The 288358-nt window shown below is 33.0% G+C and overlaps 2 protein-coding genes and 1 long non-coding RNA gene across 8 annotated transcripts; 1 reads left to right on the top strand and 2 right to left on the bottom strand.

The window, feature by feature from the left end:
* Nucleotides 1-23657: 23657 nt before the first annotated feature.
* LOC146999183 (uncharacterized) lies at nucleotides 23658-29281 on the bottom strand. Its single transcript, XR_015039512.1, has 3 exons — nucleotides 29188-29281; nucleotides 26493-26613; nucleotides 23658-23788 (listed from the first exon to the last, which is right to left on the bottom strand). It is a non-coding gene; the product is annotated as an uncharacterized LOC146999183 (long non-coding RNA).
* A 45785-nt stretch (nucleotides 29282-75066) lies between these two features.
* LOC118197800 (alpha-ketoglutarate-dependent dioxygenase alkB homolog 4) lies at nucleotides 75067-273060 on the bottom strand. 4 transcript variants are annotated; one of them, XM_085818605.1, is made up of 4 exons: nucleotides 272511-273060; nucleotides 159600-159706; nucleotides 76729-76917; nucleotides 75067-75825 (listed from the first exon to the last, which is right to left on the bottom strand). In XM_085818605.1, exons 2-4 carry the CDS (start codon nucleotides 159627-159629, stop codon nucleotides 75088-75090), a joined length of 957 nt encoding a protein of 318 aa, XP_085674731.1. In that variant the 5' UTR covers nucleotides 159630-159706; nucleotides 272511-273060; the 3' UTR covers nucleotides 75067-75087. The 4 variants fall into 4 exon arrangements, with proteins under 4 accessions (XP_085674731.1, XP_085674738.1, XP_085674714.1 ...); XM_085818612.1 differs by lacking the exon at nucleotides 159600-159706 and having other exon boundaries at nucleotides 272511-273059; XM_085818588.1 differs by lacking the exons at nucleotides 159600-159706; nucleotides 272511-273060 and adding an exon at nucleotides 117373-117550.
* Nucleotides 128807-253962, top strand: LOC118196707 (uncharacterized). 3 transcript variants are annotated; one of them, XM_085818570.1, is made up of 12 exons: nucleotides 128807-128937; nucleotides 129067-129206; nucleotides 141972-142220; nucleotides 151095-151231; nucleotides 152167-152236; nucleotides 156640-156782; nucleotides 166802-166959; nucleotides 198113-198194; nucleotides 237602-237736; nucleotides 241534-241676; nucleotides 244064-244381; nucleotides 253771-253962. In XM_085818570.1, exons 3-12 carry the CDS (start codon nucleotides 142028-142030, stop codon nucleotides 253883-253885), a joined length of 1494 nt encoding a protein of 497 aa, XP_085674696.1. In that variant the 5' UTR covers nucleotides 128807-128937; nucleotides 129067-129206; nucleotides 141972-142027; the 3' UTR covers nucleotides 253886-253962. The 3 variants fall into 3 exon arrangements, with proteins under 3 accessions (XP_085674696.1, XP_085674693.1, XP_085674702.1); XM_085818567.1 differs by lacking the exon at nucleotides 129067-129206 and having other exon boundaries at nucleotides 128812-128937; XM_085818576.1 differs by lacking the exons at nucleotides 129067-129206; nucleotides 244064-244381 and having other exon boundaries at nucleotides 128812-128937.
* Nucleotides 273061-288358: the final 15298 nt, after the last annotated feature.

Raw genomic sequence — 288358 nt, 5'->3', positions numbered from 1 at the left:
AAGAAAAAATCATAAAAATGACGATTTCTCAAAATATAGCATGTCAAATTTAATGACACTGACCACAGTATACAACACATAGTAAGGCATGAAATTGCATGAAAAGAAATTACTAGACAATTATGTTGTTATAGAAATTAGTATATGTATGAAATGAACAAATCGGATGTGTCAGTTTCGCATAGGAAAATCACATTCAACATGCAGTCTAATCTCCCCCTAGAAGCAATACAGCATATACAGCGATGTGTGATGCTACTAAGTATATGGTCTATCAGTTCCGCAGGAAATGAGATCCATTGCTCTTGCAAAGCAGTTGCAAGCGTGGAAATGGTCTGAAGAGGAGTACTGAGAGCAGCTATACGTATTCCTAAAGTATCCTAAACATGCTCAATAGAATTCAGGTCTGGTAATCGAGCTGGCCACTCCATGAGCTGAATTGTTTTGCTGCTGAAGATAATCATCTACGATGCAATCCTTGTCCGGTCTAGCATTGTCGTGCTGTAGCAGTAAAATTATCACCTGTTGTTCCAGCATAAGGGTGCACATATGCATCAAGGATGTTATCTCTATAGGCCTGAGTATTCATGGTCCCACGTAGAAAGACATGCAGGTTTGTGCGTCCACCCAAAGAGATACCACCCCAAACACAGATACTGCTTCCTCTGCATCTCTTTCACGGATGTTTGATAAATGATAACGGGTTCTAGGTTAAATAACGTCTACTATCGCTTTGGAGGCTAAACCTGGACTCATCGGTAAAGAGAAGAGCCCTCCATTGGTCACCTGTCCAGTGGACATGTTCACGTGCCCACCTCAAATGTTCCCTTCTATGACGTGACGCGAGCGACACGCGGATGGCTGGTCACCTCGTGTACAGACCTCCTTCGTGAAGCCTTCTACTCACGGCTGACGTGACACCAACCTTCCAGTGGCTGTAGCAAGGAAGGATCTGAGTTGAATCGGTGCTGAGGTTCTATTCCTTCGTGCGCATAATAACAAAAACCGATCTTCAGCGCTCTTCGTAGTGGGTGGCGGTCCTTGGCTGAACCTCCTGCTTGCCAAATCTGTGGTTAGAAATTGTTGCCAAAGCCTATGAACCACAGAAGCACCCACATTTAGCCATCTGACCATTTCTGTCTGACTTTATCTTACCTCTAATTTCCCAGTAGCTCTCCATCACAGTTTTTCAGGCAAATGATGCCTGGAGATCATTGTTACAAATTGGCTATATCAGATTTCTTATCTCAGTATCACAGCAAAATTTGCTCTGCAACATGAAATTTTATGCTCCTCGCAGATGACATATTTCAATTGCAGCGCCACTAATTTCCATACTGCAGTTTTATTCAGTAATTCTTAGTTAACAACATATTCAAATTGCATACGGATTGGCTTATTTTTGAACGAGTTATCGCTATTTTTGTGATTTTTCCTTAATTTTTTAAACCAATGCATATCTGATGTTATTAAAACGATGAGAACATTTGTTCAAAAATGCAACGAGTTCAAAATGTCTGGAGCATGTTGCAAGATAACGTGAGGAAGATAATGTGGATTCATCCCACGCAAAATCAAGCAAACCCCGAAAATCAGTTCTGTATATTTGCAGAGGATTTAAAAGAATAGTTTACAATATAAGTTAACTCTCAAATTGTTAGAAGAATCAATAGAACAAGTATACAATACGCGACTAGCAACAAAGAAATTCTTCGTCAACAAGAAAACCAGAAAAATACACCTAGCGTTCGCAAAATCAAAATAAATAGATATTTTTCATACTAGAACAATGTTATGTTTGCAAACTAGTCAAAATTTCATATATTTGGATCCGGTGGACGAATTACTATGGAGCAAAGGCTTGAATACGAAAAATCTGCTGCCTATTATTAAGTACGGGGCCGAAGACTTGGGAATGTTTGCTACCTCTTGGATGGGAAACTTTGTTTTTATAAAAAAGAATACGTATCAGCATAAATATTCTTAATAAAAACCTAAAACCATCTGCAAGAAAACTTGGTATGCAAAATACACTCTTAGACAAAAAAAAAAAAAAAAAAAGACGCAGCGAGAAAATATAAAGCAAATTGGACGCAAATTGATATGCATACAGGTTTCGACGGAAAATGCACAATTTTACATTTTGGCTGCCAATGAATGAACGGTTGTCGCTACAGCAGCGCATCTGATCTACGCAACTGGCAGGATATTTAAGAGGAGAAATTATGATTCTAGGTCATAAATTCTTCACGAATTTCATTCCGTGTACTTTGGTAGATAGTAACTATGCCTCGCATACAGGTACGCGAACGATATGCGCAGAAGTCAGAATTTGAGAGAGGTCGTGTAGTTGGGTTAAAAAGCCGGTTGTCTTATCGGCGAATAACTTGACATTTCAGCAGGAGCGATGCCACTATTAGCCGATGTTGGCAGGAATGGTTGAACCATGGCCGCACACAGTGTCAAGGAGGAAGTGGTAGAAACGACAGAACGTGAAGACCGAGCAATCGTCAGAGCGGCACTCACAGCTCCAGATGCATCAGCGGTGTCGGGCTCATTTGCACTGGAATGTCACTGACTGGAGTAGAATAGTCTTCAGTGATGAGTCCCGCTTTGAACTGAGCCCGATGACCAGCGAAGGCGAGTCTGAAGACGCCCCGGTCAGCGGTGTGATACCAACCTGTTTTCTTTTTTTTCGGCAGACAGGCCGACAACCAGGAGTGATGGTCTGAGGTGCCATTTCATTTCATAGTAGGAACCCTTTGGTTGTCATCCGTCGCAACCTTACAGCACAGCGGTACGTCGACGAAGTTCTAAGGCCCGTTGTGTTGCCCTTCATGTCACGCCACCCTGGGTTTACATTTCAGCAAGATAATGCCCGCCCCCACACTGCACATGTTTCTACTTCTTGCCTTAGTGCTTTCCGAGCATTACCTTGGCCAGCAAGTCTGATCTCTCTTCTATTGAGCACGTTTGGAGCATTATGGGCAGGGCTCTCCAACCAGCTCGGGATGTTGACGATCTAAAGCGCCAGTTGGACGGAATTTGGTACGATATCCCTCAGGAGGACATCAGCACCTCTATCAATCGATGCCAAGCCGAATAACTGCTTGCATAAGGGCCGGAGGTGGACAAACGCGTGACTGATTTTTCACTTTGTGAAGCTCTGTCACTTTAATAAATCATCCAATTTTTCTCAAAGTGTAATTATTTGTTTTTCTGTACATATACATCACTTCTACCGATTTTCGTCCCTTTCGGATAAATCCTCCTTGGTGCTTTTTTTTTTTTTTTTTTTTTTTTGTCTAAGAGTGTACATTCAAGTCTTATCAGGATAACGATCGTAAACTCTAAATGTTCACTTGTGGTTATCGCAGAAATGTCCTAAATTAATCAAAATACCTCCATATTCTTTGGAATGAAACCTATCGAACAGGTATGGTACAAGTTGAAGAAAAGAATAAGTAAGCATAATTTCTTCGAAAATTATACTAAAAGCAATTCTTATGAGGAAATGGAACAAACCGGAGCCATCTTAACCAAAACAATTAGTTGCATCCAGGCCAATTAAGGAAATTAAGCGCGTGAAAAGCGTAATTTAGCTAACGGATATCCAAAGAAATATTGAATATTCCGTTATGTTCATGTTTTTATTAGATACTAGCAGCTTCGCTGCCAGCCTTCGTCTGGCTTTTAAATGTACTGGGAAAATGAAGGGAACACGAAACGTTAAATTTGAAAACTGCGTAGAATTTTACTCTGCAGAACAACTACATAAAAAAAGTTATTACGTATAACAAAATTACAATGAAATAAGCAATATCCCTTAATACAAATATTAATTATCCTAATAAATAAATTAACCAACTTCCCTTTGCAAAATCGTAAGAACTCAAATGGCATAAGGGACGTTAAGAACTTTGTTTCCTAAAAAAATCCCTCAAAACTTTTCAATATCTTAAAAACAGTGAAATGAGCAATAAATAACATAAAAGAATGCAAAAAACAAAAAATTCTGAAAAGCAAAGTATAATTTAATGATATTTTATCTTATATTGGTGCTACTTTCTTTGAAGACACTACTTGGAAGACAGTTGCACGGATTTTTGGCGATTTACGTTGGCGCGTAAACTTTAAAAAAATAAATATCGTTAAAAATAATGGATCAATTTTTTGTTGAAAACGTTGTTTTTTAAGATGGTTGGCAAATGTAAATAAATACATTTACTAAGAGTATAAAATGCTAAAGTAAGGTTAAATTATTACTTTCGTATAATAGAATAAAAACACCGCTATAAAAACATTGCGCCAACATTTAATTGGAATAAAATATTATTTAAATTGAATATTGAATTAAAAAAATCCTACCAACGTTTAAAAGAATTACAATTTTTCAATTACTTAAATTCAAATCCTTTAACATAAGTTTTATAGCATATAATTATTTAACATTAAAACATATGTGGCAATAAATATCTCAGAAATTTTTGAAAACAGTGCATTAATTTTTTAATAAATTGAAGTATACAATCATAAAGTAAAAGAAAAACATGTACTTACATTTTTTAAGGTATTTTACCTGTCGTATATTGATAACTACCAGAAAAAAAAAAAAGAACGATCTTCATCTGTGATCCACATCTCTCGCACTTCATTGAAGAAGCCATTAGCGAGGTTTCCTCCAAAAATTTTAAATAAATTTCCTCTGACCCTTGTAACAAAATAAATAAATCTTTGATTAGGAAAGCCAGGTTGGCCAAAATAACGTCTCAAACAGCAATTTTTTTTATTCCGATACCAATAATTCTTGGTAATTACCAATAACATCATTCATCTTCGAAACGGACACATCCATTCGCTTTGAAATCTGAAGAATTCGAAGAGATGAGTAATAAAATTTTAAAATGGCGCGGTAATGCACAAATATTCAGTAACCAATCAGGGAGCTGATTACATCACGCATAGAATTAAAATTATTTAAATAATCATTCATAATAAAATCATATTTAAAAATGCAAAATTAAATTGTATTTTAATATTTAACAGCCATAAATAATACCTACGCTAAATACAAGGTTGTTTTTACGATTTTGATAGCCATAAATAATGTTTAAAACATTAGATTTATTTATATTTATAGATATTAAAACCAATTACTTTTAAAATAATGTGACGTCATTCATTACATCAATCACAACATAAAATTCCATAAGATATCATAAACAATAAAATTTTTATTTCAAATAAAAATTAAAAATTAAATTCATTTCTATTATTTAAATGTCATAAATAATACTTAAAACACGGAATTTATGCATAATAAAAGGCATTATTTTTAAAATAAAATGACAACAAAGTATCGGTTACCATAAATAACGTCTCCAGCTATGGGTTTACCATAAGTTGTATCGCTCGCCAAAAAAAAATCGCCAAAATCCGTGCAATCGTCTACGAAAGTAGCACCCTTATATTTTCAAGAGAAAAAAATTACAATGAAATAATCTGTATCTCTTAATACAAATATTAATTATCTTAATAAAAATTAACGAACTTTCCGTTGAAGGAAAAAAAATCATGCAAAACTTTTCAATATCTTACAAACAGTGAAATAAGCAAACAATAACATGAAAGCAACTCAAAAAACATAAAATTACGCGCAGAATTTTACTCTGCACAACAACTTTAACAAAAAAAATCAATAAAAATGTATTATATATATATAAATGACAATGAAATATGCCAATCTTTTAAAAACAGTTACATAAGAAATACGATCAAAAATTGTTGCCAAACCCATATTTCTAAAAGAATGAAACTATTCAAAATGATGCGATTTCATCAAAAATCTATCAACAACAATAAGAAAGGAAAATTGTTGCCAAAATCTCATTTTTAAAGATGTGAAATGTGTACTCGGAAGCTTCATTTAAAAAATCTTAAAAATACAAAATATTATCATTTTTCCAAAATTCTTTTTGTAAAAGCAGTCGCAAGGATGAAAGTTTAACGTGTCCAAAAATCAAAGAAAAATAAACTGTACATTTTTAAATATAAACGTTTTTAGAAAAAATGCCGTTGAAAAGGTGTTAAGCTGCCTTTGTTAAATAAATTCGTATTTAATCGATTTAATGAAACACGAAATTTATTTTAAGTTCGTAAAATATTTGTATTCTCTGTTTCATGACGATGTGAAAATGGAGTGTGTAGAGTAAAATCTCGCTATCCTATAGCCCATTATGTCGCAAAATGATGCGATTTCGTCACAAAACATAAAATAAAAAAAATTCGAATTCGAATTTCGAAAAAATCGCTTCGAGGTGCACTGGCTCTTGTCTAGATGTACCTATGCCCCAAATTTCGTAGCCGTTGGTCTATTGGCTTACGCGCAGCGCAAACAAAAGACACACACACACACAGACTCTTTATTTAATTATATGTAGATATAAAACATTTGCTAATAGTGTCCGAATACTTATGAGAATTAATTTTCAAAACTTTATGAATAAATTTCATTTTTTTAACAAAAGTGTATCGAAAAGTGTTTTCTAGAACAAGCAGGTTTAAAGAAAGATGAACAATAGTATGTATGAAAGAAAAATAAAATCATATTGCTAATATTTAGTAACTGGTATTCGGAAATAAAAAGAAAAAACATAAGTATTCGAAAAATGTATCAGCCACCAATAAATGTATTACTGGTACTTATGTATTATTCTGTCGACCGTTGGCGGAAATTTCAACAACGGTCGCAATCGCCAGTCATTGCTGCGGAATTCTAAATGACACGGTCATCCATAATTGACGCTAAATCGCGCTACTTTGCAGATCGACGTGATAATACCTAAGTACAGCATTATCTGACTTCTGAAAAATAAATAACGTTAAATGTCGCATCTTAGCTATCGAACTGTTACTGGTAATTTGACTCTTCACCAGTTTTAAGAAAATCTCAAATATTTCCGAATATTTTATTCCTTGTCAAATAAAAGTTGCTAACTCCTTAACAGTCTTGCCATCAAGATTGATCTTAGTTAAATGAGTAATAAAATCATTTGCACTCAGTCAAATCCCCAAGAAATAAGAAATGAAAGAATACTTGACACCATGTCACTATTAATACCGGGTAAAATTCTGCAAAGCCATTCCTGCATAAACGTCAATAATCAAAAATAATTAAATTAGCTAAGAAAGTAAAATTTTTAGGCTTAATGTTAGAACTCAAATTGTCCTGCATACTATACCTTTACAATTTACGTATGAAAACTCTGAAAATCTCAAGAGCCCTTTTCCTGAATGCAAGGATCGACGTGGGGTCTTAAATCAAAAATTCAAACGTGACTTAACGTATTAATGCACTCACCTTGGAACAATTTGGCGATTTTTTAAGATGAAAAGGTTAAAATTATAAAGTTACTTATCGAGCACAAGTTGGTGATTTTCGCGACATTTTTTAAAAAAGATTATCAAACTATCGATATTTATCAAAGTTGATAAACATTATCAACATATGAAAAAGTAAACATATTTTAACAATTTTTAATGCATATTTTAGTTGTTAAATAAGGATTTCGTCATCCATTAAAAAAATAAACGCTTGCATTCGTCTCCAAATCTTTCTGTATTTATTTATTATTTTTTTAAGATATTCTTTTTCCCAAGTACAGCGATCTGTTTCTCTTAAAAAATCAGAAAACTGCAGAGACTCATCATACAAACCTCAGCTATCCACCAAATGATCTCTTCTTTGTACCCTGTAGAGATTATGTGGTAAAATTCCTGTATTCCTGCATAAATTTAACCGAAATGTCTTCTATTGCTGTGAAATTCCACAAGCGCAGATTTTAGAACTAAGTTTAAGGCAAAACATATCACGGTTTGATTTTTTAAATCATTGGAACTTGGAATACAACGTAAAGAGCGCATACGAAAATGGCGATGTTGCTGCACTTAAGATTTTTATAAGAATGCGCGGAGTTGCCAAAGAAGCTTGAACAGCAGTTATGCGCATTGTTTCCAGAGTTTGACAGATTCAGAAAATCTGGCGACTTCTATTAAGGTGGTTGCAATAACACGTAAGTACCATACAAAGTATTCTTTATCGTACAGTAATTGAACAGATGGTGCTTTACGGAGCAGCTCTTTGGTCATACCCAATGAAGGCCCGCAAACGAAGAACACTGGCTTCAATCCGACGAGCATTCCTCCTCCAAAAAAAATAATAAAAGGCTTTCCTCTGCACTTTCGAGCAGAAGGAGCTGAGGAAAAATTCGATAATTAAAAAACCAGTTATACATTAAGGATCAAAAAATGAACCTATTATATGAATTTCCAAAAAAACACATACTTGCGGCATCCAGCAGCAAATTCGAATACCAAAAATGACATCAAAGCAGAAATTAATGTAGCAATCGAAATACCGAATGGCCTATACAGACGGGTTGAAAATTAATAGCAAAGTCTGGAGTGCCCATGCTATTCTAATTTCAGAACATGAAGAAGAAATCTGGATGGGCCACCTGCGTGAATATAACAGCTTATTCGAAGCCGAGCTGATAACTATAAAACGAGCAACACATCGGAATGTCAACTTGAGTACCCTTTTCTTGGACAGTCAAGCAACGATTCAGGCAATTGCAGATTACAGAAAAAATACCTCCAATCGTACAAGAGATTTACAATTTAGCACTGAAAAACTCCACAACTAAAATGGTAATAAAATGGATAAAAGCCCACGTTGGTTAAGTGTATAAACGAAAAAGCATATACTCTTGCCAAAGAAGCGGCACAGAATGAACCACTGCCTACAATAGAAATACTATTCCCATAAACAGATATTAGGAGCTCAAGAAAAGAGCACTTGAAATCTGGAAAACGAATGGTTGCTCGCGGCAGTTCTCAATTCTTTATGTGTATCGTCCGCCACAGCGGCAATCTTGTGGATCTTTACTACAGCATCAACGAATGAAATGAAGCACAAGGACGGAAGAAGAGTACATAATATGTACAAAGTCTCCCTCGTAGGACCACATTTTATATAATTTCTTGATAAATCTATTTATAACGGGACATGGCCCTTTTCCCACATCTCATGTTGCTTAAAAGCTAAGTGAAACAGCTTTCAAGCAAAATAGTACGTATACCACTGGCATATGAGGGGAAAAGGGTGACCCGCAGCATTATATATTTAGCTGTCAACTCACAAAAGAAAACCAAGCGGCCAACCACACCAGAAGATATCAGATATGTCCCGAGTGTGAAGCAATCAAGACAAAAAAATCTCGAAAATTTATGATGCAGCTCGTGGCATATTGACAAAACAGAAATATGTCAAAACTAATGAAATGAAATATTTATAAAGCAATCCTCTATGAAAAGGATAAAAGTGTACAGTGGAAAAAAGGGGGGACAGTTCTATATCTCCTGTTCTACTGGGCCGATTGACGAAATTCAAATTGCGTTCTTCATGTCTCGAAAGCGCAAGATAATTTATATATTAGATTTATATATAGCTCTTTTCTAACATAGTTATTTTGATACAAAATCGGACTTTATCTGAAATAACATACCAATTTTTCCATATTTCAATTCTATGACTCAAATTATGCCTAAATATGAAATTTCGTAAAGTTTGGCGCGAAATTTACGGAAAAATTCATAAATTTATGTTGGTGCTTTTTTTTTAATAGTTTTCTTTATAATTTTTTTTGTCAGACTTATTATTTTAGGTAATTTTTAAAATTTTAGACTTTTATTTTAATTGTTCGTGTTGCATTGACTCTTCAGATAATTCTTTTAAAATTTTCTATTTTTTCATTCGAACTGAGCATTTTAAATATATTTATTAATATAAATTTTCCAGGATTTGATTTTATTTATTTGAATTGCGTTTCTTTCGGAAGAATACTTTGTGTTCCAGACTACGATGCATCTGAAAACTAAATATATTAAAAAGAGCAAATACAGTAAAGTACAGTTAACACGCCTTTCAATGTTCCGCTCAGAAAAGACACATAAATGAGAAAGATTTATAACCGACATTTTAACTTAGGATGATTTGCATATATTGCTTTAAATAGCTTTAACATTGTGCTCATTGCTTTACACAATCTTATCATCCTACAATTAATTTCTTAAAATGTTATTCATATTTTATTCAAATATTTTATTTTTGAAATCGCAAGAGTCAAATATCATAAGATTAAAAAGTTTTAAATTAAAAAAAATATTAAATTTTATGCAAAAATTTATTTTTTTCTTCTTAATGGCTTGCTCTTTTTCTTCAGGCAGTCTGCAAGTATATTAAAAAAGAATCCAACTTTTCGAAACATCTTGGTATTTCTGACATTCATTTTAAATAAGTTATCGCCTTCCATTTTATAAAGGCCCACAAAGTGGTAAAGTCGTTGAACAGTCGTTGCGGTAAAGTCATTGAACACTGGTAGTTCGCTCCAGGATTCGAATCCTGACGAACGGAGCGGTTGTGTGCGTGTTTTCATGGTTTTTCTCATTATAACGTGTATGCCAGCTTAGCTTTCCCTTAGAAAGTTCTTAACGAAGGCATCCCTCCTTTTAGGCAAATAGCCCTGCTTTGCCGTAACTTAATAACCCTATTCAATCCATTTCAACAGTATTTGGTCAGAACCTTTATCAGTCTTTAGAGGCTAAGTATTTTGAAGGCATGAGATGAAAGGAAAGACTGGTTTCATCAAGAGGGAAAAGGTCTTTAGGTGACATTCACATACATCACTGGATAAATTCCTGAATATTCAAATTTTTCGACTAAGAAATCGTGGGATTCTCCGTTTATGATGATATGATGTTCTATAACGTAATTTAAATTTATACAAACATATAGTCAAAAACAAGTCGCTTTTCACTTTAATCTGCAATGATATTATTTTTGTCTTTTCCGTTAGCACAAGCTCAATTGATGGTATTTGCTAGTGTACACTCCAAGTTTTTTCTCTTTGAACATCCAAATTCCTTGACATATTCTGAAAGTATACTCAAAAGCATCCAACTTTTCGAACCAAACCTTGGTATATCTGACAGCCAAAATCTCCTTCAAATTTTTGCTTCCTTTTTTCCCTACATTTTTTCCTTCTACAGTTATTTTCAGTGCTCACCACAAGAAAATTAAGATTTTTCGATCGTAACACTTTAAGATTATCGTAACACTTTAAGATCGTAACAATTAAGATTTTTCGATCGTAACATAAATTTTGCATTCTTGTCAATTTTTAATTGAATTTTTAACTTTTTTTGTCCTTTTAAATCGACTTTAACGGCTTTAAATGGTAATTTGCTTAGTTCAAAGTTTCTTAAGGATATACAACATGTTAAACCTGTGTAACAAAAGGTTAAGTTAGATTCCGACCCTTATTTCGTTTAACAATATTGCATACAGCACCATTTTCCCCTTGGTGGTGAGGTTTCGAAATTTCGTTTTTTCACAGAAAATAAATTCTTATGACCTCCTTTACACGATTACCAAGTTTCATAACATTTGGTCCAGTAGTTTTTCTTTTATGACCATTTCAAAGTAGAACTTTAATTATAACTACCCTGTATATTATTAAATTTTAATTTGAAGTTATGCGTTATATGTATACCATGCGTAAGATTTTCGCTTTTGTGGAAAAAATAAAGAGTCGATGCAAATATACTTAGGATAATGGACCACAACTAAAAAAAATTTCCCCTCCCTCCGAAAATAAAATATTGAAAATTCGACCTTGAATTTATTGGATTATCGAAATATTCAGTTTGACTTATCTTCTAAATCCTAGTTCCGAAAACAATTCCGTCAAATTCCTAATTACTGAAGCTTAAGTAAAAGGTTTAGTATATATTCATTGTATGTTAATAAAATAATCAAAGTGTAATAAAAATAGATTATAGAATTTACGCTGATGCAACTTTCTGTCTGAATGCACAACATGTAATGGAAGAGAAGGTTTGTAGAGGTCTGTTTTTGACATGCCTCTAAACGTAGATGTCATACTCCTTTTGTCTCTTCCACGTCAAAAAAGTTTCCTTTGAGAGGCAACTTTAGTTTTCGGGAAGGAAAAATAATTACAAGAAGACAAATTTGAAGAACATGCAGGACGATTGAGTACAAATACTTATTTTCGGAACAGAAGCGGTTCTCCGATTGGTTATTGAATAATGAAAGGATGCATTATCATGCAATACAAAACATTTGGAATACGTTTTCTGACTGAATAACGTAAGATTAAAAGTCATCTGCTTAATTCACAGCCATTTACAAGCCAACTACTCGGGCAATTGCAGAATCGTTTTGATGCCTGAGCTTGTAAGACAAACCTAATATCACTGGATTTAAACACTTCTTTAATCTTCCGAGAACATTCCTTCTTCAGCACATATTCCAAGCATATTAAGTGAATACAATTATTGCAAAAGAAATTGAATATTCATTTTCACTACGGCTTGAAAGTTTACTAACGAGTTAACAAAACTTAAATTCTGCTTTTTGTGTCTAAGAATACAATACTTTAAATATTTACAAATAAAATATTAAATCGGAGATTTAATTGGAGTCTCACCAGTGGCCTAGCATTTGAAGATTGTTAAATACTAATTGTTTGTTCCGAAGTCTAACACAGGCTGCATGGTTGATTTTTGAAGTTTTTTAGGTTCTCTTTACAAAGGTCCTCTATGAAAGCATCTTAACCAAATAGCTCCCATGTTATTTCTATGTTCAAATAACCACCTAGTTTAAGCGCGATTTCCATGTGAAGTTACTAGAAAAACCCGAACACTCATTAAAAATCATGTAGCTCGCCAATAGGGAGAAACATGAAAGATAATTACGCCAATAATTGAATTGCTGTTACGGCACAATACGCTTTTTATAAACTTAGATGGTCATTCCTTAATAAAACATGATTGATTTGTAACTTCTACTAGAGCTGACGGTAAGAATTCAAGTGCAAATAAATAATATCTTGCGCAATCTTGATTAATATAAAATTAGAAATATTTGCATAGAAAATGACAACTTTTGAAATATTTGCAATTACTTTATAAGAAGGATTTATTAATAACCGTAATAATCACTTATTATATTACTGATGATTAGAATTCAGTTCTTGACAATTACATTCTAAATTAGAATTAAAAATATAATGAAAATACGCTACGCAGAAAAATACATTTTAGCATAAAAAATGAGTTGATATTTTACGTTTAAAAACTTCTTAAATTAATTTAATAAACATCGATCGTACCGTCGTTAGTAATTGAATCCAAAATGTTGGGTATCTTTTATATAAATATTCTTACTTGTCGACAGAACCTGCTGACCTACGCAGCCATTACGTAGCTGCAAATCATTTGTACATAACCATTAAACTTCCATTAATTCGGTCTCTAGAGTGTTGTATGTTTATATCATAATTTGATTTTTATAAAAATGATTATTCTAAATCTTATATTTCTCTAAAAATATACTGTACTTTAAAAATATGGATGATAGTATCAGCTGCTCTTTCAGTAATTTCATAAGCAGCAGCTTGTTTAGAAATGAATTATGCAGTTAAAGTCACAAAATATTTTTGAACACAAAACAAATTTTTAATTCCTGCATTTGCTACAAACAAGAAAGAAGAGTAAAACCTTACATTCTAGTAAATTTTGCAGTCGTTAAACATTTCTGTAGTAAATGGCAACACAATATTTTGTCATGTTATTTGAAGTATTAAGAAGTATTAAATACATCATGTGATAAATCAGTTTCAAATCTGAAGATAAATCTTTGCATATATATCGAACACAAAACACATTGTGTCATAAAGAAACACTGCGAATTGAATGGAATTTTTGCAGAATATTTTTGATCCCAAAATGATAAAACCTGTATTTTGAGGTAATGAATAAACTCCATCGACCTGAACTTTTGGAACACTATTTTTGATTCCAAAAGCTTAGTTTAGTTTAGTTTGATCAGTTATATTTCGTGCAAAATCTCCTTCTCAGATATAGAAAATGAAACTCTATGAAACATTAGATTGCTAATCTCTAAGGTTATCACTCACTTTTGGATTTGTATGTCACTTAAGAGTACATCACTAACAAACAGGTGCGTACAGCAAAAAATAAAATATTATAAAATGTTTGAATCATCTAAAGAAACAGAAACGTTATAAAATAAATATAAATAGTAGAGTTCTGATAAGCTGAAAGTGTAAGGACCTTAAGTTTTACTAACGTTTATTTTATTTTAAATCTTTACTATCACTTCTTATTTTCTACTTCCGGCCAGAATTATAAGTGTTAATGTATTTATGCAAAGTTTGTCTGGCGAACGCCAAGTATTTAAGTTGTGGCTTTTTGCCAAGCGAGAGAGAGGAAGCAGTTAGTCGAAGCAGGCCGCTTACCTTAGAAGTTTTACTCAGTTGCTGGTTGCCTTCCAGGCCAGAGGTTTAATCCTCTTGATAATTTTAAACGTATTGTAGTGTTCACAGTTCTCTGTACTACATACGGCTTCCTGTTAATATAAGGCCAATCTTCCACGTTTATTATTTCAAAGTTAAAGTAGCGTTTAGTTATATTTTTTATATTCTTACGTTTAGACCACAAGTGGTGGGTCATTGTATTCCGAAGTACGGAAATTATTGTAAATAGAGAAAAATAAAGGGTTTTGTATACCCTTCTTGTGTATCCTGTCTACTTCCCACAGTTTTGAACATAGCTTTAGTAAGCCCTCTGTTCTGAGTCAGGTCCTTGCATGTTCCCGAAGAAGGTAAGACGGAACATTGAACCTGATAGTGGCGCCCAACGAAGAAGAATAACCATGGCCGAGTTTCAAGAAGAACCTCTGCTGCCTGCAGAAGCGGCTCAGAATCCAGAAATGCCAGCTGCCGCCCTGGAAGGATTTGGTTACATCGTCCAGACCATGCGCGCTTCGATGAAACCAGAAGCAACATTTAATGGAAACTCACCGGTAACCAGTTTTTTGGAAAAATTGGATGACCACTTCATGCTCTACCCCGTGCATGAATTTCAAAAAGTTACTTTAGCTACCAGCGCTTTGAGGGGCCAAGCGCTTAACTGGTTCAAGTGTATAGGCAGAAGTCTCTTGGGTCAAGCAGGAAGTCCCACCTATACTTACGAGAATTTCAAGACTGCCCTACTAAAAGCCTTCCCTGTTGTAAGGGATCGTGCGAAATTAGAAACGGAACTTTTCAGTATATATCAGCAAAGAATCGAAAATTTTTCAAGCTTTATTTTAAGAAAAATCCACGTCTTCAAACTCTTGTATGGAAACCGTCCTGATCCTGAGATAATTCAAGTGATTTTGCCGAGGTTACTGCCCCAAGTGCAAGACTTTATTGAATTAAGAAATCCGACTACACTGGAAAAGTTATTTGAGCTAGCAATCCAGTTTGAAAGTAGAAGAACGGCGGACATTGAAAGAAGACGCCAATATCAACAGCGAAACCAATTTGGTGCGCCAAGACTACGGCTACGGAAGCAAAGCGAATCAGTGGGCAAGGAAACCCGAGCATTCAAAAACAGCCGGCGAACGTCGACAGTTCAATAGCAATCCAGGAAAAAAGTCTCAAGGCCAGTGGAAAAAGAAGGAAAGCACGGAAATGAAAAATAATTTAAGCTAAAACGGATTTCTGTTGACGAGAGGGTGCGGAAATCCGAAGGCCAAGAAAACCCCTCTTCCTTCAAGTTAAATACAGTAATGGTGAAAAATCTGACTGTTCCGAAGATTGAAGTCTTGGTGAATAATATCCCAGCCACCGCACTCCTGGATACAGGCGCGCAGTGTTCCTGTGTGGCAGAAGATTTTTTTAGGAAGTATTTTCGCAAATACCGCATATATAATTCGGATAATACGACAGTGTTAGCGGAGCAAGGAGAAAAATGTAAGTGTATAGGTAAATTACCGCTGTATGTCCGTATCAAGGACGAACAAGTAAAGGTGATGTTTTCCATAGTAAAGAATCTGCAAGCACATATTATTTTAGGAATAGATTTTCTTGCAGAGGCACAAGCAACGCTGGATTTTAATGAAGCGTCCCTTAAGCTGACAATGAAACCAGTTCGTGGAGAAAAGGCTGAATCGCCGATGTTAAATCTTGTCCACCTGCCTAATGACGAGCAAGGAAGAATCCGACAAGTGGTAAGTGAATTTGCTTCGTTATTTAGTGATATTCCAGGATTTACTCAGGTTACTAACCATAGTATTGACACCGGAGATTCAATGCCAGTTCGCCACAAAGCATACCGGTATGATAAGAATAAGGAAAAAATTATAGAATGGCATATTACCGATATGCTACGTAAAAATATCATAACGCCCATCTCAAGTAGTTATGCTAGCCCGGTGGTTTTATGTAAGAAAAATGACTATCCTTTGACACATCCAAAAAGGTGGAGATTTGCAATTGACTACCGTAAATTAAACTCCATAACTAAATATCCGGTATATCCGTTACCTATTATTGAAGAAATTCTAAGGAACATAACATCCACCAAATATATGACGACTTTAGACTTAACGACTGGTTATTTTCAAATAGGGGTGAGGCCTGAGGACGTGCCTAAGACTGCTTTTATAACCAAGTCTGGCACTTATGCATTTTTGCGTATGCCGTTTGGCCTTTCAGGGGCCCCGGCAACATTTCAGCGATGTATGGACATTGTGTTAAGGCCTGTTCTTGGAAAGTCCACATTTAACTATTTAGACGATATCATTATTACTAGTGATAATATCGACCAACATGTACAGGATATAAGACAGGTGTTTTCTTTATTAAATGAGGCCGGTCTAAAAGTTAATGTCGAAAAGCGCAAATTTGCAGCCCCTGAATTAAAATATTTAGGTTACAAAATATCTCAAAAAGGAATCGAGACAGATGAATCAAAAATAATCGCTGTACAAAAGTATCCGACTCCAAACACGGCAAAGAAGCTCTCTTCTTTTCTAGGGCTTTGTTCATATTATAGGTCCTTTATAAAAAATTTTGCAGCTATTGCTGAACCATTGTTAAAATTAAAAAGGAAAATGGCAAGATTCTCGTGGACGGCCGAAGCCAATAGTGCTTTCAAAAAATTAAAACAAGCATTAACGCAAGCCCCTGTGTTGAAATTTCCTGAAAAGGATGAGAATTTAGAAATTTCAGCGGATGCTTCGGATTATGCGGTAGGAGCGGTACTTTCGCAAAATCAGCAGCCCGTGGCATTTTTTAGCCGAACTTTAAATCAAACACAAAGAAACTATTCCGCGACCGAGAGAGGCACTTGCAGTTTTGTTAGCAGTGCAAAAGTTCCGAGTCTATTTTGGAAAGGCGCCAATAACAGTGTACTCTGATCATGCGGCGGTAACTAGATTGTACTCAGGGAAAAACTTATCCTTAAGGTTAATAAGATGGGCACTCAAGCTACAAGAATATAATCTGGTAATCAAGCATACCCCCGGAAAGGAAAATATCGTAGCAGATGCCCTATCTAGAATTAAAATAGACGAAGAAGGTAATACTGTAAAGGTGGCAATGCTCACAGCATGTACAATAAATTCCCGGGAAACTGTAATAACCGAACTGGGTAAGGATCCTGAGTTTGGAAGCATTTATGAGTATTTGAAGGATCCTGAAAATTTTAGCCACCAAGATATTGTGGCGATAAGAAATAGGGCGGCCCATTACGAACTAATAGATGGTCTATTATTTTATACAAAAGCTACGAATTCCAACAACGAATTTCGACCTGTTATCCCAGCTAGTCTTAGATTAAATATCCTGCAGGAGCTCCATGACAGCCCTTTAGCTTCTCATGCTGCTATTCGAAAAACTATCCAACGCGTACGCGAGGCAGTCTACTTTCCTGAACTGCAAAAGTTAACAAGGGCGTATGTCCAGTCCTGCCCAACATGTCAAGCAGTTAATTATATTAATTTCCGCCCGGCCGGGTTTCTAAATAGTATTAAATCCGAATTTCCAAATGAAATAATTGGCATCGATTTATTGGGCCTTTTCCCAAAAAGTCAGTTAAATAAAAGTCGCTATCTCCTTGTTATGGTTGATCATTTTAGTAAATGGACCGAAATTGTTCCCTTAAAACGAGCCTCCGCGAAATTAGTTACTGATTCTATTTTAAATAAATATATTTTAAAATACGGGGTGCCCCTAAAAGTTATATCGGATAATGGTCCTCAATTTGTAAGTAATGTATTTGAAGACATGTGCCAAGAACTGGGCATACGTCATTTAAAAATGGTCCCGTATCGGCCGCAATCAAATATAGCGGAACGGGTCAATAGAAATATAGTTAAAATTATCCGTAGTTATGTTAAAAATTTTCATAAAAGCTGGGATAACTATGTCAATGAATTTGCTTTCGCCCTTAGGACCGCAAGACATGATACAACGGGCAAAACTCCTGCTGAGTTATTTTTAGGCAGAAAGATTATAACGCCGTTAGATAAATTATTTTATGTGCAACAACAAAGAGCCCCAGAATTTAAAATGGGTGATATAGAAAAACTAATTAAGGAAGCAAAAAAGAATGCGGAAGTAGCACAAAGAAAACAGAAGCTCTATTATGACTTGAAACGACGGGGAGTAACTTATAAAGTAGGGGATGAAGTTTTAAAAATTAAGCATTCACTTTCTTCAGCACCAGAAGATAAAACTGCCAAATTTTTTCCACGATTTGAAGGACCATATGTCATAGAAAAAATACCTCACGCTGTAGTAGTGTTAAAAGCTAGAAATGGGGAAACCTGCTCCGTAAACATTGATCAAATCAAACCCTACTATGATCGTAATAAAATGAAAATTTTCAAAGATCTTTTGCAGGATCCGGCACGGCAGACACCGCAGCCACAAGCTCCAGAGGTGGAAAAACGACAAGTACAAGGGCAAGCCATTAAGAGGCAGGAGCAAGTGAAAAGAAAGTTTCCCCGCGGAAAAATTGAAGGTAGCAAGAAAAAGAAGCCGTTCCACCGTCCAGAAAAGAGAGCTCACGAACACCCCCAGAATGAAGAAGGGAGAAGGACGACGTATGTGAAGAGGACCAGGAGAAATGACGGCAACTATAACCCGGCTCTAAAACGGAAGATCTACTCATCCGACAGGACTCTCCGCAGCAAATGTCGCCGAACTGCGGACGGGCCATCAGCGGCGGAGGAAAAGTTACAAGGAAAATTTGAACGGCCAGCAACGAGGTCCAAGCAGGAACACGAAAGAAGTTTCCCGGTTCCGCCAAGACCAGCTGCCATCAAACGACCAAGACCACAGGCAGAAGCGAAAAAGAAGGTATTCAAGGGTGACCGAACTGGAGAAAAAAGAAAGCATCTAGAGGAAGGCACTGAAGGGCGAGCCCGTACAAGAAGGAGGATAAATCAAACAACAATCTGCACTACCTTTCAGGACTGGGCCCAGAAAAGAATGTCTGAATATCACAAAGATAAGTAAAATTTTATGTTACTTTGCAAACTTAAGTTAATCTTTCATTCTTACTGCAAGTGGCAGATTTCAAGAAGTTTTACCTCATGCGAGGTCTACCTTTATCGCCAAAAGGGCGAGAAATGAGTTGTTACCGATTTTGGTATTATGTTTTTCAATTACTCGCGCGTAAAACTAAAGTTGATGTATAATAGCGTTGTGTAAAGACTTAAATATTGTAAAAAGTTATTGTATAAATATTATTTAAAACATTCTGGCAAGAAAGAAGTTTTAGTCTGAAAGACTTTTTGAAATGTATTATTTCAATGTAGAAAGAATTGGCACTTGCTTTGAAAAGAATAGAAGTTAACAATGTACTAATGTATGTTTTCAAATGTATAAAATTAACGGCATGTTAATATGTTCTTATATACAATGTGAACTGTTATTTTAAATGTTAAGAAATACCGTGATATGGTAAAAGTGAAAGTAATGTTAAATTTTTTTTTATTCGTGTGACTGTAAAAAGACTAAATCATGTTGAATATGTGTTAAAGTTTGAATGATGTAGTTAGGCTCTCTGACGCTATACCTCAGAGTTAGCCACTTTCAGAATAGTACCTCAGGGTTTAGAGTTGAAATTAGGATGTGTTACGAGGTCTTGGTATGTTGAATTTTAACACGTTAGTGTTTTGATTGTAGGAGGAAGTGTTGAACACATAGACATAAACACATTCGTGTTTGGTGCTCTTTTACAACACATGTCAGAGAGCACGGGGAGAGATAACTAAAATAGTTATGAATGAAATAAGAATGTTAAGAGAAATATAATTATACATGTTACTTGCCATTTCATTGTGTAACATTTCATTAAACTAGTTTTCCTTCCAGAGATTTGAATAAAAGCTCCTGTTTAGATGCAGTACAGATGAAAAAATTGTGTGTCCTGGGAGCTGCTATTGTAAAAACAAATTTCTTTCTTTTAAATTTCTAGTTTCTAGCGAAAAATGTTTGTAAAAGATTGGCCTCGCGTTAGATTCTAGAGCTAAAAGTTTTCAACAAGGTCGTTTTAGACCTCAGTTTCAAACTAATTAACTCTGGCGGGAAGTATGTAAGGATCTTAAGTTTTACTAACGTTTATTTTATTTTAAATCTTTACTATCACTTCTTATTTTCTACTTCCGGCCAGAATTATAAGTGTTAATGTATTTATGCAAAGTTTGTCTGGCGAACGCCAAGTATTTAAGTTGTGGCTTTTTGCCAAGCGAGAGAGAGGAAGCAGTTAGTCGAAGCAGGCCGCTTACCTTAGAAGTTTTACTCAGTTGCTGGTTGCCTTCCAGGCCAGAGGTTTAATCCTCTTGATAATTTTAAACGTATTGTAGTGTTCACAGTTCTCTGTACTACATACGGCTTCCTGTTAATATAAGGCCAATCTTCCACGTTTATTATTTCAAAGTTAAAGTAGCGTTTAGTTATATTTTTTATATTCTTACGTTTAGACCACAAGTGGTGGGTCATTGTATTCCGAAGTACGGAAATTATTGTAAATAATTATTGTAAATAGAGAAAAATAAAGGGTTTTGTATACCCTTCTTGTGTATCCTGTCTACTTCCCAGTTTTGAACATAGCTTTAGTAAGCTCTCTGTTCCGAGTCAGGTCCTTGCATGTTCCCGAAGAAGGTAAGACGGAACATTGAACCTGATAAAAGTGAAGGGATTTTAAAAAGCTATGAATAGAAAAAATTAACATTAATTCCGAATTCTACATTTCAGCTTGTCACAATAAAAATTACTCATTCAGATAAGATAATAATGGTATTTGTTCTTTCTTCCAACATGTGGAAAATCATATAGTTATATGAGTTAAGTGCTTTTAATTGCAAAAGCTAATTGGTTTTATTCTTTCATCTTCACAAATAAAACAATCTAAAATTACTGACTGCTTTCTCTAGGAAAATTATTTTGTTTTCCAGTATTTGTAGAATGAATTTTTGTATCAATTATATTACTTGCTAAACATAATAATAATACTGTAATGATATTTCCTGATATTCTGAATTTCGATGAGCTGAAATCTTTCTTTAGGATTGGAAAATTTCAAAAACATTTACACACATAATAAAATAAATACAACACACGAATAATAAATAATAATTATTATATTTAAATTATTTTTCATCATCAAAAGCTCTATTTACAGAAATTTAAAACTGTTATTTACAGGCACTCCTCTAGTTACAGATGATTTTTACATGCAATATAGCCCAGAATGGAAATGGAGAACAGTCCAGTAAATTTAATTCAGTACAATGTTATTCTGCCTCTTCGATTTACGACATCTTCAGTCCGATGAGGCATTGATGAGACTAAAGTGTGAGATAATCTTTTATCAGACTGCATGCGTTGCCCAGATGACATTGCGGCATCCCACAGCTCGTTTGCATTTCGTATACCTCTGTAATTGATAGTCATTTTCAGAAGAGACCAAACTTTCTCAATGAGGTTCAGATCTGCTCCTTTGCTTGGTCATGGTATGAGGCAGATAGTTTGCTGAGCCAACCATTCTTTGACGAGGCTTGAACGATGAATTGGGGATTTATCATTTTGAAAATAAAATAGCCCGTCAAAGAAATGGTTGTCCAAAACTTCTGGCATCATGATATGCTCAAGAATGTCGCGACAGAGAGTAGCATCCAGATTGCCTTGAATTCTGTGTAGAGTTCCAAATCTGTTAGCAAACATGCAACCCCACACAGAAATCGAAAATCGGCCACTTTTTCTGACATTCTGAGGGATTAGAACGCTGACCCGGAGGTCTCCAAACCCTTATACGCCCAGAATAATCAGCTGTATGCAGCTTTCATCGCTGAACAGAACATTACCTCATTCAGAAACTCCCCAACTAGAAAACTGATTACAAAAGTTCAGTCTCTCCTGAATATGAAGATCAGTTAAAGCAGGCTTACGAACTACAAGCTTGCTGTGAAAATTTTTCTCATGCAGTCTGTTTCTCACTGTTTGAGCGGAAACCGGCAAAGAAACAAACACATTTGTTAAATTCTTAAATTATTTAAAAATATTTCATAAATTTCTTCGCAATTATAATCTAATTTTCTTTTTACTTCCTTCTACGGAGTATAAAATAAATATTGTAATTATAAAAAAATTTCCGGAGCACACTTTATTTCAAAGAAACCGTTTTAATTTCAACGGCGTTATTATTCGTTTTTATTTCAATGAAAAATTTCGTCGATTCAGCATTCCAAAAATTTTCGTAGAAGTTGAAATTTTATATATATAACTGCTATAACATCTACTTATGCACCTCGATTTCTTCTTGCAGTCGGTCAAACGTGTATATGTGTGGGGGTGATAATAAATTAAAAGCACAGCACATAGCTAAATAATTCTTCCTGGGAGAGAGGCAAAAGCGGAAAGGAATCATACAGGAATGGAATGGCAGAATGTATTTGCAGGAATATAGATGATGGCGCAGCAATGGTTTCTTGTTCCGACACACATTCGTATAATTGGCTAGAGATCCTGTTATTCAAATCTTTTTTATTTTAGCAGAAGAATCCTTTTATTCAAAATAATATTGGAGAATAGTACGACATTAAAACAATAAACGTATTGAGTACCTATGGCACTAACATGTAAAAAGTATATCTACATGATGTTACAACTTTTGAACAACATTTATAATCGTCATGAAAAAAATAAAATTATAAAAAGTTTTATGAAGTTTAACTCCCGTACGGCAAAAATTGATATTAAGTTTCAAAATTTGCAACTTTTCATGTTATTTTCAATTTGCCTTGAGGAATCGGTTAACTAAGTTAGAATAATTCGAGGAAATAAGTTTAAGTGCAGCAGAAAATGCTCATAATTTAACATGCCATACAAAGAAGTCATGTGATGCCCACTTCAGATTTTCCAATGCAGCAGTTTTTAATGTAATACGGATAGATTACTATAATGAGTGATAACAAATATTTTCAGAAACTGACTGCTGAGAAAAAGAGTTCAGCAATCCGTCAATAAAATAATCACTAACATAGCTAGAACATTATTAATTATTTCTAACTCAGAGTAAATTATTTAAAACTTTAATTAAACAGTAATTAATGTTCCAGATTAAATAATTGACAGCTATTATATCTTTCAGTTAATGCAAAGTTCTATAATACAGTTTGATTATTATAATTTAATGTATAGTCGTATAACTTACTGGTAATCCAAGATCATCAACTATTTCTTTTGCTTTTACCGTTGGCTTATGCTGAACAGAATTTACAATACCTTCGACCTCATACAGGCGGCCACTCCCTTCCCATCTGTCAGTGGAATCTAGGCTTTGATATCTAAATTCAAATATCAAAAAGAAAATGTTTTTGTTTTTTAGATAACATAACAATTATAAATGGATGATATTCTAAACATTCTAAGCGAAGATAGCACTCAAAATTTGAAGCAAACTTGTAAAAACACTTTTGGGAAGCGCATTAAATTATAATATAAAATTGTGATTTCTTTTTACTTTGAGCGTTTTTAAAATACGAGAACTTAGAAACGGTCTTTTAATTCATACGAATTATCATTTTACATTTTAGGTTTAACTGCGTACATAAAGTAAAATAGCAAAAACTGGCAAATTACGCACTTTTAAATAATAATAAAGTATGTGAATTACTACACACATATTAATATTTGAAAGTCACATCTAGTTTTAAAGTGTGGTTTATAAAGAAGTACTATGCTTTATTTCACAAATGAAAGCATAATTCTTTTAGTTTAAAAACTTCTTATATTTTTAAGCATAACAAGAAAGTTTTGTTGCTTTCCTATAAAAATTCGTGTGCGTGTGATTATGGCAAAGCCTCGAGGGCTATCTGCCTAGGGGGGGGAATGCCTTCGTGGAGGACTTTCTAAGGGAACTGGCTCGTATACACGTTACACATGGGGAAAACCACGAAAACGCCCATGCAGCCAGGCAGTTCGCGGGATTCGAACCTCGGACCGAACTACCAGTGTTCAGCGACTTTACCGCTCGGCTTCTGGTGGGCCCCCATAAAAGTTCGAACAGAATATTATCATACGTATTTTAAAATTTAAGATAATGAGATGAGATTTTGGAAAAGAGGGAAGGAAAAAATTTTGAAAATTTTAATTGATTTAATTCATTCTATGTAAAATTTTAATTGGTTGATCTTTGGATTATGGTAACTTGGCGATTTTTTGGCGAAAATTTGGCGACCAACTCTGCTACAGCAACCCTCTATTTTTTTTTCCGCCGCCATTTTGTCTTCACGAAGTAAAGACATGTTTCTTTTCTTTTTATTTACTGAACACTTTTTCCAACAATCTACTAGCCGAATTACACTTATGCTAGAAATTTTATGTAACAAAACTGCTTAATCATGACAAATATTAACTTCAAAATTGGGAAAAAGTGCACAATCGCAAACTCCTTGCGCGTTTTTCAGAATAGCACATACACATAAACCATTTACACGTCAACTTATTTTTACTCAAAAAAACATCCCAGAATTGCACAAAAATAGCATTGCACACACTCTTAACTTTATCCATCTACACTGCTATTTTCTCATAAATTACAAAAATTTGCACGAAAATGCAAAAAAATCCTGTGAATCTTTAAACTCGGTAAAAAGCGCATATATGAAATTACCTGATCCCGAAAAAGTATATACCCTTTCCAAGGATGAACATTTCCACATATAAAATAAATAAAATATCCAAAAACTTTTACCTCTATATTATCTATTATATTATAAACGTTACCAACGATTTCATACCGCAAACATTACAAATGGTTACAAATACTTAGTGTCAAATATTTAAATTATTTCCATACACGTTTACTTCAACTGAAACGTATACCAAATTCCTACAAACATAAAATTCACAAAATAACTATCATTTCATTAAAATATCACTAAACCATGTACACGTCGACTTATTTTTACTTAAAAAAACATCCCAGAATTGCACAAAAATGGCATTGCGCACGCTCTTCACTATATCCATGTACACTGCTTTTTTCTCATAAATTAGAAAAATTTCACGAAAATGCATGAAAATACTCAACGTATTCTACTCAAACGTATTCCAAAATACTACAAACATATAACTCACAAAATCACGATCATTAAATTAAAATATAATTAAATTAAAAAACACTACTTAAAATATAAATAAGCACATACATTAAATTAATAAAAATTAGATTACAATCCTAATTACTTTAAACTAAATCATTGCTAATAACAATTTTCCAATAATACCATATTAATTTATTTACTCCTTACATTTAGAACAAACAATGCATAAAAATAATATCCTCAAATGATTAAAAATACTAACTTACCCAATCTTCAGAATCTTCACTACGCGGCACGCACACTTCCACTATTTCACACAACACACAATGAAGCTTAATACAAAATAATACAGTACTACAGTTTTCCAAATTCCACCCCTTTTCCGATGAAAGAACTGTAATTCGTCCATTAATGTCGCATGACATATCTCATGATCTCTCATTTCCCTCACACAAAATAATGCGTAATCGGAACTGAGTACTTCTCACATTATTACCAAAGTCCTAGGTAGTAACCTTTATCGCCTCCAAAATGTCGCTAAACTACCAGTTACCATATTCCAAAGATCAGCTTTTTAATTATTATAAAATGCTTTGCTATTCCACTAAGCCAAAATTAACTTTGGGCCCTTTTGGGCGATCGTCAACATTTGAATCTTTTCAAATATTTTCGTTATTAGTATTATTTAAGTTTTCATCTATTTATTAATTTGCTAGTGCTTACACGAATTATTGGAATTGCTACGCCTGCAATGAATGAGGGAAAGCATAAATATTAAACTTTTATTTTCTGCTTACTAGGCAAACAAACTTTCGTGCATGTGTTGAAAACGCATATATTGGGTGAAGTAAGCAGCTATTATGTTTACTTAATTAAAGCAGCACAAAAATATGTCAAACCTAGTGTTAAGAATGTGTTAATATATTAATATAAAAATACTTACTTGCTGCACAAACGATGAATTCTGCGTTTAGAAACGCCAGTAATTTCGACGATTTGCCTAAAAGATTTTCCACATTGGAAATGTCCAAGAACTATTCCGACGTCCAGCTTGTTTAAAGACACTGTGAAAATAAATATCAAGCGAAAGTTCTCAGTTTTAGACAATTCGATTTAAACGAAGTTAAAATAAAGTAACAGACAATAACACGGCGAAGATAAAAATTTACTCTTACAAATATTTCTTTAAAAAAGTTAAAAATGTGAATAATATCATCTAAAATTTAAAAAACAATTTTTCACATACTATTAATAAATATTTATTACGCAACATTGAGGGAACAAATTTCATATAATTAATTCTCCCTAAAAATTTATTTGAAATCTAAGGTTAAAAATAGCTGTGGCAATTCACTGTAAAAAAATCAATAAACTACATTTGGCGTTATTATGGCTCAAAAAAAAAAAAAAAAAAAAAAAAAAAAAAAAAAAAAAAAAAAAGATGCCAAATTTCAAAATGCTCCAATATGTAAATTCGTGTATAGCTTAGAAAATTTGGAATAAAAAAGTCTAATTTTTTGCAGGTATGCTTAGAAATACACCTATTTTAAGATGATGGTAAAAATTTTATAGATTATAATTCAAAATTTTTTTTCAAAAAATTTATAAAAATTATTTAAAAATAGATATTTAAAAAATAAAACACAAAAAATGGGTAAATTTTATTTGGAATGAACCTAAATTTCGAAATGTGAAAGGAGAAAAAAAATGTTTAATAAAAAAAGAGATATTATAAATATTTGCCAAATTCAATTAAAATTGAGGAGCTAAAATTTTGAAAGCTAATTTTTTAAAAACTACTCGGACAATTTTTACAAAACTTGGCACTCTGGCATAATTTGAGTCGTAGAATCGAAGTATGGAAAAAATTTTATGTTATTTCAGAAAAAGTCCTATTTTGCAATTTGATTCAAAGTACCTATGTTAGAATAGTGCTATATTTAAATCTGATATCTATCCTAAATCGCGCTTTCGGAACATGAAAAACGCAATTTGAATTTTGTCAATCGGCTCAGTAGAACGGGAGATATAGAACTGTCTTCCCCCTCCCCCCGCAGTGTACCTATGAACAACAAAATATAAATAGACACCAAAGCATTATCAAAATACCAATTGGTATTTCAAAATAAAATGATTAATATTGTATATAAAGAAAGACAGAACGCATAACTAACGGTAACATGGAAGGGACGCCTAGCAGGAGAAAGGTAAGAAGGCTGCTTACTATGCAGTGGATTCCTTGCTGGGCTGGGTTCCCGCGCCGAGGCGCTATGTGTGTGATGGATGTGGTGTTATAACAGTAGTGTTGCGGAGCAAAGCCTGAAAATCCATAGGCGAAGTTTTTCGTGCGCACTTTTCTCTGCCTCCTCACTGTTTATAAAATTTAATGAATAATAAAATCCTTGTGTTAAAAAAAATATATATATATTTATCGTGTTACTTTATAGATAAATATAAGTAAAATTTTATGATTGACAATCTTTACAGTAATCTGGTCATAATTTAAGAAAGCAATTTTGTAACACCATGGATTTTATTGACAGATGCTCTCTTACCTAACAGCTTAAGCAATTACACTAATTATTTAAATTTCGCATTCTTTTTAACTGATGACTTCGATTTTGTGAGTTGCGATTAGTAAACTGGTAACATACAGTACAAGTTAACAAGCCAAAGCAGGAAGCACCCGAAGAACTAGACGTCTGTTTCTTTCTTCAGAATGTCAAAATTCGACAACAAATTTCATTACGTCCACATTTAAGTGCTCGCTTATAAAAAGGCTTTACATCAACTGTCTTATCACGTAACTTCCCTAAGGCGCTAGATGGAATGAAATAACGACCACTTATTTTACCTAACACTTCGGCTTTTTCTTCCACGAAAAATTATAAGAACAATACTTTCTCGGACTTTGACCCTCCAACGACAAAATCCACAAGCTTCTACCTGGTTTGCCACAATGTAACCCTCATCGCCCACTTGACAGAATGAATTCTCTGGTATTCCGAGAACAAACACAAGCAGTAACTGCTATTTAATAAACAACCTGAAAAGAAGCACACATGAGAAAATTTCTAAGCTGCATATTTTCTTTTAATGATATGTTTTTACCTGTTAAGACGCCACCTTTTATTTTGGTAATTCTAGGTGGGAGATAACATCTTGATATCCTTGTCCCTCATGATCATTTTTATGTCAATTCTTAATTCTATTCTAACGTTCTTATCTATTGTATTGTGCTAAATACGAACGGAAGAATAAAATTGTAAATTATTATCGCTTGATAATGTTGAATAGCTTTCGAATTCTACAGACTTCCGTATAGATTTACTGTTTACTTTTCCGGTCAAATTTATTTACAATATTCTGTTAACAATGCTTTTAAATCAGTAGCTGATTACCTCAGGGAAATATATTTCAAAATAAAAACCCAAGCAATTTTTTTAAATTTTAATAAGCTAACACCTTTAAAAGAATCAAGAAGCTGATTAAATTCAATTTTTCTGCCGAATTTGTTTAACGTATTGTAACCAAATCATTAAAACAGTAGATTTTTATTCCAGAAAATAAACCTCAGTAATAATTTCAATATTTTTATGAAGTAAAACTTAATAAAAAATTCTTAAATTACGACTCACCATTATCCTCAAAGCAAATCCTGTACTGTTCAATTAAATAAATCCAAAACAATGTTGACCTACTGATATAAACCACTTAGAATGAACATGCGCTTCACTGCCAGTTACAAATGCAGTTAACTGTAGCTCTATAGATGGGGTTTTCAACATGAGAATAAAATGTTATTGATATGAATAGTAAAAACAATTTATTGTACTTAACTGAAATATATTTTTAGAGGTTTAAAATTAATTGCCGTTATATGAAATAATTATTCCTTTTCCTTTTGAATCTATTTCAAACAGGAATTCTGTAATAATCTCTTTGAAAAGAAGTTTAATTAGAATTCTGAAAATAACTATGGGTATACAGTGCGCTTTAAATATATTCAGTTTTCCTTTCTCTCCCTTAGTAAAAATTGTACTCTTACGTCTAAGAATAGCACTTTAAAAACTTTTATAGTATATAATTCTTTAAATAATTTTTAAGACTTATAGAACTCCCACATAAAAACTAATTCAACTATAGTGCATTATAGTTCAGCTAAATTAGTTAAAATATAAATTCAATAATTTAAAAGCAGTTGCCAGTCCCCTTCTAATTAGGAGCGGGTTCTATTTTTTGTCTAAGTTTTCGTCTTGCCTACTGCAATTCACTTTTCAATTGTAATAATTCTAAGAATGTTGAAAATAAGCGTAAAAGAGTTCCATACAGTTGTTTATCCCATGTAAAACGGATATCTTATTTTCATGAATAAAAAGTGAATAGCATTTTAAAGCTTTTCTTTATTTAATAATATTGCCGTGGCATCACTCAGTTATTCCTTAAGTCACTTTCTTTAAGTTGATGACTTTTGACACTACACGAAGGGAGCAGCGAAGCCTATTTCTACCAACTTGATTCAGAGTGTAGAATGTTTTTATAGATAGCCCCCCTTCTCCCCAAAATTTGAGTGACTTCTTCACTTTTTCTGTTACAGTTTGTCTGAATAAAAACATATTAGTTATTATTAAACCCTACCATAGCGGTTTATAACGAACGAATTTATTAGTCCCGTCCAATTTCTTAGAGCCTTAATGTTATTTTATACTCCTATCACGAACTCCTGATAATCGGACATTACAAACTTTGTGCATATTTTCGACTGATTTTATACTTTTTCCAGAGTTTCTACAAGTATTAACGAAAAAACTATTAACTCGTAAAATTATCCATGTTAAGTTCCACATTCCGATTGTAAAGGGTTGAAAATAAAAGAAAAAAAAAATAAGAACACCTTTACATTGTTTTTCTTTTATGTTCAACTTCACTTTTCTTTGTGCTCTAAAAGAAGACTGTACGAAACAGAGGTGAAAACCAAGCTGGCAGAATGAGGACACAATAAGCAAATCTTAAGACACCATATGTTCTACACGAAAAATTACTAAACCTTAAAATCTTCCATGTTTATGATGTTATGAACGCATGATGTTTAGGATGTTATGATTAACTTAAAATAGCAGATAACACGTTTAGATTATTAATCCAAAGGGACTTTGTCCCTGAAGGACTATTGTTTTCGTTTTACGATTTTGCGTTGAATCACTATAAATATCCGTTTCACTTTTCAAACTGTTGCCACCAAATTTTAGAGTCCTGCATTATATTTGAAGAAATTAAATAATGAAAAATCTGCATAAATGTATGTATATTTCTAGCATTGTGATACAACAACGGTCATAGAGCCATCGAATTTTGAATGACGTAATTCTCCTACGAATATCGGCATGTGGAAGACCAAATTTGAAATTTAGAATTTGTTTTATTATCGATTTCATATTTTGTAAAACTTTAACGAATTTTTGAGTAACAAACTCAACGATTTAAAAGCGAGCAATGGCAACACTCTTAATTTAAAGCATTATTCGATTCTTTAGAAAAAAGGGGGGTTAATAATTATTATATAAAACACATTGAAATTAAAAAAAAAATAAATAAATGGAAATCACAGTGGAAATAAAATTACGTCCTGCTCGACCTAGTATTATTTTCACAGAAGAGAAAACTATCAAAAGAGAAGAGCTGCACGCCAAATTCAAGCATAAAAATTAGGCAATCAACGACATTCAGTTTGCCGTATAGTTTAACCCAGACTTTATCGATTTCGAGGGAAACAGGTGGTAAGTCCCTCGTCATCAATGAGAATAGGAATTCTGCAAAGAAGAGAGTTTTAAACTGTGCATCGGTTTAATTTTATTACACATTCCGTTATATCTCGTAGAAAATGTTTTTCCTAAAACAATGTTCAAGAATTTTCTCAAAAGTAAATAAATTCTTTTATTCATTAAGAGGGCACATGTGAAACTGATTTTTCTTCGAAATGGCGAAGTGTATATTTAAAGAGAATAACAGACCATTGTATTTTTCTCTAAAACGGTGGCAACTGGAATGTTTTCGACTTCTTATTCTGTCAGTTGTTTGATGTATTTGTAAGTACAAACCATATATATGGCATGGTTTTAAAAAATTTGCTGTTTTAAGCAGATGCGTTTAAGTTTGTTGTTAAGAAATGTTGATTTTGTTTATTACTAACTTCATTTTTTCCTTAAAATCATCGTATGCAGCTGCAAGATGAAGAAATTTTACGTCTTCTGCAATCGTCTTTAATTATTCTTTTGCTGTGGTACGTACTTTTGTTGATATTAAACGTATTTTAATCCTGAGTAAACGGAATAATTCACTTTTAGGGACATCTACATTCTAAGTTTACAGTATACTTTTGCGAAACGCGGGGGTTACGTCATTAATACACTGAGCATATGGCAAAATTGTGTTCCGCAAAGTTAATTTCCTGGGGGAAAAATATGTTAGATGTAATTCAGTTTAAGAAAGTAGACATAATTTAAACAAAACCTAAATATTGTGTAACTAAAAAGTAAAAACAAAACAAATGCTAATGGAAAGGATTTTTATTGCTCTTTATGACTTGACACACTTATTATTATTTTAAGCTGACAAATATCGACGCAGCTCTTTAAAATTTTCGCGGCAAGGTGCGAAGAGCCTCTCATAAAGTGTTGTGCCATCACAAACATATATCTGTAATTAACGGGTTTTCTTCTCATGAGAAAATATCCATTTGTTCTCTAGACATTCTTCCTCGGCGAAAGGAGAAAGTATTCAGGGAAAAAATACTGAATTTTTTTGAAACGATGTATATATATATATATTGGTGTTGCTGAGTGTAATAGAAAACGTAGGTGCACATTATAACCGACCCATAAACAAAATTTCAACGTTCTACGACTAATAATTTTTCACTTAACTTGGGATACATGTTTACGCATGTACAGACGTCACAAAAAATACATTTTTAATCCATTTTACAATTCGTTTTGGAAAGAAGAGTCTTTTATTCTGTCCGTACGTACAGACGTCAGGCAAAAGATAGTCAAAATGGTTTTGTAAACTGAAAAAACTGAAAAAATTGATATTTCCCTCCAAATATGATATCCGAAATTTTTTGCGAGTACATTACTTCGTTTACTTCGTACAAGGAAATAAAAATGCTGTGATGGTGTTCTTTTAAACATTATTTCTGATGTTGTTAACATAAAAATTTAACTATTATGTTTTAAAATAAATTCTTAACAGACAACCTATCTCATGTCTTCCATTCCGGAAGATCGGAGATGTCATAATACCTTCTTCTTTCTTAATTTGGGTCAATCTTCACTGCAAAATCAGACAGTCCCTGTTCCTTTTTCAACGATTCGTTTAACTTCTTGTAAGTTAAAAGCGCTTTATCGTCTTCCTTATCACAGCTTTCACTGTCGAAATGTGTTATAAGATCATCCAATTCTTCATTTGCCATTTCTTAGACTTGTTCTTTTCCCATATCTGAAAATCCTTCGCAACCCATTGCTTCTGCATTTTGTACGATTTCTTTGGCTTTATTTTCAGTCCGTCGGAATCCTAGATAGCTTCCACTTCCTAATTTTTTTAAATACAAATTTAACTGCCGAATTAGTTCAAACTATTAAAGATTAGGAATCGCTTAACTTGCTAATGAACCAAACTGTTCAGCAAATCTGAATTTCATTGAAACTTAGATCTAAATATTAAAACCAAGGGAAAGAAAAGGTCCGAATAATGAATATAGTCAGACCTCGCTAACAGCGATACCCCTTACAATAAAAACCGGATATAACGAGTAACAGTTTTGCTGCCATCCAGTTTCCTATAAATTTAATGTTACTTTATAAGAATACAGCGAACTTCCAAATCGGTAGATATCGGATTTTGTAGATATCCTTGATTGAAAATATTTCGCATTTCTCTAACTTTTTTTTGCAAAATTTCTGCAACTGCAACTGAAAAATTACTAACCCTTAAATTCATTCTGTCTAGGCTGTTAGTATAACGACAAACACCTTCAGGTTACTATTCCTTTGTTTTCACCTTCGCCTAACTTTGCCCCCCCCCGAGTGGCCGAGTGGTTAAAACCACTGAATACTGCTAGTTCTAAATGGCTTGGGTTCGAACCCAGGCTAACTGGGTAGCTGCATAGTTGATTTTCGAGATTTTCCCGATGCACAACGTAAATACGCGTCAATTTCTCTCAGAAAATCCTCTATGAAGCCATCTCTCCTCTTAGACGGATAGCCCTCGGGGCTTTGCCGTATTTAAATAACCTAATCGCCTTGTTCTAAAAAGTTTATGCCAGGCTAGTTATAGCACTCAGTTCTTTTAAAACCAGGACACACAATAAATATATAGGAAATTTCTGCATTCTAGGCATTTTGTGCTATGCATTGAAAAAAAAAAAAAAAAAAAGAGGGGGAGATCTATTGAGACAAAATGCTTGAAACAGTTCTTTTATTTCATTCGAGTTCTTTATTTATTTAGCTGTCAGACGACATTCTGTTCTAGGGGGATGCTTACCCACAACTAGTTGAAATTCCCAAAGTTGCCCAGCTTTATGCAGAGTGAAGAGGCTTCATTTAGGGTGATAGCGGTAGTTTTTCTGAAATCGCAGATATACAATTTTCCTGTTACTTTTGTTCAAGGTGAGTTGTGCAAAATTTTACCACCCTGGAATAGAACAGCGTAGAACTAACACAGCGTCGTGTAACGGTTTTAATACGTACTGCTACTTGCTTTGTAACAGGTTATGTCTTCTTTTCGGATACTTGGAAAATCGCCCTCCACTTTCGCCGATTTTTTTTACTGTTTTCGAAATATTCGCGAAAACCTTAGAGACAGCGGGTTTAAATTCTGTTCTAAAGGTTCTTACACTGTTTTAAAGACGAATACAACACCATCTGACGGTTTTAGTCATAACTGATAGCGAGAACGCAACAATGGCGACGTGAACCCAAGACGTGTGCCGTCATCGTAACGTTCTAATACACACGACCTGAATGTGGTCCCATGAGGTGATTTTTCGAAATCTTATGTAAAAAGCGCCCTTCGTCTTGTTTTGAAGGTCACGTGTATAAAATTTTAATATCGAAATAAAACTGTAGATTACTATGAAGTACACACACGGACACTTTTCTTTATTTATGTATAGATTGTAAAGACGTATTTTAGATGGAAATGTGGAATTGGAAGGACGAAAATAAATTCACAAATTCGAAATTCAAAATTTGGTCTTTGAAAGGCCCGTGTTCGGGTGAAGGACTACGTGTACTAAAAACGGGATGGCTCTAGATGCTCTAAGCGTTTCTTCATAATCAATGCGAACACTACATACATAAAGATTCTTCATTATCTAATTTTTTTAATAATACATAGCGATACCATTTGGTGGCAATAATTTGAAACGTGATACATACAAAAAGTGAGTTTCGAAACTAACAGCACCTCTGGTACTAGAAAAACGAATCTAGAAAATAAAGAAATATTTTGGAAGAAGAGGAAACATTTAAATATTTGATGAACACTTATAAATGACAAAAAAATTTACTTGTTTAGAAACCACTTCATTTCTTCTTAAAAGCATTTCTTTTTAAAACTTGTTAACCCCCTCCCCGTTTTTCAAATAACAAGACAAGTTCGATCACTGAAAGAAGGGAATGTCCTCACAAATATTCTTCAATAAATAGGTAGAAAACTTACGTAGACAATTGGTTGAACTTCCGCAAATAATCGGCTTAAGAACACTTCACAGATTTTTTTTTTTTTTTTTTTTTTTCCCATTTTGTCTAGACAGAGCAAGAATATTTTCATTCTCTTTCCATTATTAGATTGTAATAGCAACATTTGTTGACAATGAAGACAGATTAAAAAATAAACGAGAATATAGTAAGCAAATTGAAAATAAAAATTAAATTATAAAGTAAAAAATGAGTGGCAACGTTTATTTGATTTCCTTAGCAGCAATAAGATTTTGTCTTTTTAAAATACAGCAGTAGTCTTTGTTTTGTTATGATTTTTGAGTTACCAGTAATTTTACAAAACACTAAACAAAATTTATATAATTATATAAATTATTTTCAATGCTTATAACTAATTGACGATGTCTTACATAAATACAGAATGGCGTAATAGTAACACTTAAAAATGCTTTAAATATCCATGGACAGTTGATCGGCATAATGAAGATCCGATTAATTATTAAAAAAATTAATAATACTGATTGAAAATTAACTGTGTTTATTGATTTAGAGCTATATCGCGTAGAAAAGAAGAAATCATATAAAATAAATATAAGGGTAAAATACATTAAAATTATTTAATACATTTTAAAAATAAACAATTTTTTTTTTTTAATATAGAGTTTTATCATGAAAACACAGCCCAAAATCAGAAGAATGCAAAACTTCTTCTGAAGATATATTGTTCAATGCTGTAAGGTTCCTTTAAATTAATTAACCAGTTATTTTATGTTTTGGATGTTTAATGTTACTTCTCTCTTCCGTTTTCCCGTCAGAATGCAAATTAGTTCGCGAGTAAAGGTTAGGATTTTGGCAGAAGACACATCGCGTTCTGCCTTTGGAGGCTACGTTACTAGGTTGCTAAAGCAGATAAGAGTTGTAGTCTCCTGCTTTGCATTATAATTGAATATCCACGCCAGTTAAGTTCTGAGCCAACTTCGCGTTAACTGATTTATGTAGCCTTAGACTACTACCCTATCTAAATTTAAAATTTCCATTTCATTTTTTTTTTACCTTATCTCGCAACAAATGGTTGGCTGAGTTGTAAGCACCAAATAAGCCGTCTGTTCTTACTGATTTTTAAGAAAAATTTCTTTTACACCCTTTTAAATTTCAGTTATTATTTTAGACTTAGCGATAGTTCGCTGCTAGTCTATAAAGTTTAGTTATATTTTTCTGTTATTTTGCAAAGAAGCAACACTGCAAAGAAGATTTCTAAATTTATTATACAAATCGCATGCCGAATTTAAAAGAAGATTTTAATGTTCGCTTCCAAGACACTAAAAACTTCAATGTGCCAGCATGGCTCATAGTATCACTGAACTGTGATATTATCTGATCTTGATATCAAGATGCAAGAAGAATTGATTCTGTTAAAGGAGGATGTTCCATCACAAGTCTTATTCAAAATATATGGATACGGTACGTTTTGGAATTTAAAAGTCATCCGTCGAAAATATGCCAAAATAAAAGTCACAACAGAACGAAAATTAATGACTTTTACTTCTTCTTACTTAGTGGAAACAGGTTTTTAATCAAGTTAATACAGGTTGAATAGTTTCGAATGATGTGGTTTAAGAAGTAAATTAAGAAATTTTATGCCAAATATTTAAAAACTTGCATCCATACATCCAGCTGAAACATCATATTCATTAAAATACAACTTTTGCGCAATTAGAATCTGGTATTTTTAGGAAAATTTCTTCATATTTGTAAAATTAAAAAAAAATAATTAATACAAATCTAATGCATTTTTTATTTCCTTATACGAAGCGAATGGAAACGAATGGAAATACCCATTCCGACCTTTGCCGAATCCATTTTGGCTGTACGGACAGAATAAAGGAATCTTTATTCCAAGAAGGATTATAAAACGGTTTTTTTCGTGATGTCTGTACACACGTATGTACACTACGCAAAAAATAAATAAATAAAATAAAGAATAAAATAAAATAAAAGGCACAGTTCTATATCTCCCGTTCATCTGGGCCGATTGACAAAATTCAAATTGCGTTTTTCATATCTCGAAAGCGCGACTTAGGATATATATTAGATTTATATTTAGGACTGTCAGGGGTGTTTGTGGGACCCCAAAAAATCCCCTGAAACTTTTACGGACTTACTACCGACATTTTGGAGTTTCGAGAAGGGGGGGGGAGAGAAATGAAAAATTACAATTATGAAGTATTGAATGACCTAATTATAAAAGTTCAATGAATTACTTTTTTTGCAAAATTAATAACCATAAATTTTCAAACATATAAACTTCTACATTTTATGTAAATATTTTAAATTACCTGATTAATTCTTTTTAAAAAAATTATCTAATTTCTGCTGCTTTTTTTTATTTTCTGATGTTTATGGGCTTGTCTTTCTTTTGTGGTGAACTTCATAATTGCAGGAAGGTTGACTTTTATTTTCCTCATTTACAGTTGAAGAAATTTCCTCGAGAACTGCACATGCAGAGGTAGAAGCAGTTTGCTTTTCTGCTAATGTAGAAGGTTTTTCAGAGACTTTTATAGGTGACTCATCTGAAATACATGTTTTTAAGTCCTCTTGATATGTTTTCCAACTTCTGTTCATATTCAGTAAGAGATCTTTGTGAATTGGATTAGTCATTGGATTTTTTGAGCCATGATTTTCACATGAGGTTTCTTTAGAAGCCATTAAATCATATTTAATAGTCTGCACTGCATCTGGGGAATCAATCTTAAGAGAAGTTCTATAGTCAGTGACAAGTGTATCCATTAAGTTGAATGCACTTTCCACTAATGGGCCATGGAAGCAGCTAAAGCAGGCTTTGACCAATTTAGCCAATGTAGGATACTTATAATCATTTGTGAAATCATCTTTTAAATTAAAAACTTTAGACCAATATTTATCAATTGTACACTTGACTTGATTTCCACTTTCATCAGATGTGTAGAGCATTCCTTTGGAGATATCAATATCAGTCTGGTATAACCTTATTTCAGCTTTTGACTTTTCATTATCACTAAAAATATGGGACATAAAAGATGATAATTTTTCAAAAGCTAATATTGTACTGGTTTTAACTCTTAGCTCTGGATCTAATGCTGTAAAACTAATTAGATATGAATTTTTAAGGGGTAATTTCTGTTTCATATGCTGTGCTGTATTAGTATAAGCTTTCATCAGAGAAATTTGGAATTCTTTTGCTATTGGATGATTTTTTGATAATTTCTTCAGGAGAGTGGAAGCTTCTGCACCATTAAATATTACTTTGCTAGGTAGATGGAATTCTGGATTTGTGACATCAACCTTTAATAAATCATTATAAGATGTGCACTCTATATTTTCTGGCTTCATAAAAAAAGAGAAAAATTTTGCCATCAATTTATAAATACTGGAATGTATTAAATGAAGCATTGGTTTTTTTGTTTCATATAATTTAATATATGTGTTGAACTCTGGTAATACTGCTGAATATAATGCCATATGCAATGAAGTTTTGTTTTGCATAACAAATAACCCATTTAGTATTCTTTTTTTCCAAGCTAAAGCATCCTTTGTGAGTTGTTGGGAATGCAAGCAAGAATACACCCCTTCAACAATTTTTTTTCTGAGCTGCAGAAATATTTCTTTTATTGTATACAGTTTCAACTGTAAGGATCTTAAGTTTTACTAACGTTTATTTTATTTTAAATCTTTACTATCACTTCTTATTTTCTACTTCCGGCCAGAATTATAAGCGTTAAGGTTTTATGCAAAGTTGTCTGGCGAACGCCAAGTATTTAAGTTGTGGCCTTTTGCCAAGCGAGAGAGAGGAAGCAGTGAGTCAAAGCAGCCCGCTTACCTTAGAAGTTACGCAGTTGCTGTTTGCCTTCAAGGCCAGAGGTTTTAATCCTCTTGATAAATTTAAACGTATTGTAGTGTTCACAGCCTCTGTGCTACATACGCTTCCTGTTATTATAAGGCCAATCTTCCACGTTTATTATTCTAAAGTTAAATTAGAGTTTAGTTTTATTTTTATATTTTTACGTTAGACCCCAAGTAGTGGGTCTGTGTATTCCGAAGTACGGAAGTTATTGTATATAGAGGAAAATAAAGGCTTTTGTATACCCTTCGTGTGTATCCTGTCTACTTACCACAATTAGTGAACATAGCTTTAGTAAGCTCTCTGTTCCGAGTCAGGTCCTTGTATGTTCCCGAAGAAGGTAAGAAGGAACATTGACCCTGATAGTGGCGCCCAACGTAGAAGAATAACCATGGCCGAGTTTCAAGAAGAACCTGTGCTGCCTGCAGAAACGGCTCAGAATCCAGAAATGCCAGCTGCCGCCCTGGAAGGATTTGGTTACATCGTCCAGACCATGCGCGCTTCGATGAAACCAGAAGCAACATTTAATGGAAACTCACCGGTAACCAGTTTTTTGGAAACATTGGATGACCATTTCATGCTCTACCCCGTGCACGAGTTTCAAAAAGTTACCTTAGCTACCAGCGCTTTGAGGGGCCAAGCGCTTAACTGGTTCAAATGTATAGGCAGAAGTCTCTTGGGTCAAGCAGGAAGTCCCACCTATACTTACGAAAATTTCAAGACTGCCCTACTAAGAGCCTTCCCTGTTGTAAGGGATCGTGCGAAATTAGAAACGGAACTTTTCAGTATATATCAACAAAGAATCGAAAAACTCTCGAGCTTTATTTTAAGAAAAATTCACGTTTTCAAGCTCTTGTATGGAAACCGTCCGGATCCTGAAATAATTCAAGTGATTTTGCCGAGGTTACTACCCCAAGTGCAAGACTTTATTGAATTAAGAAATACGACTACACTGGAAAAGATATTTGACCTAGCAATCCAGTTTGAAAGTAGAAGAACGGCGGACGTCGAAAGAAGACGCCAATATCAACAGCGAAACCAATTTGGTACGCCAAGACTACAGCAAACTCAAGCACACAGCTACGGAGAAAAAGCGAATCAGTGGGCAAGGAAACCCGAGCATTCAAAAACAGCCGGCGAACGTCGACAGTTCAATAGCAACCCAGGAAAAAAGTCTCAAGGCCAGTGGAAAAAGAAGGAAAGCACGGAAAGGAAAAATAATTTAAACTAAAACGGATTTCTGCTGACGAGAGGGTGCGGAAATCCGAAGGCCAAGAAAACCCCTCTTCCTACAAGTTAAATACAGTAATGGTGAAAAATCTGACTGTTCCGAAGATTGAAGTCTTGGTGAATAATATCCCAGCCACCGCACTCCTGGATACCGGCGCGCAGTGTTCCTGTGTGGCAGAAGATTTTTTCAGGAAGTATTTTCGCAAATACCGCATATATAATTCGGATAATACGACAGTGTTAGCGGCGCAAGGAGAAAAATGTAAGTGCGTAGGTAAAGTACCTTTGTATATACGTATCAAGGACGAACAAGTGAAGGTGATGTTTTTTATAGTAAAGAATCTGCAAGCACATTTAATCTTAGGAATAGATTTCCTTTCAGACGCACAAGCAACACTGGATTTTAATGAAGCGTCCCTTAAGCTGACAATGAAACCAGTTCGTACTGAAAAGGCTGAACCGCCGATGTTAAAACTTTGACCACCTCCCTAATGACGAGCAAGGAAAAATCCGACAAGTGGTAAGTGAATATGCTTCCTTATTTAGTAATATTCCAGGATTTACTCAAGTTACTAACCATAGTATTGACACCGGAGATGCAATGCCAGTTCGTCAAAAACCATACCGGTATGATAAGAATAAGGAAAAAATTATAGAATGGCATATTACCGATATGCTACGTAAAAAGATCATAATGCCCATCTCAAGTAGTTATGCTAGCCCGGTGGTTTTCTGTAAGAAAAATAATGATTATCCTTTGGAGCATCGAAAAAGGTGGAGATTCGCTATTGATTACCGTAAATTAAACTCCATAACTAAATATCCGGTATATCCGTTACCGATCATAGAAGAAATTTTAAGGAACATAAAATCAACCAAATTTATGACGACTTTAGACTTAACGACTGGTTATTTTCAAATAGGGGTTAGGCCTGAGGACGTGCCTAAGACTGTTTTTATAACCAAGTCTGGCACTTATGCATTTTTGCGTATGCCGTTTGGCCTTTCAGGGGCCCCAGCAACATTTCAGCGATGTATGGACACTGTGTTAAGGCCTGTTCTTGGAAAGTCCACATTTATCTATTTAGACGATATCATTATTACTAGTGATAATCTCGACCAACATGTACAGGATTTAAGACAGGTGTTTTCTTTATTAAATGAGGCCGGTCTAAAGGTTAATGTCGAAAAGTGCAAATTTGCAGCCCCTGAATTAAAATATTTAGGTTACAAAATATCTCAAAAAGGGATCGAGACAGATGAATCAAAAATAATCGCTGTACAAAAGTATCCGACTCCAAACACGGCAAAGAAGCTCTCTTCTTTTCTAGGACTTTGTTCATATTATAGGTCCTTTATAAAAGATTTTGCGGCTATCGCGGAGCCATTGTTAAAATTAAAAAGGAAAAAGGCAAGATTCTCGTGGACGGCCGAAGCCAATAGTGCTTTCGAAAAATTAAAACAAGCATTAACGCAAGCCCCTGTGTTGAAATTTCCTGAAAAGGATGAGAATTTAGAAATTTCAGCGGATGCTTCGGATTATGCGGTAGGAGAGGCACTTTCGCAAAATCAGCAGCCCGTGGCATTTTTTAGCCGAACTTTAAATCAAACACAAAGAAACTATTCCGCGACCGAGAGAGAGGCACTTGCAGTTCTGTTAGCAGTGCAAAAGTTCCGAGTCTATTTTGGACAGGCGCCAATAACAGTGTACTCTGATCATGCGGCGGTAACTAGATTGTACTCAGGGAAAAATTTATCCCCAAGGTTAATAAGATGGGCACTCAAGCTGCAAGAATATAATCTGGTAATCAAGCATACCCCCGGAAAGGAAAATATCGTAGCAAATGCCCTATCAAGAATTAAAATAGACGAACAAGGTAATACCGTAAAGGTGGCAATGCTCACAGCATGTACAATAAATTCCCGAGAAACTGTAATAACCGAACTGGGTAAGGATCCTGAGTTTGGAAGCATTTATGAGTATTTGAAGGATCCTGAAAATTTTAGCCAGCAAGATATTGTGGCGATAAGAAATAGGGCGGCCCATTACGAACTAATAGATGGTCTATTATTCTATACAAAAACTACGAATTCCAACAACGAATTTCGACCTGTTATCCCAGCTAGTCTTAGATTAAATATCCTGCAGGAGCTCCATGACAGCCCTTTAGCTTCTCATGCTGCTATTCGAAAAACTATCCAACGCGTACGCGAGGCAGTCTACTTTCCTGAACTGCAAAAGTTAACAAGGGCGTATGTCCAGTCCTGCCCAACATGTCAAGCAGTTAATTATATTAATTTCCGCCCGGCCGGGTTTCTAAATAGTATTAAATCCGAATTTCCAAATGAAATAATTGGCATCGATTTATTGGGCCCTTTCCCAAAAAGTCAGTTAAATAAAAGTCGCTATCTCCTTGTTATGGGTGATCATTTTAGTAAATGGACCGAAATTGTTCCCTTAAAACGAGCCTCCGCAAAATTAGTTACTGATTCTATTTTAAATAAATATATTTTAAAATACGGGGCGCCCCTAAAAGTTATATCGGATAATGGTCCTCAATTTGTAAGTAATATATTTGAAGACATGTGCCAAAAACTGGGCATACGTCATTTAAAAATGGTCCCGTATGGGCCGCAATCAAATATAGCGGAACGGGTCAATAGAAATATAGTGAAAATTATCCGTAGTTATGTTAAAAATTTTCATAAAAGCTGGGATAACTATGTCAATGAATTTGCTTTTGCCCTTAGGACCGCAAAACATGATACAACGGGCAAAACTCCTGCTGAGTTATTTCTAGGCAGAAAGATTATAACGCCGTTAGATAAATTATTTTATGTGCAACAAAGAGCCCCAGAATTTAAAATGGGTGATATAGAAAAACTAATAAAAGAAGCAAAAAAGAATACGGAAGTAGCACAAAGAAAACAGAAGCTCTATTATGATTTGAAACGACGGGGAGTAACTTATAAAGTAGGGGATGAAGTTTTAAAAATTAAGCATTCACTTTCTTCAGCACCAGAAGATAAAACTGCCAAATTTTTCCCACGATTTGAAGGACCATATGTTATAGAAAAAATAACTCACGCTGTAGTAGTGTTAAAAGGCAGAAATGGAGAAACCTGTTCCGCAAACATGGATCAAATCAAGCCCTACTTCGATCGTAATAAAATGCAAATATTTTCAGATCTTTTGCAGGATCCGGCACGGCAGACACCGCAGGCACAAGCTCCAGAGGTGGAAAAACGACAAGTACAAGGGCAAGCCAATAAGAGGCAGGAGCAAGTGAAAAGAAAATTGCCCCGCGGAAAAATTGAAGATAACAAGAAAAAGAAGCCGTTCTACCGTCCAGAAAAGAGAGTTCACGAACACCCCCAGAATGAAGAAGGGAGAAGGACGACGAATGTGAAGAGAACCAGGAGAAATGACGGCAACTATAACCCGGCTATAAAACGGAAGATCTACTCATCCGACAGGACTCTCCGCAGCAAATGTCGCCGAACTGCGGACGGGCGATCAGCGGCGGAGGAAAAGTTACAAGGAAAATTTGAACGGCCAGCAACGAGGTCCAAGCAGGAACACGAAAGAAGTTTCCCGGTTCCGCCAAGACCAGCTGCCATCAAACGACCAAGACCACAGGCAGAAGCGAAAAAGAAGGTATTCAAGGGTGACAGAACTGGTGAAAAAAGGAAGCTTCCAGAGGAAAGCACTGAAGGGCGAGCCCGTACAAGAAGGAGGATAAATCACACAACTATCTCCAATACCTTTAAAGACTGGGCCCAGAAAAGGATGTCCGAATATTACAAAGATAAGTAAAATTTTATGTTACTTTGCAAACTTAAGTTAATCTTTCATTCTTACTGCAAGTGGCAGATTTCAAGAAGTTTTACCTCATGCGAGGTCTACCTTTATCGCCAAAAGGGCGAGAAATGAGTTGTTACCGATTGTGGTATTATGTTTTTCAATTACTCGCGCGTAAAACTAAAGTTGATGTATAATAGCGTTGTGTAAAGACTTAAATATTGTAAAAAGTTATTGTATAAATTTTATTTAAAACATTCTAGCAAGAAAGAAGTTTTAGTCTGAAAGACTTTTTGAAATGTATTATTTCAATGTAGAAAGAATTGGCACTTGCTTTGAAAAGAATAGAAGTTAACAAGGTACTACTAATGTATGTTTTCAAATGTGTAAAATTAACAGCATGTTGATATGTTCTTATATACAATGTGAACTGTTATTTTAAATGTTAAGAAATACCGTGATATGGTAAAAGTGAATGTTAAAATTTTTTATTCGTGTGACTGTAAAAAGACTAAAGCATGGCGAATATGTGTTAAAGGTTGAATGATGTAGTTAGGCTCTCTGACGCTACACTTTAGAGTTAGCTACTTTCAGAATAGTACCTCAGGGTTTAGAGTTGAAATTAGGGTGTGTTAAGAGGTCTTGTTATGTTGAATTTTAACACGTTAGTGTTTTGATTGTAGGAGGAAGTGTGGAACACGTAGACAGAAACACATTCGTGTTTGGTGTTCTTTTACAACACATGTCAGAGAGCACGGGGAGAGATAATTAAAAGAGTCATGAAGAAATAAGAATGTTAAGAGAAGTATAATTGTATATGTTACTTGCCATTTCATTGTGTAACATTTCATTAAACTAGTTTTCCTTCCAGATCTCTGGAAGGAACCAGAATTGAATAAAAGCTCCTGTTTAGATGCAGTACAGATGAAAAAAAATTGTTGTATATCCTGGGAGCTGCTATTGTAACAAATTTCTTTCTTTTAAATTTCTAGTTTCTAGCGAAGTATGTTTGTAAAAGATTGGCCTCGCGTTAGATTTTAGAGCTAAAAGTTTTCAACAAGGTCGTTTTAGACCTCAGTTTCAAACTAATTAACTCTGGCGGGAAGTATGTAAGGATCTTAAGTTTTACTAACGTTTATTTTATTTTAAATCTTTACTATCACTTCTTATTTTCTACTTCCGGCCAGAATTATAAGCGTGAAGGTTTTTATGCAAAGTTTGTCTGGCGAACGCCAAGTATTTAAGTGTGGCCTTTTTGCCAAGCGAGAGAGAGGAAGCAGTAAGTCAACGCAGGCCGCTTACCTTAGAAGTTACGCAGTTGCTGTTTGCCTTCAAGGCCAGAGGTTTTAATCCTCTTGATAAATTTAAACGTATTGTAGTGTTCACAGTCTCTGTGCTACATACGCTTCCTGTTATTATAAGGCCAATCTTCCACGTTTATTATTCTAAAGTTAAATTAGAGTTTAGTTTTATTTTTATACTTTTACGTTAGACCCCAAGTAGCGGGTCAGTGTATTCCGAAGTACGGAAGTTATTGTATATAGAGGAAAATAAAGGGTTTTGTATACCCTTCGTGTGTATCCTGTCTACTTACCACAATTAGTGAACATAGCTTTAGTAAGCTCTCTGTTCCGAGTCAGGTCCTTGTATGTTCCCGAAGAAGGTAAGAAGGAACATTGACCCTGATACAACATAAGAAAAATAATCTCCTTTATCAGTTTTATCCAAGTAGTGAAAATAAAATGCAATAAGAGCATCCCACAGATTTTTGATTCTTTCTAAAACACATAAAATGTACACCCACCTTTGGTCTGGTCTGTTCAAGGGCTTAAGTTTTTTAATGGCAAGGGATTCACAGATTTTGAAAAAAATTTTCTCTTTTACCGCAGCTTTTCATATCAAAATAGATGTCATCAAACAAATCTTCTAAGTATCTATCAAAGCATGAAGCAAATTTTTTTGCACAGTTATTAGCTGTGTGTCATGTGTCACCATCAATATCTAATAAGTGGGGTGCTTTGTTTGATCGTAGTCTGTTTTCAACACCCTTTTTTTTTCCACGCATGATGTTACATGAGTCCATTAATACACTAATTAAGTTTGCCCATGGAATATTATTATCTTCAGTAGTATTAACAACTGCTTTAAAAACAGCTTCTGAATTGCAAGATTCCATCTTTAGAGATGCAAAATGATGAACTACAACTTCATTTTGATTGTTGTCATAAAACTGCACCAATATTGCCAGTATACTTTCTTGAGCATTGCTAGTACTTTCATCCAAATTTAGATAAAATGGAGTCTCCTTTAAAGTTTTAATGATATTTTCCTTAATAGTTTTTGCGAGCCCATATTTCATCTTATAACATGCAGTAGTCCTGGACATTTCCAACGAGTTTAGTGCCGCCTGATCGCGGCTCAACTGTTTGCAGAGTTCAATTAAATTGGGAGCTACATTGAAAGAAAGAGAATTCTCGGCGATAAACGAAGTTATTAATACCTCTTGGCGTGCTTTTCTTGTCACTATATCCAATGGCCGAGCATCAGTCTCCAGTAAGTCATCAGTATTTTTTGAATTAGCATAATTACTTAAAGTCATTGAATGTCTAATGCACTTTGAATATTTTATGTGCGTCACAGTTTTAGAATGATTTGCGAAAGCCTTGAATCCTTCCCCACCATACTGCAGCAGTGAGTTTCAAAAAACACAATATGCTTGTCCAACGACATTTATTTTCTTGCACCATGTGCCGATGGTATCCCCATTACCATCTCTCCGTTCAATCCAATTCCACCTAAATGCATTCCGGACACCTTCTTCTAATTGTATATGACTATTTATATCGAGAAATTTCATAGTGAAATTCTCTTGCGTACATAAATAAAAAAAATATTTCAATAAACGAAACGAAAAATTTACACGTGCATCAATAAATTATAAGCGAAAAATCCCCCTTCTCTACTTATTGGCGCCACGCCAGGAGAGATAAGACCTTTGAACCCAGAGTCACGTGATCACACATCTGGTCGAACGAAGTCTCTCCCTTTTTTTTCTGCCGCGCCTACTTGCCGAAAAGAATCCAGAAGAGAATGTCCGAGAACCGGGGAAATGAGTCATAACTCGCAATAAGGAAAGAACAAAAAAGAAGTTTTTTCCCTCTTTTCAGGCATTATCACTGCCTTTGGAGAAAGAAAGGAAAAGTTTTCACCACACACACTGACCTTGCGTTTTCTGCTTTCAAAGCAAACAAAATTACCCAGATCAAAATAAATAATTCATTATTATTCCTACTTCCTTTTGAACGACGATCCCCAGAATTTCCGGGGATCGAAGTTCAAAATCCCCGGAGCACCCCCTGCACTGTTCTAATATAGGTATTTTGGCACAAAATCGGACTTTTTCTGAAATTACATACCAATTTTTCCCATATTGACATGATATTTTTTTCCATATTTCGATTCTAAGACTCAAATTTTTTTACATTGTGCATGAGCGGAAAATGTCTAGTTCCTATAATATGCCTAAACCACATTTGATGTTATTTTCGCTTTCCACAAATATGCCAAATTTCAAAACACGTCAGTACATAAATTCACCTAAGAAAATTTTGAATAAAAAACTCTAATTTTTTGCAGGTATGCTTTAAGGTAATGGTAAGAATTTTATGGATTATAATTCAAAATGTTTTTCGAAAACTTTATAAAAATTATTTTACAATACAAATTTTAGAAATAAATCATAAAAATGGGCGAATTTTATTGGGAATGAACCTAGATTTCGAAATGTAAAAGGAAGAATCAAATAAATAACTTATAAAAATAATAAAAAATATATTAATAAATATATACCAAATTCATTTGACATCGACGAGCTAATATTTTGAAAACTGATTTTTTTAGGAACTACTCGTGCGATTTTTACAAAACTTGGCACTTTGCATAATTTGAGTCTTAGAATCCAAGTATGGAAAAAAATTGGTATGTCATTTCAGAAAAAGTCCGATGTGTCAAACTACCAATATTAGAACAACGCTATATATAAATCTAATACATATCCTAAGTCGCTCTTTCAGGCATAAAAAACACAATTTGAATTTCGTCAATCGGCCCAGTAGAACGGGAGATATAGAACTGTCCCCTTTTTACTTCCTTGTACGAAGTAAAAAGGAAGTATTGTAATCGCGAAAAGGTTCAGGCAGCATATTTCAAAGAAAATATCCATTTTGACCGCTATCCAATGCAATTTAACGATGTTTTTGCGTGATATCTGTACGTAAGAACAGAATAAAAGACTCGTTTCCTCCAAAAAAATTATAAAACTGCTTTAAAATTAATTCTGAAGAGAATTTTTCGTGGCGTCTGTACGAACGTATGTACGTACGTGCGTACGTACGTACGTATCTCGCATAACTCAAAAACGAGTAGCCTCAGAACGTTGAAATTTTGTATATACGACTGCTATAACATGTAGATGTGCACCTCGTATTTTGGTTGCAATCGGCCGAACCAAACGTATATAAATATATTTATATATATATCCACTCTGTTACCCGGCTCAGTGATCTTAGTTTCGTTACTCTTATATGTTTGTAAATTGTACATTTTTTGCTTTAAAAATGATTGAATTATGTTGTTTTTATCTTCCGGTTAAGGTTTTTATGCCTTTAGTAAATCTGTATGCAATATTTTTAGAATTATCAACAAATTTAAAGTTGTTTAAGTGCCGCTAAGGCTTTATTTTCATGGCGGCCATTGATTGTTTCCATTTGACACAGCAAACTAGTGGATTTGTTGCCAATCTAGAGAAACTTAGCTTTGCAACAACAAAGATAACGCCTTCATTTATTATTGCCAATTAAATCATGCTTAATCCTTTCTGGAATTTTTTCGAGGAAATAATCGTTTAAGATTTACTTCGTAATTTTTAATACAGATATTTTGAGTTTTTATGTATTTTTGCCTTGTCGCGAAGTGAGAACTGAATTAATTGAATGAGAAATACTAAATCTTCTGTGAAAAACTGTTTCTTTTTTGTTTTGTTTGCTTAATTTCTTTAATACATCATTCTAGCTTTATTTGAATAGAACATGTGGCAACGATTAGATAATTCTATTCTTTAAATGATATAAATTTTGTGCATTATGAGTTATAATATGAACGAAATATAATACTGTTAAGTGAATCTAGCGCCAGAGTGTCTCTATGGTAAACACATACTAGAGTCAATTTTAAAGAATGCATTTATTCTATTGTGGTTTATGCGGTGTCGACGAAGTAGATTTAATTCAATCCAATAAGTTTAAATGAAATGCAAGAAAAAGTGCGTATAATTTAATATTCCGTACAAGGAAGTCATGTGGTGTACACATCAGATTTTTTTCTTCCTGCAGTGCGTCATGAAATTTTTATTTTTCTTTAAGAGGAAGGATACAAAGTCGCGAAAGATTTCGCTGATGCTGATTTTTTAATAAAGCAGACATATTTATGCGACATTTTGGAAAAGCTGAATTTCTTGATCTCTGCAGGGAAAAAACATGCAACTTTTGAAGCCAACGGGAAAAATATAAACTTTTATTTAAAAAAAAAATTAAACTGTGGAGAAGAAAATTTAGTGAAGATGCAGGGAAAGCTTTTTTTTTTTAATATTTCAGCAATTCGTTTTAGCCAAATGAACTTGATCTTTCTCGATATAAAATCCATGTTTGAAAGGCACTTATCATAGCTAATTATCTGGTTTGAAAAATACTTTCAAAATGAAATTTTCGGTAGATTTGCATGGATTTAAGATCCATTTAACACAAATGATCCGTCTGAATTTACTTCTGCGAAAGAAGAGAATCTCATCTTGAGACAACTGTTTGAAAGCAAAATTTGGCAAAATAGAATTGAGAGAATTTTGAATTTCAATAAAAAATGAATATCCCCTTCTACATGATAAGTCTCGGCGGATTTTAATACAATTTTCGATGTTGTATTTGTGCGAAACTGGGTTTTCGATGGTCGCTGTAATAAAAAGCAACTATAGAGCAAAAACACTAATTTAATGCTAGTAAAGTAAAAAAAAAAAATTTAATAATGAAGATACTCGAGATTTATTTATTTTTATCTCTTCCCTACAATAACTCTATCAATTTTGAGAGTTTGGTTTAGCTCATGTGATTACGGAAAAGCATTCGAGGGCTATCTGCCTAAGGGAAAAGATGCCTTCATGGATGACTTTCTGAGCGGAAACTGCCTCGTATACATGTTACACATGGGAAAAACGTTCATGCAGCAAACCGTATGTCAGGATTCGAACCACGGGGTGAATTACCAGTGCTCACCGATTTTATCGCTCGGCCGGTGGTGGGTTTCCGATTATGAGGGCGATCTGGCATAGTTTTACTTAGTTTAGGGCGCCATGAAAAAATTTTAATTGAGAAAAGGCGCATCCATTCGGAAAATTTTGGGAACAACTGGTTTAACCTATAAAAATCGCCGTCAGATCCCAAACAATAGCGAAAGTACATTTATTTTGATGCATCATGATATAAGCATACAACCGATTCATTACCCATGCAATTAAGAAACGGATGCAAACGACACAAAGACTATAATCAATCGCTAGTAGACATAAAAAATAAATAAGCATTTTAACATCGCTACATGAAAACTTATGTAGAAATTATTCAAATGATCCTTCTCAACTGAGTATTTTAATAGCCCAGAAACCATTTTGGGAAGACCTGTCAACGCATTAAGAAAACATTTTATTGAGATGAATATATGTATAACTAATGTCTAAGAAATTACTTTCGCATTAGATGAGCATACCAGAGACATTTAAGTCTTTCAGCATGTTTCTGATTTGGGTGTGTTGCCCTTTCTAATAATGCGCTGTTCTTATTATAGTATAAACAAGTGGTTCAAAAGATGTGACTCTTGGGGGGGGGTTACTTCCTGAAATAATGAATACAAACGTACCCTTCTCATTAACAGTTGACTTAAAATATGATGCAGATTTGTATGCTAATAATCTCGGCATGTTACACAAGTAAAACTGTATATAAATGTACACTTATTCACCAAAGTCTTCTTCTTTATCTGTCCTTTAGTTTCGCAGCCTTTGGTCGTAGACAGAGACTTATTAGTTATAAAAACACACTTTTAAATGATACCAATATACATGTTTGGGGATTTTTAAATTGTTAAATCTGATGTCGACATCACGTGACTTTTTTGTACGCCTACTAGATTATACACATTTTTTGTTGCACTTCATTTAAACTTATTTCCTCGAATTATTCTAAATTAATCAACCAATCCCTCAAAGCAAGTTGAAAATGATATAAAAATTGTAAAATTTGAAATTTAAGATCCCGGGCCATTTTTGTCGTCTGTAATCAAAATTCTTGTATTTTTATTTATTTATTTATCTATATTTATTACTTTTTTTCTAAACGAATATTGAAACTTTTCCAAATATAAGTATAGGAACAGAGGAAACGCATTAAAAGTTAGATTTCGTTATTTATCATTTTTTTTTTTAATTTGACATTGCCAAAACGTGAATATTTTTGTCATTTAAAACATTTCTACAAATGGAAGTGAAATTGCAACCAACGATTGTGAAAATAAAGGCAGTTCAGAACTTTTAAGCCGGGTAAGAGGTATTTAATATATATACATGTAATAAATTCAGAGAGGCGGAATTTAGATGGCGTAGAAGTGTAAATCCATAATGGCTAGGAAATTGGAGACGAAGGCAGATTTAAATCTTCATTTTCTATTTTGGAAACATATTGCGGCGACAATCCACATTAATTGAGCCTATTCCAAGAGATTTTACATTTTAGAAAAATTTGCGATAAGAAAAAAAGAGCAGACAGACTGCAGTACGGCCAGGCCAAAGCATAGAAAGCAAGTGCGTAATCTTCAGGATGAAATCCGAAGTCAAACTGAGTTAGTTTTGGTTCTCAAAGCATTTTGATTGGACAGTTAATATTGCTGTATAGTTCAATTTACATTACCAGAAGAGTAAGAGTCATATGACATAGATTTTTGTCGAAATGACGCAGTGCAGAGAGGGGTTACTATTTTTAGAATAGAGAAGGTAAATTAATTTACGCTGCTAATTTAATCTTTTACATATTCGTTTTCTTACATATCCCCCCTTCAAGAAGCAAAAGGCGTAGCGACAAAGAAGCCTTTTTAAAGAAAAAGCGTTAAAGCGCTAGCAAATGAAGAAAAAAAAAAAAAAAATAAATCATAAAATTTTGATCCTCTAAAGTATAATTTATAAATATCAATTTCTTTAAAATAAATTTTTAATTTTTAGAGTTCTATTGAATTTTTCAGCATTTCAGTCCAAAAGTATTTTTGTTTGAGAGTTCGCATAATCATAATTCTTCAAGAAGGTTCTTGTTATCACAGAATATCACAAAATAAAACTTTTACATAATCATTACTTATAATTAATTGTAACGCACATAAATATTTATGATACTAATTTCCATACTGATAAATTATATTTCAACACCATAAATATAGTAGGAGTAACAGTTTCAGAAATTATGCTTTCACTGTTATTATCTTTCATTTACAATTCCTGATTTTACCAAACTGGAAGGCCTCACAATACTTCTAAACAAACATATCCATCAATAGGGGCCGTCCTCTTGAGCTAACCAGTGTGTTCTCTGCACTGGTGACCCAGGGTGCCTAGGAGTTACTTGAAAAGGCCTCCGTTCCTTGCATAAGGTAACTGGCCTTTGAGAACTGCACTGATACATTTCACAATAAAAAAAGTATAATAAAATAAAAAAAATTACACACACTCATAAAATGAGAGCCTCCAACATTATCTTACATGAAGAGGGTAAAAGGAACAACTGTACAAACATAATTACAGGCCTCTGTTTTAGGAACCCAGTACTCCCTCGACATACTCTATATTTAACATACAATCACCCATAAATTTTAACACGCATTTACCATATTTTCATACTCATATTACTTATCTGTAATAATTTCACTTATTTTATATACACTTCATTTTTAGAATAATTATAAAATATTCATTTACAATTTTTAGAATAATTACAAAATTTTCAACAAAATTTCAAAAATATCAAAACTTATCTTAACAGCCTTCCCTAAAAATAATTAAAAATCTAAGAATTCTTTACTTACTTTAATAAATTATTAGAATTCAAATTTTTAATATCCTTAAATTATATTTTTTCACTTCACAGTGTTCATTTTTAAAGTCCAATTTATTAAGAAAAAAAATATTAGTTCCCAACGTAGATTCAGTTACACAAAAGCAGAAGCGAAAATAACTTTCTGGCAACCACTTTAAGTGTAAATTTAATCCCATAACTGCAAAATATCCTAATTTATTCGCATGACAGCCGGATCAAGATATGCAGTTCGATGACCCTGAAAGCACTGGAATGATTTGAAACGTCAACACTCGGAAAACACTCGTCATTTAACTATAAACTAACGCTGAATTAATTTTGAAAGGCTGGCACTGGATTTAATTTTTAAGCACTCTCAGCAAATTTATGATTCGAATTTTTTTTTCACATTTTCATATTGCTGTTCAATTACGACGCTGCACTTTTTAAATCACCGTATATGCTAGATTAAATTTCGAAGAATGGATTTTGACTTAAAACATTTAAAACGACTTGCTGATTCCAGGTTGCGCACATAGATTGACGGAGCAGTAGATATATTGAAGATTAGAACATGAAGGCATTAATTAACTAATTCGCTTTCTCAGTACTAGCCACAATTTCGATGATACACTTCTGTGAAGAACAGGCACACTTTGATGATTGATTTAAAACACTTTTTTTTTCTTCTAAACATTTAACAGATGGCTGTGCACTTCGATTTCACTGACGTTAGCACTTTTGGACTTGCAGGTACTCGATACCCATTATGAATTTCCGTTACACATGGAAGTTTGAAGAGATGGTTGGTTGCTGCAGACATTTCTACTGGAATTCCAACACACAGGACATGTATCCTGCCGGCACAGTTGTAATAAAAACAAAGTCAGAAGTAACTGAAGAGCAGAATTGTAATAGATTCAAACTCAGAAGCAAACTAAGTTAGCTTTGGTTCTCAAAGCATTTTGATTGGACAGTTAATATTGCTGTAAAATTATTATTGGCTGCTTGAGTTTTAATTTAATTTACATTACCAAAATTACGTAAGAGTCATATGACATAGATTTTTCTCGAAATGACGCAGTGCAGAGAGGAGTTACTATTTTTTAGAATAGAGAAGGGAAATTAATTTACGCTGCTCATTTAATCTTTTACATATTCGTTTTCTTACATACATATATTTGGTGCTGCCGATAGCAGTAAAAAGGGGAGGCGCACAACCAAATGTTATAGCAGTCCCATACACAAAATGCCAACTGTTTGCCATCTTTGAGTTATGCGAGATATGTACGTACGTACTCAAAACGTACAGACGTCACGAAAAAATCCATTTCGAATTCATTTTACAATCTGTTTTAGAATAAAGATATGCAAACCATGTTGTAGAATAAATATTCTTTTATTCTATCTCTACGTACAGACGTCATGCAAAAAAATTGTCAAAATGGATATTTCCCTTGAAATCTGATAATCGGAGTTTTTCGCTATTACAATACTTCCTTTAAAAAAAATTATTACATACTTCCTTTAAAAGAAAAAAAAAAAAAAAAAAGACAAAGAGAGAGAGAGAGAGATAAGAAATGAAGAAAGAGCAAAGATAATCTGAAAGGATTGCCACTTTAAGGTCGTTAACCAGTAAAGCTTTCTTTGGCTGGATAAACCAGTTTAGCTGGGTAATTTCGCTTAGTAAAGTGTAATAAGCGGTTCTTTGCGAATTTACCCCAATTCCTGAAAACGGAGTTGCAGCTTTTTTACAGTTCACAGAGAGCTCTAGTTGGAAGCATGCCAGGAAAAGAGAGGTGCTATTTGTTCACGAGCTGATTCACTTTACAGAGTCAGCGAACGTCTCATTCGTGAAAAAAGAGCGATCATTATATTTTCAAATGCCGCTAATGGCTGCACATAACAGGAAGCATATAACCTTTCAAGAGGTACATAGTAAAAACCAATCAAAGGAAGTCAAAATAAAATAAAATCTGAAAGATTTCAGATTCGGACGTCCAAAAGGGTTTGTTCAGGCTTTCTACGCCCTCGCTCAGCTCGTAGTCTACCAGACTGCTCTTGCACATACTCCTGCAAACCATTTTTTCTCCTTTTAGCTTTATTATTAAGCATAAATTCTTCGCACTTAAGCCACATACAATTCTACAGCCAAATTACAAAAATTTTAAAAGGAGCATATGTTTAGTAGAATTGACGATGCAGTATTAACTATCAACATGTAATTTTGCAGTTTTTTTTTCAATTTTTCTCAGTTCATCATATCAATTTTCTGAGTAAGATGGCTAAGAAAAAAATGTTTTGTGTTTTTATTATTAACTTTCTATGTGTCAACTTGATTAATTAAATGTCACGTTCTTCGCACTTATGCCACATTAAAATTCAACTCAACAGCAAAATCACAAAAGATTTAAAAACAGAGTACCTTTAGAATTTCCGATAGAGTGTTACAGGCTGCCATATATACTTTCATATTCGCCACATCATTTCTTTGAAAATTACACGCTTAAAATAGTTATCATAAAAAGAAAAAGTATATAATGATTTTAATGGGTTTATATTTACTCTATTACATGTTTGAAAATAATACATGCCGATAATATTGGGTTGCAACATCCTTTTATTTAAAAACTAATACGGGTAAAAAAGTGAGGATAGAAACTAATAACTCCTCACCCTCCTCCCCAAAAAAACTATAGAAATTACGAAATTTTACTTTTTATATGGTCCCCTGTCCCTCTACTTATATTCATATACTTATAGTGGTAACGCATTTTTGTTTTCGGAAAGCAGGAAATTTGCTTAATACAATAATACTTTGTAGATATTATAAAATGTTTCGGACACAGAAACGTAAAAACCATTTATTTGGTATGCTACTCGCTTACAGTATAAGAGCGCGCAAGAGGGAATGCAGTACAGTAGCCGTCGCGTAATATGATCGCAGTTAATGTTATCGTTTGCATACTGTTATCGAACCGCCGAAATCCCGTTTATTTGTTTGAGAAAACATGGAAAATATGTCGCTTATTGTGGTCAACAATTCTGTTAATATTATCAAAATATTACAGAATAAATTTTTCAAAATACGATAAATTCTCCCAATAAAATCAAAATAAATGTTTAAAACTGCCGAAGGACTAAAAAATGTCATCGAATAAAGGCTAAGTTACCGAACTGCTTGCTTTTTATGTCAAGCATTTAAGTTTTGGCAAAAAAAGCAATCTTTTGTTTTTGAGGTTTTTCGCTAATTCTGTTGATTTTGCGAGCAATCAGAAACAGGTCTGTCTTCTTCAGAGAGAAGAAGATGATAAAAGATAACTGCCAGTGAGTCAAATAATTTCCAGAAATATTAGACACAGAACTTTTGTATGAAGCTTGCAGATAATCAACTAGTAACGATATGTTTTCTACTTAACCTTCTGTGACATGTTCTTAGTTATATTTATACTAAATTAATTAAATTCCATTGCTTTTTTTTTTGAAGGTTATCTTTTTTTTTTTTTTTTTTCATCGTTTAATGTTGTTGTTGTTACTTATGCTAACTTGTCCGACAGTAACATCAGACCAAGCCCACGAAATTCCTCGTGGCAAGGACAGAAAGATACGCCTGTCGTTGGCAACAGCCTCGAGCACCTTAACAGGTGACAATGCGATTTAGCTCAGTTCTTCCCCCAAATTTTGATGGAGAGCAGCACCGGGAGACGGTCCGAGGGTCTCCCAGTCCTTCCCCTTCCACCAAACCACACGAGAAGACTTTCGGCTCGCCGGATATTTACAGTGTCGCCATGCCATTTACAAAAATCCATGCTTTCTCCGGGATTCGAACCCGGGTCATTCTGCACGGCAGTCAGGGACGCTAACCACTATACCGGTTGTGGTCTTAAACTAACGGCTCCCGAAGCAATTTCATACGGCCAGCGAGAACATTTCCCGCAAATTAATTAGCATTATTATGACAACAATTTGAAGAAAATGTTTAAGCTTTTAATTATTTGGAGTTCGATTTTGCATTATTTTCATTTCCAAAAACGAATACGAGTAACGCGCCAGAATATCTACAAATGGAGCTAATCAATTATAATGTGGTATAAATCTTATTCAAATATTTGAAGATACAAATCTGATTAACTTTCATTAGTACTTACCAACAGTTAAATACTCTCAGTTAACGAATTTTTGCAATAAGGATAATCGCTTTGTTTCTCGCTTACAGTATAAGTGCATTTAGACGCGAACAGTTTTTAACGCAACTGAAAATAAATACGGCTATCAGAAGAACCAGATTGCCGATAAGCAACTAGAATTCGTGAAGAAGATACTTTTTAATAAATTTTCCTCCAAGTTTACAAACTTTATGAAACTCGAAACGTCGTCTGAAACGTATAGTACGAAACAAATAAATCTGGAATTATTTATTTACATACAAATATGTATTTTTTCTGTAAGAGTCAGAGAAAAATGTATTAAGGAGACAGAATAAGTTATTACTTATTCTCAATTTTCGTCCCTCTTAGATTTGGTTTGGTTTATTTAATTATGGCAAAGCACACTAGTCGTCTCTCTTGGAAAGTTTTCGTATTATATATATATATTATTTTAAGTTAGAAGTATCAGGTCTTGTGTTCCTCTTTACTTGCTTTGGAAACATGAACTGTCCTGACTCGGAACACGGAGCTTACTCAAGCTATGTTCAATAAATTGTGAAGTAGACAATACACACAGGAAGGGTATACGAAACCCTTTATTTTTCTATCTTTACAGAGCTTTCCGGAACTTCGGAATACAGAGACCAACCACTTTTGGTCTGAACGTAAGAATATAAAAATACTAACTAAAACTCTAACTAAACTAACTTTGGATCAATATACAAGTGCTTACTTTAAGATTGGCCGTTAATTAACAAAAAGCCGTATGTAGTACAGAGAGCTGCTAAAACTACGATACGTTTAAAATTGTCAAGAGGGTTAAACCTCTGGCCTTGAAGGCAACCAGCAAACGAGTAAAACTACTATGGCCAGCGGCCTGCTTCTAATAACTCCTTCCTCTCTCTTGCTTGGCAAAAAGCCACAACTTAAGTACTTGGCGTTAGCAAGACAAATTTGCATAAATAAGTTAAAGCTTTTAATTCTGGCCGGAAGTAGAAAATAAGAAGTGATAGTAAAGATTTAAAACAAAATAAACGTTAGTAAAACTTAGGATCCTTACATACTTCCCGCCAGAGTTAATTAGTTTGAAACTGAGGTCTAAAACGACCTTGTTGAATACTTTTAGCTCTAGAATCTAACGCGAGGCCAATCTTTTACAAACATTTCTCACTAGAAACTAGAAATTAAAAAAAAGTCGTTTTTACATTATCAACTCCATGGACAAGATTTTTTATCTGTACTGCATCTATAAACAGGAGTTTCTTAGTTAAAATCTGGTTCCTTCCAGCTAGTTTAATGAAATGTTACACAATTAAATGGCAAGTAACATGAATACTTATATTTCTCTTTTAACATTCTTATTTCATTCATGACGTTATTTAATTATCTCCCCGTGCTCTCTGACATGTGTTGTAAAGGAAAACACCAAACACGAGCGTGTCTATGTACAAGTGTTCAACACTACCGCCTGCAATCAAAACACTAACGTGTTAAAATTCAACATAACAAGACCTCAGAACACACCTTATATTCATCTATAAACCCTGAGGTACTATTCTGAAAAGTGGCTAACTCTGAAGTGTATCGTCAGAGAGCCTAACTACATTCATTCAACCTTTAACACATATTCACAATAATTTGCTCTTTTTACAGTCACACGAATAAGTTAAAATTTTTGGCATTACTTTCACTTTTAACATATCACAGTATTTTTTACTTTTAAGATAACAGTTCACATTGTATATAAGGTCATATTAACATTCCGTTATTTTACGCATTTTAAAACCTACATTAGTAGTACATTGTTAACTTCTATTCTTTTCCAAGCAAGTGCCAATTCTTCTACATTGAAATACTACATTTCAAAAGTCTTTCAGACTAAAACTTCTTTCTTGCCAGAATTTTTTAAATAAAATTTTATACAATGATTTTTTACAATTTTCTTAAGGTACCTTTCTCAAAGATTATCAATGCTTTTACAATATTCAAGTATTTACACATTCCTATTATACATTAATTTTAGTTTTACTCGCGAGTAATTGAAAAACATAATACCAAAATATGTAACAACTCATTTCTCGCCTTTTTGGCGATAAAGGTAGGCCTCACATGAGGTAAAACTTCTAGAATTCTGTCACTTGCAGTAAGAATGAAAAATTAACTTAAGGTTTCAAAGTAACATAATGTTTTATTTATCTTTGTGATATTCAGACATAATTTTTTCTACCCAGTCCTGGAAAGTAACGAAGCCTACAGTCTGGTTGATCTTCCGTCTTGTGCGGGTTCGCCCTTCGGTTCCTTCCTCCATGAGCTTTCTTTTCCTTCCAGTTCGGTCACCCTTGAAGACCTTCTTTTTAGCCTCTGCCTGTGGTCTCGGCCGTTTGATGGCAGCTGGTATTGGCGGAACCGGGACAACTGTCTCTCGTTGTTGCATGGATCTCGTTGCTGGCTGTTCAAATTTTTCTTGTTTCTTTGCCTCCGCAGCTGGTGTTCCTTCATCAATTCGTCGACATTTGCTGCGTAGACTCCTATCCGATGGGTAGATCTTCTGTTTTGGGGCCGGGTTATAGTTGCCGTCATTTCTCCTGGCTCTCTTTGCATTCGTCGTACTTCTCCCTTCTTCATTCTGGTGGTGGTCGTGCTCTCTCTTTTCTGGTCGGTGGAACGGCTTCTTTTTCTTGTTACCTTCAGTTTTCCAACGGGGGAACTTTCTTTTCAATTGCTCCTGCCTCCTAATGGTTTGCCCTTGTGATTGTCGTTGTTCCACCTCTAGAGCTTGTGCCTGCCGTGCCGGATCCTGCAAAAGATCTCGAAATATTGGCATTTTATTACGATTATAAAATGGTTTTTCTGGTCAACGTTTGCGTTGCATGTTTCACCATTCCTGGCTTTTAACACCACTACAGCCTGAGTTATTTTTTCAATGACATATGGTCCTTCAAATCGAGGATAAAATTTGGCAGTTTTATCTTCTGGTGCTGAAAAAAGTGAATGCTTAATTTTTAACACTTCATCCCCTACTTTATAAGTTACTCCCCGTCGTTTCATACCATAATAAAGCTTCTGTTTTCTCTGTGCTACTTCAGTGTTCTTTTTTGCTTCTTTAATTAATTTTTCTATATCGCCCACTTTAAATTCTGAGGCTCTTTGTTGAACATAAAATAATTTATCTAACGGCGTTATAATCTTTCTGCCTAAAAATAACTCAGCAGGAGTTTTGCCCGTCGTATCATGTTTTGCGGTCCTATGGGCGAAAGCTAATTCACTGACATAGTTATCCCAGCTTTTATGAAAATTTTTAACATAACTACGGATAATTTTCACTATATTTCTATTGACCCGTTCCGCTATATTTGATTGCGGCCGATACGGCACCATTTTTAAATGACGTATGCCCAGTTTTGGCACATGTCTTCAAATATATTACTTACAAATTGAGGACCATTATCCGATATAACTTTTAGGGGCGCCCCGTATTTTAAAATATATTTATTTAAAATAGAATCAGTAACTAATTTCGCGGAGGTTCGTTTTAAGGGAACAATTTCGGTCCAATTACTAAAATGATCAACCATAACAAGGAGATACCGACTTTTATTTAACTGACTTTTTGGGAAAGGGCCCAATAAATCGATGCCAATTATTTCATTTGGAAATTCGGATTTAATGCTACTTAGAAACCCGGCCGGGCGGAAATTAATATAATTAACTACTTGACATGTTGGGCAGGTCTGGACATACGCCCTTGTTAACTTTTGCAGCTCAGGAAAATAAACTGCTTCGCGTAGGCGTTGGATAGTTTTTCGAATACCAGCATGAGAAGCTAAAGGGGAGTCGTGTAACTCCTGCAGTATATTTAATCTAAGACTAGCTGGGATAACAGGTCGAAATTCGTTGTTGGAATTTGTAGTTTTTGTATAAAATAATAGACCATCTATTAGTTCGTAATGGGCCGCCCTATTTCTTATCGCCACAATATCTTGGTGGCTAAAATTTTCAGGATCCTTTAAATACTCATAAATGTTTTTTTTAATTCAGGATCCTTACCCAGTTCGGTTATTACAGTTTCTCGGGAATGTATCGTACATGCTGTGAGCATTGCCACCTTTACAGTATTACCTTCTTCATCTATTTTTATTCTGGATAGGGCATCTGCTACGATATTTTACTTTCCGGAGGTGTGCTTGATTAACAGATTATACTCTTGTAACTTGAGTGCCCATCTTATTAACCTTGGGGATAAGTTTTTCCCTGAGTACAATCTAGTTACCGCCGCATGATCAGAATACACTGTTATTGGCGCCCTTCCAAAATAGACTCGGAACTTTTGCACTGCTAACAGAACTGCAAGTGCCTCTCTCTCGGTCGCGGAATAATTTCTTTGTGTTTGATTTAAAGTTCGACTAAAAAATGCCACGGGGTGCTGAATTTGCGAAAATACCGGTCCTACCGCATAATCCGAAGCATCCGCTGAAATTTCTAAATTCTCATCCTTTTCAGGAAATTTCAAAACAGGGGCTTGCGTTAATGCTTGCTTTAATTTTTCGAAAGCACTATTGGCTTCGGCCGTCCACGAGAATCTTGCCTTTTTCCTTTTTAATTTTAACAATGGTTCAGCAATAGCTGCAAAATCTTTTCTAAAGGACCTATAATATGAACAAAGTCCTAGAAAAGAAGAGAGCTTCTTCGCCGTATTTGGCGGCGGATACTCTTGCACAGCGATTATTTTTGATTCGTCCGTCTCGATTCCTTTCTGAGATATTTTGTAACCTAAGTATTTTAATTCTGGGGCTGCAAATTTTCACTTTTCGACATTAACTTTTAGACCGGCCTTATTTAATAATGAAAACACCCGACTTAAATCTTGTACATGTTGGTCCAGATTATCACTAGTAATAATGATATGGTCTAAATAGAAATATGTGGTCTTTCCAAGAACTGGCCTTAGCACAATGTCCATACATCGCTGAAATGTTGCCGGGGCCCCTGAAAGGCCAAACGGCATACGCCAGAATGCATAAATGCCAGACTTGGTTATAAAAGCAGTCTTAGGCACAGCTTCCGCTTTAACCCCTATTTGAAAATAACCAGTCGTTAAGTCTAACGTAGTCATATATTTGGTAGAAGTTATGTTCCTTAGAATTTCTTCAATAATAGGTAACGGATATACCGGATATTTAGTCATGGAGTTTAATTTACGATAGTCAATTGCAAAACGCCACCTTTTCGGATGTGTTACTGGATAGTCATTATTTTTCTTACATAACACAACCGGGCTAGCATAACTACTTGAGATGGGCGTTATGATCTTTTTACGTAACATATCTCGAATGTGCCACTCTATAATTTTTTCTTTATTCTTATCATATCGATATGGTTTGTGGCGAACTGGCAGTGAATCTCCGGTGTCGATACTATGGTTAGTAACTTGAGTAAATCCGGGAATATCACTAAATAACGAAGGAAATTCACTTACCACTTGTCGAATTTTTTGTTGCTCTTCCTTAGGCAGGTGTCGAGATTTAACGTCGGTGGTTCTGTTTTTTCTTCTCGAACTGGTTTCATCGTCAGCTTAAGGGACGCTTCGTTAAAATCCAGCGTTGCTTCCGCCTCTGAAAGAAAATCTATCCCTAAAATGACATGTGCTTGTAAATTTTTTACGATAAAAACCATGATCTTTACTTGCTCGTCCTTGATACGAATATATAATGGTATTTTACCTATGTATTTGATTCTTTTTCCCTGCGCAGCTAACACTGTCGTAGTATCCGAATTATATATGCGGTATCTACGGAAATACTTCCTAAAAAAATCTTCTACCACACAGGAACACTGCGCGCCTGTATCCAGGAGTGCGGTGGCTGGGATGTTATTCACCAAAACTTCAATCTTTGGAAGAGTCAAATTTTTTACCATAACTGTATTTAACTTGAAGGAAGAGGGGTTTTCTTGGCCTTCGGATTTCCGCACCCTCCCGTCAGCAGAAATCCGTTTTAGTTCAAATTTTGTTTCTTCCTTTCCATGCCTTCCTTCTTTTTCCGCTGGCCTTCAGACTTTTTTTCTGGCTTACTATTGAACTGTCGACGTTCGCCGGTTGTTTTTTGATACTCAGGTTTCCTTGCCCACTGATTCGATTTGCTTCCGTAGCCGTGTTCTTGCCTTTGCTGTTGTCTTGGCGCACCAAATTGGCTTCGTTGCTCATACTGGCGTCTTCTTTCAATGTCCGCCTTCTACTTTCAAACTGGATTGCTAGCTCAAATAACGTTTCCAGTGTAGTCGGATTTCTCAATTCAATAAAGTCTTGTACTTGGGGAAGTAACCTCGGCAAAATCACTTGGATTATCTCAGGATCCGGACGATTTCCATACAAGAGTTTAAAGACGTGAATGTTTCTTAAAATAAAGGTAGAAAGATTTTCGATTCGTTGCTGATATATGCTGAAGAGTTCCGTTTCTAATCTTGCACGATCTCTTACGACAGGGAAGGCTTTTACTAAGGCAGTCTTAAAATTTTCGTAAGTATAGGTGGGACTTCCCGCTTGACCCAAGAGGCTTCTGCCTATACATTTGAACCAATTAAGCGCTTGGCCCCTCAAAGCGGTGGTAGCTAAGGTGACTTTCTGGAACTCATGGACTGGATACAGCATGAAGTGGTCATCCAATTTTTCAAAAAAACTGGTTACCGCTGAGTTTCCATTAAATGTTGCTTCTGGTTTCATCGATGCGCGCATGGTCTGTACGATGTACCCAAATCCTTCCAGGGCGGCAGTTGGCATTTCTGGATTCTGAGCCGCTTCTGCAGGCACCACAGGTTCTTCTTGAAACTCGGCCATGGTTATTCTTCTTCGTCGGGCGCCACTATCAGGTCTTGTGTTCCTCTTTACTTGCTTTGGAAACATGAACTGTCCTGACTCGGAACAGGGAACTTACTCAAACTATGTTCAATAAATTGTGAAGTAGACAATACACACAGGAAGGGTATACGAAACCCTTTATTTTCTATCTTTACAGAGCTTTCCGGAACTTCGGAATACAGAGACCAACCACTTGTGGTCTGAACGTAAGAATATAAAAATACTAACTAAAACTCTAACTAAACTAACTTTGTATTAATATACAAGTGCCTACTTTAAGATTGGCCGTTAATTAACAAAAAGCCGTATGTAGTACAGAGAGCTGCTAAAACTACGATACGTTTAAAATTATCAAGAGGATTAAACCTCTGGCCTTGAAGGCAACCAGCAAACGAGTAAAACTACTATGGCCAGCGGCCTGCTTCTAATAACTCCTTCCTCTCTCTTGCTTGGCAAAAAGCCTCAACTTAAGTACTTGGCGTTAGCAAGACAAATTTGCATAAATAAGTTAAAGCTTTTAATTCTGGTCGGAAGTAGAAAATAAGAAGTGATAGTAAAGATTTAAAACAAAATAAACGTTAGTAAAACTTAGGATCCTTACAGAAGTATGTTATTTAGTGAATGCTTCAATATTCTTAGGAATTTTATATATATGTAAATAATTTTAATGAAATCACTAGTGAAATTTTAGTACCTTTTGCGTAATGTAACATGAAATGCTTGAAAAACCGAAGCTCTACCGGAAAAATAGGTTGCAAGAGCAAGTCTATTTAGCATTGAGGTAAATGGGTTGTCTCATTAAAGACAGCCAGTCGCCAGCTTGGCTACGATTTTGGTGACTGATTTTCGCAAAAAATGTCGCTACACTTGATAACCATTTGGCGACATTTGGGTCCGGTCCCTATATAACTGTAATTGAATAAACGCTATATATATGTAACTGCAGCAATTTCAAATTGAAAAGATTTTAATTATATTTTTGTACATATTTCTTTAAAAACTGTTATATGCTTCAAATAAAGTACTACTTCGGTTGTCCATTAAAGATAGTTTTGGGCTTGTTGTAAAGTACCACTTCCGGTTGCTCAGTTGAAAGCAAAATTTTACCAACTCTTTATATGAACGCAGAAAGTTTAAATAAAGCCATGAGAGAACTAAAAAAAATATTTGGTGTTAGAAATCTATTTAAACTTACTATACTTAGCAATAAAAATATTAAAAATTTACGTGACGCTCAGTCACCTATGGAAAACATGTACATTCTTTTCCTCGAAGCAAATGGTTTTATGAAGAATATTAATGGATAATAATTCTCACGATAATTTAACTATCGTTACATGGAACGCAAATGGTCTATTTCATAAAATTAATGAATTTAGAAAATTCGTATATGAGTTCAGTCCTGAGATTATTCTCCTACAGGAACACATGCTTGGGCCTAACTTAAAATGTAATATTGCAAAATATTTTTGAAAAGATCGACCACTGCTGCTCAGTAGACCTACTGGTGGACTTCTGCTTTTGGTCAAGCGCTCTCTCTCTCATTAATAAAGTACAATTACCACAGCTTTTAGCCATGGATGCCATAGCTATCAAAATCACAACAAACACATCACAACCAGTCACTATTATCTCCACCTACGTTAAACACAACATATACTGACCTAATATCGAAGCGGATCTCAACTCGATATTCCAACATAATAATCGAATTATTTTAGGTGGAGATCTTAACGCAAGACACAGAGCTTGAAACTGTAGTTCTACTAATCACACTGGACAAATTATATATAACTTTGCTAATACAACCAGTCTTAAAACTGCAGTTTCCCCAAACTCAACACATTATAGTACCTATGCGGCTTCAATTATTGACTTCTTTCTATTGAAATATATTCAATCCTCTGGAAAAATTGAAGTTCTAAACGAACTGTCATTAGACCACCTTCGAGTACTTATGGAAATTAACATAAGTTGCTATAATACACCACGCAAAAGAGTCTTCATTGCTGACTGGATGAAATACACCAAAGCTCTCAATAACACGCATTACACGCCCACCAGAACACATACCAGAGATGAGTTAGACATGCTCATCCAGAATTTTACTGTTGACTTAAAAAATGCACTTGACAGCAACAGTAAACCTCTATCTGAAAAGAAAAGAGAACAGCACAAGCAACTGAAAGCGCTAATTAAATAGCGCAATATGTAGCTAAAAAAATATGGCAACGCACTCGTCATCCAGATGGCAAAAAAAAATATGAATACTCTGCATCAACAAAGCAGAACGCTATTAAAACTACAAGCACAAAAACGCTGGGCTAAATATCTAGAATCACTTACGTCGGAAGATAATTCAATCTGGAAAGCAACTTCTATATATAAGAGATGCTTCATTCTATGCAAATTCTTATAAAACTTGCAAATACCCCCCCTTTTTTTTTCTCTCAAAGAGTTAGTATGGGAAGGCATTACCAGTTCACCTATGGTACATCGCTGGTGTCCCCCATACTTTTACCTTTACCTTTACCTATATATAAGAGATGCCACGCAATTATTCCGCTCATTAATGACCATCTAGGATCCCTTACACCGATACTGAGAAAGCTCAGTCACTAGCTGATTGCTACGCTTCTCAGTTCATCGCTAACAACATCTCAGACCCACACACAGAAAACACAGTTACACAAACAATTCAAACTTTTCAGCCGTCGGATGCCCTTAGCTATATTACCTCTCTCAAGACAAGCAAGAGCCCTGGACTGGATTCAATCAGAAACAAGATGATCAAGAAAAATGGGATTGCTAATGATTTGAAAATTAATTAAAATTATCACCCTCGTCTTGGAACTTCGCTACTTTCCGAAAGCCTGAAAAATTGCTATAATTACGTCCATCCCTAAAGCCGGAAACCAACCAATGAAGCAACTTCATACCGACCAATCAGCCTCCTTTCCACGCAAAGCAAAATGTGTGAATTCGTTATACTAAAGGATCCACTCAACTACGCTGATGCCAACAACATCATCATCCCAGCTGAATACGGCTTCAGAAGAAAACATTCAACTATTCACCAACTTTACATAGTAGACATTATCTCAGAAGGTTTACAGAAGAAGATCTGCACTGTAGTTGTATTTTTGGATATTACTAAGGCATTCGATCGAGTCTGGCTAGAAGGACTCCTTCACAAACTCATAACTCTGGGATTCCCGAAGCACACCATATCCATAATTAAATCCTATTTTACCGATAGACACTTTGTCGTTTGAATAAACAATACATATACCATAGAAAAGAAAACCGAGGCTGGCATCGCTCAAGGCTCGCTTTTAGGACCGTTTCTCTTTAACATTCTTGCAAACGACATACCTCACACACACTGCACTACACTAGCAATCTAGTTCTAATAAATATTTTGTTGTACACTCCTGATATAAATATACAGAAACTGAGTATCTGTATATTTATATCAGGAGTGTGAGAGTATCTGTATATTTATATCAGGAGTGTGAAACAAAACATTTATCAGAACTAGTTAATGTATTAGTGATTGATATATGCATATATGCAAGTAATTATTTAAAACATTTGTAACAGAAATCGGTATCTCTATATTTGTATTAGTTCTGCCCACATCATCATATTTTGGACTAATTTATGTACTTCTAAAAGTGTATGTATGCACACATGTATTTAGGTAAAAATTTATAGCACTTATGATTGAAATTCAGTAACATGCAGAATTCCTCATATGAAGTGATAATGCTAGCAGCAGTGATGCAGGAGCATTAATTCCACAGCCAGCTTGTAGCTTTCATTCCCTCGTCAATTGTTACTCCCTTTATAGCTTACCTTTCAATCTTTAATTCTTTCGTTTACTTTTGCAAAGTAACACACTTTGAGGTGTTAAAAACACTCATTTATCTTCTCCATTCCAAAGTCTAGAATCAAATTCAAATGAAGTCAGTTTAATTCCCTCTTTAGCTATTTGGTCCTTCCTAGATGCAACAATTCCAGGATATTTCCAGGTGGGCATGTTTTCGAAGAAATACTATTGTAATTAATCTCAAATTTCTAATTGATGTAACTAATTAAGACACAATAACACGCCGAACAAATACTAATTCAGAAGTCAAACAACAAAAATCAGCGTTATATTCACAAAATTTTCACAGGACTAGTTTCGATGGTTTTACCGAACCATCATCTTCAGCTGCAAAACCGCAAATGAACAAGATAGGAAATAATGATTAGATAAGATAAGGAAGCCTGGACAAGAATAAGCAAGTGGCGCCATCTGTTGGCGAAACCAGAACTAAAACATAATTTCTCTAAAAGCCGAAGGCAAATTTGGATTGGAATTAGGATCGTTAACTAGAACAGAAAGATTTTTATGAATGTGAAATGACTCTAGAAAATTCAGTTCTCCAATGGAAGATGTTTTTTGAATAATTTTGGCAGCAGAAAAATTGAAAGTGTGATTTTCGGACCAACAATGTTGAGCAACAGAAGACTTCTGTGTTTCCTTTTTTCTAACATATGCCTCATGTTCTTTGACGCGAAATTTTAAGGCTCTCTTAGTTTGGCCAATGTAAATTAAACCACACTGGCAAGGAATCCTATAAATACCCCAGGAATTCATATCCGGAATGGGGTCCTTGAGTATAGAAGTTGGAATTTTATTGATGGGAGAATAAACAACTCGAAAGTTAAATTTCTGCAAAATATGTGCAACTTTATAGCTAATTGATGAAAAGAAGGGAATGACAACAGAATTTTTATAATCTCCTAAAATAAGAGTGTGGCTTTTAGTGTGTTGAGATGAGAATTTTTTAACTGCTTGATTAATAATGTTGGGTGAAAAGTCCCTGTCAATAGCTATTGCTTTTAAATAATTTAGTTCTTCATCAAGGGCTAGTTTGGAGGAGCAAACTTGAAGAGCACGGAAAACATAGGAATAAAATGAAGCTAACTTTTGTTTAGTCGGATGACATGATTTAAAGTGTGGTGGAAGGCAAACCGATGAAGGTTTACGGTAAACTGTAGTACTGAAGTTGGATGTGTTACGTGTGACCAGAATGTCGAGAAACGGAAGAGAATTGCAAGTCTCAAGTTCAAAAGTGAACTGAATAGCAGGATCAATAGAATTCATTGTTGAAAGAACTTTATTTAAATCATCTTTATTACCTTCAAACAGGGTAAAAGTATCGTCTACGTAGCGGAACCATGCCGGGAAGTTTAAAGTTTCAAACAATTTTGATTCATAATAATGCATGTAGATATCAGCCAGGATGGGACTGAGGGGGCTTCCCATGGCTAATCCCTCAGTTTGCTTGTAATATTTATTTTGGAAAACAAAATGTGTTTGTTTCAAACAGAGTTGAGTGAGAGAAATTAGCTCATCAATTTCGATGCAAGAGAAATGAAATTCACGAAGTCTGGTTTCTAGACATCTTAATGCACCCTCCACTGGGACATTGGTGAATAATGATTTTACATCAAAAGAAACCATGAGTAAATTACTAGGAGAAATGTTTTTAACCTTTTTTACAAACTCTATTGAATTTTTTATGGTGTAAATGTTATTGTCTAATAGAGTGGAAAATCTAGAAACTAAATATTTAACTAGTAGTGCTATTATTTTCAACTTCCAAATAAAACCATTGTTTGGAAACGGGAACCAAGCAAAATTTTCTCGCTTCATTAAAATTAATGCTCCTAGATAAGAATATTGTGAACGAAAATTTATCGTGTTGCCGTTTAACGAGAACAATTTTTTTCCGCTTCGTTTAAAATGGATGCTGAGAAACCTGATAAGTAAACGAAAATCTGCCGTGTTGCCATCGAATAAAGAAAAAATTTTCCTTAACTTAATTAAAATTAATATCCAAAACATAACAATTAGTGCTATAAAAACTAGGTCTTAGACTTATTCCAAAGTTTTAATAGGCCTTGCGTGCTTTGTTATATTTCATTAAACAAACAGAGGTTTTTTAAATGATGCTAGAAAAGTTAGTTATACATCATTTTCGACAATTCCATATAAACTCCGAAGAAAATCTCAACATCACGAAATTGCGTTATAACTGTCAGCCATTACTCTGTCTGGAGTGCAGTAATATTAGTGTTAATATACTGTTAGTGTAAGACAATACTGACAGACTATTCAACTCTCTTTTCGAAAATGAAAACTAAAGCTTTGTATTTATTATTATATAGGTAATTCTGAAATTTTTGAGACAGGAACAAGCAAGAAATAAGTAAATAAATAAAAAATGAAATATAAACAATTATTTGTTAGATATGTCAATTTACGTCCGCAGTACCTTCAACGTCTACAGTTATCAAAAAGAAATGAAATTCCATCTTGTGACACTGTATTTAGATGGTTTACATAATTCGTAGTTCTACACGGCTAAATGTCTTTCAGAAATTCAATAAGATGCGAATATTAGGGACTCATGTTTCACCTAGAAAACGCTTCTTCTCATTAAAAAAGATTGACAGTCAAATTTCTCGAACAAAAACACATCAAAGTGATAGAACATCCACCCTATTCTCCTGATCTTGCTATATGTGACCTTTGAGTATGTTTTATCCTAGAACAAAATTTACGTGGACGCAAAGTTTTCCTCGATTCTAAGAACTAGATCTTTTGAAACATTTGTTATTTGGAAAAGTTCACTTCGAAAAGTGCACTGCTCTTGAAAAAAACTACTTTAAATACACCTGAGATTTGTTTAACTTGTACCATTTAGCTTTATCTCAAAAATTTCAAGGTGACACAGTAAAACAAAAACTGAAAATGTATAACGTGGTTACGAGCTAGTTCCCTTTAAAAGTCCTCTGCGTAGGCATTCATCTCTTTAGGCAGATAGCCTAGCATGCTTCGCCGTAATCAAATAAACCAAACCAGAAAACGGGGATTTCACATTTCGTATAGAATCAAACAGCTTTGTTTGAAGTTTCAAACAATGATATTGATTCGAAACGAAAAACGTACTTCTAAATCTGTAATTTAATTTTTCACTAGCAATACCCATTACGAAGTAAACCTAACCAATTTAAATTTTGCAAAGCCTTAATTCTGCTTTACAAGACGAACTTTACGTAAATTTAAAAAAAATCCGATGTGACCAGCAAATTACGTCTCGGTAAACAAAATCTAATTTGTTTATAAATTATACGGATCAATATTAAGGGGGCTGTATACCTTCGAAAACTTCTTTTTTAAATTTTTAAGTTAATGCATTTAATTTTGGCCTTAAAGTAATTAATGATGAAAAAAATGAAGAAGCTGAGTTATATTATGACCATTCATTTTGTATTTTTGGAGCAAAGTAAGAAAACAAGCAAAAAAAACAGCAATATTTACAATAACACTCTGTTAAAAAAAAGTACAATATATTTTCATATGTTGTAAAATGCAAACCCATCATAATGATATTCTCAAGGAGGTAGACTATTATTTTAAAGCTAGGAAGTCATTTAATTTTTTTTTTTTAGCTAGAATGTGTAATATAACAAAGGAAAAGCATATTTTCTCATTAAAATTCATGTTTAACACATAATAACGTTATAAAAAATGCATTTATCAATTAGTAAATAATCTGTCTCCTTACATGAAGTGTTCTTAACATGTATACCAAATTGCATAAGATTTCAATAATAATTTTTAAAGATATTGTGTTTCTTGTTATTCCTTTAAAACACGAAAAATGAAAAACGAGATAAACGCATTTAAAGAATTCAAACACTCGATTACCTACTTTTAATCAGTTTGTAAACTTAAAATCCCCCTGATTTATAACTAATGCCCTCTTGTTTTTCAGAATTTACCTTTTTTTTTTTTTTTTTTTTTTTTTTTTCGGGTTTCTCGCAGCTTTTAAAATTTTTCTCTGCTTTTTAAAGCCAAATCATCGTCTGCATTGTCGATACGGTTAACAATCAAACATTTCATACTCGTTTGCAGTCAGTAACCAAAATCTATACCTAATTTACCATATCTATACCTAACCTATACCAATACCTATCTATACCTATAAAATAAATGAATATTACTCAGTAATAAATAAAATAAAAACGCTTATCAGCAATGTAAACACAGAATCAAAACACGAGGGAAAATGCGTAAGTGAATTCATAACACACACCTTTAAAATATACTAGAACTTTGTTTTGTTGCCATTATAAAAATATGTTTTGATTAAATTTTGATTTGAATTAAATTTAATGAAAGAAAATATTAAAAGTTTAATGAACTTGATTTCAATTGGTATATCAAAACTTAACTAAATACTGGCTAAAGTATGGAAAATTAGAAGAAGAAGATTAAAATCTTCACTCAATTCGGGCTATAATTGAGACTTTTGAAAAGAGTTGGCGCTTTATTAGTAAAAGGAAAGAATCCAGTATTGATTATATATACATATTTACAAAATATTTACAATAAAAATTTACAATAATTTCTCTACTCTTTTATATCCTTCATTACCCTCCAGCTAAGGTTTAAGGTAATGTTATCATATCCAAAAGAGTCAAAAAATTATAAAGTAAAGTCAAGGCCTGCCTTTTTAATATATAAATTAATAAATTTTGGTGGTACTTGGTTATCAACTTGTACATTAATTAGCTTTATTATTTCTTCCTTTAAATCGTCTATTTCAGTACATTTTTTATTCTGATAATTTGGCTATGAAACGTGTTTTCTATTATTTTTCTAGAGATATTAGAGTTCCAATTAATTAGTTTAATAGTAGGAAAATGGAAATTCCTTCTTTTATCAAATAATTTAATTTTGCTGTGTTTAATAATTTGCAGGTCTAGGAATTCAATATTATCTTGATTCATATTCGTTTTATTAAGTGTTAAACTATTTGGGTAAATTTTGAATAGCTCAAAAGTAGAATTATTATTGAAAGATATAATATCATCTATGTATCTAAAAGTATGAGCAAATAGATTTTGCTAAAGTATGAGCAAATAGCAAAAAGCTATTTTCTCATACTTTTAGATTCATCTATGTATCTAAATTCTATGTATGTTATCTAAATTCTATATATATTATCTAAATTCTATCTATGTATGTTAATTCTTAAATGTTAATTTCTAAAGGTACCACTTTATTGGAATTACGTTTGCTTTTGACTTTTACCCTTGCCTGCATGAATGACGAAACACGAATTGAATGATTAGAGAGTTAGGTTTGGAGGCAACTTCCCCTTGATAAGTCTGTCTCCTACCTACTCAACGGTCATTCACATATGCATTTTTTTTTTTTTTTCATGGATTGATTTTGCATTTGATTTGCTTATGCTTCTGAATTTAAATGATATTGAAGATTAGTTCGAGAATTAAATCTTTTACGTGTTTGCACATTTTTTTAAAAATTTTGGCTTTTTTCTTCTTTTTTTAGAATTTTAATTTGCTTTTTTACTTTTATACGTATTTGTTAAAAACTAAATTTAAATTTGTTAAATTTGAATTATACTTATGTATATTTTTCTTTAAAAATTGTTATGGGCTTCAGGTAAAGTCCTACTTTATTTGTCCATTAAAGATAGTTATGGGCTTCCTGTAAAGTACCACTTCCGGTTGCCCAATTTAAAGCAAAATCTTATCAACTCTTTACATAAACGTGGAAAGTTTAAATACGGAAAACAGAACTATTTGGAAGTTTCATACAAGAGTTATCACGGACGAAAATATCGTCACACACAGACAGCATTCTAAAATTACATTCACATTCTAAAAAGAGTGAAAACGTGTTGTGGGAATCCTCATTTATGTTATTCACTGAAAAGTAATCGAATTTTCGGACCGAAAATATTACATCCCTTGAATGCGTATATAGGTAGGCGGGAGGTTACAATTCAATAATTTGCCTTTCACGTTTTTAAAAAATATTTTTGTTCATCGCAGTATCAGTACAATTACACTAGGGACATCTGTTTCAAATGCCTACATGTTTAGTTCACACGAACTCCAAGTTATTAGCTTGGAGTTCGTTTGAAGTTTATTAACTTGGAATAGTTTCTGTATTTTACTGGTGCTTTTGTATATACATGTACTTATGTACAAATTTATAGTGTCTGTCAGAAATTGAGTATCTGTATATTTATATTAGGAGTGAGCATCAAACATTTATTAGAACTAATTAATGTATTAATAGTGATTGCATATATACATGTAATTATTTATAACATCTGTAACAGAAATCGTTATCTGTATATAAGTATTAGCGGTGCCCACTTCTCGTTTATCTCCACATCATCATATTTTGGACTAATTTATGTACTTTTAAAAGTGTATGTATTTAGATTATGTGTTTTAGTATATGTATGTACACATGTATTTAGGTAAAAATTTATAGCGCCTATGACAGAAATTCAGTAACATGCAGAATTCCTCATGTAAATGATTAATCGGTTTGCACACAGTGATAATGCAAGCGGCAGTGACACACCAGCATAAATTTCACAGCCATTGTGGCTGTGGCTCCCATTGACCCATCAATTGTTACTCCCTATACAGCTTACCTTTCAATCTTTGATTCTTTTATTCGTTTACTTTTGCAAGGATAGACTTCAGGAGACACGGTCTAATGCCATAAGAAATAGTTATAATCGTCGACAGGACTTAAGCAGGCCGGAAAGCACCTTTCCTAAGTAGATCGGCTATCTTGCCGGCGGAGAAAAGAAAAGTACCCGCAAAATATAAAAAACGCTATAAAAATACATTCTTTATTGATGAAAATCAAAGTAAACACTCGCCGTCGCTAAAAGTTCTTCTCCTAGATCTCTTTCGTTTTCATTTCCCAGAAAATCCTCTGCGAGTTCACGAAACGTCATTGCCAGTCGCCGTGACTTAATATCCTGTCTCTTGATTTCGTGAAACCAATTATGTCTAGCACAGCCCGCCAGGATCAACAACGATCTGGCTGGAAGTGGAACTCGAACGTTTATTTTCAAGTCTATTCCCTCAGAGCGATAAAAACTACATATATCTCGAGCAATTTCCACTTTGTGGTCTTTGTCATCGCAATCGAATCTCTCTGTTGCTGCCCATCCATTGTGGCATAACTCTTCACTCTCTGTGTTTTCTGAAGATAGCACGGGAAAATGTTTATGGTTACACTTATTTGTTTCATTAGACGCAAACCGGTCTTTCATTATTTTTTCTACTTCAACAGAACAACAGCAGCTGTGGAAGAGGGCCGCCGTAAGAATGAGAAATGTAGGAGACATCAGATTGATAGTCACCAACCTCTCGCCCCAGATCCACGAATCATCAATATGTGGATCTATGGCCGATCCTCTGTCTGGAGAATAGTCAAGATGGCAAAGCTCCACAGGTTGGAAATCGGAAAGTTCTTTCAGATTCTGTAGTTTTCCAACCAAGGGTTCAGTGAATCGTGGGAAACCCCTGAAGTCTCCGATTTTCCCTTTACGCTTCTTGAAGTTCACTTTTGGTCCAAAGTCCTATAAAGAAAGAAACAAAAATCTTACGTTTCAAACTACCTTCGCATGAAAAAGTATAATTTATGAACACAATTTAGGAATGAATAGCAATAAACTGGAAGTTTCAAGAAATGTATCGCTTGCTATGTTTAAAAAAAAAATAACATGTCTATGGCAGTTCCACGTCGCAGATCTAGGTCAAAATATCTAAGTCCAGGAGATTAAGGGTCATCAGATCAAGACCTAGAAGATCCGGGATCAACAGATCTAGAGCCAGAGGATCCAGGTCCAGGAGATTCAGGGCCATCAGATCCACGTCCAAGAGATACAGGATTACTACAGCCCGATCCTGGAGATTTAAGGTCTTGATATTCCACGTTCAAGAGATTCAGGGACATCAGGTCCAGGTCAGATATTCAAGATCAACAGACTCAGGTCAAGGAGATCAAGAGTCATCAAGCAATACAAGTTCTACGTCCAGGAGATCCAGGGCTATCAGGGAAAGGCTAATCGAACCATCTAGCAATGGTTTTCTCTGGTATTGCTTTCATTTAGTTTCAGTAACAAAGGGAATGGTTAGAGACCTTCGAGCTCGAAAAGACTTGTTTTCGAATACTAAAAATGTATTGGAAACTCATCTTGCATGAGTTTAGCCGGATGTCTTCGTGACAGTGCTCAGTAAACCGGCCACTTTTTATTAAACAGAATTGCTACAAAACAAATAAATTAGCGGCATTTATTTGTTACAGAAAAAGAGTGGCAATAAAACAAAAATTTCTTTTTTCAGCTTATGGGTCTTGCCAGAGATTATCCAAAACTTTCCCTTTCATGTAAACATAAATAGCTGAAAATTATTACAAAACGATTGCGTAATTAGAAACGATTTTAAAGCAATTAGAATAACAAAGAAATTGATTTGAGTACCTGTTTCTTTCGTCCTGATTGCGACGGAACCCAAGGGATGCGGTCAATTTCCTTAACAGCTTTCGTTTCTTCTTCCTCCGTCAAAAAGTCAGGAACCAGAGTTATTTTGCCTAGATATAAGGGACTACCATCTTTCTGATCAGGCCAACACAAGTTGCAGTGACGGCAGTAGGTGTAGACTGCCACTTCCTGTGCAAAAAGTAAACAGTTTCGATTATATTTCTGCTGTCGGTATGTAAAATTGTAAGTAAAATTATAACATTCTCGTCCAATTATGTTCTAGATGCCACTTCTAGATGAAGAAGTTTCTTCTAAATACCTGAACCGGTGCATGATCGACACTGCGTAAAATCAGCAACCTCTCTGCCAACACACTTATCGACAAGGCAGCTCAAAATCAGTTTCGATCCTACGCAAGTCGATCCTTGATTATGTGCCGTTTTTAATTATAAGATTTGTCGTTTATATGGCAGTGTTAATTTTAAGGTTCGAGTACAGGTGAGGACATATATTTGAACAGATCTCCCTCAATAAGATGTCCCCTCAATTACGTCGCCTGACAGCATTTCATCTACACAGGAAGATTTTGTATCCAAGTTACTCTGAGCTACTAAACCAATCGGAGCAGTCAAAATAGATAATGTAATTTGTATCCAATAGCAGACCTCTAGCGGTCTGACAACAAGCATAAAGTCTGCAAAGTTTACAATGCTTTTATTTTTCAGAGATAAAATTTGTATTCAAGCTGTAATAATAATAGAAATAACAGACAGAATATTTAATAGCAGACAGAAAGTGACTAAAAATGCAAAATACGAAAAATAAATAAAATTTGTAGAAAAAAAAAAAAATAATAATGAAGCGGGAAAGAAAAGCAATTAATTTTGAAATGTAATGCATATATATATTATTATGATTATATATAATCTTAATAATGCAACATTTTAAATACATGAAAGAGGAAAAACAATCTTTATCACTTTTTAAATAATATTAAAAAAAATAATAATTATATACAGTCGATAAGTTCATGCGCATTAAGAGTATGCGTGGAAATCACTATGACGCATTTACTAAAACAATACAATTTTGAACCTGTTGAAACTTGTCATCGTTTGACTAGCATATTATTTAATTCATCACCAACTTTCGTAAATATCGAACGCATTTTAGTACCCATAAAAGATGAATATAGATAATCAGTACAAACGTGCTGTGCTACATTTTATTTTCGTGTGGTGAAGCTGTCAGGTTTGCAGCGATAAAAATTAATAGTGTACATGATGAACACACTATATACTTACTCTAGTAAGGAGTGCCCAGAAATGGTTTAAAAAATTTAAAGTTGGAAAAAGCAGCATTGATGATGAACCCCGTTTCAGGACGTTTTGTACTTTTAGAACCAAATCAAACGATTAATTCAGAATTTTATAGTGAACAACTTTGCCGTCTAAACTCAGAATTGATCAAAAAACGCCCGCGATTGGTGAATATCAAGAAAGTGTTATTTCATCATGATAACGCTAAACTGTATACGGCTCGAACAACGCTGCAAAAAATTAGTGAATTTAATTGGGAGCTTTCGCCACTCTCCTGCTTACTCCCCAGATATTGCCTCAAGTGATTTTCACTTATTTCGTGCCTTACAAAATGTTTTACTGGGAAAAAAATTAAATTCTAAACAGGATGTACACAATGAATTTTCAAGTTTTTTTGGATCAAAACCAGAGTCTTTCTACAGCAATGGCATAAAACAATTGCCTGTAAGACGGCGAGACATTGTAAATAATGAAAGAAAATATATAATTGATTAAAATGTTAAATTGTGTTTTTTTATATTATTTAAAAATTTACCAAAAAATGCGCACGAATTTATGGACTAACCCAGTATATAATTAATATAAAATTATTATTTAAATTATTAACTAATATAAAATTTTATATATAATAATAAAATAACATGTTACATGCAAAAATTTTAATAATATTTATATTAATAGAAAAAAATCAAAAACTAGCTCAGTTGCGTTCTAACTCACAATCTGCTGGTTCACAGAAAATTTGAATATTTCAGTAAATGCGCCAGGCGATCAAGCGATCAATAGAAAATCTGAAGTATAATCAAATACAAACAGACGATATATTAAGCTTTTCTTGTTTGTCAGATTTCTTGCAACATAACAATATAGTACTCTCCTTAAACAGGAAAAAAATATTCTAGCAGATTTTAGTTAATGCTAACAAATGAGGTGAAAAAATATAGAGCTCTCTATAGCTTACAATAGCAAATTACTTGTGCGAAGGTGAAAAAGTATTCAATTTACAAAGAAATCAACCGGAAATAACGATTCGAAAGAAATAGCGCATAATAAATTAATTAAATTTGTTAACATAATAATAAAAACTCCAAACGACTAGCACCATATTATTCGATAAGCTAAACGCTGACAGTAGCCGCCACAGCTTTTCGCACGCGTGATTTTCATACACAATTGCATTGGTTGTTGTCAAATATGTCCTCAGCGACAAAGTATCTCGTCATGCGCAATGATCACGACTCCGGTGCAAGCACCACTGACGAGCCAGAGGTATGTTTCCCTGAGCAGACGGATTTCAGAATGCATTATTTTGTACGAAGCCTGCATCTGGGGCCACAAACTCAGTTGTTCCATGAGGAAAAACTTTGCTTTCCATGCAAAGAAGTACGTCAACTTCTGCTCATGTGTCGGGCCTATCGCACTTCTACAATATCTGAGCTAAAATCATTACTGGTCTTCCCCCTCTTGATCTTGTTGTCGAGAAGGAAACCGCAGTGACAAAAGCTACAAGCTGAATAAAAATACACCACTGTGGGTATTTTAGCTTAATTCCTCTATTTTCTTACTATGTGTATGAGCTTTATTTCATTTTAGATATTATTTTTAACTTGTTTTGCATATTTTATACCTTCGTAATTTTTAAAGTACTCTAATTTTGAACTTGTTTATTACATTTTCGCACCATACGTATGAACTTTAAATAATTTTAGATGTCATTGTTATACTTTTCTGACACTGGGTTTCTTTCTAGTTTCCAACATACTCTAAACTTTAACTCTGTTTTACAATTTGTGATTGTAATTGCACTTTTTATTTTACTATTTCAGCTAAATTAACATGCTTAAATTTCTTAAACATAGAGATAGATTTCGATTAAGCATTTTATTTTACAACCTTTAACTGTTATTCATATCCAACTCGTTGAATAGCCCTTACTTAGTCCATATTTTATAGTACTATTTTAATTTGCCAATTCTACAATTTATCATTCTGTAGTACTCTTACCATGACTTATCCTACTACTTTACTTCATTATTAACTTCATTCGCATTTTCAAACTTTAACATTTCCTGCATAATATGGCATTTCCTTTTAATTCTTAATACCCTTTATATCTGAATATATGTTTTTAATCTCTTCAGTGTTACCAATGTTCAGTTTTCAATCTTGATTCTCATTAAGCTAGTTTGATAGATTCCGAATTTTTAGAATGAAATCTCAACTTTCATCCATAATTTTAGACCCATATTCATTCTTTCATGTACTCTTACAAAATTCTTTCTTATTAATTTGAACGCTCAGTACCTTTTAATGCAGTAATTTGTACTAATTGAATGCATTCTACATCACTTTAAATGTTTCGACTAAGCAAATTTTCACTTTATTACCTTTTACTACACTAAGTATGGATATTTCTGCCTTCATGAATGATTTTCATGTGAAATTGACGATTATTTAGGTTACATATCCAAAAGAAAGTCCTAATACATTTCCAGTTTTGAATAAGAAATGAAGGACAATCGATTTTACCCATTTGTTACAATTTCATCTCTTGAAAGTTTGTTTTATTGGTATACATTTATTTCTAACGCATAGTGTTAACACTTTTTTTTTTTTTTTTTTTTTTTTTTTTTTTTTTTTTTTTTATGTAAGTTAGGCCACTTTCAACACTATTTCCCTAGACAAAATCATATATAGTCTGTTCTTTTAATTTCTTAGACTAAAATGTTCTTTTCGCAAATGTCAGTTTGCATTAATTTATTTACGAATTTATTTTCTTCTGAATGAAATCTTGTAAAACACTACCTTACCTTTACACAACATATATCATTACCAATATACCTATATTTACAGAAGGAACCAAAGAGATAAACAGTAAGAGACATTTTACCCTAATCTTCCACTGTAATTTCGAATATTTTAACCTTCTTCATCACAAATACAGAACTTTCTTCGTACAATACTTATCACAGCAGTTAAACATGCCTTACCAATACACATTTGATGAGGAATAACCCCTTTTCAATTCAAAATTACACCCAAATAAGTGTTATGTTTTCTTATAATTGTACATATATGTTTGCATTATAGGAACTTTCTATCCATTTTTGAGAACAGTAATTTGCTAAATATTACCTCTTTCTGAGAGAAAAACTCCAAACACCATATAAATAATTTAACTTTTCCTTTAGTATTACCACACTAGAGAATAACTATCTTAGAACTATTTTCTGAATATTAAGAACTAAATATGAAATAAGCATTTTTCACTGTAGAATATTTAAGGTTTTACCTAAATGAGGATATAACCTTTACCGAATTTAAGTTATTTATCCAGAATTCCCAACAAATGTTTAGAAAATGTGTTGATAGAAAGCAATATATTTACCTATATTTACCGAAGTCATAACTAAGTCTATAACAGATTTTTATCGGCTCCAGATTTACTATCAGTGAGAAAAACCTGAAGTTCACTTTATCTACCCTTGTCAGTATACACAAAAACGTCATGAATCATTCTGTAGTACAATTAGCATTTTACATACATTTAATACTAAATAATTTTAATTAACTTTCAATTAGGAATTTTTAAAAGAAAAGCATATTTATGCGACATATTATTAAATTACTCCCAAGCGTTGTTGAGGAAAATGCAATTAAATATCCACATACACATTAAGAAAATCCTACTCGTTAGGAACAGTAAAATCTTACCAATACTTTAAACGAAATGTAAAATATTATAATGCATTAATATAAAACCTGAGTAAAAAATCATTTCCTATAAGCTGTATACGGTTAAAATGACTATTCTTATGACTTATCAACTTATAAGAAGTAAGAGTAAGGTAATGAACCAACGTTTTTAGAAATTTTCCTTTATTTTCTAAATCTACCCTTTTGTAGTAACGAGAAAATTCAATCATACTCCTATTTTATTTTTATATATGTAGGCATGCACATTTCTTCTAACAGACAAAAATCTGAATATATCTCACTTTTCCATACACTTAGCTTTAGACTTACTTTCATCGGAAAAGGAAAATAATTTTACTTAAAAGACAGGATATCTTCTACTCAAAGAACTTGAAACAATCACGATCACATCTATATGTAGCACTCAGTGATTTAGTTTCAAACCAAATTTTGATATTGTTTAATCATGCAAGCAACAATTTTCATCTTCGAGTTAAATTTTATACGACTGCAACAGATTTTTCAATGGCTTTCATGCTCACATTATGTAAAAGACTTCTAGTTTTGACTATTTTAATTTCTAATATTGAGAAATACATTGATTATTTTCAGAAAACGTCATTTCACAATCATATTTTACCAGTCTGAAACTTTTGAATAACACTTTCTACCATAACGACAACCAGATACTACATTATTTTTTTACAAAAACATGAACTTTTTTTTTTCTAAATCCTCTTCTAGAAATACTAATAAATTCTGCTATAGAAAGAAGATTCAATTCCTATTATAACTCTATATACTAAACTCATGTCCATAAATTAAGGATAATTCGCTGTCACGCGGAAATCGAACTCTAAAATAAATATATCACCTGTAAAATCACTACACACATCTTCAAGAATCATACGCAAATTTCAGGAAGTAATCAGATGACACCGATGGTACGTCACAATGACGAGAGTGTAAGAGAGTGATATATAAGGAATGCAGGCAAAGAAGTAAAATTGTTCGCAGGCGCTTTATAAGCATTTTAGTGCAATAACCGAATAGTTATGACACAAAGGACGCATTTGGATGATTTTTTACGTGGTAGAATTATCGGCCGTCTGGAATGTAGGCGTACCCAACTGGAAGTATCAGACGAACTTGGAATTTCCCAGAGTGTCATCTCCAGGCTTTGGCAACGATTCCAAGAAGGTGGTAATGTGATTAGACGTTACAGCACAGGTCGCCCCAGAGTTACAAAGCCGAATGAGGACCGGTATTTGGCAGTTACTGCCAAAAGAAACAGGCGGAGCACAGCCTCAGACCTGTCTCGTCAGCTGTCTTCAGCCACTGGTACGATAACTTCAAGGTAGACGGTGTACAGACGCTTAGGGCAGATTGGTCTATATGCTCGTAGACCTGTCAGACGCGTTCCACTTACTGCAACTCACTGTCGCCGGCGGTTAGCCTGGAGTAGACAGCATCCATTGCGGACACCGCAACAATGGGCTTGTGTGATGTTTTCCGACGAGTCCAGGTTTAGCTTGCAGTCTGATTCTCGCTGGACTGTCATATGGAGAGCTCCAGGTACCGTTACCACCAAGAAAACATCATTGAACGACACCGTTACTGTGGTGCAGGAGTGCTCTTTTGGGGTGGAATTATTCTGGGTTCCAGAACTGACCTGCATGTTCAAATTCGAACCATGACGAGCCAAATCTATCGGGACGTCATTCTGGAACAACATGTACGTTTGTTTCGGGGCGCCATGGGCGCACAATTTGTGTTTATGGATGACAACGCCCGTTCTCACCGTGCAAACATCGTAAGCGAATGCCTTCAATCGGAGGATATCACCCGTATGGACTGGCCAGCATTTTCACCGGACTTGAATCCAGTAGAGCACGTGTGGGACATGCTTGGCCGACAAGTTCCAGCCCATCAACCTTCTCCTACATGTCTACCGGAACTTCGGACAGCATTGCTTTTTGAGTGGTGTAATATCCCCCAAGATCAGATCGATAATTTGATACTCAGCATGCCTAGGCGTTGTACGGACTGTATTGCATCGTCTGGGAGACGTACAACGTATTAACAATCATACCAACCATGTAATATTGGTTTTTTGTAAATAGGTTTTTTTTTTTTTTTTTTTTTTTTGTAATTTGCTCCAGGGAGACAAAATCGCTAATTTTATTAATAATATCAAACATATAGCATCTTTTTTTCCTCTTTACCTTTGTTTAATAAAAAAGCTTTACAAATAAGTCAAATTTGGTTTGCTTCTAACTCCTCCTTTGCCTGATTTTGAATTATCCTTAATTTATTGAAATGAGTATATTTGCAAAGAGAAAAGACACTCTAGATGATAACATATCACCCATATATTTTTAAAAATTTAGAACAATTTCAGTAAGGCAAATTATCTACAGAGTTTTCAAATGCGGATATATTTCTGAAAGAAACTGCCTAACATACCGCTCATTTACTTCTAAACCATTTAAGTAAAACCAATCAATTCATAAAATATTGAATTTTCGATAAGGTTCAGTACATCTATACAGTTATTTAATTCATGAACTACTAAATTTTGAAAATAATAAGAGTGAAAACATCACTATTTCAGAATTTAGGAAGAGATCTTCAATAAGGAGAGTGAACATATACCGAACTTCATGCAAGATTTTTATCGTTTCATACCAGAGATTTCACTATTTCGTAGATTCTAATAACATAGCCCAATCTTTTTCAAAGAATATATATCATTTCACATTAATTAGAGAGTGCCATACGAGTTTAATTGGAGGTGCTTACTGAATGACACTAAAAATTTCAAGGAAAAAATCAAATATTTTTCATCTTTCATGAAAATCTGTGAATAACAATGATATTTCATAAGAGCTAGAAGATTTAGTGCAATGAAACAGTATCAAAAATAGAAAACTATTTTCAAAATTTGAATTCCCATTGAACATTTTAGATATTCTTAGTTATATCAGTTTAGTCGAACTTGAAGACCAACCAAATGTACTACATGATTTTACACATTTCTGGTATTTTTTCCCGAAAATAGAAGTTTATATTTTTCATACGCAAGCTATTACAACGAATTAATGACATTTTATACTGCACAAAACTATTTTAAGTTCCATATTCGAAGCATAGCATCCATAAATTTCACATAATACTACAGTTACACAATACAAACTATAAGAAAAGCTGAATAATCTATATTACATACCGAACAGAGACTACAATACTCAAGGAACCTACTTAAAGAATACTTTAAACTTTTCAAAATTTAAAGGCCTTGTTAACAAGGATATGTACATATCCTAGTAGTGGTAGTTTAACAGGCGTCACTTTCATAATCACTTGTATACCGGTTGAAGATAATAAAACTACCCATTCTTATTTTAGATGATACACTTTCATAAGGTTGGATACATTGTCTTGGGAAGCGTGATGCTACATTTCTAAAAACGTGAAATGTGCTTAATATATGAAATATGCATAGAATTATATAAAATTTTGAAAAGTTTAAAAGTATTCTTTAAGTAGGTCCTTGAGTATTGTAGTCTCTGTTCTGTATGTAATATAGATTATTCAGCTTTTCTTATAGTTTGTATTGTGTAACTGTAGTATTATGTGAAATTTATGGATGCTATGCTTCGAATATGGAACTTAAAATAGTTTTGTGCAGTATAAAATGTCATTAATTCGTTGTAATAGCTTGCGTATGAAAAATATAAACTTCTATTTTCGGGAAAAAATACCAGAAATGTGTAAAATCATGTAGTACATTTGGTTGGTCTTCAAGTTCGACTAAACTGATATAACTAAGAATATCTAAAATGTTCAATGGGAATTCAAATTTTGAAAATAGTTTTCTATTTTTGATACTGTTTCATTGCACTAAATCTTCTAGCTCTTATGAAATATCATTGTTATTCACAGATTTTCATGAAAGATGAAAAATATTTGATTTTTTCCTTGAAATTTTTAGTGTCATTCAGTAAGCACCTCCAATTAAACTCGTATGGCACTCTCTAATTAATGTGAAATGATATATATTCTTTGAAAAAGATTGGGCTATGTTATTAGAATCTACGAAATAGTGAAATCTCTGGTATGAAACGATAAAAATCTTGCATGAAGTTCGGTATATGTTCACTCTCCTTATTGAAGATCTCTTCCTAAATTCTGAAATAGTGATGTTTTCACTCTTATTATTTTCAAAATTTAGTAGTTCATGAATTAAATAACTGTATAGATGTACTGAACCTTATCGAAAATTCAATATTTTATGAATTGATTGGTTTTACTTAAATGGTTTAGAAGTAAATGAGCGGTATGTTAGGCAGTTTCTTTCAGAAATATATCCGCATTTGAAAACTCTGTAGATAATTTGCCTTACTGAAATTGTTCTAAATTTTTAAAAATATATGGGTGATATGTTATCATCTAGAGTGTCTTTACTCTTTGCAAATAGTATATAGAATTATAATAGGAATTAAATCTTCTTTCTATAGCAGAATTTATTAGTATCTCTAGAAGAGGATTTAGAAAAAAAAAAAAAAAAAAAAAGTTCCATGTTTTTGTAAAAAAATAATGTAGTATCTAGTTGTCGTTATGGTAGAAAGTGTTATTCAAAAGTTTCAGAGTGGTAAAATATGATTGTGAAATGACGTTTTCTGAAAATAATCAATGTATTTCTCAATATTAGAAATTAAAATAGTCAAAACTAGAAGTCTTTTACATAATGTGAGCTTGAAAGCCATTGAAAAATCTGTTGCAGTCGTATAAAATTTAACTCGAAGATGAAAATTGTTGCTTGCATGATTAAACAATATCAAAATTTGGTTTGAAACTAAATCACTGAGTGCTACATATAGATGTGATCGTGATTGTTTCAAGTTCTTTGAGTAGCAGATATCCTGTCTTTTAAGTAAAATTATTTTCCTTTTCCGATGAAAGTAAGTCTAAAGCTAAATGTTTGGGAAAGTGAGATATATTCAGATTTTTGTCTGTTACAAGAAATGCGCATGCCTACATATATAAAAATAAATTAGGAGTATGATTGAATTTTCTCGTTACTACAAAAGGGTAGATTTAGAAAATAAAGGAAAATTTCTAAAAACGTTGGTTCATTACCTTACTCTTACTTCTTAAAAGTTGATAAGTTATAAGAATAGTCTTTTTAACCGTATACAGCTTATAGGAAATGATTTTTTACTCAGGTTTTATATTAATGCATTATAATATTTTACATTTCGTTTAAAGTATTGGTAAGATTTTACTGTTCCTAACGAGTAGGATTTTCTTAATGTGTATGTGGATATTTAATTGCATTTTCCTCAACAACGCTTGGGAGTAATTTAATAATATGTCGCATAAATATGCTTTTCTTTTAAAAATTCCTAATTGAAAGTTAATTAAAATTATTTAGTATTAAATGTATGTAAAATGCTAATTGTACTACAGAATGATTCATGACGTTTTTGTGTATACTGACAAGGGTAGATAAAGTGAACTTCAGGTTTTTCTCACTGATAGTAAATCTGGAGCCGATAAAAATCTGTTATAGACTTAGTTATGACTTCCGTAAATATAGGTAAATATATTGCTTTCTATCAACACATTTTCTAAACATTTGTTGGGAATTCTGGATAAATAACTTAAATTCGGTAAAGGTTACATCCTCATTTAGGTAAAACCTTAAATATTCTACAGTGAAAAATGCTTATTTCATATTTAGTTCTTAATATTAAGAAAATAGTTCTAAGATAGTTATTCTCTAGTGTGGTAATACTAAAGGAAAAGTTAAATTATTTATATGGTGTTTGGAGTTTTTCTCTCAGAAAGAGGTAATATTTAGCAAATTACTGTTCTCAAAAATGGATAGAAAGTTCCTATAATGCAAACATATATGTACAATTATAAGAAAACATAACACTTATTTGGGTGTAATTTTGAATTGAAAAGGGGTTATTCCTCATCAAATGTGTATTGGTAAGGCATGTTTAACTGCTATGATGAGTATTGTACGAAGAAAGTTCTGTATTTGTGATGAAGAAGGTTAAAATATTCGAAATTACAGTGGAAGATTAGGGTAAACTGTCTCTTACTGTTTCTCTCTTTGGTTCCTTCTGTAAATATAGGTATATTGGTAATGATATATGTTGTGTAAAGGTATGGTAGTGTTTTACTAGATTTCATTCAGAAGAAAATAAATTCGTAACTAAATTAATGCAAACTGACATTTGCGAAAAGAACATTTTAGTCTAAGAAATTAAAAGAACAGACTATATATGATTTTGTCTAGGGAAATAGTGTTGAAAGTGGCCTAACTTACAAAAAAAAAAAAAAAAAAAAAAAAAAAAAAAAGTGTTAACACTATGCGTTAGAAATAAATGTATACCAATAAAACAAACTTTCAAGAGATGAAATTGTAACAAATGGGTAAAATCGATTGTCCTTCATTTCTTATTCAAAACTGGAAATGTATTAGGACTTTCTTTTGGATATGTAACCTAAATAATCGTCAATTTCACATGAAAATCATTCATGAAGGCAGAAATATCCATACTTAGTGTAGTAAAAGGTAATAAAGTGAAAATTTGCTTAGTCGAAACATTTAAAGTGATGTAGAATGCATTCAATTAGTACAAATTACTGCATTAAAAGGTACTGAGCGTTCAAATTAATAAGAAAGAATTTTGTAAGAGTACATGAAAGAATGAATATGGGTCTAAAATTATGGATGAAAGTTGAGATTTCATTCTAAAAATTCGGAATCTATCAAACTAGCTTAATGAGAATCAAGATTGAAAACTGAACATTGGTAACACTGAAGAGATTAAAAACATATATTCAGATATAAAGGGTATTAAGAATTAAAAGGAAATGCCATATTATGCAGGAAATGTTAAAGTTTGAAAATGCGAATGAAGTTAATAATGAAGTAAAGTAGTAGGATAAGTCATGGTAAGAGTACTACAGAATGATAAATTGTAGAATTGGCAAATTAAAATAGTACTATAAAATATGGACTAAGTAAGGGCTATTCAACGAGTTGGATATGAATAACAGTTAAAGGTTGTAAAATAAAATGCTTAATCGAAATCTATCTCTATGTTTAAGAAATTTAAGCATGTTAATTTAGCTGAAATAGTAAAATAAAAAGTGCAATTACAATCACAAATTGTAAAACAGAGTTAAAGTTTAGAGTATGTTGGAAACTAGAAAGAAACCCAGTGTCAGAAAAGTATAACAATGACATCTAAAATTATTTAAAGTTCATACGTATGGTGCGAAAATGTAATAAACAAGTTCAAAATTAGAGTACTTTAAAAATTACGATGGTATAAAATATGCAAAACAAGTTAAAAATAATATCTAAAATGAAATAAAGCTCATACACATAGTAAGAAAATAGAGGAATTAAGCTAAAATTAAGAGCCTGTTTGAAATTAGGAAGGTTAAAACGTATGAAAGTCGTTACAAATTAAATGAAAGTCATGTGAAATTATAACAAATTAGTTAAAAGTCTTAGTATGTTGGAAACTAAAAACGATAAAAAATAGAAAAGGAGTTAAATTTTACATATAAAATTAAATAAGTCAGGTATATGGTAGAAAAATGTAATAAACAAGTTTAAAATTAAAGTAAAATGTTTAAAATTAAAGTTTAAAATTCAAAATTACGAAGGTTCAGAATGTACGAAACAAGTTAAAAATAACATCTAAAATTACATGGTAAGAAAATAGAGGAATTAAGTTAAAATTAACAGCCTGTTTGAAATTAGGAAGGTTGAAACGTATGAAAGTCGTTACAAATTAAATGAAAGTCATATGAAAATATAACAAATTAGTTAAAATTCTAAGTATGTTGAAAACTAAAAACGTTAAAATATAGAAAAGGAGTTAAAATTTACATCTAGAATTATCCATACTTAGTGTTGATATACTTATCCATACTTAGTATCCATACTTAGTGTTGATAAGTCAGGTATATCATGTGAAAATATAGCAATTATGTTAAAATTAGAACTATATTGGAAATTATGAAGGTTAAAATGTATAAGAGAAATCAAGTAAAAGTCATGTATATAGTGTGAAAATATAAACTGGTTAAAAATTTGAGTATATTAAATAGTGTGAAGGTTAAAATGTACAAAACAAGCTAGAAATGTTACATCTAAAATTAAATACAAGTCATCTATATGATTAGAAAATGTATGAAATAAGTTAAAATACAGAATATGTTGAAGATTGCTAACGTTGGAAAGAACGAAAAAGGTTAAAAATTACGTCTAACATTGAATAATATAATACACGAAAATGCGTGTTTTAGTAAGTACACTCATAAAATATAACGAATAAGTATTGCCTAACAAGTCTGAAAAAACTCTGGGTAAAATGAATTTAAGAATAAAAATGAGTAATGTAATGAAGATTACGGAAAGTATATGTGATATTATGAACAGAAGATTTAAGAAATAAGGTAAAAAAAAATTCTGAGTGTATAGGATCACTCAATCATTAAATTCGAAAATAATCCTCATTCAGGGTAACTAGGAGATAATTATCATATACGTAGTAAAACAGTTGGAATACGAAGAAAAAACACAAAGGCTAAAAATTTATTAACGAAGGGAAATCACCTCCGATAAATCAGTAAAATATAATCTCTTATTAAATTGTGATGACATGTAGCAGTTTTGCAGATATTCAGTCATAGGATAAATACAAGTAAGAAAATAATTATCTTCGGAAGAGGTTATACTGTGAAGGAAACATTTCATTTTATATCTGTTTAAGGAAATGAACTGTATCAGTGACTTAAAACACCTACTTGATATATGCTTTCAAGAATTCAATATAAATAAGTACACATTATCATATAACTACTCAATGCCTAAATCACCAAATTAATAAAACCTAAGCACACGTTGTTTCTCTGTGACGTAGCAACTACTCTACTCGCATCCACTTTCTGATAAGGCTCCTGTCCCCATTTTCAGATAAGCCTCCCTTGACCCTTGCTTCTCGGGAACTCCCTCAACTTCCGCTCCCTGTGCTTCCAAGTCAGAACTGTCCTTTTCCTCTACTGTCCTCTGTGCATCTGGAAGCCCGAATTTTAAATTTCGCATTTAATTTATTTTATTTTATTAACGAACTCAGCGATTTAAAACAATGTGTGCTGCACTCGGTAAGCGTAAGATATTTATTTTACAAATCGAATCAAAAAATTCAGTGATTTAAAAGAAATGTGTTGCCACTAGGCAAAACGCAAGATATTTATTTTCAAACCTAATTATAAAACTCGGCGATTTAAAAGATTTGCCACTAGGCTAAACATACGAAGACTTTAAAGACAAGACAAGTTATCAACAAATTGTGCGATTTAAAAAAGAAAAAGCGTAATTCTTTCATGAGCTAGTGTGTTGCCATTCGGCAAAGAGTACAATATTTAATCTGTTAATTATTGATTAAAAACCTGAGTGATTTAAGAGCATTAAACGCAGTTTTTTTATTTGCTTATTAATGACTAACTGCACCTATAAAATGACACCAATCGCACGTATTAAAATCTTTTTTACAAACTTTTTTTTAAAATAACTGTTTTAATTTGTTGGCCGCATAAGCGGCTAGTGTAAGATATAGCGGCAGCTGGGCTTTGCCGGTTTACTATTCAAGGTAACATTTCACTTCTGAAATTTATATATGCTGGCAACTAATAATAATGTCTACTATTGAATAATGCTAAATCTATATATGTTCCTCGCACTGTGAGAAAACAATGGCACCGAGAGCCACTAGATGTTAAAACACACGTAGCCGTTTACCCGAACATGTGCACCTCGAAGCCCATATCTGGAATTTCGAATCTATTAGCACCAGTGATGCAATTAGTCTCGACCTTTTAGTCTCGAAACGCACTTTTGGGTCGGAATCACTTTTCAAATTGTTGCCACCAAATATTGTCGCCATTTTTAAAGAAAATTAAATAATGAAGAATCTGTGCGTCCACATTCTGAGAAAAGGTCGTATTTAAAGACCGAATAGCTACCGAATTTTTAATACATGCAATTCTCCACCCGAGCATGGGTACTTTGAAGTCCGAATGTTAAAATTTCAGATTTTTTTTTTTTTTTAATCTATTTCACATTTTGTACAAATTTAAAGAATTTTTGATTACTAAACGATTTGAAAGGGAGAAGTGGCAACACTTCGAAATAAAATATTTTAATCTCCGCCGTACCAGATACTGCCAATCGGCAAAATGCAAGATATTTATGTATCTCTGAGTTTTATTCAACTAATTGGGAGTAAAGGGGAAGATATTTAACTTTCGAATTCAATCTCTTATTAATTAAAAAGCCAAGGGATTTCGAAGCGATAAAAGCAAGTCTTAAAGATATTATTTCTACTCTTTAGTCGGATTGATTTAAATAAAAATGCATTTAAATCGCTAGATGTCTAATTAGAAATATTAAATATTTTTATGAAATGCAACTAGCTGGATTCATTAAAATCATATGTTTCCATATCATATAATCATATTTTTTTTTCTTTTTGGTGATAACTATTCTAGGCGGCTAGTTTAAAAAAACAAAAGTAGAAATATAAGTTGGAATAAATGCAATTACAAGGATCTTACACGGATTATTATTTTAAACAACAAATGTCCTTTCAAAAACAAGGAATCATTACTGTATGTCAAGGGGAAGGTGACTACTCTACAACAAGGTAGAAATTTTCCCCACCTATAAACAAAAAACAGAATGGAAGGGATAATGAGTTCTGACAAATAATAGATAAAAGTTGTAGGCGATAATGAGTTTTGAGTGAAGCCTTCAAGAATTGAAACAATGATGCTTCAATTATTCAAGAGATAAGATAATATCAAACTGAAGTGTGAAATAAAGAACTATAAAAGAGATAAGAATCAGGCAAAAAAAAATCACTTTATCTCTTCAATATTCAGAAATAAAAGAAAAATTTGAACTTTCACTCTTACTCAGAAAAGTCATCGTTGTTTTATTGTTAGGAAGATTCAATCCGAGAGGAAGTTGATATATTCAACAGTTTGAGAAGAACTGAAAAAAATGTCTGTATTTAATTTTGCAGAAATAATTTAGGTAACTAGTTAATTCTGTTCCTTCTTTTGAAAGCTGAGTAATTCGACGTAATCATTCCCAACACCAAAGCATTTAATCGAGAAAAAAACCCATTGTTCGTCAACTGTCAACAATAGCGGAAATTATTTTTCTGCGGGTTGTACAAATACAGTCAAACGCTGATATTAAAGCAGCCCACGGAGCTGATTAAAAAGTATGGAATGGTTTCTAAAGTGGAGTTTAAAAAGATCCTCACATTTCTTCTCATTTAATTCAAAATTTAATTTAATTTAGAGAACGAATAATATATGTTATTTACTTACATACCGTATTTCCTCGAGTATTCCCCTCTCTCCACGTTTTTACTAAAATTTTACAGTCCGCAAATCGAGAGGGAAAAATTATGCAAATCATTTAGTTTCCAACAAGAAGTTAGTTACAAGAACATAACAAATGAAAAGGAATCGCGTATAAACTAAACTATCATTAATTATTTTTTAAAGAAATCTGCATTCTAATAAGAATACGTAGTAATAGTAATATTGCAATCTCTAATAAGATATCTTCACTTCTACTTTCCTGAAACTTGAAGCCTGCGCATTCGCACCGCTGTCTCTGCTACTCCTAGGGTGTGGTGTGGTGTATTTAATTATGACAAAGCACACGAGGGCTATCTGCCTAAAGGGAGGGATGCCTTTCGTGGAGGACTTTCTAAGGGAAACTGGCTCGTATACACGTTACACATGGGGAAAACCACGAAAACGCCCATGCAGCCAGCCCGCTACTCCTAGGGACCTCATATTATCCATAAATAATTACAGAAGGTGAACGTGTAGTGGACTCCACGAAATCATTGACCGAATGTCGGTTCGCGCTGGCAGGTCGATTCTTGTATTAGGTCGGTATCAAGTTCAACAGCTAGAAGGCAAAAGTTTAGCGTGAATCGCAAGTAGTTTTTCGAGGTACTGTCTTCGTTAGCGAGGCGAAAATGATCACTATGTGGGCGAATCTGTTTTAAAATTTAGGGAAGTTCGTTCTCTGAATGCAAAGTGGAAGGGGATAATGATGAGAATAATTTTAAATTTTCAGAACCTGGCGCTAAAAAATATTAGAGGAGAAATACGCGAGGAAATGTGGTATTCAAAACGACTCGCTAATTTAAGTACTGTCAAGCAGGAGAGGTATTGGCCACTGAAACAAACTTGCCGTTAATATCCACTTTGTTCGCGTGGGTTATACAAATAGAAGTAAGCCCACGATTATTAGTATTGATTATCAGATTACTAGTTTTGATTACCCGATTACTATGTAGGAATTGCATAGGAATGAGAAGGGGAAATTAAAATGTAGAGGAAAAAATCCAACTTTAAAGTTATATACACATTTTGAGATTTGGCGATGAGATTAAACGAACATTAAAAGATAGTAAGTAACATTAAATAAATATTAAACGAAGATGGATTCATTATTTTATTGCTTTATTTTCGAATATAACTCAAACTTTGCGCAACAATGAGCAGTAAAGTTAACAAAATAAATCAATGGCATGAAATAAATCCTTCACTGTATGCAATGTTTCGGGTAAAAACATTAATAAACATTGATCAGGTGAGAGCGGCCAAGCCACACGCATTTTTCCCTGCCCTTTTTTAATATAAGATAAATTACTCTAGTAATTATTATTATTGTACAACAATAATAATTGATAAATAACAATTATATTACATTCAATATTTTACAATATATCAATTATGCAATTAGTTCATCATTTAGAGACTACAATCTATTACTAACTAATTAATTAAAATCGTTATTATTTTTGCGTTAACTAATTAATTATAATTGTTATTATGTATGAAGTTATGTTTAATAAATATTATTTTTATTAAATTTAATATGCAGTAAAAATTAAATTATACTGATGAAATACTAATTATATTAATGTAATATTTATTAAAAACTAAATTTTACAAAATTCAAAAAATGTAAATATACAGCAGATACTGTATAAGTTACTGATCTCGTTTAATAAACTTTTTACAATTATACACAATTTTTGCTGCACTTCATTTAAAGTAATTCCTGAAGTCATAATTCCCTCCAATTATTTTAATTTAACTAACCGATTCCTCAGAGCAACTTAAAAATGGTATCAAAAACTGCAAATTTTGAAATTAAATATTCTGATCAATTTTTGCCGTGCGGCAATTTTTTTTTAGTTCAAAAGGGCTTTGTCCCTGAAGGACTATTGTTTTCGTTTTGCGATTTTGCGTTGAATCACTATAAATGTCCGTTTCACTTTTCAAACTGTTGCCACCAAATGTTAGAGTCCTGCATTATATTTGAAGAAATTAAATAATGAAAAATCTACATAAATGTATGTGTATTTCTCGCATTGTGATAAAACAACGGTACTTAGAGCCATCGAATTTTGAATGACGTAATCCTCCTACGAATATGGGCACGTGGAAGACCAAATTTGAAATTTGGAATTTGTTTTATGATCAATTTCATATTTTGTAAAACTTTAATGAATTTTGGATTAACAAACTCAAGGGTTTCAAAGCGAGCAACAGCAACACTCTACGAGGGGGGGGGACCTTTTTAACTCCAGCGCGCGGGACTGTGTATCGGAAATTTTAAAGATATGCTCATTTTAAAATTATTTTGCGACATTGCTATTGAACTGAATTTTATGGTTTAAGTTAAAAGAACATGATATTTAATAAATAAAGGTAACACACAAAACGTTAAAAAAACGCCTCTTTGGACGTAATTTAAAATCTGAAACATTTCCGTTTTTTTTTTTTTTTTTTTTTTTTTCCCCGCAATTTTATATTGTCAAAACATGAATATTTTCGTCATTTAAAACATTTTTGTAATTGGAAGTATATAACTACGACTGACGATTGTAAAAATACAGACCAGGTAAGGAGGTGGGTGTAAGAATTTTTTATAATTTATTGGTTTTGAAATTCAATTTCTGGTCTTTGTGAAAAATTAGTTCTAATTTTCTTTCTTTCTTTATATATGTAAGATAAAATTATATGAATCAGAATAACTAAAAACATTAATTCTTCCTCTTTATTCTAAAATCGTAATAACTTCTCTGCATTGCGTCATTTCTAGATCACTCTATGGCCCGCGCAACTCTGATGACGTAATAATTAAGAACTGAAACTGACCTTGTAAACCAAAACTTATCTCTTCGCGTGCCATCTTGCATAACTACACACTTCAGCTTTGCTCTTTACTCTGCTAAGATGTAATTTCGCTGGCTTGCTTTCTATCTTAACAATATATAAAAATGTAAATCTTGTGTGGAAAGGCACGACTAGAGTGCCAAGTGATTGTGGTCACAAATATCAATTGGAAATAAAAATGGAATTAAAACTGCCTCGACTGCCAAGTTCTTTAAATACTACGCAATCAAAATTCTTCTTCAATATGGTTCTAATCACGCATCGACAGTGTCATTTCCTTTCCTTGTGCTTTTAATATTACATATATATACACTTTTAATAGTGCCGCACTTTTAATAGTGCCGATTGCAATAAAAAAGGGAGTTGCATAACGAGATGTTATAGTAGTTCCATACACAAAATTTCAACGTTTTAAGGCTAATCATTTTTTAGTTATGCGAGATACATACGTACATACAGATGTCAGGAAGTAACCTCTTTTGAATCCATTTTAAAATCCGTTTTGGAAAAAATAGATCTTTATTCTGTCTGTACGTATAGATGTCACGTAAATAATAGTCAAAATGGATTCGGGAACGGTCAAAATGGATATTTGCGTTAAAATACGATACCCGAAATTTTTTGCGATTACAATACTTCGTTCCTTTACTTCGTACAGGGAAGTAAAGATTAGTTTCTTAAAATATTTATATAAGTTTAGAAAATAGTAATTTGTATTTCACCATTTATGACAATGAAATCTTTTTACGATTTAAAACTTGGATTATGAATTAAGACTATTTAGACATTCTAATACTGTTCCTCAAATTCTAATTTGGAGACCGCGGTTTTGGGGGAAAAAAAGGGAAAATACTTGCAGTATTTAATGGAAAAACAATTTTTTTTTATAGGACGTGATTCCAGAATCGATTAACTCTTAAATTAAAAACCATCAAAAGGACGATAAAAGGCCAAATCATGCTAATTTGCTGTGGTATTATGGCAACCCTTCTTGAAAGAAAACGTCCACGCCACATACAATTTTTTCTCTTCTCCTTTTTCTAATATACGACAGTCAAACTTTGACAGTCAGTCTCTCTCAACGCTGGAAAAAAAAAAAAAAAAAAAAAAAAAACCTTTTTAAGCGGAATGATTTCTGAAGCAAAGTTAAATCGATCTTTACAATTCTTCTCATTAAATTTAGAGATTTATTTACTTACATATAATAATTAACTATTTAACACCTGAAATGAGATATTATTGTCTTTACCACTGCTGCAGCTCCACTTGAGATAAAGAAGTGTTGATTGCAAAAGTACTATCGCAAAAGCATCCACCGAAAAAGTATCTGATGTGGCCAGCACCGCCAATTCCATATTTTAAATAGACACTAGCTTTAAGTAAAGTATAATTTCCGCTTGATCATTTGGAAAAAAAATCCAGTTATAAATCTAAAAAGACGAGCTATGCCGAAAAAATAAGAATACAGGGGCAAGTCCATTTAGCATTGAGTAAATGGGTATCTCGATAATTTGACGAGATAGCGACAAGCAGGCAACGGTTTTGGTGACTTCACCAAACTTGGCAAGAAATCGCCAAGTAAAAGAAACTCGTCAAAAGTCGCGACCATTTGGCGACATTTTGGTCCGGTCCCTGTATTGCCGTAATCAGTACTGTAACTGAATAAATGTAACTGATCATTATATTAGCTGCAATCGTAATTCGACACTCATATTGCTTTCCAGTAATTTCGAGAAGCTAGAGAGTAGAAAGTACTAGAAATAGCTAGACGGCCGGATGAAACCTGTACAGAGCATCTGCTCTCAGTTATTTAGTTATTGTTGTTAGTTTAGCCTGAAGTGAGATATCTCCGGGTTAGCTTTCTCTTTAGATGTGCTTTGCATTGCGTTGTGTTTAACATTTTTAGTATTTTGAAGAGTAACTACTTATTGTACTCTGTGATACTGTGAACACCTGTACCAGTATTTCTGTGGAAAATTCCAGAGCTTTGAAGTGTTTCATTTGAAAAAAATAAATTTTCTTAACCTATCATCGGACCTATGTGCATTCAATCTATTACGTTCCTGCACACACACAACAATATCTAGGTATTAGCGTAAATAATTCTCGTTCAACTAACTACAGTAATATGTTATGGTTTATATATGTTATGTTAATTGCTGCAAAACTGTTAGGGGCTTTTAAAGTATCACTTCCAGATTTCCAGTTTTTACCCAAAATCAACTCTTTATATGAATGCAGAAATACAGAAAACAAACATTTTTGGAAGTCTCTTGTAAGAGATATTGTGGACGAAGAAAACGTCACACAGAGACAGACATTATAAAAATAATAAAAACGTTTTGGGGACCCTCATTCGAGCTTGTTCACCGAAACCACACTATCGAATTTTTGGACTAAAAATATTACCTCCCTTACCTATGTATATAGGTTGGCGGGAGGTAAAAAGCTATTTCTTTCACTTTTCTTCTCAAAAATCGTTTAAATCTTTCTTCTCGTTCCACTTTATAAATCACCTCATTAAATTCGACACAGTTTAATCAGCTTTGGGATCGACGTACTAACGAGATTCGACTTTACTGTCGTAAGTATGCAAACGATGCATAAAATATGTAAAGGTTTCAGATATTAAAAATAAAAGCAGTTTACTTTTCATGCATTAAGCTTCTAACAGGAAACAAGCAGCAAAAACTGATTTAAATCTAACTCGGAGATAACTCTCAGGCAGCCAGTTGATGCATAACACGGTTTTTGTTCCTTTTCTAACCTTCTGAAGCGGTGAACTTCAAAACAACTTTATTCTTCCACGAATCAATACATATTCTAGGAAATCGCAGCATTTTTATTCGAGAACGAAATTTTTTATATTCTGTTCCATTCATATTGTTTAAATAACTCTAAAGTTACTGAACATTGAATAATAACTCCCTAGACGCACACAACATACACACTTTTACGCGTAGGAAGGAAATATAAGAACTTAAAATCATGCGCGATTTAACAAGAACAAAAATTTTTTCCTCTAAATTAAACACCGAATTCCATAAGTAAATCTTAAAAATCAGCTTCAGTAATTTTTTTCAATAAGTTGTAGAGACATTGGAATATTTTAAGGCAGAAGTAGATGAAAAATGTGCAAGGCCCTCGACGGGACTCCAACCTGGACCTCTCGAATATGCGCCGAGTGTGCTACCGTTACACCACGAAGGCATGCAGATAGGAGGGAGAAAATATCCCCTTTTCAAATGGAGACTGGAGATTAGGGGACCCAAACGCCAAATCCTGGAGGTGACGAGTCACCATCCACCATCCCCAGCTGTAGAGCCATCAGGTCACTGTGAAGCAGAAGACAAAAAATTAGCAACCCCCCCCATCAAGACTCGAACCTGGACTTCTCGAATACACGCCGAGTGTACCACCGTTATGCCACGAAAGCATGCAGAAAGGAGGAACAAAATACTTTATATACTTCCCTTTTAAACGGCGATTGGGGATTAGGAGACCCAATCGCCAAATCCTGGTGGTGAAAAATCATCATCCAGCACCTTTTAGTTCGGGCGCCAGTGTAGAGTCATTAGGTTATTTAAAGCAGGAGATATAAAAACTGAGCAATGCCCTCGTCGGGACTCGAACCTCTCGAATACGCGTCGATTGTGCTAACCGTTACATCACGAAGGCATGCAGAAAGGAGGGATAACATTAAGAAATCTTTGTAATGAATCCTGAGAGTGCCATATCATTTGGCTTACAATGATATTTTTTCTTCGGACACGAATTTGAGAAATTACGCACACAAGAAAATAAAACCCTCTAGGAGAAAAACCTATGCTTGATAAAGCTAAATAAAAGAAGTTGGCTAAAGCAGAACCTCGTCAACATGCAAGTGTTGAGTTCTGTACCAAAAAGAGAATGTTAGATTCAAAATTTTTTCTCTCCAAATTTATGCCTCTTTCGCCAAAATATTTTCTACCAGCTGAAAAGGATAATACGTAGCGTCGCATATCCTAATTAAAATTTTTTGTGATCATCTTGGGAAAAAAAAAAAAAAAAAAAAAAAAAAAAAAAAAAAAACCAGTATGGGATGCCCTTCAATGAGAAAAATGACGGAGAAATCTGCCAATGAAAATCTGAAATTTTGAAATCTGTAAAAAATGAAAATCTGCCAATGAAGATCGAAACTCATCATAATTTGAGATGCCTTTCATTTAAAAAATTGACAGAGCAAAGGAAATGTTTCAGTGATATCGAAGAGAACGATTTTGAACTATAAATAAAGTAGATTGTATTTTTTTGATTACATTTACTAATCATTAACAAAAGCATGCAACAGCTTTGATCCGGATGGAGTGATAAACGTTGGCGGATGTTAAGTGTTGAATCATTTTCGAATGAAAATTTTTTTACTCCCATCTGTAACACTTTTTTTTCTTCTGAATTTATATAAAATTTTATGTAATTTTTTGCACAAAATTTCTTATATAATACAAAAACCGAATCTTGTAAAAGTATATAATGAATTTAAATCATGAAATTAATTAAAAGAATAAATTTATACGTTAATTATAAAATTTTAATTCCTGAAATGAATGCTTTTAATTATTGTATAATGTAAGATAAGAGAAATTGTTTCTTAATTTCAGTTTATCATCTACTGTTTAAAATGGATTGTATTTATTGTTCTAAAATCAAAACGATATTAATATCTTTTATCAGGAAAAAATTACTATTCCGAAAATGTTTATCCCCCTTCGCTCCATGTCATAGAACATTTCAACTTTTAGGCAAGATTAAAAAATTCTGCTCAAAAATGAAAATTTAATTTGTTGTTTTTAATCCCTCCCAAAAAAAATTTCCGTTGATTTCATAATGATTTTAAATAATCCAAAGCTTCTGTAGGATCTTTTTAAAGAAATTAAAGCAAGCAAAAATTGTTTAAAATTCTTTAAAATCGTCGCCCAATTTTCTATAAACTGAATCTTATATTGTCAGTAAAATTTCTATTAGTTGATTCTAAGATTTTTTACACCGGACTTTAGAAATTCCGTTTAAATTTTTATACAATATGTGCACTAATCTCTAAAGAATATCTACTCATATCTCTTTTTACGAACTCTCAATAGGATGTAAATGAGATACGGGTACTTAAGAACAGACAGACTGTCTTACAAAAACTTTTTTGTAGAAGCTGAACAGCGTTCTTAGAAATTCCTATGGAGTGTTACAGAAAATCTTGTATAAGAATGCTTCAATGTAAAATATAAAAACATTTAACGAAGCTTTCACAGAAGAGAATTCCATAGAAATATTGCTTTGCAGAATCATATATAAATTTTATAAAGCCGTATAGAATAATATTCTGGAAAAATGTGGAAAGTTCTCAAACTGTAATCGAAGTAAATGTCCAGTTTCTGACGTATTATATATAGATGGATATAAAATGATAATATACGGATTGATATAAAATGGATGGATATAGAAGAGCACAATCCATAAGTCTATTCATATGTTAATTCATAAGTCTTGGAATTATTTTTCAATGGAAACAATTTGCCTTTCTTTCTGTACACTAATGGTTTGCTAGCTTGTAAAGTAACTTTTATTTTATATAACCAGTTACTTTACGATTTAGACCTTTACAGTCGCTTCTCCTTTCCGTTTCTCTACCAGAATGCAAATTAGTTTAAGAGTATTTAAGCTGAAGTTTTCAGACTGTAATACAGAGCGTGTTTCTGCCTCTCGAGGACACATTACAAAGTTTCGTAACCTCTGATAAGATCATCCTTCTTTGGCGTTACGTTATAGCTGCTGCTATTTAAATTTTTATGCCAGTGAGAAGTTTGACCATGAAATCAGTTAGTGTAGTCTTTAGTTACTAAGTCTAACTGTTTCTTTAAATTACTTAGCCACAAGTTGTGGCTGAACTTGTCAACCACGAGTAGTGCGTTTATATTTAAATTCTGATTTAATAAAAAGGTTTGTTTAAAGGCTTTTCGACACTCTGTAGTTCTTTTTCAGAAGAAGCAATGATTCGCTTCAAGTCTGATAAAGTTTAATATTAGTTTATGTTACCTAAGCAAGTCAAATGCTATAAGGTTCTAAGCTTAAGTAATATTCTGCGCAATTTCTAGTACAGTACTGCCACTATAATATAAAAATGAAATCTTGCAAAAGAGTAAAATAATTTTAAGTCATAAAGTGAATTTAAAGTTTAAATTTACGCTGTTAACTATAAAACTGAAATTCCCAAAATGAACCCTTTTTTGAACTCCAGAAGAAAATTAAAGCAAGGAAAGTTTAGAATTCTTTAGAATGATGATCCACTTTTCTATGAATTAGAAACTTCAATAGAATTTTTACTCCATTCTCTACACATTTTATAAGATTTTATACGTGAAAACTTTGTACAAAGTATAAATATTTTATTGAATCTCTGCACATATCTCTATAGAACAGCGGTTCTCAACCTTTTTTGCCCCTCTATCATTACTAGATAATCATTCCTCCCCCCTCCTTTTCAAAATTCGAAAAATATATTTTATTTAAATTTAGACTATTTTTAATGTGTTTTATAAGGCATTTTCTCCCTTCTTTCTGCATGCCTTTGTGATGTATAAAGCATACTACATAATTACATTTAGATAGAGCTGGAAGACTCTAACAGTGCTACGCGAGAACCAGAAACCTTCTCTCTCTCTCTCTCTTCGGAGATCCAAAACCCTTAGCTTAAATACATTTAAAGCTAATTTGCACTCTGGTGAGGCATATGAAAAAAAGAAAAGAAAATACAGATAAAAACTATAATACTAATTAATTAACATAAGAACATTACATATTCATAAACTACAGGTAAATAACAGGCTGATCGCATTCCCATCTGAAACTATGAAATTTCCTCTTGGTATAGAATATCTACACATATCTCTGCAAAATCTCTATACGTAACTCTATAGAAGTTATAATACATTTCTGACCTAATTTATAGAAAATTGGGCCATGATCCCCCCCCCCCCATGGTTGAGAACCTCTACTATAGAATATCTACGAATATCTCAGTCTCTCAGAGTCTCAGAAGAAGTTAAGCATTGGAATTTTTTTTAATAGAATTCTATTTGACATTTTCGTAAGGGATACTTTTCTTTGTGTAATGTTTCAACGTCAGTGATTATGCAAACTAAAACATACGACCACCTAAGACTAAGAAATACCCATTAGATGGTCGGGCTACTGAGTCCTCCAGCGAGTTGGCCAAGGTCACCAGCCCAATAGGCCAGTCAAGGCTCCACTAGGCCGTGAAAGCGACGCATTTGGAATAGCTGAATTTTAAGGAGCAGCTGAAACAATAACAGTCGTCGAGCTCGTTCACACAAACAAAGGAAGTTCTGTCACTCTCGCGATGGGGTTACAAAGTAATGATGGCCAATTTCCAGAGATACGCGGATTCACAGTCGCAAAATTTGAATATGAATTGCATCTGTGATTTAAACAATTGAGAAACGAACGCTGAGTCGCAAAATCATAAACAGAAGGCCATCTAATTGAGGATGTTGGATGGCAAAGGCTGAAACAATGATACTTTTAAGGAATTGACGCCCACGCAGGTAATTGCACAGGAAGAATACATTCGAATAACACCGTTAGTAAATACATTCAGCATATATTTCGATTTCATCCGAAGCAGATGATGCTTAATTTGCAATTAAATGCAGGAAATTCGGCTATGGTGCCCCCACTGCAAGCAATCATATTTCAAATGTTAGCCCCTTGAGCCACTATTTTAGTTGGCTAACCCCTTGAGTGGCCAGCCACTTAAAATAGTGATCATCAAAAAAGAAATATACAGAGGGTATTCACACATTCTTGTAACGAATTTGCAAAGATTTATATAGAAACAAACCTTAGAATTTTATTTTCTAATATGTTCAATCTGAAAGGCCTTTAGTTGAACTATCATATTACACCTTGATTTCCAAGATAAAAGTCCTTTTCTTAAAACATCAAAGTTGATTTTATTCCATTCCTCCTTCCACAATCTTCCAGAGTCCATCCAATGTTTTGGGATGCCAGCTTGTTAGTAATTTGAATTAATTTTGACATTTTTCCCCCACTCTCCTTATTTTAAGTTTTCTGTTATAAAAAAATCCAGTAACAGCCATAAAACCTTTAGAAAAAATTTCTTGTTTCACAGCAGCTTGTTATTTTTACATCTGCAGCGATTTGTTGAGCACTTGGTAGTGAAACTGCATCGAGTGTAGCTTTGGCCGCCGGTCAGCGATTGTGAAGAGGCAACGGTTCGTAATGACTTTTCCTCTGTGCCCGCGGATGCTAATGTAAGTAGTTTCTCTTGCAAAATGGAAAACTCACTTCTGGAGTACAGTTGTTTGAGAACACCATGTTCTGTTCCTAGCTTGTAGAAAGCGCCCTCGATGTTCATGACAACTGCAAGGACGCTTCGTGGATCACTGCGACCTTTGTCAACATCTGGTATGCGGATGCGTACATTATCTCCAACTTGCCTGGGAAGTACTGTTTAGGATCTGTACCTAGGCAGTCTCAACCACGGGGGTATAAAAACAGACTTCACAGAAGGCCTGAGGGCTCTCGGGACAGAGTAAGGCTCAGCAGGGACCGTATGGGTACTGCCTTGTCTGCCCTTGCTCTGTGGGGTCGCAACATGGTAGATTGAAAGAGCGGTGGGGCGGCACTTAATTCCGTTTGGCACTTAACCTCAAGTCGGAAGCTGCCCTATCCGCAAGAGTTGTCAGACAACTGATCTAGATTTTCCGATGTCTCCGTCGCCACTGCAGCTGGTTCGTTTGCGGAGAATAATCGCTGTATTTACAGCAGCATCCATTTCTTGTTAGACGTTCTCGAGATCTTCGTCTATAACTATCGATAACCTCTATGGGCAGATTTGAGGTGCTCAGTCCCACTTTTGCTTTGCATCCAAACATAGCCTGATAAGGTGACTGCTGAATTCCTTGATAAAAAGAACGGTTTTTCATGAATTGAATGAATCCGAGACTCTCGGCCCAATGTGTAGATTTATTTGTCTGCATCCATGTCATTATAATATTCTGAACAGCTTGGCTGGCATGTTCTAAACCTTGACTACTGAACCTTGGCTTTGGCTATGCCTCGGTTTTCTTCCATGAACTAGTTTCAATTCAGTCTACATGTTCTTGAGTTCATTAATAATTTGATTCGCAAATTCTCTTCCATTATCTGATTGAAGCACGCTTGGAGCACCTATGGTGGTGAAGACATCCAGTAGCTGCTAAGCAGCTTCTGCTCTTTTGCTTTTCAGAGCTCGCAATAATATGAACTTTATTAAATGATCCTGGTAATTAAGTATAAATTTGAATTCGTCGTCTGGGTTACTTTGCATGTCGATAATATCTACCTGGCATCTTGAGTTAAATTCTTTAAATATCAAAGATTTAGAAACTAGACCTTTCTTAGGATTAGATAATTTGGTCTGACACGGTTTGAATAAGCGGAGATGCAATGTAACGATTTCCTTGGTGACATTTTTGTACTTAGTTTGCAGTTCCTTCTCCATCCGTGTGCAACCTCCATATCCAATTTTTCAAATGAGTATCATGTAGCAAGTCGAATAATTCTTCTGTGTGCACATAGTACAAAATAACGCTATTGTCTTCTGTTACTGGCACAGTAAGTTTTTTTTTTTTTTTTCCCGTCAACCTCAATAACATCATATTTTCTTAGTCGACAATAGTCAACACTTTCTTTTTTCTGCTTTGCTTTAGCCTTTTTACGTCCTCTATGAAAGTAGAGTACTTGTCTCTGCTGAGGATCCAGCTATTGTCTACTTTTTCTTGCAGCAATATATTCAGTTTACTTAAGAACACGGTTCTCATATCAAAAGCTGGTTCCGCATTTGCATGTGCGTCATCTTCGCCCAGCATACTAGTTTCGTCAGGAACAGCCATGGGAAAATATATATAGAGAGAGAGAGAAAAAAAACAATACGATACTCTCAAATCACGCGGCGATCACTTTCGTGGTTTAGCAGTTAATGTACATGTATAAGTTTTAGGTAAAACTAAAGAATCTAACATAAATAAGAAGCACCTATTCAATCAACACTTTAAGTACCAAAACTTTTTTCATGTGTAAACAAAGGTTTTCGCTATATATTGCTTCAAATTAGCTCATTAAACAGTATTATAGCGCTTACATTTAAGAAAAAAAAATTAATAGATTTATAGGATGTTCCCAAATGGGAACAATTCCATGAATATTTGAGGCATATGTTTAATGATAGAGAAATTATTTTTTCAGCACAAAATATTTAATTAGCTATTAATTACTTTAGAAAATACACATTTTGGATTTAGATATCTATTTTTTTTTCAGAGAAAATTTTCCTGAACAATTAAATTTTACTTGCCAATTAAAAAAAAATTACACGACATGACACATGTATTATAACGGAAAATAATTTTTTGCATATTTTGTGAATAAAAAAAGTACGATCAGCACTCTTAATTTTATTTCAAAAAATCATTTGATGTGTTAAAATATTAGTTAAGTTTAAAATTTCGGTAATTTTTTAAACATGATGTTCCCATTTGGGAACAATGGTCCTTAAATCGTTAAGAAGCATCTGAGCACAAGATTCTTTGTTTGCTTTTAGTTGCTTTTATATCACGAAAATTTTCAAATCTTTTATATTTAAATGACTCTCTTTTTAGAATCGAAATTTTCAAATCATTGAAGTAAAATTGGATTTATGGACGGTTGAACAGTACTTTGGCACTGGGCACCACTAATGGCACTGAGGCACCATTTAATGGCACTGAGTGGTGAAATTTGAGTACGGAGAAACTATTCGAAAAATTGTAGTTGCTGTGCTTGGAAAGCATGTACAAATTCTTGAAACTGAGTTTGATCCATAGTATAACAAAAAAATAAACGAATATTGAAAGAGCTTACCTACCCGGGAAAAGCACACTAACCCGCAATCGAAACTATTCAGTTGGCGAGCCCATAAACAATAACGCGTTGCCATCTTCGTGATTCGATACATGGATGTCAGATACACTGAAAATATAGCACACCGAACCTTGGCCAGGGAGTTCCGGGCACTTCGGAAAGTGGCTGGCCAAAGTCGCATATACGCTATTCATTCACACGACACAGTCAATGTGCGAAATGGCCGGCCAATTCGGGAACTGGCAAACTTCAACATATATATATAAGATATGTATAAGATAAAAAATATGACAGCAAACTTTTAAATATAATTCGCTATTCTATAACCCTTTTTATTTTTTATTTCATTTGGGGACTTCCTCTCTCTATCTAAAAATAGCAAGGAGGTTACAATAGAAGAAGGGAGGGTTCGCAGTTTCCTCTACTATCGGGGAATGAAACTACACCGAACAAGCGGCGTCCATGTTTGTAACTTCAAAATATTGCATTACGGCAGTGAAACGTACGTGTTTTTAAGCTGTTCCGTGCATGTATTTTTCACTAAAAATATGTAAAATTTATAATGAAATGCTTCGCTATTGTTAGTTTTTTGTTTTAAAGTTATAAAGATGATATCCGTAATTTACTACGTACAGAACATCATTAAGAAAAAGTTCGAAATCTAAATGCATGTGCATAACATTAAAGCCTTTAAAAATAATGATTCTGCGTATTTCAAGAATTTGTTTAGGTTTTATTAGCAACCTGTTGGGTGTACTTTCCAATTTTTCCTTTAAGAAGTGATATTTCTGATTTATTCACAATATTGTAATTTATTAAAGAATCATTTAAAATAATTTTAACCTGAAATTAATAGCAGATAATTTTCTAAAATAATAGTCACAAGTTGCATTTTTTTTTTTTTAAATGAAAGTTTAAAAAGATTCTTTTCACAACCAAAAACCTTATAACAACAAGAAAATAAATATTAATAAAATAAAACAGATTTATGTGAATTCAGTGATTTCAGTTTATGCGCGTTTCATAGTTATGAATCTCAAAGAAATTGCCTTGAATTAAGCTGAATTACAGAAATATACCTATACCTATATTTTTGGATACATCTTTCCACATGTTCAGTTGTGTAAATATTTTACTTACTTTTATCGCTATACTGCCCACAAATTTGTAAATTTATGCAAAAAAAAAAAAAAAATTTAACAACAGAAAAGTTAGTTTATCTTGATCAAATGCACAAATTATATTCCTAACAGTTCACAAAACTTAAAAATTAATAATAATTAATACATATAGAAAAGCATTACTTTGTTTAACACCTTTACAATTCATAAAAATAGTAACAATTGGTGTCTTACTTTTCATGAAAATTATCAAACGAATTACCTAAAACGTTCAAATTATACAGTTTAAATTCTAGCATACATCATTGTATGTTAAGGAACAAAGATGCCAGCTATAAACAGAAACATTAAAATGTATTTAACATATTTTGATTACTATTAAGCCCTTTTTTTCACATCTGGAAAGAAAACAACATTACATTGTGATATTTTTTACCTAACTTATCAAATTTTATTAAAAAAAAAAAAAAAATTAAAGAAAATCAATACTTACGCGGGAAAAGTAATTCCAGGAACCTTTTTCGAAAATCTGTTTGTGCATTCATATACAACACAAGCTGACATGCTTCAAAAAGAAAAGAAGAAAAAATATTGTAATTACAGACTTTTTTGCACAAGTCACAGCGATAACAGTAACATGGCCGCCAAGCTTCACCGTTTCAGTTGAACCTTCCCTCCTTCTATTCTAACCTCCTTGTAAAATAGCGCCATGAGTCTAAATTGCGTCATTCAAAGTAATCATGCGATCTTACGTAATGCTTAATGCAGATGTCTCTTGCCCTAGTCAAAATAATTGTAAACCAAAACTAATTCGAACTGAAACTTGACCTCCTCCATTCTTCCTCTGAAGTACTGCGACTCTCTCTCTTAAGGCTTATGCTTTCATCTTAAGACATTTGCGGCAATCATCTATGCTCTGCAGTGATCGCTTATATCACACTAGTGTCAAAACTGTTCTGGAAATAGGCACGTCTGGAGTGCCAAATGATCGTGGCCACAAAATGTGAATTTAAATAAAAAAGGAATTTAATCCGGCTCGACTGCTTCTTCTTCAAAATGGATGGACGCTCTAAGCATCAAGTTCTTACACAATCAACATTGCTACGCTCCTACATCTCAGTGTTCTTGCCATCAGTCCTTCTAAATTTGTGCTTTCGTTACATTTTCGGCCAGTTCTAATTATGAAGAAATCTACACGGATTTGTTGTTCACAGTGAATCATGGGAAAAGTCTTGTTTCACCGAAAATTTTAATTCAAGTTTGTGCCATAATCATAATGAAATCATTCATGTCGTGTCTTCGAACCGCAGTTTTATTATATATATATGTGTGTAAGAAAAATAATGAATATGTTAAAGATTAAATTAGCAACGTAAATTTCCCTTCTCTATTCTAAAAATAGCTACATCTATTTGCACTGCGTCATTTCGAGAGAAATCTATGTCATATGATTCTTACGTAATTCTGGTGATGTAAATTGAAGTATAACTCAAGCAGCCAATAATAATTTTATAGCAATATTAACTATATAATCAAAATGCTTTGAAAACCAAAACTAACTCAGTTTGACTTAAGATTTCATCCTGAACATTACGCAATTCCTTTCTACGCTTTGCCTTAGCTGGACTACTGTCTGTCTGCTGCTGCTTTCTTGCTACAAAGTTATCAAAAATGTAAGTCCTTTGGAACAGGCACATTTAATGTGCCAACTTTTGTGTAGCCGAACATGGTGCTAAAAATAAAACTGAAGATTTAATGTGCATTCGCCTCCAATTTCCTAGTCATTATGGATCAACACTTCAAAGCCATCCAAATTCCTGCTCTTGAATTTATTACACACACACACACACATATATATATATATATATATATATATATGATGGTTTTGACAACTAGTGTAATTACATCTCGTGATTTAGATACATTTTTATTTAAATAAATAATATTAAAAGAGAGAAAAAATATTGTTCAGAACTGTGTTGATTGCTTTTAAATCGCTTGGTTTGTTAACCAGTAACATTCAGATTAAATGTGAAAATACCTCGCGTTTTACTGATTAGCGATGCACTGGCGCGTGGAAGATAAAAGTATTTTATTTCAGGCTGCTGCAACACATAGCTTTTAAATAGCTGAGATCATTGATTAAAACTGAAAAATACAGTCAAAAGTCGTTAATTCGGACACCCATAATCTGGAATGATCTATAATCCGGACCTCAAAGCTACAAACTTTCTGCGCATGCGTCCGACGCATGCGCGTAAGACCTTTACAGCTGCGAATTTGCGTGTGCGCGTGCGCAAAATACGTTTACGAATGCGCGTTTAATGTATAACGGACGGGATAAGCTAAGCTAAAATTATCTAATTATCTATTTCAGTTAATGTTGCAGATTGCGTTGTTCCTTAATCTTCGAATTGGATCCGGATTATTATTTTTTGCAGACTGTTAGAGCAATTTTATAAAAGTAAGCTTGAACTTTCGATTATGTCAAATAGAATTTCCGATATATATTTACTAATATGTAAAGGATATACAAAGCGAAAGTATCTTTCGGAGTCCATTAAACAAAAAGTGGAATTGCTGCAAAAATGGATAAAGGCATATCCTTTGTTTATCTAAACTTTAACGTTTGTTTATCTAAACTTTGTTTATCTTTAACGCCGCGTCGGCGTGCAATGAATTGGAAGTTGATCTGTCAGCACTATCCTTATCTTAAGGGCAGATGTTTTTATTTTATTTGGCTTATAATTGCTTACTCAATGTAGTATTTCATCTCGATGTACTCCGTCTTTGATCTGATTTAAATCAAATGCCTCGTCATTATAATTCGCTTCCGATAGCGAAGAAAGTAACAGAGGTTATTGAAAACGAAAAAATTTCGATTGACAAATTAGTCGGTATTCTCGACACAGCAATTATAGGACTTGAACAGCGGAACTTTGTAACTGCACAAGAAATTATGTCTGTTTATAGAATTAAAGAGAATGTATTATCACATAAAAAACAAAGCAACATAAACAACTTACATTGAAAGAAATGTTTAATAAAGCAAACAAATAAATATTAAGCTTTTTTTTTTTGTAAATTTTGATACCCTTTAGATCATAATTGTTCTTTATTTCGTAAATTACGGTTTCATATTTTTAATTTTATAATTTCTGCATGCCATTTTACCAGATTTAAACTGATGATTTATAATCCGGAAAAATCGATAATCCGGAATCGCCGAAGTCCCGACGAGTCCGGATTAACAACTTTTGACTGTAATATCTTACATTTTTTCAAATGGCAACAGTCTCACGTGCTGGAGATAAAACTGTCTTATTTCAAACAATGTTGCCACTGCTCACTCTCAGATCGCTGAGTTTGTTAATCAGAATTCATTAAATTTCTACAAAATATAAAACAGCTGTAAAACAAATTTGGAATTTAAAATTCAGACTTCGAAGTGCCCATGTTCGGGTATTTAAAATTGGATGGCTCTAAATATCGTCGTTTTTACACAATGCGAGGTGCAAAACATAATACAGATTCTCTACTAAAGCTCTTATATAATTTGCTCATAATGTTTCACTGTGAGTGGAAATTTTCGATTTTTAACCTACTTCCTGATAAGCTGTCGAATTCAGATTTTGAACATAGACTATTGGCAGATGAAATTGAAATACGATCAAGGGACTTTTTTCAAAATTTGATTTAGCGCTTTTCTTTTTATTTGATATTTAAATGATTTAAATTTTTTCACACATACCTTTGTTTAATACACAAGTTAAACATACCAGGAATTTACACTCTGTGCCATCAAATACAGCTGGAAAAATTCTCTTCAACGAAACTTGTCTGAAAACTAAAACTTAATTTCTAAATTTTGGGAGAGTTTTTGAAAATTGCTTGATTTTTAGACTATCTGACGTTTATAATTTTAAAATTTTGGCTTCTGAAAATGTATTGGATATAAAGTTTAAAAATTTTCCCAGATTATAAAACAAACTTTTTGCCCTCTTTTAAAATAAAAATGATTTTAACGTTTGTATGTTAATGTTTCAGTTTAACGTTTATTCTTTTTTTAACGTTTTGTATGTTACTTTATTTATTAAATATCATGTTCTTCGCACTTAAACCATAAAATTCAGTTCAACAGCAATATCGCAAAATAATTTTAAAATGAGCATTTCTTTAGAATTTCCGATACACAATCTTGCGCGCTTAAGATAAAAAAATAAGTTTCGTACAGTGTTGCCATTGCTCACTTTGAAATCTTTGAGTTGTATAATCAAAAATTAGTTCAAGTTTTACAAAATATGAGATAGATAATAAAACAAATTCCAAATTTGTTATTCCAGATGCCCATATTTGCAGGAGGATTACGTTATTCAAAATTTGATGACTCTAGGTACCGTTGTTTAATCACAATGTGAGAAACATATATACATTTATGCAGATTCTTCATTGTTTAATTTCTTTAAATATAATACAGGGCAATAATATTTGGTGGCAACAATTTAAAAAGTGAAACAACGTAAAATGCCAAAACGAAATTAACAGTCCTGGGCAAATTTCCCCTTTGGATTAAAAAACAAATTTCAATAAAATGTATTACATATAAAAAAATTACAATCAAATTAGCAATATCCCTTAATGCAAATATTAATTATCCTAATAAATAAATTAACCAACTTCCTGACAAACGTTCATTATCCAAGAACATAAATTTTTTTTTAAATCTTAAAAAAAAAAAAAAAAAAAAAAAAAATCTGATGTGTACACCACAAGGCCTCTTTTGTACGGAATATTAAATTATACGCATTTTTTCTTGCATTTCGCTTAAACTTATTGGATTGAATTAAACCTACTTCGCCAACAGCGCATAAACCACAATAAAATAAACACATTCTTTAAAATTCACTTTTTTGTTTACCATAGCGACACTCTGGCGCTAGGTTCACTTAACGCATATTTCGTTCATATTATAACTCAGAATGCAGAAAATTTATATCATTTATAGAATTATCTAATCATTGCCACATGTTCTATTCGAATACTATAATAAAGCTAGAATGATGTATTAAAGAAATTAAGCAAACAAAACAAAAAAGAAACAGTTTTTCACAGAAGATTTAGTATTTTTCATTCAATTAATTCAGTTCTCACTTCGCGACAAGGCAAAAATACATAAAAACTCAAAATATCTGTATTAAAAATTAAAGTAAATCTTAAATGATTATTTCCTCGAAAAAAATTCCAGAAAGGATTAAGCATAATTTAATTGGCAATAATAAATGAAGGCGTTACCTTTGTTGTTGTGAAGCTACGTTTCTCTAGATTGGCAACAAATCTACTACTCTGCTGTTTCAAATGTAAACAAGCAATAGCCGCCATCAAAAAAAAATTATTAGACTTAGCGGCACTTAAACAACTTTAAAATTGTTGATAATTCTAAAAATATTGCATACAGATTTACTAAAGGCATATAAACCTCAACTGGGAGATAAGAACAGCATAATTCAATCATTTTTAAAGCAAAAAATGTACAATTTACAAACATATAAGAGTTAAAGAAACTGAGATCACTGAGCCGGGTAACAGAGGGATATATATATAAATATATTTATATACGTTTGGCACGGCCGATTGCAATCAAAATACGAGGTGCACATATGCATGTTATAGTAGTCCTATATACAAAATTTCAACATTCTGCGACTACTCGTTTTTGAGTTATGCGAGATACGTACGTACATACATATGTTCGTACAGAAAAATTCTCTTCAGAATTCATTTTAAAGCAGTTTTATAATTTTTTTTTGAGGAAAAGAGTGTTTTATTCTGTCCTTAAGTACAGATATCATGGAAATACATTGTTAAATTGCATTCGAAAATGGTCAAAATGGATATTTTCATTGAAATATGCTGCGTGAAACTTTTCGTTATTACAATACTTCCTTTTTTACTTCGTACAAGGAAGTAAAAAAAGAAGATCTGAAATGTTTTAGATTTTAAATTACGTCCAAAGTGGCATTTTTTTAACATTTTGTGTGTTACCTTTATTTACTAAGTGTCATGTCAAAGGCAGATAGTTTAATAGCAGAAAATTCGACAAATTTTCGGATTAATCTTACACTCACATTTAAGGTGTAAAATTTAAATGTGTATTTATTTACTTGTATATAGAAGCATGTCTGACAATACAATGTTAATTTTCCCCTTCCCCCCAACACTTCTACAAATTTTACCCACTATTCATCTAAAATGCATCAGTATATTCTTCTTTAGTTCTTGCATGTCAAGATGCATTCATGCTAACAATAAAACTGTCACAAATTTAAGTGTCAAATAATTACTTGGATTGCGGCACAAAAAACAGAGGAATATTTTTAAGAATTTGTTGTGTAATACTGTTCACAAAGTATATCAAATTAGATACTGAGTTTGAGTCTAGAATACAATACTGTCAGCGTTTTCATAAGCTTGGTATTTATTTATTTTAATATATGGACATTAGCTTTATGTAAATATGAAAGATATTTTATTGTAATTGTTACGTGTGTACGGGTTCGTAATGTATTAAATGCACACAAGACCGACGATAGCCTGATAAAATTCATTTTCCCAAAGGAAACACTTTACAGTTCTGGAACTTTTCACAAAAGCACACACACAGCTCTTCTCCATATGACAGAGTACAATCAGTAACTACTACAAATATTAAACACAACGCAATGCAAAGCGCATCTAAACAGTGAAGTTCGCATGCAGATCTCTCAATACTATGAAGTCGATTCTGAAGTAAAAACTGAGAACTAATGCTCTCTCCAGTCTTATATAGTTTTCCCTCGGCCAGGAAGGAATTTATAGTACCTTCCATTTTTCAAAATTACTGGAAGGCATATACTGTTAAGCTTACATATAAGTACCAGACTATAGTTACACATAGGGATCAATTGCCAATTAGTTATATAGGGACCAGTCGAAAATGTGGCCAGAAATTTCTTACTTACAGAATAAACAAATATTTTAAATAAATTTTAAATTCTGTGTTCTAAATATCTATCCAAACACATATGAACAACACTAATAATACTACAAAGGTTACAATATATATTACATCTGTAAGGGACAACACTTTTACATTACTTTCTCCGAGTTCTGAATGAAAGCTCTCTAAGATAGGTGTAAAACCAAGAAAGAGAACCAAAAAGTATTCTTTCAGACACCCTATATTATTTCTGACCTTAAACTAAAAACATGAATGGGCTTTCATAGCGGAATCTAAACATGTCAACTGGTTACACAATTAAACTTAAGTAGGACATTCCTGCTGCTCAACCTGGATAGTGGTTAGTGACTCTAACTGCCGCATCAAAGGGCCCAAATTCAAATCCCAGAGAAGGCACAGACGTTTGTAAATGTATAGTAACTGTGTGGCATGGGGGCACTTAAATATGTGGCGAGCCGAAGGTTTTCTCAAGAGGTTGGTGGTACGGGAAGAAAGGGTGAGAGCCCTCAGTCAAATCACCCCAAGGTGCTCTCCTTCAAATTGGGGGCAGAACTGAGCAAAGTTGTGCTGTCGCCTATATGGTGCTCAAGGCTCTTGCCAACAGGCACAATACTCCCTCCTTGCCACGAAGAAATTCGTGGTCTTTGCCTGATATTAGACAAGCGAGATTACTCACAACAACAGCAAGGCATTCTTGAATTATCTTGATAGTGATTCTTATTCATAGGGAAGATCAAAAAAATTAATTGTTTCTTTATGAGAATCTGAAGAAAAAACATTATTTACTGTAGATAAAGAAATGTCTTCCTGAATGCAAGTTCTTAACTAAAGAGCTTCATTGTAAGAGCTCAGTAAAAAAATATTTTCTGACAACATTTCATATTAATGAGCTCCATGATTCCATTTAACTCCTTCGGGTAGATACAGTTCTATCCAAGTCTGGTGCTACGCTGAAAATTTTCACTATTCAGAGAAAGAGGAAGTAGTGAATCATATAAACTTGGAGCTATACAATATTGGTTCATCTTTTAAGGAACGAAATTTTGATCTTTATAGGCTTGTTTTGTCTCAATATAAATGCCTCCAAGTTATGTTGTTGTAGTGACTTATCCCATCTGATCGAGAGTAACATTAGATCAGGCCTCTGAAACCAAAGCAAGCCCAGGAAATTCATCGTGGCAAGGGGTCAAGATAACATCTGTCATTGGCAAGAGCCTTGGGCACCATTCTAAGTGTTGTGCTAAGTGTTGGCATACATTTTTTTTTTTTTTTTTCAGTCTTTTCTCAGTTTGTCACACGAATGTTCAGATTTCTTAGTAAGATGGCTTGCAAAACTTTTTTTTTGTCTTTTTATTAACGTTTTGTGTATTAAATTTATTAATTAAATATCACGTTTTTCATTTCAGCCACATAAAATTAAATTCAACAAAATCACAAAATATTTATAAATGGCATATGTTTAGAATTTCTTATATACAGTCTCGGGTGCTGGAGATAAAGATGTTTTATTCCGAATAGTATCGTCACTTCTTATTTTCAAATCGTCGAGTTTGTTAATCAAAACTTCCTTAAAGTTTTACAAAATATGAAATATAAAATTTGAAATTCAGAATTTGGGCTTCCAGATGTACATGTTCGGGTGAAGGACTACGTTATTCAAAATCTGATGGCCCTAAGTACCGTTATTTCTTCACAATGCGAGGGACATAATACATACATGCATGCAGATTCTTCCTTATTTAATTTTTTAAAAATAATACAGAGTAATAATATTTGGTGGCAACGATTTGAAAAGTGACACAGCAGCTTACAGAGAACGTGAAATCTCGATTCGAGACCGGCTGGGTTGACGTTCTTTTAGGGAAAGTTAGAAAAAAAATCGTTCAACTAATTTAAATGAGCAGATATCAATTAAAATAAACAAACACAACTTGACAGATACGGGAAAAAAATCTTCGCCCTCCCCCAGAAGGCGCGCAAATGCGACGAGTTTATTTGCGTGACGTAGAAACATGACGTTTCCGAATGTTTACCAAAAACTAACATGATAACTTATTAATGAAATCATAATAACCCTGTTGCAGTTTGTTGTTAAATAATTATTAATACTATATACCTGGAGAAAATTTTAAGCAGTTTCAAAAATTTATAACGTAACTTTTTACTGCTATATTGCCCACATAGTATTTCGTTAAGTGCTAGTTTGAAACTCAGAAATGCGCTTAACAAATTTCCTCACCTGTTTATTTTCATTAGATTCAGGTATCGGGTGTACCTTTCCCTTTTCACATTTTAAACAGGTTCGAATTCCTTTACAACCACATGTACTATTATCAAATAGCATATTTCTTCATAAAAGTTATCAAACTACTACATAACTTCTAAAATTCATTTCATTCACCCATTCCAGAGGAATGGGTGCTGCCATCTAGTAGCTATCAAACAAATTATAATTAATAATTAGCATATGAAACAAAAGAATTTTACATTTGTATAGCATTTTCCCACAGTATTCAGTGCGTTCATTGAAATTAATTCTAAATAAAAACTATATTTTTACATTCAGTTTATTTAAAAGATATTTGTACAAGTAGAGACATGATTTCATGCAGCACTTCCTATGATGCAACAATGTTCATCATGAACTAGTTCTGACGAAGGTGTTTTGATAACAGAGTGCCTTTACAATTAAATAGGATTACTTCCACATCTTGGTTAATTAAATATGAAATAGCTAAGAGAAAACTTTCGCTAAAGAGAGTGAAAGGAGAAGCCGTAATGTGATGAAAAAAAGAGCTCGATAAGAGGTACGAGTTCTGTGATTAAACGAAATCCGTATAAATTTCTCATTTCCATATTCAAATTTCGAAATTATATGGAATTCGTTTTTTGATGGTGATGGTTTAAATCAGTGGTTCTCAACCTTTTGATTAACGTATACCATCTAATCAAAAACTTATAAAGCTTAGTACCACCATTGCATTTTACAGTAATTATTTTTCAGTTTCTCAATAAAAATATTAAAAAATATATATTGCTATTTGCAGAACCTATTGGCTATTCGTATTAAATATGCACACATAAAAATATATTGAAAATTGGTTACCATTTTAATTATCAAAATTTCAGTTATAATACTTTAATTCTAAAATTTAGCATGAAATTTGGGCCTAATTAAGGGAGATCAATTTCTTTATTGTCTGGTCCTATTTCACTTCGTTTTAATCGTAAATTAGGATCCACTTTTAATTTTCTTCTGTATTTATTTTTCAAATATAACATGGAAGGAAATCCTTGTTCACAAAAATAGGTCCTGCAAAAATGTGATAAAAATTTAATAGCTTCATTTGAAATGCCTTTAAATTCTTTTTTTCGGTTCAGCCAAACAGCCTCTGTTTCTTTACATACCACTTATTTTGCTTTTGCGTACCACCAGTTGAGAATCAATGGTCTAAATCAAGAGGGAAAAATATCATTCTGCTTTTGAAGAAATTTGGGGGTTAATGTTTGCAATGTTCTATAGATATTTTTAATATCATGATAGAATTTGTTTTTGAAGCTGACAATGCTATGAGGACACAATTAATAAAATTCAACAAACATATATTCTACTTGGCTGATTATATTCATTGTTCAATGCCACACAAAAGTAACTGCAAGGAAGATAAATTCATATCTATCCAGAACTATTATCTTCAGTTTTCATTCTAAAATTGACTTGCTTGTATAAACCTTGAATAAAAATTACTTTGATAACTTACTTCTCCATTACTTTGATAATTTAGGCCAAATATTAAAAAAATAATTAATAAATAAATGAATCAATTTATCAAGTGCAGACATTCTGCACATTATACTCTGTAATTTTGTTTCTGAAAATTTGTTCATATTTTTTAAATCAAAAACAATAATAGCTGTAAAATAATAAAACATAAATTTAAGAAATGACTATTTTCAAAACATTTGTTCATATTCTTAACATAGTTGCTATTAAGTTATTTATTTGCAATTATTTACATTACGAGTATGTTGTATTATAGAGAAAATACAAGGGGGTTGACGGAGAAAAAAAATTTTTTAAATGGTCAATGCAAGAAAAGGGTTGGGAATCCCTGTTCTAATTATCAATATGGATAACATGGAAAGTTACATATACTATTTCTTTACAAAACTTATTTCAAACCTTCCTACAAAATCTTATCTTATAATGTATAAAAAGTTCTTGTATATAATTAAATTAATTTCACTTCAGCAAATTAACTTGAGTAAAAATTTTTAAATATACAGTAAATGGTTTTTAATTTAGTAACAAGGAAAAGATAAATACTGATGGATATACAATATGCTTTAATGAGCTACAAAATATCTGGAATGACTAATTAAATTTTAATTTTAGATTTCAAATATAACTGAACAACTTTCAAATGCACATTATTATAACCAATGAAGTCAAGTGCTAAAAGTTACAAAAGCAAATTTTGCTATTTAACAAACAAATCTGATATCATTTATTCATCTTAGAATCTGTCTGCTATAATAATTTTAATCTTATATTAACTTTTTCACTTCCTGTATTACTGAATACTGTATTTCTTGTCAGAAAATTTCACAGAAATGACATAGGTAGATAAATAAATTGAATATAATTTATAAAAATTAAAGTAATTAAATTCTTATTCACGTGGCAACAGTAACAGCTCCCAAATAAGCAGAATTAAAATAGTATAATCATATTTAGTAAAAATATTTAATTTGATGTATTATTTTATATGTAATATCATGAGTATACACATTGAATAAATTCAAGTTAATACTAGTAAATTTTGTGCTGGAATATCATTAAATAGCAAATAAACCACATAAAATTTCCAATGAAGTTCTAAGACTAAAATTATGCTCTATTTTAAAATAGACTTTCATCTTTAAATGTTTTGAGTACTGGTAATTGCTTTTGGAGTTTGATTTTTCATGGCAAAGTAGGCTGATTTCATGGATGTTTCTAAGGTCCATATCTCTCCATAAATGCTAATGTAAATATGAGCACATTGAATAAGTACTCTACAATGTCAATCCTTTGCAAGATAGACAGCAATGTAATCAGCTACAGTCAAAAATCGTTAATTCGGACATCCATAATCCGGACCTCAAAGCTAAAAACTTTCTGCGTATGCGCCGCTTTGGCACGTGCGCACAGGCGTTTTACGCGTGCGCGTAGGACCTTGACTACTGCGCATATGCGTGTGCGCAAGTGCAGAATACGTTTTCGCCTGCGCGTTTAATGTATAACGGACGGTGTAAGCTAAAATTATCTAATTATCTATTTCAGTTAATGTTAATGATTGCGTTGTTCCTTAATCTTCGAATTGGATCCCGCTTATTATTTTTTGCAGACTGTAAGAGCAATTTTATAAAAGTAAACTTGAACTTTCGATTATGTCAAATAGAATTTCCGATGCTGGAACTTGCAAAGGATCTACAAAACGAAAGTATGTTTCGATGTCCAACAAACAAAAAGTGGAATTGCTGCAAAAAATGGATAAAGACATGAAGAATGTGACAGAGAGGTTAGTGAAAACGAAAAAATTTCGATTGACAAGTTAGTCGGTATTCTCGGCACAGCAATTAACAGGACTTGAACAGCGGAACTTTGTAACTGAACAAGAAATTATGTCTGTTTATAGAATTAAAGAGAAAGTATTATCACATAAAACGAAGCAACTTAAACAACTTACATTGAAAGAAATGTTTAATAAAGTAAACAAATAAATATTAAGCTTTTTTTTTTTTTTTTTTTTTTTGTAAATTTTGATACCCTTTAGATCATAATTGCTCTTTATTTCATAAATTATGGTTTCATATTTTTAATTTTAGAATTTCTGCATGCCATCTTACGAGATTTAAACTGATGATCTATAATCCGGAAAAATCGATAATCCGGAATCGCCGAAGTCCCGACGAGTCCGGATTAACGACTTTTGACTGTATTTAATTTTTATTTAATTAACAATAATAAGTGTTTGTTTTTTTTATATTTTTAAATCTTTTGATATTGTTTTAATTAGGCCTTGATATTCGAGCAACTAACCAAAATATATTTAATATTTTATTATTAATATGGTAACAAAAATAAATGATATATTCAGTGAACAAATTGTCAATATGATTGATTAAAAATATATGATATGAATCTCATATCTTTAAACAAACAGGTCTTAATTTCTAAATTGAAAAGAACAATATTTTATAAAAAGATATTCAAGAGCATACATTTGAAATAATTTAATTAAAAAATTATATATAAAAATTAATAATAATAAACATAGAAATTTTAAAGGGAAAATTTTGAACAAAATTAAAGAGAAAAGCAAATGATATAAAAAATTAATACAAGAATAAATGTAATGTAAATACATTTCAAGATTTTTTCCTTCCTTTAAAACAGAGATTCCTAACTTTTTTCTTGGTTGACACCTTTTAAAAGAATGCTTTTCTTCTTCAACCTCTTTAAATTTGTCTGTACAATATGAATATATAATTTAAACAATAACAAAAATTAGATTAAGAATATGAACAAAGTTTTGGAAAAAAAAAAAAAAAGCAGTTCATTAGATCTATGTTTTATGAATTTTTTAAAATTATTATATGTAATTTTATAAATATAAAAAGTTTTCAGAAAATGAACACAAATTTTGATTGCACAAAAGTTCAGTTATAACTAATGCTGCACTTGATGTGTACAGTTTTTTAAAATATTTATTGTGAAGTTACTTAATGCTTAAATCACCTTGTTCAAAAATATTCAACTAGTTTTTTGTTTTCTGTAATAAATTATTGATTTGACTAAAGATTGCCTCTGCTAGGTAAGAAGAAAAAAAAGGCAATAATGTTCGTTCACTAACAGCTTTTATTTTGGAATGTTTCTTTTGAATGACTTTTAAATTCCAAAACTCCACATGTTTTGAATATGACTATTTTAGAATATAGCTTTATATCAATAAATAATTATTATTTATTTCAATGAATACAGTCAAAAGTCTTTAATCCAGACTCGTCGGGACTTCGGCGATTCCGGATTATAGATCATCATTTTAAATCTGGTAAGATGGCATGCAGAAATTATAAAATTAAAAATATGAAACCATAATTTATGAAATAAAGAGCAACTATGATCTAAAGGGTATCAAAATTTACAAAAAAAAAAAAAAAAAGCTTAATATTTATTTGTTTACTTTATTAAACATTTCTTTCAACGTGCACGTGCGTAATGCTACATTACGCATAGTCGAAATTAGAAAATTGCAACCAGAAAACTATTTGATGTGTACTCGTGATATTTATAATGACGAGGAATTTGGTTTAAATCATATCAAAGACGGAATACGTTGAGATGAAATACTACATTTAGTAAGGATTTATAAGCTGAATAAAATAAAAACATCTGCCCTGAAGATTAGGATAGTGCTGACAGATCAACTTCCAGTTCATTGCGTGCCGCGACGTCCTCCCCCCCCCTGCAGAGCAGTGTGAAATTGATAAATAGATTTTGGAATGGTTAGAGAAACAAAGGATATGCCTTTGTCCATTTTTAGCAGGAATTCCACTTTTTGTTTGGTGGACATCGAAACATACTTTCGCTTTGTAGATCCTTTAGATATTGGTAAATAAATATGGTACTATTCGGTTTCGAGGGCCGTAAAAAAATTGCAGCGAAAATGTATGCGCAAAAGCGCCAAATCTAGCAAACGCGCCCATTTAACAGCACGCCAAATCTAGCGTACGCGTTGATTTCAGATTGAGGTTTACATAGTTCTATATTTCTTAAGACGCCACTGACATACTAGTTTAAATTTTAAATCCTTTTTTGATATCCTATGGATGTAAAAATTTGGGAATTGCCCATGACGAAAAGTTGGCAATCGAATTTTGGGTAAAGTGCAGAATCACCCACTGCTTGATGCCATTTTAAGAATTGCACATACTCAGTATCCATGTGCACATCGACCTATTTTCACTTTAAAAAAATTCCTGGAATTGCACAAAAATGGCACTGCACACACCCTTCACTTCATCTATGCATACATCGACCTATTTTCACGTAAAAAGTGAAAGAAAATTGACAAAAATTCAATTGTTTACAGCCCTCGAAACCGAATAGTACCGTAAATATATATCGGAAATTCTATTTGACATAATCAAAAGTTCAAGCTTATTTTTATAAAATTGCTCTAACAGTCTGAAAAAAATAATAAGCCGGGTTCAATTCGAAGATTTATGAACAACGCAATCTGCAACATTAACTGAAATAGTAATTAGATAATTTTAGCTTAGCTTATACCGTCCATTATACATTAAACGTGCATGTGTAAACGTATTTTTCATAAACAACATCAAATTAAGTTATAATGATGTAAAATATAATCTACATGCTAACTAGAAATTAAGCTTCTTTTTAAATAAATGGTAATATTTTCTTGAAACATAGTTCCTGAATAGAACAATTATTTTAACAGTCATTATTTCAATTTTTCAGATGATGTTTAAGATAAATTTTTCATTTATTTACACTTTACTGAAAAAGTGATAATTTTTCCAATTTAAAAATAATCTTCAGTATAATACAATTAGTATTTCTTTCAATTTCTTATAAAAAATTGATTAAATTTTCAGATACAGAACACAGAGTAAAAAAGTTCCATTACAAATTGGCAAAAATTACTATTTGTGTTAAGAGTAAAAAAGAGGTAACTGGCAGCCCACAAAGACATTATTTCAGCTATGTAGTTATGGCAAAGATTTTAATTATTTGAAATTCAAGCTTATATTACTTTCATTTCCATTAAAAAAAATATGATTAACATGACAAATGTAGCTATTTAATTTATAATGTGATATCAACAAACACACTTAATATACCAGTTAGAGTATATTTAAGTGTGCGCCTTTGGATTATCACTAAGTTGTTGTTTCCTTTATTGCTATGGTAACCTGAGTAGTTGAATGCTACGGCAACCCTATTATGACATAATTGGTTGTGTGATTGCAGTGAATTTGAATGATGGGAAAAGATTTGTGTTGGATGTTAGTTAGGAAGTACTTTGGTTATTTTGTGTTTACACGGTAAAATCGCTGAATGTGGTAAGATTAATTTGAATCTCTGTACAATTTGAACAAAAGGGAAAAAAGCAACAATTGACTGGTGTGTAAATGAAGGTTTACTTTGTAGCTATTATAAGTGTCCTGTTTGTAGGAAGGAAATGCATACAGTCGAACGTCAGAGGATATCGGCACTACGGAGGATATTTCCGACTCTTGTTTTTGTGAATTTATGTAGCGACGCCAGTATAGATTCTTGTTCAGATAATTTTAGGACGTTTTTGGCTGCTGTTAAGGAATTTTGTTTGACTGAAGGCACGGAAATTTCTAAATTTCCTGTATGTAGCCCTACAATGAACTTCCTTTTTTATATTATTTCATTAAAATGTAGTTTATTGAGATTATATAGTTTTTGTTTGACTCTAGTATAGAATTGGCTACTCCTTTGACTTTCTAAGTGAAAATAGATTGATGTGTACATGGACTAAGTCAAGGGAGTGCATAATGCCAAGTTTGTGCAATTCTCTGATTTTTTTTAAGTGAAAATAGGTCGATGTGTGCATGGATACCAAGTTTGTGCAATTTTTTGACTTTTTTTTTGGTGCGATTTTTGACACAAAATTCGCCACTACACTACACCACTAAGCCAAAATAACAAGTCAAAGAACTACACAAACTCTGTGTCCATGTACCCCCTTTTGAAGGTAACAGATTTGATTAATATTTATTCATACTTGTCAAAAAATAAATAAGCTCAGTTACAGATTTTTGTACCAAGAATAATCAGGTTGTCTGAGAATAAACATGTAAATAGCTTTTTTTCACAGCTGAGAATTAATAAGAAAATAACTCAATTCACTGATCAACATATTCAATTCACGATGAAGATAATTCTATCAGTTTCTCTCCCAGGATATAAACTTTATGAGAATCGAAAAACCATGAAATGCCAAGCTATAATAAGAAATGCTGTCATAATTTATTCTCAGTTTTGTTCTACTTGGTTGTAGGGTTTATATTTATTTTAACTAACATTTATTTTAAGTTATCTTTCCTGTCAAGCCTTTACTTTCCCCTAGAATTGCCAATGCTAGAGTATGTAAATTGTAGTAGAGCATGCAGTATATTCAAATTTAGCAGAAGTAAGTTGAGTTTAAATAGAAGGGATACGAGATTGTATGTATGCTTCTTGAATCGCAAACGTGAAGGTTGCTAGGTAGAAATTTAAGAACCGCGCATTTCGGCCTGTGTGCCTATCTCGGCAGTTTGCCGAATCTTTCAACTGCTTAATTGGTAAGCTCGCTGAATCTCAGCTGTATTCTAGAACGTGGTTAGGTTAGTTAAGATTTCAGAGCATCGTAGGTAGTGCTCTAGTTATTTATTCATCCAGTCATTATTTTTTAGTTTCACATTTCTGTTTTTGTTAAACCGCCAGGACGGCGTAGTTTGTGAGCGTCAAGTGAACACAGCTGTTATTTCTAAAGTGGAATAAAAAGGGCTTTAAACCCTTCGTATGTGTTTGTGTAAATTTACAGTTCATAGCAGTCATTACCACAGTTGCTGACAAGTTGGAGCCACACAATACTACATGGTAATCGTTCTCTTAAAAATTAGCAACTTTTCATAACGTGTTTAACGTAAATTCTTTAATGAGGGCAAAGTGCAGAATCGCCCACTTATTTGTTTGGCACTTTTTACAAGAATAAGAGGAATTGGATTTTTGCAATTTTCTTTGACCTTTTTAAGTGAAAATAGATCGACGTGTACATGGATAAAGTCAAGGGAGTGCACAATGTCATTTTTGTGCAATTCTGGGATTTTTTTTAAGTGAAAATAGGTCGATGTGTACATGAATACCAAGTTTGTACAAGTCTTAAAAATGTGCTAAGGAGTGGGTGATTCTGCACTTTCCCCCTTTAATGATATCAGATTAGAAAATAAATATAAATTTGAACTTTTTTGGGGGGGCAATATTCTTATTACTGCTTAGGTTTGTTTTGATAAATATTTAGAAAGTACAAATTAAAATTTTTTATTTCTTTAAACATACATAAAAAAAAAAATTCTGTCCCCCCAGCTATTTTCAGATTGTGCATTCTGCTTGCATGCAGTTTAAGTTTAAGCTACTACAGTTAAGTATCATAACTGGGCTTAGAGGGCAGAACAAATTAAATTAAATATTCCTTACCTGAAACTGCTTAACTGTAACAAAAAAAATTCAAATATCAGACATATAATCACATAAACTACAGTCAAAAGTCGTTAATCCGGACTCGTCAGGATTTCGGTGATTCCGGATTATAGATCATCAGTTTAAATCTGGTAAGATGGCATGCAAAAATTACAAAATTAAAAATATGAAACCGTAATTTATGAAATAAAGAACAATTATGATCTAAAGGGTATCAAAATTTACAAAAAGAAAAAACTTAATATTTATTTGTTTACTTTATTAAACATTTCCTTCAATGTAAGTTTTCAATGTTTCATGTGATAATACTTTCTCTTTAATTCCATTAAACAGACATAATTTCTTGTTTAGTTACAAAGTTCCGCTGTTCAAGTCCTATAATTGCTGTGTCGAGAGTACCGACTAATTTGTCAATCGAAATTTTTTCGTTTTCAATAACCTCTGTGTCACTTTTTCACTATCGGAAGCGATTATAATGACGAGGAATTTGATTTAAATCATATCAAAGACGGAGTACATCGAGATGAAATACTACATTTAGTAAGGAATTATAAGCCAAATAAAATAAAAACATTTACCCTGAAGATAAGGATAGTGCTGAGAGATCAACTTCCAATTCATTGCGCGCCGCTGCATTTCCCCACCACCACCACCGCAGAGCAACGTGAAATTGATAAACAGGTTTCGGAATGGTTAGAGAAACAAACCTTTATCCATTTTTTGCCGCAATTCCACTTTTTGTTTAATGGATTTCGAAACATACTTTCACTTTGCAGATCCTTTACATATTAGTAAGTATATATCAGAAATTCTATTTGACATAATCGAAAGTTCAAGCTTACTTTTATAAAATTACTCTAACGATCTGCAAAAAATAATAAGCCGGATCCAATTCAAAGATTAAGGAACAATGCAATCTGCAACATTAACTGATTTAGATGATTTTAGCTTAGCTTATACCATCCGTTATACATTAAACGCGCACGTGTAAACATATTATGCGCATGCGCACATGCATATTCGCAGCGGTAAAGGTCTTACGTGCATGCGCAGAAAGTTTGTAGCTTTGAGGTCCGGATTATGGGTGTCTGAATTAACGACTTTTGACTGTATAAGAATAAATAAGACACCACAGACCATACAAAGATTTCAATGAATGAAAAATAATTATATTTTGGTCATATGCTTTAATAATAATTTGGTCATACTTTTTTAATGATAATGGCTGGTCTAAAATAATAGCTTTAACATGTCAAATCTTCAAGGACAGTTTGTAGCCTTTTTTTATCTTTAAACACTGAAAGTATAATTTCTAGAAATTTGAGACAGTCATTTAATAAAGTTCTTTTACTTCTTACAATAATGTTGTAGCAGAGGCTTTCAACAACAAAAATTATTTAAAACATTATATAATGCGTGTAATTTATTAATAAAACACAAAGTTCAATTTAAATATATTTATTTCAAAAACTCAAACATGGAAATAATAACCTTAATTAACCATCAACTAACGATACAAATTTTGTACTAGTATTCGACTCATGATAACAAAAAAATCTTATGATCGAAACATACTGGATTCATGCTGATGGTTGGTTAAGCGTTACAGCTTCAGTTGGTATTAAGTTGGGTATACCGTTAACAATTTTGAAACCAATTGATAGTTCATCGTTTATCAGAAGATTTCGTTCTGCATCATACCTTAAACTTTTTTTAGTCAGAGGACAAACAATTAACTTCAAAATACTGTCATCAAGTTTTTCTTCATTCAAAAGTTTACAAGTTTTCCGCTTATGTTCAGAACCAGATCCATTTACACTATCAATCGAAAATTTATTTGCACTATATAGAAGAAATTGGCGTGAAAATAAAAATCCCGTACGACACGATAAAAGTAACTTCGTCATCCTCGTAATTCTTGATATTTTAAAATACACAAGGAGAAAAGCTACAAAGTTTTAGATTCAGCCTGAAATTCTAGGTCGCCGCTTTTTCGGATGGCCCAAACTTTCCTTTTACTATCCATCGACAAGACTTGCGTCAACTAAGGCTACTATAAAGTAGCTCTAGTGTCAACTATCAGCTAGTCGTCATCGATGGGGAAAGGACAGTCTGGGCCATCCGAAAAAGCGGCGACCTCCGAAGCGGCGACCAACACAAACTTTAGATGTAGTTCAAGTCGAGGGAATCTTGGCTGATATCTGAAAATTACACAAATATAAAAACACATACAAGCTAATAAACAACAGCATAAATATATTAAAATTATTATCAGCTTATTAGTTGTAATTTAATATTTTATAGGTAAAAACATTCATGTAAGAAATGAGAAATCTAATTTACAAAATGTTAATTTTCGAATTCGTTCTTGAAGAAACTTCTACTTGGACTATTCTTTTTAATGTTATTTCTTGCATTAAGCGGTTTGGTTTGAAAATTCAGTTTGGAAATATAATGAAATATTTTTTTAATACTTTTCCAAATGCGATATTCTGTTATTGATCATAGACTGTTAATCTAGTAAGTAAATTATATACAAGCTTCCAAAACTTAATGTTAATAGTTCTACATGTCTTATTTTATTATCACTTAATACCAGGGCTTACTTTCTAAGATTAGAAGTGGCGGTTATCTGAACTCCTTTTTCAGGAACTACTAATGCTATGGTGAATCAAAAGTTCGAAAATCGCCCACACTTGTTTTTCAGGCATAGCGCATCCGCGCGGGAGCCCATTTACTGCGAACTGCGTTCGCCTGGGTCGTCAGCAAAGAGGAACAAGAGTAAATAAGTAAATAAAATGACTATTAAACTCATCAATAATTTTAAAATGAAACAATTAATTATTATCAAATTAAGTTATAGCTATTTAATTAATAATTATTAGATAATTATAATTTAATTGATAATTATTACATAATTAACTATTATTTATTGAAATAATTAAAGATTGAAGTAATTAAAATTAAATAAAATGTAAGGAGATGAAATTTAATAAGTGATTTTTAATATAATTTTATTGTTAAAATAAAATTTTTACTGAAATTGTTATTCAATTACATAAAAGAAGTGCCGCAGTCTTCTTATTCAGGGCCCCGGTGCGTTCCGGCTAGAATTATGATTTATTACAAAAACTAAGAAGCACCGTCCCAATTTAAGCTCAGATCGTAGGGGTGGGGAAAAAGTTCTTTTATCATCACAAAAATTAAATATACTTAAAGTATAGCTGATGAAGTACTTATTATAAAAAGAAGTACCGGAGCTAATCTTATTTAGGGCTCCGGTTCGCTCCAGCTAAAATTGTAATTTATCTTAAAAATCGACAAGTACCGGAGCCGGTCTCCACAATTTAAGCACTGCTTAATACAGTAGTCTCAAACTTGAATTGCATGTGGCCACATACACGACCTGAAAACAATTGACTTTCTAGTTTGTTTGGTTTTCTTTACAAATGAAATAAAAAATATATAAATTTTAAAATTCGCTTACTAAACGTTTATCGAAACATAACATAAATTATGAAAACTAAGTGGGACAAAACTTGAGAATAAATAATGACAATCTGATGTCTTTCTGTTATTTATTAAATTTTTCTTCAACACATAAATAATATGAAGTGTTTTGTGTTTGAAGCAAAAGTTGGATCTTTTGCTTTGGAGACTATTTAAAACCATAAAAACAATGTTGGGGTTACTCATTTAAATTATAAGAACATTTTGAAACCAGGGCTGTGGAGTCGGTAGGGAGAATAACCAACTCCAGCTCCTGGAATTTTGAACTTAAAGACTCTGATTCCCTCATATATATGTAAACATACAGTGGATGGACAAAAATATGGAAACACCTTGTGAAATGCATGTTTGAAAAGAAAGATTGATTTTAATGAAATATGTAGGTGGCGCTGGCATTTTTGACTACTGACGCCACCTATACAACTTCGTAAATGTGCTAAACAGTTCAATTGTTGTCGGAGTACTGTTATGTGAGGTTGTCGTTGCATTATGTCAGAGTTAACAGACTTCGAATGTGGGCAAATTGTTGGAGCACGTATGGTAGGTGCTTCCGTAAGCAAGGTAGCCGAGATGTTTAGTGTTTCAAGAGGTACTGTATCGAAGATTTATTCCGCATATTTGAAAAGCGGAAAAACATCATCTGCTAAATCACAGTGCGGACGAAAGTGTGTCCTGAGTGATCGTGGCAGACGATCATTAACGGATATTGTGACGAAAAATAAGAAGACCACAGCTACAAAAGTTACTGCTGAAATGAATGTTGTGTTACCGAACCCTGTGAGTACCAAAACAATTAGAAGGGAGCTTCATAAACAGGGAATTGCTGGCCGTGCTGCAATTGAGAAGCCACTCATCGGTGATGCTAATGCCCGTAACAGGAAAAGGTGGTGTTTAAGTCATAAAGCCTGGACTATAGAGCAGTGGAAGCAAGTAATATGGTCTGACGAGTCTTCTTTCACATTGTTTCCCACTTCTGGCCGAGTTTACATCTGGAAGAACGCCATCTCAAGCCTATAATACAGACTGCTTGTTGCCAAAAGTGAAACATGGTGGGGGTTCTGTTATGGTTTGGGCAGCCATATCGTGGTTCTCTGCTAGCCCCATGATAACTGTGTCAGGGCACATGACTGCCAAGACTTATGTGAACATTTTGGCCGATCAAGTTCATCTCATGGTACAAACTTTGTTCCCCGATGGTGATGGTGTCTTCCAAGACGACAAAGCCCCTGTTCACACAGCTCACATTGTCCAGGACGGGTTTTCTGAGCACGAGGATGAGTTGTCCCATCTCCCCTGGCCATCACAGTCACCAGACCTGAATATTATCGAACCTTTGTGGTCTACATTGGAACGGAAAGTGCGTTCTCGTTATCCACCGCCAACATCGTTATCTGAACTTGCCACCGTTTTGCAGGAAGAATGGTATAATAATCCCTTGGCAAACATACAGGAACTGTATTTATCCATTCCGAGAAGACTGCAAGCTGTTTTGGATGCCAACGGGTTTCCTACACCATATTAAGCAAAGAAACATGTTTTTTTAAAGGTGTTTCCATATTTTTGTCCAACCCCTGTATATACATGGGCTACAGCTTTATTTACTTATTTTCCAAATACGAAAGAAGAAGTATACAGAAGGAAAAAAAAAATTGATGGCATAACAGATTATTTATATTAATTAGCATTTATTTTGAAATAGAAGAACTGGCATTAGTAGTTTCTAAGAAACAGTATAACTTCGACAAAATCTTCTTTAATAGGGGATCGTAGATCCGATTTGATAAACTTCAGAGCTGAGAATAGTCTTTCCACGTTAACTTGAGTAGGAGGATGAGCTGTTACTGTTAGGACTACTTTTAACTTTCAGGATAGATTTGTGTAAATTCTAAAAGAGGTGTTTTGCAAGAGCAATCAATATTTCTCTATTTCTTTCAGGAATGTGTAAAAATCTTGTTTGTATTTTTTTCATTTTTATATCTAAAGGCTCTTGATTCTATTTTTATTTGCTTTGACTTAGCCTTTTCAGTATTATCCAAAAATTTCTCAAAATCTAATTCATCATTTGAAAAGAATAATAGAGATTCCATTGCAATGTCTGCAGTCTGTCCTGATTTGAATACTCTAACTGTTTTGAGAATAATACAAGGTGTGGCTATTAATTTCCAGGATGTGATCTTGTGATAATGTGAATCTTTTCAAACTATGTGTCTAACATTCAGATGTTTGGTTTAAGACAGTTTATTAGAAAATGAAACTAAGAAACTGATTGCTTGCTTATTTGTTTATCATGAACATATATTACTAATGCAGTCATAGTATCCTGTATCTGAATATCAAGTAAAAAACATTTTATGATAAAATCCATGTATCTGAAACAGCAAGATAGTTTTTTTTCCCCTTTGATAATTGATTACACACTTTCCTTTATATCATTATATTTAAATTTGTTTCTCAATCCCCATATTTCCTACTTTTTGAATTCTTAAAAACTGTATGAAATTTTCCTGCAAGATAACTGATTGATTTTTTGATGGAATAAAAATTTATGCTTTTGATTTTTGTTTTGTTAATATGTGTAATTTTCTGATTTTATGAAAGAAATATTTTTATGCATATTCTGTAAAACTCATTTAAGAACATCTTGTTATGAATAATTTTAAATATTTTTTTTAATATTTTATGCTTTGAAAATATTATATAGGTGAAAACATACCTGAAGGAGTGTATGATATACCAAAACATCAATGAAAGTCAATAACCATGTATTGTCACTATTTTGTCAATTATATTTTGTGATTTAAGTTGTAATGTTTTAAAATTTTCTAAAAGAGGCATAAATAATATAATCACAGAAATAAAGTAACAACATAATTTCAATAATGTTTGTAGGAATTTGGTATACGTTTCAGTTGAAGTAAACGTGCATGGAAATAATTTAAATATTTGATACTAAGTATTTGTAATGCTTGCGGTATGAATTCGTTGGTGACGTGTATAATGTAATAGATTATTTAGAGGTAAAAGTTTTTCGATATTTTATTTATTTTATATGTGGAAATGTTCATATTTGGAAAGGGTAAATACTTTTTCGCGATCAGGTAATTTCATATATGTTCTTTTTACCGGGTTTAAAGATTGAGAAAATTGTCATGTATTTTCGTGAAATTTTTCTAATTTATGAGAAAAAAGCAGTGTACATGGATATAGTGAAGAGTGTGGGCAATGCCATTTTTTTGCAGTTCTGGGATGTTTTTTTAAGTGAAAATAAGTCGACGTGTACATGGTTTAGTGATATTTTAATTAAATGATAGTTATTTTGTGAATTTTATGTTTGTAGGAATTTGGTATACGTTTAAGTTGAAGTAAACGTGCATGGAAATAATTTAAATATTTGATACTAAGTATTTGTAATGCTTGCGGTATGAATTCGTTGGTGACGTGTATAATGTAATAGATGATTTAGAGGTAAAAGTTTTTGGATATTTTATTTATTTTATATGTGGAAATGTTCATATTTGGAAAGGGTAAATACTTTTTCGCGATCAGGTAATTTCATATATGTTCTTTTTACCGGGTTTAAAGATTGAGAAAATTGTCATGTATTTTCGTGAAATTTTTCTAATTTATGAGAAAAAAGCAGTGTACATGGATATAGTGAAGAGTGTGCGCAATGCCATTTTTTTGCAATTCTGGGATGTTTTTTTAGGTAAAAATAAGTCGGCGTGTACGTGGTTTATGTGTATGTGTTATTTTGAAAAACGCATAAGGAGTATGGTATTGTGCACTTTTTCCCAATTCTGCAATATTTGTCATGATTAAGCAGTTTTGTTAGATAAAATTTCTAGCATAAGTGTAATTCGGCTAGTAGATTGTTGGAAGAAGTGTTCAGTAGATAAAAAGAAAAGAAACATGTCTTTACTTCGTGAAGACAAAATGGCGGCGGGAAAAAAAAATAGAGGGTTGCTGTAGGAGAGTTGGTCGCCAAAAAAACGCCAAGTTACCATAATGTAAAGATCAACCAATTTTGCTTTCAAATTTGAGTTGCATTGAATCTCGATCACCTCCATTTGCATATGGCTGGGTACTGAGTCAATACTTATTGAGAAAATCGAAGAAAACAAAACAAAAAAAAAAATTGTCTTCGAGGGAACTAAAATCATTAAACCTCGTTTCAAATTCAGTTGTTAAATTTGCAATTTTTTCTGCGTATTTTTGATACGAACAAGTATCATCTAAACTTGATTTGTTCATGCTGCACGTCGGGAAGTGCATCAAATCTTCATTTTTAAGTTGATTTTCCCAAAGAACTAGTTGACATTTGAATGCTTTAATTATGTCAAACATATTCGTAATGATATGATCTTTTCCTTGTAACGATAAATTTAAATCGGTTAAGTGTTTGGCTATATCAACCAAGAAAGATAATCTTGTATCCATATTGGATCGTAAAACAAACTTACGTCTTGATTTTTCGTTTTTAAAAACTGACATATTTCTTCTTTCAAATCCCAGAATTGTTTGAGAATCTTGGAGCAAGATAACTAACGTACCTTGGTATAGTAGGACAAACCCGAATATTCACTATCTAACTCACTTAAGAAAGCAGTGAATTGACGCTGATTTAAATCTCGAGATCTTATAAAATTTATAACTTTTTTTATATATGATAAAACATTCTCCATATTTATTACTTTCGTGCATAGAACTTCTTGATGTTATAATACAATGCATATGATGAATGTTTGAACCGTGAATTTCACTAAATTTTTTTCTTAGTAATGCTACGAAGCCCTTGTTTTTCCAGGTCATTGATGGAGCGCCATCTGTAGCTACAGAATTAAATTTTGCCAAAGGTAGATTGTATTTCTGCAGAAGTCCAAAAACACAAGTAAATATATCTTCTCCTGTGGTAGTACCAGGCATCGGTATTAGTTCCAGTAATTCCTCAAAAATATTAAAATTCTTGTCACAAGAATGAAGAAACACTGCTAATTGAGCTTTGCCACTAATGTCCGTGCTCTCGTCACAGGCAATGGAGAAACTTTCAAAATTAGATGATTTTGCTTTGATCTGATCACTTAAATTCGCGGCTAAATCAGTAACTCTTTCCGCAACTGTATTTCGAGATAATGAAATTGATTGAAAAGCCTTCACATTTCCAGGACAAACAATTTCTCCAGCTTTCATTAGGCATTCCTTGATGAAATCACCGTCAGTAAAAGGCTTCGAATGTTTAGCTATCAACTCGGACAAGACGTAGCTTGCATGTACCGCCGCTTCACTTTCTTGCAATACTTTACTAAACATGGACTGTTGCTTTTTCACTCCTAACTTGAGCTCTTTCAACTTTTCTTCTCTCATTAATCCTTCGTAATTGTTATATTTCGATTTGTGTTGTTCGTAATGACGTTTAATATTATATAACTTTGGTACATTAATAGCAGATTACATTACATATCAAGCAGATTATTTTATCTTTTATTTCACAGCAAAAATATTCTATTTCCCATTTTACTTGAAATATTCTATATTCGTCAGCGATTTTTCGTTTAATTTTACTACCACTTGGTTTACTGAATACAAAGGGCTGGAATGAACACGGTTAACGTTAAAAAGTTAACAAAAATTTATTCTTTCCACAAGAGATAAATCAAAATGCTGAAATATTTCTTCAAAAATATTCTAATAATATCACAAAATGTCAAACATTTAGCAAAAATCAATTCAAAACAGAGAAACTAATTCTATCTCACAGCGAAATCGCTACAAATCAATCACAGCATTAAGTAAACAAACAGTTCACTAGAACTACAGCTACTACTGAAATGAGTTGTTTGTTCTCGGCTTTTAAAAGCTTTATAATTAATTTCTTGAATATACTGGAAACATCTATAAATATCTGGATTTTTGTGGATGGCAACAGCAATTACGAGATATTTATTTATTAGGTATTAAATGCATGCGCTGTTCTATTTTTAACCTTCCAACGCAGCTGTCTTTTCAAAAATCGTCTGCGTTGCTAAGGCAACATGAAGCAAATCTAATTACAATACTAAATAAATAAATAACTATGAAATCCGTAACAATATGAATTAAGTAATAATTTATAATAAAGCAAAGTGCATGCACCAATATATCGTACAAAACTATGATTGGAAAACTGAGACCATGAGTTCAGCTATCGGGGGATGCGTACAATTTCTGAGTGCACGTGTCCCCTAAAAGCTGAAGGTACCTGAACACAAGCTACTCACACGCATTTGTAATTTAAGTAGTGTGTGTGTCAGCTCACTGTGAGTAATCTAACAACACTGAATAAATTATCGTTAATTACTTAGCAGTAAACATTTCATTTTTTTCTTCGTCGATATGTTAATTTAATATTATATATTATTAATTGCCGATATATTGGCCGGGCCACAAAAATATTTGTTGTGGACCGCGAGTTTGACATCCTTGATGTAAAGGATCTACAAAGTGAAAGTATGTTTTGAAATCCGAAATCTGTTTATCAATTTCATGGTGCTCTCTGCGGCGTGGGCGGTGGGACGCTGCGGCACGCGATGCATTGGAAGTTGATCTGGCAGCACTATCCTTATCTTCAGGGCAGATGTTTTTATTTTATTTGACTTATAATTCCTAACTAAATGTAGTATTTCATCTCGATATACTCCGTTTTTGATATGATTTAAATCAAGTTCCTCATCATTATAATTCGCTTCCGATAGTGAAGAAAGTAACACAGAGGTTATTGAAAATGAAAAAATTTCGATTGACAAATTAGTAGGTATTCTCGACACAGCAATTATAGGACTTGAACAACGGAACTTTGTAACTAAACAAGAAATTATGTCTGTTTAATAGAATTAAAGAGAAAGTATTATCACTTGAAACGAAGCAACTTAAACAACTTACATTGAAAGAAATGTTTAATAAAGTAAACAAATAAATATTAAGCTTTTTCTTTTTGTAAATTTTGATACCCTTTAGATAATAATTGTTCTTTATTTCATAAACTACGGTTTCATATTTTTAATTTTGTAATTTCTGCATGCCATCTTACCATATTTAAACTGATGATCTATAATCCGGAAAAATCAATAATCCGGAATCGCCGAAGTCTTGACGAGTCCGGATTAACGACTTTTGACTGTATTAGCAAATATTACTTATTTTGGTATTTAGAAATGTTATTTATCATTGTTTATTTTTTTAAAGGAAAAAAAAAGTCTCTTTTTCCAGTAACATAATTTTTCTTCCTCTCCGTTTTGCTGTTATTCAGCTGATCACTAGTTATTTATCTCTAAAGTTTTATTAAAATATTGAGTACTTGTCTTTTGTAGCAGACTTGGTGAGAGAAAATGAGATCGACACAATTTGAGATCAAGAAAGTCTGCTTTATTACCAAATGTTATAAGCATGCATGAAAATGTAATTGGTCATGGTAAACAGTAATTCATTCAATATCTGCAAAATATAAATTATATATCTATAAAAAGAATTTAGTATAAATTTTTATTTATTATAGTATTTTATACAATTTTGTCAACACTTTATATGAAATAACATAGTTCACCAGAACTTATTTAATATAGATATTAATATCATATTTAGTATAATTAGATAAGCAATTTATTTAAAATAACAATATATATAAATGTACTGCAAAATTTATTACTTAATTTAATAAAATTTTGTTAGCAGTTTATTTTTAAAATGCAGCTTGCAAAACGTACTGGAAAATTAGATACAACGAATAGACAAAACATTAAGACAACCTACTCAATAATATGTTGTGTGGCCTTTGGCCTGCAAAACAGCTGTAACCTGCCTTGGCATGAATGCCACAAGTTCTTGGTACAGTCAAAAGTATTTAATCCGGACTCGTCAGGACTTCGGCGATTCCGGATTATCGGTTTTTCCGGATTATAGATCATCAATTTAAATCTGGTAAGATGGCATGGAGAAATTATAAAATTAAAAATATGAAATCGTAATTTATGAAATAAAGAGCAATTATGATCTAAAGGGTATCAAAATTTACAAAAAAAAAAAAAGCTTAATATTTATTTGTTTACTTTATAAAACATTTCTTTCAACGCGCGCATGCGTAAAGCATACATTGCGCATAGCCGAAATTAGAAAATTGCAACCAGAAAACTATTTGATGTGTATTCGTGATATTTATAATGACGAAGAATTTGATTTAAATAATATCAAAGACAGAGTACATCGAGATGAAATACTACATTTAGTAAAAAATTATAAGCCGAATAGAATAAAAAATCTGCCCTGAAGATAAGGATAGTGCTGACAGATCAAATTTGAGTTTATTGCGCACCGCGACGTCCCCCCCCCCCCCCGGCAGAGCCGCGTGAAATTGATAAACAGATTTCGGAATAGTTAGAGAAACAAAGGATATGCCTTTATTCATTTTTTGCAGCAATTCCACTTTTTGTTTGAGGGACATCGAAACATGCTTTCGCTTTCTAGATCCTTTGGTAGCTTCAGAATCAGAAATTTTGACATAATCGAAAGTTCAAGCTTACTTTTATAAAATTGCTCTAACAATCTGCAAAAAATAATAAGCCGGATCCGATTCGAAGATTAAGGAACAACGCATTCAGCAACATTAACTGAAATAGATAATTAGATAATTTTAGCTTAGCTTATACCTTCCGTTATACATTAAACACGCATGCATATGCACATGCGTAAAAGTATTATGTGCATGTGCAAATGCGCATGCGCAGAAAGTTTGTAGCTTTGAGGTCCGGATTATTGATCATTCTGGATTATGGACATCCGGATTAACGACTTTTGACTGTATATGATTGGAAACAGGTTGTAGCATGTGCTCTATTGGGTTAAGATCCATCGAGTTAGGTGGCTAGGACATTAATTGGAATTCATTCCTATGCTCCTTGAACCACTCCAACACAGTTTGAATCTTGTGAGTCGAAGCGTTGTCCTGCTGGAAGATTTCATTTTCAGTTGGGAAGACGGATGCTATGTAAGGGTGAAGCTGATCCGTAGTTTTATTTCTGAATGTATTATCCATAATACGCAGCTTTCATGGTCTCTCTACAACAACTATGGGTCCCACTGGTCACCCATGAGAACATCCCCCAAAGCATAATGCTGCCACCACCAGCCTGTGTATGACCTGCTGCACAGGGGAGAGAGCAACTGTTCGCCTGGAAGGTCATGTGCTCTGACACAATCATTGATGTGATGAATGAGAAATTGTAATTCATCTGACCAGGCAACTGTTTTCCACTTATCCATGGTACAGTCTCCGTGTTCCCAAGCCCACTGTAGCCATAGTTTACAATGATGCTTGGCACATGAGTGAAATGTCTACTGCGCAGTCCTATATCCAACAGTGTCCCCTGAACTGTGTGTTCTGAAACACTTGCACTTGGACCTGCATTGTATTGGGCTGCCAGTTGAGCCACTATCTGATGCTGATTTTGCTGTATCAAGCAAGACAATCTTTGACGTCCTTTTTCTTTGATTATACGTGGATTCAACACCTTGGCTTCTATTGCTGATCTCACCGTAATTTATCCATTTCTTCTGCCATTATTAGCATAGATATTAAAAATGGCAGATCATGAACAACCTACCAATCGTACAGTTTCGGAGATGCTCATTCTAAGTCTTCAAGGCCATTACAATCTGCTCTCTATCAAATTCGCTTAGATCAGCAGCCTTTTCCATCGCTAGCAAAAATAGAATCAGGTAAGAATGATTCCTTACCTTCTTCAGTACCAGTTAAATATCATTCCCACTTAATCATGTGCCCTCCACATCATCCAAACAAGTTCATTGAAAAATATGGGGATGGTCATTTTGTTTTGACTCATCAATGTTCTGTAACTGCTGCCAATAATGCCTGAGGCATTAACTCTAGCTTCTTTTCTACTGATAAAAGACTGGAAATAGTAAACATAAGAAGTATTTTACAAAGTATTTTATCATACAGTACAAAGTCCGAAATCGAGACGTCCATTATCCGGAATGATCTAAAATCCGGACCTCAAAACAACCAACAATTTTCTGGTAGGTTTTACACATGCCCATTTGATTCCCCCCTCTGCGCATAATAAAACATCTCGAGAGTGCAGAATTCTTAATTTCGCTTTGACACTAAATTAAATACCTTATTATTGAAGAAAAAATCATTTTAGCATAAATTTGTACAATCAGTAATTTAGCTCCATTGCTGTGTATCTGCGTGGCACCTATCTCAAACCGAAACATTCCGCATAGATACATCGTTCATCTGACCGACGCCAACCTGGCGAATCATTACTTTTATTATACTTTCTTTTCATCACTGCTTGTTTATCAAAACATGACAACTTGAGTAATGACTCATGTAGCGATGCCTAAACAAATTTTTTATGTTAGTAATTGAATAATAAAGGAGTATGGTAACCTTTTATGTTGACATTACACTTGGCAATAACTACAGATTTAAGTTAAATGCACTAAAAAATGTTGACAAGGAAAATTTACCAAATATTTCTTTCCATATGCTAAAAATAGATTTTGTTGATGATACTCATAAACTCAAAGATTACATTTAGGGCTATTTGAATTAAGAATAACTGATTTGTTATTCACATAAACCCAGAACCAGTGCCAGGGCTCGTATAGTCACGCCGAGTCACAGAATTTAGGACCCACAGAGACCGCATCAGGCAGTAAGATATTATCTAGCACCTGCCCTCAATTTATGTATCTGTTTGCTAATATCAATAAACGGCTGGGATCACGTAGTGGGGAGGCGGCGCTAAACCAATTAACCAAATGGTAAAGGTGTGGTGCCCGTCTTCCCCGTTCCTAAATCCTAACAAGTATAATTAAGTATATGTGAGAATTTATTTATTCAGAACTCTGGGAAGCCTTAAGCATGTGCAAAAAATAGACATAAGTATAATAAATAACTAATACAATTCAGGTTTAATTGTCTAAGGGTGCGATAGAAGCAAGATAAAATTTAACGGAACAACTTGTCGTTAGTCTGCAAGCTCATGATGCATAGCCAAATATGTATAGTGAAGGATAGCTAAATTTGATGATGATAGCCGCCAATTTTAAAGGTTTTCGCATATCGCAAAGCGAAGGTGAAATTTTCCAATTAACGAATTTTGTAAAGAAATGTGGTAAAGTGGTAATAAATGAAGATGGTAGAAAAGAAGTTTTTCATTTTGATGACAACACTTCTCAATCATCAATCAATTAATGAATGGCAAAATCTGTAGTACTGTTCTAGATCGTGAAAATACCACTACTGATAGTGAAGAAAGTGACAGAGAAGTTACTGAAAACGAGAAAATTTCGATTGACAAGTTAGTCAGAATTCTCGAAACAGCAGTTACAGGACTTCAAGGATGTAACTAAACAAGAGATTATGTCTGTTTACAGAATTAAAAAGAGAGTATTAGCACAAAAAAACAAAGCAACTTAAACAACTTACATTAAAAGAAATGTTTAATAAGGTAAACAAATAAATATTAAACTTTTTTTGTAAATTTTGATACCCTTTAGTTCATAAATCACGATTCACATTTTTAATTTTATAATTTCTACATGCCATCTTACTAGATTTAATCTGATGAACTAATATCCGGAAAAATCCCAAATCCGGAATCGCCGGATTTCGGACTTTGTATTTACATAATGCTATTATAAAAAAACTGTTAAATCAACAACCATGTATTTCTTGCACATGCACAGATTTGTAACCATTTGTTTCTCGCCAATGCAGAAATGTGCTGCATCCACTTTCTTGCCAGAGTTGCTACAGAGGGCAAGGCTGGTCATAAAAAAAACCTTCCCTGATATATGAAATTCCAGTCTGTTAGGGGTAAATTTTTTAATGAACACCTTATACTGAATATTTAATGATAAAGTTTGATGTAACCACATTTACTAAAAGTATGATAAATATTTATTTCCATTTTAGTTTTAAATAATTTTTGATGCATTAAAAATTTGAAATGATATAATTTTGCCACAACATTGTTTTCTAGGTATTCTAAAGGTAGGACTGGAATCAATAGATGCTATGAATTCTTGACAATACTTAATGGCTGCACCTAGAATTACAGATAATGAGATGCGATATTTCCAATTTAAAGCTCGACAACTGTTCTTACTTCAGAAAGAAGATTATGAATGGGAAGAATTTTGTAAGAAAAATGTAGTCTCAAGTTCTGCTGGTAAAAAAACAGTAAAAGATGTTGGAATTCAAGCTGCTTCTAAAACACTAACGAACTCAGGTATATTTTAACCATTTTCATGATTTACTAAAAAACATAAATTACAAATTTACTGGAATGATATCTTGTGAATTCAATGACTGCTTTAAGGAATAGTATTTACCTATTGTCCAGCTTTCAAATGAGAACATTTTTAATAGCCTGTTGTGTTCATTTCCTTTATAGTTCTTTTATATCCTTGTATCTCTCTCTTTATTTGATCTTAAGACATTTTCAATAATTATTTATTCAAATTTATATTTAACTTACATAATTGTTAAATTTACTTTTGAGTGGTATTTTAGAAAGTTCTTTTGTGTTAGTTTGTTTTAATGTTTATTATTATTGGTAATAATTAAAAATATAGTGAAATCTGATGGCTAAATATCTTGTAGACAGTCACTTCTGAAAATTAGCAGTATTTCCAAAAGCTTGAATGAATTTGTATTAAACATCACAAATATTCATGTTTTCTAATGCAACCACTAATCTTTGATGACCATCTTAAGGAGGTTTCATTGTTTTTGTTGTGAAACATAATATGTTTGTAAGTAAATTCAAAATCTGAAATACTCTTAATTTATGTTATTTTCAATTTCGATATAACACATTCAACATCTGGGTACTCTCTGATTAACTAGACAACCCTCTTACAAAGTTGCTTGTCATTGGCAACTAATCTTTTGTTAGCCTGACATATGTGTCGCGAACATCATTGTAAGTTTAAGAGAAAATAATGGGTGGTTTGTTAAAATTTAGATTAGATTTTAATATATAGCATTTTAATACTATTTAGCACAGTGTAATAGGTTCATTTTACAATACGCAATATCCACAAAATGATCGTTACAACGCAGTTCGATCATCCATCTTTTTGAACAACATCTCTTTTCGTTGTCATTCCATAACAGAGAAACTTACCTCTCATGCAGTTTGATTGTGGCGCAACATTCTCCCCACCTTGAGTTTGGGGATACAAACTCAAAACAGTAACATCATGATAATACATACATACAATTTCAGATAACAATAACGTACAAATAATAATAGAAATATTTCAAAATATTAGAATGCAAATTGAAATCAATATTTTAGAGTTCAAACACAGAAAGTTCAAAAGTTTGTTTAGAAGTTTATAAATCTAGTCTTTTAACTGGTTTTATTTTTCGTCCTGAGCGAGACACGCGAACAGTTTCATTAGAGTCAGTATTAAGCTCAGGATTTTCAGCTACCACTTCCGGAATCTTCTGAGGTTCTGATACGACTTGCTCGTAATTTGGTGTCAATTCCAAAGGGTACAGTTGTTGGATTGGTCTTAATATGTTTCCCTTTTCAGTTCATAGTTTCACAAGTTTGATGATTCCATCTTTTCCTGTAAAGAGTTCCAGTACTCTCCCTAGCAGCCAATGCAGCCTTTTTTTATCATCTGTACCAATTAACACTATGTCACCTACATGTATTTTATCTTCTCTTTTGTTAACTGAAGAACGAAGGAAACCCAGATACTCCCTTTTAAACCTTCGTTTTAGATTTTCACGAACCTTTTGAATATATCTTCATCTCAAGACAATATTAGTCTTTTCAATTTGATCTAAATCAGGAACATCATTTAATGGAATGTCCTGAAGAAACACTGAGGCGGTCAAGGTCTTCAGATCTTGCTCCTCGGATATGTAAGTTAACGGTCTGCTGTTCATGACAGATTCGCATTCACAGACGAGAGTCTGCAATTCCTCTTAAGACAAACAGGAATATCCAAGATTTTTTTCTTAAAAGATCTTTCAAAATCCCAATGAAACGTTCCCAGAAGCCTCCCCACCATGGAGAGGAGGGTGGGTTAAACTTCCAACGAATTTCGTTAACTCTAAATTCACTTTCAGTTGTGGTCCAATCTAATTGTTTCAGAGCATTGTTTAGTCCTGTAAAATTAGTACCATTGTCTGAATACGTCACAGAAACTCGTCCTCTTCTGGCTATAAACCTACGCATAACTTGGATGAAGTCATTGGTACTAAGTGAAGGTATTAGTTCAAGATGGACAGCTCTAAATACGGCGCAAGTAAAAAGTACTATCCACACCTTTTGTTTAGATTTAGTCAACAAAGGTCCAGCTATATCTACACCTGATACTTGAAAAATTGCTGCTACTTCTGTTCGGTCTTTTGGAAGAGGCGGAAAAGGTACCTCAGAATGTTTTACCTTTTGCCTTTTACATGTTAAGCATTCTTTGATAACACTCCGGACAGTTCTTTTTCCTTTCACTATCCAAAATCTTTTCCGTAAAATAGTCAATAGAGTTAATGTCCCAGCATGTTTGTTGGCAATATGTTCTTGGGCTATTAATCTTTTCACTGCAAGGTGTTTCGATGCTAGAATTATTGGAGAAATAAAATCTTTCGATTCTTCCTCATTTATCAATCTGGACTTCAATCGTAAAATTCCTTCTTCATCTTCAAATATTAGAAGACCTTTTAAATTTTTTCGCGTTTCTTCATTAGAGTAACATTCCTTTTGTATTACACGGAAAATACGAGGGCCATCCAGGAAGTAGATTACGTTTCCGTCTGTGTCCGCTAGGGGCGGGGCTAGCGCGGCCATCTTGGGGTCAGAGCGTTGCGCAGCTCAGTCTGCATCTAGCCGTGCTAGTGAGAGGTTCGTGCTGTGCTCCGTTCAGATACTGTGACGGTTTGAAATGTCTGCGTTAATTGAAAATCCCGCGAGCTGCGAGGTGCGCTCAGTAATAAGGTTTCTGACTGCAAAAAACTGTAAACCGATAGAAATCTATCGGCAGCTTCGTGAAGTGTATGGGGACAACATTATCACTGAAGGTGGAGTGCGTCAGTGGGTCATAAGATTTCAAAATGGCCGAACCAATGTTCACGACGAAGATCGAAGTGGGAGACCCAACATAGTGACTGCCGAACTTCTCGAAAAAGTCAATGCTAAAGTCCGTGAAAATCGAAATTTCACAATAACGGAACTTTCTTTGAGTTTTCCACAAATTTCGCGAAGTTTGTTGCACGAAATCATCAGCGAAAAGCTTGGTTACCACAAGTTTTGTGCAAGATGGAAGGCAAGAAGAGGTAACGAAGTGGTTGAAGGCGCAGGCGGCCGAATTTTTCGACGAAGGAATTTCCAAGCTCGTACATCGCTATGATAAATGCCTTAATTTGTATGGTGACTATGTAGAAAAGTAGTATTTGAGTGTGGCTTTCATCTGTATATAATAAAATTTGTTTCCTATACTTTGTTTATTTTTTTATTCCAAAACGTAATCTACTTTCTGGATAGCCCTCGTAATCCTTTGTGCATTTAACAATTCTTCATTTTGAAGTTCCTTACATTTTCTCAAGTCCTTGGCCTTTGGTTGAAAATGCAGTATCCAAGCCATAACCTTAATCATCTTTGAAAATTTAGAGAATCTTCTGGCTAACTGTAATGGAATTGACTCTAGCTCTGTATTACTAGCAGAGATGACTGACTTTCGTTTCTCTATCTGTACTTCTTTCTCGTTAATATTTACAGCTGACTTTGGCCACTGCTCTTTCGAATTCTTCAACCAGGCTGGCCCTTGCCACCATTTGTGTTTCTGAAGTTGCCTAGGTCCACAACCTCTTGATAAAATGTCTGCTGGATTCTGATCAGTTGAAATATGGAACCAATCTTCCGAAGTTGTCAATTTTCTAATTTCACTTATTCAGTGTTCAGTGACTGTTCACTTATTCTGTTTGTAACGAATACTGACCACTGTTCTCAACGAGTTATCCACACAAGAACTGTGGAAGAATCTGTCCAAAACTAAGTCTTGATGTTGGGAAGTTTCAGAGCTTGCTTCACAGAACTAAACAGCCTAGCACCTACGGTAGCGGCCATTAATTCAAGACGTGGTATAGTAATAGTCTTTGTTGGAGTTATTCATGATTTGGCTTGAAGTAATTGAACAGTCACTGAACCCATACTGTATTCACTTCTTAAGAAAATGCATGCCGCATAAGCTGTCTTACTGGCATCGACAAAAGTATGTATACTTAAATTGGATTCCTTCAACACACCTAACCATCTTGGAATTTTTATATTTTTGAAGTATTTCAGTTGTTTTCCCCATTTTAAAAATTTCTTCTTTATTTCATCATTCACTTCATCATCCTATGATTCTTTGCTCTTCTAAGCGACATGCAGCAAAATCTTATCCTGAATCATAACAGGTGCAAGGAAAACTATGGGATCAAATACTCGACTAACTAGTGAAAGTATTTTCCTTTTAGTTATCTTTTCTCTTTCATCAAATTTCAAAAATTCGGTATCTATTTCTAAGGTATCTAAATCTTTGTCCCAAATCAGCCCTAATACCGGTGATGTTGTACTTTCTGAAAATGCTGGAATGCTAGAACTTTCCCATCCTCTGAGATCAAACATTCCTTCTTTCATTACATTAGTTGCAGATTCGATGAATATTTCTAGTTTGGCATTATTTTGTACACTAGTTACACAATTATCAACATAAAAACTATCTTATAATTTTTTAAGAAATTCTTCAGAATATTTTTCTTGCCAGGATTCTTTGGATAAATGATGGCCAATAACTGCCATTAGCAAAAATGGACTACAAGTAATGCCAAATACCACACGGGTGTGACGAAATGTCTTCACTCTCCCATCATCACCATACCAAAGAAATCGTAAAAAATCTCGATCTCTTTCATTTAAAGATATCTGTAAAAAAGCTCTTCTGATGTCTGAAATCACGCCAATTTCATGTAAGTGAAATCTTGCTAGAATAGAGGGAATAGTTTCAATCAAATTAATTCCGGTCTCTGAACAGTCATTTAGAGATGGCTGATTAGGAAGCTTTGCCAAAGCATCAAAAACGGGTCTAATTTTCATGGAAGATAGTGAGGATGTTTCCTTAATGACTGGACGATGTGGGAAGTAATGAACAACAGGTAAAGACAACTCCTTTTTGGGGAACTTCTTCAATCACTCCTTCCTGCAGCCATTCATTAAACACTTCGTGATACTTTTCACGATATCCGATTTTTTCCAACTTCTTCGTAGTAGATTCGAGTCTTTTCAAAGATAGGTCATAATTGTCAGGTAAGACTGCATGCTCAATCTTCCAAGGCATATCAACCTCGTATCTACCATTTTCTAATTGACGAACTGTTTCTTGGAAATGAAACCTAATAGCTCTTCTTGACTCTCTTTAGTTTTTTGTTCAACAGGATCTCAGATACCCAATAATTCTAAGTCCCATAATAATGAAATAGATAACATAGAAACTACAGTCATATTTACATTGTGCTGATGTTCGGATTGAGGTACTTTACCCATCAAATTCCAACCCAATTTTGTTTCTATAGCCACTAAACCTGTTCTTAGTTCTTCTCGTTTGCCAGTAAATAACTTCCCTGCAACGTCTGCCCCTAACAGTACTTTAATAGGGCCTGGATTCCCTTGGGTATCAGTTAAGCGTATTCTTTTATTTCCTAATTTGCGAATCCAAGAACCGTATCTTATGCTTGAAATATCATTACAAATAACATCATGGTCTACAGCATCTAATTTACACAAATATTTACCATCAAGGCTACTCAAATAAATCTTGTACATTTATGCTTGTAAATTTCAGTTTTCGTTCCACCAAATAAAGAGTGACTAAATTCTTCCTCTCATTGCAAGTCAAAACCCATTTCTTCTGCGGTAGTCTTTAAAACATAACTTTTTGAGCTTCCCATATCAATCATTAATCTAATTTTACGCCTTTTATTCTTACCTTCTATGTTTACAATCAGGGTCTGAAGGAAAACTTCATTCGTAGCACGCGAATGCAAAGAATCGATTGTTTTCTCTTTTTTCTCATCATTTTCCTGGTTATGCATTTCACTAGACTTATTACATTCAAGAGTAGGACAAAAAAATTTCAAATGTCTTTTTGAACAGATCTGACTCTTAACATTTGATCGCCACTGGTTACTGAGGTGACCTTTAACCAAGCATATTCTGCATAAACCTTTCTTTTTTACCGCAGACGTTTTTTCATCTAATGGAATATAAAGTGCCTTTTTACAGTTACGCGTTTCATGATCTTTTAAGCAAAACGAACAAGAAGGTATTGCTTCATGATTCATCAAATTCGACGGGGAAGGAATATTTTGGCTAGTTGCCAAGTGCTTACGATCAGACACAGAAAAAATATCTGCTCTGCTTAATTTTATTTTTTCCTCTGACTGAACTTCGCTTTTCAGAAATTCAATTATTGCATCAAGACTCGAAATGTTTCATTCAGATTCAGTAATTTTTCGTTGTCTTTCAAATGATCGCAATACCTGAATAGGAGTAGCACTTTCCACAAGAGGGTATAAAATTGTTCCACACTGATCAGTTGTCACATCGAGACTGCTCAGGGTTCTAAGTTGTGTTGAAAGTTATACAAACTACTCAAAGAATCCTGATTCTTTTTTGCTGCATTATCCAAAACAAGTTTTATTAACTCTCGAACATAAAAATCAATTAAAAGTTCTTTACGACCATATCTCTCAGTAAGGCTTTCTATAGCCAAAGGATAATTTTCATTCGTCACAGGAAATGATTCTACAATATCTAGCTTCTGATTTAATTTTTGTTGACTCTATCAAATAATGGAATTTGTTTGCATTCGTTAAGTTATTATTTTCATGTATGTTTTTAAACTGATTCCAGAACGTAAGCCAATTTTTTAAATCACCTGCGAACTTATAGAGTTCTACTTTCGGTAGCTGTTGGCACAAAGTTTTACATGTATTTGCATCAGTAACTAATTTCTGACTATTCTCTGATGCTGTATTTTGGATTTTGTTTAATTTTCTCTTAATATTATCGAGAAATCGTTCCGATTTTAACTGTATCCTAACAGCCTTTTCTTGATAGTCCTCTGTTATTTCAAATTCTGTTACGAATTCTTTATCATCAGTTATAGTATCTAAATAAGCACTGTGCGTCAATTCTAATGTTTCTGCCTTTTTCTTAAACAAATAAAAACACATTTCTGCATCTTCATAATCAACATTATCATCATTTAAAAGTTCATTTAGTCTTTTATATGCTTTAGTAAAAGCTGAACGTTGCACAGTTTTGTTTCTTTTCATCACTTCCATTTTGTCTTAAGTTTAAAATATTCAGATAAAAATTAGGCAAGAAAAGTATTTTTAACTTCAGTAAAACAATAATCAATAAACGGAAGTATAAGGTAATCAACTTACCCTATCTGTTCTTTCATCCGACATGTTTCAACAAACACGCCCACCCGGAGGCGCCAGAAATGTCGTGAACATCATTGTGAGTTTAAGAGAAAATAATGAGCGGTTTGTTAAAATTTAGATCAGATGAAAGATCTTTTAATATATATATCATTTTAATACTGTTTAGCACAGTGTAATAGGTTCATTTTACAATACGCAACATCCACAAAATGATCGTTACAACGCGGTTCGATCATCGATGTTTTTGAACAACAATCTCTTTTCGTTGCCATTCCGTAACAGAGAAACTTACCTCTCATGCAGTTTGATCGTGGCGCGACAATATGAAAAACAGTAGCCATTTTAAAAAGTGGCAGCACGCTGAAAATTACATAAAACAGCAATGAATTAGCAAAATTAAAAATGTCAGAAACATCTATAACAAAACAGTGAAATTTTCATAAATCAAATATCCTTAATAAAAACCTGAAAATTGCATAAAATGGCAACAAATAAATTAACTAAACTAGAAATGAAACAAACGTCTGTAATAAAACACTTTGTTTTTTCTCATTCTTCTACCCATGTGCATATTAACCTGTTTTAACTTTTAAAAAGGTCAGAAAATTGCAGAATTTTCGTCATCACTGAGCAACTTGGCTCTACTCTTCATGTACATGTTGACCTGTTTTAACTTTAAAAAATTCATAGAATTGCAAGAGTCTCAGAACTGCAGAGCAGCTTGGCTCTGCTTTTAATGATAATTCATGTTGGAAATTCGATGTAACAAAGTTGTGTACAAATATGCAAACAAAGTATTCAATGGAAAAAACAATAGTTGTTATTCTACAGTAGCAGCGCCTACTCGGCAAAGGAAAATAAGGCAATAACAGGATTTAAAACTTAGCAGCAGCACATCAGTCACTCAGTAGCCCAGCCATCACTTTTAGCTTAATCCCCTTCAAGGAAGAACAAAAACATTTTTTATTTAATTTTAATTTAATTTAATTAATTTTATTTATTTATTTATTCTACAGTAATTTTTAAAACCTTTAAGGTGCATAAAGTGTATATTTCAGCTGTGCCAATCTGGCAACGATATTTGCAAACATATTTTGCTCCCCCGCTCCTGTACGCTTCGACTTGTTTTAACTTTAAATAAAAAATAAAAAATTTGCACAAATTCAGACAAAACCTATTTCGCTAAAGAACTTCAGATGGGAAACCACAAACGTGGTCCTTGAATTTATAATCCACTATCACAGTGTGCTGGCATAATGTGCTCACAACCATTAGTGGATTGCCATATAAATACATTTTCATCGAATTTTGGTTGCCTAAACGACATAGTACTTTGCTCTGTAATTTTTGTCAGACTTCAGCAGATAATCGGACAGTACCCATATCTGTTTTAGAATTTCCTTATGACTTCACATTATTTCTGCTTCCTGAACTAGTTACAAAATTTGTTGCTTGTAATTTTCTGATCTCAGAACTTGAGATCTTAAAGTTAACACACGGCCGTATATGTTTATCTTCTTGTATTTCCATGAAGTTAGTCTTCTAAACTCATAATCCATTTTCATCTCATAAACAAAGTAGCCTGGTAATAGTTTACTGGCACTGGATTAAAGGGGTTAGTAAATGTCCAACTCATTGCTGCCGTGTTTTGTTTTAGGTCGAAAAGTTATTCCTGTTCAAAGTAATCAACCGAAGGAACCTCTTCCAGAAGCCCTGAATTTTATTAAAGCAAAACTGGAAAGAATAGATCTTGCTTTGTCAGAAATTAAAACAGTTTCTACTGAAAATGAAAAGGTAATTTTTACTTCAGCTTTTAAGGATAACAATGTTTGTCAAGAGAGAAGCTACATGTGTTCTGTTTTAACTCAGATTTTGCTAATTAAATATTCATTTAAAATGAGTTCAGGCAAGCATAGTGTAGCATTTCATTCATGCAAGTGAGTGATGCATCACATCAGCCAGTTAGAAAAAGTTGCACATTACGTATATACTTTTATGTCACAAACTTCTCTCTCCTCTTAGAGTCTTTCTGTCAGTTCTGCTGTGGCAGAAAGGCTGCTAAAGTGCTCCTGACACAAATTACTTTTCTGTATGTGAAATAACTTACATTTTAATATTTTATACCGTTCCATACTGCTTCATTAAAATACAGGAGTCAGATCAGCTAATGCAGTTCTTCAGTGACTTGGCTTACACATTTTTTAACATGAACTATTTTACAGTAACAGACACTTTCGGTTTTGATTCTTCCAGCTAGCGCATGTTCTATCTGGACAATGGCTGATTCAGAAAAGGCCATTTGTCAGTTTAAGCATTCATAAATCAAAACACTTTTCCTGAAGCAATTAATGTAAAATGAATTAATTCATTCCTCTACTATAGACGAATGTTTATTTGGTACATATATGCTAACGGAAAAGAATTGCCTAACTTTGTTGGTAAAGACCCGATTAATCTGAGACCCAATTAGTTTTTCTTTAATTCAAGTGGGAAATGTTTGGCAATCACTTTTAAAATAGCTTTGAAGGGTTTTTTACACTGAGCTACAACTTCAAATGCTTCTTGTAGTGCTATTGATTTGTTGTGGAGATGTGAAAGAAAGATGCTGTATGAAATTATACTGATAAATTTCTTATCTACTAGGCTAAAAATTCATTAGTTTGACCTGATAAATAATATTTCTAGTATCATATTGATGAGATTCTTATTAAATATTCTTCTTCTTCTAGGCTACAAAAACTGATCAACAAATTCCTGGCACCAGTAGAACATTTAGTACAAATTGGAGTTCTCCCAATGGTCAGTGCATTAAAAATTTACTTATTTTTGTTAAAACATAATTGTAAATGCTGCTGATAAAATTCTGTTGCAAAATCATGTCACATGAAACTTGAAAAAATAAAGGGATTATAAAAATTAGAAATTAGAATTTTTTTTAATGATTTTTATACTGAAGGAAAAGATATTTATTTGATTCATAGCATATTATGCAATTTTCCTGATTTCCTTTTTTTATAATAATTGAGTCTGCTAATGTTCCTAAATGAGAATATTTTTAATAAAAACAAAGATACTAAATTCTTCTAACATTTGGAAACTTCCCCCTAGTATGAGTAATAATATGCAAAAACAGAAAAATTCATCACCCAATATAGCTTTAATGGAAAAGTAGCCAGTGTTTTTTTTTAAATGTATGTGTGTGTGTATATATATATACATAATATATATTGATATATGATACAGTCAAAAGTCGTTAATTCGGACTCTTCGGGACTTCGGCGATTCCGGATTATAGATCATCAGTTTAAATCTGGTAAGATGACATGCAGAAATTATAAAATTAAAAATATGAAACCGTAATTTATGAAATAAAGAACAATTATGATCTAAAGGGTATCAAAATTTACAAAAAAAAAAAAAAAAAAAAAAAGCTTAATATTTATTTGTTTACTTTTTTAAACATTTCTTTCAATGTAAGTTGTTTAAGTTGCTTCGTTTTATGTGATAATACTTTCTCTTTAATTCTATAAACAGACATAATTTCTTCTTCAGTTACAAAGTTCTGCTGTTCAAGTCCTATAATTGCTGTGTCGAGAATACCGACTAATTTGTCAATCAAAATTTTTTCATTTTCAATAACCTCTATGTCACTTTCTTCACTATCGGAAGGGAATTATAATCACGCGGAATTTGATTTAAATCATATCAAAGACGGAGTACATCGAGATAAAATACTACATTTAGTAAGGAATTACACAAAATAAAATAAAAACATCTGCCCTGAAGATAAGGATAGTGCTGACAGATCAACTTCCAATTCATTGCGCGCCGCGGCGTCCCCCCCCTTTTTAGATCCTTTACATATTAGTAAATGTATATCGGAAATTCTATTTGACATAATCGAAAGTTCAAGCTTACTTTTATAAAACTGCAAAAATAATAAGCCGGATCCAATTCGAAGATTAAGGAACAACGCAATCTCCAACATTAACTGAATTAGATAATTGTAGCTTAGCTTATACTGTCCGTTATACATTAAACGCGCATGCGTAAACGTATTATGTGCACATGCATATTCGCAGCCGTAAAGTTCTTACGCGCATGCGTCAAGTCGACGTATGCGCAGAACGTTTGTAGCTTTGAGGTCCATATTATAGATCATTCCAGATTATGGGTGTCCGAATTAACGACTTTTGACTATGTGTAATAATAGCTAGGAAAGGTCGGAACAGCATCAATGCATAATAGCTATATAGGATAGATCTATTGGATATATAGATCCATATTGAAGAGGAAGAATTCTGATAGCATAGTATGCTAATATGTTGAGTTCGTAATATCTAAGAAATTTGGCAGTCGAGGTAGTTTTAATTCCATTTTTATTTGCAACTGACTTTTGTGGCCACAATAACTTGGCACCTTAGTCATGCCTGTTCACAGAACATTTACGTTTTTGATATTATTGCGATAGCAAGCAAGACTGCAAACTTACATCTTAGCAGGGTAGAGAGCAAAGCTGAATTGTGTAATTATGCAATATGGAAGCACATGAAGAGAAAAGTTATGGTGTGAGTTAAAAGTTTTAGTTCCCAATTGTTATATCATTAGCACTGCGCAGGCAATGCAAAATGGAATGATCTAGAAATGATGCAATCCAGAGAAGTTATTACGATTTTTAAAGCAGAGGAGAAGAATTAAAGAGTTTAAATTATAAATTTGATTCACTTTTTTTTTTATCTTTCGTATATATATAGTTTGTGTGTGCAAAGAAAAAAGAAAAAAAGTGTATACACACTTTGAATCAGCATAGAAAACTTATTTCCCAACCTACAAGGTAAATTTTTTTAGGAAAAATAAGGCTGCAATCCAGCATGAAAACTTATTGTACTATCTGGTCAAACTGAATGCTCCAAATGGTGGTTAAAGTAAATGTTCAAAATTGTGGCCTTCAGCATCAAAACATTTCTGAGTACAACACATGACTGATTCTGAACTTTTCACCCAAGTGTCCAGTGGGTTTACTGCGAACACCACTTCAGTCTCATATGAAAGTATGTTCAGATTATGTGTTTTATGTTGGTATACTGTACCTTTCACTGTGCCTTATAAAAAAAATCGAGTGGCATAAGGCCTGAAGAGCATGCAGGAAATGGGATTGATACTGTGCAACCTATATGCTGGCACTGTACACTTTGATCCAGGTATGCTTGCACATCCCTGTGATAATGAGTCAGGGCACCATCTTGTTAGTAATAAAACATATATATTGGATAAATGGCAAGAAAATAAAATCAGCAAGCATTGTTAGGCACTTTTATCTAGTTACAGTACCTTTAAAACAAAAAGGCCCAGTAAGTCTCTTGGGAGGCAGACCACGCTACACATTTACACTTGGCAAATTTACAACCTTTTCAATAGTAATGGAGTGATTATCTTCAGTTCAATACATGCAGTTATGCCTATTGACAGTTCCGTTTAAGTTTGAATTGAACTTTGTCCAACCTGACAATGTTGCCCATTAATCCGGGTGCATAATTAACCATCTTCTGAATTCATTCACAAAACTGCACTTAGCGATCTTGGTCATTGTCACTTAGCTGTTTCACCAGCCTTGGATGCAACTTCCCTTTCTTCAGAATGCATAGCACACTACTAACTCTTACACCACTCTCGCATGGCCCTTGTTTTAAAGATTTTTGTTGTGAATGCTGAAACAGTTCTAGTTCTGTAACTGAAGATTCATCACTTGTAGCCATGTGAGGTCAACCTGATTAGCTTTTCTGCACATTGCATACTTTTCTGTGCATGCTGAAATGTGTAATTGTTAATCTTGTAGATGGATCAGTCCCTCAATCATATTTGCTCTGTGTCTGATCTTCACCAACATTTTAAAACTTCCAATACCATTTAATAACCTGCTTTTGCTTTTCAAAGCTCAAGTGTATGTCCATCGTGCTGATCTTACTCTCTTTGCACTAACAGAGTTGTGTAACTACATCGACAATTCCCCTGCCACCTCTGGAGAAAACATTACATTACTTCTTCCCAGAAATTTATTCAGCAACCTTGATGGAGTTTTTAAAAAGTCTGTAGATGATAAATGCAGATACGGAAATCATTCTATATCTTAAGATTAAACATTGTCTAATTATAAAAGACTTGCTTAGTCTACCTCTTCTATACTGTCTATCCAAAAGCTTCCGAGACTGGATTAATGAAAACTAGAGAAAACTTAAGATGATAATTTTAATGCTTCAGGTGTTCTATATATAGTCTACTATCACCTGAGTACAATGCACAGAATATTCTTATAACCATATGAAACTGTCAGAAAAGTCCTTGTTTTGGATGTTTATTCAACTTATGTGTCGGTGTATGGCTTGGATGTCAGTTACTTTGTGATAGTATTGACCGTTCATGCGAATTTTGATTTTTGAGAATAAGAAAAGAATATTACTTGCTGCCAAATCAGATGAATATGGAGGGTAACTAAATCTGACATTTTTTTTTTTTTTCCCCCTAGAAACTATAGCACAACTCCAGCTGTGTGAGCAGCTACATTGCCATGCAACTAGAAGAAATCCCTCTCCATCCATGCTTCCAGATGAACTCGCTGAATCCTCTTGCATAACCAATCCAGGACATCCAAGAATTACCATATTTGACGGTATATAAGACGCACTTTTTTTCCTAAATTTGGTCTAAAAACGTTACCTGCGTCTTATACGTGAAGGACACAATTTTTCTTTCAATACTGAATGCTATTTTTAGCCTGGATAAAGGTCTAGACACACATAACGTTTTCTACATCTGCCATAATTATTTTGCACATGCGTGAAATATCTGTCGCCGAAAAGTGCCAAAGCTCGAAGCTGATGTGAAAGTTCGAACAGGTTTGACGGTCACATTACGTCTATGGAGCCTTTCCTTCTTTACATAGACTTTCTTTGACTCAGCCAACACACGTGTCGGTATTGGTGCTACTCTGTATAAATGTGTCGGTGCTTAAAACTATTTGTTTTAAAAAAATACCCTGGAAAATATGGCTACAGGAAACAAGAGATTAAGTATACAATTCAGTATAAACTAGAAGTGTTAAACTACGCCAAAGTGCATGGAAACAAAGCAGCAGCAAGGCATTTTGGTCTTGGTGTGTCTATGATTTTGTAATTAATTTTATTTGTATGTGCATGTAATTTCAGGATCAAGGAAACAACTGATACAAGAAAGCTTAAGACAAAACCTTCAGAGATTGCAGTCCTCTGCTGTATGGAAGCCAAAATCAAATCCTTCAGCAAATATAAAGTTAAAGAATTCAGGTTACATGATTCCTCATAATCTGCAAGTATGTATAATCTTTAATTTATGGATATATTTTTAAGTCTAATAAATTTACTGTTATGTTGATTTAAATATTAACTAAATTAATTGAATTTTTAAAAATCACTATCTTCAACCTTACAAGGCATTTTTATGCGCATACTGTGTAAATATCGAAAGCATTTCTTTGAATCTCTCCTAATACAGCTCTGTCTAAGCGATATTGGAATAACCGAAGAAGCTTAATAGCTGGATAATTTAATTTGAAAATCTATGGTTACATTTGATCTGGTTTCAAATGACATTTGATTAAATATATAAAAGTAAATAAGTAATAAAGAATTCTGATTAATGATACATAAGATAAAAAAAAACTGATTCTTTTTCATTGGAGTACACACATGCCAAACAGTTTATGTGTTAGCCTGATACTTCTGATGAAAGAATTCTGGTTAATAATACATAAGACTTTTTTTGGGGGGGGGAGGACAACACATGCCAAGCAATTTATGTGCCAGCTTGATACTCATGAGGAAAATATATATATATATATGTAATAAAAACAAAGTCAGAAGTAACTGAAGAGCAGGAGGAGGAATTTAGATGGCATAGAAGTGCTGATCCATAATGACTAGGAAATTGGAGGTGAAGGCAGATTAAATCTTCAGTTTTATTTTCAGCTACATGCAAGTCGACACATTAAATGTGACTGTTCCAAAAGGCTTACATTTTTGATAGCTTTGTAGCAAGAAAAGCAGCAGCAGCAGACTTTGTAGCAAGAAAAGCCAGCAAGGGCAAAGTGTAGAAAGCAAGTGCGTAATGTTCAAGATAAAATCTTAAGCCAAACTGCGTTAGTTCTGGTTCTCAAAGCATTTTGATTGGATAGTTAATATTGCTATAAAATTATTATTGGCTGCTTGAGTTATACTTCAGTTTACTTCACCAGAATTACATAAGAGTCATATGACATAGATTTTTCTCGAAATGACGCAGTGTGAATAGATGTTGCTATTTTTAGAATAGAGAAGGAAAATTAATTTATGCTGCTAATTTAATCTTTTACATATTCTTTATTTTTCTTACATATTTAATCTTTTATACAGTGCAAAGTCCGTAATCCGAACTCATCGGGACTTCGGCGATTCCGGATTATAGATCATCAATTTAAATCTGGTAAGATGGCATGCAGAAATTATACAATTAAAAATATGAAACCGTAATTTATGAATTAAAGAGCAATTATGATCTAAAGGGTATCAAATTTTACAAAAACAAAAGCTTAATATTTATTTGTTTACTTTATTAAAAATTTCTTTCAACATGCGCATGCGCGTAATGTATGTGCATTCTTTATGCGCATGCATAAAGCATACAAAAATAAAAAAGTTTGTGGATTTGAGGTCCGGATTATAGATCATTCCGGATAATGGACATCCGGATTACGGACTTTGTACTGTATATTCTTTATTTTTCTTACATATGTATACTTTCTTATCATCTCAACTTTAACTGAATTAAAATGTTTTCCGACCATAAGAAATGTATTCTTTAGATCACTAGTCTCTAGTGTGGGCCATGGGCCAAATGCAGTACCTAAGGCAGTTTTATGTGGCCTGCAAATGAATTTTAATTGTATGTTTATTGCAGAAATTTCAAGATTTTAGTTATTTTCAGTCCTAGTTTATATACTATTTTATTTACCATTAAAAATAAATGTGAATTATGCACCAGAAAATATACAAGTGGACCTAATTAATTTACAAAGTAATACTAATCTTGTTTAAAGTTTTCAAGATACAGATCTGATTAGCTTTTAGTCATATCTGTCCAAAAAATATTTTGAGTTAGGAAATTTTGCACTAAAGATAATCACCTTGTTTGGCATTTATTATATATAAGCAGCTTTGTTTTTTACTTCACTATTGAAAATTAACGAGAACCTAACTGACTGATGAGCATCTACAACTGATGATGTAGTTCATTTCTAATAATCCCTCCAAAGCTACAAACAGTATCAAAATCAAAATGCCATCATGGGTCAAGTTGTAGTAAGATATGAAGAAGTTTATAATTATTTATACAGACATATATATTTTTATTCATGTGTCTGAAAAATTTAAAAAAGAGACTAAGTTGTCATTATTTATTCTCACGTTTTGTCTCACTTAGATAGTTTTCTGTGAAAACATAGAAAGTTTTCATAATTCGTTATTTTTAGTTTAATTTGAAGTAAATGTCAGTCTGAAAATTTAATATTAAGATCTTATTGTGTTGAATTACAAATTGTAGCCAAACAGAAATGTCTTTTGGGTATCAGACTTTAGATTTCATATAAAAAATAAATATAAATTTGAATTTTTTTCCTTTGTGATATTATTATTGCTCTTGTTTATGTATGTTTTGACAAATACTTTGTAAGCAAAATTTAAAATTTGTTCAAAATATCTTTTATTTTGCTAATAAAATTTTTCATTTTGTTAAAAAAAGTAAATAAATAAAAATATGGCCAATCAGTAGTGTTTAGATTGTGCATTTAGGCTACATGCAATTTGAGTTTGAGATCAATAGCTTAGATCAGTGATTTCAATAAATAAGAAAAGATATGCAATAATTAACTTTCTTTGAAAACAACTTAAGAATATTGTTATAAGAGATGAACACAATACATTTAATATAATGGTGACCAGTAGGCAATTGACACACACACACCTTTCAGCAGGCAATGGAATTGTGGGAGACACTATAATGGAAAATTCTGCAAATTTGATTAAAAGTTTCAAAAAGTGTAGTATTAATCTGCTTTTATAAATAACCAAAATATATTTATAAAATTATATTGTACCTGAATATTCCAAAATTGTTCTTTATTCATATTCTTAATGTGATGCTAATTGCTCCTATAAATGCTATAGTACTTTTCTTTTCTCTGAGGCCAATCAATTCCAGAACCTATTATAATTAATTGAACTGTAGATAATACCAAGTATTTTAACATGATTTCATGTAAATAGTACATGAATAAATTAATTCATGAAATGCAAACACTAGTATACTAAATAAAGTTTAGATTCTGATTTTCATGGTTGCCCTGTAGGATTCACCACTGTGTAATTCTAAGTTGAATGGGAAGAACCTAAAGAACTAGTAAGTGAATAATCACTTGAGTTCGTGAGACAGTAAATAAACTTGGAAAGGGTTATAAAACCCTTTCTTATTCAAATAAGATTTAACAGAACTCCGTCTTGGAGTTGTACAATAAAGCTGACACTCAGGCTTGAACTTAAGAGACTAAGAATTAAACTAATCTTATCTTAAATAAAGAGATAAGCCAAAGCTATCGAACTTTTAATGGAATTGGCCCTTAACGCTAATAGATTGCGAAGCTATTAAGGACCTAAAGTACAGCCGAGTGTAATAATAGCTTAAGTGAAAGTAGCCTAAAAAGGCAGATGCATGCTAACCAGAATCTCTGGTCCTCTCTGACTAAGGCAGTAGAATTTCTCGATTAAATACCACTTTTCCTCAATTTACATTTAGACGTGATTCTAAAACTGCATTCTGGCCGGAAGTGATAAGTTGGAATTAAGAAGTGATAGGAAAGGAAGTTTAACTTAAAATTTAACTGTTAATAAAATTAACATAATCCTTACAGCCCAAAGGGACCTTTTAAAGCTTAGTATGATTTATCAATAGAGATGGCCCAGGTGGAACAGCGAATCATTTTACAGGATACTAAATGGATATATATTTAGGTGAACATGGGAACAATATTTATGGTCTGTTTGAGAAGTGAAAAAATATTAAATTTTTTAAATTAGATATATCAAAAATGAAATGCATTTTTATTTAAATCAATGCAATGCATTACTTTGGTATTATCGTAACTACCTTGGTAGAAGTTGCCAAACTGTGGCAACCATTGCACATAAAAATCTTTGAAGTAGCTATATCGATAACTGTAAGTTTGAATAAGCAACAATGCTGTTTTCGTCCATACTGTTTTGGTTGTATTAGAAGTTCTAAAGGCAAGTTGCAATACTTTTGGTCTTCAGCTGAATTTTAGATTATGTGCTTGTGAGATATACCTGAAAATGAAGAAAGTTCTGTAAAATTTTGACAGGCGTATAATATTTTGCCACAAAGTTGGGAATGTTCAGATTCACATTAGATGATATATTTTGGAAAGCAACCTTTTTGGAAATGCAACATGCAAAAGTGTAACAAACACATCGGCATTCTAAGCAGTAATTAGTTCGAGAGTAGTCATCTGCCATTTACTACAACAATCAGATTTATATGCTGCTGGAATAAAAAATCAGCAAGTGCTAAATTTTGCTTGGAAGTGTTAGAAATGGCTAGTAAGACTGTGGTAGACTGAAATAATTGCATGCAAAAGACACCATTTGAAAGTAGTTTTATAAATTATTTTCTGAGATAAATGTATAGCATAAACTAAAATATTTACACTCTGTGCACAAAAAAAGAGGGATAGTTCTATATCTCCTGTTCTTTTGGACCGAATGACGAAATTTAATTTGCATTTTTTGTGTCTCAAAAGCAGGACTTAGAATATACAGGGTGTTTAAAAAGTCCCGGGCCCATTTTGATGTTTGATAACTCATAAAATAATAAAGATATATTAAAAATAATAGCATAAATGGTTAGATAGACTAAAAAAGTTTCATGACCCTTGTCAATGAACTTCCACGTGTGCCCCCCTTCGTCGCATGGAGAATATCAAGTCGATATTCAATTTCACGCCAGGTACCGGCAAGCATGTCGACATCCACAGAGGCTGTTGCGGTTGTAATTCTGGCTTTTAGGTCATCAATATTCGACACTCTCCTCCTGTAAATGTCGTCCTTTACAAATCCCCAAAGGAAAAAGTCCAGCGGCGTTATATCAGGTGATCTGGGTGGTCAAGGAATTAGACTTCCTCGCTCAATCCATCTTCCTGTAAAATAGTCGTTCAAAGAACTACGAACGATGGTACCCCACTAAGGTGGTGCACCATCTTGTTGCAAAAAGACATGTGGCTGAAGCTCTTCTAGTTGTGGAAATACAAAGTTTTCCAACATGTCTAAGTATATGACTGATGAGACCATCTTTTCTGTAAAAAAGAAAGGCCCAATGACTCGGTCATGCATTAGTCCACGCCACACATTAACCTTTGGGGAATCCCTTTGTACCTCACGGTATACATGGGGGTTTTCAGATCCCCATATGCCCACATTATGGCGATTAACAATGCCAGGAAAATAGGATGCTTCATCGGAGAACATTATGAGCTTCAGAAATACAGCATCATCTTCTATCCTCCTTAACATATCTGTTGCAAAGGCCATCCTCCTAGGCCTAACGTCTGGTTCCAAAACTTGAACAATTTGAACTTTGTATGCATGCAGTCGTAATTTTTTCTTAATAACCTTGTGCACCGTCGAAATTGGCATATCCAATTCTCTTGCCGCTGATCTCGCAGATCTCCTAGGATTTTGTAAAAATGTCTCTCTGACATGCTCAACAACAAAATCACTTGTGGAGGGACGTCCGAAACGTTTCTTATCTGCGATACTTCCAGTTTCTAGAAAATTCTTTTTCCACCGCAAGATGCTGCTTTTAGATGGAGGATCTTTTTTGGTAAATTCTTCTGCAATTTCTCTGTGTTTGCATTATGGATTTCGTTTCTATGAACCATCATAAAATCTGTGCTTTCTCTTGTGATCATTCTCCTTAATATCCGGTCAAATAAAACATCACATACAAAAGTACTAGAATAAACACATCAAAAGTAAACATAGCATTGCAATAGTTACCAAAAACAAAAGAGAGAAAAATGCAATTAATAAGCATATGATATTTAGAAAAGTACAGATATTTAGACTGGAAAATGGAATTATCTGAAATTAACCACACGAGCAGACGATATTTACAGAAGTAAAGATATTCAAACCTGAAAAGGAAAATATATAAGTTATTCCATCAATAAATGCCATAAGTTTGTTTATATCTTCATTATTTTATGAGTTGTTAAACATCAAAATGGGTCTGGGACTTTATTAACACCCCGCATATTAGATTTTGATATAATATAACATAGGTATTTTAACACAAAATTGAGTTTTTATAATATGACATACCAACATTTTTCCATATTTCGGTTCTACGACTAAAATTATGCGTAAATGTTAAATTTTTTAAACTTTGGTAAGAAGCGTACTGTGAAACTTAAAAATTTATCTTGATGCCCTTTTTCCAGTTAGCACCAGGCCCACCAACGGCCAAACAATAAAATCACTGAACACTGTTAGTTCGATCCAGGATTTGAAACCTTGCAAACAGGCTGGCTTCATGGGCGCTATCATGGTTTTCCCATGTATGATGTATTTACAAGCCAGTTTCCCTTAGAAAGTCCTCCACGAAAGCATCCCTCCCCTTAGGCAGATAGCCCTTGAGTGCTAACATAACAAAATAAACCAAACCAGTTTGTGCCAAGAATAATTCACTTTATGGAATTCTTAATGTATGGTAACCTATTTTCCTTTTCCTTTTATTGTGCACGAGTGAAAAAAAGGTAAATCTTTCATTCTTTCAAATAATTTTCACAAATGCATACACTTCATATGGCATTAATATCGCTTATAACAAATATGTCAAGTTTCAAAATGTACCAATATATAAATTTACATATATCAAAGGAAATTTGGAAAAAAAAAAAAAAAAAAACTAATTTTTTGCAGGTATGCCTAAAAATGCATCTACTTTAAACTGATGGTGAAACTTTTGTAAGTTATAATTTAAAAAAAACTTCGAAAAAATTTGTAAAAATTACTATAAAATACAAATTTTAAAAATAATCAGAAAATATCGGTGAATTTTATTTGGATTGAACCTAAATTTCAATTTGGGAAAGAAGGAGTCGGGTAAGTTTAATGAAAGAAAGATACTGATAAATATATATGGAAATCAATTAACATTGAGGAGTTAAAATTTTTAGAGCTTTTTTTTTAAAAACTACTGTACAAAACTTGGCATTTTGGCCTAACTTGAGACATAGAATTAAAAAATGGAAAAAAAAATTGGTATGGCATTTCAAAAAAAGTCCGGTTATGTGTCAAAATTCCTATACTAAAACAGTGCTATATATATACTTAATACATACCTTTAGCATTTGAGACTGAGACATAAAAAACGCAAGTTATATTTCGTTAGTCGGCCCAGTAGAATGGAAGATATAGTCAAAAGTCGTTAATTCAGACACCCATAATCCGGAATGATCTACAATCCGGACCTCAAAGCTACAAACTTCCTGCACATGCACATGCGTTGATGCATGCGCGTAAGACTTTTATGGCTGCAAATATGCATGTACACAGGCGCAAAATACGTTTACGAATGCGCGTTTAATGTATAACGGACGGTATAAGCTAAGCTAAAATTATCTAATTCAGTTAATGTTGCAGATTGCGTTCTTCATTAATCTTCGAATTGGATCCGGTTTATTATTTTTTGCACACTGTTAGAGCAATTTTATAAAAGTAAGCTTGAACTTTCGATTATGTCAAATAGAATTTCTGATATATATTTACTAATATGTAAAGGATCTACAACGCGAAAGTATGTTTCGAAGTCCATTAAACAAAAAGTGGAATTGCTGCAAAAAATGGATAAAGGCATATCCTTTGTTTATCTAACCATTCCGAAATCTGTTTATCAGTTTCACGCTGCTCTGCGTGTGTGTGTGGGAGGGGGAAACATCGCAGCGCGCAATGAACTGGAAGTTGATCTATCAGTACTATCCTTATCTTCAGGGCAGATGTTTTTATTTTATTTGGCTTATAATTCCTTACTAAATGTAGTATTTCATCTCGATGTACTCCATCTTTGATATGATTTAAATCAAATTCCTCGTCATTATAATTTGCTTCCGATAGCGAAAAAAGTGACACAGAGTTTATTGAAAATGAAAAAATTTCAATTGAAAAATTAGTCGGTATTCTCGACACAGCAATTATAGGACTTGAACAGCGGAACTTTGTAACTGAACAAGAAATTATGTCTGTTTATAGAATTAGAGAGAAAGTATTATCACATAAAAAACGAAGCAACGTAAACAGCTTACATTGAAAGAAATGTTTAATAAAGTAAACAAATAAATATTCATAAATTACAGTTTCATATTTTTAATTTTATAATTTCTGCATGCCATCTTACCAGATTTAAACTGATGATCTATAATCCGGAAAAATCGATAATACGGAATCGCCGAAGTCCCGACGAGTCCGGATTAACGACTTTTGACTGTATAGAACTGACTCCTTTTTTTTTTTTTTTTTCCCCTGTGCAGAGTGTACCTAATAACATGTATGATATGAAATAAATAACTTTCTCCTATTTGAAATTACCATTCTTTTTCTTCTTCAAAAAACTGCCAAATTATTCCAAGATGGTAAGTACCTCCAAATCAAGTGCATCTGTTGTTTTTAAAAGTTTTCTTTGCTGGCATCAACACCAGACAGAGTGAATTTGAAAGATAAGTATCTTATATCTTGCTATGCAGTATGTAACTGGACTGCGAGCTGAGCTTATTCATGACCATCAAAAAGCTTAAAGAGAATCGATGCAAAACTGCATTTTGAGACTATTAGCCTATAGGGCTAATAATATATATGCATGCTGCATTGCTCATTTTCGATATTCATACTGTTATATGTATGAGAATAAGAGTTTTAAAATTTGAGCCTTATCCATACGGTCTTATAAAGAAAAAGAAAAAAAATGCTGTATCTTTAATTGTCCATATGCAGTTCAAGAGTTAACAGAATAATAAAAAGGCACATTTCTATTAAAGTACTGAATAAGCTATAAAGCATTTGTCTAAATCAAACATATTGTGTTCATAGCCAAGACTACCTTGGCAAAAGAGTATTTGGCACATTTAGAGTGCTGTATTTTGATATATCATGGCTTCTTCTATCTTGATGCTGTTTTATAACTTGTAAACTGGTTTATTCATTAATTTAAAAAAAAAAAAATTGTCTGTTATGACTGCGAAAGTGAAGGCATGAGTCTATTCAAAATATATTATGAAACTGAGTGGTTTTTTCTATTAGTGCTATTTTCTGATATTCTAAATATAGTGCAGTACAAAGTCCGTAATCCGGACATTTATTATCCAAAATGATCTATAATCTGGACCTCAAAGCCACAAACATTTTTTTTTTTTTTTTTGCATGCTTTACACATGCACATTTAATGTATAACAGACGGTATAAGCTAGGCTAAAATTATCTTTACTGATTCTAAGACATTTCAGTTAATTTTGCAGATTGCGCTGTTCCTTAATCTTCTAATTTGATCCGGCTTATTATTTTTTGCAGACTGTTAGAGCAATCTTCTAAAAATTAAGCTTGAATTTTCGATTATGTCAAAAAGAGTTTCCAATTCTGGAGCTGCCAAAGGATCACAAAGCGAAAGCATGTTTCGATGTGCCGCTTCCAATAGTGAAGAAAGTGACAGAGAGGTTATTGAAAACAAAAATATTTCGATTGACAAGTTAGTCGGTATTCTCGACACAGCAATTACAGGACTTGAGCAGTGGAACCGAACAAGAAATTATGTCTGTTTATAGAATTAAAGAGAAAGTATTAGCACAAAAAACGAAGCAACTTAAACAACTTACATTGAAAGAAATGTTTAATGAAGTAAACAAATAAATATTAAGCTTTTTTTTTTTTTTTTTTTTTTTTGTAAATTTTGATACCCTTTAGATCGTAATTGCTCTTTATTTCATAAATTACGGTTTCATATTTTTAATTGTATGATTTCTGCATGCCATCTTACCAAATCTAAATTGATGATCTATAATCCGGAATAATCCGGGAAGTCCCGACGAGTCCGGATTACAGACTTTGTACTGTATTAGCTAATTTCTATACTGTAATTGCAGTTTTCATTTTTAAGTGTGCTTTTGTGAAAACATCTTTTGAATCATAAAATATAACTTTTTATGCATATTTTTAGCTTTTTTATTTGTGTGAATTTCAGAAGCACAGAACTGTTGCAAGGAAGGCATATTTGGCTTCATTGTCAAAAACACAAGAAAAGCCAAATTTGAACCCTGATATTCCCAGAAAAAAGACAATGCAGGTTAAAAGTTGTCAACAAAAAAGAGCTTCAAATATGAAAGCTGCACAAAAATCAAGGTATTTGTTTTAATAAATAATTTTATTTGAATATTCTTAACATGCATCACTATAATAAATATGATATAGATCATAATGCTTTGTAGATTTGTATATGTAACTTTATCACAGAAAAGTTATGGTGTATCAGAGTAATAGTAATACATTTCAACCTAGCTATAATGAATGAACCTTTTGGCTCCATCCAGTTTCCTGTATACTTAAAATGTTCACTGCCAGTCATGTATTGATGCTTGAAGTGGCATTATTGCTGAAAAGCCAATCATGCACTGGTGCAGGAAAAACTACATCTCATTGTTTATTCTCCAGTTAAATTGGCATTACATTTTGAAGATATGTGATGGTATTCGTCTGAAGGGTTAAGGCCAGTTTACACCTGTTCGAACCCCTTGCTACAACTACTTTGACAATGTAAACACTCACTTCGTCCAAATAGAAACGTAGGGGAGATAAGTCAACTAGTCCATTTCTACTTTGAACCAGCTGAAAATCTATCCGGGCAGTAACTCCAAGCAGTGTTCGCAGAGATTTCGTGCCAAATTTTTTCGTCATATCGAAAATTTCGAGATGGAATGCTAATCTAGCTGTGGCACTTTTTAATGCATATGCATCTTGTGAAGTATTATGGGAAATTTCACTACCTGAATATTATGACCATTGTTTACTAATACCTCAATATAATGTGGATATAACTACTGATCAGAATGAATTTAGATTTTTGATATTGTAGAAAAAACGTAGAAAATTAAATTAGGGTATCAGATTCAAAATGTTTATTTTAAACTATTTCTGAATGTTCTTTAATCAAAAAAAAACAATTAAATTATATGTTATTTAACTACTCAATAACATACAGTTTTCAAGTAAAAAAATAAGTGAAAGGGCAAAGATTTATTTTATTATGTCAATATAAATTTCAAAAAACCAGTTTCTACTCATGGCCAATTACATCTAACAAAATATAATCTAAAATTTTGAAATTTTGTTTTATAGACTTTCCTTTTCATTTGAACTAAAAATTAAATTTTATTTACATTCAATCAGTTGGAACTATTAAAATGAAAATCGCCGACAGAAGGCATATGAGGCTATTATTAACATGTTAAAATTTTTGGGTGTTGGAGAGTTCAAGCAAAAGATTAATAATTTTCACTCAAGTTCATACACAGAAAATGTCCTGAAATACTCCTAGAATAAATATGCTGATTGTGCATTTTGACACTCTGTAGGGTCATTAGGATTTTTTTAGAGGCAGAAAAGATGAAAAATAGCTAATGTCTTCACCGGGAATTGAACCATGGACCTTTGGAATACCGGCCCAGCGTGCTACCGTTACACCACGAAGGCACGCTAGGGAAGTGGGAGAACTACCTTATATACTCCCCTTTTTAAAGGGAGACTTGGGTTTTAGGGGACCTAGTCGCCAAATCCTGGGTGCAGAGAATCATCCACAACCCTTTTAGTTCGGGCGCCACTTGTAGAGTCATTAGGTTAATTGGAAGCAGAAAAGATGAAAAATATGCAACCACCTTCACCGGGAATCAAACCACGGACCTCTGGAATACCAGCCCAGCGTGCTACCCTTACACCACGAAGGCACGCTAGGGAAGTGGGAGAACTACGTTATATACTCCTCTTTTTAAAGGGCGACTAGGGTTTTAGGGGACTTAGTCGCCAAATCCTGGATGCGGAGAATCATCATCCACAACCCTTTTTAGTTTGGGCGCCACTTGTAGAGTCATTATGATTTTTTTAGAGGCAGAAAAGATGAAAAATAGCGAACGCCTTCGCCGGTAATCGAACCACGGACCTTTGGAATACCGGCCCAGGGTGCTACCATTATACGACGAAGGCATGCTAGGGAAGAGGGAGAAATACCTTATAACTCGAAATAAATATTGCAGAGAACTGTAGGAGTCACCCTTTCCCAGAAACCGAAGCGCTATCTGTGTTTTAATTTTGCTGGCAGAGCATCTTGAAAGCACTTTTTTTATTTTTTCTTTCGGAATAAATGGTGTGACCATTTCCAATGAAGTTTCAAATTTTCCTTCACTCATTCTGATGAAGTTTTTGTAACTTTGGATATCCTTGCCCTGAGGTTCATTTAAAAGTTGATTTAATGCTCCCAGTTCATCATGGCGAGCTACAAAGTCACATTTTGGTTTCCTTTTCTTCTTCTTTTTTCCCCCCTAGAACAGAAATTAATTTGTTAGAAACTGCTTCACAAACTTCAAGCACAGCAACTTGCATGTCGGTATCCATTTTGCAAACAAACAGAGGCGAGTTGTCAGTCCACTCTGATTAATGTTCGGTTTGAGCTGCTCAGACGAGGGGGGCTCGCCGAAAGTCACTGGGGGCTCACTCGGAGCCTTTAGTAGCTAGTAGTAAGTGTATGTGGTTTCAAAATAATTCCTTTGTTACTTATTGGGAAAAAATGTAATATGTACAAATGCTAGTTCTGCTGGGCCTTCACATCAAAAGTAAGGAAACGTGCAAAATAAAAGGCCTCTGATGAAATTGCAGATATGTTGACCGAGCTAGCAGACAATTACCCAAGTGATTTTAGTTATAATTAGGACAGTGATGAGGAATTCTTTCCTCCCAAAGATGCCCATGATATTTGAGATATAGAACATAGTGTATTTATGGCCAGTTATTGTAATCATTGTGAACTGGTGAAATGTCTTGCTGCAAGAAGCTCCACTACTGTGAGCAATCATCGAACTTTCAATATCCACGGGGATGCTGCTCAGGTACATGCAGCTATACTCAATATGGATATTGAAATCTTATGTAGTTTACCTTTAAAATACTTGATAGGGGGAATCGATAAACATTTATCATCTACGATGACTCCCAGGTATTCAAGTTGCCTGACTACTTGTGATGGAAAAGTAGTCTTGCTGATGGAAAATCATGTTGTATTGGAATGATCAGAAAGAACAAGAACAGATTTCTAAAAGAGGCTGGGGGGGGACTACTGAAAAAAAAGGCAAACAGTAGCAAAATGTAAGTAGTGTAATGATTGCTAATGAATATAAAAATGATGTTGTAGAAGCGACAAGCAGGCAAAATGAAATGAAAAACCATTTTTAATGTAATGGATATATGGCATGCATTAATAAGCAAAATCAAATGCTTGTCTATTAGCCATATAAAAAGAAAACTATAGCATAGCTTATCAAAATACTTTTTGCATATAATGATGACAAATTTCCTTTTATTCATATAGCAAAATTATAGTTGAAACATGTCACATTATGATTTTCATTTATCAAAGATGTTTATACCACCGAATAAGCCAAACAAGACATAGTGAAGGATATCCTGGCTAGATTATGCAAAGATGATATGGGGAAAACATTCTGAAATATATAGTTTTTAAAATCTGAAATCTGAAATTCTGAAATACATAGTTAGAATTCTGAATAGAATTCTGAAATATATAGTTTGTATAATAATATCGCTGTACCCAAATTGTAATATATTTATTCTTGATATAGTTTTGTACAAAAATAATGCATGCAGGTACTTTTTTTATGTATTTTTAAATGGCATGATTCAGCACCCAATAAGCCATTGAGGAAATAACTTTACTTCTAATGTCACTCATGTGTTGGCATGATTCATAAATTCATAGTCATAAAATTCTCTGGTTAAAGGCTTAGCAATAAGTATGATACACAGAATCTTTTCTTATTTCCTCTTTTACCACTTTGACTATGTATTTAAAAAAAATTAATGGCATTTGGTGGCCAAAACAGTGTCATTTGGTGAGCTGCTGGGTAACAAAAGATGAAACATGCACAACTGGTTTGATTCTACGACTGGGATACTTAACAGTGACTTTCTAAGTACTTTTAAACTTTTTAGTGGGACATATACAGACAAAAGTCGTTAATCCGGACTCGTCGGCACTTCGGCGATTCCGGATTATAGATCATCAGTTTAAATCTGGTAAGATGGCATGCAGAAATTACAAAATTAAAAATATGAAACCGTAATTTATGAAATAAAGAACAATTATGATCTAAAGGGTATCAAAATTTACAAAAAGAAAAAGCTTAATATTTATTTGTTTACTTTATTAAACATTTCCTTCAATGTAAGTTGCTTCGTTTCATGTGATAATACTTTCTCTTTAATTCTATTAAACAGACATAATTTCTTGTTTATTTACAAAGTTCCGCTGTTCAAGTCCTATAATTGCTGTGTTGAGAATACCGACTAATTTGTCAATCGAAATGTTTTTGTTTTCAATAACCTCTGTCACTTTCTTCGCTATCGAAGACGAATTATAATGACGAGGAACTTGTTTTAAATCATATCAAAGACGGAGTATATCGAGATGAAATACTACACTTAGTACGGAATTATAAACCAAATAAAATAAAAACATCTGCTCTGAAGATAAGGATAGTGCTGACAGATCAACTTCCAATCTGCAGCGTGAAATTGATAAACAGATTTCGGATTTCAAAACATACTTTCGCTTTGTAGATACAAATTACATATTAGTAAATATATATCAGAAATTCTATTTGACATAATCTTTCTAATCTATCATAATCTAATAATGACGTTTCTGCCCCCCCCCTCTGCCGCAGAGCAGCGTGAAATTGATAAACAGATTTCGGATTTCAAAACATACTTTCGCTTTGTAGTAAATATATATCGGAAATTCTATTTGACATAATCGAAAGTTCAAGCTTACTTTTATAAAATTGCTCTAACAGTCTGCAAAAAATAATAAGCCGGATCCAATTCGAAGATTAAGGAACAACGCAATCTGCAACATTAACTGAATTAGATAACTTTAGCTTAGCGTATAACTCTGTTACACATTAAACGCGCATGCGCACAAACATATTCGCAGCTGTAAGGGTCTTATGCGCTCTCGTAAACGCCTGTGCGCATGCGTGAACGCGACGCATGCGCAGAAAGTTTGTAGCTTTGAGGTCCGGATTATGGGTGTCCGAATTAATGACTTTTGACTGTATGTCCCGTTAGTAGTCAAAGGGTTAAATCATATTTCTTATAAGTTAGTCTGCATATCAATACAATCTACTTCTATGTTAGGGCAACATATTGACACAGTTTCACTTGACCAGCAGTGAAAGTGTCAATGTTATTTAATTCTTTTTAAATGAACCTCCAAGAATATGAAAATCTAATATAATGGACTGTGTGGGTATCTTCGACTGAAACTTTCTTTGTATTTTTCGTATTTATTTTCAAAATTCCTGCAAATTTTAATGAAAAAAATTACAATTTTCTAAAATTATGCCCTTTTAGGATTTGTATTCCATCTGTAAAGGAAAGCACCTTCGTGCTGCTTTTCTTTTATCAACACACCTACTACTCTATGTTCTATACCAGTGGTTCTCAACTAAGAGGGTGTTCTTTCTGGGGGGAGAGGATTTAACAGTTTTCAAGGGAGGAATTGGTTCTGCCTTTTATTTTACCTGTTAGGTATTTCGTTTTAGCTTATGAATATAAAAAATTCAAATTTTGCTATTTATCAACATTTTCTATGCTTTTTCGTAATATAATTTATAAAACACATTAAAAATTTATTTAAATTTAAAGAAAATGTACGTATTTTACAAGTTTTGAAAAGAAAGGGGAAAACATGATAGCGTAGCAATGATGCAAGGAGTGCTTGGGACAAAAAAAGCTAAGAACCCCTGTTCTGAGTGAAGGGTGTGCAAGACAGGTGTAAAACAGTTTTAGAACTTTGTTTTTAATTTGAATTGTATTGCAGCTCCATACATTAGTCAATTAAATGTAAATACATGCTTTTCTTCATTATTTTGCTTTATGTTTGATGCTTGTTGCTTGCTTGTGTCGAATGGAAAGAGAGTGACAGCGCGCTTTTACTCTGCATCAGATAAAAGAATGTCTGGAACAACAAAAGGAAAATATGAAGAATCAAGATGGTAGAATGGGATATTTCACTTAGCCGCCATCAGTCGGCAAAGAAAGATGAAATGAATGAAAATAGACCAGCAATGTGAAAAAAGTTGGAGCAGTAAGGTAGTAGGTACTTCAATAATTAACAAAATATTAGGTTAGAATATGTGAAGGATATTTGTGTTTTGCTCTAGGAAAAGGTGAGCATGGCAAAGAGCTGATACAGCTGTTTGGATGTAATAGTACAGAAAAGAAAAAAAAATGGTGCAAGTTTTTTGATATAATTTTGTATAGTATCAATTTGAAGATCTCTGTGAATATATGAATTTGGGATAAACCAGGGTGCATTAATAATTTCACGAAGGGTTTTATTTTGAATAACTCGGATCTTTTTTATGTGGGTTTTAGCAACATGTCCCCATACCGGACTGGCGTAAAGTAAAGTAGGTCTAATAGTCAGATTGCTATGTCTGCCGAGAAGAGGACGCATAGTGACTATTTCCTGATTGTTTCGATTAAATGTTGTCGAAAAGTGAGTTTTTTGTCAAGTGTGACTCCAAGATACTTCACTTGATCCATCCACTGAATTTCGTCGTCAAATAAGATGGGATTAGGTGGAAGGAAGTTTGTTTGTCCTTTTCTGAAAATAATGGCTTTAGTTTTGTCAGTGTTAATGACAATTCTCCACAGTGTCATCCAGAAGCGTATTTCAAGAAGCTCCAAATAGTTTTAAAGAAACATTTGTATAGTATTGATGGTTGAAGCTTGAGATAGGATAGCGGTATCATCGGCAAATAAGGCGATAGTAATATGAGATTCTTTTGGAATGTCTTGAGTATAAATATTGTAAACAGGGTTGCCACGCTACCTGGAAAACCGGGAGAACCGGGAAAAGTCAGGGAATTCGAAAATTGACCAAAATATTCAGGGAAAAGTCAGGGAATTTAAGTATTTTTGTCAAAATCTGGAAAAGTCAGGGAAGTTCATACAACGATGCCGCCAAAAAAAGAGATTTTTGCGCCAACGTCGGAAGAGATAACTTTTTTGGCGAATTATGTATCACGTGACTGTCATTTGGGTAGCTGGCATAGAGCCAATTTTCGCAGCTCCAATTTGATTGTCTTTTAGAAAGGCAAAGCAACTTTTCCGCAACTTTTGGTTTCCAGTATTCTCGAGAATCGCATGTGCAGTGCATGAACTAAAGAAAGTACCTGTTCTCGTATAAAACAAAATGGGTTTAATCCTAGTATACGGTACCATGGAGGTTAGAATCAAAGAATATGTATTGTAAAGAAGAAAAACTTTTCTGCAACAGACGTGGCTCCGTTCCATCATAGAGGGAAACAGCTGTGCATGTCTGATATATCTGTCGCCGAAGATCGAAACCGGTATGGAAGTTCGAAGGTCACGTTATCAAGAGTTCATAAAATGAATATCGTTTAAAATTTCTTGAACGACTTGCGCTAAAAAGACGTGCCACGCACGTCGAGATGCTTTTGTCTCAAACCGTGAGCGACGTGAACACCACGTTGATAAGCATTTATCGCAAAAATGAAAATAGCGTCGTGCACACGTTGCCTAACAACGAGATTGTTTATTTCTCGAGTTACAGCTCTGGATTGCACTCGCAGATGCGGAGTGGCGTAAATGAGACACTTTACCGCTTGTTATATTGTAGTGCACGGCGCCGCAACCGTAAAGTTTAGTCTTAGCGCAAGTGGTTAAACTCTAAAGGAAAAGAAAATATTAATTCAAGTAAATTAATTCATGGATTAGTTATTTTCAGGGGAAAAAAAACTACGAAAATCCGTTTTTAAAATTATTGCGTGGATTTATCGCAATAATTTTAAAAACGGATTTTCGTAGTTTTCTTTTTGTCAAAGAGCGTTTCTTCTTAACACGTGTTTCTCAATTTCCTGTACACATCGCGAAGAGAGAAATTCTGGCCGCCAGGTTCCGTCGCCAAATCCCTTGACAAATTTTCCCTCCGCATTCTAACGGCGTAATAGCATTTTACTTGTATGGAACCTTTTCTTCTTTACATAGACGTTCTTTGTTTAGAATAATAATGGGATTTTGCGACATCATGATGCGCAGTAAACGGGTCATTTTGGTCTTGGCGACAATTTTTCAAAATCGTGCCAAAGCCTTACCGTATACTACCTTTTTTTTTTTTTTTTTTTTTTTTCTTTTTTCTTTTTAATAAATACCTTGCCATTTTGCAGTAAAATAAAAAAATAGTAATCAGTCATCTAGGCTAGCCATGTAATATAACTATATTCGCTAAAATATCGTTGATTATTCTAATTCAATTTTTAAGTAATTATTTTTATGTTATTCATATAATTTAATGTTGCTTCTTCCCTCTAAATTTATTTATTATTAGTAAATAATATTTCCAAATTTCAAGAAATTTTCTCTGGCATAATCCTAAAATTAATTATAGTAGTATGATGACATACCATCACGAAATTTAATGCACATATTTTTTCCTTATGTATGCTGCAAAATAAATATAAAATACCTCAATTTATTAAAATAGATTTCTTTCTTTCGTTTAGCTGCAGAACGTCTGCAAAAAAAGCCTTATTTTATTCCAGATTGGGAAGATTCTAATCTCAATCTTCAGTGGAGAAAACAACTATTATAATTATATTTGTGTTTTCAAGTGTTAAGGTGCCTTATGTCCTCTGGGATTTATTGAATAATTAAGTGAATTTGCTACACAATACAAGTAATACCATAATTAATTTACCTCTTAGCACAGCCAACGTACATTATGCGGATAGACTGGAATTTTCTTGAAACATACCTGGAAAACCTGGAAAAGTCAGGGAATTTCATTCTCCTGTTTGAGTGGCAACCCTGTTGTAAAGAAAAGGAGAGAGAACGGAACCTTGAGGGACACCTGCAGTAATATTTCTAGTAGTTGAGAGGATGTTTCCAGCTTTGACAGCAAAAGTTGATCTCTGAGGTAAGAGGCAATAAGTCGAATAAACTGGTTTGGAAAATTGAGCTGAATTAGTTTGAATATAAGTCCTTGGTGCCACACTCTGTCAAAGGCTTTAGCAATATCTAAGAAAATTGCGCCGGTAGAAAATTTACAATTGAATCCTTGAGTAATGTAATTGATAACGCGGAGAAGCTGATGATTGGTGCTGTGCAGATGTCTGAATCCAAATTGTTCATCAGGAGTATAAGAGATAGGAGGCATGATTCGATTAATATAAAGCAGAATAATCTTTTCAGCAATTTTAGAAATTTGACTAAGTAAACTGATAGGCTGATAATTTTGAGGAAAAGTAGAACTTTGATGAGGCTTAGGGAAGACAACAACAACTGCATGTTTTCTAAGTGACCCTTACTCTGTCGCCATTGCCACTCCTTAATGAAAGTAACACTGTAAACTTTTTAGGTTTTATGTTAACTCATGCAAAAGCAGAAAAAAAATTTTTTTTTTTTTTTGATTGACACTAAATGTGCCTGAAATTATATTTATTTCAAGACTGGATGACTTCCAAACCTCATTACTCATTTATGATGAAATTATTTCAGTTTATTAAAGCTAACTGATGAAAATTCAGGTACTGGGTCCAAGAATGAGAAAGCAAAAGTTACTTTTGTTGCCATTAGGCCAACACTATCTAAATTAACTAGGAAAAAATGTGAGGAATTTGTAATATGCTAGAAAATAAAACAATATGTTGTCGTATAGTGGCCGATACCGCTACACAAACCCCGAGTTGTAATAGAGAGTTGAAATGAACTTCAAACTGAAGTTCTAACATTAAAATGTATTTAAATAATATAAAAACATTAACAATTGCATATCTTGACAGTATAGAACTTCGATATACTTAGTCCCGTAATTTCAGAATTTTATTAACAGGAAAAATGCTCTATCGCATTATACACAAAGGAATTGTAGTTCTAGTGGGCCAACATGCCCATAGCTCTAGCAGGAATGAAGTCCCGTCTCTTCTCGGGAAACCACCTTTTATATCTTATGTTGTTACTTGCGCTGATTTCCCGGAGGGGGAAATTTCCTTCACTCGTGCAACAAAGGTGTCCATCTCCTGACCCTGATGAATAGACTTCTTTTATCTCTTTGTCCATTGGAGTTACCTTCAAAGCTGCAACTGGAATCATTAACAAAGGCACCTCATTGCACCAGGATTTCACCACCAAAAATGGTAATATTGCATTTGAAGTCATTCATCCTAGACAAAGACCCTCTTATGTGACAACTCCTCCCCTCATAGAAGAATTTTCCTAGATTATGGAAGGGAAAATTCTAAGTACTTTTTACAGCTTTCAGAACAAAAAGTGGTAACCATTTAAATGATAATAGAGAAGCCAGTTACTTTAACCTGCACTTATTTGTAGATAACATAAATGCAAAAATACAACAAAAAGATTTAAACTACTGCTTTGATATTCCTCACACAGAGTACCTTTTTCAATTTACAAAATGCTAATACTTAACATAAAAAAATTTGAACCATTTTGAAAGTGAAACGCACTATGCAAACAATTTTGAATTTAAAATAGTATAATGCCAAACACTTCAAAAATCATTTTCACCAATTTTCACTAATTTTCAGTTACATTGTATCCACTAGTGACATTTAGTCACTATAAGGCACGATTCAAGCCATCTGCATTACCGTGTCATTTGCCTGGCCTATGAACAATTTAAAAATTGTACTGCTGGAGGCACAATGCCCAGCGAGTCAAATGAGAATTTGATCCCATCAGTTTGTTTTAAAAAGTTAACGGATTATGATCCATCTGGATCTTGAATTTTTGTCCGTCTAAGTAATGATTTAGTTTCTTCAGTCCATAAATAATGGCCGCTAGTTCCCTTTCAATGGTGCTATAATTTCGCTCCGCTTTAGAAAACGTTTTGCTGAGATACAGTATAGGGTGTTCCTCCCCATCCTGAATTTGAGACAACACAATACCTGCACCATATAAGCTGGCATCAGTCTGCAAAATAAATTCTTTAGAATAATCTGGTGCAAATAAAACAGGAATTTTTATTTCAGTTCATTGAAAGCCTCGTTGCACTCTTTTGTCCAAGTCACTTTTTCTTTTTGCCCTTCAAAGTGTCTGTCAGAGGTACCACAATACGCGCATAGTCTTTTATGTACCTTGCATAGTAACCTACAGTACCAAGGTAGGCTACGTATCTGTGTTTTAGTAGTGGGGGTCGGTAAATCTCTGATTGCTTGAACCTTGGCCTCACTAGGCAACCTTTTCTCAGAGCCTACTTCATGACCCAGAAATTTCACATAGTCTTGGGCAAATTTGCATTTTGAGGGCTTAACAGTCAATTTAGCCTTCTGAAGGCATCCTAAAACCACATCCAAATCCTTCATATGCCTGCCCCAAGTCGGCAAAAAGACTGCAATGTTGTCAATATATGGTAGAACAAAATTGTCCAAACCTCCTAAAACTTAAGCAATCAATTTACAAAAATAGAAAGGAACATTTAAAAGCCCAAACATCATTTTCTTTGGGATGAAAGATCCAAAAGGCGTCACAAATGCGGCATACCTCTGTGCACACTCTGTAAGTGCCATCTGGAAGTGTTCTTTGGTTAGATCCATGATTGTGATAAATGGAGCTGTACCAACTTTTTCTACACCTTCTTCAATATTGGAAAGAGGGAAAAATTTGGTCATAGCTCTTAAATTTAATTTTCTATAGTCTATACACAGGCAAGGGATCTTTTCCTGGGATCTCTACTAAGATCATAGGCGATACATAATCAGATTGCCGGATTTCTATGACTCCTAACTCAAGCAACCGCCTAGTTTCCCCCTTTGGGATGTCAGTTTGTCTAGCCAACATTCGGTAAGGTCTGACTCTAACCGGGGTCTCATCCAGTAATTTTATGTCCATTTTGACTGACTTACAGCCGGGGTCGGACAGAAACGCCGCTCCATACTTCCTTGCAACTTCCTGGAATTTTCCTATTTCATCTGTCGAAGCTCTTTCTTCCAGCTTACTATCTACAACTATTTTCCAGAAGTCTATCTGCATTGGATCAGCCAAGAGATTAGGAATATCTACTCCCTCGATATCCTCCATGACCTACTCCAACACCAGATTCACAAACTCGGGGCGCTGATGATAAGGTTTCATCAAATTGATGTGATAAATGGTGTCACTGTTACGCTTACCCAGAATCTCTACCATATAATTTGTTTCGGAAATCACACTAGTTACTTTACCTGGCCCTATCCAGTTTATCGCCATTTCATGTGGCTTGGACGTGGCTAAAACAAGCACGAGATCTCTGATGTTAAACCTTCTCATAACAGCGTTGCGATCATACCAGAATTTCTGTTTACTCTGACACTCTTTCATCCTCTCTACAGTCAGCTTCTGACACTTCTTTAATCTGTTTACCAAATCTAGAACATACTCGACCATAGTGGGATCTGAACTTTTTTCCTCTAGCCAGTTTTCATACACGATCGTTTGGGGCATTCTCAAATTTTTTCCGTGTACTAACTCGCAGGGACTAAAACCTGTGCTCTCATGGCTAACAGTTCTGAGGGCGAACAAAGCACATGGCAAACATTCTTCCCAGTCCTTCCCGATTTCCATGCACGAAGCCTTCAGTACCCTTTTCAAGGTGGAATGCAACCTTTCAACAGAATTGCTTTGAGGGTAACACTCAGAAGAATGATACACCTTAATTCTGAACTTACTAAAAAACTCAGATGTAAGTTCCACTGGTAAACGATCTACACAAATCACACTGAATTTCCTTAGGGTAACCTGATCTAAAAAAGATTTGTATTAAGGCTTGAATCACACTTTTAGAACTTAAATTCTGCACAGAAATGGCATCTGGATATTTGGAAGCAACACAAATTGACGTAGTTAAGTATTTATTTTCACATGAACTAGGGATCAGAGGTCCTACTGTGTCAATATTTAATCTGCTAAAAACTTCTGATATAACTGCTGCAATCTTCATTGGGGCTTTCTTTTTATTCCTATCGTGACCTACATGCTGACAAATATCGCACATCCTCACGAATTCTTTAATTTCCTGGTAACAATTTGGCCAGAAATAGTGTGTCAAAACTCTAGCCTTGGTTTTTGTTACCCCTAAGTGACCAGAGATTTCCTTATGGCATAACTTCAAGATCCCTTTCTTCAAAACAAGAGGCACATACAGCTGAAGCTTATCATCCCCTGAACCTGCCACTCTGAATAACCTCTCCTTTACAATTATAAACTCTTTTTCACTTTTGCTTTCCCCTTTCTTCCAGAGGGCCGATAAACTAGTGCATGTTTTTTGTGCTTCCGAGAATTCTGCTGGCGAAACATCTGCGAGGACAGACCTTTCTTCTGAACTGATGACTGGAATTTCAATGCCCTCATCCATATTACTTGTTAACTTCCCTTCTTCCGAAAGCTCATTATTCACACTTTCACTTTCTATCTCTTCCGATCTGGAATCTAAGTCTTAAGCTCCCACTCTCTCTAAACTCCTGCGCACATGACTACGAGCTTCCACAGCATTCAAGAAAACCGGTCGTTCCCTAATTTCCTGTATCAAATGTGCAGTTTTATTTCCTAACAAATAGTACTTTTTTATCTAACTCTACTGGAGTAACCGCTGCCTTTGTGATGACCACACCAAAATTACCTTCAGTGGTGACTTTCGCCAAAGGTAAATATTTACATTCTGTGTCCAAAGGCTGTTTCACCCACACAGTTCCCCCTAATAAGTCACTAGTATTAATCCAAGCACTATTGCACAGATCTATTCCAGCTCCAGTATCTATCAGCTATTCTCTCTCTATCCCATTAATTACTGCTTTCTTGAAATACAGCTCAAAGCACTTTCCTAAACTCTCCATTCCTAAATTATTCACCAGATTCTTCTTCTTTTTCAGCGATGGAAAATTAGGTTGGATATGCCCATCCTTTCCACATTGGTAACACTTTATTTTCCGCTGTTTCTCGAAACTCGCTTCATTGAAAGCCGGCTCTTTTTTAGAATCCTCCACGTTTCTGTGCTCCTCCGATTTAATTCTTTGATGACAACTAATTTTCTGATTATAAATACCATTGGAATTTACATACCACTCTCTAACTTTCTCAAATGGTTTCTTAAACCCTGCTGTCTGTTCTAACCTCCTCGTATCTCTTCGCAAAGCCTCATACCTGTCGCATTTCTCTGCTGAAATAGAAGCTGTTTTAAATTCTTCCCAATTATCTAAATAGTGCTCTCTTAATTCTTGAGGGACTCGCCGCTTAATTTGCTTGGTAAGCATAAGTTCCTTAAGACTTTCAAAATCCTGAACTTCTACTGAATCCAACCAATTCTCTAAGTAAACTCTGAATTCATACACTAAATCCACCCATAACATCCCGTTCTTTCTAGAATGTTCTTCAAATTTTGTTTTTAGTGTCAAAGAACTGAGCTTGAATCTATGCATGAGTAATTTCTTAACATGCTGATAATCATCCCCTTTATCAGCTGGTTCTTTTACTATTAACTGAGATACATCATGAGGAAATAAAGGAATTATTTGTGAGACCCAATTAATCTCATTAATGTTCTCTTTATGAGCTTGTTTCTCAAATAGCAAAGAATAATGAAATATCTATATTACTCGGTTCAAAACGCTGTACTAGATCTTTCAAATTAACCCTTTTTCTCTAGGTGTTCAACTGTCGAAACTGTAGAAGCTAAACTATTAGTCTCAACTACGTTCTTCAGTTTTAAATTCTCCATTTCAAAATCTCGCTCCCGTTCTCGTTCTGCTGTCTCTTGTTCACGTTCCCGATCTGCTCTCCCGTGTTCAGCTATTTCTTCTGCTTTTTTCTGCTGAGCCGCAGCCCAAATTCTTGTCGCATATTCTTTTGCCGCTTCCTCTTCATAGTCCTTAGCATTAAAAATAGCCTGCCTAATTTCTCTTACTTTATTTGCCTGCGAAACATTTGTGTCAAACTCCGCCGCTAACTCCATTAGCAGAGCTTTAGTAAATTTCCTCATAAACTCACCCATTATGGAAAACTAAAGAAAAATAACCTATCCCAAAATTCAAAAACACAACAGGTCTATTTCTCCAAAACTGAATAATACCTTAATAATTTCTGACCACTGAAGGCCCGTTTCCACTGCTGCATATGCGTTGCTGTGTCTCCAATCAGCGAGCGAATTCACTTTGATTGACATCTGCAATCCGGTCGATGTGCGGTGACGGATGACATATGGATGGAGTTCAACAATGTTCAACTTCTATCCATATGTCTGCGGATGCGTTTTGGTCACGTGGTAAAAAAGGAGCAATCAGGTGTTGTCACCAACAATTAATGGTGGCAAAAGTAGCGATGAACGCTGGCTTAGAGAAAGAATGTTTTGCTAAAAAATACATTATAGTTGAATTAACATTATAGCGAGAAATTTGCGTACTGAAAAAGACAGCAATCAGCTGAATTTAGTTAAAAACAGATAAGAAAAATAAGATAACTACAGTACTTGTTCTCAGATAAAATCAGGCGGCCAAAAATTCAGTTCAAGAAAATCGGCGGCAAAAATTATAATTCCAAGTCCATGAAATAGCAAAATTTGTCCTGACAATTATTTCCTAGTTCTGCATACTCATTTACCTTTAATGAAAATGAATGTCTGACTATATCAAACTGCTATAGCAAATTAGATATGATTAAAAGATTTTTTTTTTCTTTTAAAACAGGTAAAAACTAAAAATGTTAATTATAAATTAAATTTGATAGTCTTTTAAATATTCCACTGCATTAAAGAGTAAAAGAGTATGTTAAATTTGTATTTCCCTTTATAAATATATCTTTTTGGCTAACATATATTTGTAAGCACATGAAATATATTTTTAGCAAGCCGTTTAACTTCAATCGGAACGCCACTTTAAAAGATAATGTTTTTTGTAAAAAATGTACTAGAAGCTGAAGAACAAACTCTGGTGAATTTTTCAGACGATAGCACACTGAAATAGGACCAAAAAAATTTAGTTTTAAGAATTTATTTACTTGATGATGTATATAAGCCAAAATATGCGTATGTCTCCCGTGTTAGTGGTAAAGCTGACAGTAATAATGTTTACTTTTGGGGGTCGTGAGTTCGAATCCCATACGCTCTTTGCCACCCTGTCTGCAACTTTCTCAGCTTTTTGTTCCAATTTGATCTATATTCGTGTTTTATAATTTATTTCTATTATTATATGCGTTAAATATATTGTTGTATTTATGCTCTTATTTATTTAAATTTCCCCCCACAAAAAAGTTTGAAAATTATATAATACTAATTTAAAGCACACCTTGTACATATATATTTGAATTTAACATACATTATCTATTCGTAAAAAGCAAAGCAAATTTAAAGTAAATTAAATTTAAATGAAATTTAATTCAAATAAATAAATGATTAATTATTGCTGCGAACTAATGTACAATATCATTTAAATTCTGAGAACATTTGTAAATCAAGTGCAAGTACCAAAATCCATGAATAAATATATAATTCCGAAAATTTATTAATTCTAAAAAATTTATAAAAATGCATTATGTGAATAATAGGATAGATTATTAATCCTAAAAAATTATAAAAATGCATAAATGAATAATAGGATAGATTTAATCCTAAAAAATTTTAAAAAAATGTTTAAGTGAATAATAGGATAAATAAAGTTTTGGAATTATATATTTATTCATGGATTTTGATATTTGAACTTGATTTAAAAATGCTCTCAGAATTTAAATGATATTGTATATTAGTTCGCAGCAATAATTAATCATTTAGTTTGCATTAAATTTCATTTAAATTTAATTAACTTTAAATTTGCTTTTTATGAATAGAAAATGTTTGTTATATTCAAATTTCATTCCTTGCAGCAACCACCAGCAGCCGAGCGGTAAAATCGTTGAACACTGGTAGTTCGGTCCGAGGTTCGAATCCTGCGAACGGGCTGGCTGCATGGTCGTTTTCGTAGTTTTCCCCATATGTAACGTTTATATGAGCCATTTCCCTTAGAGAGCCCTCCATGAAGGCATCCCTTCCCTTAGGCAGATAGCCCTAGTGTGCTTTGCCGTATTTCTCAATACACTAATACACCTTGCAGCAATGGCACAAGAGAATTATTTAAATTTAATTTATTTTGAAACCCTGTATATATATATATATATATTCTTCTTTTTTTTTTTTTTTTTTTTTTTTTTTTTTTTTTATGTGAATGTACATACATGTGCTCAGACTTTGGGATGTTTAGGACTATGAACTTTCCTTCCAATTAACATGAGACAGTATTAATGCCCTAAAAATTTTTTTAACAAAAAATTACCGTAATAATTGCTTTTAAATTCAGTCCTCTCCAGCACAAGCGCAGGAATTAATTAAATATTTTCATTTTCTTTACCTAATGTGTGTATATACGAGTATAAAGAGAAAAATCTTATTTTTATAACTTTTTCTATAAAAAGAGATGAATTAAAAATGTTTAAATTAAAAATAATATTTTATGGATTATGCATAAAATATAACTGCTCATAGTGCATTTTAAAACAAATGAGATTTCTAATAAATTATCCAACTATGACCCTGAAGTCAGCAGTATACAAGCATAGCAAATTTTGTGTAAATATTGTGAACCTTTCTTTACAGTTGCTCTGTATTTTTAAAGTACCGACTATTTTTTTATTCCTTTAACTTTTTTATTTTATTTATTTATTTGTTTATTTTTTCACTAACAGTACATTTTAAATTTAATAATATATATCTTATTTCATTAATATTTAAGGCTTCTAGAAACGGGGAAAAAAAAAAAAAAAAAAAAATTTATTTACTTCAGCTTCTATAGAATTAGTGATGTTCATAATATGCATTATAACCTTACTTATCTAAAGATTGCTAGCATACTTTACTTTCGCAGTTCATAAGCAGAAATAAAAATTTCCAATAACATGGAATTTAGTAAACAAAACGTTTTTGCGTTTTACGTCAGGATCCATATCAAATCCAAAACAAACAATACTCGCTTAAGCAGGAAAAATTCAGATGTTCAGCGTCGTAACTCGCGAACTGCTTGTTTGGCGCCAAAATATTACTGTGACACCTAGCGGCGGAAAATGAAAATATTCTACGGATATGCGGCAGTGGAAACGCTTGTAAGGATGCCGTGGGCGTGTCTTCAATTGACGAACGCGTTCGTACGCAGTAGTGGAAACAAGGCTTAATTGCCTTAAAGCACTTATTGATCTCTAACTAATTCACCTATGCATACATACAAAATATAAATCAAAAGTACTAATTAAGATGCAAACTTTTCTTGCACTATCTCAACTATACAAATATTGTCCTCTAACTCTGAACTGATTTAAAAACTAAAATTTTCTAAAGCATAACATTACAATACTTCAAACAATTTAAACAGTTGCTAAAACAATAAAACAAACAGTTAAATTTCAAATAGAAAAAGTAACCACAAGAAAACTTTTAATCCCCAATAACAGAGCTACATCCAAAATCAACCTAGTCTCAAAGAACTGGCATAATTCTCCAAAATCACAAAAATGGTACTCACCAATTAATAATAATTAATTAAAGACACCTTTGATGACTTTCCTGGCACTAACTGGATACACCAACTCTTCCAGGAAATTTCACTTCTTTGCCTCACTAGATCACACTCTGGCGTTCCCTTCTGACACACTGTCACTTTCCGAAGAGGCTTCACCAGGTGAACTGTCCTTGCACACAAAATTAGATTGTTCTTGTGCAGAGAAGAAAGTCTTGACTGCTCACATAATGTCCTTTAAAACACTCTCTTTTCTGGAACTTCCATTCGGCAATCTGTAACACTCGCACAAGGAGATGCAACAATGCACAATGTTAACTGAAGTTCACAGGCAAAACATTAATTCCTAAATTTACTTTCAGGAATAATCCCTAGATGCTGCCACCAATTTTAATATTACTGCTGTGGTGTAGTGGCCAAAACCGCTACACAAACGGTTGTAATAGAGAGTTGAAATAAACTTCTAACATTAAAATGAATTTTAATAAGATAATAACATTAACAGTTGCATATCTTGGCAATATAGGCGATATATTTAGTCTGTAATTTTAGAATTTCGTTAACACGAAAAATGCCCTATTGCAGTATATATGAGGAATTATAGTTCTAGTGGGCTAATATGCCCATAGCTCTAGCAGGAATGAAGTCCTGTCTCTTCTCAGGAAACCACCTTTTATATCTTGCTGTGTCCTTACTTGCGCTGAACTTCCGAAGGGGGGGGGAATTCCTTCACTCATACTACAAAGGTCTCCATTTCCTGACCCTGATGCAGAGACTTCTTTTATCGTTTTGTTCATTGGAGTTACCTTCGAGGCTGCAACCGGAATCATTAACAAAGGCATCTCATTGCACCAGCATTTCACCACTGAAAATGGTAGTATTGCAATCTGAAATCCTTCATCCTAGACAAAGACCCTCTATGCGACCTTATCACAATGTACACTTCAAAGGAAAATAATGAGAAAAAAGGAAGAGAATATTGGAAAGTATTCAAATTTTAATGTTGCATCAGAAGGTTTGTTAAGTTTTTTTTTTTTTTTTTTCCTTAATGTTTTCATGTAACTCACAGTTCATCTATCTGCTTTTAATCCCTCAACACTGTATACACCTTGCTCAGCCAATGTGTTAACTGCCCCAGGCGTATATATATAGATGCCTTTCCGAAATACGATCATTTGCTTTGCGCTGCTACCAGTAAAATTATTCAGAAAGCATTGGAATGCAACACCACAGTGACCTTGACAGAGTATGTGAATGAGGCTACTATTTCCAAAAAGGAGGGGGCGTAATCTGAAATGGTGAAAGTAATTTGACTGTACAGTTATTGCTAGACTTTCTGTATCAGTAAAACACATATTTTCATTCTATGTCTTTCGTTTGCTGTTTGTAGTAGTCCCCCCCCCACGAATATACCTGACAGTGACAACTAATGATTGTGCAGTAATTGCTCGTCTTTCTGCATGATTAAAATGTATTTTTTTATTCTGTATTTTCCATTTTCATTTACTGTTTGTAGTAGGTGCATTTTTATGAATATGTCTGGCAGTGATGATTCTTTTTAGTTCCTTGTACGAAGTAAAGGAAGTATTGTAATCATGAAAAATTCCGGGTATCATATTTCAAAGCAAATATCCATTTTGACTGCTATTGAATGCAATTTAACAATGTTTTTGCTTGACATCTCTACGTCTAAAGGCCTCTTTTCCCCCAAACAAATTATAAAACTGATTTAAAATGGATTCAGAAGAGATTTTTTCATGGCATCTGTACCTACATACGTACGTACATATTTATGTATCTCGCATAACTCAAAAACAAGTAGCCTCAGCATGGTATATAGGACTGCTATAATATTAGTAGTATATAGGACTGCTATAATATTTAGTTGTGCACCTCCCTTTATGGTTGCACTCGGCTTCACCAAATATATATATACACTGACTACCAATAAGTATTTGGACACCTGTGCAAATGACGATATCTGCTGTCCTAAGGTACGTCATGGATTCCGCCGGTATATATCGTGTAGGAAACAGCATTGGCTTTAGTCGCATGCAAGATGCCTCGCAGTTCGGAGCTCTCTGATTTCGAGAAAGGTATAATTATCTGGTATCACAAATGTGGCCGATCCTTCAGGGACATACCTAGCGATCTGAAGTACCCAAAATCGACAGTGGCATGTGATTAAGAAGTTGAACGTGAGCGGTGATTGTCGGAATGTGCCCCGAGTCGGCAGACCAACAAAACTCGGAGATAGAGACCGACGAGTGCTGCCCAGAGAAATTCGGAAGAACCGCACCCAACCGAAGGCCCTCATCCGGGAGTATTGTTTCAATGAATACAGTATGTAAGGAAGTACATCTGCTTGGTTTTCACTGTCGTGCTGCTGCCCATAAGCCTTTGATCACAAAGTCCAACCGCGCTGCTCGATTAATGTGGTGCAAAGCACATCGAAATTAGACCGTAGATCAGTGGAAACCGGTTCTTTGGAGTGACGAATCAAGGTTCACTCTTTATCGTTCGGATGGCAGGGTCTGGGTCTGGTGTCTACCTGGAGAACGTCTCCTGCCAGAATGCATTGTGCCAACAGTCAAGTTCGGCGGAGGTGGAATTATGGTCTGGGGGTGTTTCTCCTGGTATGGGCTGGGACCCTTGGTCCCCATTCATGGTAAGCTCAACTCCGATGCCTACTACACTATTTTGGATGAGAATGTGCTTCTTATGTTGTGGCAGTTTTACGGGTTGGACCCCTGTTAATTTCAGGACGACAATGCCAGTTGTCATGTTTCGACGTTAACCAAGGCTTGGTATGGTGCCAATGGGGTTCATCGAATCGACTGGCCTGCCCAGAGTCCAGACCTGAACCCTATCGAGAACCTCTGGGACGAGTTACATCGTCGAGTTCAGGGGTGCACTACCCGTGCAAAATCGGTGAAGGAACTTCTATGTCTTCTCCAAGCCGAGTGGATGAAAATACCACTAGTTGTCATACAAAGACTTGTGGAAAGTATGCCCCGGAGGGTCCACGCTGTAATTACCTCTCGTGGAGGCTCTACCAACTATTGATTTTGAATAAAGTTAGTTTTTCTTTTCTATCACAGGTGTCCAAATACTTATTGGTAGTCAGTGTATATACCCACTCTGTTATTCAGTTCAGTGAGCTCAGTTTTTTTTATTCTTATATGTTGGTAAATTTGGAATTTTTTTTCTTTAAAAAGGATTGAATTATCTTGTTCTTATCTTCCGGTTAAGGTTTTTATGCCTGTAGTTAATCTGCATGCAATATTTGTAGAATTATCAGCAATTTAAAAGTTGTTTAAGTGTCGCTAAACCTAATTCTTTTTCTTTTTTCTTTTCTTTTCTTTTCTTTTTTTTTTTTTTAAACCATAGCAGCCATATTTGTTTACACTTGAAACTTGGCAGAATAGTGAATTAATTCTTTCTGCACCTTCATTGTCTTAGTAGGACCAAAAGAAAACCTTTAGTTTCATGCACCAAAAAATCTGCCTTCTAGCCTGCTGGCCAAATTGCTTGTTTTTGCGTAAAAACTGTAATTTTAATTGTAAATTTTTAAATTGTTTTAACTGTACTTGGTGTTTTATGTTTTCTCTATATCTTTCAATTTTTTATGGAAATATTTTGAGTTTTTATGCATTTTTGCCTTACTGCAAAGTTCAGAACTGAATTAATTAAACGAGAAATCTATTTAATGAAATTCAAGAAAATAAGTGTTTCATTAAGACACAATAACATGCCGAATACATACTATTTCAGAAGTCAAACAACAAAAATCAGTGTTATACAGTCAAAAGTCGTTAATCCGGATTCGTCGGGACTTTGGCGATTCCGGATTATCGATTTTTCCAGATTATAGATCATCAGTTTAAATCTGGTAAGATGGCATGCAGAAATTCTAAAATTAAAAATATGAAACCGTAATTTATGAAATAAAGAACAATTATGATCTAAAGGGTATCAAAATTTACAAAAAAAAGCTTAATATTTATTTGTTTACTTTATTAAACATTTCTTTCAATGTAAGTTGTTCAAGTTGCTTCGTTTTATGTGATAATACTTTCTCTTTAATTCTATAAACAGACATAATTTCTTGTTCAGTTACAAAGTTCCGCTGTTCAAGTCCCGTAATTGCTGTGCCGAGAATACCGACTAACTTGTCAATCGAAATTTTTTCGTTTTCACTAACCTCTCTGTCACCTTCTTCATGTCTTTATCCATTTTTTGCAGCAATTCCACTTTTTGTTTGATGGACATCGAAACATACTTTCGTTTTGTAGATCCTTTGGGAGCTCCATTTGACATAATCGAAAGTTCAAGTTTACTTTTATAAAATTGCTCTTACAGTCTGCAAAAAATAATAAGCTGGATCCAATTCGAAGATTAAGGAACAACGCAATCATTAACATTAACTGAAATAGATAATTAGATAATTTTAGCCTACACCGTCCGTTATACATTAAACGCGCAGGCGAAAACGTATTCTGCGCTTGCTCACACGCATATGTGCAGTAGTCAAGTTCTTACGCGCTCGCGTAAAACGCCTGTGCGCATGTGCTAACGCGGCACATGCGCAGAAAGTTTTTAGCTTTGAGGTCCGGATTATAGATCATTCCGGATTATAGGTGTCCGAATTAACGACTTTTGACTGTACCTTGCAAATCAGCTAGTGGTCATAAGGTAGTGAAAAGTCATACAATTTTTTTCTGTTGCAATGCTTCAGGCAATTATATAATGAAACCATTGGTTATTAACAAATCAAAAACACCATGTTCATTTAAAGGAACAAATATAAATAACCTTCCCTTTTATTGGATGCCTAACAGGAAAGCACAGGTCACTGCCATAAGGTTCAATGAATGATTTCTTACCATGTTTGTCCCAGATGTCAAAAATTATTTAGGTAAAAAAGGATTGCCTTTTAAGACTCTTCTTTTAATAGATAATGCACCTGGTCATCTTCAAAATTTAAAACACAAAAAAGTAGAAATAGTCTTTTTGCCCAAAAAATACAACTTCTTTATTACAGCCATTGAATCAAGTAATATTTTCTGGCTTTTACAACATTGTGTATATCAAACAAACCTTTAGGTATATTTTAGTGCGCATGTGCTAACGCGGCACATGCGCAGAAAGTTTTAGCTTTGAGGTCCGGATTATAGATCATTCCGGATCATGGGTGTCCGAATTAACGAATTTTGACTGTATTTACAAAATTTTCACAGGACTAGTTTCGATGGTTTTACCGAACCACAATCCTCAGCTGCAAAACCGCAAATGAACAAGATAGGAAATAATGATTAGATAAGATAAGAAAGCCTGGACAAGAATAAGCAAGTGGCGCCATCTGTTGGTGAAACCAGAACTAAAACATAATTTCTTTAACCCTTTGCGACACGCATATTTAAAATATATTTTAATCTTTAAAAAAATGCCTTAGAATAAGTCAGATGGACTTACTTAAGTGCCTTTAAGGCTTGAAAAAAATTCTGCTCTTTTATTTTTTACGGTGGAAGGCGGGATACTGTTTGTCCCACCATGCAACTAGCACATGTCTTATAGCATATTGGTGTATAGCAGGGAAAAAAAAATCATATGTGGAATGAATAAACAAAATAAAGCGTGCATTCTAAAATATTCATAATAAACACTCTAAAATGCAAATAAATACTTATTGCATATATGCATGACTTGTAAAATTTTGCATATGCACATTTTGCATATAGTATATATTTAACATTTTTAAATTTTAGGAACAAAAGAAAATATTTTCTTGAATATTATTTTAAGATTAAAATTTGATACTCGTACATATACTAAATAAAATATTAAAATTGGCAATTGATTCAAAAACATTTATATATGATTAAAATTGAAAAAATGTCATTTTTCATGAAACTGAAAAACATGTTGTTTCATTCTTTTGTAAGCATAGAGGCACTTCACATGTTTCACACATCCAAAATGTTCGTCGTTCTTCTTTGGATATGCTGCAATATGCACATCTTCTCCTGCTCGTTCTCTTTGGTGTTTTACTTACATTTTTTAGTCTCTTTTCTGGTTGTACAAACGGGTTTTTAGTTTTTATTTGAACTGGGAATATCAGTTTTCTTTTAAGCTCTTTCTTGCCTGCAAGTGCCATTAGACCTTCTGTAACTGAGAGAAGAAAATCTTTCATTGTTTTTACATCATGATCAGGTTCGCGAACAAACTTGAATAAATGTGTTTACTATACTCGCATCTAAAAAGTAAAAAAAAATCGTGCCACCGTTTCTTGCTCTTGCTGTCTATTTCATATAGTCCTTTCAGTTGATCAATCAGTCGACATATCCCATATTCTTATTGTATGAAATAATGCTGTTTGGGCACAGTACTTTTTTTTTTTTTTTTTTTTTTTGTCTTTCCATCTCGTTCTTTTCTATTAATTTCTTTCATTTCAGTTGCCCTTTCCAAGCATGACAGGATAGAAACGGATCTTTTATCCTTTCATTTTATGCAATAAATTGAATCATTGCTAACTGAAAAGTCTATATATTCTTTTGACATAAATTTGTCTTTTAAATTTTGGGGTAGATAATTCCGATCCATATTTACAGTGCCACATGCATAGATGGGTCTGTGTCTTCTTTAAAAAGCGAAACAAATTATAACTACTTCCCTTTCTTCTTCAGCAATAACTTCAACCTCAGTTATTCTCTCCTGGATTTCAATTTCATCTGAACTGACATCTGAAGCATTTGAGTCGCAATCGGATGGCAATTCAGCAAAAAGATCCAAAGCTTTCTGAGTTGCTAATTTTTTTCTAGACATTTTAGCACATCAGAGCATACAACGGATGTAAAAGTGCGCGCAATCACGAAAAAAGTAGATGCAAAAAAGAAAAGAAAAAATAATCGTGAGTGCTGCCATCTATTGAGCGGAAATTCAAGTGTGTGGTGGGACAAATTTTAACCCACTTATTTCAACTGCAAAATTAATGTTATAAAATATTGAATCCAATTAAGATTTTGAAAATAAAATACCTTTGAATATTAAAAAGAATCATACATATCATAAATTGTATACCAAAATTTTTAAAATATTGAAAAATGCGAGATACATGGATATCACTCTTGTGATCCTATTTTGAATATTTTTTGCTTATAAACTTAAGCCCTGGTATAGTAGTAACATCTACTGAGAAAAATAATAACTAAAATAGATTATTTTTAAAAGATTAGAAAATTTCTAACGGAAATTGCTAACTGAGAAAATAAATATTAATTAGGTGGGACATATATTGACCCACCATGCCGCAAAGGGTTAAAGGCCGAAGGCAAATTTGGATTGGAATTAATTGAATGAGAAATACTGAATCGTCTGTGAAAACAGTTTCTTTTGTTTGCTTATTTCTTTTTAACATCGTTTTAGATTTATTATAGTGTTTGAATAGAACATGTGGCAACGATTAGATAATTCTTCAAATGATATAAATTTATATGCATTCTGAGTTATAAAATGAATGAGATGGAACGCTGTTAAGTGAACCTAGCGCCAGTGTGTCTCTGCGATAAGGAAATATAGCGAATTTTATAGAGTGCATTTATTTTATTGTGATTTATGCGCTATCGACGAAGTAGATTTAATTCAATCCAATAAGTTTAAATGAAATGCAAGAAAAAATGCGTATAATTTAATATTCTGTACAAGGAAGTCATGTGGGTGTACACATCAGATTTTTTTAATAATACATTCTAATATCTGTGGTTATTACTATTATTAATATCTGTGGTTATTATTATTATTATTATTTAAAATATGAAAATTTGAATTTTCATATTTTAAATTTTCAACTGTTAATTCAGAAGTCAAACAACAAAAATCAGCGTTAATTTACAAAATTTTCACAGGACTAGTTTCGATGGTTTTACCGAACCATCATCTTCAGCTGCAAAACCGCAAATGAACAAGATAGGAAATAATGTTTAGATAAGATAAGAAAGCCTGGACAAGAATAAGCAAGTGGCGCCATTTGTTGGCGAAACCAGAACTAAAACATAATTTCTCTAAAAGCTGAAGGCAAATTTGGATTGGAATTAGGATCGTTAACTAGAACAGAAAGATTTTTATGAATGTGAAATGCCTCTAGAAAATCCAGTTCTCCAATGGAAGATGTTTTTTGAATAATTTTGGCAGCAGAAAAATTGAAAGTGTGATTTTCGGACCAACAATGTTGAGCAACAGAAGACTTCTGTGTTTCCATTTTTCTAACATATGCCTCATGTTCTTTGACGCGAAATTTTAAGGCTCTCTTAGTTTGGCCAATGTAAATTAAACCACACTGGCAAGGAATCCTATAAATACTCCAGGAATTCATATCCGGAATGGGGTCCTTGAGTATGGAACTCGGAATTTTATTGATGGGAGAATAAACAACCCAAAAGTTAAATTTCTGCAAAATAAGTGCAACTTTATAGCTAATTGATGGAAAGAAGGGAATGACAACAGAATTTTTATAATCTCCTAAAACAAGAGTGTGCCTTTTAGTGTGTTGAGATGAGAATTTTTTAACTGCTTGATTAATAATGTTGGGTGAAAATGCCCTGTCACAGCTATTGCTTTTAAATTTTAATCCTGTCTTTTAAATTTTAACCCCTGTCAAAGCTATTGCTTTTAAATAATTTAGTTCTTCATCAAGGGATAGTTTGGAGGAGCAAACTTGAAGAGCACTGAAAACATAGGAATAAAATGAAGCTAACTTTTGTTTAGTCGGATGACATGATTTAAAGTGTGGTGGAAGGCAAACCGATGAAGGTTTACGGTAAACTGTAGTACTGAAGTTGGATGTGTTACATGTGACCAGAATGTCGAGAAACGGAAGAGAATTGTTCATTTGCGGTTTTGCAGCTGAGGATGGTGGTTTGGTAAAACCATCGAAACTAGTCCTGTAAAAATTTGTAAATATAACACTGATTTTTGTTGTTTGACTTCTAAAATAAGTGTTTCATAATAGCAGCAAATATTGTCACCAGTCTGTCTCAGACGGAGGAGAATGTTTACAAGTCGAGCATGCACATTAGGTAAGGGGCACTGAATTGTCTATGAAAAACTTTCTTTTTCATTTGCTTAATTTCTTTTATACATCATTTTAGATTTATTATAGTATTTGAATAGAACATGTGGCAAAGATTAGATAATTATTCAGATGATATACTTTTTGTGCATTTTGAGTTATGAAATAAACGAGATGTAACGCTGTTAAGTGAATCTAGCACCAGAGTGTCACTATGGTAAATAAATATAGTGACTTTTAAAGAGTGCATTTATTCTATTGTGGTTTATGCACTATCGACGAAGTAGATTTAATTCAGTTCAATAAATTTAAATTAAATGCAGGAAAAAATGCATATAATTTAATATTCTGTACAAGGTGTACACATCAGATTTTTTTAATTATTTTTTTATGAACTTCATGCTTCATATTATTACTGTTACTGAAACCAACTGTTTTTCAGACTAGTATATTCACCAACATCCTGCAAAAGAAAAACCAAGAACAAAATAATGGCATCCAACCAATTCAGAATAAATATATGTTTCTTTAAGTATACTAATTTTACAAGGTATAAGACTGAAACCTGATATTACACTTTACTTTTTTAAAAATAAATTGATCAAAACTCTATTTTTGGGATCTTCTTTATTATCTATTTTATTATACTCTGAACATTAAATTTTGTACTTTGAATTTTTTCATTTATTCTTTATTTTGTGAAAGTAAACAGTTTTTAGACAGCAAACTTGCACTTATTTTCCTCCTAATACATTGCATAACTACGCTCACCCGTGTAAAAAATAGTGGCACTGGGAAGTTAATCTTGTATGTTTTCCACGACAGTTAAAGGGTTAATCTCACTCCTGTCAACTTATCTTGGTTTTTGTCTCCTTAACTTTGCTATTAAACATCATTTATGCCATATAAAATTCAGCAGTAAAATCTCTCTGTTTTGCAAAACAGCATAGCTTTGAAATTCCGATACAATGCTAAGTGTTGCCATACATTTTTTAGCCCAGAAGAATTCTCAAACCTCACTTTTTAAGTAACTAGTCCCCAGTGTGGCTAGCTCCTAAAATAATTGCTGTTAAAAAGATATATATATTATACTTTTCATAAATCTGGCTGTTATCATTTTACAGGTCTGGCTGGTAGTTAATAAAAGAGATAAAGAAACCCATTTGCATGCAGATTAAATTTAAAAGAAAAGTTAAGTATCTTATGCTTTGCCACTTGGCAACAAATTGACATGTTGAAAGTTAAAATATGTTAAATTAGGTATCTTTGGAATTCCCGAAAATGTATGGCAACATTTCCCAGACAAATTTTGTTATATATATATATATATATTCACTAAATTTAAAAAAAAAATATGTAAAAAGAAATAACATTTGGTGGCTGCATCATTTTATTTGTGTTGTCATATATATAGATATATATATGTAAGATACAAAATATGAAAGGAAACTTCTAAATTTAATGCATCATTCAAATTAATCGTGTGATCTTACATAACGCTTACTGCAGATATCTCTTGCCCAATCAAAATAATTGTAAACCAAAACTAACTCGAACTGAAACTGGACTTCCTCCCTTCTTTTTCTGCATTACTACTGCGATACTCTCTCTCTTCTGGTTCACGCTTTCATCCTATTAAGACGCTGCAGCAATGTTCTATCACTATAGTATTAAAATTGTAAATGTTCTTTAATAATTATATAATACATAATGAAATTTAATCTGGGTCGACTGTTTCTTCTTTAAAATGGATGGATGATCTAAGCATCAAATATCTACGCCATCAGCATTTCTGCATGTCTACATCATAATGTTCTATATTCAATGCTTCAAATATGTTGTGCTGTCATTACATATATATATATATAATATATATATATATATATGTTTGCTATATTATTTCAATACTTATGTATTATCCCATCGACCTTGCTAGTTGGCTGCCATTGAAGCATGAAAGTTAGTGAAAGTCTTGCCAAAGTTGTGTCAGTTTTTCCTGAGTTTTCAAGGAACTGATGCTTTTTTATTTAATAAATAATCATAATTTTAATTGCTTTGTTTTTGTGCTTTGAAAGCATGCTTCTGTCTATTTCTACTATTTTGTTAGGACATTCATATTAACCAGAAGCTCTGTTTAGAACACTTTGAGTATAACCTTCCTGCGAGTAATTGTTCCAGTCTATTATTGTTTTGTTGTAAACAATAAACAAAGCCTTAAAATATTAATTTAGAGAGGGATTAACCAATATTGCTCATTATGGTTTTCTTTTGTTGGCATAGCAGCAGGAAGAAGGGAATGAATTAGATTCTGAGAAACCTAAGTTCAGTAAAAATGGCAAATTTTGTTTTTCTCTTAATTTTCTGATTTGAAGCTCCTCATTATTTTAGTTTACCTATTATTAATCTTATCAAAATTACAGTTTTAGTAACTGAAAATGTTTCTTTTTTACTCTTTCCCCGAAACTATGCATATACCAGTCGGCCAATGGATATTGGAAATTTGCATTCACTGAAATGCAGATATAAAGTACCTTTTTAAAAACTGATGCCAAAGTAAGACCAAGAATTCTAGAACTATTTTAATATAAAATCTGGTATGTATGGTATTGTAAGATCATGAGACGATATATATACAGATATTTTTATTTTTAAAACTGCTTAGTATAGATTACAACCATCTACCAAATTTCATGATGATGAGGGCCGTGAATTTGATGGTTTTCATGTATCATTAGAAAAAGGAATATTTCCTGATTAATGGTATGTCCAAATAAATGCTAAAGGAAAGTGATATAGCTGAAGTAGTACACTGTGATGACAATGCCTTAGTCATCAGTCAATTAACGGAATGCCGAATATTGGTAGTATGATTTCATATCCAGAAAATATCATCAATTTCTCTTTGAGTCACATTTTAATTTCTGATGGGGGATTTAGGAAAAAGTCTTTCTTTATGCAAAATGCTTCTTTCTTGAAAGAAATATTAATAAAGAATATCTTTTATAATTTCTACATGTCATCATGCTAGATTTAAATTCATATCTAAAGTCCAGAACTGTCGATGTCCTGACAATTCTGGTGTTCTGTATTTTAATCAGTTATTCAGTTTTGAATGTTATTAACATTAGCTAGTTTTTATAATTGTTAACTTTTAAAAATAGTATAGGTAGTTGGGCAATTTATTAATATGTTTGAGATGTTATCTTTTTGATGGACGATAGTCTAAAAAATTTTGCCATGTGATCTTTTACAGGTGTGATGCAAAATAAATTCCTGAATTTCTTTCTAATTTACTGGATTTTTATTTTGCATACAGTTCTGGTGTATATGCATAAAACCTAATTTTGCTTTACACTGTTGCTTCAAGCTTTCTTATTTGTAAAGATTCTACGATTTAAGAAATGAATATGAAATTTTAATTTTCCAAATAATTTTATACAAAACACAAAACTGGTAACAGTGATTTCCAATTAAGTCAGATATTGATTGTGAGCAATGAAGACTGTTATCTAATTCTGGCATAATTGTATGCATATATAGCTGTTCATATTTGCAAGGATATTGTATAACCATATATTAAAATCATTTTTAGGAAGAAAAATATTATAAAAGATAAAAAAGCTGCAACAGCAGAACTAACTTTAGTTGCTACTGGCACATCAATAGAAGTAAAGGTAACATTATCTTATATATTATTATTAATATTAACACTCATAATAGGTGAGATTTGTGCAATATAGAATCTAATGAAAAAATTTATAATTTTAAGATTAATATGATGTAATATGCATTTTTCTAAAATACAACTCATCTGGCATTGAAGTTTGCTTTAAGTTCTATCTATTATATATATTGTGTAAAAAAAGGACAAATTTTATTTTGCCTCACACTTTTATCATGCAGTTTTAGAGAAAAATGTACGTCCTGTCTGCAAAAATCTATAGCCTTTAAATTTCACAACTGTTTCTCATAGGCATATACTTCCAGTTACAGAAATGTTTTAAATGATGCAAAGATTCATGTTTCAATATTTTTATATTTAAAGAAATCAGTTTTGTAAAACTTAACATTTCTTTGGTTCCTATACTTATATGTGGGAAAATGCTGTACATCTTATAAAAAGGAAACATGAAAGGCTTGATTCCCATGCAACCAAAAAATTGACCAAGAAATTCAGTTTCAAAATATGCCCTTTCTGACATCATTTTCAGTTTGTATTGAGGTCGGCAAATAAATTAGAAAAATTTAAGGTTGATTTTTCCCCCCTTAAATCACATTCAATAATATTCTTTTATTGATTAGAGCTTTCAGTTTATAATTTAGTCATATTTGGTATGTGAGAAGAATTTTCACACAAGTGATTTATCAGTTTTCAATGTCTAATATTCTCATGAAGTTTTATTACTTCAGAATCATAATCTGACAATTGTATGAAAAATTCATTAAAGTACAAATACAGTCAAAAGTTGTTAATTCAGACACCCATAATCCGGAATGATCTATAATCCAGACGTCAAAGCTACAAACTTTCTGCGCATGCATGGCGTTGACGCGTGCGCGTAAGACCTTTACAGCTGCAAATATGCGTGTGCGCATGCGCAAAATACATTTACACATGCGCGTTTAATGTATAACAGACGGTATAAGCTAAGCTAAAATTATCTAATTCAGTTAATGTTGCAGATTGTGTTGTTTCTTAATCTTCGGATTGGATCCGGCTTTTTTTTTTTTTTTTTTTCAGAATGTTAGAGCACTGTTAAGCTTGAACTTTCGATTATATCAAATAGAATTTCCGATATATATTTACTAATATGTAAAGGATCTACAAAGTGAAAGTATGTTTCGAAGTCCATTAAACAAAAGTGGAATTGCTTCAAAAAATGACCTAACCATTCCGAAATCTGAAAAGTTAGTGTTAGAAGTCAGGAATCTAAGAACTGATAAGCGAATAATCGCTTGTGTTAGGTGACAAGAAACACAAGATAGAAGGGTAACTAACCTTTTATTATTCCAATAAGATTTAACGAAACTCCGCCTGGGAGTGTACAAGCAAAGCCCACACTTGGACTTGAACTTAAAAGACTAAGAATTAAACTAAAACTAAGATTAACTAAACAAGTATAGCCGAAGCTATCAAGCTTCAATTTGAGTTGGCCTCTTAACTTATTTTACTACGAAGCTTAGCAAGGGCCTGAGTATGGCCGAACGTAATAACAGCTTTGAGAGAGAGAGTGGCCAAAAAGGCAGAGGCACGTAAATCAGAAACCCTGATTTTCTCTGACTCAGTAAGTAACTTCGTGGTTTAAGTACCGCTCCTCCTCATTAAATATTCAGCAAGATTCCAAAAGTACATTCTGGCCGGAAGTAGTAAGTTGAAGTTAAGAATTTGACAGGAAAGGAACTTAAAATTTAACTGTTAATAAAATTAACATAATCCTTATAAGGCAATGCAATTAGCGATGAGTCAATAAGAAAGTGAGCAGGTGCCAATGCCTCTACATCATTTGGATCATTTGGTATGGGATAAAGAGGGCGAGAATTGAGTATAAATTCAATTTGAACAATTAGAGTAAAAAATTCTTCATAAGTTAGAATTGTTTTTCCCACCACACGTTTCAAGTAATATTAAAGGGATTTCACACTAGCTTCCCATAAACCTCCAAAGGGAGGAGTAGAAGGAGGATTAAAATGCCAATTCATGCCTTCAGTAGCCAAATAACCTTTGATTTCTTCCTCATTTTTATCCTTAAATAAAGATTTTAGAATCACTCTTAATTTTCTGTGAGCACTCACAAAATTTCTGCCATTATCACTGAAAATATCTGAGGGTTTACCTCACCTGGCAATAAAGCGTTCAAGTGCTGCTGTAAATGCTGCACTTGTTAAATCATTTACAATTTCAACAATTACAACTACAATTTACAACTACAAGTGCAAGACCTTCGTAGTGGAACATACAAAAATACATACAAATACATTTCTTACCTGTTTACTTCTACCTACAAAATTTTTTACCACAAATGGACCACAGAAATTGAGTCCTGTTCTAGCAAAAACTCTTGATATGGTCACTCTCGCAGCTGTTATATCAGCCATCTGTTGCTGCACAGGCCTAGAATTTACCTTTTTACAAATCATACAATTAAATATAATTTTTCTAATTACATTTCTTGCAGAAACAATCCAAAATTTACTCCTTATAAGTGATAGTGTTGTTTCAGCACCTGCATGAAAATAAAGAACAGTAAAATTATGTTTAGTTGGCAGAGTCATAGGATGTTTTCTCATTTCACATAAGTCATTGTTTTTCAGTCTGCCACCCACTCTGAGTACTCCATCATGATCTAAAAATGGACACAAATTCAATAGTTTACTATTATTAGGAATAGGAGCACATTTTTCTAAGCACTGGATTTCTGTCACAAATGAAGTCCCTTGAACATTTTTCACAATACACAATAACACACTAAAAAGTTCACTTGTTGTCAACGTTCCGCGTGTAATGGATGCCTGGTGTTATGCAAAAATCTCTTGCACTAAGCCACTACTCTTAGCAATTTGTTGTAAGATAAACAATTATTGATGACATCTAATGGCTCAGAAGTGTTAATAAGTGCACATATTTCACTTACTAGTGGTGGTTTTAATTCGCGAAGATACAGTTCTTCGGACACCTCAGGGATATCATCTTGGCACTTAATCATCACAGGTTGAAGAAGAAATGGGGGACCACAATTTACACAGTTGAAGTTTGACCGGATCAGCACCTCTTGATACGAGATCCGCAGGGTTCTGTTTAGATGGGACGTGATGCCACTGTCGCACCTCCATCATTTCTTGAACTACCACAAGTCAATTAGCAACAAACGTTTTCATACAACAGGGCTCCTTTTGCAGCCAAGCCAAGACTATCATAGAGACACTCCCCAAAGAAATACATTATTCACATTAAGTTCCAGAGCAGATATTACTCAAGTCATTAACTTCGCAAGCAATACAGCTGCGCATAACTCTAATCTTGGTATGGTAACTTGCTTTATAAGAGAAACTTTTGATTTACTTGTTACCAGCCTTATCACCACTTCACCATATTGGGAGATGGATTTACAATAAACTACAGCTCCATAAGCTAACTCGGAGGCGTCACAAAATTCGTGTAACTTAATAACAATTGCTTCTGCGACAAGAATGCATCTGTTAATTTCTAATTTACACATACTGGCAGTTCAGAGAAAAACCGTTGCCATTCTTTGGCTTTTTTTTTTCAGGTAGAAGATCGTCCCAATTGAGCTTCAAAACCCATAGTTTCTGAAGAAATATTTTAGCTTTAGCTATAAATAATATAAGACCCAATAAACCAAGTGGGTCAAAGATTCTCGCTATTGTTGACAAAAATTGCCTTTTAGTAATTTCACACTGATTTTCTAGTTTCACTTTAAAATTAAAACAATCTTTATCTGCTTTCCAGGAAACACCAAGGGCTGATACTTTATTCGTGCACTGAAATGTGTATTCATCATCAACGTTAACTGCAAGCTCTGGATTGTTGCTACACAATTTGTGCATTGTCATAATTGCACTTTTTAAAATCTCAATTAATTCATGCTGTAGCTCTTTTGTCGAACTCAATAAACTGGACCCTGTTAGCACATCATCCATGTAAAAATCACTCTGTAGAACTGCAGCTGCTAATGGAAAATTTATGAACTCATTTATAGCAAGCTGATGTAATGTTCTCATGGCTAAAAAAAGGTGCACTTACTGCGCCGTAGGTCAGTGCTCCGCAACCTTTTCTCACCTGCGACGCACAAAAAATCTTTCTGGAATTTCGTGGCACACCAAAAGCTAATGTATATATGTATTGATTTATACACAAAATTTACAATAAATTTTTGTTTTTAATTTGAAAAATATACAATTATAAAACCATAACATATTTATTTATATGCAATCATAATAATTATCAATGTGATACCTGCGCTTGCTTCAATGAACACAAAAGTTTTATATTCGGCTCAATATCTGACAACGCAACACGAAGTTCTTGGTCAAGATCTTTTAAGCATGACCACTTATCATTTTTAATTAATAATAGAGTTGAAAAACTTTGCTCACATAAATATGTCGTAGAAAATGGAAGTAATGTTAAAATTGCTTTTTCAGAAATATGAGGATATTCTTTTTTAACGTAAATCCAGAAAACATCTAATGGAACTTCAGAAAAGTATAATTTTAAAGTCGTGTCACTTTTCAAATCTGTAAATTCCTCTCGAATTTTTAGAGGCAGCACTTCCGTAGAATTTATTACATTGTTTGCAAAAGGATTTTGAAACCAATCGTATTGTTCCGTATTAATGGAATAAAAATATTGATCAAATTTCAGCTGAAGCATACTTAAATGTTGTTGGGCCAGATCCAGAATTGATTGTTTGTTTTTGGTTGTAATATAATTAGTCCTTCTGTACATTTCTAAACATCCTTTTTGCAACTCTTTCTCCCAAAGTTCAAGTTTTTTAATAAATCCTTGTAATTTATCGGAGCATGTTAAAATATTCTCATTTCGACCTTGCATTTTTTTATTAAGTGAAATATATAAAAAGATTTAAAATAGACATTATTCAGGGAGAAAAATTGTCATTGTGTATTAAATACATGATAAAAAAATTGCAAAATGTCAAATACATGTATTTGATTGCGGCACACCTATATCCTACTCATGGCACACCGGTTGCGGAGCATTGCCATAGGTGACCGTGTTGAACTCAAAAGTTTTAATTGGACCATTAATTGACTCTTTCAAAAAAATTATCTGTAGATGTCGTTGAGTAAGGTGCATTGATGTTGTTCGGTACATCTTTCAGATATCTGCTGTAAAGGTATAAATATGTCTTCAGAAACATGCCATAATTGAAAACAAGCTCTCTTGAATTACACCACCATTATACTGAATTGAATTCAGCGAATTACCTTTTAACATTGCAGTCGAAGCATTGAACGCTACTCCCAAAGGTGTCGAACTTTCCTCAGGGCGATAAATACCAAGGTGTGGAATATAATATTTCCCATTTTGCTCATCTTCGTCTTTCAGTCATGTGACCTTCATGTAGAAAATCAGAATACAATAATAAGTAATTTTCATCCTTACTTAAATGAGTTCACAACGAGTTCAACCTCTTAAGCGCAATTTGTTTTGAATTACCTAAACACATTTTATCTTCCTTAAACGGTATCTTGACTACATATTTTCTGGTTTCAGTCCTAGAATAGTTTTTGAGAAAATGCTGTTCATAAATTTTTGCTTCTTTACTCTTAGAAATCTCTTTCTACGTTTTTGATTTCCCAAAACTCTCTTACTGCTCTTTCCAACTCCAAATTATCTGTAAGCCCACAATGTAATTTACTTTTCCCTTTAGCAGGAACTTACAACATAGCCAAAAACACTATTTTGTAATCTTAAATTTGAATCCTGAAGGGTAATTTGACCTGGTTTTAAAAGCTCATAGAAATGTTCTGCACCTATCAGAAATTCAATTGGGCCTGGCTCAAAAAATTTGTCATCTGCTAAATTGATATTATCTAAAGATGAGACATTAATTTCAAGAGGCCTAGAGGGCGTATATTCTGTTATTTTAGGAACCACCAAAAAATTTAAACCTAATTCAAAACTCTTGTCTGTAGTTAAAATAGTTGTACTAACTCTAGATTTTATATTCAAAGACAAATTATTTATTCCTGAAACAGAAATGTTAGTCTTTTGTTCCTTTAAGTGAAGCAAATCTGCTAAACTTTTGCTCATAAAATTTGAATTGGCACCGACGTCTAACAAACCTCTAACTTTAAAAAAGTCACCCGATGTATCTTGTAAAAAAACAAAAGTGCTGAGTAAGACAGCTCTTAATTCATTCACAAGATTGCACATTGTTGAGAATAAATTTTGATCAGTACTCTTTTTAGCTTGAGGAGGTTCAAATGATGGAGCCGTGGCGTCCAAATTCGAATGAGTATTTTTATTTTCATGACTCGCCACCTGCATAACTATGTCTTTGTTTATTTTTTGTTCGTGAGGGAAATGAAGAGTCATGTGATGTTTCTTTTTACAAATGCCGCAAGAGATTTTATTGCTGCAATCAATCACCTTATAATTTCCTAAACAGTTGAAATATAGATTTTTCGATTTCACTAGCCCAACTCTATCGCTAACTCTCATGTTTTTATAAACAGGGCATTTGTACAAAGGATGAATTTTATTGCATGATAAAATACATTTCGAATTTTTTACATCAGTTAGAAAAACTTTTGACATATTTTTAGGATAACTGCTTTTATTACTCAACCTAGAATTATCCACTACAGGTTTTCCCTTTGATGTATAATATACAGTGGTGGCCAAAATTGTGGACACTTTTGGAAATTTTTATGTTTTTGAACTTTGTATGCTTATAGAAAATGTTACGTTTCGCAAAATACAAACTTGTATATATCATTTTAAAGAGAATTTATTACTGAATTCAATACAAAACACAAAATTCAATTATTTGCAATACAAAAAAAAAAGTTATATGTACTTTAATATAAATAAAAAACATGGTTTGTAATGTCTAGCTTTTCTGGCCAATCACTGTTCTTGTTCTGAAAACCAGTCAAATGTTAGTAACTGCCAGTAGAAGCTGACATCATGTTTACACTTGAAACAATTCATTATTTTGCTTTGTTCTGTAGAAGGAGGACCTGTTTCTTATACACTACAATTACAAGTAGGAATATTTGTAAAAATTTTTAATATTTAGTCAAGAAGCAATGACATCAAATAAAAGAGTAGATTGGACACCTAGAAAGAGATGTAATATTATTGTGTTACTAGAATATTGTGTTTCATTCTTTGATTCTGCCCGAAGCTTCGCGAGTTCTAATTCCGATTTCACTTGTTCCATTTTCAATTTCTCAAGTTCGAGCAATCGTCTGTCGTCACTTTTCCTTTCGCTGATAGTATTATTAGCTATACCTTCAACTAATACAGGATCCTTCTTATAGCTTTCACTGTTTTTAGTTATATCGGCTAAATCTGATATAGTTTTTGCTTCTGAAATGTCTAAATTCAGCTCTACAGCAATACGCTGGTAATTTTTTTTTTTCACTTTTAAACATTTTGAAACTACTTTTACAACTACAATTATTACAATTAAGGCCACGTACCTTCTATTTAAGAGTATTCCACAAGTTTTCTTCCATAACGCTTGTCTTTCAAATTTGACACATTCTACACAATTTGGTACACACGTTTTCACTACCGGTATAACTCCGGTTGGGTAAGGACCAACAATAGGCCCGCAATAGCTCAATTATACTCATAATTAAATAACTCGCTTTACACAAGAACTCAAAAATGGACTGTATACTAAAATTTATTAATTACTCAAAAAGCCACATCTCTCAGTGATGTCTCATAACACACTCAAAACTCAAATCAAAATGGCCACAAGGTGGTGCTATAAACAAACATCAGCGTCATCGTTTTAGAACAGAAATATTACATATTTTTCACAGATGGCGCCTCTGGCATCAACAGAGCTCTCTCTATATATACTATATATATGAGAAATATTCAGCTTTAACGAGCCCGATAATTCTTTCTGAACATTTGCAAGAAATCTCCGGCATAAGCCTCACTGTAACAAACCGATTTATAGTGGGAATAACATTGCTCTCACTAATAAGGATAAAGTATCCATCATGGTTCAGCATTTAGCTGATCAATTTATGCCAAATTCCGACCCCTACGATCTTACTTTCGCTTATGACATACGTTATTTTGTTAAAGATTGGATTAGTGTGGCCCTGGGGCACATAACAGAATAAATTTTACTTCACCGTATGAGATCCTAGAAATTATTAAGCGCATGAAAAATAGAAGAGCTCCAGGATATGATTCTATCACAAACTTAGCCATTAAAAATCTACCTCTAAGCATAATTTCCAAATATGTGGGCATCCTAAATGCATGCCTAATAAATAAGTACTTTCTGACTAAATGGAAGACTGCCAAAGTTATCCTACTAGCAAAACCAGGCAAGGATATCACTCGCCCGGACGGTTATCATCCAATAAGCTTACTACCAGGCCTAGGGAAGATTTTTTAGAGAGTTATTATCAAATGACTCGACCCTTACTTGACTAGACTCCCTTCTGAACAATTCGGTTTCAGGAAAGGGTTGTCTACTACTAAACAGTTAGTAAGTCTTATGGAATTTACTGGATCTGCTATGCATAAGAATCAAAGTGTCGCCTTACTCATGCTAGACATGGCAAAAGCTTTCGACTGCGTCCGGCATGAGGGGCTCATTTTTAAACTTATTTCTACTGACATTGAGAGGAATTTGATACTGCTTATCTATTCCTTTATTAAAGATAGAAAGTTTTTTGTAAGCATGAGAAATGACAAGTCAGAATACAAAGGTCTTAATGCTGGTGTGGCCCAAGGGTCAATTGTAGGCCCCATCCTTTATTTGTTTTACGTAGACGATTTTCCAAGATACAATACTGACTACAATACTTTCCTCGGGTGCTACGCAGACGATACTGCATTAGCCGCAACCTCTCACAGAGCAGAACACACTATTGCCAAACTTCAAAGCATCATGCCTGCTGTTGAGAACTGGTGAACCAAATAGAGGATTGCAATAAATGCACAGAAATCACAGCTAATTGTTATAAGAAGGAAAACTCCCAGGACTGCACTTAATGTCACTCTAAAACTTTTCGATGTAGATGTGCCAATCATACGAAAAGCTACGTATCTAGGTATCATACTCAAACTTAAATGGAAAGACCATGTAATCAAAGCACGTAGCAAGGCTATGACTGCAATGCAGTATCTAGCACCAATTATAGGCAAATACTCTAGATTAAATCTTGCAAAGAATATAATCTTGCACTTATATATTGTGATTATTCAACCCATCTTCTCCTACGTCTCATTGGCCTGGGTGGCTGCCACTAGCAATGATATACAAAAACTACAAGTCTTTCAGAACAAGGCGCTTTGTCTCATGACAAATGTGCACTGCTATTACTCAAATGACACTTTGCACAGAGACTTGAAGATTGAGTATGTTGAGGATTACTTGCACTGTCTGAACACTGGCTTTTTTCATAAAGCTATGAATTGCCACTATCTTTCACATTTCAATACTTTTGAATACATCCCACTGCAAAAGGATTGTACCCTGAGACCATATGCTGCACACATTAATAGAAATGCTAACTTTCCGACTTAGCTTAGTACTTGTGAGCGCTTCTGTACATACGTGTATAGTTTTCTGAATTTTACCCATTTCTTGTATTTTGTATAATGTATGTACCATGTATTATGTATTTTCTTCATATTTTGTACAGTCAAAAGTCGTTAATCCGGACTCGTCGGGACTTCGGCGATTCCAGATTATCGATTTTTCCAGATTATAGATCATCAGTTTAAATCTGGTACGATTGCATGCAGAAATTATAAAATTGAAAATATGAAATTGTAATTTATGAAATAAAGAACAATTATGATCTAAAGGGTATCAAAATTTACACAAAAAAAGCTTAATATTTATTTGTTTACTTTATTAAACATTTATTTCAATGTAAGTTGTTTAAGTTGCTTCGTTTTTTATGTGATAATACATTCTCTTTAATTCTATAAACAGACATAATTTCTTGTTCAATTACAAAGTTCCGCTGTTCAAGTCATATAATTGCTGTATCGAGAATGCCGACTAATTTTTCAATTGAAATTTTTTCGTTTTCAATAACCTCTGTGTCACTTTCTTCACTATAGGAAGCGAATTATAATGACAAGGAATATGATTTAAATCATATCAAAGACAGAGTACATCGAGATGAAATATTACATTTAGTAAGGAATTATAAGCCAAATAAAATAAAAACATCTGCCCTTAAGATAAGGATAGTGCTGACAGATCAACTTCCATTTCACGTTCCCCCCCCCCCCCCCCACACACACACACCGCAGAGCAGCGTGAAATTGATAAACAGATTTCGGAATGGTTAGAAAAACAAAGGATATGCCTTTATCCATTTTTTTGCAGCAATTCCACTTTTTGTTTAATGGACTTTGAAACATGCTTTCACTTCGTATATACTTTACATATTAGTAAATATATATCAGAAATTCTATTTGACATAATCGAAAGTTCAAGCTTTTTTTTATAAAATTGCTCTAACAGTCTGCAAAAAATAAGCCAGATCCAATTCAAAGATTAAGGAACAACACAATCTGCGACATTAACTGAATTAGATAATTTTAGCTTAGCTTATACTATCCGTTACACATTAAACGCGCATGCGTAAATGCATTTGATGCTAAAGCAAAGTTTAAAGTTTGAAAAAAAAATTAATAATTTAGCAGTAGCAGCAATAAAAGCTCCCTGAGATATCATGTTGTGCAGATATTGAAGACAATAAAAGTTTTGAACTTAACCAATTTATTAACAATATAATAAAGAATAAAAACACAGAAAATAAATTTCAAAAATATCAGAGTCTTAGGAAAAATATAATATAACCATCATTCATCAAATAATATTTTTACCTGGTCTCCAAAACACTGGCATTCAATACAAACAAAAATGTCCTAAACATTTTTTATGCGGCCTAAAAATGAAGTTGGCTACACAATCAAAACGTCCATGATCAATAGTTGAGAAAACACCTGAAAATTTAAATGAAGTTCTTCAAAGCACTTAAAACCGGCCTAACTCCGTTTGCACGAGGAATCGCCGCTCACATATTTTAAATGCCGCCTTCATTGAAGAACATGGATGCCGCCCACAGCAGTCACTCACATGGTAGCCTCTGGAACCAAGGAACTTTATTCTGGAACAACCATCTTATGGATATGAACCAAGGAACTCATTCCGGAACAGCCATCCTGTGAACAGGAACCAAGGAACTTTATTCACCGGACTGCATGCATCCTTCTGAAGGGGCTGGAAACCGCTCACTCAAATGCCAGGAAAGCAGGAACTAGAAGGGGGAGAACTGGAAGGAGGACTGAGCCAGAGCGACGCGAGATACTTATACCTAGAAATATGCATGACGTCATCTCATGGCAACCAATCAGCTATCGGCACGAATCGGCTTTCCAGATGATGTAACATCACTTTCGTTTTTGCATCTTAATTAGGCTGAAACAGTCCGTTCTCATCGCAAACAGTGGCAGTAAGAAAAAGAAGTAGAAGTAACTAATATATTACATTAAAATAAGAATTAAACTAAATAAACATTTCAAGGAGGAGAGATGATGCTGTAAAAGGTTTACAATAAGCTATATTTTCCAACAAATGCCCCCCACATCATCATCTCCGACCTGAAATAAAAACTGAATGCCAGTATCTTTACAAAATTCAAAACAAGAATAAATAAATATCACAATTTCATTCAGAAATTTTTAAGAAAATTTTCCTTTGGGAACATCTTATCCCATTATTCAAAAATTTACCATAGCAAGAAAGTCCAACATGTTACAAAACAATACAAAGACATATGTATGATCATACACACAATACATTTACCCAGGGTCCTGGTCACTCATACAACATTCTACACTATACAGTTTTACATTTACCTAATATCCATCACATATGACTTATAACATATTTTCAAATTTCAACAAAACTCTTAACTTAAATACACACAAAAACAAATTTCATAAGAAAATTGTTCCACAAAATCTTATCAGGTTATGCTTAGTCAGCGGTTTTGTCATGGGATCAGCCAGATTATCTTTACTTGGAACATATTTTAAATCAAAATTTCCCTGTTCAATAGATCACGAATGAAAAATAGTTTCAGATCTATATGCTTTGTCCTTGAGTTTTCAATGGTGATTTTGTAAAACATATAGCAGCCATGTTATCAGCAAACAATATTGGCCTCGAAACATAGTTACTTGCAATCTTAAACTGAATGCATTCATCCAAGATTTTTTTAAACCAAACTAATTCTTTTGCTGATTCAGTCATGGAGATAAATTCAGCCTCCATAGTAGACAAACTCACTCCCCTTTCTTTAAATGTACGCCAAGATACAGGTGATTCTCCCAACAAAGCTATTTGTCCACCAATAGACACCATATCATACCTGCTTGAAGCAAAATCCGAATCTGAATATATATTGAGCTTCAGTTCCTTGCATACCAGTTTAAGTTTGTACTGTCTGGTATTGGAAACGTATCCTAAAAGTTTAAGTAATCCTTCCCAGTGAAACTTACCAGGATTGCTTTGGAACTGAGAAAATATATTAACAGCATAAGCTATATCCGGAGGAGTACGATTGCAAAGAAACGAGAGACATCCCAAAACATTTCTATAAGGATAATTCATCATTTCAGTCGTTTCTTCTTGTGTACTGGGACTTTGAGACTTTGAGTATTTCACACTTTTAACTATTGGAAGGGAAGTAATTTGTATTTTAAAAAACTTGAATCGATTAACTATGTCTTCTATATATAATTGCTGATGAATTAAAACACTATTGTTCTCATATTCAAATTCCACACCCAGAAGCTTTCTTGTTTTACCTAAAATTTTTAAATCAAAATGTGAACTCAGGACTTTTAATATTCTTTTGTCCTGAACTTCACTTTTCCCAAAAACTACTATATCATCAACATAAACCAACAGAATGACAAAATCTTTAAAACAATTGCACCACTCAAACTTGATAAACCCTAGGTTACATAGTGTTCTATCCAACTCGCAGTACCATAATCGCCCACTCTGATGCAAACCATACAAGGCTCTATCTAAACGACACACGAAAGTTTCTTTATCTCGCTCTACAAAACCCTGAGGTTGGAACATATAAATTTCCTCTGATAAAGAGCGTAGAGATAGGCACTTTTTACGTCACATTGTATATTTGCCCATCCAAGATGAGCAACTAAAAGGGAGAAAAAGAGCCTTATTACTGAAAAGCTGACTACAGGCGAGTAGGTTTCATCATAGGTATCGTATTTAATTTGCCGATAACCCTGAGCCACTAAACGAGCTTTAAAACGAACAATGTTTCCAAATTCGTCACGTTTAATGTTGAAAATCCACCTGCAACCTAGTGGAGTCTTGTCTTTAGGAAGTGGAACAAGATGCCATACCTTATGCTTTCGCATGTTGGCCATTTCCTCTTCCATTGCCTCTATCCATTTAAGCTTTTCTGTGGATTTCATTGCCTGGTTATAAGTGTTTGAAATTGAAACATCTAGTCAGCTATTTCGGGTATATGACGTTGAAGGAGTGCCAGTTGGGTCGATTTCACCACTATAAGTGTTGCTTCCCTTGAAATCAAACAAGATAGGATCATACTGAATATTATGTTCAGTGCAATATTTTTCTACATCATTTGGTGATCGTAGTCTTTGATTAGACCCCCTCTCAAAATAATACACATCCGTACGAGTGACGTCTGGCCTTGGAACAGGTTTATGAAGCCAAGTTACTTGTCTCAATGTAGATTGAGTGTCAGTGCCAATTGTAGAAGAAGGTACATTGGTATCGTTTCTTTCCTCCATTTCAGCAAAATAGCCAACTGGAGTATCAGTAGATTAGAACTCTACCTTTTCTTCAAATTCCAAATCAGGAAGGGTGCCCAGTACAGCTCCACTGCCACTTTTCTGCATTCCAATTGACTCTTTAAAAGTAGCATTTGGGGTTTCTACTACCTTTTGCTCATTTTCCAACCAAACCTTGTACCCTTTTGTTCGTACACTGTACCCAATCAATCGGCCCTTCGTTGCCTTTGTATCAAGCTTAGAATTTCTTTTAGCGTTTGGAATTCCTACATAGGTAATCGTTCTAAATGCCTTAAAGTGACGTACTGATGGTTTCCGCTTAGTGTACAATTCGAATAGGGTTCTATCTTGGCCCTTATGACAAATTCTATTAAATGAATATGCAAAATACATTACTGCATCTGACCAAAATTCGGAACTCATTCCACTATCATGTAAGATTGCACGTACATTGTTGAGAGCTGTCTGATTAAATCTCTCACAAACTCCATTCTGTTCTGGAGTGTATACATCTGTAAATTCGTGCTTTACACCATTTTTATTACAATATGACCTGAATTGATCATTATCATATTCTCGCCCATTGTCAGTTCTAAAGTATTTCAACTTAAGGTTCAAAGTTCTTTCCGCACGTGCTATATGCCTTTCAAATACTTCAAACACCTGACTTTTCTCCACAATGGGGTACACTACCACATAACGAGAATATTCATCAATAAAGGAAACGAAATACGTTCACTATTCCTACCTGGAATGTTAATAGGACTCCTATAGACCGTTAGAAGGTATTCAAGTAAAGAGGCTGCTTGAAAGGGTTTTTTCTAATGTATGGGGACCTATTAACATTCCAGGTAGGAATGGTGAACGTATTTCGTTTCCTTTATTGACGAATATTCTCGTTATGTGGTAGACTACCACACACCTGACTTTTCTCCACGTAGTGTACCCCATTGTAGATAAAAGTCAGGTGTTTGAAGTATTTGAAAGGCATATAACACGTGCGGAAAGATCTTCGAACCTTAGATTGAAATACTTTAGGACTGACAGTGGGCGAGAATATGATAATGATCAATTCAGGTCATATTGTAATAAAAATGGTGTAAAGCACGAATTTACAGATGTATATACTCCAGAACAGAATGGAGTTTGTGAGAGATTTAATCAGACAGCTCTCAACAATGTACGTACAATCTTGCATGATAGTGGAATGAGTTCCGAATTTTGGGCAGATGCAGTAATGTATTTTGCATATTCATTTAATAGAATTTGTCATAAGGGCCAAGATAGAACCCTATTCGAATTGTACACTAAGCGGAAACCATCAGTACGTCACTTTAAGGCATTTAGAACGATTACCTATGTAGGAATTCCAAAGGCTAAAAGGAATTCTAAGCTTGATCCAAAGGCAACGAAGGGCCGATTGATTGGGTACAGTGTATGAACAAAAGGGTACAAGATTTGGTTGGAAAATGAGCAAAAGGTAGTAGAAACCCTAAATGCTACTTTTAAAGAGTCAATTGGAATGCAGAAAAGTGGCAGTGGAGCTGTACTGGGCACCCTTCCTGATTTGGAATTTGAAGAAAGGGTAGAGTTCCAATCCACTGATACTCCAGTTGGCTATTTTCCTGAAATAGAGGAAAGAACCGATACTAATGTACCTTCTTCTACAATTGGCACTGACACTCAATCTACATTGAGACAAGTAACTTGGCTTCATAAACCTGTTCCAAGGCCAGACGTCACTCGTACGGATGTGTATTATTTTGAGAGGGGGTCTAATCAAAGACTACGATCACCAAATGATGTAGAAAGGTATTGCACTGAACATAATATTCAGTATGATCCTACCTTGTTTGATTTCAAGTGAAGCAACACTTATAGTGGTGAAATCGACCCAACTGACACTCCTTCAACGTCATATACCCGAGATAGCTGACTAGATGTTTCAATTCCAAACACTTATAACCAGGCAATGAAATCCACAGAAAAGCTTAAATGGATAGAGGCAATGGAAGAGGAAATGGCCAACATGCGAAAGCATAAGGTATGGCATCTTGTTCCACTTCCTAAAGACAAGACTCCACTAGGTTGCAGGTGGATTTTCAACATTAAACGTGACGAATTTGGAAACATTGTTCGTTTTAAAGCTTGTTTAGTGGCTCAGGGTTATCGGCAAATTAAATACGATACCTATGATGAAACCTACTCGCCTGTAGTCAACTTTTCAGTAATAAGGCTCTTTTTCTCCCTTTTAGTTGCACATCTTGGATAGGCAAATATACAATGCGACATAAAAAGTGCCTATCTCTACGCTCTTTATCAGAGGAAATTTATATGTCCCAACCTCAGGGTTTTGTAGAGCGAGATAAAGAAACTTTCGTGTGTCGTTTAGATAGAGCCTTGTATGGTTTGCATCAGAGTCGGCGATTATGGTACTACGAGTTGGATAGAACACTATGTAACCTAGGGTTTATCAAGTTTGAGTGGTGCAATTGTTTTAAAGATTTTGTCATTCTGTTGGTTTATGTTGATGATATAGTTGTGTTTGGAACAAGTGAAGTTAGGCCAAAAGGATATTAAAAGTCCTGAGTTCACATTTCGATTTGAAAATTTTGGGTAAAACAAGAAAGCTTCTGGGTGTGGAATTTGAATATGAGAACAATAGTGTTTTAATTCATCAGCAATTATATATAGAAGACATAGTTGATCAATTCAAGTCTTTTAAAATACAAATTACTTCTCTTCCAATAGTTAAAGGTGTGAAATACTCAAAGTCTCAAAGTTTCAGTACACAAGAAGAAACGACTGAAATGATGAATTATCTTTATAGAAATCAGGGTTGCCACTCAAACAGGAGAATGAAATTTCCTTACTTTTCTAGGTGCATTTCAAGAAAATTCCAGTCTATCCGCGTAATGTACGTTGGCTACGCTAAGAGGTAAATTATGGTATTACTTGTATTGTGTAGCAAATTCACTTAATTATTCAATAAATCCCGGAGGACATTTATTCTTAATTATTCTTGGTATACTTTGTTTGATAATTTCGTTTACTTTTCCACTTAAGTAACTTAATAAAATTTAAGATATATACATTGGATAACAAATGTATGTTTTATTTAATTATTACTCATGATCATCACCAGTTCAACACGAGGCTAATCCGGTCCTTATAAATCACAACGCAATGCTAAATAGTTAGGTTAGATTTTAGGTAAATTTAATTTCTGTGAGGTATGTTCTTAAAAAGCACCTTAACACTTAAAAACACAAATATAATTATAATAGTTGTTGTTTTCTCCATTGAAGATTGAGATTAGAATCTTCCCAATCTGGAATAAAATAAGGCTTTTTTTGCAAACATTCTGCAGCTAAACGAAACAAAGAAATCTATTTTAATAAATTTAGGTATTTTATATTTAGTTCGCAGCATACATAAGAAAAAAATATGTGCATTAAATTTCGTGATGGTATGTCATCATACTGCTAGAATTAATTTCAAGATTATGCCAGAGAAAATTTCCTGAAATTTAAAAATATTATTTACTAATAATTAATAAATTTAGAGGGAAGAAGCATCATTAAATTATACGAATAACAAAAATAAAGATAATTACTTAAAAATTGAATTAGAATAATCAACGATATTTTAGCGAATATAGTTATATTACATGGTTAGCCTAGATGACATATTATTTTTTTTTATTTTACTGCAAAATGGCAAAGTATTAATTAAAAAGAAAAGTTTAAAAAGATTTTGCGGTAAAATTCTAGTATACGGTAAGGCTTTGGCACGATTTTGAAAATTGTCGCCAAGACCAAAATGACCCGTTTACTGCGCATCATCATGTCGCCAAATCCATACATGGAGATTATTTTAACCAAAAAAACGTCTATGCAAAGAATCTCTAATTCTTTGGTCTATGTAAAGAAGAAAATTTTCCATACAAGTAAACGCCGCTAGAATGCGGAGGGAAAATTTGCCAAGGGATTTGGCGACGGAACGTGGCGGCCAGAATTTCCCTCTCCGCGATGTGTACCGGAAATTGAGAAACGTGTTAAGAAGAAACGTTCTTTGACAAAAAGAAAGCTACGAAAATCCGTTTTTAAATTATCCCGAAAAATCCAAGAAGAAACGTAACTCGAGAAATAAACAATCTCGTTGTTAGGCGACGTGTGCACCATGTTATTTTCATTTTTGCGATAAATGCTTATCGACGTGGTGTTCACGTCGCTCGCAGTTTGAGACAAAAACATCTCGACGCACGTCTTTTTAGCGCAAGTGGTTTATTCATTTAATGAACTCTTGATAACGTGACCTTCGAACTTCGACACCGGTTTCCAGCTTTGGCGGCAGATATATCACGCATGCACAGCTGTTTCCCTCTATGATGGAACGGAGCCACGTCTGTTGCAGAGAGGTTTTCCTTCTTTACAATACATATTCTTTGATTCTAACCTCCATGGTACCGTATACTAAGATTAAACCCATTTTGTTTTATACGAGAACAGGTACTTTCTTTAGTTCATGCACTGCACATGCGATTCTCGAGAATACTGGAAACCAAAAGTTGCGGGAAACTTGCTTTGCCTTTCTAAAAGGCAATCAAATTGGAGCTGCGAAAATTGACTCTATGCCAGCTACCCGAATGACACTCACGTGATACATAATTCGCCAAAAAAGTTATCTCTTCCGACGTCGGCGCAAAAATCGCTTTTTTTGGCGGGATCATTGTATGAACTTCCCTGACTTTTCCAGATTTTGACAAAAATACTTAAATTCCCTGACTTTTCCCTGAATTTTTTGGTCAATTTTCGAATTCCCTGACTTTTCCCGGTTTTCCAGGTAGCGTGGCAACCCTGAGAAATGTTTTTGAATGTCTCTCGTTTCTTTGCAATCGTACTCGTCCGGATATAGCTTATGCTGTTAATATATTTTCTCAGTTCCAAAGCAATCCTGGTAAGTTTCACTGGGAAGGATTACTTAAACTTTTAGGGTACGTTTCCAATACCAGACAGTACAAACTTAAACTGGTATGCAAGGAACTGAAGCTCAATATATATTCAGATTCGGATTTTGCTTCAAGCAGGTATGATATGGTGTCTATTGGTGGACAAATAGCTTTGTTGGGAGAATCACCTGTATCTTGGCGTACATTTAAAGAAAGGGGAGTGAGTTTGTCTACTATGGAGGCTGAATTTATCTCCATGACAGAATCAGCAAAAGAATTAGTTTGGTTTAGAAATATTTTGGATGAATGCATTCAGTTTAAGATTGCAAGTAACTACGTTTCAAGACCAATATTGTTTGCTGATAACATGGCTGCTATATGTTTTACAAAATCACCCATTGAAAACTCAAGGACAAAACATATAGATGTGAAGCTATTTTTCATTCGTGATCTATTGAACAGGGAAATTTTTGATTTAAAATATGTTCCAAGTAAAGATAATCTGGCTGATCCCATGACAAAACCGCTGACTAAGCATAACCTGATAAGATTTTGTGGAATAATTTTCTTATGAAATTTGTTTTTGTGTGTATTTAAGTTAAGAGTTTTGTTGAAATTTGAAAATATGTTATAAGTCATATGTGATGGATATTAGGTAAATGTAAAACTGTATAGTGTAGAATGTTGTATGAGTGACCAGGGCCCTGGGTAAATGTATTGAGTGTATGATCATACATATGTCTTTGTATTGTTTTGCAACATGTTGGACTTTCTTGCTATGGTAAATTTTTGAATAATGGGATAAGATGTTCCCAAAGGAAAATTTTCTTAAGAATTTCTGAATGAAATTGTGATATCTGCATCATCTCTGCTTTTACTGCATCATCTCTGCTCCTTGAAATGTTTATTTAGTTTAGTTCTTATTTTAATGTAATATAGTAGTTACTTCTACTTCTTTTTCTTGCTGCCACTGTTTGCATTGAGAACGGACTGTTTCAACCTAATTGAGATGCAAAAACGAAACGTGATGTTACGTCATCTGAAAAGCCGATTCGTGCCGATAGCTGATTGGTTGCCGTGAGATGACGTCATGCCTACTTCTGCTATAAGTATCTCACGTCGCTCTCCTTCTAGTTCCTGCTTTCCTGGCACTTGAGTGAGCGGTTTCCAGCCCCTTCAGAAGGATGCATGCAGTCCGGTGATTAAAGTTCCTTGGTTCCTGTTTGCGGGATGGCTGTTCCTGAATAAAGTTCCTTGGTGCCTGTCCGTGGGATGATTGTTTCGGAATGAGTTCCTTGGTTCACATTCATAAGATGATTGTTTCGGAATGAGTTCCTTGGTTCACATTCATAAGATGATTGTTCCAGAATAAAGTTCCTTGGTTCCAGAGTCTACCATATGAGTGACTGCTGTGGGCGGCATCCATGTTCTTCAATGAAGGCGGCATTTAAAACACGTGAGCGGCGATTCCTCGTGCAAACGGAGTTAAGCCGGTTTTTAGTGCTTTCAAGAACTTCATTTAAATTTTTCAGGTGTTTTCTTGACCATTGATTGTGAAATTATTGAATATGTAGCCAACTTTATTTTGAGGCCGCTTAATTAATGTTTAGGTCATTTTTGTTTGTATTGAATGCCAGTGTTTTGGAGACCAGGTAAAAATATTATTTGATGAATGATGGTTATATTATATTTTTCCTAAGACTCTGATATTGTTGAAATTTATTTTTTGTGTTTTTATTATTTATTATATTGTTAATAAATTGGTTAAGTTCAAAATCTTTTATTGTCTTCAATGTCTGCACAACATATCTCAGGGAGCTTTTATTGCTACTACTGCTAAATGTTTAATTTTATAAACTTTAAACTTTGCTTTAGCATCAGATATCCTGCCATACCATGATTGATTGATTATATATGAGCGTGTGTCATATCCAGAGTCGTAGCTAGGGTTTTCAGCGCATAGGGACAACTGATGATTTCGCGCCCCCTACTGCTTGCCAAGGATGGGAAAACGTTTAATTCTAAAATGTCGTAACATCAGTTTGGCGCCCTTTGGATTCTGCGCCTGGGGACAGATGCCCCCTTCCCCCCTCTAGCTATGCCCCTGGTCATATCTGACCAGGGGCATAGCTAGAACATTTGCCACCCTGTACAGATGCTGAGTTTGTGCGCCTGGGTAGTCTGAATTCGTCCCATCTCTTGATGTAAGCAAATAATGTTAAAGAATATAAAAATCACTTAGAGGAAAGTAAATTAAAAAGCTACTTTTATTTCTGAAGAAAAACTTCAATTCCATTGTTTAAAAATTGTGTTTTTTTTAACTGCCTATTAAAGAGTAAAGGTCTACTTATTGTGCTGGTAGTACAAAACTATTTCTTAAATTTGTAGTTTTAAAATTATTTTTATTTAAAAAATTCTAATTCAACTAGAAACAATTACAGCAATTGTGAGAAAAGTTCACAGTAGTATTACGTTATTTGGAACTTTGTTCTGAAGAACTAAATCGCAGAACATAAACAAGACTGCCTTTTACATTCCTGTTTTGTTTTCTTTAGCAATTATAATGGAAATAAAACTTTGAAATGCTTCTCTCTTACCGAGGAATTCTTTCTTATTAACTTTTGATGGTCATCTACGAGCTTAGCTTCTATTCCAGTTATAAATAGGGAGAAAAAGAGACTAAAAATAAAGATAACATAATGCTTCTTATATGATGGGCTCTTTGAAGTATAAATGGAAAAATATGGTTGTAAAACTGTCATGAAATTTCCCCATGTATCCAGAATTTTTATTTTTTCAATTTTGTGTCAAACTTCAGTTATTGCTTCGACTTTTTCAAATTAGATAAATCTCTAATTTCTGTATTATTTAGAAGAATCTTTTTACATGACCAATTTTATGTGTGTTTGTTTTTTATACACTCTTGCGCATAGCACTAAATGGCCACTGCACAGATAATCTGCAAACCAAATAATGTGCACCTGGGTAATCTAGAGCAGAAGTTCTCAACCTTTTGAGTAATGCATACCATGTGAACAAAAACTGAAAAACTTTAGTACCACCACACTACATTTCACATTGATTATTTTTCAATTTCTCAATAAAAATATTTTAAAAAAATATATTGCCATTTGCACAACCTATTGGCTATTTGTATTAAATATGCACGCATAAAAATATTAAATTGAAAATTGGTTACCATTTTAATTATCAAAATTTAAGTTAAAATACTTTAATTCTAAAATTTAGGGTGAAATTTGGGCCTTTTGAAGAGAGATCAGTTATTTATGTCTGGTCTTATTTCACTTAGTTTTAACTGTAAATTAGGATCCACTTTTAATTTTGTTCTGTATTTATTTTTCAAATATAACTTGGAAGAAAACCTTTGTTCACACAAAAAGCTTGCGCAAAAAGGCAATAAAAATTTAATAGCTTTATTTGAAATGTCCTTAAATTCTTTTTGAGCATTCAGCCAAAAGTTAACAAGTGTATTATTCTTGAAATCTTCAGTTAGAGTTTGATCACAGGAAATTTCTATCAATTGTCCCCCCCCCTTCACAATATAAAATTTCAGGTACATTTGAATAAAACAGATTTCTAATACAATTTTCTTTTTCAGAATTCTCAGGAAAATACATGTTGAAATTATTTATCAATGGAAAACAATGATTTTTAATGTTGGATGCTTATTCTTCTTTTATTTTCAGTTAGGAAACCTGCTCAAAGTGGTAAAAGACTTAAAATATTGTTATCTATGATTATTAGCTGAGGGTTTTTTTTTTTTTTTTTTTTTTTTTTTTTGTTTTTTAAATCATTGTATTTATTTTATCTCTAATGTTAAACAAATTAACGCTCTGTCCTTAAAATCCTAAATTTAATTCATTTAACTTTCCTAAAATATCATCTAAATGCGCTAAACGTGCTAACTGTAATTACTAAATAATCATTTTCTCAATTTAAATTTTGAATCACAGAGGAAAATTTGAATTTTGGATCGAAGTTCAAAAAGGCAATTTAAAACTTTGGATAACTTACTTTGAAATATAACAAAAGCGTTTTATGTTCACTGCCCATCTCTTGACAAAAAATCATAAATATTCTTGAATTTGCTTTTAATAAAATTAATTTTCACAGCTTTATTCAAAACAATTTTCAGGTTTATGGGGATTGTTTGGGCTAATAAAACTTAATTTAGAAGTCAAACAACAAAAATCAGCATTGTATTTTCACATTACTAGTTTTGATGGTTTTACGGAACCACATTCTCAGCTGCAAAATTGCAAATGCAAACTAGTCCTATGAAAATTTGAAAATATAACGCTGATTTTTGTTGTTTGACTTCTAAATTAATATTTGTTCGGTGTGTTATTGTATCTTAATTAGCAAAGCTTCACAATGAAAGAAGCAGTGGGTAAATTTAGTTTCAGGTGCAACTTTCTTTATTTGAGAAATAACACCAGAATGTTTTCCTATCAAAGTTAAAACGATATCTCCGTCAGTGTATATGGCAATGCACTTATTCCAAGGAATATCATTCTGGAACATTAAATTGTCAATTACTTTGAAATTTTGATTTGCAGTTGTTCTATAATGAAGAGATTCACGAAATAAATACTCTTTGGCAATTCCTTTTTCTTCTTCGAAACATATGTAAACTAATAAGTGAACAAAGTTTGTTACATGAGTACTTTCATCCAATTGCAATGAGAAATACTCATTGTGTTTTATTTTTTAAATAAGTGTCTTTTTTTTTTGGAATTTGCCATTTTATTAATTCGTTGACTTACTGTATCATTTGATAATAGAATATTATTATTAAGCTCTTTAGTCGTTTTTTTCATTGAATAATGTTAAAACGATATCTTTAGCTGCTGGTAATATAAGGTTTTCTCCAATAGTGTGAGTCTGTGCAGTCTTGGTAATTGTTATGCTTACTAGGTAACTAGCTTCCAAAACTTTTTCACTTGAAGTAACGAAACCTTTCATTAATTTTTTACTATTTTTTAACTCTGATAATTTCCTCTTAAAATATTCTTCAGATTTATCCTTTTAAATTGGCATGCTAAGATCCAAGATGTCTTTTAAGAAACAATGGTTTCATACTTTGATTAGATAATAGTTCACCACAAACAACACTTTGATATTTAGAGACCATTTCATCTCCATTCCAAGCAAACCCAAATGATAAATCATTTTCATTATATTTTCTATAAACTTTTTTTTTTTTTTTTTTTCCCAACATTCTTAGTGTTAGTAGATTGGCCTGGATCCATCGCCTGTGAATCATCACTGTTTTGAGTAGTCAGTCCTAGCCATTTATCCATTTTGAAAATCTAGGTTTGTTTTATTATTTTTTCACAAATATTTAAATGCACAACATATGACAAGTTCTTCAAAAATAAATGATGATATTATCAAATCCCACAGAAAAGTAAGGAATACAAAGCAATAAGAAGACAAAATACTTCCTGTTAAGTGTAGGGATGCACAACCTGTGTCCCATCGAGACCTCTTAAAAATTTTGTTGTGATTTGAAATATTGGTTATCCGTAGAAGGGGTTGTGAGCAGAAAAATGTTTCACCTCTTCCCCCTTCTTTACTCATTCTACTATCTCCTCTCGAAGTGAGATTTGACACTAAGCCAAATTCTCACCATTAACCAAAGCAAATTTCACCACTTGAGTGCAAAACCTGCTGCTAGCCTGTATGGCCCACAGATTGAGGAAAGGTCTGTGATATGATATAGCATGAGTGTGTTTGCTCACATGCACTAATAAAAAAAAAAAGAGAAAAATATTCGCTCTGATAGGAAGTGCTGCATTCATTTGCTTTGTGTTGTTGCACTTTTGGCTTCGTGATTATACATTATTTTATCACTTGTGTGTTTATTTTTCTTTTCGAGGCCATTAAGAAGTTTCTTGTTTTTATACTTTACTTTTTTTAATATTATTTTCAAAGAGAAACCAACATAGAATCTTTGTTCCATGTGGTTTTGATAGTTACTTGCCATGTTGAATGGATCAAAAACAAAAGAAAAATAGCAGACGTTAATAAGAAATTTTTGGAGGCTTTGACTTCAGAATATTTCTTTGTGGAGCTAAATAATAGAATTGCATGCTTGATATGTAATCTTATGATTAGTATTTCCAAGGAGTATAATATTAAGCGACACTATGATACTCAACATTTCCAAAGCTTGAGGGAGAGGATCGAAATCGAAAAAATCGAGTCTGTTCGTCATTTTCTCTTTGCACAAAAGAATGTATTTATAAAGGCGTCTTCACAATTAGATAACTGGGCTGAAGTTAGTTTGGGAATCGCAGCCTTAATTGTTAAAAGTGGCTGCCCATTTACTGACAGCAATTTCACAAAGAAGTGTATAGGGCCATTCCTAGGCCATAGGCTGCCCACACACTTTCCTAAGATTGCTGCCCCAAAATTAAAAAAAATCTGATGTGTACACCACATGACTTCCTTGTACGGAATATTAAATTATATGCATTTTTTCTTGTATTTCATTTAAAATTATTGGATTGAATTAAATCTACTTCGCCGAGAGCGCATAAACCACAATAGAATAAATGCATTCTTTAAAATTCACTCTAATATTTGTTTACCATAATGACACTCTGGCGCTAGATTCACTTAACAGTATTATATTTCGTTCATATTATAACTCATAATGCACAAAATGTATATCATTTAAAGAATAGAATTATCTAATCGTTGCCACATGTTCTATTCAAATACTATACTAAAGCTAGAATGATGAAAAAAAAAATTAAGCAAACAAAACAAAAAAGAAACAGTTTCTCACAGACGATTGAGTATTTCTCATTTAATTAATTCAGTTCTCACTTCGCGAGAAGGCAAAAAGACATAAAAACTCGAAATATCTATATTAAAAATTATGAAGTAAATCTCAAATGCTTATTTCCTCGAAAAAATTCCAGAAAGAATTAAGCATGATTTAATTGGCAATAATAAATGAATGCGTTATCTTTGTTGTTGCGAAGCTAAGTTTCTCTAGATTGGCAACAAATCCACTAGTCTGCTGTTTCAAATGTAGACAATCAATGGCCGCCATAAAAAAAAGGCTTAGCGGGACTTAAACAACTTTAAAATTGTTGATAATTCTAAAAATATTGCATTCAGATTTACTAAAGGCATAAAAACCTTAACCGGAAGATAAAAACAACATAATTCAATCATTTTTAAAGCAAAAAATGTACAATTTACAAACATATAAGAGTAAAGAAACTGAGATCACTGAGCCGGGTAACAGAGTGGATATATATATAAATATATTTATATACGTTTGGTGCGGCCGATTGCAACCAAAATACGAGATGCACATCTACATGTTATAGCAGTTCTATATACAAAATTTCAACGTTCTGAAGCTACTCGTTTTTGAGTTATGCGACATACGTATGCATGTACGTACAGACGTCGCGAAAAATTCTCTTCAGAATTGATTTTAAAGCAGTTTTATAATTTTTTTGGAAGAAACGAGTCTTTTATTCTGTTCTTACGTACAGATATCACGCAAAAACATCGTTAAATTGCATTCGGTAGTGGTCAAAATGGATATTTTCGTTGAAATATGCTGCCTGAAACTTTTCGTGATTACAATGCTTCCCTTTTACTTCATACAAGGAAGTAAAAAGAAAATGCTCAATGATTAATTTTTTTATTTTTTTATTTATTTTATTTTATTTTATTTTTATTTATTTTACACTAAGTACTTACATATGGCGAATTGTATGAAAAGTACTTGCATTTGACAAGTACTGTATTTGACGGCATATAAGACGCACTTTTTTTCCTAAATTTGGTCTAAAAAATAGTCACCTGCGTCTTATACGTGAAGGACACAGATTAACTTTCAATACTGAATGCTATTTTTAGCCCGGATAAAGATCTAGACACACATAACATTTTCTACATCTACATGTGTGTGGCCTTCTAAATAAGGGTGCGTCTTATATGCCATCAAATACGGTACTTACAATGAATAAAAAAATTTAGGCGTGGTATCGCAAGAGTCCAGCTGTCTCTGATTTTGGCCGCTTGTGTACTTTTACACGCTGCATCCCCACTAGGAATGGCCCTGGGAATGTATATTGTTGGCATCCCAGAAAGTATGCCCTAATACCACGAAGAAATTTAAAAATGCGAGTCTCGGCAGAATGACACTTCAAAGAAAAATTTAAAACTTATGTGATGATGTTAATGGATAATTACAGATTGCTGCCATCAAATTTAAGTACTTTTCTCTAGTAGCTGATGAGTCAACAGAATTTATTTCAATAATTCAGCTACTTTTGTTTGTTAGAGGAATTTCTGAAAATTTTGAAGTAACTAAAGAACTTGCTGGCATGAGTTCAATGAAGGGCTGAATATTTTATCCTCCATTTTAAATTTGTGCTCTTCACATAATTTTGATTCTAACAAACTTGTTAGTATCACTGCTGATGGAGTTCCAGCCATGATTGGAATTCACAATGGCAGGGTGAGTCTACTGAGAACAACCATTTGGATGATCAAAGCAAAGATTTGCTTGGGTATCACTGTATCATATACCAAGAACAGCTGTGTGTAAAAGAACTGGGATTTGACCACCTAATGAAGGTAGTGAGCGATATAATCAATTTTATTCATTCACATGGTTTAAACCACAGGCAATTTAATTAAATCCTAGAACACACAGATGCACCTCTCATAGTGATCTCATGTATTATACTGAAGTACGGTGGTTGAGCCATATAGGGGCTTTGAAAAGGTTTGCTGATTTGATTGATGAAATAATACCATTCCTTGAAGAAAAAGGCAAGCAAAGTAGGATGTTAAAGAAACCATCTTTCAAGTGGGACTTAACATTTTTAGTTGATATGGAATGACCTAAACAAGAAATTGATGGGGAAAAAACAATTCATCAGTCAACTGGCCAATGCAGTATCTGCTTTCAGACTAAAACTCCAACTGATCTCAAAGCAGCTTGGCTGTCTAAATTTTGTCAATTTTCCTTACCTGCAGAAACTCGGAGAAAATTTTCCTGATAAACAACTGGATTATTCAAATCAAATAAAGATACTGCTTACTTCATTTCAAAAGTGATTTACAGATTTTGACTTGCATAAGGTTAAATTTAAACTGTTTGAGGATCCATTTTCTGTTGTAGTCAGAGAAGCTTCAGAAGATGTTCAAATGGAACTTATTGATTTACAAACTTCTGACTTATGCAAATCCAGATTCTGTGATTTAGGCATTTTTGACTTATAAAACTCTACCTGCTGAATTTTTGTGCTTAAAAAATAATGCAAGCAGATGTACTACCATGTTTGGTAATACTTACATATGTGAGCAAACCTTTTGTCTGATGACTCTAAATAAATCAAAATTAAGAAATAAAACTGACGGATCAACACTTGTAATCTGTCTAAGAATATCAGCAACTTGCTTTCAACCAAATATATCAAAAATTGTTGATGAAATTTAATCTCAACTATCACATTAATATATTTAACTATGACTAATGTGTACACATTTTTATTAATATATGTATATATATATATATATATATATATATTAAATTATCATGCAAAAACATAAGCTGTGATTTTTCCCCCCTCAAGCTGAACAAGGTGTGTTGGCCCCAGTAGCACATGCAAGGGGAAAGGGAAACCTTGCTCCTTGCATTCTTGCATACATATGTATTGCTCTCCAAATCAGTTTAAATTTGATATGGTACCTGTCTGAATTGCAAATTAAGCAACTTATTGCATCAACCCTCTGCCCCCCCCACACACACATGCCCAATTTGTTTTTTCATATGCTAATGGCCCTTAGCAACAAAATCGTTTTTGTGAGCAGCCCTTCTGCTAAAAAGGTTGTACACCCCTATGTTAGAGATAGCAAGTCAATGTAAAAAATTATTTTAAAAGAAAATAGAGCTATATGATCTCAGAAATGGTGGCGATATAAAGTGAAGAAAGAGCTAATGAATCAATCAGCACTAAAAGAATTAACAAGATACTAGTATTATCTTTTTATAGGAATTTATTTTATTTCCTGTTAAATACAACATCCATTTCTATTACTCCTTTTACAAATTTTGTTATGCCTGTGACTAAAAGAATGTTTGTGAAAATAAAAACAGATTAGTTTGCTAAAGTCTATGAGTGGCTATTGACCTTGAACAAAGCTCATGTCACATAAATTTACGAGTGTTAGAGAAAAAACTTAGATTGTTGAGGTATTTAATTTTTGAATTTAATAATTAAAAATACTTTGTTTCTTTGCCTACCAAAAGTGGTACACGTACCATCAGCTGAGAATAGCTGATCTAGAGTATACTGTATATATTTTAATAATTTTTCTTTGTTGAATCTGGAGTGCAATTTGGAAGCTAGTTTTATTAATTTGAGTGACCATTTAACTCGTGAAACAAAATATAAATGATCTTTAAAAAAAAACATGAACTAAGAATTTTTTATCTTGTCTATAACCAATGCAGAATATTCTTTTAATAATATAAGCTCCTTCCAGTTTCCTTTGCTCAAATTTTTATGCAGAATGATTTAACAGACTTGAAGAATGAAGCACCAAAAAACATTGAAAATTACGATTTGTGCGACATTACTAGTGATACAGCATCATCTTACAAAAAATATGCTAAAATGTATTTATTTATTTGTTTTATTTCCCAAATTATTGCTATTAAAATTTTCCACCTGTAAACTTATTTTGGTGTAAATTTTAATTGAAATATTCCAGTCCTCTTTCTAGAACCACAACCTGAAAAACTGTTCTGGTGCCAATCCACCATTTTTCATAAAGGTACAGGCAGCTTTATAACAATTCAGTGTTCACCTAAAAGTACACACACTTATCTAAAGCTTTTTTCATTAAGGTTCTACAAATTTATTTAATATTTTGTTTAACTCATTAATCTGCAAAAGTTCATTAAATTACGTAAAAAAACTATGATTCAGCATTTCTAAGCATTACATAGTGTGGAACTGCTCTCACTCTACAGAGTTTTCTTTTTTTGTAATTTCTAATTCAGATGTCAATAGGGAATATAATTTAGGTTCTTTGGGAGTTCTTCAGATACCGTTGTTGCAAAGAGTGTGATATGGGCTTGTATGCAGTATTGTGTTTTGGCGTATATTATACTTTAAAGATTTGTGAAATTTGAATATTCAAAATCACGTTGTTGTATTAACATTGGTTTATAGTATATTTAGTTCAAAATTTTATTTTATTTCGTGCAATTGAATTATGTGTGTCTGTAATCAATAAATTTTTTATGTGGATGTCAAAACAGTAAATATAGTAGTTATTGCATTTAAAATTTTATTTATTTACTAAATAATCATTTTCTAGCTTTTATATTGATATAAAGAACAAAATTAAATAGTCCAAAAATTTTTCCATTTTCAGTGCTTTTTTCTGAAATATATGCCACAGTTATGGCATTAAATTATATGCATTTTTGCTGCACTTCAGTTAAACTTATTTTCATAAATTATTCTAACTTAAGTAACCGATTGCTCAGACAACTTGAAAAGGGCATCACGAATTGCAAATTTTGAAATCAAAGACAGTCAAAAGTCTTTAACTTGTGAGCGCTTCTGTACATACGTGTATAGTTTTCTGAATTTTACCCTTTTCTTGTATTTTGCATAATGTATGTACCATGTATTATGTATCTTCTTTATTTTCTTCATATTTTGTACAGTCAAAAGTCGTTAATCCGGACTCATCGGGACTTCGGCAATTCCGAATTATAGATCATCAGTTTAAATCTGGTAAGATGGCATGCAGAAAATATAAAATTAAAAATATGAAACCGTAATTTATAAAATAATGAGCAATTATGATCTAAAGGGTATCAAAATTTACAAAAAAAGAAGCTTAATATTTATTTGTTTACTTTATTAAACATTTCTTTCAATGCGTGCATGCGTAAAGCATACATTACGCATAGCCGAAATTAGAAAATTGCAACCAGAAAATTATTTGATTTGTATTCGTGATATTTATAATGACAAGGAATTTGATTTAAATCATATCAAAGATGGAGTACATCGAGATGAAATACTATATTTAGTAAGGAATTATAAGCCGAATAAAATAAAAATATCTGCCCTGAAGATAACGATAGTGCTGACAGATCAACTTCCATTTCATTGCGACCCCCCCCCCACACACACCACACAGAGCAGCATGAAATTGATAAACAGATTTCGGAATGGTTAGATAAACAAAGGATATGCCTTTATCCATTTTTTGTAGCAATACCTTTTTTTTTTTTGTTTGATGGACATCGAAAGATACTTTCGTTTTGTAGATCCTCTGGGATCTCCAGCAATGGAAATTCTATTTGACATAATCGAATGTTCAAGCTTACTTTTATAAAATTGCTCTTACAGTCTGCAAAAAATAATAAGCCGGATCCAATTCGAAGATTAAGGAACAACGCAATCATCAACATTAACTGAAATAGATAATTAGATAATTTTAGCTTATACCATCCGTTATACATTAAACGTGCACGCGAAAACGTATTCTGCGCTTGCACACACGCATATGCGCAGTCGTAAAGGTCTTGCGCGCACGCGTAAACTCCTAAGCGCATGTGCAGAAAGATTTTAGCTTTGAGGTCCGGATTACAGATCATTCCGGATTATGGGTGTCCGAATTAACGACATTGACTGTATCCCATTTAACTTTTCTCATACGGGATTCAAACTTCTTGTATTTTTATTTTTTCATAACGAGTATAAAATTTTCCTAAATATAAGTATAGGAACCAGGAGACTGCATTAAAAGTTAGTCCAAAATTTATTTAAAGTTAGTCCAAAATGAGTCATTATGTGTTCAAAATTATATTTTCTAATCTGAAATTGCAAAAAAAAAAATTTAATATTTTTGCCATTTAAAATACTTTTGCAATTAGAAGTATATGTCTATGATCCACGATTTGAAAAATAAAGGCTGTTTAAGGAGAGTGGATATATATATGCATATACACACACTTAGGATACTGCTGATCGCAACAAAAAAGAAAGGTGCACAACTAGATGTTATAGTGGTTCAATATACAAAATTTCAATGTTCTATGACTAATCGTTTTTCAGTTGTGCAAGATAGATATGTAGTTACAGACATCGCAAAAAAATCCGTTTTGGAGAGTACTTTATTCTGTCCGTAAGTGCAAAGTTACGCCAAAAAATAGTCAAAATGGGTATTTAAGCTGATATCTGATAACCAAAATATTTCATCATTAAAATACTCCTTTTACTTCATACAAGGAAATAAGAAAAGTAAATGCATATTTAATAACAAAGACCACAGTAAATTTATTCATTTAACGTAAAGCTTTTTTTAATATATAATAATAGTTTTACAAAAAGCATATTATCAAGATTTACCAATGACATTATACATGTACCGAAAAAGTTTGATATACACAAAATATTTATGAAACAAGAAATAATTAAAATAAGATTTTGGATATCAATATGCAGCACATAGTCAGAAAATCAAAAAAAAAAAAAAAAAAATCTGCAATTTTAATGATTTATGGTGAAATTTCTGCAGGTGACAGGAATAAGCATTTTAATTTATTTTTTCAATATCACTTCAAATTATATATCTTAATAAAATTAATGAAAATACTTCCCTTATGTATTTACATCTAATACGTATAGCAACAAGTTGAAATGATCATCGAAATTTAGGGCAGCATGCTTGCCTTGATAAAGAGCTTTCATCTGTTTTACCGTTAATTATTATTTGATGATTAACAATCAAAGAGCTGACAGAGCAGACAAAATACCTACCATGTAAATTTGGTACCTGTTGTTTGAATTCTTCTGCATGATCCACTTTACTACAGTGTAAATTTCTGCAAATGTTAAAGAATTTTTCATGATTTTACGACATTAAAAACAACATGCGTAGACATGTTTTACGACATGTGTAGTATGGCTACAACCAGTTTCCCATAGAATGTTCTACACAAAGGCATTCCTCCACTTATGCAGATAGCCTTTATATTCTTTTCCATAATTAAATAAACCAAACCAGCCATAATAACATATACAAAACAAAACAAAAGAAGAAGAAGAAGAAAATAAATTTGTATGCTTATAAACCAAACCAGCCATGATAACATATACCAAACAAAACAAAGCAAAAAAAAAAAAAAAAAAAAAGAAGAAGAAATAAATTTATATGCCTATAACATATAAATTTATACTATCAGCTTAAATCAAGATCTTGATCTTTTGTAACAGTTCTGTTAAGGGAATGAGACTATTCACCATCGGCCCATTTCACGGTTAGGACATTTCACCTTCAAGACATATTTTTCTTTACACAACTGTATTATTATCTTACCATATTATATTAAGTTGATTTAAATTAATAATTCTGTTTAATAATTTAATTTAATAAAATTATACTTAAATTTAACAATTTTTAATTTAATAACTTTTTGCGTACGGTTTTATACAAATACTCCACTACTCATGACATATTCATTTTAAGAGAGTAAGGTGCAGACAAGATTCCAAAGTAATTCCGTTTTCCATTCAGATTTCATAAAAATGTGAATTTCCTGCTTGTATGAGTGGTTTCTCTGAGCTAGCCTATTGAAATTTCAAGAAACTTTGATGAATCATGTAAACATTGTACCCACATAATTTTTAAATCGGTAATATAGCTTCTGTTATATCAGAAGTTTAGCACCGGTTCTCTTTGATACTGATGTAATTTTTCAACTAACTAGGTGTAATTTCTTTATATCTCATACTTGTAAATAACTATATATATTAAAAGCAACGGTTATAAGTATACAAAAGGTAAACAGAATTTTTAAACTAAATAAAATTAATACGAGTATAATACGGCAAGATAAAGTACAGTCATATAAAGAAAAATATGTCTTGACGACGAAAAGTCCTAGACCCTTCTGTTAACACTGGTGAAGCTTGGCTGTTTGAAAATAAATATAACATAATGTCTCATTATCTGATAGGTTCTATGAAAGTGTAAGTGAAAATCCTTGACTACAAAATGCTCACCGAATTTTGTGATTTATCCCTCGAGGTTTTCGTTAATTTTCAATTATACCATTCTCCCTGCAGTAAAAAGACTTAACCTTCTAGTATGTGATGCATGAAATAATTTCGAAATATTTATCATAAAGCTTCTGTATGTAGGAAGAATTATTTTAAAACATCTGTGTATAGCAAAATTTATTATATACTCTTTATTATATTATTAAATAAGTAGTGATTCTATGCCCCCTCCCAAAAAAAACTAAGAAAAGTATAAAACCTTACTACTATAAATAAGTATAATTTTCAACATTTTACTTTGAAATAGTATAAAATTAATGTTCATTACATAAATAATTTAAGGCATTATAGCAATTAGCCAAGGTGTTGTCATTTCGAGGGGAATTTCCTACTCTAGTTTCCAAAAATTAAGGAAAAATCACAAAAATAGCAATAACTCATTAGCCAATCTGTATAAAATTTGAATATGTTGTCAAATAAGAGTTGCTAAAACTGCAGTACGCAAATTAGTGGCGCTGAGATTGGAATACGTCATCTATGAGGAGCATAAAATTGCATGTTTGACAGCATGCCTCCAAATTTTGCTGTGATACTGTGATAAGAAATCTGGGATGGCCAATTCGTAACAATGACCTCTAGCCATCATTAGCCCAAAGACCTGCCATGGGTAGTTATTGGGAGACTAGAGGCAGGACAAAGTCAGACATAAGTGAACAGATAGCTAAATCTGAGTCCTTCTATGGTTTGTAAACTTTGGCAACAATTTCTAACCGCAGATTCGGCATCCAGAAGATTCAGCCAAGGATGACCAACTGCTACGATGAGCACCAGTGACCGATATTTGTTGTTATGCGCATGAAAGAATAGAACCGCAACTCTGACTCATTTCAAATCTTTCCTTGCTGCAGCCACCAGAAGGTTGCTGTCAGTGTCAACTGTGCGTAGAAAGCTTCATGAAGGAGGTCTGTATGTGAGCGATCAGCCATTTGCATGGCGCTCATGTCACATCATAGAAGGGGTGAGCACGTCAACATGTCCACTGGACGGCTGATCAGTGAAAGGCTGTTCTCTTACAAATAAGGTTTACTATCCGAGATTAGCCCCAAAAGCTTAGACATTATTTGCTTTGGACAGAACCTGGAACCAGTCATCGTCCATCAAACATAGGTGAAAGAGATGCTTAAGTAGGAGGCAGTGTCTGTGTTTGAGGGGTATCTCTTTGGGTGAATGCACAGACTTTCATTTTTTTCCATGCAGAACCATGCATGCTCAGAACCATAGAGATGACAGCCTTGATGCTTATGTGCACCCTTATTTCGGGCAATATGTGATGATTTCCTGCTACAGGATGGCAACACACAGGACTCGCATCATGGATGATTATTTTCTAGAGCAAATAATTCAGGGCATCAAGTGGCCAGCTTAGTCACTGAACCTTAATCCTCTCAAGCATATTTGGAGATGCTTGAGGAAAACATATAGATGCTCTCAGTCCTCCTTGCCACACTTGCAACTGAATGAGTTGAATGAGTTATTGCTATTTTTGTGATTTTTCCTTAATTTTTGGAAACTAGAGTAGGAAATTCCCCTCGAAATGACAACACCTTGGCTAATTGCTATAATGCCTTAAATTATTTATGTAATGAACATTAATTTTATACTATTTCAAAGTAAAAGCTGTCACTGCAAGAGCTGTCACTTCCTATGGAACTGATAAACTGCATAATTGACAGTGTCACACATTGCTGTATGTGTTGTTATTGCTTCTAGGGAAGCTGATACTCCATATTGAAGGTAATTTTCCTATACCAAACATTGACACATCCAATTTGTTCATTTTATACACATGCGAATTTCTATAACACAATAATTGCCTGGTAATTCCTTTTCATTTTGTTTTATACCTTACTATATATTGCATTCTGAGGATCAGTTTCATTAATTTCTACTTTTAACTTTTTGAGTAATTCGTCATTTTTGTGATTTTTCCTTAATCAATAATAACCAATATAGTTTCGGGGGGATGCTGTCATCCTTTTTATTAGCTATTAAATATTTAGTTTTACTTTATGAATATAAAAAATAACTTTCACCCAAATTTTGGAATTTACCAACACTTTTCATACTTTTTGTTGTTTAATTTATAAAAGGTGTTAGAAAATATTCTAAATCTAAATAACTGCAGGTATGCATTTTTGGAGTTTTATAAAGGAGGGAATGATCTTTTAGCAATGGGAAAAGTGGTACATGAGGCAAAAACTGCTGAGAACACCTGAATTAGCTTCTAATATATACATTACTGGCATAATTTTAAGTAGCTAAATTTAAGTAATATAAAATTATTTCAAAAATTATCTTGAAGGCAAATTAAATTCTGTGGCTGAATTACACTCAGTATAACTTTAATTCTTTTATTTAGATAATAATAGTATTAATATTAAAAAAATTTAATGTTATCAAGAAGCATTAAAATATTGAGAAGAATATATTACCATATTTTATCCCTTTCTAAACTACTTTTATTACCTGAGAAAAGCAAGAGAGGAAAATTATATGAATAATTTGGTTTCCAAAGAACATGGCTACAGTATGAACATAACAAACAAAAAGTAGTCATAGACAAACTACTGGTAACTATCACAATATTATTTCTTTAAAAGAAGCTTATATTCCAGTAAGAATACATAATAATATGAACATTATCTGATGGGTATTGAGCCAATATCTGGCAGTAACTGAATGGCTCGATTACTTGAAATCACCAGGGGCATCTCACAAGAATAATTCTTTACCACAGTTCCTAAGAAGGACACTGGAGAAATGCAGGCAAAGGGGGCTGAAGAGAAGTCCTGGATTTTGAAAGATTGAACACATTAGTAGTAGGTAAGGGTACAGTGAACTGAAGCGTAGATAACAGAAGTAAAGTGAAATTACAAGTTTGAAAATTTTCTTAAGTGTGAGAATATCTGCCATGTTCAGGTAGCTGAACAAATAATCTGCACAAAATATGTTTCAAAAATGCAAATACAAAGTTAACGCATTGAATAAAAATTTTAAATAATCGAAGGGCTACAATTTACCAATAAACTAGCCCTCTGAGGAAAAAGATATATACAATAGAAGAAGAGGAAATTTATGCAAATGTGTAAGCTAGGGATAGAAAATGTAAGGAAATGTGGTATTCTTTAAATCACAGAGGTGGTTGCTCTCTTAACTGTGATATATACTCATAATCTGGAAAATAAGTAAAAGCTCTTCTGCAACATGGAATGGCAGTGTGAGTGGCTACAATGATGATTAAAGCAATAAGATGAAGCAAAATAAATGATGATATATTAACTTATTTTGGTGCAAAGGAATGGAAAGACTGAGCTAAAAATATTTCTAATGCAAATATTAGGTAGTATTGCGATTTTTGACCTGAAAGGAGTACTTAACATACACAGCAAATCCATTATAACAAACTTCAAGGGACTGAAAATATTGGTTTACTCTGTCTGATGTGATTGAGGGGGGGGGGAAAGGATCATCTTACAAAATAGTGTAAAAACTGATTGATGAATCACACAGAGAGAGTGATTAGCATAGTCACAACTCCCAAATAATGCTAGTAGTAACTTTAGTTTTTAAAAAAAATATTAATTAATTGCAATCGTTATTACTTGTAATTACTAAATTTGTCTTTGTTGTTTTTCACATTTATTGTACATTAGTAATTTTATGTGAAAAATTAATTACCATACAAGACATGATTTTAACCCATCCCTCCAGTTACATATTTCCATATAAAATACAAATTTACAGTTATGTATAAGCACCAGCCTAGGACAGAATGTTGTCTGACAGCTCAGGGAAAGATCTCAAATGTATTAAAAGGACAGATTCAAATTTTTTTATCTCAACAGATCATTGATTCTTTGGATCACTGTCTGTTATAGGATAGGATCTACTACAACAGTGATCTCAAAACCCACGGACCGCTTGTGGGCCATGAAGCGATTTCAAGCAGGCTGCAAATACATTTCCTGCAAAATTAATCAGCATTGTTGTGGCATTATTTATTATGGGAAAAAGTTGATGAAAATCTTAAGATATTAATTTTTTATTGCAATTTTACATTATTTTTATTATCATTAACAACAAATGTCAGTAACACCCTTGTTACTGACATTTGCTTTTTTGTACTTGTTAATAAGTAAATAACCTCAGTTACAAACTTTTGCAATAAGAATAATCACTTTGTTTGGGGTTATATTTACATTGAACAGTTTTTCCTCCCACAACTGAAAATTAATAAATGGGAGGGGGAAAAAAAAAAAAAAAAAACCTAGAACTAGAATGTTTGATAATGGTCTACAGTTTATGAGGAAAATAATTTCTGGTAATTTTCCCCCAAGGCTACAAACTTTATCAAAATCAAAATATCATGAGCGGTTGTAGCTGAATATTACGATTTTAAATAAAAGAGTTTGTAATTATTTACAAACAAATATATGTATTTTGCTGTATGCATGAAAGAAAAATTTAATAAATTAAAGATAGATTGTCATTATTTATTCTCAAGTTTTGTACCACTTTTAGTTTTAGTCATTTGTGTACTTTTAGTTTATGTTTAAAGAAACTTATTTATTCATTAATTCAACATGTTAGAATTATTCAAAATAAATGTCGGTCTGGAAACTTACCATTTAGCTCAATACATTTGAATTAAAATATGCGACTAACAGAAATTTTCAACCTTTAGATTTCAGGCACAAAATAAATATAAATTTGAATTTTTTTCCTTCATGCCATTATTATTATTTATATATGTTTGGATAAATATTTAGTAAATTTTTAAATTAGTTTAAAAAATTTGTTTTGCTAAAAAATATTCTCATTTTGGTTTTTAAAAAAATTCAGCCCATCTGTGCTTTTGGATCTTACATTCAGTCCACATGCAATTTGCTTGAGATTACTGTCCTAAGGTATGCTTATTGTATGCTCTGGTTTTCTAAGAAAGCTACACCTGTTTTGTATAGCTTTTTATTTAAAACTCAAAGAAAGATGGGAGTGAAGATAAAAGAGCAGTAACTTAAAGTAAGTTTTCATTATTTTAATACCCTAAACAGATGAATTTAAGGATTAGAAATTTTTCATTTGAAAATTGAAGAAATTCTGGAAAATTTTTCAGTCCAAAAATTGTTATATCCAGTTTTTATGCATTTGGAAATTTGCTATGGGCATATAAAATAAGATTAAGCATATAGGGAACTGGACAAGAACCAAAACATTCATTAATTATAAGCCAAGTTCACTATGGTATGATTTGACTGTGTTATAATAGTACATTGGCTCTGTCATGTGAAAGCTAAATTTTCAACAAAGCAAGTATTTCACTCACATAAAAGAGATTAAATTATAAAATTTTATTTGCTTGTTTATTTATTTACTTAATAAAAATTAGTATATTTTAATTTTTTTTAGGATGAAAATATAGAAACAGCTGTTGACAACATATTAGATGATTTAGTTGGTGAAACAATTGTAGTTCTGAACTCCATCAGTCAAAAGAAAGGAAGAAAATTAAACTTTCTTGAAATAATACCTAAGAAGGCAGAAGTGAGTGTGTATTAGAATATATGTAGATTTGAGTAATTTTTTTTATTTTGTATTATTGTATATTTGTTTCATCATAAAATTATGTATATTAATTGTATTTATCTGTATAGGTAATTATTTGTTAATATTCTAAAAGCGAAATTTTGTGCAGAAAACTTGTTGATTATTATATATAGCTTCAGTGAAACATAACATATTAATTTTGATAAATCTGCTACTCATTGGAAATAAAATTTAGTAATATTTGGAAAGTATGTAGAAACAGAATTTAATAGATATATGAGTATTTTGGGGGATTTTTACCACAAAAAAAAAAATTTTTAAAGGCTTGTGAGAACCATAAGTCAGTTCTGTTCAGTAGTTAATCTGCAGCCAGCACTCTTGAGAATTTTTTCAAGCTTAGGAAGTGTTAAATTTTATCAAACTTTTGAAATCAGGAAACTGTGTATTGCCAATATGACTCCATAATGACTGTTGCTTTCTGTGACCCTAAATTTTGGAACAAAATCTTAAATATTTGTTTCTGTTATAAGAAGGACTTTTATGGGGGGGGTTGGGGGGAGTTAGTTTTTAGTTCATTTATATTAAATTTTGTTGTTTTGGATTTGCTATAAAGGATCAAATTCCCCTTTCTAACCATCTACATTTTCAGAAAAACCTGATGCACAGAAACATGTTATTGGTATAAAATGTAATTGACATTTAAATTATCAGTTAATGCAACATTTACTATTTTCATATGGTCTGAATATATCATTTATGGCTGTAATACTGGAACTACTCAAAAAATGAAGTTTTGAGATAAAAAGCTTTAAAGTTTCCCTTAGTTTCAATAATACTATAACACGTGCTATAACACGTAGTTGTGCACCTTATATTTTGGTTGCAATCTTCCTCACCAAAAGTATGTAAATATATATACCCACTTTCACTCAGTTCAATGAGTTAAGTTTTTTTAGTCTTATATGTTGGTAAATTGTGCATTTTTTGCTTTAAAAATGATTAAATTATGTTTTTCTTATCTCCGGTTAAGATCTTTATGCATTTAGTTAATCTGCATGCAATATTTGTAGAATTATCAACAATTTAAAAGTTTTAATTTAGAATTCAAACAACCAAAAACCATCGTTATATTTGCAAATTTTCACAGGACTAGTTTCAATGGTTTTAGCTAACCATCATCCTCAGCTGCCAAAGCACAAATGAACGATATAAGATATAGTGATTTTGGGTTGTTTGACTTCTAAATTAATACTTGTTCGGCGTGTTATTTTATCTTAATTTAAAAGTTGTTTAAGTGTGGTTATGCCTATTTTTTTTTACCATAGCAACCATATTTGTTTACATTTGAAACTTAGCACAATAGCGAATTAATTCTTTCTGCACCTTCAGTGTCTTTTTGCAGAGTGAGACCAATAGGAAGCTTTTAGTTTTGTGCATCAAAAAATTTCCCTTATTGCCTGCTGGCTGAATTGCTTGTTTTTGCATAGAAATTGTTTTTTTAATTTTTTGAACTGTATTTGGTGTTTTTTTATACCTTTCAATTTTTAATGAAAATATTTTGAGTTTTTATGTATTTTTGCCTTGCCGTAAAGTGAAAACTGAATTAATTGAATGAGAACTATATCTCTAATGAAATTTGAGGAAACAAGTTTAAATAAAATGCAGGAAAAAATGCATATAATTTAATATTCCATATAAGAAAGTCGTGCGGTGTACACATCAGCTTTTTTAACATCATGCTGAAAGTTTGTGACTCGTAGTAATAACAAAAAAAATACTGACAAGAAACTAATGTTTATTAATAATGTTACTATATTGTGGCATGTAATATAAAATTATAAAATGGCATTAATGTTTCAGTGTTACTTCATTAATCAAAATGAAAAAGAATGGGAACGATTTCCCAAGAAAAACTTGTTTTTATGATTTCAAGTTTTAGATTACTCTAAATTGCTGAGTAACAGTTTGGTATTGCATTGCTAGCAATTAAACTTTATAAATTGTCAAATTTTTATCTTATATTTTACAAGATGTTCATTGTAAACTTTTTTTTTTTTTTTTTTTTTTTTTTTTTTTATGTTGCTTCTTGGAAGTACTGCAGACTTTTTCCACATCTGGAAGTTTTTTTCACATTGGCAGTCTTAAAATTTATTTCTTTACAGAAGCCTAATGAAAGAAGTAATTCAATGATTGTATTTCTACCTTCAGTGTAAAAATTTCTTTGAGGTGTACAGTGTCATTTTCAATACTTACAATGAAATTTTGAATGATCTGAGAGATTATTTACATCAGTATAATCAACATGTTCTATTTCCAAAAATTTGAATAGGGTGCCTTGTTTCTTTAGCATTCGAATTAAATGGGCATATTGAGATGGAACATAAATTTCAATACAGTCAAAAGTCGTTAATTCAGACACCCATAATCCGGAATGATCTATAATCCAGAGCTCAAAGCTAAAATCTTTCTGCGCATGCACCGCGTTGACGCATGCGCATAGGCGTTTACGCGTGCACGCAAGACCTTTACGACTGCGCATATGCGTCTGCGCAAGCGCAGAATACGTTTTCGCATGCGCGTTTAATGTATAACGGACGGTATAAGCTAAAATTATCTAATTATCTATTTCAGTTAATGTTGATGACTGCATTGTTCCTTAATCTTCGAATTGGATCTGGCTTATTATTTTTTGCAGACTGTAAGAGCAATTTTATAAAAGTAAGCTAGAACTTTCGATTATGTCAAATAGAATTTCCGATGCTAGAGCTCTCAAAGGATCTACAAAACGAAAGTATGTTTCGATGTCCATCAAAAAAAAAAGTGGAATTGCTACAAAAAATGGATAAAGGCATATCCTTTGTTTATCTAACTGTTCCGAAATCTGTTTATCAATTTCATGCTGCTCTGTGCGGTGTGTGTGTGTGGGGGGGGGGGGGTCGCAATGAAATGGAAGTTGATCTGTCAGCACTATCGTTATCTTCAGGGCAGATGTTTTTATTTTATTCGGCTTATAATTCCTTACTAAATATAGTATTTCATCTCGATGTACTCCGTCTTTGATATGGTTTAAATCAAATTCCTCGCCATTATAAATATCACAGAATACAAATCAAATAGTTTTCTGGTTGCAATTTTCTAATTTCGGCTATGCGTAATGTATGCTTTACGCATGCGCACGTTGAAAGAAATGTTTAATAAAGTAAACAAATAAATATTAAGCTTCTTTTTTTGTAAATTTTGATACCCTTTAGATCATAATCGCTCATTATTTTATAAATTACGGTTTCATATTTTTAATTTCATAATTTCTGCATGCCATCTTACCAGATTTAAACTGATGATGTATAATCTGGAAAAATCGATAATCCGGAATCGCCGAAGTCCGTCGAGTCCGAAATTAAAGACTTTTGACTGCAATAGTTTCACATTCCCTCCCCTCCCCAAATTAAAGAGTGAGTACAGTCTTCTTAATTTTACATACAGCCAGCAACATGTTATACTTTTAATCTGTAGGCTTGCCACTACATACAAGTAGCGGAGAAACTGAGATGTGTCAGTAGTGCAACCAATATATGTGAAAAACAAAAGAATGCAACAGAAGCACTACTGTCATTTGTTTGTGCAGTATTGAACTAAAATATGTGCCAGTACTGCGATCACAAAAAAGGACAATGTTAAATAGGAATGGTCATAATTCCGAATTTTATTTTTTGAATTGTGCTAATATTGTAGCCCATATTTTCTTCAATTTAGATTAATTTTCATCTAAATTTATAATCACTTCTATACACTAGATAGAAAGTGGGACCATTCCTAAAAAGTCAAGTACTCAATTACATCCATCGAAAAAGACTTGGTGTAAGCTTGTTTCTGATGAAAATCCTACTGTAAAACAAAATTTTATTGACAAAGCAGTTGAAACTGATAAAATTAAAAGGTATAGTATATTCCTAATTACTTGTTTCCATAAACTTGAAATTTCAAAATAATATTATGTTCTGGTGCTTGCATATTTTTTTGTCAGCTGGAAAAGCGTTGGTAGAGATTCCACCAGCATTCTGGTGGTTTTTTGAAAAAAAACATATAGCTCTTTACTTAATGATAGTCATACACTGCTCTTTATTTAATTATGTAATCAACAGATACACTTATAGATACAACATATAAAAAAATATGAAAACAAACTTTGAGATTATCTGGCAAATAATTAATAGTAGTAAAAATCTTCCAATCAGTTATAAATTTCTAGCAGCACTTAAATATACTCAACACCACTTAATACGATGACAGCTAATATTATCATTTGGATTTTGTTTTCAAATTTCTGAATGTGATGAAAAATTCAGTTATTATTAATATGATTAAAATATTACAGAATAATTTTTTGAACTGAAGATAAAAGAAAAATTCACCAGAGGTTAAAAATAAGTGACAAAGAAACGTCACCTAGAAAGAAATCCCCAGACAGCTTAGTTTTAATTTTAGTTAACCATTTAAAATCAGGCGGAAGAGCACCCATAGTTTGGCATGGATTTTGGTTAACCTTATCCATTTTGAAAGTGATCAGATATAAGTTCCTCTTCTTCAGGATCAAAAATATTTCAGCATAATTCCACCCCCCCTACTGGGAAAAAATTTCCCTGAAAACATCTACCATACTGAGGTCACTTTTTTGCTTAATTTTGCAGCTACCAATTGAATAAATACTGAATAAAAATAATCAGGGAAATATAATTGACTAATAAATTAGTTCTTGAAGGGGAAGACTTTGTATAACAACAGAAGGAGAAAATGATGCAAATATCTGTTAATTTTTCATAAACTAGCTGGCGAGGATACATGATAAAATAATGTATAAGTTTTTTTAATACATATTAAATATACACCATGTTTCAAAAAGAATATACGCATTACAAAGTGTTATTTTGTCCAAACTATCGATCACTATGCCTCGGATCGGCTATTCGTGAAACGAATACATAGTCTAGTTTATATTAATAGCCACCAGATGTCAGTTGTCTTCTGTTTTGCATGGTAACTGTTACATATTTAAAATGGCTACTCCGCAGCAGAAATCATTTTGTGTTTCTCGAGTTTGCGAAGTGCAATTCCATGAATACAGTGCAAAGACGTTTCAAGTGGAGGTACCAAAGTGATCTTCCGAAAGGGTGGAACATTTGCAGATGGTATTGACAGTTTGTAAATACAGGATGTGTATGTAAAGGAAAGAGTCCTAACCGCCTTGTGTTCCCGACAAAAATGTACGAATTCAAATTGCTTTCCAAAATCAATCATCGTGCTAGTCGGGAGTAACAACTGCCTACAACAACAATTTGGTGTGTTTTGAGACGTCGGTTGGTTATGAAGCCGTACAAGTTACAGGCTCTGCATCCTGAAGACAAAACGCAAACATGTAGCATTTTGTAATGAGATTATTGATGTTATTGACAATAACACTTTCACACAATGCATCGTGTTCTGTGATGAAGTGACTTTTCATGTTAGTGGTCATGTAAATAAACACAATGTTCGAATTTGGGGCCTACAGAACCCACATGCAGCCATTAAACATGTACGGGATTTGCCCAAAATCAATGTGTTTTGTATGATATCCCGATCATCTGTTTACAGCCCATTCTCCTTTGATGGAAACACGGTTAACCGTCAGCAGTATCTCGTTATGTTACAAAACTGGTTGTTTCCGAGGCTGCACGAAGAAAACTTAATTTTTCAAGAAGACAGGGCACCCCCCTCACGGGCGTCACCAAGTGCGTGATTGTCTGACTGAAACTCTACCAAACCATTGGATTGGTCGTCAAGGAGCTGGCGACTTAGCATGTCTCAGCTGACCTCCACGGTCACCAGATTTGATACCCTTTGACTTCTTCCTGTGGGGTTTCATTAAAGACAACGTTTATGTACCACCACTCCCACAGAATCTGGAAGAGGTGAGGAACCGGATCCGTACTGTCATAACATTAGTGACGACGGACATGCTTCCCTGAGTATTGGAGGAATTTGAGTATCGATGTGAATATTGTTCATGTCACTGATGGAGGATATATTGAACATCTGTAATCTGAACTTGAGATGTTTGTGCATATGTGTGTAAAGTTTCATATTCGTATGTCATGCAGTTTAATAAATATATGCATTTGAAATATGTATATTCTTTTTGGCTGTATTATGTTGCTTGATAATTTAGGTATGAGTTTATGAACACATGATCATTCTTACGTCATGGGAACACCTGTTTTATTTTAATTATTTACCGTTTCCATGATTATATTTGCTAACATATATTTTGCTGTTTATTTTATAAAGCAATGAAAATCAAACCAGTAAGAACATGAAATCTGCATTTCATCAACCGGCTGACTGTGAAGGTGATACGAGCCATCTTCTTCATAATAGGACCTCTGAAAAATCACCCGATTCTAAAAAGATGTCTCATGTCCCACAACACCAGCCTGGCACTGAATCAAGCAAACCTCCTCTTTACACAGAAAAATGGAAAGTACTTTCTATTGATCCAAGAGTTTCTGAAGAAATAATATGTAACAGAAATCAGTTTTGGGATTATCTAGAAAAAATATCTCGTGTTGAGAAAGGCAACTTTAATCCATGGATTTTATCTAACATGTATGTTAAAAAAATTTGTTTATATTTATAGATTTCAACACTTAGAAAGTGATATTTATGGAAATGAAATGATCATATTTGTAGTATAGTTTTTTTGGTTAACTAGTATATATCATGGCATAACATATAGGTATTTATGCATTAACACAATCACCTTGACATAATATGGTGACTTTTTACAGATGAAAAGGTAAAAGTTACTTATCAGTTGCATATTGGTGGCTTTTGCAACGTTTTTAAGTCGGCAAACATAATCAACATATTAAAAAGAAAACATACCTTAGCAAGTCAAAATGCAAATTTTAATTGTTAACTAAGGATTGCATGATACCTTAGCTAAGCTTAACTGAATATAGCAAAGCACAAAGGCTATCCGCCTAAGAGAAGAGATGCCTTCATGAATGACTTTCTGAGGGAAACTGACTCATATTCACATTGCACATGGGAAAAACCACAAAAACCAACCATGCAGCCAGCCCATAAGGTTTGAACCAAAGGTTCATGGGGTGTACTTGTATGATGAAATTTGAAGGTGTATTCAGTATAACAATGCAGTTAAGTGCAATGAAAAATACCATGTCAGCCTATCTTGTAGCAATAAGTAATCCGTCACTGGTTCTTGGTTTCTGTACAAAAATGTCATCATTCATATTTTATGCTTTTATTTTCATATGTGTCTTTTCAATAAAAACCTTTTTCATACTCTTCTGAAATAGTATTTGTCATTCTATATAATGAGTCTAATCAGCTTTCTTCAAGGTAATAAAATACAGGGCATGAAATTTCATGATGCCTATACTCTTTTTACTGCTAAAATTTTAGCCAGTTATTTTTTGTTGTTATTCATCTCAAAACAAATAAAAAAAAAAATTTCTCATTTATTCAGTTTTTATGAGTGTTTTACTGTTATGGGATTTATCTCATACCCTGCAAATTCTTTAATTGTGAAAATGCTGAAATTAAATTGGAGTCTCGGAGAGTGAGGTTACAAAATACTTTATTGCTGTATTCCCGAGCATACTGCCATTAAAGGCAATGAATTAGCAAATATAGCAGCAAAATTAAACAGTGGATATATCCAGTCATTCTATTCCCTTATAGCTACACAGAAGGACATATAGGAAATGCTTACTAAATAGCAGCAGCTCCAGGATATCCAAGTAACTAATAAACTCAGGCAGATTATACCCAAGGTGAAGTGTTAACAGTCAGTCAAGTATCATGACGAGAAAGTTCTTCTGACCTTCTGAATGCGGACTGGGATTACTCACTGACATCTGATGAACAAAGAGGGTGAACCAGTTTCTACTGAATGTGAAGTGTCTATGTCACTTCAGCATATTTTAGTTGATTGTCCACTTCTTAATTCTCGCCATTTATATTTTATGAATACAGACATTTTATCAACCACTTTGCTGGGACTAAACCTCCATTTTATCTATTTAACTTTTTAAAAATGCATTAATTTGTATTATATTTTTTACTGTTTTGCTCATGTTCTGAGTTTTCTGTGACATCCACAGTTTTAAGTATTCATTTTGTGTGATATTTTACACCACAGTGCACAATAATTTTGTTTAATATTTTAGTCTTTTATATGAGGGTTGGAACTTTAATAGTGGCAACTATTTATTTACAAGGAATACAAAAGTCATTCATGTCACCATGTTTTACAGTCTTTCAATATAGTCGCCAGCATTGTGTACAACCCGTTTCCAACGATGTGAAAGTCCCAGAATACCTGTAGCAGTGCCTGTTTTGTTGATAGTTTGAATGGAACGGTCTACTGCCGCAAGAATCTCAGGAACAGTTTGGAAGCAAGTGCCATGAAGTGGTTCCTTCATCTTAGGAATTAAGTCATAGTCACAAGGGCTTAGATCTGGGGAGTATGGTGGATGGTAAAGCACTTCCCAGCCCGATCGCTTGAACAAATCAGTCACAGCTTGAGCTGCATGCGGCTGAGCATTGTCATGCAAAATGAGAGGAGCGTTCTGCAGAAAGTTTCGCCGTTTTTTTCTCAAAGCTGGTTGGAGATTGTGCTCCAAAAATGAGCAGTAATACTGTGCAGTGACGGTCTGCTGTGGGGGAACGGTATGCGTTAGGATGACACCATCACAGTCGTACATGAGAATCACCATAACTTTCACATTGCTGGGGTTCTGACGAAATTTTGACCGTCGTGGTGACCCGTGATGACGCCATTCTTTTGATTGCCGTTTCAGTTCTGGCTGGTACGATCGGGCCCAAGTCTCATTCAGCGTAAAAAAGCATCTCTTTCACACTCATAACGCTCCAGGTGGGTTCGGGCAGCATCGTATCATAGCCATTTCTGCATTTCTGTCAATTGATGTGGAACCCACAGGGTTCGTACGGTCCTTAAAAGTCCTTAATTTTTTCAAAAATGATTTTTGGTCCTTAAAAGTCCTTAATTTTGGCCAAAATGAATAAACGGTCCTTAATTTTGCTCATTTGACATTTCTTATCATTAAATGTGGTCTTTGTCTGAAACAAATTGAAATTTCTAGAATGGAGAGTCAGCGCTGAAAATTCACATGAAAATTAAGTTTCGTTTTATCATTTCAATTTGTTTTTACACGGTTTTGCTTAGCTTAATTTATGTGTTTGTTTCAATTAAGCCATAAATTAATTTTGTATCACCTTCTACGGAGTTTATTATATATGCGATACTTAATGCCTTGCATGTAATGTCCCTTTTAGCTGCAAAACATCTTTCCCTTCTCAACTGCAGAGTTTCTTCTAACAGTATCATGAATTTTGTCAGTATCATGAAGTTAGAACCATCTACTTCAGGAAAAGATGTAACTGCTAATTCAACATCAATAAGTGTAGAAAATAATAAAATCAATTCTTTTCTTTTCAAATCTGAAGTTACAGATGCAGAAATATTGTGGGCTTTTTTAAGTGCATCAAAAGCCACTATTCTTTTAAATCGTGCGATGATATTGGGCCGTTATTCACTAAAATGTTCTCGGATAGTTCCATTGCAAAATAGTTTTCATGTGGTGAAAAGAAATGTGCTTATATCTGTTATTTTGGTCTTGGCCCTTATTTTAAAACTTTGTAACTAAAGCATTGTAAAAATGCTGAGTTTTTTATATTCCTATTTGATGAGACTCTTAATCTGACAAATCAAAAGAAGCAACTAGATATTTATGTGAGGTACTGGCATCACGAAAATAAAATCAGAACTCAGTACCTTACTTCTGCATTTATAGAGCATGCAACAAGTGAAATTATTTTATCCAATTTTATGAATGTGTTGAAAAACTAGACTTGTCAAAACTCTTACAAATATCGATGGATGGTCCTGCAGTAAACTGGAAATTTTATGATTTATTGCAACATGACTTGACAAAGGAATATAACATTCAATGCTTGACATTAGGGACATGTAGTTTACACATTCTTAACAATGCTTTCAAGCATAGGATGTCATCCATTGGCTGGGACATTCCATCATTCTTATCCTCCTTATATTAGATTTTTAAAGATTCTCCTGCAAGACGTGAAGATTTTTTAAGTATATCTGGCTTAAAAAAGCTACCTGTGAAGTTCTGCTTTTACCGATGGTTGCAAAATGTCCCAGCAGTTGAAAGAGCCATTGAAATATGGGATGACTTGCTACTGTACATTAAAGAAGTTGAAATGGGTAAGTTTAAAAAAAATTCATCGAAATCCTTCTCAAATATTTTGGAGGCAACTAAAGATAAAACATTTCTTATAAAATTGAATTTTTTTCTCTCTCTGTCGAAAATATTATTGCCTTTCCTTGAATATTATCAAAGTGATAAACGACTTATTCCCTTTTTTGCTGAAGATATCTTAAAACTTGTAAATGATTGCCTTCAGCACTTTAAAATTTTGAAACTAGAATATTCAAAAATAACTAAAGCAGAAAATCTTTATAAATTTAATTTTAATGATCCAAATTGTTACACTGGTGTGCAAAAATTAAGGATGAGACGGTTTTTTCAATATAACTTTGTACAAAAGCTTTCCAAATCAACACATTTAATACCGTAAGATCCCCAATACGTAAGGACATGAGTAATGTAAGCAACACTTACTAAAAGAGAAATCAGAGGGATAAAAAGAAGCTTTATTGAAAAAGTAGCATGGAGCGCAATGCGACTGAAGGCCGAAACATCCCTGTGATGGGTGTCCAACAAGAAACATCCGGTCTTTAATAGGGGATATGATCTTCCCTGACTGCTAGGCAGGTTTCACAGCGTCTGCCCATGCTGAGAATGAGGGTGTCAATGAGTTGTTGAGGCATTGCTGCCCATTCGTCTTGCAGCGCCAATCGAAGCTCCGGAATCGTTACTGGTGGTAAGGTACGAGCTGCCAAGCATGTGCCTTAAAAATCCCATACATGCTCGATGGGATTGAGATCCGGAGATCATGCCGGCCAATCCATACGTTCAATATCCTCACTCTCTAGGAGCTGTTCGGCAGCTACTGTGCAATGACATGGTGCATTGTCGTCCATGAAAAGGAACTGCGGACCCATAGCGCCTCTAAAAAGACGTACATATGGAAGAAGAATCTCGTTACAATAACGGGCCCCATTGTCTGAATCTGCGTCGAAGATGTGAAGTTCTGTACAACTACCGAGCATGATGCCTCTCCAAACGAGAACACCGCCACCTCCATACCTGTCCCTTTCAATCATGTTCGAGGGATGATTGCGGCTTCCCCGCTCTCTCCAGATAAGTATGCAATGAAAATCGCTACTCAGACTGAATTGGCTCTCATCTGTAAAGAGTACTCGTCCCCATTCATTGTCTCCCCAATTCCGGTGTTCCCGGCACCACAGAGAACGCCTTCTCTGATGGGCAGGCGTTAGAGGTAAACACCGTACAGGGCGTCGTGCAAACAGACCACCATCGTGCAGTCTTCTGGCCACGGTAAAACGCGATATCGGTCGTCCAGTCGCCTGTGTCGTGTGTCTAGCGATTTCTCCCGCTGTCTGCCGCCTGTTTCTTCTGGCCTGTAAGGCAATATACCGGTCATCTGCGGGTGTGGTTCCTCGTGGACGACCACTACTAAACCCCCAGATAGCTGTTCCTGTAGTTTGAAATTGTCTCCAAAGTCGTGAACGATGCTGTGAGGAATTCCGAACTCTGCAGCTACACTTGTCGCACTGCGGCCTTCCTCCAACTTCCCAATGATTCGACCTCGGGTAAAAGCATCCAGATGTCGTCTAACAGATTGATTATTCGCCATTTCACGCTGAGGCAGCAACTCGGTGTGATTTTAACTGCTATACGGCGTGCAATCTCTTTGCCAGAAATACTGATCTTACACCAACAACATGCTTTATACCACTCAGACACTCCCCCATTACGTCTACCTGCATATCTGTGCATGTGCTACCATACATCACCTTACTTAATCTCCTGATTGGTCTTTCTGTTCGCTCTGCCTCTTCGTTCAGCTGATATGCTAATTTTTCGACTTCGTCCTTAATTTTTGCAGGCCAGTGTATAATGATAAAAGTAAAGTTTATTTGGGATTCATTGCTGAGCAGTTAATGAATGATAAATGCCGCAAGAAGGACATTTCACAAGCTGAATGTTTTGCATTGAAACAAGAAGGTCAACAATGTGTCTTAACAATAGTATAACACTTAATGTCTAAATGCTCAATAAATTATTCTCTTATTCGAAATGCATCTTGTATAGACCCGCGGTTGATGGTTAAAAGTCCAGAAAAAGCCCAGAACAAAATGAAAATAGTTCTAACGGTATTAATGCAGAATAAACATGTTTTACAAGATGATTGGGATGAAATTCTGCTGCAGTTTGGAGAGTTTCTAGACAAAGTAGTTAAGACAAATTTACATGAATTTTCTACTTTTGATCCTCAAAATCTTTCCCTTGACACATTTCTCACTTCTTATTTTCATGATTTTCACTATTCAAAAGTATGGACAATAGTGAAAATGATTCTTGTCTTGTCACATGGACAGGCCTCTGTGGAAAGGGGCTTCTCTGTAAATAAAGCAATTGAAATTGAAAATTTAAGTGACTCATCATACATTTTTCAACACAGAGTATTTGATTACATAAAATTTTCTGGAGGTGTTCTTAATATCGAAATTAATAAAGAAATGAGATCAGCAGCAGCTTCTGCAAGGTCTAAATATATACAGTATTTAGAAGAACAAAAATCTTTAACTAAATCTGAAAATTCAAAGAGGAAACGAAATATCATTGAGGAAGAAATTGATTATATGAAGCAGAAGAAAAAAATTTCTTCAAAGGGACATTAAAGATATTAATGAAGAAGTAGATGCTTTAGCAGATGAAGCTGAGACCAGCATGAAGATTGATTTCAATTTGTTTATCAAAACAAATTAAATTAGAAGAATAGTTAAAGAAAAGGAAATAGACATAAATAAATTAGTTAAAATAGCTGAAAAGGTATTCAGATTTAATAAAAAGCACAAATGTTTTGTATCTTTTCTTGTACAGTTTATTATTCTAGTATCTTTCAAAAAACCAAGGAAATAAATTGTATGTTTACAAATCAGTTATTTTAATCTGCAAAATATTCTTACATTGTGATTATAATAGTAGTTGACTGTGTTTAAATAAATATCAAATAAGTTAATCATGTAAATCTCTAAAATAGTGACTGTTATTAGTGTAAAATACACTTATACATGTTTTTAAAGAAATTATGTTCCTAATTTAATGTTATCTACTTCATAACTTGTAGGGAGTTAGTTTAATTTTCAAAATTGTTTTATGGTAAGTATTAAAGTGAATTTAATAATAGTGCATAATACACACTTCTGTTAGTTTCTTAAAGTGAAATTACAAGCATGAAGTCGGTTGTATGGATAATTGCTTTATTCTATTTGGGTTTTTTTTTGGCTAATAGGTCCTTAATTTTTTCTTTGATGGTCCTTAAAAGTCCTTAATTTTCATGTAAGGAAATGTATACGAACCCTGAACCCATCGTGAAACAATTTTTCTCATGTGCAGGCGTTCCTTCAGAATGTGCAGCACAGTCGTATGCGCTAATCCCGTTTGTCCGGCCAGCTGACGAATCGTTTGGCGGCGATCACTGTCCATTAATGTGGCAACAGCTTGCACGTCTGCATCGCTGACACTCGGACGACCTGGCCGCAGCATGTTTGCCACGTTTTGCCGTCCTTCATTGAATGCTTTCACCCATCTTGCTACGGTTCTGTAAGGCAATGCAGATTCCCCGCAAGCCTCTTGAAGCCCTTGATGACACTGTCATCCTGTACAACCTCTGGCACATTCAATTTTTATCCAACATAGTTGTTCTTGTTTTGAAAACATCCTGACAACACTTACTTTAGACCGCGAGCTAATACAAGGATTCGTTGTTCGCGTCACTCCGCATGCGTGTGACGTAGGCAGTACGAGTCTTTTTGCTGAGAGGTAAGGTAGGTATGTAGTTTACGTGTAGTATATGCGATATTTTTTGGTTTTGTTGCGTAGCGTTTTTTCAGCTGTGTTGCCACTATTAAAGTTCCAACCCTCGTATAATGACATGAATTTCTATATCATGTTATCAGTTTGTCAGTTGTGGTTTAAATTTGTCTTGACTTCTTTACTTTATCTTTTGGTTTTATATTTGTTCTTATTTATCTGTATATTAATGGTTTTATAGTTTTGTATTATGGTATTTTAAATATTGAATCCTGTTTTCCAGGTATGTTTTGACACTTGTTGACCTTCTCAATAGTTGGTTTAGTATCTGGTGTATATGTGGTTTTGTGCCATATCCAAACCAACCAACTCTATAATGCCTAGGTGTTCTATACAATGTCTAGTGAATGTATGCAAAATGTTAAAATAAAACAGACATTTCATAATTTACCTTAAAAATCACTATTGTATAGAATGCTTACTTTTCACACATTTCCCATAGCAATATGTAAAAGATATCTAAGCATTATTTTATTACTGTCCTCTAAATTTTCCTTAATGTGTAATTACATCCAATTAATATTTGCTCATTTTGACATTTATTTCTTTTTTTACTTCCTTGTACGAAGTAAAAATGAAGTATTGTAATCGCGAAAAGGCTCAGGCAGCATATTTCAACGAAAATATCCCATTTTGACCTCTTTCAAATGCAATTTAACGACGTATTTCCATGATAGATGTACGTAAGGACAGAATAAAACACTCTTTTCCTCCAAAAAAATTATAAAACTGCTTTAAAATGAATTCTGAAGAGAATTTTTCGTGGCATCTGTACGAACATATATACGTACGTACGTATCTCGCATAACTCAAAAACGAGTAGCCTCAGAACATTGAAATTTTGTATATAGGACTGCTATAACATGTAGATGTGCACCTCGTATTTTGGTTGCAATCGGCCGCACCAAACGTATATAAATATATTTATATATATATCCACTCTGTTACCCAGCTCGTGATCTCAGTTTCTTTACTCTTATATGTTTGTAAATTGTACATTTTTTGCTTTAAAAATGATTGAATTATGTTGTTTTTATCTTCCGGTTAAGATTTTTATGCCTTTAGTAAATCTGTATGCAATATTTTTAGAACTATCAACAATTTTAAAGTTGTTTAAGTGCCACTAAGCCTTTATTTTCATGGCAGCCATTGATTGTTTACATTTGAAACAGCAAACTAGTGGATTTGTTGCCAATCTAGAGAAACTTAGCTTTGCAACAACAAAGATAACGCCTTCATTTATTATTGTGAATTAAATCATGCTTAATCCTTTCTGTAATTTTTTCGAGGAAATAAGTGTTTAAGATTTACTTCGTAATTTTTAATATAGATATTTTGAGTTTTGATGTATTTTTGCTTTCTCGCAAAGTGAGAACTGAATTAATTGAATGAGAAATTCTGTGAAAAACTGTTTCTGTGAATTGTCTGTGAAAAACTGTTTCTTTTTTGTTTTGTTTGCTTAATTTCTTTTATACATCATTCAAGCTTTATTATAGTATTTGAATAGAACATGTGGCAACGATTAGATAATTCTTTAAATGATATAAATTTTGTGCATTCTGAGTTATAATATGAAGAAATATAATACTGTTAAGTGAACCTAGCGCCAGAGTGTCGCTATGGTAAACAAAGTGAATTTTAAAGAATGCTTTTATTCTATTGTGGTTTATGCGGTGTCAGCGAAGTAGGTTTAATTCAATCTAATAAGTTTAAATGAAATGCAAGAAAAAATGCATATAATTTAATATTCCGTACAAGGAAGTCCTGTGGTGTACACATCAGTTTATATATATATAAGCAAAATATGTTATAATATTCTGCTATATACATTTGCGTAAGAAACTCTTTCTCATAACAGTAATTTCTTGCAATAATACCGATTTATGTAATTATTTTTAGGATATCTGAGGTTATATTGGATGAATGTATTCAGGATATAACTCAAGAGCTTGGTGGTATGTCATCTTCTGTGATCACGGCTTTGTACAATCAAGAATTTCTGAAATCAATGTAAATATAATTTATTATAAGAGTTGTACATTATCACTATAAAATATATTTGCTATATTTTAAATAAAAAGTTTGATCGGATGTCAAATCATATTTACGGATACACATTTCAAATACTTCACATATAGTGGCAAAGGCACAATGTCATACTTCATATAAGAAACAGCAATAGACATACTTTTGCCATAAACCTTCATCTGTTTGCCTTTCACCCATCTTCAGATCCTGTCATCTGACTAAATAGAACCCGCAATTCATAAATCAGATGAATTCATTTTATTCCTCAGCTTTCAGAGCACACCAAGTTTCTCCAAATCAATTCTTGAGCAATAATTAAACTACTTAAAAGCAAATGCTATTGACAGCTTTTCACTTAGTATTATTGACCAAGCAGTTAAACAATTCTCATCTCAGCCCAACAAAAAGCATTCTCTTGTTTTAGGAAATTATAAGAATTCTATAATCATTGCTTTCTTTCCATTGATTAGCTACAAAACCGCATGCATTTTAGACGAGTTTAACTTTTGTGCCATTTTTACTTCCTTTTATGAAGTAAAGAAAGTACAGTCAAACGTCTTTAATCTGGGCTCGTCGGGACTTCGGCGATTCCGGATTATCGGTTTTTCCGGATCATACATAGACCATCAATTTAAATCTGGTAAGATGGCATGCAGAAATTATAAAATTAAAAATATGAAACCATAATTTATGAAATAAAGAGCAATTATGATCAAAATTTACAAAAAAAAAGCTTAATATTTATTTGTTTACTTTATTAAACATCTCTTTCAACGCGCGCATGCGTAAAGCATACATTATGCATAGCCGAAATTAGAAAATTGCAACCAGAAAACTATTTGATGTGTATTTGTGATATTTATAATGGCGAGGAATTTTATTTAAATCACATCAAAGACAGAGTAAATCGAGATGAAATACTACATTTAGTAAGAAATTATAAGCCGAATGAAATAAAAATATCTGCCCTGAAGATAAGGATAGTGCTGACAGACCAACTTTTAGTTCATTGCGCGCCACTATGTCCCCCCCCCCACAGAGCAGCGTGAAATTGATGAACAGATTTCAGAATAGTTAGAGAAAGAAAGTATATGCCTTTATCCATTTTTTGCAGCAATTCCACTTTTTGTTTGATGGACATCGAAACATGCTTTCGCTTTGTAGATCCTTTGGCAGCTCCAGAATCGGAAATTCTTTTTGGCATAATCAAAAGTTCAAGCTTACTTTTACAAAATTGCTCTAACAGTCTGCAAAAAATAATAAGCCAGATCCAATTCGAAGATTAAGGAACAACACAATCTGCAACATTAACTAAAATAGATAATTTTAGCTTAGCTTATACCGTCCGTTATACATTTAACGCGCATGCGTAAACATATTATGCGCATGTGTGAATGCATTATGCATTTACATATTCGTAGAAAGTTTGTAGCTTTGAGGTCTGGATTATAGATTATGCCGGATTAAAATTTGACTGTACTATGATCTCGAAAAATTTACGGTATTGTATTTCAATGAATATATCCATTTTGACTGCTCTCAAATTCATTTGAACAATTTTTTGTGCAATATCTGTACATATGGGCAAAATAAAAGATTTTTCTCTCAAACGGTTTGTAAAATGGATTCAGAAGGGATTTTTACACGATGTTTGTGTAAGTGTACCTATCTCGCATAACTCAAAAACGAGTAGCCGTAGAACACTGAAATTTTGTATGCGACTGCTATAGCATTTAGTTGTGCACCTACTTTTTTTGTTGCAATTGGCCACACTAAGCATATATATATATATATATATATGTGCATAAGATATAAGAAAATACAATAGCTGCTTTAAAAATAAATGGTGACCTCAAAATTAACGATTCTAGATTTGGTGCTCTGCCCCTAAATTCTTCTGTTCTCCCAAATTCAAGATCCTACCATGATTACATAACAACCTAAAATTAACCAGTCATAGAGTACTTTCTACATGTACTTAGTATAAATACAGCTTGCAAATAAACTGCATCATTCTCCTAGCTTCTGCCACGCCAACATCCATGCTGCTTTGCTTCTCCATCTAAAATTATACTGCCTTGTTAAAGGAATTATTGTAATTGTTTATGATAAAAAAAAATATATTGCCTACGAAGAATTATTCTAATGTGCCTGGAAATAAAGATGGTAATTAGCTGAACTTGGTTTGGTATCAAAATCTTCATCGTGTTTTGCTGCTCTGCTATCACGACTACGCTATTACATATGTACCACCCATTTACCTGGCTCGGTGAGCTCTGTTCTTTTTTCTTATATGTGGGTAAATTATGCATTTTTTGCTTAAAGCATGATTGAATTATGTTGTTCTTATGTTCCAGTTAAAATCTGTATGCCTTAAGTTAATCGGCATGCAATATTTCTAGAATATCAAAAATTCAAAAGTGCAAGTCATGCTAGGCCTAATGTGACAGCTGTTTGTTTACATTTGAAACTCTTAGCAGTACAGTGGTGAACCGACTTCAGTGTCTTTTTTTCTGTTTTCCCAGTGAGACCAAAAGTTAACTCTAAATTTTTGTGCACTGAAAAATTTGTCTTCTTGCCCGTTGGCCAAGCAACTGGCTTGTTTGGCTACGGCATTAAACTAATTGCAAAAATTATTTTTCATTTATTTTTAACTGTATTTGGAGTTTTAGGTTTTTCTGTATTTCACAATTATATTAATGATGGTGTTTTGGGTTTTTATGCATTTTTGCCTTGCTGCGAAGTGTGAACTGAATTGACTAAATAATTTAATAGACTGCACAAGGAAGTTATATGGTGTCCACATCAGATTTTTTTTAATCATTTTCCATTATTCTGCAACCAAAATTATTTTTAAAAAACTTCTGTTAGCAAATTAAGATTTTCCAGAGGTGTTTCATATTCATAAAAATCTTTCAGTTCTAGTTAATGATCCAAATTCCAATCTATTTCATAGTTGTTTTCAGTTTGCATGAATAGATAGTGCATGTAGTTTTGTTTTTAGTTTCTGACAGAACTTCTTTGAATTTTTTTGGTCTCTTTCTGTTAGTGGGATTACGTGAGAACAGCTTCTCTTTTGTCATTTTCATTCATGGAGCTGAAGGAGGAGGCTTCATATTCAAACCTTTGAAACTAAAACTGTAAATTTATAAACATTACTGCTGATTCCTTTGCCTTAACATCTCTAATAATACTTTTGCTTTTCATAAAAATTGTTGCAATTACATTTTTTTCTAAATTTATAAATTAAAACTGATATTGTAATAATTTGTATAGTGAATATAAATAGCTTATATACATAAAAATGTTTACCTTGTATTACATAAAAATAAAGTTAATGGTCTGACAAATTGCACCTCACATGAAAGCAGTCTTGAAACTCAAAATTTAAGAACTATTAATCTATATATAATATTATAAAATTACTAGGTTTATTTCAAAGCAAGAAACACGAAAAACGGTGATGTCCTGGCTGGGATTCTGAATTCCAGACCTCCTGATTGCCAGCCGGCTAACTACACCACAAAGGCATATGGTAAAGAAAAAGGGGACCTAATTGCAAATGGCAATGAATTCATTCATTACATTTTAGTTCAGGGGCCTTGTTGTTAAGCATATTCTTTTTTGGAGCAGGAAACATGAGACAGTTGGAAGTGCCTTTGCCAAGATTTGAAAACCAGATGTCTCTTAATTATACAACAAAGTCACACGAGGAGAGAGAAAATTCCTTATAATAATAATATCATGTCTTTAGTGCTCAAGCCATTTTATTTGCTTTGTTTGAATGGTAAAATCAAATACGATACAAAGTCGGAGATCCAGACTCATCGGGACTTTGGCAATTTTGGATTTTAGGTCATCGATTTAAATTTAGTAAGATAATATGCAGAAGTTATAAAATTAAAAATATAAAATGAATGTTTATCAAATAATGAAGCATTTATGACTTTGTTTGGCATTTGTTTTCTGTAGTTGCTTTGGCCTAACACTTAATGATCCAGTTACAATTTTGTGCTTGCATTGTGTCTATATAGCTGTTTTTCAGTGCAAATATGCTTACTATCTTTCAATCTCAATGAAAAAAAGAAGCTGTAGTTGGTTGATGCTTGAGGCATTATTAGCAGCAGTTGCTGAATTGTACCACCAGAATGAGTCTCTAAAAAATTTTTCAATATACATTTATGTGTTTTTTTCTTTTAATAAGTTGTAAGTAACCAAGTTGTATTAAATAAAACAGAATTTGACAGTATGCTTGGCTTCATACCATACAAAATCTACACTAAAATAAGGTTGCTGATCTGCATAATTTTGAAATCACATTTTCTCATGCCAAGGCCACTATGCTTTCGTTTTGCAATTCTTACTACAGCTTTATAATTAGAAAGTTTTTTGACATGATTGGAAATTCAAATTTTAATTTTGACAAGATGGCTGTAATAATAGGAGCCTGCAAAAGTAATAAGCTGGATCAAATTAGTTGAGGAGGAGCATAATTTGATGAACTAACTAAACTTCTTCCGATTTTCTTTTTCTCTTCCTGTTGCATTACCAACAAACGAAAACCAATATTAACAACACCTCATTCTAAACAAATATGTCTTGAAACTTCACTTACTGTTTAGAAGGAATAAATAGAAAAATCCCACCCCTACCCCTTCTCTTCACGATTACTAGAGAGCTGAAATTGTGATCACAGCTGTCAAACATCATTAGCCTTGATGTGATTCTCTAGACTGCAGGTGTTTGGAAGTGACGTACAGGAATCTCAGTTAGTCAGGGAGTAAATTGTGAATTTGTTTAAAAAAAACTCAACAAAAAATTTGCCATCAAGTAATAATAGATCATCCTGGATACTAGAACATATGGATTTCAGACTTTCTGCTGTAATTTTTTTTATACATGCATTACATAAAATTAAATATATTTTATAGTATTTTTGTCTATAAGGTACATGCCATTTACCTAGCTTTGGTTCAACTGGCTGTTTAGCTCGGAAAGTGATTTATATGCATCTGTCGCAATGTATTTGTCTCTAGATTCCAGTCGGTTAAATGCTGTTATTCAGTTGAATAATTCATTTATTGTTGTACAGACATTATCAGTATTTTTTGCGAATAGTTCATATGGTTATTTCTACTCACATATTATAATTTAGGATGCGAGAAAGTGCTTATTTGCAACATTAATGAAATAATATAGTAATAGTAGAACAAAAATTTAATTTGAAGTATTTAGACAAAGGCTAACTGGTGAAACTCGTCCACAAAACACTTTTAATGTGCTGTGTTCATACAAATACAAATTTACTGATGCTTTAAGGTTATGGTTTCAGCAAAAAACCATAACTGTGGGGGGATACTTTAAAAAATAGTCCAAAATTTACAAGAGGGTGTACTCATGCTTCATGCACGGTTTTAAAATGATTTTTTGACAGTACAGATTATATACACCAAATTTACAAAGGGCATCACTTGGCCTTTTATACTTTCGATTGCAAAAATATAGATTCACATTTTTGTTACAAAACTTTTTACACATTCTTCTGGTTAGGAAAATTTTGTACTAATTATGAAAAATAAAACACAAATGTTTGATCTGGAAGTAGAATAAAAATTGACCAAGATATTTGATGTAAAAATTGAAAATCATATTCAGCATATAGCCACTGAAGTTGAAGAGTAAAAATGTTTGCATTTATATGTAAAAATAAAAGGTTTCCAATGTTGAAAGATTACGTGATGACGATTTCTATGCAGATTGTGAAAAATATTGATTATTGACCCCCCCCCCCCCCCCCGAAAAAAAAAAGAGAACTGCATTTTATAGAATTTGTGTTCTAAAAACACTAGCAGGTTTTCAGTATTGGTATGTAGCAAATTCATAATATTATTTGCATTAATTAAAAATAAATATTTGTACGTTAATGAATTTTTTATCACCAGATTATGATTCTAAAGAAATAATGCTTTATGAGAGTATATTAATAACATATTTTTGAATTTTGAAAACTTATAAATTACTGGTGTGAAAGTTCTTTCGGAATAACAAAATTATAAATTAAAGATGCTAGTAAACCACAAAACAATATCATTGAATGGCATTTAATGCAAGAACCAACCTCAAATTAATTAATTCTTAAATGCAAATTGAATACGACATCACAAATCCTGAAATTAAATACTTCAGTCAATTTTGACTGTATCGAAATCAAACTTTTTGTGTTTTATTTTTACAAAGAGTACACAATTTTCCTAAATACAAGTGTAGGGACTGGAGAAACACAAAAAAACTAGATTTCATAAAATTAACTTCTTTAAATGTATGAAAAAAATTCCAAAATAAAAATCTTTATATCATTTAAAACGCTTTCTTAATTATAAGTACATCCACAACCAATGGTTATGCAAATAAAAGTCCGGTTAAAGATATTTGGGGACATGATGTATATCTCCATCTATAATTATAGTTATTAACTATTTGTTGTCTGTATATTAAAAATTAAATGTTTAATTCCAATAAAATACAATGTATAGTTTGATGTGAAATTCAAAGTAATGACTATGAAACTACTTTTTGAAATGATTCTCAACAATTTTAATTCCTGCTCTTTATATTTGAACAGGCAAACAATACAAAAATCCAAATTTCTTACATATAACTAAATAATATAATTTATACAAAATGTTCTAAAATTACACTGGAGGAAAAACGTCACATAGTTACAATTTTATGTTTGAACAACAATAGTTTTTGCAATAATACTCTGAAATTAAATTGTGATAAATATGCATATACATGAACAATTGACTATAAATTATATCAGGCGGTAAAAATTGCCACATGTTACATAGCACATCTAGCAACAACCAATTCCTCATGCATCAAAGTAATAAATAGACATAGCTGCCTATGGTCTGACAACTTAGAAAAGGATCATTTGTGCGAAATTCAAATGAATTAGCTTGTTAAGATATAAATAATAAGTATTATCATAAATAATAAATTATATGTTCTTAGTAAGCAAGTTCTTAGTGTATTTTCTTTAGTAAGCAATAATTTAATTTCTCGAATGCATTTTGCAAAACATATCCACAATTTAGTTTGACCATCACAAACACAACCTTAGAATCATCCAGAAGGTACGCTAATTATGAGCTGCAAGGTAAGGAGTCGCAGAGTTGCTCTCTGCTGGAAACAGACTATGTAAGAAGATAAAGCCCCTGTGAAGGTGCTGAAAGATCTTTACATCTTTGGCGGATATTTACAGAAATGAATCATACAATTCTCATTGATTTTGCAACTTGGAAACCAAGAATGTTGAAACATTTTTGCATAATGTACGATTTTATAAGAACAGTCCATATTTCATTTAAAAATAGGATCTCAAAAAATTATAAAACTATACTTTTTTAGGGAAAGTATTCTTTTTTCACTTAACACTGAGCATGTTTCTATTCCTTCTGAGTGAGATCTATTCAGACTGTAGTTAATTTAATATGATATTGCCAATACTATTATCTTTCATACAAGATTTTTTTTATTCTCTTTTCTAAAATAAATTTTGTTTCCCTCCCCACACCCCACTGCACATATAGATATTAGTGCACAAAAAATAAAATAATTATTTATTACAGTATAATTGATTAAACAAGTACAATGATCATTTATTGTGTAATTATTAAGAAATGTATCTTTTCATTGTGTGATAATGTACGTTTTAGCCCAAAGATAAAAAATATAATTATTAATTATGCTAAATTCATTGTAATGATAATATAATGAAAATTATACAATAAAATATAATACTTATATTAATTATCACTTACATTCTTACCAATATATAAACCAATAAATAAAATTGAACACAATGTAATCAAATAGTAGTTAATTACAAATAATGATTAGTATATTAGCTTGATTACTTAAAAGTAATATTCTGCCTCTTTTAGTCTTTCAAAAGAAATAGGGAAATAATTAAGAATGGAAAAATCCCTACAACATTATTCATGCCTATGCATCCTATTTTGTAAGTAAATTGATCTGAACTGTGTATGAATTTCATGCTGATTGTGGCTATGGCGGTCAAGCTACTCTTGTAAATATGCACTTGATTCATTTCTCATTAATTAGAAAAAATTTCAATGATACAAGCAAGCACATCATACTTGATAACCCTACAATAAGAGCAAGTTCTTTTATTTTATAACTTATTTCCAGTTATAATATAAAATGAGAACTTTCATATAACTTATAAATTTGGCCCCATCAGCTGTATAATAATGAAGGAAATTGTACTCAGTTTGATGCTAAATCTGCAAACTTGCACTTTTTAGATATATTATTTTTTAAAGTTTATCCTTCTCAAAAAAAACTTCTGAGCAGATACCATTATTCAGCATATAAGAATGACTAACTTATTTACACATAAGGAATTACTCGTAAATGAAATTAATAATAATTTATTGTTTAATAAAAGGAAATATGTATGTATAAAAATTTCCTGCTTTACATTATACATTTTAGAATATCTTAATCTGAGTATTGATTTAATTAAATTAACAGTACTAATTTAAACTTTTACAATGAATTTTATTTTTCTTAGCTATTGAAAAATAATAAAACATTTTTATGCAATTAAACTTAATATCCAGAATTGAATTAACAATTTACCTATTGATAATCTACTAAGCTTTAATAACTAGTGTTTACTGATCAAATTTTCTTTTCCCAGTACTAGTTAAATGAATTATGATTTCATTCATGTAGATAATATGTAAAATAACATTCTGAAACATGAAAACCATCCTAACTATGCATATTAAATTCAATTTGCAAAATTTATTTAAAATTAAGGAAATAAACACTTATTTGATTAATAAAATTTAGCTGACATTATGTACAATCTGCCTTAATTTAATAGTTAATGTGCTAATATTTATCTTAGTTTATCATATTTAAACATAAGTTTTTCTAGCACTTAAGTATAATTCCATCGACCATGAAACCGTTGCCAAGCAAAATGATTTAGTACCAATTTTAGATAAGCGTGATATAACAACACACTCCTAACATCTGCTTTCATTTCATGCAACCCCAATTGATTAACAATGAGTCATGTTTTGTTTTCACAAACAAGGATATAAATTAACTGTTGCTGTTATCAGGGTTGCCACTCAAACAGGAGAATGAAATTCCCTGACTTTTCCAGGTATGTTTCGAGAAAATTCCAGTCTATCCGCGTAATGTACGTTGGCTGTGCTAAGATGTATTTTAATTATGGTATTACTTGTATTGTGTAGCATATTCACTTAATTATTCAATAAATCCCAGAGGATATTTATTCTAAATTATTCTTGGTACACTTTGTTTACTTTTCCACTTAAGAAACGTAATAAAAATTAAGATATATACATTGGATAACAATTGTACGTTTTATTTAATTATTGCTCATTATCATCACCAGTTCAAAACGAGGCTAATCCGGTTTTTATAAATCACAACACAATGCTTAATAGTTAGGTTAGATTTTAGGTAAATTTAATTTGTGTGAGGTGTCTTCTTAAAAGGCACCTTAACACTTGAAAACACGAATATAATTATAATAGGAGTTGTTTTCTCCACTGAAGATTGAGATTAGAATCTGCCCAATCTGGAATAAAATAAGGCTTTTTTTGCAGACATTCTGCAGCTAAACGAAAGAAGGAAATCTATTTAATGATATTTTTTTAATAAATTGAGGTATTTTACATTTATTTCGCAGCATACATAAGGAAAAAATATGTGCATTAAATTTCGTGATGGTATGTCATCATACTGCTAGAATTAATTTCAGGATTGTGCCAGAGAAAATTTCCTGAAATTTGGAAATATTATTTACTAATAAATAAATTTAGAGAGAAGAAGCAACATTAAATGATATGAATAACATAAAAATAAAGATAATTACTTAAAAATTGAATTAGAATAATCAACGATATTTTAGCGAATATTATATATAATTAGTTATATTACATGGTTAGCCTAGATGACTGATTACTATAAAATATTGAGTCTCAGTCATATTATTATATGACTGATTACTATATACTTTTTATTTTACTGCAAAATGACAAGGTATTTATTAGAAAGAAAAAAAAAAAAAAGGTTTAAAAAAGATTTTGCGGTAAAATCCTAGTACTATACGGTACGGCTTTCCCACGATTTTGAAAATTGTCGCCAAGAGCAAAATGACCCGTTTACTGCTCATCATCAAGTCGCCAAAGCCCGCTGTACCATACATGGATATTATTCTAACCAAAGAAAGTCCAGTATGTAAAGAAGAAAAGGTTCCATACAAGTAAATGCTATTACGCCGCTAGAAAGCGGAGGGAAAATTTGTCAAGGGATTTGGCGACGGAACCTGGCGGCCAGAATTTCCCTCTCCGCGATGTATACAGGAAATTGAGAAACACGTGTTAAGAAGAAACGTTCTTTGACAAAAAAGAAAACTACGAAAATCAGTTTTTAAATTATTGCGAAAAATCCAATAAGAAACGTTTTATCAAAGAACGTTTTTTCTCGGATTTTTCGCAATAATTTTAAAAACGAATTTTCGTAGTGTTTTTTTTTTTTTTTTCCCTTAAAATAACTAATCTATGAATTAATTTACTTGCGCCAAAAAAATTTTCTTTTCCTTTAGAGTTTAAAGAAATTTCAAACGATATTCATTTTATGAACTCTTGATAACGTGACCTTCGAATTTCGACACCGGTTTCGAGCTTTGGCGACAGATATATCGCGCATCCTTCTTTACAATACATATTCTTTGATTCTAACATTCATGGTACCGTATACTAGGATTAAACCCATTTTGTTTTATACGAGAACAGGTACTTTCTTTAGTTCATGCACTGCACATGCGATTCTCGAGGTTACTGGAAACCAAAAGTTGCGTGAAACTTGCTTTGCCTTTCTAAAAGACAATCAAATTGAAGCTGCGAAAATTGGCTCTATGCCAGCTGCACGAATGACACTCACGTGATACACAATTCGCCAAAAAAGTGATCTCTTCCGACGTCGCCGCAAAACTCGCCTTTTTTGACGGGATCGTTGTATGAAATTCCCTGACTTTTCCCTGAATTTTTTGGTCAATTTCGGAATTCTCTAACTTTTTCCGGTTTTCCCGGTAGCGTGGCAACCCTGTGTTATATTTTTTCTTGCATTTTGAAAATAAAAAATGATTAAATTTTGGGACAGCAAACAGTAGATAATTTTCAAAGTTATGGGATATTAGCATTAGAAAAAAAGTATATATTACTGGGCAGAATATGGCTGACAAAACAGTAACAAATTGGAACAATTATCTGCAGGAAGTTTGTACTCATAAAGTACACTCTAAACAGAGCTTCTGGTAAAATCGAGATAATAACAAATAGTAGAAATTGACAAATGTCATTTTGTGAAGCAGGTACAACACTGATTCTTTATTAAACAAAGTATCAGTTCCTTCAGAATTCTTCAAGAATGATTGGCATAACTTTGACAGAATTTTTTGTGGTTCGATGGTTGTCAGCTTTCACAGTCAACTGGATAATACGCAAGTACTATTTTACTATTCAACCTTATTTTTTTTTTCCTTCACTACACAATCTTCAAAATGTGCAATACAGTCAAAAGGCTTTAATCCGTACATCCGGAATGATCTATAATCCGAACCTCAAAGCAACAAACTTTCTGCGCATGCATCAACGCATGCGCATAATACCTTTCGCATGCTCATATGCGTCCACGCATGCACATAATATGTTTACGCATGCGCGTTTAATGTATTACGGACAGTATAAGCTAAGCTAAAATTATCTAATTATCTATTTCAGTTAATGTTGCAGATTGCGTTGTTCCATAATCTTCTAATTGGATCTGGCTTATTATTTTTTGCAGACTGTTAGAGCAATTTTATAAAAGTAAGCTTGAACTTTCGATTATGTCAAAAAGAATTTCCGATTCCGGAGCTACCAAAGGATCTACAAAGCGAAAGCATGTTTCGATGTCCATCAAACAAAAAGTGGAATTGCTACAAAAAATGGATAAAGGCATATCCTTTGTTTATCTAACTGTTCCGAAATCTGTTTATCAATTTCACGCTGCTCTGCATGGGGGGGGGGAATCGTCGCAGTGCGCAATGTACTGGAAGTTGATCTGTCAGCACTATCCTTATCTTCAGGGCAGATGTTTTTATTTTATTCAGCTTATAATTCCTTACTAAATGTAGTATTTCATCTCGTACTCTGTCTTTGATATGATTTAAATCAAATTCCTCGTCATTATAAATATCACGAATACACATCAAATAGTTTTTTGGTTGCAATTTTTTAATTTTGACTATGCGTAACGTATGCTTTACGCATGCACGCGTTGAAAGAAATGTTTAATAAAGTAAACAAATAAATATAAAGCTTTTTTTTTTTTTTTTTGTAAAATTTGATACCCTTTACTTCATAATTGCTCTTTATTTCATAAATTACGGTTTCATATTTTTAATTTTATAATTTCTGCATGCCATCTTACCAGATTTAAACTGATGATCTATAATCCAGAAAAAACCGATAATCCGGAATCGCCAAAGTCCCGACGAGTCTGGATTAAAGACTTTTGACTGTATAATGTCCACACAAGTCTTCTAAAATTCTTAAGTGTGACAACAAAAATAATAAAAAAATAAGCTCTATTATCCCATATAATGGGAATATTAAAATGCACCACATAAGTGACAACTATAAAATATAAAAATTTCTGCCATGGTACTGGAATGTTTTTTCTTAATCCCATTCGCTAGGTGGTAAGAGGCATTCCAATTCTGTTTTCCTTTTTTCTTTTCGTTTTTGAAAAAATTCTTTCAAAGACCTCGTTTTGTGTTCCATTACCTCTATAAAAGGGGGGGAAAAGTTATTTCTCAATAAGTCAAACTAACAAATAAAAAGTACATGAACAGTAACATATAATTTTGAAAGTTGTTTTGAGGTAAATTATACTGTATAGTTAATTCTCAAGGCCTTCTGGGAACATTTTAATATTTTCCATTGCTTAACACTCATTAGCAAAGACTAGGAGCAAGTGACTTGCAAACTTTGGCCTGTGAAAATTACAAACAGATTAGGTTGCAGGCAATGATCTTTTTTTTGATACTTAGTACTTTCTTTTCTTTTTCTATTTTATGCTGTTGCGTATTTAAGCAAAATTATGCTTAGGAAGTTAAAAATGAAGATGTGAGAAGTTATTAAACTATCCAAAGTAAGGTAAGAGAAATGAGCTCTATAAAAAAGAACTATAACAACTAAAGACACAGTTTTCATTTTGATCAAACAGTATGATTCAAATAAATGTGACTTGCAAACTTACCCATAAGATCATTACCTTAGTTTTATATAATCCTGATTAATCTTCAATAAGCCAGTTTAGTTTTTGTACAACAGGATATAAATTAACTGTACGCTGACAGCCAGACATTTTAATAAATTTGTTTGTCAGATAATCTCAAGGCATGAAGTCATATATTTCTTTTTTTATGTGCTATATGTAACTTGTACCACCTGTTGATTATCCAACTAAATTAAGAACAGTATTTTCCTTCAACACTCTACTAGAATCACTGCCACAAGTTTGATGTGATTCTCAGCCAACTTTCATAATCGAAGGAAAAATATTTTTCAGCAAACTACTACAAATAAGATATTTGAAAAACATAAAATTAATTTTTTATACAACTCTTGTTTTTCTCTAAAACGACAGAGAAATTTATGACTTATAAGTTTTCTCCATTTACATTTATTCTGTTTTTTATAGTCTGAATCTAATGATTTTTCTTTTACCTAAAATTAATAAAACTCTTAAAATTTGCACAAACTCAGTTGTATGCAGATTTATGGCTTGCTATGTTACGCTTTCTAGAAAATCAACACTGATTTCTCAAATATTAGTGTCTTATTAATTCAACTACTATTTCATATTACTTATTCTAATTTATACTTATTTATTTTTATTTAGTATTACTGGCTAACTGAAGAGAATTTTTATGTGTGGTTATTCTAGTTATGAGCAAAGGTGTTTTACATATTTGTAGAACAATTTCAGGGCAATTTAATTAAAGCTTAAAATGTAAAGAGTATTTTTTTTTTTTTTTTTTTTTTTTTTTTTTTTTTTTTTAATCTGATAATCTGATCTGATTTTTGATTTCTGGAGTACAAGTCTATGTGATTTCCATGATAGAAGGGCTTTTCATAAGATCTGCAGGGATACTGATTTCCATTCCTCTTCCACTGCTTTCCAGATTCCACCCATTGTAGTGAATTTGCATTTAGATAGAACTCTTTCCAAGAGACCAAAGGCATAATAGTTCTTAAGAGAAATATCAAGGGACTTTGCAGGAATACATTGACATCATATATATGCAATACCTGTATCAGTCTTGACTCATGAAATCTGCACAATTTAAGTTTCATTAATTTGGTAAATTTCATTTATTGCTCAAAAATACTTTCCTCAATAAAGGCTAAGATGAATTGGCCAATCTATAAGAAATTTTGGTTGATTACACTTCGTAATCCATGTATACTAACATCTAAATACTAAGATTTTTAACTGACACTTTCAAATAATACTAATATGTTGAATTACCATATTTGAAGGCATATAAGACGCACCTTTATGTAGACAACCACACACAAGGAAAAAAAGTTTCAATAGCGTGGTTTCTTTTAGTTCTCACGTTTCATAAAAGCCAAATAAAAAATTATTGAATGCAATTACCTTCACGTATAAGACGCAGGTAACTTTTTTGAGACCAAATTTAGGGAAAAAAAGTGCGTCTTATACGCCGCCAAATACGGTAATCACTAAATAATTACTTTTAATATAAACTAAAAATAAACAAATAATAAAAACTTTTCCTGAGAGACAAAACTTGAGAATGAACAATGACAACTTATTCTCAGTCCATATCTCTAACGTTGCTTATTTTAAATTATCATTTAATGAAATGCAATAATTAATGTCATTCCCCCCCCCTAGCTTCTTTTGCATGTCATGCCTGTCAGAGCACTGTAGTATGCTTTACATATGATTTTTGGTTCTGTGCCAAAAGTAGTTTTAAACTCAGAATGTAATGACTGATACTGCTTTCTAGTCTCTTAATAAACACCATACTATAATCAACTGTGCAATAAATTTATGCTATATCTAAATCTATAAGCACATTATTAATAACAAATACATAAATGAAGTGTATTTGTGGGCTGTGTGCGGCCTGCAGGTCATTAGTTTGAGACCACTGCCTAAACACATGTTAAAAAAAAATCTGAAAACTTTTGACATTTTATATTATGCCAAAAGTTTTTTTTTTTTTTTTTTTTAATTTCTCCCACGTTTTGTGTGTTACCTTTATTTATTAAATATCATGTTCTTTGCACTTAAACCATAAAATTTAATTCAACAGCAATACCACAAAATAATTTTAAAAGAGCACACCTTCAGAATTTCCAATACACAGTTAATACACAGATAATTCAGTTCCAATACACAGATAATTTTTTTCCATCCAGTTGCCATTGCTCGCTTTGAAATCGTTGAGTTTGTTAATCAAAAATTCATTTAAAGTTTTACAAAATATGAAATAGATAATAAAACAAATTCCCAATTTGGGCTTCCAGATGCCCATATTCAAGTGGAGGACTACGCTATTCGAAATTTAATGTCTTTAGGTACCATTGTTTTTTCAAAGTGCAAGAAACATGCAGATTCTTCATTATTTAATTTCTTTGAATATAATGCAGGGCTCTAATATTTGATGGCAATGACATTTATAGTAAACCAATGTAAAATGAAAAACAAAATTAAAAGCCCTTCTGGACAAACTGCCCCTTTGAGCTAAAAAAAAGATTTAAGATTCTATAGTCATACCACCATAGACAAAATTTATCACAACTTGAAAAAATACTTTGAAAATTAAGGAAACAAAGTTCATAAATTCAAAAATTTATGTCAAGAGAGATTGGAGTGTAAAATGATAAAATACATGAATCTAAATGAGCCTACTGTTGCCTTCTTCCCATCCTGTTCATCAACAACTGAGCTGAATTATTTACTATGTAGAACACGTTTGCAAAGAACTTTTAAGCCCTGTGAGTAGCATGATCACTTTTATCTGGTTATAAAATACTCTGTCATTGTTATTTAAAATATTTTGTTTTCTTACCTTAACAATCATTCTTGGTTTTCTTATCTTAACCATTAGCATGTTTGCTATTCAATTTTTTTTATTTTTTTCTTATCTTCTTCATTAGGTAATATTTAGGTCAAATCACCTAAATGTTATTCTAGTAAATGGAAGGTTTTGAAAATAATGGATAAAATAAGCAACTATAGAAATCCAGCTAATATATGTTATTTAAATACAACTTATCATAAGTAAACAGCTACATCACTCTCAGGTTTCAGTAAAACAGCCTATATTTACACTTCATATGAGAAAAAACATGCTCAGTTAGCCTGTTTCCACTACTAGTTACAGAAACCTGCATTTTGTGATTTAACCCTTTGAAGGGCACATTGAGTTTTCCAGCATTTAATGAAATTATTTGATAACTATTATTGAGCTCCATAAATGTGAAATATATTGTAAAAAAAATGTTGCACACATTGGGAGGGAGGTGGGTGGTGATTTAGGAGTGAAAACCACTGCCCATAGCATGAAATCTGTAAATTTGTTAGATATTTTTTACAGCAAAATATTACATATACATATAATTAGTAATGGTTTCATTGTCAAATATTAACAAAAAATATAATTTGGAAAAATTAATTTAAAAATATAATACAAATAATACTATTTATTCTGATCTTATTTCAGGAGGAAATTTCGTATGATGTTATTTTAAATGTATAAATACACCAAATAAATGCTAAAAATATAAAATTTATAACATTCTATCTTTGTATTTTCAATAAAAACAGTATGTAGAAATTAATTAATGTTATTACTCATATATTCACATTTTTTGCAAATTATGACACTTTTGAAAGCATGTGATGCCTTTCTGATAATTACATAATAGTTCCCCCTCGTGTGCTGCAGAAGGCGCATCTCCATACAGGGCTTAATTTCTAAGATGATAAAGATTACTAGCTAGGACTTTAGCAATGTACATGGATAAAGTCAAGAGTGTGCGCAATGCCATTTTCGTGCAATTCTGGAATGTTTTTTCAAGTGAAAATAGGTCCACGTGTACATGGATACCATGTATGTTCAATTCTTAAAAATGCGGCAAGCAGTGGGCGATTTTGCACTTTCTCCCAATTTCGCACCTAATCTTCGTCATGATTAAGCACTTTTGTTCCATAAAAGTTCTAGCATAAGCGTAATTCGGCTAGCAGATTGTTGGAAAAAAAATGTTGAGTAAAAAAAAAACATGCCTTTACTTTGTGAAAACAAAATGGCGTCCAAAAAAAAAAAAACTAGTAGGTTGCTGTAGCAGGGTTGGTCGCCAAATTTTTGCCAAAAAATCGCCAAGTTACCATAATCCGAAGATTAACCCCCTAATGTACCCTTTAAATATATTCTATAAAGATATCCTTCTCTTTTAGACTGATAATTCAGAAGTATTAATATAACATAATAACTATGATATTTGCTCTGCCAATAGCCTGAAAAGATACTGTTCCAGACACAAAATTAAAATATACTGAGAATCAGCATTTTTATGGTCATTCATTGATCACTTATAAGTATTCTAACATTAAATGCTACTTCTTTTGTTTACATCTTACATTAGTTTAATCTTGCGAAGAAATTTGAAGACCATGCCATTTTTATCAACATTAAAATAATGCAGACATTTCTAGATACAATTTTTTAGATATCCCTCAAGAATGTGACCAAAATTTCAGATGCTTAACGACTTAGAGATTAAATTAACCCATTATCCACCTACATACAAAATTTTGAGTGAATATATCAATTGGTAATCATGTTATTTAATAGGAAAGACAAAATATACTGAGAATCAGCATTTTTATGGTCATTCATTGATTGCTTAGAAGTATTCTAACTTTACTACTTCTTTTGCTTGCATCTTACATTAGTTTAATCCAGCGCCGAAATTTGAAGAACATGCCACTTTCACCAGCATTTAAAAAAATGCAGACATTTCTAGTTGCAGGTTTTTAGATACCCTTTAAGAATATGACCAAAATTTCAGATGCTTGATGATTTAGCAATTAAATGAACTCATTATCCGCCTGTATAAAAAATTTTAAGTGAATATATCAATTGAGATTATGTTATTTAATAGCAGAGATCCAAAAAATTTTATACATACCAAGTAGATGCCATAGCTTACAGGAAGATACAGTTCTCTCATGAAACAAAACTGTAACTAGAATAATTTTAATAATTCTTTAGACATCACTATTATCGCGTATTATCATAATTTAATGCTGTTTTTGAATACTCTAAGAAAGTAAATTTCCAACTCATCTGAACTATATGGTGTACTGTATTTCTTTCGAATTTTTTTTTTTTTTTTTTTTAAGCCAAAACATGATCAAAGCATTATTATTCCCAATTAAAATAAACTCACCTCTGAAAGGTACTCTCTCATCAAACTTTGGCAAAGTTACACCAGGCATTTCTGATCCACGATAATTTTTCCACATACGGGACTGTGCAACGGCCAGAAAAAGTATCACACACATAAATGTTAACGTCATGGTCGCCCATACTGCATCTTTGGATCTCGTAAGAGTATGATGAATTTTAAACAGAATGTGAGGTGGTTTTTGAGTATTATTTAATGACTGTGCATTTTCTGCAATTAAAACGTTCTTTCCTTTCCCTGAATGTTTTTCGGGAAAACTTTTAACAGATTTATTAGTTTCGTATGGTTTTGGTAGAGACACTGTCTTATCTTGCTTAGAATTTTTCGTTGAATTCGAGTATGTAATTCCTTCCTGATCTTTCAATTTTTTTGAAATAGCAGTTTGTTTAGGTATATGAGACTCATCCTTATGTAACGTTACATTACTAAAGGACGCACATACCGCCACAGGAACTGCACAACAAGCTATCAACAAAAATTGATACATTTGCCCTTAAAAAACAAAATATACAAAAAGACAAACTGTGTGCAAACTATAGCACCTGAACATATTATGCAAAACATACATTATCGATTTATTATCTCTGGTAATTCATCCATGCGAAGAGAAAGCAATTACACCTGCTACCTGGTAAAGAGGCCATGCTGACGTTTCTGAAGCAGTATACCAGCACGTGGTCTGACCGAAGTAAACAAACCAGAAATCGGAGCGCCATCATCGATGTTGTTGTTGTTTTGTCTATGCATTTCATGGAAGAATAGGTACCAAAGCCTCAAAGAGGTTGGACCAAAGAAAAATACATATTCTTTGCTTGGACGCTTCTTCAATCACAATTTTGCGGCAAAGCACCCCGGGGGGGATCCAAGAGTCTCCCACACCTCTCCCCTAACATCATACCACACAAGAGGACTTTCGGTTCGCCATATATTGGCTTCTAAATCAGAGCCCGGGCACTTCGGTATCCAAATAGGCTCCCCTAACAACTGTACCATCTGGGTCCGCCACCATCGATAAAAAGACTATTTCATACCAAATAAACGCTGCGATTAAAAAGAGGATACTGCCATAAAGTTTGGAGACTAATGAAGAAACTCACAGAAAAGTAAATTTAGTTCTTTTCTATGTCATAACGCAATATATTGCAAACGAGATTACAAATCTGTCCTTTAATCTTTTAATCACATGATTCAAGTTTATTAATTCAAGTTATTATTCTTTACTGACAGTCGCCAGTTGGTTTAGACTGCAGCGCCTGCTAGGTAACATGCAAACATAAATAAAATAATGTGCCAAGTGCGCATATTACGTTCTTACATTTGCTCATATTACGATCTTACATTTGCTCATATTACGATCTTACATTCGCGCATATTACTTTCATACATTTGCGCTCGACGATGAGTTGCGAGTTCGTACCCGCTGGACATTTCAAGAAGCTGGAAAAAATGTTTCTCTGCACCTATTTTGTCTCCCATAAGAGAGAGGAAAATATTTCTGGGAGTTCTTCGTGTAAGCAACCTTAATTAGAATTGAAAATGAAAACTTAAAGTTGAAGTGATTAGAGTGTTAAAGAAATTAAACTGAAAATTCTCAGAAATGTTTCTTTCACGCAGTTGAGGGTAGCAAACAGATCTAATAGCAGTTTAAGAGAAATTCTCTTAAGGCCCGTCTATACGGAGCGATTTTCTCTGCCGACTTTCTCGTAGAGCAACAATTTTAAGGATCTGCGTATGCGCCAAAAATTGGTCATGTTCTCTGCCGCGATTTCAGAACTGGTGTTCACTGCTCACTAGCGTACCAAGGATCAAGGATCAAGGAAGTGCAATTTACGGAGTTCATAGGCAATTACACCTTTACCTCCACATCTTCAAAGGAAGTTACATCATCAAAAAGAGGGGATTGTCTAATAGGGTAAAAATTTTGAGAAGCCGAATGACTTGGAATAAGTGCCTTCACACTGAGACAAAAAAGGCAAAAAAGTCAGAAGGTCTTAATTTTGTGCCGAAAAGGGGCCAGAATAATTTAGATAGGGGCAGTCATTAAAAAAATTTTGACTAGATAAATAAAAGATAAGTTTCCTTGAACCTTGATAATCGTGTTTTGCATACGTCAGAAGCGAAGAATACGCAGGGGAAAGCAATCTTTTTCCGATGCACTTTCTTCAGGGGTAGGAGGGAGGGGGGAACCTGGTTACAGGTCGAAAAAGTAGTTCTGCTTGTGATCAGCTAGGAGGGAGAAGTTTCGTTTTTGACCGCTATTCAATGCGGTATTTAGAGGCCGAAAATGACGTTGTTAAACGCCTGAGAAAGTTCCTTTTTAAAGGAAGAAAAGAGCTGTGTTTAAAAATCTTTTTCAGTTTAAGGCATTTCAAAAGTTAAAATAATTTAATTCAGTCCTTTTAGACTGTGATGTTTCTTATTAAAGAAACGTTAAAGTGGGTTCCTTAGGTTAATGCTGTGTGCATTAACTCTTTCGCATCGAGAGACGACCAAATCTGTTTTCAACAAACATCCAAAACGCCCGTGTTTACGAATTTGTCTTGGAATAGTTTTCCTTTCCCCCTGCGGTTTCATCCATTGTGTTCGGTTTCACCGTAGGGCCGGATTGCACCTGCGAACGTCAATAGCTTTCCGTATTTCTCCTTTATTTGCTTCAAAAGAATGATTGACATGTCTTTTAACAACTCACGAAACCAATGAGCCATACACTAACGTGGAGGGGAAAGAACAAGGTAGAAAATAAACGAGGCGTTGGGGCGGTTTGCCGTTGCCTGAATGAACGGGCGTTACAGGCGACTTCGATGCGAAAGAGTTAAAGAACTTTAGAGGCGGGGCGGGATTAAGGAACGAGAGGTAGTTATTCACATGGCCGTTAGTGTGCTCATACTGTTGGTTATTTAAGATTGGCATATATATATCATTCTCAAAAGAATTATCCACTTCTAAAAAAAATACATTATGGCAATATACAAAAAGAAAACTTTATTAAAGAAAATCAGACATAAGAAATCTTACCACATTCTACCAAAAGATAATAATAAAAAACTCTCTCTTCAAGATACATGTTTAACTCATTCTTTTTACAATTTTATATCAATGTTGCCAAAATATTAAAACTTAAAATTATGCTTTATAAACAAATACTATCAATTCCCCCCTTATTTGTATTTAAAGATATAATTTTAATCAGTCAGTCATGTCCATACTTTAATAGTTCATCTTTTAATTTCACCCTAAGTAGATACTTTGTTAAAATATCCGCTTCTTGATTTTGTGAACACACAAACTGAGGAATGATTTGATTCATTTCATATTCATCCTTAACAAAGAAATATTTTCTATTAATGTGCCTTGAACTGCTACTTTGTTTTGGTTTTTTAATCCAATCTATTAATGCTTGACAGTCTGTTTTAATTCCTATTGGCTTGTCAATTAGATCATCTTAACCCAATTCTTCAAGTAAAAAGATGTACCATTTAACTTCACATGCACATTCGCAGAATGCTAAAAGTTCAGCTTCCATTGTAAATAGAGCAACTATTCTTTGTTTGTTGCACTTCCAATTTATGAAATTTTTGCCTAATTTAATGAAAAAACCTCCAAATGATTTTCCATCTTCAGTGGTACACCAACTTGCATCTGATGTAGCATTTAATTTCCCATTGTCTGAAGTATACACTAAACAAGTATTTTGCGTTTAATATATCTAAATATCCTCTTTACAGCTTTCCAGTGTTTCTCTCTGGGATCTTGATTATATCTTGACAAATTACTTACTGCAAAAGCTAAGTCTGGCCTTGTGCCTGTTGCTAAGTACATCAATGAACCTAATGCTTCTTGATATTTTGTCTTCGACACAGGTGGTGAAGATGCTATGTCATCAAGATTTTCACCCAATATTCCTGGAGTCTTGATAGGTTTACATTCATCCATTTCAAAGTTTTTCAAGATTTTAGTTATATAGTTTTCTTGACTGAGTATAAGTTTTCCAGATTCTTGCCGGATGTCTATTCCTAAAAATTTTTGTGCTTGAGTGACTTCTCGTAATGTCAACGATTTAGATAGTTGAGAGATGATGTCATTTATCTCAGAATTTGAATTTCCAATCACCATTAAGTCATCCACATATACTGCTATGATAAAATATTTGATCTTATCTTTATAAATATAAACACACGGATCTGACTTTAGTCTAGTTAAATTCTTTTCTTTAAGAACTTTACATAATTCATCATACCAGCATTTTCCTGATTGTGGTAATCCATATATACTTTTGTTTACAAGATATACTTTGTTCGGATCTGATATAAAGCCAGGTGGTTGTTCCATGTAAATTGGTTTATCCAAGTATCCATTTAAATATGCAGTTTTTGCATCGAAAAATCTTATTTTGTAGTTTTTGTAAACTGTAATCGATAGTAATGTTCTAAAGGTTGCAAGTCTCATTACTGGGCTAAATCCATCTTCATAATCAATTCATTTTCTTTGATTAAATCCGGTCGCTACTACTCTTGCTTTGTAAATTGTTTCTAATTTACACTTTTCATCCCTTTTTGAGAATATCCAGCGGTTTTTAATAACTTTCTTATCGATGGGTCTTTCAACTAATTCCCAGACTTCATTACCCTCCATTGAACTCAATTCTTCTGTCATTGCTTGTAGCCAGAATTCACTTTCAGCAGATTCTATAGCTTCATCATACGTCTTAGGTAATCCTTTATTTGTATTGTATACTACATAATCTTTTAATTTTTCTGGGGGCTTCGTAATTCGCGCTGGTCTTTTCTGTACAGAATTTCCATGATTATCATTTCCAGGTTCTTCATTTATTTGCGGATACTCGGTTGGCTTTTCCAATGAATTGTTATCATCGTGTTCATCATCACTATTGGATGGCAAAATTTTCTCAGCTTCTTCATCTGTTGTATTATCTTCTCTATAGTATCTGTTAGTTATTTCTGAATTATTCTAATTTCCATTAGTCTGTTCCTTATAAAAAATAATAAGTTCTTCTAATATTTGATTTTTATCGAAATTTAAATAATTTTCTTTTAGTAAAGGTGATCCAAGTTTCTGTTCATCAAATTTTACATCTCTCACTTCTTGAATTTTATTTAGTTTAGGGATATAAATTTTGTATGCTTTTCTCTTCATGCTATAGCCTATCATAATTCCTTTTTTAGCTTTTAGATCCATCTTTCTACGTTTTTCTCGTCTTATATGAACATATGCTTCACATCCAAATCTTTTAAGATAAGTAATGTTAGGCTTGCGTCCTTTATATAGTTCATATGTTGTAAACCTTTTATCATTTTTGTGACTCCTGTTATTCATATGTACAGCTACTTTAACGCTTTCAGACCAAAATTTTATCGGTAATTCTGCATCAATTAACATAGTTCTAGCAGATTCAATTATAGTGCGATTAAAACGTTCAGCTTTTCCATTACTTTCCGGAGTATAAGGGGTTGTAAGTTCATGTTTAATTCCCATTTTTTCAAAAAATTCTTTTATATTTTTAGCTAAAAACTCACTACCATTATCACTACGAATTCTTTTTAGTTTCCTTCCTGTTTGTCTTTCTTCTTGAATGATAAGTTTGATTAGAGCTTCTGAAGTTTCACTCTTCTTCTCAATTGTTATCACAAATATGAAATTACTGTAATCATCTACCACTGTTAAAACATAACAACTTCCATCTATTGATTTCTCAATTGGTTCAACTAAATCTATGTGCCATAATTCTAAAATATCTTCAGATTGCTTAAATTTCACACTTTTATAAGATGTTCGTGTTATTTTGCCTAATGTACAAGGTTCACAATTGTTTTCAGAAATTTTTACATTTTCTAATCCAATGACCGATGAGTATTTTTTCATTTCTATGAGCCTTTGATAATTTATATGACCTAGTCTCTGATGCCATAGTACATCATTAACATAACTAATTTTAGCTTCTTCAACAATATTTCCTTCAACTTCAAATTTATTTCCATTTCTGTTAGCTATATATAGAATGTTTCCCTGTTTATTGATCACTTCTGCATTATTTTTGGTAAAAATTACTTTTAAATCATGATCTACAATTTTTGATAATACTGACAGCAGATTTTCACTTAAATTCGGTACTTGCAGAACATTTTCTACTCTCAAGATGTTCTTATTTCTATCAGTTTGCATTTTAATGTTACCAATACCAACTGATTTGATCATGGCCCCTTTTCCAGCCGTCATTATTTGTCGTTCTTCATCTTTAAAATTAGTAAATATTTCTTTATTAGTTGCCATGTGAGATGTGGCTCCTGAATCAATAATCCATTTAATTTTTCTATTCTCTTGTTTATTTATTTTATTCTTTCCATCATTTCTATCTTGATTAAGATATGAGTTTTCTATTTTCTTAGATACTTCAAATAAGCATGTAGCTGATTCATATTCTCTTTCCTTGCTTGACATTCTATAAGTTTTATTTGTTACATTTCTCTGCTGTCGGCGTTCTTGTTTAGTTTTCATTTTACATTCAGTTGATTTGTGGCCGAATTTCCACATCAAAAGCACTTTATACTATTATTATTATTTCGACATTCTTTTATTAAATGTCCTAATTTTCCACAATTAAAGCATCTTCTTTCATATTTCGATTTTATCCAGTTTTCTTTTGCCTTAGAACTTACTTCTATTTCTTTTCCTCTTTGTTTATTTTTTCCTTCTGTTTCTTTTAAAGCTTGTCTAATTGAAGCTAGATCTTTCTCTTTATTGCTTTTAATAATTTTAACATCAAATTCAAATTCCTTTCTAAGTCCTTCTAGTATGAAGTAAATTAATTCTTTATCTCTTATTTCATCCCCAACTTGAATACTTTTACTTTTCAGAATAACAGCTCTATTCATATAATCATCTACTGATTCATTTTGACTCATTTTAAGTTGAGCTAATTCTATTCTGCATTTGATTTGAATATCTTCTGTTCTTGCCGCCATTTCATTTTTGATTTTCTCCCATAACTTCTTTGCGTTCTTTTCATTCGCATATTTTAACGCTTGTGGAGCTGTCATAGTTTGATTCATTATATTTCTTGCTATCGCGTTATTATCATCCCATATTTCCCAAGTTTTTATTTCATTTTCGAAATTAACATCATCCTTTTTATATGGTTTTGGTGGTTCATCAGCTTCTATCCCACTTCTCCATATCTTTAAACTTCTTAATTCACTTTCAACTCTGTTAGCCCAAATAAGATAATTATCGTCACTTAATTTTTCTATATGACTCAAATTTATCATATTATATGCCATATTTTCTAATTTATATTCACTAATTATAATACAAGTCTAATTTATCTCTTAGAGAAATTGGCTATTTTGTTAAGCCTAAGCAACATCAATGTTCTATCTGAAAGTTTATTAACAGAGGAGCCAACCACGCTCTGCTACCAAATGTTGGTTATTTAAGATTGGCATACATATAACATTCTCAAAAGAATTATCCACTTCTAACAAAAATACATTATGGCAATATACAAAAAGAAAACTTTATTAAAGAAAATCAGACATAAGAAATCTTACCACATTCTACCAAACCATAATAATAAAAAACTCTCTCTTCCAGATACATTTTTAACTCATTCTTTTTGCAATTTTATATCAATGTTGCCAAAATATTAAAACTTAAAATTATGCTTTATAAACAAATATTATCACATACCTAGCCCGTTTAAATGGGAGAGCTGAATATTCCTGGTTAAGAACCGCTCGAGGTCTTTTCCGGGAAGAAGCAACAGCAGGATCATATACGGGTAGCATATGAAGCACAGGATTAGCAACATGTTGAATATTTTTGAAAAATTTTTCCGAAAGTCGCTGTATATAGCGATTAATGGGCATAATTTTGAGGTCATTATGAATCTCTTCGTTCCGTACGAACCACGGAGCTTTTAATATTTGCCGAAGCATTTTGGATTGAAAAATTTGAACTTGTTTTCTGTTAGTCAGTGCAGATGGGCCCCAGATGGCGTATTTCCAAATACTACCCCACTTTTCGAATTTTTGACGTCATGGAAATATCGACTAGTTTCGCCTGGATTCTTGAGCATGCGCTGAAGGGCGAGAAGTAACGTAAACAGAACTTTGGCTTGCGTTTGTAAATAGTATTAAAGGATATAGTTTCAAAGTGCATTCGTTTATGTACTTGCATAATTTGACCACAATATATATGACGAATATTTATCTCCGCTGATGTTTAAACTATATTTGTCCATAATGTAATAAAAACTCACTAATCTAGTGCTTCTTAGATCAATATGACAACAAATTCAAAATGTTTTGAAAACAATTCTTTAATCTTTAGTTTGTAGTAGATGCAGTTAAATGGCACAGAGAAAAAATATTTCAATAAAACATTTTATGTTAATTCAATAGCAAAATTATTTCTATTTCAGTGAGAAATCCGCTTTCAATGCTTATATGATGGAAAAATGTAACATAAGCCTTTTGGAAGTTTTAAATATAAGCTAAAGGTTTACTATACAATTTTACGAAAGAACTTAATAATTTAGTTTCATTCCTTTTAAATTTGCATATTCTTTTCGGAACAGCTTTAGTATAGCCCACCTTCAAAGTTTGGCGAATTTGGTTTGGCGCCAAAGCACATGAAATACGTTGTTTTGAACAATGGTTGCCATCCAGATTTTCGACGAAACTCCGTGTTTAAAAAAATGGCGGCCATCTTGATTTCACCAGAAATCGTGGATAATGGAAATAAGTTTACGACTATTATACACGATTTTAAGAGAAAGAAATATTAAGAAATGATTAATAAAAATGATTAAGGTTAAAAGGATGTAATTTTAAAAATAATACCAGAAACCTTTAGCTATTTCACCTTTAATAAATAATTTGGTGTGACGTCACAAGTTGGCTGTGGTGTTCTCCATGCTACGCGTAATTTCTATTTTCTCTTTAAAAAAAATAATGAATTGTTTATTATTGTAAATTAACATCAAATTCTTTAAATTTACATTTCTGAGCTTAGGCGTAACTGAAAATAAGTATAATAAATTGTTTATATTTAAAATTATCATGATACAGTAAGCGAATTCTACCGGTTATTACAACGATAAAGAACGTCGCAGTCTCATACTTGTATTTCATACAGCTTCAGAATTTTCAAATATTTTTAAGCTTTAGCATTTATACAAATAAAAAAAGTTTTTTTTAATTAATACTCTGGAACATATCAATTTTATCATATTTACAAATTAACGTTTTGCTACGTAACAACATAATCCCTTATATACCAGTAAGTAGACAATTTTCATTATTTTCTAAAAATTTTAAACTTCACATTAATGAAAAACAGGTTCTTAAATTTCTAAATCACATTATATTCTCTTTAGGCAGGCATACTAGAATTCTACACATAAATAAATAAAAAATTTAATTTCTCGCAATGAAAGAAAATAATATAAGAAAATAAATACTACAAATTAGGAACACTAAGCAATGCTTCACATACACACACACATACAGTGTCTCACAAAAGTGATGGGACACTTGTGCTTTACAAAAGCAAACTGTAGTAAAATAAATTTAAGAAAACATGTAAAAATCTTTTGTGGGTGTGTTTCATACTTAAATTTAGTAACAATTATTACATAACATACATTTTCTCAAAATATTAATTTAATAAAAATACAATTGTTTAGAACGGAGCAATTGTTAGAACGGGACACTTACTTTTCCATCAAATATTTATCCAAAAAGTTTACTTTATAAAAGGTTTAAATATTTTGTTGGATTTCCTTTTACTTTTAAAACATGATTTAAACTTCTTGGAATGGATTCGACTAATTTTTTTTTTTTTTTTTTTTTTTTTTTTTTTTTTTTGCGATTTCTGGAGTGATTTTACCCCATTCTTCTTGAAGCACCGATTTTAATTGTTGTTTTGAAGAAATGGTGTGTTTGCGAAATTCTTCCCTGGGTTTTATCCACACCAAGATTCTACCGTCAGAATAAATTTATTAAATTTACTTTCATCAGCAAATATAACTTCATTCCAGTAATCAGAATTCTTATTTATGTTGGATTTTGCGAAAGCCAGTCTGAGGTTTCTATTCTTTTCACTCACGAAGAATTTTTTCCTGGCTGCTCTACCGTGATATCCAGCAGATCGAATTACTCTTCCAATAGTCTCAGGATTAACAATTACTCCATATAATGCTTATAAATCAGCAGCAACTTTAGGAGCACTCATTCTTGGATTTTTTTTTTTTTTTTTTATATTTCGAACGATAATTCGCTTTATTCCATTGGATAGCTTTGATGGTCGGCCAAGTCTTCTTTTATCTTGAATCATATGATTCTTTTTATATCGTTTAATGATATTGAAAACTGTTGCATGACTCAGGTTAACTGTTTCAGTAGTTTCTCTATTAGAATTTCCACGTTCAATATGCAAATTAAGAACTAATTTTCGAATTCCAGGCAAAGTTTCTTTTCGTTTAGCATTCATGGCTGCACAGAGATAAAAAACACAAAAATTCCAAAACAAACTGGAGAGAAATACTGCAGACGATTTTATAAATTATTGCCAATTGCTTTTGAGTAAAAATAAAAACCCCCCAAAATATTTTTATTGCTTACTTCAGACGATTTTTGTTGCATAGTACGTAGTAGTATCTAATGTTGTTCCATCACTTATGTGAACCATTTTTTGCTCCGTTCAAAACAATTGTATTTTTATTAAATTAATATTTTGAGAAAATGTATGTTATGTAATAATTGTTACTAAATTTAAGTATGAAACACACCCACCAAAAATTTTTACATGTTTTTTTAATTTATTTTATTACAGTTTCCTTTTGTAAAGCACAAGTGTTCCATCACTTTTGTGAGACACTGTATTATCAAAGAACTCATATTATCAAGTGCGATTACGATTGCAAACACTACGTATGATAATAATGAGGTAAAAGTTACACAACGATCCGTATTCGCTCGAAAAACATCAAAACTCGGTGTCCATGTACACATCCATCTACTTCCTTAAATATATCAGAGAATTGCACAACCTCGGCATTGCGCACTACCTTGGCTCTGCCCATGTACACATCTATTTCCACTTAAAAACATCCTAGAATTGTACAAACTAGGCACCGCGCACAACCTCGGCATTGCGCACTACATTGGCTCTGCCCATGTACACATCGATCTATTTTCACTTAACATCCTACAATTGCACAAACTAGGCACCGCGCACAACCTCGGCATTGCTCACTGCATTGGCTTTGCCCATGTATATAGCGATCTCTTTTCACTTAAAATTCAGAAATTGAATAAACTCTGCATTGTTCATATACTAAGAAATCTGCTTTCACTTAAAAGAAATAGGAGAATTGCAGAAATTCGCGCATAAGCAACTTCATTGATTCGCGTTTAAAAAAATTTAAAAAAATATATATATTCTAGAAAAATTGAGCTTACTACAGGCGAATCAAGATCCTAGTCTAATTGATTTCTCAGCCGTACATTTCTTGCAAATACTACCATTCGATGACTTTTTCTGACTAACTAACCAGCATGGTATCTTAATTTTTCACAGAAAACGTTATCCTTCAATAATGGACAATCCATCAAAAATCCTCTAAAAAGTTCATACTCTATTGTTAATTCATACATAAAATATCTGTTCCCAAAATTTTACGCTCGTTTGAAAACTCCCACCTTAAATTTTCCTTTATAATCTCCTGATACTTAATTACAACATCACTAACAGCAGTTTTAGAGCAAGCAATAACTAAACGCAAAAATATCACCTCAAGTAGCCAAAAAGATATATACAAAATAGTATTCACGGTATCTGAGCTTTAAACAATCGCCAATAACAGTGTTACGAATTGTGTATTTAAGATATTAATTTTAGTAGAATTCTAATGTAAAATGTATTTCCTCCTGCAACGCAGCCTGAGACAAATTAAGAGAAATTTATACCGGAAAAGTAAGAATACAGGGCACGTGCATTAAACTTTGAGTAAACGGATATGTCGGTAATTTGTATTGAAATTGAATAAATGTAACTGACTACTAAATTACCTGTAACCGTAATTTCATCCTCTTGTTTACATTGCGTTTACCAGATCATATTGATTGTTCGATAAACAACGAAGATGGCGGTTTTCTTTTGTTGCTGTGACTGGAGCTGCGATCACGAAAGCTGGAGGCAGTGTCTAAACATAGCTCCGAAATTTTTTAAATAACTGATTCAGTAAATATTTTCAACTCTCTAAAAAAGTTTAATGCAACTTTCCTATGCAATGTCTCATTCATCAAATTGAAAAAGGAAACTTCGCTTCATCGAAACTTCAGATGTTTTGTTAGCTGTTTACTATCAACACGAGAAATCCAAAAGAGGCCCTGACACGGAATATTCAGATAAGAACCATTCTGTTCTCTATACAATATATGTTTCTCTATCACTAGAGTGCAATTAAATTTTTTTATTTATTATTTTTCATAAGATTCTAGCATTATACAATAGTTAGTAATAGTAGCAAGTCATGTGGTTCTTTTCTTCGTAACTATTCCGTAGAGACGCCACATTCCTTATCAGTAGTCCGTTCTTATCAGCAATTCACACCCTTCGGAGGCCCCCCTCTTCGTGCTTAGGAATTTCTTGAGAGGGAAAAAATGGGGATCTCTTGACCATCGATGAGTATAGATTGTGATTTTTGTAACTAAGATCCCCGACCTTTTTTTTTCAGGTATCAAACTTGGAATTATGATCAAATATAAATACAGGGTGACGGAATTTATTAAACTTGTACTATAATAAATTACAACTGTTAAATTAATAAATTAATTTTATATTTAACTAATATTTAAGAAAAATAAACTGTATAATTTATTTTTGTTGATATGCTCTCACACTGTGTATGGATTTATGATTTTGTCAATTACTGTTTTTTGAAATATACATGAATTTTTTGGGAACGGCAATAGTTAATGTTACTTTAGTTAAAATATTATGTACATCTCTGTGATGATATATGTCTTTTCTAGTTAGGTCTCAAGATTAGGGCATACACATTACCATGTAGGAATTCATTCATTTATTATTTGTTTTTATTAAACTTAGCGAAAGTTTGCTTCTTAAAGACACTAATTTTTGCAGATGAACTCCTTAACTACACTCATGGACACAATCGTATTTTAGGATATTTTCTACTTCTTTTCCTTTTCTTTCTTTAGGCCCTTTTTCTTTTTTTCCCTCTATTATTTCTGGGCCATTTATATTAAATTTTATTTTGTCCCATCTTTTCTTTCTGGCGTTTTGAACTCTTAAAAATGTACGAAGTTTCTTTTTACTCTCCTCAAATACGAAATTGCCCCTCTTTCTATATACCTTTCCTTCGCACCTATGCTTGATTTTTCGCCCATCGGTGCAGAAAGACTTAGCGGGTGCAAAACAAGACATCTGTCTACTTTGTCTGTCTGTCTTACCAGATCATATCATTTATCGCCGCTTTTGGCGATATTTTTTTTTTTTGTTTAAAATTCCGGGTGGGCTATACTAAAGCTGTGCCTTCTTTTCCAATAGGTAACTAAAATTTTTGGAAAGTTAGAGACTTAACTTGAACACACAATATTCCGTCACTTAAAATATCAATTAATTGTTCTTTTTCATTTAGAGATACATTGGAATTGAAAATACCAAAGGCAAAATGGGTCACGGATCCAATCTAATTCCTTATTTGGAAATTTTTCCAAAAGTTTTCTGTCAATTTTATTATACGTTGTTTTAAACAAGAAATCTATATTATTTTCTCTACTAAATTCTGAAAACGTGTTTCTGTTGTTTTTTTTTTCAATTCTTCTTGCCAAAGTATTAGGCTTAGTTTTAAAAGCTTCAATATTGGTGCTCAGTATTAAAATGTTTAGTTTTTTAGAAAATGTCTGCTATGAAACTAAGTTTTCCCAACTAATCATTATTAATGAATGAACTTGCTGATGTATGTTTATTTTCTTCCAAAAATATGTAAACTGTATTTCTCAAATCGAAAATATGATTCAGTATTTTTCTTTGTGAAAGCCAACTGGCTTTGGTAATAATGTCTCATACATAGAACTTATCTCATTACGTCGTATTAAAAAGAGACAACTGTTTAGGATCTTGCCTTTTAATGTAATTAATTGCAGTAATAACCCTGCAATATCTTGTGCAATTCTTCACAATGATGTAATATTATATGGGGAGCAATTTTTATTATTAACCCTCTTAGTCTTTTATAATTACCTGTTAATGCTGCAGCATAATCAGCACAAACTGCAATACAGTGTGTCTAGGCAAGATTATTCGTTTCAAAATATCTGTTAATAATTTCAAACATTTTCTCTCCAGTTGCTTTTCCTTTCCAAATATTATAACATAAAAAATATTCTACTGCATCGTATTCAAAAAGTATCTCAGATAAACGATGAATTGAGACATTTTAGTAATGTTGGTAGTTTCATCAAGTTGTATAGTAAAGACAGGATTTTGTATTCTATAGTGTTGGATATGATAGAAATTTGGTGAGAAACGGTATCTTTTGATAATGCTATTGTTTTTAAATCATTACTATATTTTTCTGCGTGCATAAATGATGTCATTTTAATTCCTGAAGGAAGAAGGAGCGATTCTCCAATTGTATTAGGTTTTAAATTTTTTGCTAAATATGAAACTTTTAAGGATGCCTGTAAAGCCTTCTCAGGAACTGTTGTATATTTTTTCAAAAATATTTTTTAATTTTTCATGCTCTCAGCTCATTCCTTACAAAAAATTCTTCAGGTTTATTTACTAAATCTTTATGTTTAGTTTCTGAGCTACTTTTCTGTTTCGCCGGTGCAAATCTCACCAAGCAGACTTTGTTGGCTACAATATACATATGGAAAATGTTAACAAACGTTAGTTCTAAGAATTTTTTATTTTGAAGCATAAACATTTTAATATGGTTTAAAATTTTGTAAAAAGCCAAAAAATTTGTAAACAGACATTGAGAATTTACTATGCTTTCATGATTCAACATCTTGATTCGCCGGTTCGTATCACGTGACCTCATCTCACGTAAACTACACTAATCTAATTCTCTCAGCAATTATATACTCGTATGTTGCGGTGAAACACCGAAATCTGGAGAATGTCGACTTTCACCGGTGAATGTCAACATTCACATAGTCGCTTCGTGTATGTCCGAAATATTTTCCAAATACTCTTATTTCTGACTTACACCAGTGAATGTCGACATTCCCCATGTACTAATGGTGAATGTTGAACATATAAGAATATTATATTTCCTTCTCCGTAATTCATTCGTGAAAAAACGTACTTGAGACTCAGAATAAGAATATAAGAACTTAAAACACACAGTACATTCAAAATGAGAAAGGAAAATAATAGAAGTTATAAACTTACCAAATTATGTGATTCAAATCTTATTTATTGCAACAACTTAAACTATTATGACACTTTGAATTGCACAAGAGGCCCTTGCTTTTACAACTGCATTTATTTGTGGAACACTTCCTTTTGGAATGGCAGCGTGTACATATACTCCTCTCTTTTCGACCTACACCAGAGCATATCTGTGATTGTCGACATACACCGGTGAGGGTCCGAATGTAAAGAAATATTCGATCTTTCACCGAGGTATTTGGTGAATGTTGACATTCTCCAGTTTCGGTCTTTCATGGTAACATATACATTAATTTCAACTTAAATCTTAATTTTGAATACAAGTTTAAATGCAAGAATTATTTCAATTTGTACAAATAGCTTACTCAGAAATTATGTAAAAC

The sequence above is a fragment of the Stegodyphus dumicola genome, chromosome 1, assembly GCF_044657685.1.
Source record: "Stegodyphus dumicola isolate Sdum_Otavi_A_Nest chromosome 1, ASM4465768v1".
In the NCBI taxonomy this organism is placed as follows: domain Eukaryota; kingdom Metazoa; phylum Arthropoda; class Arachnida; order Araneae; family Eresidae; genus Stegodyphus; species Stegodyphus dumicola.
Note: the sequence above shows the minus strand (reverse complement) of the source record. Positions and strands in the feature narration are given on the sequence as shown.

Bases quoted from the DNA above. Each gene is read 5' to 3' on its own strand.
- LOC118197800 (XM_085818588.1), bottom strand. From the start codon at position 117,477: ATGCTATTTGATAATAGTACATGTGGTTGTAAAGGAATTCGAACCTGT. The intron at 76,918-117,372 runs GTGAGGAAATTT...CTTTTTGCACAG, and splicing joins AATCTAATGAAAATAAACAG to GAAGTGGCAGTCTACACCTA. The intron at 75,826-76,728 runs GTACTCAAATCA...CTTTCTTTATAG, and splicing joins AATCAGGACGAAAGAAACAG to GACTTTGGACCAAAAGTGAA.
- LOC118196707 (XM_085818570.1), top strand. From the start codon at position 142,028: ATGGCTGCACCTAGAATTACAGATAATGAGATGCGATATTTCCAATTT. The intron at 237,737-241,533 runs GTGAGTGTGTAT...TCTATACACTAG, and splicing joins TAATACCTAAGAAGGCAGAA to ATAGAAAGTGGGACCATTCC. The intron at 244,382-253,770 runs GTATGTTAAAAA...AATTATTTTTAG, and splicing joins CCATGGATTTTATCTAACAT to GATATCTGAGGTTATATTGG.